We start from the raw sequence: 288,358 nt of genomic DNA, 5'->3' as shown, positions 1-288,358 counted from the left end.
CTCCTACATTCACATGAACAGCCATTGCACATTCTAAAGAACTACTGGCAGCTATGGGAGGTAAATGCTCTGATATAGCTCTGTAACACAGGCCTTTTAATACAATTAGCCTGAGGGGCAGGATTCTCTCTGGGGATCTGGCTTTGCTTTCTCTTTCTTTCTATCAGGGCAAAAACCCATCTTGCAACAAAAAAGATTATATGAAATGTGGGGTGCCAGGGAGATTATGGGGTTCAGTCCTATACCAAGTTGAACATGAGCAGAGCATGAGAGTGCTCAGTTTTTACTGAAAGCTGCAAGAATATTTGTGACTTGAGACGATGCCAGATTGGAACTTCATCCCTGCTACAATGAAACTGCACTTTGGAGGGCTTGGGACTCCACTGGCCTGGGCAAGGGCCCTAGTCCCTGGTTGATACACATTCTGGCTACTTTCAGGTGCATGAAGAGAAGCCAAACTGGGTAGCATAACTGTGGGAGGCCATCCTTGCACATAATTTGAGTTACCTCCCTGGCTGTGTGAGAGACACTTAGACACAGCTGTGTTAGAGCCTTCCCCACCCTTTTCCAGGTCCGAGGGCTTGTCCATGCAAAGGTGTGCCTGGCCCACTGCCCTGAAGACCCAATCTTCACCCCTGACCTTGGGATGCTGTCCCCCTTAACCTTTATTGAATGGGATTTTCCCCGAAAATTTTTCTTCCCCAATAAAAGCCCACTCCCTGGCATGTTCTCTCTCTCTCTCACTAGTCTCTTCTGTAAACCTCACCACTGCATTTGGTGGCTGGAGGTGGGAGCTAGGAGAAGCAGTCTCAGAGCTGGTATTAAAGGTAATGAGAGTCTTGTCTCTTTAATTTAAAACTCCCTAGCAATTACTTATGAATGGAACCTTCTTTTCTGAAGCCAGTGCTGGTCTCCTGGCAGAAGTGGCACCCAGGAGTGGGGCATAAGTAAATTGACTAGGTTGAGATAGGGAGCCCGCTATAGAAATATGGAATTTGTGACATTTCTAGGGTCACAGAAGTACCAGGCAGTTTTTGGAGTGAAGGGACGTTAAAAATTCTAATAATGGGGAATTCAATTTGTACTGATAGTATTTCACGTTTAAGAGACAATAAATTAATAACAAGTGAAAGCAAGTTAGAAAGACTCAGTTGCTACAATTCTTAAAGGTTGTAGGTGAATTTTGCCCTTGGTTTTGTGACCAAGGTTTACCAAATTTACATACATAGGACAAATTAGGAAGGAAATTACATAAAATTTGCCTTTCTAATGAATTTCCTGGAATCTTTAAAAATATACAAAAGGTTTGGACTGCATTAGACATCTGTATTTTTGATTACTTGGGCCATAGTCCCTGGCCCCCCAAAGAACTATTGAAAGGTATTCAGAGAGCCATTAAGTCTATTCAAATGGAAAAATTTCCTGAGGCTAAGGAAATCTCCTTTCCACTAAGCCAGCTAAAAATAAAAATTAAGACAAATTATATTCAAACAAAAACCTGGGGGCAAAACTGAAAGTAAGAAAAGTTGCCCTGCCTGAGCCAAACCAGAGTAGTCTAAAGGAAGACCATAGAGAGGGGAAACCATAGAGAGGAAACCTCCAGAGGGGATCGAAGGCCCTTCTCCTGGAGAGGAAAATCAGGAAGAGATTTATAGAGTGGTAGAAAGTCCTCCTCCATGTGGCTTACAAGCCCAGATTCAATTTGGTGACAGGGGAGAATCTACAGAGGAATTCCACGATTTACCAGGAAATTTCAAGAGAATGTGCTTAACAGCACCTGCCCTGGCCATTCGAATTCGGCCATTGTCTGTTAAAAGGACAAATTTTAACAGATACTCTGAGATAGCACTGACTTTTCTTATTCTGTTCCAGTGGGGAATTAGGAAGGTGCAAGAAGCTATGGAAATACTAGCAAATTTCAGCTTTTCCCAGTTTTTCAGCAAGTTAATGATCAAGACCAGCATGTTCGCATCCATGTGGTAATTTTTTAAAAACTATTAAAGAGTTAAAAAATGCTTTCGAGGTATATGGTCCAAATTCACCATTGGTGCAGAGTTTGCTTGAGACTATATGTTCTCAACTGCTCCAGCTGAGTGACTGGATTTCCCTCACCAGGGCTTGTTTGAGTGTGGGGGGATTTTCTACTTTGGAGGTCATAGGGATAGATTTCTGTTCTGAGCAAGTAGAGAGGAATCGAAGGCAAGATCTCCAAATACCCTTGGGGATGTTTTTAGGAACCGGTGAATTTATTGATTTGAAAAGGCAGCTAAATTATGAATTTGCAGTGTATGATCAGATTACAGCCTGTGCAAAGCATGCCTGGAGACAGATTGCCTCGAGGGACCAATCTAGCTTAATTCTAACTAAAGTTAAACAAGGTGCCAATGGGTTTTATTCTGATTTTGTAGTTCAGATTTACAAAACTGCAAACCCTTCCATTGTCGATCCGGGTGCTTATGAGTTTATTGTTAAGCAATTGGCATTTGAAAATGCAAATAAATATTTCAGGATATTCTCAGACCCCATAGAAAAAAGGGCATAGTTTCAGAGTTTATTCGCTTGGGTTCTGATATCGATCCAGACACGGCTTTAAAACAAACTCTGCAGCCCCAAGAATTGGCATGCAGACCCTGCAGGAGATGTTTTCATTGAGGGAGGAGCAGCCATTTCTTGCGAATTGCTTGTAATTTTAAGCCCAGGTGTCCCTCTGTTGTTGGTAGTAGATATTACAGGTTTGAAAACCAGGTGGTGGACCAAGATGGCGCTGATCAGCCCTCCTTCTTGCCATCACTTCTGCCTGGTAGAAAGACAAAAAACTTCTGGTTGGCCTCTCCCCGGCCAAAAAAAACAGGGGAACCAGAAGGAAGGTCACATAATTTAACTTCATCACCACCAACCATGGGTAGCTGTCATTATTACCAGATCGAAAAATCACAGTTTCTTTATGACCCTCAATGACAATTGAATTAAATCCTGAATTAGGGTCATAACAAATCCCTACTGGGATTTTTGGGCCACTCCCTAGAGAAAGTATAGGGTTAATTTTGGGACATAACAATTTAAAAGGGGCCATGGAGGTAATACCTGGAGTAATAGATTCTTATTTTGAAGGAGAATTAAATGTTACTGTAAAATCAAATTATGCCCTTAGGCTTACTCCAAAAAATACATTTGCTCAATTAATTTTGTTACCCTGTAATTCAGATGGACACTCACAAGTAAATTCAGTTTCCAAAATACCAGGCAGAGTGCACTGGCCTCAATTAGTGCAGCAGGAGCTCCCCTACTGAAAACTAAAATTAATTATTAAAAAATTAAAGGTGTTGTGGACACAGGGGCCTACATATCCCTTCTGTCCAGTCATTTCTGGCCTAAGAATTGGCCCTTACATATAGCCCCAGTGAACCTAGAGGGAATTGGACAAATCTCACAGCCTTCTCAAAGTGCAAATTATCTCTATTGGGAGGATCCTGATGGGAACACTGGAGTTTTTAAACCTTAAGTGTTACAGTCCTTACCAGTAAACCTATGGGGAAGAAATATATTAAGCAAAATAGGATTGTTATTATTAACTCCAAATTCTATGAGATCATTTGAGGAAATTAATCAAGGGCTTCTTCCTGAAGATAATGAGGGAACATATCAAGGAGAATATCTACTTACAAACCTGTCTCCTCAACACAGATTAGTAAATACTCAAAACCAAAATTTTTTACTAGGGTCCCTGAGTGTCTCCCCAGTCCGAAAGACAGCAGAAAAGATCACCTGGCTCACAGAAGAGCCTATATGGATTCTCAGTGACCCATGTCAGGGAAAAAATTTAAGATAATTCATATGTTAGTTGAGGAACAACTTCAGGCTGGTCATATAGAATCAACACTTAGACCTTCGGAACACCACCATTGTTGTTATTAAGAAAAAGTCAGATAATTGGAGATTACTACAGGATTTCATGCAATTCAGCCTATGGGATCATTGCAGCCCAGACTTCCTTCCCCGACAGCAACTCCTTTAAAATATAGCTTAAAGGTAATAGATCTAAAAGGTTGTTTTTTCTCAATAAGGTTGCATCCTGAGGATTGTGAAAAATTTGCTTTCAGTGTCCCAGCAAATAATTTTAAAGAACCTGTTAAAAGATATTGTTGGAAGGCATTGCCTCAAGGGATGCATAATAGTCCAACATTATGTCAAAAGTTTATGGGCCAAGCAATAGCTCCTATAAGAGATAACTTTCCTGATGCATATATTATTCATTTAATGGATCATATATTATTGGATCATGGTAATCTAAAAGTATTTTCAGAAATTTTTACTCAGAGGCTTCACTTACAGCAATGGGTTTGTGCATTGCTCCTCAAAAGATACAAAAGATACCTCCCCTTCAATATTTAGGTCATATAATTCAAGGATGTACAATCTGTCCTCAAAATCTTCAGATAAAAGTTAAGAAATAACATACCCTTAATGATTTTCAAAAATTATTAGGAGATATTAATTGGCTGAGGCCATCCTTAAAACTAACTACTTCTGATTTAAGTCCTTTATTTCAGATATTGCAAGGAGATCCTTTTCCAACCTCTCCACATCAGCTGACAATAGAGGCTAGAACAGCTTTAAAAAAGGTTGAAAGTGCAATTAAAAACACACAGCTTACTAGATTTAATCCTAAAGAACTAGCATATTTATTAATATTTATTAATATTTCCAACTGTGAATACCCCAACGGGAGCCATATGGCAAAGTTTTTGAGTGGATTCATTTAGCCCACTCTCCCCAAAAGATATTAATTCTTTTTCATGCCTCTATTGTTCAATTAGTAATTAAAGGTAGAATGAGAGTTTTACAATTAATTGTATCTGAACCTGATAATTTAATTATTCCATTTCCTGTTCATCAAAATAACTGGCTTTTTCAAGCTTCTAGTTTATGGCAAATAGCTTTTGCTGATTTTTGTGGTCAGATAGTCATTACCCTCGTGATAAAATTATTCAGTTTGTATTAATAACACTGCATATTTTTCCAAAGATTGTACGTGCCCAGCCCATAGATGGAGCCCTATTTGTGTTCACTGATGGTTCAAGCTCAGGTAAAGCAGGTTTTTATAGCCATGTTCACACAGAGGTAATATAAATCTCATATACTTCTGCCCAAAGAGCAGAGCTACAAGCTCTCATTTGTGCCTTAAATTGCTTTATAAATGAGCCTATTAATATTTATTCTGACAGCTTATATGCAGTCGGAGTTAACAAAAATATTGAAACTTCAATTATTGGATATACCTCATCACAAGAGCTATTTAAATTATTTCATAACCTAAAAAAGGCAGTGCAGATGAGAAAATACCCATGTTTCATAGGACACATATGAGCTCACACTAATCTTCCAGGACCATTAACTTCAGGTAATGACAAGATTGATAAATTAGTAGCTGTTTGTGAACAGATGTATATGTGATAGTTGGTACACATTCCAGATTTATTTTTGCCACAATACGTAAAAAGAAAATACTCAACATGTAATTTCTCATTGCCTAGAAGCCTTTGCTGTGTTAGGATGCCCTTTACAGATTAAAACAGATAATGCACCAGCTTATTAAGCTCTTCTTTCCAACAATTTTGCCAAGAGTTTCAAATTGAACATAAAACAGGAATTCCTTATAACCCCCAAAGTCAATCCATTGTGGAATGAGCTCATTTATCTATTAAGCTGCAATTACAAAAATTAAAAGGGGGGAATAGGTTTATGATTCCCCAAAATAGCCTCAACCATACCTTGTTTGTTTTATTTTTTTTAAATTGTGACCCAGAAGGTCACTGTAGCTGAGAGTCATATGACTTCGAAAACAACAGGCCCTTTAGGCAGAGTTTTGTGGAAAGACTTACAGACTGGTCAATGGAAAGGTCCAGATCCAGTGATTATGTGGGGTAGAGGACATGCTTGTATTTTTCTATAAGGTGTTTTCCATCCTATCTGGGTGCCTGAATGCCCAATCAGACATGGAAGAGATAAAACCAAGATTCAAGCTACTGAAAATCAACCCGGAGAAGCCTCCATTCAAAAGGAAGAGATAGCAAAGAAAAATGAAGAGAAACCAACATGACCCAGCTTAATAGCTGATCTCATGGGAAGATCTGAAGAAGCTGACAACACAAGCTTCGTGAATAATTCAACTCCCAGGAAGGAATAAGACTCCATTGATGATGGTAGCTACAGTGATTGCCTGTCGGACTGCCCTCTGACAGAGGTTGAGGAGAATCACTAGACCAGCTAGTGAGTGTCTCCGGGCTGAGAAAGAGGGTGAGTGTCGAGACCCAGCCCGCCACCCTGCCTGGCAAAATCACACCGAGTCGGGAGTTGAGTCAGCAGAGATGACGCAGCAACTCAGTTTATTGTGGAGGGAGAGGACTTATATAGAGACAGGAGAAGGGAGGTGGGGGCAAAGGCAGGGGCCAATCAGAGATCGGAGAGTCCCCCAGATTGGGGAAGCCTAGGCACCCCAGTTATAGAAACAGAGCCCCGTTACCCTAGTTACAGAAACAACACCCCATTAGATATGTGTGCCCCGTTGCTGGGGAGTTATTCTTTGTGTTTGCGGAAGCCATATCTTGGGGCCATTCAGGCACGTATATGGAAGCCATTTCTCAAGCTCTAACTGTCATGTACATGGAGAATCACAAAACCAGAATCACAAGACTGGGGATTTCTTTTTCCCCATCGATTGCACTTCCATGGTCAGGAGAGATCCCAAAAATTCCCCCTTTTTTATTTGTTTTAAAGTGCCAGTGGGTAAGGCCCGTGTCTTAGGTTGTCCGATACTGCACATGGTCCTTACCTGTCATCGGATAAGCTGCCCTTCAGGCGGCAACCTCCTGTCTTAGGTTGGTACCACTGCAATCAGATCTTACCCGTTACTGAGTACCTTACAGCTCACCTGGCAACTAGAAAACTTCCTTTGGCCTGTTAGGTTGTCCAATACCACATATGGTCCTTACCCGTCCTTGGCCTCAGGAGATAATTGAGGGGAGGGACTTGCTGGACCCCTAGAAGGCTATGGGTGTTCTTTTTGTGTGAGTCTCTGGTATTGTACCTGAACAGTCATGAGTTGAATTGATTCTGTCCTACTTTGAATAAATTGAATGGCCTTATTAGCAATGCAGGGTCCAAAGGTAAAAAGTAGTAACAGCAAGAGAATGGGCCCAAGGAAAGGTAAGAGGTAGGGCAACCACCCATGTAGCCCCGTCCAGAGGAAGTTGGCTAATAATTCTTTTCTCGAGGTCTTCTTGTAGCCGTTTTACTTTATCTGGGACTATTCCCGATTGGTTGGCATAAAAGCAGCATTCTTCCTGTAAGGAAAGACATAATCCTCCCTTCTCGGCTGTTAAGAGGTCAAGTCCCCTGTGATTTTGTAAAACCACTGCGGCTAGGGAGTCTAATTGTGCTTGGAGGTCCAAGATAGTACTTGCTACAGCTTGTAAGTCATCAATCAGTTGTTGGGATAAAATCTTATAAAAGTGGAAAGAGGTCCCTAGCCCTTTTATGCCAGTTCCAGCCCCAGTGATTACTCTGAGGCTCAAGATCAGCAGAAAAGCTTGGATAGCTCTCTTAGTTTTCCCCCCCAATGTGTTCTAATGTAGGGACAGGAAGGCTCTGATTATTAGGAACAATTGTAATGTCAGGCAACACGATGGCAAGAGCGCAGAGTCCAGTCCAACTTTGTGGGAGAAAGCTTAGAGCTTCTCCACCACACATGAAAATGGTACCATTAGGAGGGCATAGTTGGGTACCATTGATGGTATTATTGTGTTGGCAGAAGGAGTAATGTATCTGGCCAACATCTATGTTACTGGAATTATCAGGAAAAGGATCAGATCTAAAACATGTGACCGGAGGAGGAAAAGGAGACAAATAGACTCCAGACCTCGGGGGCAGGAATAGGCAATAGGTCTCAGTTTGTGAGGAGTTAATAAGAATAGCACTGGCCTGTAATGGACCTGGTTTTAAACAAAGCCAGCAATCCTCTGCTAAATTGGGATTTTTTGCGTTAAGCAGTGAGAGGATGGCTTGTAAGATAGATTGTGTTTCAGGGTCAAGAAGTAACTCTCCCTGAATTGCTGGGAGAACTAGAGGATGGTAAACGGGGGGACCCTGGAGTTCAATTATTTTTTTCCATAGTTTTCTTTACCATGTAATCTCGGGCTAGGTCTTGTACCCCACTGCCATCTGACATTCCTATGTGCGTTTGGAAAGTCCAGCAATAGGTCTTGGAAGGGGAGTCTGTAGCCAGGGACATGGAATGTTTCTTGTGTTGGAGTTTGGTCAGCCTGACCAGGATCTGGTTGAGTTTTGTTGGCATAAGCTTGCCTGATCATAGCAAGAGGCAGAGACATAGGTATAGGCCTTGAAGACCCCTGAGGGTGAGCAATCCTGTGGGCAATTTGTGGGATCCTTTGTAGCTGGAGTAACAGAGGTAACCTTTGGGGCCTGACAGCAAACATTGGATAAGGCCTCTAGGGGACATCCTGCCTGTTTTTCCTGTATGAGGGTAACTGCTATTCTTCCATTTGAAAATGTCTTAAGAGTAGCGTAGCAATTAGAGGAAGGAACAGATGGTAGGATACCACAAGCTGTACAGGGGTTGCCCTGGATGCTTTGTAAAAGGGCTTTAGCTTGATGTGGATCACCAAATCCAGCGTTGATCATCAGAGCACTTCTCAGGAGCAGCAAAATTAATATTAATTCATCTTGGGTCCTGAAAAATTAAAAATTAAAATTAATTCATCTTGGGTCCTGAAAAAGAGAAGAGAGAAGAATATCCTCAGAAAGCAAAGGGCCTTCTGGGTTTTCATTAGTCTCATTGGGGTCCCCTGTTACAGGGGGACAATATTTGAGGTCCCTTGCAGGGACCCAAATAGGCTTTTGTTCAGTAGTGGGAAAAACACAGCCATCCTCATCCAGCTGTAATAAGGGGATCTGGGCCCCTCCATTCCCCTGTAAGGGGATCCCTCCATCGGACTTGGATCATTCAATATGGGACAGTTGTTGTCCAATGTTTTTGGAAAGGTGAGAAATGTTCACCTTTGGCCAAATTTAAAATATTGAGAGTAAACAGGGCCATCTTCAGCTGATCATGGGGGGGGGGAGTGTTTCCCCTTTTTGTTTTATTAGTTGAGACTTTAGAAGATGATTATGTCTTTCCACGATTGCTTGTCCCTGAGGATTATGAGGGATTCCAGTGATGTGGGCAATGTGTCATTGTTGAAGGAACTCCTTGAAGGTTTTTCTAAGGAAGCATGGACCATTATCAGTTTTTACTTGATCAGGAAGGCCAAGAGTTGTAAAACATTGTAAGAAATAACTTATGGCATGTTTAACTTTTTTCCTGCATGGGCAGTAGCCCAACATGCATGAGAGAAAGTGTCCACTGTTAGGAAGATATACTTTAGTTTTCCAAAGGAGGGAAAATGTGTGACATCAGTTTGTCAGAGATTATTGGGTCTTAGACTCCAGGGATTTACCCAGTTGGTTTGGAGTGGGGAAACCTGCAAGAAGGGGCATGATGACTGGTTTAAATTTTTTTTTGATAATTCATTAAGTTATGTTTAGTTTACAATTTAAGAAAAAATTTTAAAATATTTGTCTAGTGTATCTAAACTTACATTTTAATAGGTGTTTATGTCAATAGGGACAAAATCTTAGCTCACATCAGTATAGTTAAATTAGGAAAATAGCTTGAAATATCTTTGAATTAATCAGTTAAAATTTTTAGTCAGTCTAGTATATATAAATTTTTATTGTTCTAACTTTTTATATCATCTGTTTAGATAATAATATAAAAATCTTTTTATTTAGGAAAATATTTTTATCATTAAAATTTAGAATATAAAGACCTTGTTTTACCCAAAGATGATTTCTTTCTTCTTTTTTTTGGATCCAAAGTGTGTTTTTTCTTTGTTGAAGCATCTTTTTCTTTTAGGATTTTTTTCTAGTTATAGTTTGGAACAGTTTTTGAAAACCTTAGAATCTATAAACAAATTATTGTACTTTGATATATTTGTTTATCATCTTATGAGTTTGAACAATAATTTTGAGAATTAGAAACTACTTGAAGATTGTATTTTTACTTAAAAGCAAATTTGTAGTAAATATATTTATCTCAAATATCTGTAACTGAAAAGGCAGAGTATCTGATAAATGTACATATAAAACATATAAATTATGAGTTTCCTGTTGAAGAAAAACAATTAGGCAAATATATATATTAACTAAACAAACATGTGTCAATTATTTTATAGATTAACAAATATAGGTTATCTGAATACCTAGAAAAATATATATTAATAATAAGGACATAACTTATAATTGTATTAACTTTATGTAACCACGTGGTTTTTAAAAAAAAATGTTTTGATCCATTTTAACTTATTTTTTACCTAGGAGTGCACTCTTTTATGTGACGTCACTTGATGTAACTGAAATAAAATCCTTGTGTATACATATTTATTTTTTATAGTCAGGAAACTAGAATAAGAATATTTTTGGTCATCACAGGAACATTGCTGACTTTGTTCCTGTGGCGAGCAAATACAAACAAGCATGTTAGATATCTCTTATTAATAGATTATTTAGTAACACAACTATAAGAAAAGTTAGGTTATTTAACTTAGAACTAACTTAAATTTAGCACTGTAACATAGAAACCTGTGGAATTAAATTTTGTTTGAAAAAGGTCTTTTCGTTAGCATTTACAGGTAGGCATTTTTTAAAAATTCAGGCTCTGGGTAGCTCTAGTAGCAATCTGAAAGAGGAAGCCAAAAGAGGTTAGTGGCTGGAAGGCGGGACTGGAAGTCCTGTCTGAGTGACCGTGGAAGAATCAATTGGAAACACGCAAAAGTGTGGGAAGTGGGACCAGGAAGCCTGCTCTTCAGGCCAGGCACTGCATGGTTACCATGGTGACGCAAACAACATGGAGTTGGCTATTGTCGGGGCAGAAAGAACCACTTGGGCCAAAGCTCTCCAATACCCATTTTTTAGTTCCTTAAGATCCCCTGGGTCCCAGGGATACCAGGCTGCAGGGTGATTACCACCTGGATTAATATTAATAGGAAATAATTGATATGGCTCTAGGCCAGGTGGTGCATTAGGTTCTGCCCTCCCCAAGTCAGGGTACAGTAGAGGAAGAGTGGAATGCAAATCACCAGGGGTACGGGTGGATGACTTGAAGGGATTGTGAGAAAACTCAGAACTAGGCAATGGAGGATAAAGAGGATTTTTTTTTCATTTTTTTATTATTTTTTTATTGTTGGTTGTTCAAAACATTACATAGTTCTTGATATATCATATTTCACATTTTGATTCAAGTGGGTTATGAACTCCCATTTTACCCCGTATACAGCTTGCAGAATCACATCAGTTACACTTCCATTGATTTACATGTTGATATACTCATGTCTGTTGTATTCTGCTGCCTTTCCTATCCTCTACTATCCCCCCTCCCCTCCCCTCCCCTCTTCTCTCTCTCCCCCCACTACTGTAATTCATTCCTCCCCCTTGTATTATTTTTCCCTTTCCCCTCACTTCCTCTTGTATGTAATTTTGTATAACCCTGAGGGTCTCCTTCCATTTCCATGCAATTTCCCTTCTCTCTCCCTTTCCCTCCCACCTCTCCTCCTTGTTTAATGATGGTCTTCTTCTCATGCTCTTCTTCCCTAGTCTGTTCTTAGTTACTCTCCTTATATCAAAGAAGACATTTGGCATTTGTTTTTTAGGGCTTGGCTAGCTTCGCTTAGCATAATCTGCTCTAATGCCATCCATTTCCCTCCAAATTCTATGATTTTGTCATTTCTTAATGCAGAGTAATACTCCATTGTGTATAAATGCCACATTTTTTTATTCATTCGTCTATTGAAGGGCATCTAGGTTGGTTCCACAGTCTTGCTATTGTGAATTGTGCTGCTATGAACATCGATGTAGCAGTGTCCCTGTAGCATGCTCTTTTTAGGTCTTTAGAGAATAGACTGAGAAGGGGGATAGCTGGGTCAAATGGTGGTTCCATTCCCAGCTTTCCCAGGAATCTCCAAACTGCTTTCCAAATTGGCTGCACCAATTTGCAGTCCCACCAACAATGTACAAGTGTACCCTTTTCCCCACATCCTCGCCAGCACTTATTGTTGTTTGACTTTGTAATGGCTGCCAATCTTACTGGAGTGAGATGGTATCTTAGGGTGGTTTTGATTTGCATTTCTCTGACTGCTAGAGATGGTGAACATTTTTTCATGTACTTGTTGATTGATTGTATGTCCTCCTCTGAGAAGTGTCTGTTCAAGTCCTTGACCCATTTGTTGATGGGGTTATTTGTTATCTATTGTCTAATTTTCTGAGTTCTTTATATATTCTGGATATTAGGGCTCTATCTGAAGTGTGAGGAGTAAAGATTTGTTCCCATGATGTAGGCTCCCTATTTACCTCTCTTATTGTTTCCTTAAAGAGGATTTTTCTGTCTAGGGGGCCATGGAGCAGCATCAAGGGGGTTTAGGGGGCCTGTGTTTTGGCTCCCTTTGTGCTCTTTATTTTCCTGTTTCCTTTCTGGACTGGCTCCAGCTAAAAGTGTACAGTTAGGTCCCTCAAGGGGAGGAGATGTTGTTCCGGGTGCCTCCCCTAGTTTTGGGCTCTTTGCCTCTGGTTCAGGACGTGGCCTAATGGGCCGTGGGGGGAAACAACCCTTGAGAGCAGACAGGATTGGATAAACTCCAAGAGGAGGAATTTTACCCTGATTAACCTGGGCTTTTTGGATCAGTTGTTCAACTCTGTCCCAGGTATCCCAGACAAATAAATTATTCTCTGGTAACCAGGGAGTGGCTTTAATTAGAGTCTCCCAGGTCTTGCATGCCTGAGTGTCAGAAATTATGAGACCTCTACTCTTAAGGAGGACTCTTGAGGGAATGAAGGGAGGGATCGGATCGTTTTTTGAAGAAGCCTGCCCCATTTTTGGTGGGGGTACACTCACCCGTTGCCCGATTGCAAAGTTGCTCCATTGCGAAGTTCCCTTCCTCACACAGGGCACCAGCTGTCGGACCTCCCTCCGACAGAGGTTGAGAATCACTAGACCAGCTAGTGAGTGTCTCCAGGCTGAGTGAGAGGGTGAGTGTGTGGCCGGGCCTGCCACCCTGCCTGGCAGTTTATTGTGGAGGGAGAGGACTTATATAGAGACAGGAGAAGGGAGGTGGGGGCAAAGGCAGGGGCCAATCAGAGATCGGAGAGTCCCCCAGATTGGGGAAGCCTAGGCACCCCAGTTATAGAAACAGAGCCCCGTTACCCTAGTTACAGAAACAATACCCCATTAGATATGTGTGCCCCGTTGCTGGGGAGTTATTTTTTGTGTTTGCGGAAACCATATCTTGGGGCCGTTCAGGCACGTATATGGAAGCCATTTCCCAAGCTCTAACTGTCAGGTACATGGAGAATCACAAAACCAGAATCACAAGACTGGGGATTTCTTTTTCCCCAGCGATTGCACATCCATGGTCAGCAGAGGTCCCAACAATTGCCCTGCTTGGCTTTCAGGTAAAAAGGAGTCAAGCAGACACTTACTGGATGTATTTCCCAGATCCACACCTGGTACATACAGCTGTGTGGACTGGAGAATCTATTCCAGTGTTTACTAATAACTCATTCATGATGGGAGGATTTACAGATACTCATATTACTCCCAATCATGTGACTAGATTTAATTATTCTGGCTACAGTGCCCAATTACCTTTGTGTTGGTCCCTCGATAAACATGCTGGCTATCTGAGAGTATCTTGAGGAAAAGACAGTGATTGGGAGACCTAGACTGACTAATCATACTATTTATGGAGACTTAAAACCTTATACTAGATGAGTGATTAAAATGGGACTTTCCCATAACAAACCAGTCATTTCTGCAAAATTTTCATGAATACCTCAATGTCCAAAGAGTTCTATAATTGAGATTGGCACCTTTCCTAGATGGATAGATTGTATAAATTCTTTTCCAGTACAACATAAGGTGTCTCAAGATAGTGGGTATATTTTAGATTGGTCTCCAAAAATTGTTAAGAGACAATTATGAAAAAATTCTGCTATGATATCTTCAGAATGTGTAGTAATATTTTGACTTACAGTGAGGGTGGTATTCAAAAAGATATTTGGCACTTAATTGCTGCCTCAGAATTCTTACATTTTACAGATAAGCCTTTAGCAAAATTTGTTGGCAAGAGCTGTAAGGAGAGATTTTGTTATGGTTTATGAGCCTGTCTTCAATCTCCTTCCATTTTAATCAATGGAAATGTAAAAGTTAAATGGGTAGATGACAGATATGTTGTAACATGTAACAAATGTAACCTAACCATTTGTGTTACTAGATATAATAGAGGAAAAGGAGTGCTAGTACTTCATCAGCCTTCTTTTGTTTTATTGCCTGATAATATTTCAGAGCCACAGTATGCTGATGCTTGTTTCTAAGTCATACAGCAAATTCATACCCAACTAGTGAGACCTAGGTGCGCCATTGGAATTATAATTGTGGGAGTTTTGGCCTTGGTTTCTTTCATTGCATCCACTGTAACAGCCTCAATAACTTTATCTCAAAATATTCAACATGTAAAATTTCTTAATAATTTAGCCCGAAATTCTTCCAAGGCTCTGCGCAATCAAGTAAGTATTGATGAAAGAATTGAGACCAAGTTAAATGCCTTAGAGGTGACTGTTATAAATATAACAGTAATTATAATTTTGGCTTTAAACTTTAAGGAAAGACTTAAATGGCACACAAGTTATAAATATGTGTGTGTTACAGCTGCCAAGTACAATGCTTCTCTCTGGGATTGGGAGAAGATTAAGAACCATTTGTTGGGTATTGGCAAAATAATAATAATAGCTTGGATCTTTTAGAACTCCATCACTATAACCAAGATATTCAAAAAAATAGAGCTGATTTTTTGGATCCTTCTTCTTTGGCTAACCAAATATTGAAGGAATTAAATGAATTTAACCCTGAAATATTCTTAAACACTCAGCCTGGTACATTATTGGATTGATCTCTTTGCTGTTAATTCTTTTTTGTGTTGTAATTATAGGATGGTGAGACTTCAGAGCGACAGTGCAGAGACTCAAGAGAGTAAATCATCGCCTGCTTTTTAAAAGAAAAAAGGGGGCATATGTGGGAGGCCATCCTCACACATGATTTGAGTTACCTCCCTGGCTGGATGAGAGACACTTAGACACAGCTTTGTTAGAGCCTTCCTCACCCTTTTCCAGGTTTTAGGGTGTATCCGTGCAGAGGCATGCCTGGCCACTTGCCCCTGACCTTGGGATGCTACCCCACTTAACCTTCATTGGATGGGATTTTCCCCAGAAGTTTTTGTTCCCCAATAAAAGCCCATTCCCTGGCATCTCTCTCTCTCTCTCTCTCTCTCTCTCTCTCTCTCTCTCTCTCTCTCTCTCTCTCTCTCTCTCTCTGTCTCTCTCTAAACCTGGCCATCTCGTTAGGGGCTGCAGACGGGAGCTAGGAGAAGCCGTCTTGGAGCTGGTACTAAAGGTAATGAGAGTCTTGTTTCTTTAATTTAAAACTCCCTAGTAGTTGCTTATGAACCAAACCTTTCATGAAGCCAGACATAAGGGAAGATTACATCAATGCAAGGCATCAGTATAGTCAGGCACCTTTGGACTCACCCAAATTTTTAAGAAACCTAAGAGCTGCTTCAATAAACTCTCTCATTATCCAACAATATGATTGAACAATTTCATCAACTCAGAGAAAATCTGGTTGCCTAGCCTATTTCAGTAGATGTGATACAGTGAGAAACCACCAGAAGAACAAAGGCTAAGCCTTAATGTGCAGTGCTTATTCACTCACTCTTGTCTTATTGACCTCAACAATGTTATTCTTTGTTTACTCTTCAAAAGTCATGATGAGGATAAAACAATTGAGGAATCACAGAAACAGCAAATTCCTAGAGACCTTAACTTGCTAATTGGTATGATTTGTTTTCTTTCTCTTCCCACCTGTCTCTTAACAGCTATAACAACTCAGCCTTACCACAAGACAGATGTTTATATTAGGATGAGGCATTGACATGAGATGTAATATTCAGTCCAGGGTGACCAGCTAAGTAGTCCTTTCACAAAGTCAAAGTCCTCATCCAGGAAAAGAAAAATACATCTTTGAATTACTGTAAAACCAATTAACATTCTTAAACCTTGTCCCCACCCCCTTGCAAACACTCCTTTCACAGGAATAAAATTTTCTTCCTTTGTTCAAAAAACCAGTTTGATACTTCCTCGGTCAATGCTGTGTCTTTCTTCTGCTCAAACAAGAGTACCCAATGAGGCTTGTTGCTGTTGCAGTTGTGCCTGTTTCTGATTTTTCTGATAAAAAATCCACAGAGCCAGATAAAAATAAACAAACTTTGTACCCACTTCAGAATCTCAGTTTGTTGGCTGAGGATGTAGCTGCAGACTTAGTGTGGTTTGGGTGCAGATCTGCTCATGCACAGGCAAACGTCAGCATAGTCCATGCCTCAGGCCAGTCATGGGCTTCGGAATAGAAATCCTGGGGAATCTGGACATTTGTCAAGCAAATATGTCAAATATGTTTGCTTATTAATATAGGTTTATTGATCAGAGGTGAATGAGGCCATAAATGGCAAAAATGCTCAGGCTGAAATACAAAGATGTCTTTTATATAAAAATGGAGTCTTTGTCCATTTAGGAAACAAATGTTCATAATATTATATACATAAACAGAAGCAGTCTGATCTTTATAACAAATTTATTTATATAAAAATCCATTGATATATTAGTGAATATAACAATATATTATTATATACCCATATAAACCCTAAAATACAATTTTAGGGGTTTATCACAAAATTAATTTGAAGAAATACACATACATTCTGATTTATATACACACTATGCCATAACAGGGCTAACCTTCCAGTCTGGTGGACTGCTGGCAACCATACTTGAATATGCCATGAGAAGCCCTTCACTAAGTGCTGGATGCCTGTGCCTAATGGCAAGCCCAAACACAGAACTTTTTGGCAGAAAGAGTCTAAAAAAGATCAAATGACCTGGGCAGTCAGCTTAGGTTTACATATCTTTCCATCAGGGTAATAACCCAACTTGTGACCACAAAAGGTGGCCTGGTATTTGTTTGTTCATTAATTAATTGCACAGTTCCTGTCCCACACCTTGAGTCCATCATCAGCTGATTCTGAGGTCTCACATTGCACAGAAGTCAGTGTGAAAATTCTGAGTTCAGAAAACACTATCCTGAAGGGTCAGCCCAGCTAGGATCAAACTTTACTGTGGAGCACTGGGGGTATCCTGGCCTAGGCAAGGTCCCTAGACCTTGCTCAAGACCTTGCTACATGCTCAAGAACAAACCTCATGTGGCCATTTCCAGGTAGGAGTAGAGAAGCCTCAGTAGCTGGCCAGCCTGAGGATTAACTTGATGCAAGGCACCTGTGCACTCTCCCACATGTTTAAGAAGCCTAAAAGCAAAAGCCTGCTCTAACAATACCTCAGGTCAACAAAACCCAGGCCAGACAAGTTCCATCAGACCCAAGGTGTGTTGGTAGGCCTGGAAATGCCAGCGTGTATACTGACATCTAATTTGGATCTCCAGCATGTTGAGTGAAGGGGATGAAATACGTGATATGGTTTCACAGGTGTGACCTGCAAGATTAAGAATCCCCCAGGATGTCCTGTACTTGTTGACTATTTGTGCATCTTTTCTTGGAAACATGTATATGCTAGGTTGTTCCTCATTTTTGAACTGGACTTGATCATAGTTGAGCTATAGAGGCCTTTTACATGTTCTGAGTGTTAGCTCTTAAAAGCTATATGATTTGCAAATACTGTTTTTGAAAATCTGCCAAAAAGGACAGGTAAATATCTGGGCATTCGGTGTTCTGCTGGGATTCCCACCTTGTCTGCTGGTAACTCACAAGACCATGGTAGTCCTGGAGCCCATCCTTTTCTGTGACTCCTCTTCATATAGGTCACGGTCACAACCTAGGAGCCCCATAGGCAAGCACTAGACCCTCTACTCAGCATCTAGCTCGGCTTCCCCAAACCCCTAGTGTCTTCTCTGCATCCATGCAGGCATCCTTGATGGTCTTTGTGCTGCAGGTTCAACAGTATCAGAGCTTCAGCCCTGTTTGTGCAGCCCCCATCTATGCAGGGGCTCAGGGTTGCTCGGGGATGTCCCAGATGTATTTCCACATTTCCATGCAGTTTAAATCTATAGCATCAGTCATGGAAGGTGCTCTGCCCAGCTTTGCTCAGGGATTAGAGTGAGGTAGATAAATTAGGCAGACATAGTTAGGAGAATGGTGAGGGTGGGTGAGGAGGATGATGTTAGGTTCACTCTTAGAGTTATGCTCCATTATTTGGTGTGCTCTAGTCAATCAAAAAAACATTTTTTTCCTAAATGGACAGTCTATTTTTATATAAAAGACATCTTTTTATTTCAGCCTGAACATGCACATGCAATTAAAACCTCTAGGACAGGACCAGGTGTGGTGGCCTATGCCTGTGATTGCCAGTGTCTTGAGAGGCTGAGGCAGGAGGACCACAAGTTCAAAGCCAGCCTCAGAAGCTTAGTAAGATGCTAAGCAACTTATGATGACTCTGTCTCTAAAATAAAATATAAAAAGGCTGGAGATGTGTCTCAATGATTAAGTTCCTCTGGGTTCAATTTCCAGTACCAGAAGAACAATAGTACCAACAAAATCTCAAGGACAGGTTGCATGGGGGTCAATCAATTTCCCCTCATGTGCCTTTAAAAGAAGGAATGTCAAGAAACCCTGGTGGCACTTATACTCCTTCCATATTCTCCACTGGGAGCTTTTTATACTTCGAATCCTTAAACTCCTCTTTAATAATTTTTTGCTTGATTGCGTATCTCAGTGTTTTTGGTGTTTATTCTTCAACTCCTTAGAACATGGACCAGATTCCAATTTCTACCAGTAACATTAGGTGCCCAGTCTCCTTGTCCTCTTTACCTGCACAAAGCCTTCCCTGCTTTCTATCCCAGGAAAGCCTCTGCCCCAGTACTACCCTTTGTCCCCTTGGCTATCAAGGCATTTGTCTGATGACAACACAGTCCCTATACACGCAACACTGTTCACACTGTGGTTCTGTTCATTCTCCTTGACTATCCGAATCCTCTGAAGCTACTCTCACTAATCCAAATTCAATGGTGAGGGAGCCTAGGCTAGATAGCTCAAGGAGCTGCTCTGGCCTCACCAGTGGTGTCCTCTCTGGTGCAAGGTGAGAATGGTGGGGAATGCTTCCCCCTTATACTCTGGCCCTGAGTCAAAAGAAATCTCAGTTTGGCTGGCCAAATGCTGATGTGTGAGCCTGTGGGACTGAGGTATTCAGGGCCTCTCTGTATTTGTAGAATATTCATGATGCTGAGGTGGGACAACATGTAGTGCTCTTGGCCCTAGTACACACTCAAGCATCTCAAAAGTATCCCAAGTCTCTTTCCCTCTCTTAACAATCCTCCCATGCTCCCAATGTATGCCCTACAGAAAGAAACAACAAAGAGTAAAATGATATAAAATGGATCTTGATTACAAAAGGAGAGGCTGTTCTGGCAGCGTCCAGGCCAGAAAGGCAAAAAAGACACACATATCCATGGTTACTGACCTCTTACCATCCCCGCTCATACACAGGCCAGTTGCCCTCCAAGAACCAGTGCGTAGATAGCTATATTCCTGGATTGACCATGTTAGGTCTAGAGGCTAGTGACTCTGTGATGTCCTCAGACCCTGGTAGAATTATCAGGAGTCAACTATGGAAATGATTTTTGCCTTCCCTTCTGTTTTCCTGGTGATGATATGCAGGCAGTCTGGGTAAGCCTGTTCAGTAGGGCCTGCATTGTTAAGTATCGTCCTGCAGAGCCAACATGGCTGTCCTATCTGAGAAAGACCCAGGGCAGCTGAAGATAGTGGAAGTGATCATGCTGAGTATCAACACAAACCCTAAGGAGAGTGACACAAGGCTTCCTGAGGGCCTCTCACAATATAGATGCAGACCTGGTCTCAGACTTGAATTCCTTCTTCCCAAAATGCTGCAGTCCTCAGTGAGAAGTCCAAGACACTGTAGACACCAGTGTCTTGGACAGAACGGGACACATAGGACCAGAAAACAGGAAGGAGAAAGTGGCTATTCTAGCACATAGTCAGTGCCATAGGTTCCCATAATGAACTATAAGGCTTTTGACACACCTAGGGCTTCTCACACAGAGAACTATGGCCCATCTGATTGGGCTTCACATACGGCACAGTTCTCAATGCTCTGCCACATCATCCTTCCAGACTGGAAACCTCCATGAATGAGCGCAGGTGACCTGGTATGGAGTACAGTTTCTCCCCAGATGCCTGTTTTACTGGACCCTCAGAGAGAAGGATGGAAATTAGTGAGAAAAGCAGCTAGATAGAAGAGAGATTGGGGGTAATTCCTGGCCTGGAGTCACCTCTTACCCAAGTTAAGCATCCACCACCCCCAGTATGAAAACTCCTCTGTATTAAACTCACTGTACTAAGAAAGGGACATTTGGGGCCATGGTGTCACATTCTTGGTAGAATATGCCCACTGAATATGTCAACACACACCTGCACACCTACCTCTAGGCCTGAGTTCCCCCATATGCAGAATGAGATGATTGCATTGATGGCACAGCCTCTTCTTCTCAAATTCTGATTCTACTCTGTCTGAGTCAGGTGAGGCCTGTGTGGAACTATTCATGTAATGAACCAAGTGCCCAGAGACCAAGAGGAATGCGGGTGGGCAGGGTAGAAACCAGGGTGGGCTTTGTGATAGGTGTTCCCAAGTGATTGACAAGAGAATTAAGACTGAAAGTATATCCTCCTTGGACCATGAAAATAGGACCAGACATGAACTCAGATCCCAAACTTTGAGTATGACATGAAAAATAGAGATGCAGGGAAGAATATGTCCAAGCCTAGATGTTCATTGTAGTGTTGTGACTGGTGTGAGCTCTTGGCTTTTCTAGTTGTGTCTACCAAAATGAATGTGGATGAGATCTTTTTCCTGAGAGTCCCAGTCCAGACATGTACCTCCTATCAATGGAGGCCATTACTCCCACCCATCCCCCCCATGAAATCATAATTGTCTGGACCCACAAAGGCTTCCTACCCCATGCTGGCCTCCAGAGCCAGGATACAAAAAAAGAAGCTACTACCTGTGAGCACTGCCATCCCATGAATATACCTCTGGGGACATCAGACAGCTGTTATTACAATACTTAACTTACACTGGTCTACATAGTCACAGTTAGGGTCTGGACAGAGGTTGAGGGAGAGAGAGCAGCCCATGATGACAAGTTCATGCTGCTGGGTGGAATCAGGTCCCTGGCCCCTGATCCATTCCTCCTTCTCTGTGCTTCACGGGAAGATGCCCAGCCATCAGCCTTTCCTGCAATTGGTCTGATACCCTTTTTTCTGGGACATTTATACTCCTATGGCCTGAGAATTTATGTATCCCAAGAATGTCCACAGACTCTCAGCAGTCACAATGGTCTGATACCCACTGAGGACATAAGATGAACCCTCCTCCTCCACATCAGAAGCCAGGGCCAAGACACTGACAGAGACATCACTGGATGAAGGTGTTTTTCAGATACTTGGATACAAAACAGAGCCAAGTAAACTATGCAAAAAAATAAAGCTACCAAATCAGACACAGGCAGAGGACTTGAAGAGACTTCTCCAAAGAAGGTGCACAAGTGGCCAGGAAACATAGGGAAAAGTGCTCAAATCCCTCATCCCTGTGAAAAGGCAAACAAAAATTGCCATGAGGTTTCACTTTGTACCCACCAACATGGCCAGAATTTTAAAAATTAATAAGGATTTGTAAGGATGTGGAGATACTATAACCCATGTACACTGTTTCTGGAAATGTAAAAGGGTACAGCCAATGTGGAAAACAGTATAGTAGTTCTTCATCAAATGAAGAATTTTACCTAGCAATGTCATTACTGACAAGAGGAAACAAAGTATTTTCACAGGAATGTTCATATCAATACTGTTCATAAAAACTAAAAGTTGGAAAAAATGAAATTTCCATCAACAAATAAATGAATAAATGCACACTCAGTATCCAAAGGAATACCATTGACACTTAAAGTGGAATGACATGCTGGAACATACAACACAAATGAACCTTAAAAATGGCATTGAGTGAAAGCAGCCAGGCAAAAAGACCCATTTGTTTGAAATATACAGAACAGGCAAATCCAGAGCAAATTATTGTATATCAAGGCCTCAGGAAGGTAGATTAATGGTCATCAGCCATATTATGGGTAGAATGTCTTTTTGAGGTGCTGCAAATAGAATCCCTTGGAGCAACATAGATGTGTTGTCTATGAACAACTGTGTGTGCATGAAAATCAACATCACTGCATTTATTCATTATAGAATGGTTAATTTATGTTACATCAATCTCACCTCCATAACAAAGAAATTAACTCTAAAAATTTGCCATCTTACAAGCCCAACAATCCAGTGGAGGCCAATTTGGAGGAACAGGAACAGGTGAGCATGTCTGTAAATTTGGAGTCCCCTGAAGTATGAAGGGCCCCATGAGGAGATTTCAATCCATATTAGACAAAGGGGCACAGTTCCGCAGCTTCCTCCAGGCAGACAGGCTTGGAGGTGGAGTGGTTTAAAGGAAGCAACCACTCCTAGGGCCTGAGGGACACAAGTGAACAGTACTCAGCCACTGAAGTAGGATGGTGCTGCCCATCACCATATGTACTCTACCTCCCCTATAGATACAGGTAAGGCTGGGGAAGCAAAAAAGATTGAAGAGTTCCTTGGTCAAGACTTGAGGACACTGCTGGATGAGTGTCCTGCAAAGGTGACCTGTAGCTGCCCACTTGTGCTGGGCCAAAAGCCAGACTGAAACTGTCATAGCAGCAGTGAATCCTCCAATTTCCCTATCAAATTGTTGGTATGTTTTCCCAACTGAGGAAGTGACTGGAATGAAGTCTCCTTCTCAAAAAGTAAGAAGAAAGGACAGGGTGGTGACCAGGACTAGGAGAAACCCCACACCTTTCTAAAACCAACACCTAACTGGGGTCTTTTATCTGCTGCACTGAGAAAAAAATGTTTGAGAAAGAAATACAAGCTGGCGAGGAGCCATGGAATAATAGCGCCTCTCTGCCTCCTGACTTTACTCTCACTTATATTGCCCAGTGCCTCACGATGGACATCTCAGGGATCCACTCACTTCATAGCCTCCAGCCTTGAAGGAAAGAGAGGAGGAATACCTGAGTGTCCCCAGGTCATGCTACCTGCCTGGCTGCCCAATGTCCCTTCCTACCCTGATCTCAAATGACTTGTATGAAATGAGTTCCTTGCTTAGTGTTTCCTTTACTTCTCACCTTCCTCTGCAAAATAACTATGTGAAACCAAAGAGGCCCTTCTTCCATCTCCCCAATAGCATCCTCAGCAATAGAAAATCCCTAGGTCTCACCAGCCCTCCCATATTCCCACTGAGCTGATTGTTCCTATTATTGTTACATGAAGTCACTCACCCAGAAAACACAATGAAGAAATCAGAAAGAATGGGGGTGGGGGAAATGAGGAGAAAGCAATAGATGACAATGACACAGACAGCTCATGGGCCTGGAATGGAACTGGGGAGAGCCAGGGCTAAGCCAAATGCTTTCCCAGAACAGAAGCCCTTGCAGGAAGTATCTTTCCCTACAGTTACTCATAGAAAGAATACAAAGCCAGTGGAATTTGTCCACTTTTCAGAAGGGAAGAAAGTGGGGAACTCAGCTGCTTCTTCAACTTTATGCCCTTGTATTCTGAGCACTCAATGAATGCCCTCTGTTCCTAGTCTTCTGGGGAGGAGGGCTGTGCCTGGACATGGAGAGTTATATACAACACCACTGAATCCCAGCCTCCTCATCCCTTATCAATAGCATAGCATTTCTGTCCAGTGTTCAGGCAAATACTGGGTGCAGGGCCACATCCTAGGTGTCCTGGCCACATGACTGCTCCAATAGCAGCACAGAGACACCTTTCTGCCACATATGCCTGTTCCTTCCTCAGTATGACTCTGTGGGTTTCCATCCCATGGGACACCCAAACATCAGATAAGCCATCAGTCTGAATCAAGAACTCCACTGAGACTCAGAAGGGTACTGGCCTCAGGTGTTTGAGGACAATATCACAAACAAACTCCCAGATCTGTTTCCTAATGTTGCTTAGTGCCCACCAATACTGAGTGGTCAGGCTTAGGGTCACTTCCTCTCCTAGGAAACTTCCTCAGCTTCATCACTGGTACCCACCAGCAATGGCCTAGAGAAGGCACTTTCTGAAAGCCAGGGGACCAGGCTAGGGGTGTCCCTCAGTGATTTCCATGGATTCTAGAGTCCAGGGTCTATGAGACCATTATGGTTTTGATATAAGTTGTTTCCTAAAAATCTCATGTGTGAGAAAACACAAGAATGTTTTGAGGTGAATCCATTGGGTTATGAGACTTTTATCTAATCAGTGCATTAACCCACTGATAAGGATTAACTGTAGGGAAGGAGGACATGGCTAGAAGAAGTGGGTCATTAGGGTGCATCTTTGAGGTTTATTTTTTGTCTGAACTAAGGAGAACCCTCACTCTCTTTCACTCTCTGCTACCTGGTACATTGTTCCCATTTGTTTTCCTCAGCCACATTTTCCCACCAATATATTCTGCTGGACCTGCAGCCTTGAGCAAGGGACTCTGAAATTGTGAGCCCCCAGAAAACCTTTCCTCCTCTAAAATTGTTCTTGTCAGGTCTTTCATCAGAGCAGTGAAAAAGCTGACTGAAACAAGAGGCCTTGCCTTCCTCAAGTCTCAAAATGTAAAACGAGACTGGTTTTCACAGGGTTTTCAGGAGAATTAAAATGAATTAGCAAATAAAGTAGCATAAAGCATTAGACCAGCAAGCTGTGAGCTCTCCATGATATGGCTACAGATGGTATCTGCCTCCTCAGTGAAGACAAGACCTAGGGGATTCTCTGTCAGGCTGCAGAGCAAGCAAAGGCACTAGGGAAAGTTACAGCTACCAAGCATCCCTTTCTCTTGGCACCCCAGGGTCCATTTGAACACATACCACAATATTTAATTAGTCTTTTCCTCCCCACCTAAATGCCAAGAGCTCCCCATTAAGTGAATGAATCTGTTTTCTTCACACTGCTAAGGAAACAATCATTTACTTAGCTCATCCCTAAAGCAATTCTGCAAAAACAGAGGCAAGTTAGCTATTGTGTACAATAAATTTCCCCATGTGCCATCTCCCCACAAGATCCACCGTCAAGAGACCATGAGTTGGCCCAGCCGTGTGAGGGGTGCAGGCAGCTCCTGGAGACACAGAAGAGGGACACAGCAGCTGGGATTGGTAAGATAGGGTATGGCCTACATGAGGCACGCCAAGTTTTCCACTGGTCCCTGGTCATGGAGAAGGAAGGGGACCAGAGAGAAATAAAGTACATGTACCTCCCCGACCCCAGGTGCCCACCTGTGGTAAAGGCATAGGTCAATTTCCCAGGCCTCATGCAGAGTGGTGGCTTGGGTGCAAGGAGAGGAGCCTTGCTATGTTATTTATAGGTGGTTCGTCAATGCTGGGAGCAGAAGGTCCTGGGACCTGCCAACAGTGAGGACAGGTCCTTCCTTGCAGCTAGAGGTACTGAGCAAAACTGGACCAGGAAGAATGGGGGCAAGAGGTTGCTGAGGAGAAGTGAAAGTGCTTCAGTGCAATAAGCCTGGTACATGCATGGGGAACCCCCATTGCCAGGACTCAGTTCTTTCTCCATGTAATGGGAAGAACTATACCTGTGCTGAGCAATGAAAGGCCAGAAACTTCAAATCATTTTCAGAGGAAGGTTCCCTTGTCATGGTACCTGGGACAGATGGTCAGTGCCAAGTACGTGAGAGGTGAGTGGTATGTGTCTTTGTGTACATGTGAGTAAGCTGTGTGTGTGTGTGTGTGTGTGTGTGTGTGTGTGTGTGTGTGGTCCAAAGGGTCTGAGGTTCCTGGTTAAAGGAGGGGTGTCAGGGAACCAGTCCATACTGTGAGAGGACAGTTACATCAACAAGCCTTGTGAGCACATCTTTGTGAGTATACAGTGATTTGGTGTTGATGGAGCTTGAATGTGAGCCTGATCATGAACTGGAAAAGGATCCTCCTCTCTAAATATCCTACCTACCTGCTCTATAACAGGTCCTGCCACCTCATCAGCAAATGGGCATCCAAGATCTAGCTGCTCCCCAAGACAGCTGCTTAGAAAGCCACAACCAGCTGAGCCTACGCTGCTGAGTGAAAGTGAGGCTCTGCAGCCACATGGTTACTGATCATGGAAAAGAACTACCCAGCTGGCAATGAGATGAGTAGTTTTCTCAAGCACACCATTTCTTCATGATATTCTGCCTTGCCTCAGAACCAAAGCAATGGAGCTGGCTGACCACGAACTGACACCTCTGAAATTGTAAGGTAAAATAAACTTTTTCTTCTGTAACTTTTTTTTTGTTAGGAATTCTGGTCAGAAGGAGGAAAAACTAATACAAATGCCTATCCCTATCTTTCCCAATAGGAATGAAAGTGCATCCCCAAAACCTCCAAAGGATTGGAGACCATTTCTGGAAGAGTATCTAGTAAGCTGGAGAGCTGGTCACACTAAAGAATGCTTGGGCAACCTTGTGAACCCAAACTCTGCGCAGCACCCATGACTAGAGGCAGCACACAATGGCCTTTTCTGACTCTAAAGTCTACAAGTAGAGAAACCCCTTTGTAAGGAGGTGGAATGAGTGGCTGGGGCTCCTTCCCTCCTGGAGGGAGATTTGGTGCATACTTATGCACTCCAGAAGATCAAGTCCAGGCTGGTTTGAGGACCACTAAAATGTAAAGATGCATTAGGGCTCAAAGGAGATTAAAAATCCTACAGCCCTGGCATTCATTCTTGTGAGGAACTTAGGACCCACTTAATGCTGAGAATTTGCAGCACTCAAGTTTTCTTTTCTTTCTTTTTTTAAATTATTAGTTGCTCATGACAATACAATGATGTTAAAATATCATACATTTGATTCAAATGAGGTATGAATTCTCATTTTTCCATGTGTACAGTTTGCAGGATAACATTGGCTATATGACCACATATATACATACAGCAATACTAGTGTCTATTGTATTTTGCTGCCCTTCCTATCCCCACCAATGCTCCGCTCCCCTCCCATCACCTCTCTCTACCCAATCTACTGTTACACATTTCTCTCTCTTTTTTTTCTTCCCCCTCACATCATTATACATGTATTTTGTATAATGATAAGGGTCTCCTTCCATCTTCCATGCAATTCCTCTTCTCCCTCCAATTCCCTCCCACCTCTCTTCCCTATTTAGTGGTAATCTTCTTCTCATTCTCTTCCTCCCTACTGAATTTTGAGTTACACCCCCCCCCCTTATATCAGAGAAGACATTCAGCATTTTGTTTTTTAGGGATTGGCTAACTTCACTTAGCATAATATGCTCTAATGCCATCCATTTCCCTGCAAATGTCATGATTTTGTTAATTTTTAGTGCTGAGTAATATTCCATTGTGTATAAATGCCACATTTTTTATCCATTCATCTATTGAAGGGCATCTAGGTTGGTTCCACAGTGAATTGTGCTGCTATGAACATTGATGTGGCTGTGTCCCTGTAGTATGCTCTCTTTAGGTCTTTTGGGTATAGTCTGAAAAGAGGAATAGCTGGGTCAAATGATGGTTTCATTCCCAGCTTTCCAAGGAATCTCCATACTGCTTTCCAAATAGGCTGCACCAATTTACAGTCCCACCAGCAATGTACAAGTGTACCTTTTTCCCCACATCCTAGCCAGCACTTGTTATTGTTTGACTTCATAATGGCTGCCATTCTTACTGGACTGAGATTTTATCTTAGATTAGTTTTAATTTGCATTTCTCGGATTGCTAAAAATGGTGAGTATTTTTTCATGTACTTATTGATTGATTGTATATCCTCCTCTGAGAAGGGTCTGTTCGGTACTTGGCCCATTTGTTGACTGGGTTATCACCCTGCCCTACTCCATCTCAGGCTGCTCAAAAGCCTTAGGGAAACATTGGCCCTGAGCTGTTTTATGTTCCCAAAGTCACATCTGTAAGTGTTCTTGCCAAAAAAAAAACAAAAACCATGATAAAACCTTAGAGAAATCTCCCCAGAAAACACAGCCTTTTAGGTTTTTAAGAACACATCTGCAAAAACTCACAAGAGAGGGGAACAAAACAAAACAAAAACAATAAAAAACACCATTTAGGATACAGGTTCATACCGCCTGGCAGACTAGGGAAGCAGGCTGCAAGAGAATGCACAGATGTGGAAAGCAAAAGACAACTAGAACCAGCAGTTTTCTGCAGAGGCCTAGGCACAGGTCACAGGTTTTCTAGGACTCCAGGACACTTCCACCTGTGTGGAGCCAAAATGAAGACAGGATCTTTTGGCTGGCTCCAAGACTGGAGATACTGCATGCCTATAACAAGCTTGGTTGAGTTTGGGCTCTGGACACCCACTGGGCTTGCTACTTCTTCCACCCCAAAAACAAGCCCACCAGCAGCTAGCACCTCACCTTAAGCCACAAACAAAAATGCATCACTGAAATCATCCCCTGCCCCCAGCCCATTCTGTGCAGAGCACCAACCTTCTGCCCAGCTCCTGTGTGCCTGGGCACCCAAACTCACCTTGGAACCAGTGGGTTTTTCTGTGGCAGTCACAGCTACACCATGCCCAGAACAGTTCAGCAATAAGCCAGGTAGTCTGATGCACAGGAGACAGGGAAGAACTCGCATGCTTGGCACACCGAATTCAAACTCACATGCTCTCTTTGCATTAGCACCTCTTCAGTAGCTTGACTGAGGCAAAGTGGTGCAGCTGCGCAAATAGAGTGGACAGGGTTCCAGGTGCTTTTAGATTCAGCATCCCACTGGCAGGTGTTAAAGGGTGCCAGGCATGTTGTATGGCACCCACAATGAAATTGTTTGCAGCTACCCTTGGCCAGCCAGTCTTTCTCACTTGAGAGGTTACCAGTGTCAATCTGTTCCTTATATTTTTGCTACCCATTGAAATCAAGGTAGCCAAAGAAGGGATGAAGGGCTCACTGAAGGTCTGTGGGTGCATCTCAGTGGAAATAGAGAAGGGTATGCTCCCTCTAGGATGGGGCAGAGAGCAGACCTCTTCCTCCACCTTTTCCCACATTGCTTACTGAGAGAGAGCAGTGGGAGCACCGCCCCATCTGGGGCCCCAGGCAGGATTTGGGGAAAACCTGGAGGACATGTTGGGAGGCTAGGCTTCAGTGACAAGGCCATGTAGCACTGGCAGAAAAGATGACAGTCTTGTAGAGCTAGTCTGTCATTCCCTCTATAAGACTGGTCTAGCCAGTGGGAGCAGGTAATGTTGTGTACACCTTTCCAAGAGGCCTGGTCCTGGTGGCTTAATGTGGTGCTTGGAGGGTTTGTTAGGATGTGGGACTGACAAAGTACGTGAAAGGATACCAGGGAGGAACAAGACACAAAAACAAATGTAATTTTTCCCAAGGAAAAACACTAAAAATGGAAGCCTCTGTACCTGTAATGATGTCTGGCGTCACCCAGAGATCTGAGACTCTGGGGAAAATCTACGGTTCTCTGTTCACCCTCAGCTGCCTTTTGTGGTCTGGCCAACACCTAGGTGCAGGAGAGTGGAATGAAAACTCATGAAACCAGAGTGCCCAGGACTTGTTCGTCCTCTCCTGCTGAGTACTGTGGTACTCCTGCCTCGCTGAACTCAGGATTGATTGAGCAATCTGCACATCACTCTGCACATAGTGATGAAGTTACTCTCAAAGGCAGGAGGACAGTGGTTTAAAAAGAGCTTCTGAGGGGAAGGTTGCCACGTGTTCTGTGCATGATGTCCTTCATGGAGGTTGGTTCGGTGATTGCAGGAGTAGAAGTATGGGGTCTGTTGGAGGCAGGATCCCTTGCCTCCCCAATATGGACCACAGTATGGTGGGAATTGCATTACTTCCCTCAAACTTTCACCACCTTGGTGATATTTTTTGGAGACTATGCTGAGCAGGAAGCCCCAAGGAGGCACAACTGGGCCTTCATCACCCACTAGAGATATGGAGAGAGTGGGCTGTGAATGCTTTCCTGTCCTGTTACACAATAACAAGCAAGCATTACTTTAATAAAATGGACTATGTGAGCTTTGTTTATTTATATGTCTTTATATCCTATGTATTATGAATAAAATAAAAGACCAATCACACCATGAAATTTATCCTAGAGAGTTTCCATGTGTTGTGTAATGTCCTACGGACCTCCCTGTTGGATATCTGATTTTGGTCTCACAGCATCACTGTTACTACTGCTTCTGCTAAGACTGTTAAAAATGAAGTTTCTCTACAGGTCAGAACACAGCTTATTTCAGATTGGTAAGCAGGATGCAGATACCTCACAACTTTTTTGTACTTCATGAGGTACAAAATGCCAGTCAGTAGTACTTCCCCTCACTGTTGCTTTGTACACCTGCAAAGAATAATGCTCCTGCTGCCATAAATGATGCTCTCATAGTATTGTCCTTCAATCTAGAGAAGCTGCTCTCAATCAATCAGAGAGATCTCAATTCATGCAAGAGCCAAACCATCACTGTAGTCAAGCAATTATTCACAGAGAGAAGTCCCAGAGAAGGCTGTCTCAGGAATGCCATATTCCCCTAAGCACTCAATAAGAGTAGTTGTCTCTGTCCAGTTCTGCCTTGCTGATTGCTAGCAGCATGATGGCTGAGGCTGAGGTTGAAATCTTCTGAAACTCCCTCATGTGGCTGTCAATGGAGACCTTTGTTGAAGCTGTTGGCTGGAATTTTAGAATATGGCTGTTCATCTTACTAAAAGACAAGGGTGACTGCTCATGCTCATAGATCCAGGGCTCCATCCAACAAGGGTCTCCTTTTCTCTCCTGAGAATAGAAAACAACTTGTTTTAAAACAACCCATTGAATGAGAAGATTTTTCATGGCTAGGTCATTTCATAAATCTTATCACACTGTGCTGCAAGCAGTAGTTGTGTACAGTCTGGTTGGCATAGGTGGTGTCATTCTGATAAAAGATATGTGGATAGAGAGCTGTACAATCTGCCTGCCTCAGGAGGACCTGGGTGAACAGCCTGTACGAGCCAAAACATTTGTTGAGAGAGTTGAGACATGTCTTGAGTGGCTTATCAAGCCTGGGCTTCTATAACTGTGTCACCTTGTGCAAGTGAAAGACCTCCATGAACTGGGGTCCTCTGGGCCCCCATAAGGGAGGAGCCAGTGGGGGGCAAGGTCAAATATTCAGCACACAATGTGTAATGGAGTATGCTATACCTGGAATGAAGGGCTCTCCACCTTCCTCCTGCTGTCTAGGTTGTGATGGGCCATTTGAGGACTGTGCCTTTCCTGTCACATGGGCAGTTCCTACTTTGTAACCATGTCCATTCAGAATGTAGGACCTGCCTCTGCTCCCATGAGCCAAGCACAGTGCTAGGTACACATGTGGTACTCTGTTGATACCTCAGAGTCACAGGCCTGAGGCCTTTCTCTGTCTCCTAATGCCTCCAAACAGGCATTGATCAGTGGCCATCAGATGTCAGGAGGACTTGGCACCTCAGTGCAGAGCACGTCATGGCTGAGTGCTCAACAGGGCTGCTGTAAGGACCCAAGCTAAGGCAGAGACTGGATCACTTTCTACATCTAAGTGGAGTTCACTTTGAATATCCATATTTGGAATCAGAACCACTGGACATGAGCATTAGAAAGGACTTCAGCCATCTTGATTCAGTTGATGGCCTGAAGACTGGCTGTGTTGACCTTCTCAAACTTAGTGGGTCCCAGACTCCCTAGAGAATTTCCCATACAGATTCAGCTCCTATATTTTCCTCCCAGTCAGGCTTTTTTTTTGCATAAAATTTGTATTTACAACATCAAATTTCATGAACATATGCAGAGAATCAGATGTGACTGCGAGCTTGAAAACGTAATGCTTACTGTCCTTGATGGAGCCTGCCTGCAAACAGGATGTCCTGTCAAGGTCTGGATAAGGTGACAGCAAGCATACTTGCACATGAGATGTTTGTTGTCTTTGATGGGGCCTGCCTGCAAATGGGATAGATAAGTAACAGCAGACATGCTTGAAAACAAGGTATTTGCTGTCATTGGTAGGACAGCAAACCAAGTTCTGCCAAGTGGGCTAGGAAGGCGCTGAGAAAATTTTTGTCTGTTCTTAACAAAGAACAGAGCTCAGTATGCTCCAGGCCAAGAGCAGATTAAGCCATGAGAAGCGGGTAACCTCTGATTAGGAAGTAAGACTTCTGTATACTATGTTTAACTAGCCTAAAGACCTGATTTATTGCTGTTGGAAGGCTGCCTTCTTTGTTTACAATACTATAAAAAGACTGCTGTATACAGTAAAGGGCTTTTTTTCTTCTGCTGCTTTGGCTTCTTCTGCTTCTTCTTTCTTGCTCATGCTGACCTGCGTGTGAGTTATTTGCGGCAAACATAAATTTGATAAAGCATTTATAAAAAGGGACTTTACACAAAAAAGAGGATTAGCTATTTGATACACATATATATACCTTTAATATATACATGCATGTTAAAATATATCTTGGTGAACTTTTTCATGTATTTAAAGATAGCAAGAAGGCTCTGAGAATAGCTTGAAGACCTTGTTTGTAAGAAGTGACTTTACAATTTGATCCTGGTTTCTCAGTAATCTTATTCAGGGTTTTATCCACAGCATTTAACATCAACAGATTGTCAGTTCCTGGATGTGGATAACTCAATCGACCCTTAAGGGGATCATGCTCTGCTCTCATAATATCAATGAGGGAATTTTCCAATAAACTGTCATATATTCTGCTTCGATCCTGGTCTCTTCTGGATGTTCTGGCTGCAGTGCACCAACTCTCTTGGAGTGAATCTGAGCCCCAAGCTGGCAACTGCAAACTAGATCTCACCTGTAAGGATAAGAGTGTTTACTATTGTTGTCTATTCTGAACACATTATCTTCAATCCAAGATTTTGGAGTCAGTGATGGAGTAGAGTGAGTAAATTTCGGTAGTGCTATGACATGACCAGAGAATGGTTTCTTCAATTGAGATATCTGATTCATGGTTCCTGGAATTCCCATGTTTCCAGTTCTAGGATGATCTCTGCCAGCACTGCTCCCCAGGACATGCTTCCAGTGTTCCAGCCACTGCTCTGGTGGTTGCTCCAAGGCCATTGTTTCAGAAGAGGCTGGTGGTGGTTGTATGAGTTCCTCTGCTGCAGACAGGTGGCGGCCGCTGCTGCTGGAGCTGCGGGCTGAAAGGCGACCTCTGGGTCAGCGGCTGTTGCGGCGCCGCTTGCAGCTGAGGTAAACTCGTGGCGGGCGGCGGCGGGGACATGGGGGTCGCGAGAAGGGGCCGCTGAAACCCCCGCCGCCACCGCTCGCCGGCACGCTGAGCTCCGAGCAGCCATGCGGCGACACGGGCGAGAAGCTTGGGAAGAAGGCCGGGTTCATAGACGATGGGAGCCCGGAGTAGAAGCCGGTCTCCGAGTCGGGGCTGGGCGGCGGCATGGCGCTGAGCTAGCCGCTGCCGTCGCCGCCGCCGCCGCCCGGGGTAGTGGCCAAGGAGCCGGGTGCCTGCGGCTGCTGGGGGGCGGCTTCTGCAGCTGTGACCAGGCTGCTTCGGCGGCGGCGGCGGCGGCGGCGGCTGGGGCACTGGAGGCTGCTGGGACCGCGGCGGCGGTGATGCGGTCTTCACCAACCAGGGGGTGTCAAAGCCAGGCAGCGCAGGCGGCGATGCGGAGTCACCTCCCCCTTTGTCTCTAGGGGGCCACCCCGCCCCCGTCCAAGTGCAGAAGGACCGGGCTCTGCAGGCTGCTGAAGGCGCCCGGGCCCAGCGCCCCGCTGGCGGGAGGTTACTAGGACTGTTGAGCAGAGGGTGGTTTGGAGGACTCCAAGGGGCCTGGCGCGGGGTTCACCAGCGGCATCGAGGAGGCCAAGACCACACTGGGGGGCTCGGCGGCGCTGCCTTCGTCCGCTGCCTGGGTCTTGCGAGGGCTGCCCGTACCTCCATGGCGGTGCCGCTGGGTTGCAGGCGGCCACGGCTGGAGCTGCAGGAGCAGGGACAGGTCGGCTGGGCGCTGCCATGGAGTGAAGTCCTGTGGCAGTATCCCCGCCGCCAAACGGGGACCCTGGGCTGCTGCTGCGGAGCAGGTCTGCAACACCCCAAACCCAAGTCCCTCATCTATCAGGCAGGCAACAGACCAGTCAGGCTTTTTCATGAATCCCAATCTCATCAAGCAGAAATCTGGCCATAGTCTGAGGCACTAGAGCCCAGAGTCTCAGAGCACACTGCAGGAAGGCATCATTACAGAATGGGTTCAACTTGGTGCCAGACTCAGGCTGGTCAAGTAATGGAATGCTGCAGGGCTTTGTGCAGTGAAACACCAGGGTGGGCATCAGGGTTGGGAGAGAAACGTGACCTGGACACTCAGCTTGTAACTATCCCTTTCTCTACACTCCCCTGGGGTCCTTGTTCTTTCCTTGTTCTTTCTCCAGGCATGTCCATTAAATGTATGTTTTTGTTTCCCCCATCCTTTTGTCTTGCTTACCCTGGCGAAACCCATACCTAGTAGGCTCTTCTGTACTTCACCAAGCTGGGAGAGAAACAGAGACATGGTCTACATTCAGGGCAGCCCCAGCTCAGTCCACAAGACTCCATCACCCCATGACTATACCATCCCAGAAATGGAGCCCCAGGCACTCCCTGTCTGATTTGCACTGACAGAGATTCTTGGCTGGGCCGAGCAGTAGTCAGGTCCTTGGACTCTGCTCTATGCTCCTCTGTGCACTTCAATGTCAAATTCAGATTGTGCAGTTCTCCAAATCTGATCAGGTTCCTCAGACTGCCATGCCTTGGCAACATCTCTGATCACCTAAGCCTATCTTCAGTAGAATCTTCTTTGATTGGTTGAACCATAATCTGCTCATGTCTCTCTTAACTCATATTCTATTCACTGTTCCCCACCCTGCTTTTTGTCTCTCTATCCATTTGTCCTTGCCTTTACCCCATGTGTAGTGGGATTTCATTGCAGTGCTCCCCATACCTGGTGCATCAATTGATCAGAAATAAAAATCTTTTGTGCCATGTCTTAAGATGTACTGTGGAATTGTTTCTCTACTTAACATCACTGCTTTCCCCCACACCCTGTAATTTGAACAGCCTCCTCAGCACAACCTCTTCATTGATGGTGTCCTCTCACTCTATCCTGAGCTACCCTGGTACTTGTAGCTTTTCCTTCAGAATACCAACATACTGTGAAACTTCTCATCTAAAAGCCCATAGTCCTGGCACCCCACCTGCACCTTATTCCTGTACATTCCTATGAGAAGATTGTCTGGACATTGATATCTACATGAGCTTTTCCTCTCATAGTCCTCCCTTGACATTGGCCTTGTTCAAGCTGCAGTCTCTGCGCTTGTTCCTAGGACAATGGTCCCCCTCTGCCATCTGTACCTGCTTAGCTGATGGTCACTTTGGGCTAACTTTTCTTCTCTCAAATCCATGTACCTTTCTGGTCTCCAAGTCTAAGCATGGATGAACAAAGGCTTTCACCCATGGCCATCAGCTCATTCTGCAGAGATTCCTTAGATCCCTGCTTCACATCACCATTCAGGTTCTTTCCAGGGAAGTTTCCTCTAAGCTCTTGAATTGATACCAGCAGGACTCTTCAGATTAATGTATGTCAAACAAAACTCTTTTTTCTCTTCTCCCTACCTCCGCCTCTTCTTTCACAATCAGTCCACTACAAGTTTAGGGTAGTTTGTGAAGGGCTGACTAAACTTTGAAGCCCTGTATGGGTGCCTGTGCTATAAATTCAGACTGTCTCAGAGTAGGGGGTTGTGTGTGAGTATAGCCAATAATTAAATGTGCATCATTAACTTTTTTGTTGCTGTGACAAGACTGGTATAGTTTATTTTGGCTCCTGGTGTCAGATATGACAGTGCATGGACAACTAACACCATAGCTCTGGCCTGAGCTGAGGTACAATGTCATGGAGGAAGAGTGTGGTGGAGAAAAGTAGCTCAGGACATGGTAACCAGAAGTAGTGGGGGGGGGGAGGGAGGAAGAGAAAGACAGAGATATCATTTCATTAGGGACACAATACAAACCCCAAAGGCATGCTCCCAGGGTCATACTTTTTCCAACCACACTCTACTTGCCTACAGTTACCACACAGTTAACTCATGTAGTGTATTAATTCAATGGTTAAATCTCTCATTATCTAGTCATTTCACTGCTGAGCATTCTTGCATGATCTCACACATGAGCTTTTGGGGGTATCTAAACCACAACAATAATAATAAGATAGAAAAATCATAAAGTAACTGTAATAAATTTTAGGTTGTTGTTCTCTCTCTTGCGCTCTCGCGCTCTCTCTCTCTCTCTCTCTCTCTCTCTCTCTCTCTCTCAAATTATCATATTTTACTCATGATTCTCATGATTAAGTAACTTTGGTTACTTAATCCTTGGAAATTGATACCATGAATGGGGAGAGGGGTGTGGATCCTACTGTATCAAGAGAGACAGAGACATGGAGAGAAAGAGAGAATGCAGCAAGGGACAAATGACAATTATAAAGGAAGCAAATTCAAAGTGTTCAAAAGCCTGGTGACAACTGTAGTTAAATGACCTTAAAACAGTGGACAGCCTCTCAGGGGGAAAATGAACATCAGTTCTTTGTATTATTTATATGATGTCTCACAAGCAGTAGAATATAAAGAGAATCAAAAGGAGAGAGAAGCAAGGTGCAGAGGCAAAGTGGCAGAATAGCAGGGTGGCAGAATGGTAGAAAGGCAGAAAGCCCTTGCCAGGCTGTCAACCTTATTCATATCAATAGGTTATACTAGGTCACTGGCATTAGTAGTACATTATTGTGCATTGTGTTATTAGGCAGGTTACAGAGTTAGCAACATCATGAAGCTTATTCCTCAGTTACATCCTATACTTGCAATCTGCAATGTTAGGAGCTTTGTGTAGTTCTCAAGAAAGTCCATTGTTTAAAGTTACTGTTATGTGGACAAGTTCAGGCACAGCAACGGGTGGTGAAACATTGTGGTTGTCTAACCAGAGAGTTTCTTTATTTCCAGGAGCTCAGTGCCTGAGATCAAGGTCAAAGCTGATAAGACTCTAGCACAGAGCTTCCTCATGCAGGTCATTGCCACAACAGCTAGGCATTGCACATGCATTTGTTATCTTACTAGTTCCTGGGAGAAACTACAAAACATTCCAAATGTGGAAATCAGGGTGCCCTTGGAAGTTTGCTTACCAGAGGAGCACTGTCCTGTACATTTCCACAGTCAGATCCTTACAGTCTAATTAGAGATGAGTTTTCATATGGGAAGTTCTATGTGAAGAGACCAAAATTCATGAAACATCTGTAATAGACTGAAACTGTATTTGGTTATGGCCTCTGTAAAATGGTTGAGAAATAAGGATGGATTTTCATCAGGGTTCTGGGTAATGTTCTTCAGTTTATCAAAGTTAACTACCTTATTAGAAACTGCTTGCATGCAGTCCAAGTTAGGTTCAGTTATGGGAAGTGCACTCAGACTATCCCTTCAGCACAGCTACTTCCCTGAGAGGACAAAAGAACTGTGAGTTATCTGATAAGAGGGATCAGTGGGACCGGGTGTGGGCACTGAGGAGAAGAGAGGCGTGAGCAGGGGGAGGGAAAGGACTTATCAGTAGAAGAGGTGAGCAGAGTCGGGGGGAGGCTCGGAGGGATCAGGAGATCCCACCCACTGCAGCCAGGTGGGACCCATCCTGCCTACTCATTGGAACTGGGCAGCAAAGGGAGGCGCACGCAAATCGGGGGCTTGCGTGAAAGCTGCTGTCGCGCACTGAAGGTGAAGGATGGTGGCTTGCCCGCCGGCTGAGGTGGGATCCCGAGGCCTCTCCAGGTTGCCAAGGGCACACTACCGGCCCATTTTGCCCACCGCACCAGGAAGGTGGAGCACCAGCGCACGTGTCTGGTGGCCAGGCAGACTGGAAGCATACAGACAGGCCCAAGGGAGGCAGCGGCAGCAGACAGGAAGAAGAGGGAGGGGAGGGGGATGTCTCTGCGGAGGAAGAGGAGGGGAAGTGGGCCGGCAGGGCTGTGGGCAGCAGCTGCAGCAGGGAGAGAGAGGGGACCGTGGACACGGTACCGCTGGGAGGGAGAGCAGACATGAAGAGGGGAGGGAAGGGCACAGAAGGAAGATCAGAAGCAGAGAGCAGAAGGCAGGACGAGAAGACCTGGGAACCTCTTTCTACCCATTTAGGCGCTGGTAATAGTTAAAAGGTCCCAGAGGAAATTTGGATCTAATGAGCCTTCTGGAGGCCAATGATTGTCATTATCTAACGGATATGTGGGCCAATCTTGGGTACAGAATCTGATAAGAATTTTGGGCTTGAAATCCGGGGAAAGAGACAGTAGCCAAATTCTTAAGGAGACACTTGAGTGGTGAGGTTTCCGGTATAGACGAGGAGGGCCCCATGGTTAAAGAGTGGAGGAAGGAGCAGCAAAGGGAGAAAAAGAATTAACCCGGGCCATAGGGGCTTCCTGGAAGCATAGAGCAGATGGAGGGTCACATGGGCATCCCCGAAGTGACCAGTCCACTGTGAGTATGCACAGAGGGCACAGCTCGGTTGTGACTGATGAAGTGAAGTCTGTGTGACCCTATAAGATCGAGGCCACAGGTAACCTAACGTCAGGAAAATTTTTCCTCCGGAATGAGAGAAAGTCAAGGAATAAAGGAACAGAGCCCTAGCAGAATGCAGCTCCAGGTCGGAAGTTCACCTCTGGGCTGAACACAGATCTGGTGGGGAGCGGCTCCGGTGGCATGCAGCTCCAGAGGGACACAACTTCCACGGAGGAGGAAGAGACCAGGGAGCCTCTCTCATGTAAACCCAGAAGCCTCACGCCCCAAAGGGAAGCGGGTCGCCAGAGGGTCCACTGCGACCAGTGAAGGTGCATTCCCACCTCTCTACTGGGTGTCAGGAGCGTGCCGATGATCACGGTCATGTCCCCTGCTGGCAACCTGAAGGGAGGTGGTGAGCCGGGGAGGGGGAAATTACCTAAACCCGATCAGTGGTGAGTGCAGGGAGCCAGCGCCCAAAAAGACAGACAAGGGCGAAATGTGTCGTTGGTGATGGCGGTGGCGGAGACGGGGCTCAGTTTGTCGAGCACACCATCACCCGGTTTTTGGCACCACTGGAAGACTGGAAGACGCTGCACTGCACTATAAATGGGAGACACCGCACGACACAGATCACCAGAGAGGTTCCACTTTATTATAAAACACTGTGTGTTTATATAGAACTAAGGACAGGTAGCAGGGCTGAGGAAGATAACGGGTCACCCTTTTATTGGAAAGCTCTTCCATATGTCAGTTCTGGAGCCCAAGAAGTTAATTCTTCTTGGGGCTAAGGTTTCCCACCAGCAGGATTTGAACATTGGCACCGGCAGGAACGTTTCGCGCCAGTGAAAGAAAAAAAGAGGAGAAAGAGGGTCGTTAGGCACCATGTTGGGGTTTTTCTCTGGGGTGCTGCTGCCGTTATATGTTTTCCCAATAGTACTAAACACTGTGACCTTAGGCTGTGAAATGTTATACCATGATCAGTTCTAAAACATAGCAGAGGCTGGGCAACCCTAAGCTGTTCTCCTTGAGTCTTTTGTGGAAATTATGTGTACAGTCCAGAAGGGCCCCCAAGTGGGGCTTAGTGGTTTCACTTGTTTCTCATTCCCCAAGGCCAATAATGATGTAAAAATGTTAAATGAAAAATTTCAAAAATATGTTTTCAACAACTTTATTTTAGTATAGAGCTTCTATATAATTATTAGTTACTGTTGTTAATATCTTTTGCCTAATTTATGTCAACCTCTATCATAGATGTGTGTGTATATATATACATATATGTTAATATGCAAATATACATATGGAATATCACTGGCAGGTTTTACTTTAGAACATGTAAGCAATTCTAGGTAAAGAAAAGCCCACTCAAGTCAAATATAGTGGCTTGACTAGGAAGGCAGGAGTGTTAAAATATTGGACAAAATTAAACATCAGATCAGTACTGACTCCTAGCTACCATGGCATGCCAATTTAAGCCTGGTAATATAAGAAACAGTTTCTTCCACTGCATTACTTCAAAGGTTGTGAGACATTATTCAAGCAATATTGTAGTCTGACACAAGGCAGCATCTGAAGTTGTTAGTACTTGTCACTTAAGTATGACAAGTTGAGAAGCAGAAGTATTTCACTTTTGATTTCAAAAGCAATTTCTTGGACCCATCTCTAGGTGCAGACAATGTGGTGAAATAAAAGCCTATCCCAGTCAATCCACTGCACACTACCTTCCTTACCCTTATGCAATAGGGATGTTGTTGTTTCACATACTATTATTTCTAGTAGAACGTTGGTCAGATACATTTGTCAAGGTGAACCAGATGTCATTAAGATTTGATGAATGTTTGGAAATCTTGAAACTTTCTCTCAGACATGACCATCAAATTATATATTTCATGGGACTATGATACTGTCTTCATTGATGCCTCAATATAAAAAAGGGTGGTGGGAAAAACTGAAAATTTGTAAATTTTAGAAAATGACAATTGGTGCTCTCTGGAGCAGAAATCTATCATGTTTATTTTCATTTCATCAGGGTCACATTTTCTCTGTCAAACATCCTAAGGATATTTGCAGTGTTCACCTTCTTCCTCATTAAGAATTCTATGAAAATGATGAGTAATGTTTTTGGTCAGGTTTTTCAATGAGGCCCCATGACTTCAGAAGTCTTAGTCCATAGAAAGCTGGCTGCATTCTTCAGAGCTCTAGGAGAAGCAGAAAATCACGGCAGAAGAGTGTAACAAAGGGAAATGGCTCACAAAGTGATCAGGGTGCAAAGAGAGATATACTCCACTCTCCCTATTTTTAACTCTTCATTTTCCTTCCTGTTTATTCCATTTTTAGAAATTGTTTTAAAATTTTTTATTTAAGGAAGAATCCTAGAGAGAGTATATCCTTGGTATAATTCTAGTAACTAAACTATACAATTAACTTGGATTTTACTATTTTTACATTCCTGGTTTGTTTCAGTTTCATTATCCACAGAAGCAAAGGAGGGGCATTGTTTTGCAGTAGTCATTATGACACTTTCATGTCCAGTAATTTATGGCAGTCTTTCAGCTGCACCTTGTTTTTCATGACCTTGACATTTTGATGAGTACCCATCAGTTAATTGTACAGTGCTGTATGTAGTATTTGAGGGAAGAAGAGTATAGAGGTGAGGAGATGTTTTTAATCACAACATATGGGGAGGAGGAGGTATCACTGAAGAAATTATCCACATCTACTTGGACAAGTATCGAGTGATGGTCAGCATCTCACTGAGGGGTTCTTCTTCCAAGGAGAAACTTAAAGTCTAGAATAATTAGTGAAGAACAAGAGTCCAAGACCCAGAAATATATTTTTAAAAGTGAAGCCCCTGATAGATTTAGTCTACATGGGTGCTGGAGCTACACAAAAGAAGATGCTCCAGTGGTTTATTAAAGGGGTTACATCAAAGGCAGGGATAAGATTTAAAGGACATAGTTTTGCTTTATTAAATCTTATAGTCAGTAGGTTGATTAATATCTTGGCAGGTCTGCCCCCATTTCAGAGAAGCTATGTAGTTACAGTAACTCATGTCATCTCTAGTGCTGTGTGGGACCTTGGCAGAGCTTAAATACGGTCTACAATCAGTCAGGGTAGTCAACTAGAGGAAATATCTACTGGTCATTCCCAGACACCAGATTCTGCTATTCAGTAGTTTTTAATGTGTGGTGGCCCACATGCAGCCCATAGATGGCTAGCAACATTCAGGGGCATGGCTGCTAGGTTTAAATTCTACAAAGTATTACTTCTCTCCTTCCATGTTGTATAAATTGAGTTGTGAAGACATGCTGGCATTTTAGAGGAGGCCAATTAAACCCCACCTCCTGGAAGTAGAATGGCAGTGAATTTGTGGATATATATTTGTGGATAAATGGTTAACAATAATTTGAAACTTTTCAAATATTCATTAATAAAGATCCATCACTGGATTTCACCAGGAGCAACTATTACTATCATATTCTGAAGGTAATTTTTCTATTTACTTCACTTTTCCTATAAGTGATTTGAAATTCTTCCATGGGAACAATTTGCTTCTTCTTATTCAACAATATATTAAAAATATATTATATTTTTAATATTTTAATATATAAAAAATATATTAGTATGATCTCATATTTATATTTTATGTTAGTTTGTGTAGACTATCACATTATATATTTGGCCTCTTAGATTTTTTCAGCTTTGTAAATTGGTGCTTTTCAAGCCAGCTGAAGGAGAATCCTTGTTGATCTAAATTCTCAACAGCACTGGATAATTTTATGGTTTTTTTTTCCATTTTAATAAAGGTATCCTCATGTTCCGTTAAGATTCTTTTATTTTCTTAATAATAATTAAATTACCTACAATGTTTTTATGTTTACTTTATATTTGTATATCTTCTTTTGAGATATTCAGCATTAATCTCATAAATTGTTATACATTTTGAGTGTCTTTTGGATTTTCTACATATTCATTGTTCAGCAAATACAATTTTTTCATAATTTTAATATGTATAAATGCTTTCTATTTATTAGTCCTGTCTTATTACACTAGAAAATTTTCAGTATAATATTAGATGGGGTGTCATTTTTCCTGTCAGAAAAAAAATCATTCTATATATGGTAAGGTAAAACCGTCACAATTATGGATGAAGACATTATAAATATCTTAGGACTGGGAATGTAAATCAGTGGTAAATAACTTGCCTCACCTACATGAGGCCCTAGGCTTAATCCCCAATATTGCAAAAAAAACACACAAATGAAATATTAGGGAAAGGAAATTCTATTTTATTCCTGATTTGCAGAGACTATTTATCAAAAATGAATGTTAAAATTTCAGAAAACTTTTTCAGTTCAACAGTGGGAGACTTTGGATTCACAATTCCATTCTTTTCAATGTTTTTCTGTGTTGTCTGTACTGGTCTTGAACTCCTGAGCCTCCTGCCTCAGCCTCCTGCATAGCTGAAACAAGAGGCTTTTGCCAGTATGTCTGGCAAAAAATTCAATTTCTTAATAAAATATCTTTTTCAAATATATATATATATTTTTCAAGAATTCTATTAGTATGTCTGTCACAAGGAATTATTTTGCTCTTTTCTTCATATCATCTCTTCAATTTGTGTGTATGGGACTTTTAGTACTAGTTTATTATCCACTTAATAGTGATGAAATATTTATTGATAGTTCCTATTTTAATCCTGCTATTGATAATGTGTACTCTTTCTCTTATTGTTCAGTCTGGCTAAGATAAATCGATTTTATTGATTTTTTCCAAAATGTAATCTTCTAATTACATTGATTATTTCTATTTTTTTCAGGTTTCAATTTCATTCCTAATTATTATTTTTCTCTCTCTTCAGTTTGCTTTGTATTCAAATCCATCTTCTTTCTCTAGATTCTAAGGTGGAAACTTAACCTCCTGATGTGCCATCATTGTTTATTAACATCCAGCTTTAATGCTATGCTTTTCTCCTTAGGCACTTTCTTGCTGCATCCCACAAACTTTTATAAGAATTGTTTTGTTAATTTATCATTTTCAAAACAATAGTTTACTGTGACCTTTTAAAATCATGGTGACTCACCTTTCATAATAGTAAAGGAGTTAGTCCAACAAGAAGACATAAATGCATATGCACCCAACAAAATCTTTTAAAATGATTAGGTGCATTGGTACACACCTGAAATCCCAGTGGCTTGCAAGGTTGATATGGGAGTCTGGTGAGTTCAAAGCCAGCCTCTGAAACAATGAGATGCTAAGCAACAGAGTAAGTCTCTGTCTCTAAATAAAATACAAAATAAGACTGGGGAAGTGACTCAGTGGTTGAGTGCCCCTGAGTTTAATCCCCAATACCAAAAAAAATGTAGCAACTAAAAGCTGAAAATCTGAAAGGAAAAGAGCAAAAGGAGATGTAAATTTGCCTCATTAAAAATGATAAAGCAATTAAAAAGAAAACATCAATAATGATGTGAATTATTTAAATAACACCATAAAAATTTGATGATATATACTTTAGTAACTACACACAACAGGAGAACATATTATTTTCAAATAAACATCAAAAATTCATCAAGAAGGCACAATTATTCTGGGCAATTAAACAAACAATAACAGAATTTTAAGAATAGAAACCATGCAAAGTATATTCTTGAATCATAATGAAATCAACAAAAATTTGTCTGGACAATCTCAAAATTATAGAAATGCAGTTACATTTCTAAGTAACCAATGGAAGGAGATGTCTTAAGAGAAGTTAAAAATTATTTTGAATAAAGTCAAATAATATTGAAAATCAGAAAATACAAATCGAAGTGACCAATGGTCAAAGAATAAAACAGTAGATATTAGAAAACATTAATTGAAAGGCAATGAGGAAATGGACAGAATAGAGCAGAAATCATGAAGTAGAAAATAAAACCAATACTTCTTGAAGAAATATTATAAAATTAATTAACCAGTGGCATTTCAAAATTTTTTCTATAATCTGCCAAACTTCTACCAAGGGATGTAGTAAATGTGGGTCAGAAAAAAGAAAATCCTGCCTCTCATGCTTTCCATATATGGTGTTCACAAAATTCTGCATGTGCCGCTCATCTCAGTCTTCTTTCTAATTCAAAATATGCATTTGAGAAGGAAGTGATGAACAGAACACATGAAAATTATGCAATCAAATATTACCAGGCTTATAAACATGTGTTAGAATGTTTTATCCATTCAAAATAATTAGGCTTGTAGTTAGAAATCTAATTCTTTCCTTTTACACTAAAGGGAAGATATTACACACCTAAACACATTTTCTCAGCTCACCAGCCTATGCACAAATAATTTTTTCCTTAATTCTGTTTTTAGATAAGTAAAAAATTATCTCCATTCATTATGTCACTTAACATCATGAATACCACTACTACCACAAACAACAAAAGAAACCATGTCAGAATAGTAATGAAGCTTATATGTATTAAAAATCATATTTTCCAAACCTGATAACTAATGTTATTGAAAATAGTATAGTCTTTAGACTGAAAACACTTGAAGTCACTTGCCTAATGGAAAAATAAGAAAAAAAAAAGATGTCTATTTGTATCAACAAATAGAATATTGTTAATTAAATGAAAAAGCCAGATCATTTATTTTGCAATTTGATGCTCTATTTTATAATACTATAAGGAAAAATTGAGATTGTAATGGTCTAAAATGTAAGAAATAGGAACTCTTGGATCTTGTGATAGCTATAACCTTCCTCACATTAGAGAGTTTTGATTATACATGCTGCAGAACAAAAAGAATCACAACACACTATACTGTGCACATATAACACCTCACTTACAGACATACACACACATATATAAATATACATGTAAACATAAACCAAATATGACTATTCACCCACACATATAGACACAAGCAAACATATGTATCTAACTACACCCCTAAATAACAGTCATAACATTTATACACATTTGTACATAAACACCTGCTTGCACACATGTATGTGCAAGAATACAAACACACATCCACACACAAACATTCACATACTGGCAAGTAAACCATTGAACCCAAGGTGTCTCTACCGCGGAGCTACATCCTAGCCTTTTTTGTTTTGAGATGGGGTCTCAATAAGTTTCTGAAACATACCTGAGATATGCACTCCTCCTACCATAACTCCCAGGGTAGCTGGGATTACAGGCATGCACCACCCCACTCAGCCTGATATTTTTATAGTCTAAATTTTATTATCTCCAAGTCATAATGTTGATCACAAATGTGCACCCTTTAAAACAGCAACAACAACACATGGAAAAATCCTTGCAATTAAATACAGTGGACAGACAGACAACTGTCACAGTGTCCTAAGGTCTAGGAATCTGGGCATACTGCCCACAGGCTTGAGGAGACATCTTCAGGTTTAAGGCAAAGGGAAGCCTACAAAAGGCACAACCTCTAGCTACCCCTGGAAGAACCTCTTAGTTATTAGTTACAGCTTAATTGCCTCTCCTCCTTCCTAATCCCACACTGTGACTCAGTAGCTAGGCCAGCTGCTGGAGGGAAGGAGTAAGAACAGACAGTGGCATTACTAGGGGAAACTCCTCCCTCAGTTTCTGTAGAAGGACAATGATAGTGGCCAATTCCCTCCTGGCAGACACAGTGCTGCAATAATAGGAAGCTATCCTGCAGAGGCAGCAGGTTGGTGCCATGGACAGGGAGGACAGAAGGGAGAGCCCTTGCTGAGAAGGTGACTGACTTGCTTCCTTAGGCCTCAAGCCCAGGTGCCGTATCTTCTGTTTGCAAGAACAGGACAACAGGGGGAAGTAACACCTAAAACACTTGTAGCAGGAAAATTTTGGAGAAGAGCAACTGCAAAGGACGAGGTAGACTGCTTGCTATATTTGCCTCTAGAGAGATGCATTGGTCCATAGCAACTGAGAAGGGAGTCAGGTGGGGATGGAAAGAAGAGAAGCAGGGTCCTCTAATTCCACTAACCTCAAAGTCTGAGTCCTGAGGACTGTGTGAATACATTCCCCTAAGGTGCAAAGGCTCTCACTCAACCCTCTTTCCTCGAAAGAAAAAGTATCTGGTTTGCCATTTCTCCCCACAGTAGAGACTCTGCTCTCAGTAGAGGACTGAAGCCCACCAAAGCACAGGTACTGTGGGAAGCTCAGACTTGTAAAAACTAAATCAAAAAAGGGCTCCTACTCACCTATTCTGAGCTTTTCTCCACAAAGGGACACTGTGTGTAGACAGGTTTTTTTCCCCAGGGTTAGAGGAGTTAGAATTCAAGTATACAAGGGAATAACAAAGGCCCACCAAAAGCAAAAGGCCAGCTCTTTTTACATTTGGTTGATGCATTCTCAATTATCTGGGATGCAAGGGAGCGTCAAAAGGGAACCCAGAGGGGCTAGCAAACCAGAAGAATGAACTTGTTTCATTTAAAGGTAGAAAAATAGCAAGCTGGGCTTTAAAAACAAACATTTTAGGAAACAAAACAAACAAGCAGGAACTTCCCTGGGAGAAGACACTTAAATTTCCCAGGAGAAAATGAAGAAGAGCAAGAATGGGGCTTCTGAATCTATCCGCAGAAGCGTGGGCTATCTGGGTCTCTGCTCCCCTGAGCACAGACAGCTCAAGTGAAGAGTGGAGGTGTGAAGAGGTCACCTGTTTCTCCTCTCTCCAGCAGAGCCTGTCTTCAGAGGAAGAGGACTCCCCTCTCCTTCAGGTGCTTGCTGGTAGTGCCATCCTATACCTTTGAAGCTCTCAGGGTGGTAGACAGCCAGTTGAATTTCTCTTCCCTCCTGAGATCTCATCTCCCCTGTTTTCTCTATGATGTTAAAGTTCAAATATTCAGAAAGTCATGTTAACTGGAAACCCTGCTTACAACATCAGGTGGAGGGGGCTTGATGGTGACTGGCTGGGGAGTCCTCCTGGGTGGGGAGGTCTTTGGCAGCACCTGCTGCTGGGCAGGGTTATAGCAGTGATGGCTTATACCTGTGATGGAGCCTGTGTATTAGGATATAGATGAGGAGGTGGTGGGGGAGGCAGTGCTCCTGGAGCAAAAGGGTACCTGGGATTACCAAAGTTCTCCACAGCCTCTGTGCTCTCCTGTCCATCCCCACTTTGCCTCTCTCCAATCATGGTGCCTTTGGTGTCAGGCTCTTCTTCTCTCTTCTCTTCTTTTGCTGAAGAATTTGCAGCATCATTACCTTCTGCTTTCAATTCCACTTGGGGTTTTCTTCTTCGCTGTATTCCCCTTCTTCAGCTTCTGAGTCTTCTGCACTTTCACAGTCGGAGAGAACAGCATCACCTTCCATGCCATCTTCACTCTTACACTGGGACTCCTCAGCGCTCTTGGCACACCCGCTGTCCACCAGCTGCAGATGGAGGGCCTCGCCATGGCCATGGCGCTGGGAAGGCAGAGAGCCCGCTGCCGCAGCCTCCAGCGCTCCTGCTACAGCTCCCGCTGCCCCACACTAGGGAGCCCCCATTGTTGGAGCCCAAAGCACCAGATTCTTTGTCCTGCGAAGCGTGCTGCTGCTGCTGGTCCACCATCTTATGGAGAATGGCCAGCACCGGCCAGCTCCTTATGCACCACATCTGCCACAGAGGCAACTTGAATTTTTTTTTCATATTAGAGTGGCCTATATTTTAAATTATTATCTGAATTTGTTTGTTTAATTCATTTTCAAAATATACTTTTATTGCTTGGACTTGCTGTCTCATATCTTCTCTAATATTCCTTTCCATCTGAGTTAGGTGCCTTGAGTTCTTTCCCTATCCATGTTTCTGATGCTTCTAGATCCTCCTGTGTTAAGGTCTGTAAACAAGTCAAAATAACACCTGGTATTTTGCCAGAGAAATGTTAGAGTTCGTAAACAAGTTTGGATGGTGCCTGGCAAAATGCCAGAGGGAGTGGTTTGAGAAGTAACAAAAGTGAGCCATTAAGTGTGGAGATTCCTTATTGGTTGACTGATGTATCTAGTTTATGCTAATTAAGATAAGCTGTGAAAAATGTATAAATAGCTCTGTTGTCCTAATATAAACGGCTCCTATTCCTGCTGTATCAATCTACAAGTTATTCGGCACCCCCCCCCCCCCCCCGGCACTCCTGTAGATTTAAGTTGTCCTGCATTGTTTGTACTCCTTTTTTCCCTTGTTTTTTCATGATGTTCACGTTACTTTCCAGCTCTATTTGATTGCTGTGTTTCTGCTCTCTTCTATAGATTTGTTTTGGTTTTGTATATCTGTTGTCTCTCCTTTGTGTTGGTAGACTATGCCTGCTAAAGTGGATTCCGCTGGGAAGGAATTCCGATGGCCGAGATCGAATGATGTCACCTCTCTGCTATGGTGGGCCCCAGGCTCCTTGCCAGGGTTCCAAATGGGGGGGTGGGACTGGTCTGTCTCTGGTTTTTTTCAGCTCCTGGTCACCCGAAGGCGGGAGGTCTCCAGCCGCCCAGTCACAAGGGCAGCGGGTGGGCTGTCGCAGGCGGGCGTGCGCCTCCAGCTACCCAGTCTCGAGGGCCTGGCCTCTAGTCCCCTTGTTTCTCCTGCTAGTCCTGGTTTCTCCTGCTAGACCAGATTTCCCCTGAGTGATGCCTCTCAGCAGCTCAAACTGTACTCTGGGCCTGCCATTTGTTGTATGTGGAGGGTGGCTATTGGGAACCCCGGCTTGCTTGCCCAGCGCTGGCAAGACAGGTTTTGTTTTCGCTGCTGATGGGAGGGGGAGTTGAAGTTCAGGTGTCTCTAGTTTCCCCGTGTCTTTATGTAGGCTCGCTCTGATAATCCCTCCCCCGGAAAGCCTAGGAGAGATTTTATGCGAATTCCCCATGCTATGGGGGATGAGCTGAGTAACACACACCTGTTTTACTGTTGCAATCTGTCAGAGAGTGGCAGTGGTTACTTCAGCTCTCCAAGATGGTGGCTGCTGGTTTCCTTGGTGGAGTTTCCCTTTGTGGGGGATAGAACTGTACCACTTCCTTCCCCGTCTGAAATCCCGAACTCAGCCCCGGGCTCAGTGAGGGCTCAGCTGGCAGGATTCCACAGAATCCGCAGCAACGTTTCTCCCTGCTTGCTGTTCCCTTCTTGGCGGCGCCCCACTGTCTGTAGCCTGGGGGGGGGGGGGCACGCAGATCAGTCAGCCCGGATCTCCGGTCACACAGTTGGCTCGTGTTTGAGACTCAATTACCGGACCTCAGTGCTGGAAATCCTTCCTCTAGGTTTCGGTGCACCCACATTTTGCTGTAAGTACCTAACAAGATAGTTTTTTATCATTCTAACTTGTTATTCACCTGCGCAATGGCACGGTACACGGGGTGTGATGCACTCTATTCTCAGCCATCTTGGAGTCCCATCAAATTTGCGGAATTTTAATAAGTTTCCTGTGCAAGGAGGTGCAGGTTACTGCCAGGCACGTGGAGGGTTTGTGACCACTCAACCTAGATTCTTGTGGTGTGAGCATTTTAAGAACATTGGCTCTCAGCCTGTAGGGACTCTCACAAGTGTGGTCTTCATCTATTCCTATGCTGCAGATTTAAAGAGGATATGTTTATTCAAAATTCTGATTTGAAATCTATGTTTGTTGTAGTTGCTTTAATCACTCTGTTTTTCAGCTAGTTTTCATTTGTATCTCATATTTATTATGCTGATATTTCCATTAGCAATCATCTAGCCAAAGAGAGAGGTAAAGTTAACTAACCAGAACTATAGAAGTCATGACATAGTCCTTTGAAAACAAAGGAATATATTAGATTAAAGACGTTTGTATGCTAACAGAATAATGTTCTTAAGCGAAACCAACATGGTTTTCTACTAGATACAGGTTGGAGGGAGATAAATATTCACCAAATGGAAAAAGCATGCTAGTGAAGAAAGACAAACTGTTTTTCAGCTTTTCAAAAGCAATGCAAAGTAGAAACCAAAACCAACAGGGAAATTAAAAAAGTACCTTTGAAGTCTCACTTTTTGATAGTCCCACGGAGGGGATAAAATTTAACACAAAATATATCATTATTTTTTAAGCCTTCAATTTTAGAGATGTTTAACTCTTCCAGTTGCTTTTTCAGGTCATGGAAAAAGCTGGTAGTAATTTTAAGCCTGCCTAAAGAAAAAAGAACACTTCATTTGTGAACAAACACTCATTGACTTGGACAACAGCACTACAATAGCCTATTAGTCTTAGAATAATATGTATCCCTTACAAACTCTGCAAATATTCAAATAAGAGTGAGAATTCAGTTAAAGATTGTTGACTATATTGTAATCAGGTGGCATTCATGGACTTAACTGGAGCATATAAAAATAAACTTTGTTAAAGTTTAAAGACACCTTCCACTGGGTAGGCATAATACAACACACACACACACACACACACACACACACACACACACACACACGGCTCCTTAAACTCTCCAGTGTGGTCAGTGAAGAAGCCTAATGGCACTTGGAGAATGACTGGATTATCTAAAACTGAACAAAGTGGTGGATGCAGCAGTTCCCTCAGTGCATGATCTTATGAACCAACTGACCTTGCAGCTGGGCAGATATAATTACATGCTCGACCTGGCTAATGCTTTCTTTTCTATTACACTGGCCTCAGAGAGGCAGGAGCAGTTTTGTCTTCACATAGGAAGGCCAGTAATGGATATTTTAAGTGTTACCACAAGGCTATTTGCATAGCCCGACCATGTGCCACATGATTTTGGTGGCCCAGTGGACTCAGCCACCTACTGTACATGTTTCATTATATTTTTGTTGCCTTCTGACTCTTTCACAGATTTAAAGCTTACAGCCTCAACTTAGAGGCCCATTTGGACACATGTAGCTGGGTGGTAAACACCACCAAGGTGCAGGGACCTGGCTTGTCAGTCAGTTTTTGAATATTGTTTGTTTGGTTAAGACGAAAGTTGAGCTAGAATGTTATTGATACAATTCAGGCATGTCCATGACCAACAATGGTAGTGCAATTGCAGACCTATGTGGGCTTGTTGGGCTATTAGAAGGCTTTTATTCTCCCATTTGGCCTAATTGTATTGTCCCCTTTATGTCCTAGTGAAGAAAGAGGCACAGTTGAACTGGACCAAAACAGCTGAACAGGCCTTCCAGCCACTAGGAGAACTATTCAACAAGCTCAGGCCCTGCAGGTAGTAGACCTAGCTTGCCCCTTCAAGCTGGATATTCATGTCATCCAGGAGGGTTTGTGGTTGGGCCTATGGCAGCAGCATGAGAAGCTGCAGAGACAAATAGGCTTCTCATCATAGTTGGGAAAGGGTGCCAGGGCTTGCTATACCTTGACTGAGAAGCAGCTCACAGCTGTGTATGCAGCTCTAGAGGCCTCGGAGGTGATCACGGGTGCTGCTGAAGTTTTGATATACACCAGGTATCCAGTGGCAAGATGGGGGCAAAATTGGGAGAGCCTTAGAAAAGTGGGGGAGCATATTTGGAACAAACGAGTGCCTTGTCTACTAACCCCTTGTCCCATGAGCTCCACAGATTTTAGTTGAGGAATAAATATTCAGTTGAGGAAACACCAGACAGTGCTGATAAACATGAGTTAATAGAGCCATCACCCTTTAAGGAAGAAGCAGCCCCTGTGGGCAATAGTGCTTGGTACACTGGCCTATTGGACTGCTCTTGCTAAACAGCCCTCTACTGACACCCTGTGATATGTTGTGGGAATGGCACAGAGCAGTCAATGGGATGAGTTACATGTGCCATATGGACAGTGGCACTGCATGAACTGGGACTCCTGATTATCTATACAGATAGCTAGGCTGTTTTTTAAGGGGTCAACTTTGTGGATTATTATGTGAAAAGTTGGCGATTGGATGGTAGGGCATTAGCCTTTATGGGATCAAGCTATGTGACAGGTCCTTTGGACCATAGGCCATTAAAAGGAGATAACTGTTGTACATATTACTGGTCATGCTCCCCTGACTAGCCCAAGGAATGATGAAGAAGATGCTTTGGCTAGGGTAAGGGGCTTAGGGCAGGCACCTTCCATTGACTTTGTTGCACCATCACTTTCAGCAGATGTGAAAAGTATGTGGAATATAGTCAAACAATGGGGTCTGCCTCTAACATGGGCTGCCCTGGCATGTGTGTTTTGTGCTCAGGAACATCCACACCCTGATGCCTTGGAGCCACACATGGACAGGTGATGCATGGTTGTATCCCTTTAGCATGATGGTAGGTTGACTATATTGGCCCTTTCCTTAGGTGAAAAGAGGTCACATTTGCCTGGCTGGCAGTGGATACAGCTACAGGCTTGTTGTTTGCCAGCTCAGTGGCTGCAGGCATGATAGATAATTATAATGGCCTGTGTGAGCAAGGATATAGGACTGCAATCAACCTACCTTTTATGAAGGACTCAGCACAGCCTCCAGGAGAGAGCTCTTGGCCTTTTGGTCTGCTCTTGCTATACAGCCCTCTACTGACACCTTGTGATATGTTGTGGGAATGGCATGAGCAGCCATTGGGATGACTGGGCAATTGTGAGAGCTCTGAGTGAGCATCCCTGGTGAAGGGGACCAGCTCCTGTGGGGGTTTGCTGCATAGCATAGCAGGACCAATACAGGACCAGGTGACAACAAGGATGTTGTACTTAAGCTGGGGTTTGGGAAGCAAGGAAATGTTCCTTTGCCTGTTCCCACTGAATTGAACAGAGGGAAAACTGGATTGAACATAGCCCTGGACAATAAAGGCCCTCCACCTTCATTGAGTGTGTGATCACATTCCACTTTATTGGAGTGTGATCTCCTTGTGACACCATGGAAAACTAGTGAATATCTCCCCACCCCTAGCACCACCTTGGGTATGTGTGACTTGGCCAGGTCCCACAGATGGGACATGTTTGTTATTTCCTTTGGCCAACCATGTTCCCTAGTGTTGAAGAACACTAAGTCTGCCAAACTTCAGGACCAAGCTGTATGAGTGTGGTATCACTGTACTTTCCCCAGACTCAAAGCTGGCATGCATTTTCCTGGATGGATGTGATTAACCTATACTAGTGCCTGTGACTGCTTGTACTTTCATCTGTAGGTATGTCTTCTCCAATACCAATGTGAATTGAGCATATTCCTATGCCGAAGTACCAAACATCTCTGCCTGCTGGGTATGCATGGAAATTCCTGTGAGTTCTGCTACTAGACAACCCTGGTGAATCCAGTCTATGTCCCTGGAGAATTGGATGTGGCTTGACAGTCTTATTGGCACTTCAGTATGGGATGAGGCAGGCAGTGGTCTTTAGTAATCCTGGGTGATGGGATTTGTTTTCTGGTTGTATGTTGTTACATCTTATATTGTTGTTGTAGCCTATGAATGTAGGGCTCTGCCCATCTCACTAAGGGATTCTTGCAGTAGACTTCAGATGTGTAGATTGCATGGCAAGGAATCCTAAAGGGGTGGATTGTAAGGCAGGCCCAAAATGGATACAGTTAGGCTCCCTCACCAAGAGTTCCAGCAGGCTATGTTTTTATAGTGTGTAGTCAACGTCATGAACACTCTGACTCAACATATGTAGTCAAGGTCATAAACATTGGTTGTGGCCATGTGCCCATTGATGTAACCCGTTGGTAGTGTGCCTTCTTTGTCTGGTCTGCATATAAAAAAAAGGCCTATGCAAATGGCTTAGGGTACCTAAATAGAACTGGCTGGGGGATGAATCTAGAGCTGGGACATTGGCTAAAGGCTACTTCTGCCTCTGAATAAAACATGTCTATCATCTTGTGTCTTGCATCTTCTTCCACCTTCCAGGACACCCACACACTCATTCTCATCTCCTTTTTCTTTCTCACTCACAGCCAAGCACACAATCACTCACTCTCTCACTGAGTATATTCTTGGTATTTTTAACACCAAAATGGAAGCACATTACCCCCATAAAACTGGTTCAAGTAAAAGTAAAGCACTTGTGAAATCATCACGGTGTAGAAATTTACCATTCAATATAGAGAGGTAGTTTAATGTCTAAAAAAGAATGAACTATAGGAAATGTTCTTTATAGACAATATAGGATAATGTCATTGAATTGAAAAAATAAAAGCTTTCCTAATAAATTGGATATTTAGGAAGAGTTCAGTTATTTTCTTTAAAAAAAACAAGAAAAAGAAAGAAAATGACAAAATACTAATTATCTTACTTGATTTCTGTCCAACTTGTCAAACCTGCTCAGTTGCATGAGTAAGACTTAATACCAGTTCTAGGAAGAAAAGCAGGTGTTTTCTAGATTTCAAGTGTGGCTGAATTGGTTCCCTTTGCATTGCTCTGACCAAAATACCCAACAAAAGCAATTTATAGGATGGAAAGTTTATTTTTGCTCATAGTTACAGAGGTTTCAGTCCATGGTCAGCTGAGACCATCGCTCTGGGACCAAGGTGAAGTGGAATATTATGGAGGAAGGGCATGGTAGAGGAGTTCTGCTCCATTGATAGCAGCCAGGAGGCCAAGAGAGAGAGAAGGGAAACAGGGCCACAGTGAAAATGAATCCTTCCAGAGCATGCCCCCAGTGACCCACCTCCTCCAGCCATACCCCACCTGCCTATAGTTACTTCCCACTCAGTCCATTCATACTAGATGGACTGGTTACTTTAGCTCTCACAGTCCAATCATTTCACCTCTGAACATTACTTCCTGTATTAACACAAGAGCTCTGTAGGGGGACACATCATGTCCAATCAATAACACTGACATATGTATGAAGGTTGGGAAAATATGATTCAAAACACAGAGTTTATCAAGGCAATTAACAATATTTCCCTCATATGAGGATCATAGCAAGTTGATATTTCTGACAGATGATTTGCCTAAACAGAAACAAATGTGAGCTGCACAGAAACAAGTGTCTGGTTGTTATGTCATTGTGCGATCGTAATGACTGGGACATTTGTTGTGTAGTGAACAGAATACTTCTTTTTGCCAGCTATCAAGGAAAACATTATTGCATTTTTGCAGAACCTGCAGTAGTTACATTTCAGTTTTCTTGCATTCTTAGTCATCCGCTCATCGGGAGTATTTTCTGGAATTATTTCTTCTCGAAATTAAGCACTGTGGTAGTGTTCAATGTCCCAAATAAATTCCCTTCTAAAAGGAATTATTTTTTCCTAAAGCTTCCTCCAACATATTTATGTGTCACATATTGTAAACCCTAAGAAATAAATACACATGAAGAAAATTGAAGACACGTGTGGAGTCAGGGTGTTATAACTGAAATAACATTAAAGGAGGCTTTTCTTCAGTAACACTATAATTAATGGTTTCTGACTTCACAGGTTTTCTGATACTCTTTGGTTTTAGTCCTTCTAATTATAAAATGAAGAATTTGGATTCTTTGATTCCCAAAAAACTTCCATTTCTAAAAAAGAATTATTGCTTTATTCATATATTAATATTGATTAAATTCAGTGTGTGTGCAAGGCATTCTCCTAAGTAATTCCAACAGTGAACTTCTCTCCCATTTAAACTGCAGATAAATACTGGTATCATTGACACATTATGCATAGTAAGTCAATTTTAACAAACTTTAAAAATGTGTTTATCGACACACACATAAATAATAAAAAATATTTTCACGTCTGCATTTGTTTTCAGTTGTCAATTCTTCTCTATGCAAGAAGACTGAGAATCCAACGTTAATTTTTAAATCTAATTTTTACTGAGGAGTGTATTTAATGAATTTTCATTTTCTTTGCTTTAAAAATGACTAAATTTAGTCCACAGTCACATTAAAGCATTGTGTGAAGACAATTTATTCTTGCAGTTCTTGATAATGACTGGACCAGACAGCATGCCTCAAAAGTAAACAAGGGCTTTAACTGTGCCAATGTGGCCTCCAGTACTAGTCTGGCAAATTTCAGGGAAAACCAAGTGAGGAATTTTAAGGCTCCCAATACACACACACACACACACACACACACAGAGTAAGTATTTCAGGAGGTGGAAATGCTGATTACTCTTATTTGATTTTTATGCATTGTATAAGTACATCAAATTACCATACTGTACCATATAAATATGAACTATAATGTGTCAATTAAATTTTTAGAAATATTGAAATAAAGTGAACACTTCAAAGAAAATTTAGAATTTTACATAGATCAGCCCCTTGGTGGTAAATACATAAGTCTTTTACACATATGTTGTCATGTACAGCCCATGGAAACTCCCCCTACCACACTTTTTTTCCTACAATCTCATGAAGCCCCAGTATTCACACTCACTTGGTAGGATTCAAATGGTTATTGTTTCATTTTTCTTGAGAGTTCTACTATTCATGAGTATCAGAGGAAGTAAGTGAATTTCATCTTATCTGAACTCCTCCTCTTTTTAATGAAGTTATAGTAATTTTCTATTTGTTACACATCATCCTATGGGAATATAGTGGACTGAGGGACAAACCAATTCTCATGGGAACAGGATTGCAGTTCTTTGTGGAAAGTTATTAACCTGGAATAATCAGTAGTATGCACCCTACTAATCCCTCACATTCCACACACTTGCACCTGATGGATAAACTTATTTTATCTCTTAGAAAATAACTCAATGGAGAAAGAGCAAGACTCAAGTGGTGCTTGGGCACCCCTTCATTATTTCTCAATCCATATGTTTTTCAAAAGCATAATTCAGTAGAAATATATTTAAGTCTAAACCTGATATTTTTTTAAAAAAACTAATATGGCTGTAGCAGGATAAAATCTAGTGGAGATAATACAAAAATACAAAATATGAAAAAAATGTAAATGTATCAGAAACAGCATCCAATACACTAAGAAATGTTTCCTGCTCTTCCGGGATATATGCCGCCAAGTATCAGCCAATTCTGGTGGCTGGGCTTGAAGGACTGTTGAGGGACTATCAGTAGACCAGGATTCCTTCCCAGTAGAGTAAGTAGCTTCTGGCCCCTGGCCACAGGGGTTCTGGTCAATCCAGTGCCACCACCTGGAATAAGGAATGGCACTGGTGACTGGATCCCTACTCCACAGAAGTGTCCCAGTCCATGATCAGGAGAGGACTGCTGATGGACTCCCAACCACGCCACGCGGAGAGGAGGAAGGGCACAAAGGGGCGACCAGCACCACCGCAGGGTGAAGCCTTGAGCCCACACCCAGCCCCAGTCTTTGGCATTTCTGGGCTGAAGGGTCGCTGAACCGCCCTGCAGGTGTAACTTCTCTGTTTTGCCAGCGCTACACCCCAACGCGATCCTAGCCTGTAGGCAAGAACCCTAAATGGGAGGAGGTGGCAGGGGTGGAGAAGCAGCACGTCTCCAGAGCCCAGATGCCCACCTCTGACAACTGCTCTACCCTTTAGTTGCTCGCTGGGTGAGCTAGCTCTGCGGTCTGCAGAGGTGAAGCTGGAAGTGTGTGCCAGAGACCAGGCTGCTGCTCCTACAGTAAGGATAACAGAGGCCCCGCTCTGGGGACAGGGATGACTAGCTGGGGCGAGGGCGGGCACTGAGCCTGTTGCTGTGGACCTCCAATCCGCAGGACAGTGCGATGACCTGACCCAAAGCCCTCCAGGAGGCACACTCTGCTGTGCTACCTCGCGGACATGCAGCAGAACAGCAGAGGGAGCTCACAAGCCCGCTGCCCAACAGCAGGTGCGCGAGAGGCAGTGAGACTGTGTACTAGGGAGTGGAATCCAGGCCCCACACCTCCCTTGCCTGTAGATAGGAGGATCAAGTCATGATGGAGGATCAAATCATGACTGTCAGAGGCCCTCTCAGGCCCTCCCCTGGGGCTGTGGAGGCAGAAATAACCACTGGGGAGAGGTGGGAAGCAGCCCAAGGCGCCAGGCAGAGCGGGGACTCTGCAAAAAGACCATCCCTCGCAGACAAACAGTGCAGCCGCCAATGAAGCGAGACACAGGAAGTTAGCCCCCCACCCCACCCCCACTCCAGATCCCAAGGTGCAATGCACACTGAAGCTGCAACCCCAGTCCGAAGCCGGAGGTATTAGGCAGCAAACTAGGAGGTGGAAGGCAGCGGAAAGGAAGCAGGGAGGGAACAGTGGTCACAGGTGAGGATCTAGGCAGAAGCCTCAGACACAGTGGGCTGTCACGCTGGTCACCCTGTCTGATGATTGCGCCCTTCAGGCTCAAGGCTTGTCTTGGAAGTCTACTGGGTACCAGTAGGGACTCCGCGATGAGGAAGGGTTTCAGGAAAGCGGCCCCGCCCTCTTGAACTTTCTGCACACCTTGCAAGCCAACCCTACCCCCACCCCGTGGCAGGGCAGTACACACACACCTGGTTCAGCCTCTGCAGCAAGAGGCCGCTGCTCAGCAGGAATCTGGACTGGGCAGTGCAGACAGCAGCGAGGGGACCACATGAGTGTAAGTGCAGGAGGGCCACTGAAAAGGTAGGGCGGAGACACGGTGAGACCTTGGACAGAGCCATGAAAAGGTCCATGAAAACAGTCAAGGTTCCCATCATCACACATGAGTGCGATCCCTGAACGCCTCAAACCCCATCTTCCAGCAATCCCACCTGCCCCAATCGACCCACTAGACCACTCCAACACCCAACACCTCAAGTGCCTCTGCTACCAGCCCAGTCCACACAGACCCCATACCAGTGCGCAAGACTGCCTAGTCCTTGACTGCAAAAGCCTGGCCTGCCATCTGCTCCGCAGGAGAGTCCTGCCTCAGGGTGTGCTGTCTGACTCTTCCAGGCGCCCCCTAATATGCCAGGGCCTTGTTGCACCATGAAAGACACCACACACACACACACACACACACACACACACACACACACACACAGAGAGAGAGAGAGAGAGAGAGAGAGAGAGAGAGATTCAATGTCCCACCAAAGATGCCACACGTGCTCCGCAGCTACCTGCAAGGTCCTATTTATCCCCAAGCACTTTCTAGGACTCTGGCCACTCCCACATCTCATCCCTTCCATCTCCCAGACAATAAGACTAATACCTCAAAGTGGCCTGCAGGTGCCGTCCTGAAACCATTCCTGAACTCAGTAGGATGGACACAAATCACCAACTCCCAGGTCTGGAGGAGATTTGGAGAACATCCCGAGATGCCCAAATGCCTATAGCAGACTGCACACACCTTCCACACCAGCACGAGTGATTCTCCGTCTTTGAGAACCACCTAGAAAATTCGGTGTGTCGGGCCCGTAAGCAGACTTGGCCTACAAAATAGAAACCGAATAGAAAATGTGCAGGAATCACCTGATTCTTCCCTATTCAGTGGAAAAGTGGAGACACAGGAAGAAAATGCTGTTTCAGTGTCCTATGTGAACAGTGAAACCATTGATTTCCTAGGGAAACCTGAATCACAAAAAAGTGCAGGGACACGGAGACTAAGATTTGAATGGGGTTTAACATGGCATTATCAACCAGGTGTTCAAGTTATAAAAACCACTAGGTGCTTATCTCCATCAGCATAGCTCACTTATGCTTACTATAAAAGTTTCTCTAATCTCTTTGGTAACTATATCCTTATATAGGATGAATAGTCATTAAATATCCAGGCCATTTCTCCATAGGATAATATATTAATATGTCACTAACAAAGTCAAGTGTATTTATATTGGCTTCTAAAATTTGATAAAAAGAAAATATAATTGGAATTGTTCATAAATATGTCCTTTTACTCAATGAGAAAACACATATTTCTTAAAAATTATTAAATTGTGTTAATTTTCAGAATGCTGACTTACAATTGTTAAAGTATTAAAACTACTGATTATTCCAGCTACTCAGGAGTGAGAGGTAGGAGGATCACAAGTTTAAGACCAGACTGGGAAACTTAGTGAGACCTTGTCTTAAAATAAAAGAAAAAGGACTGGGAATGTAGTTCTGTGGCAGACCACTTGCTTAGCATGTGCAAGGCTATGGGTTCAATAAAGAGTACTGCAAAATACATGTACCTCTCACCAAACCTGATCCCTACCAGATCTGAAGTTATTTATGCATTTTCTTAATTTTATAGTAATAAAGTTGTTTACATAAGTTCAACAAGAACTGTTCTCTTTGCAATGGTGGTATTGTGACCAGGGTTTTGTATGGAATGGTAACACTTCAGATATGACCAACTGAGTTAAAGAACAGAGGACTGGCTTTGTGAAGCCAGTGATAGCTCATGGAGAAACTGGTTTTGGGTGGTATTGATTATTCAGAGCAAAAGCCACTGTCCAGAAAACCAGGGATGAGAAATTTCCCTCACCTGGAAGGTGAATTCAAGCACAGCACAAGGCAGAGCCAGAGTTAACATTTCTGAAGGCCAATGACCAAGAACCCCCATCCCCATCCGGAAGTCTCCAACTGGCTGCATCCAGAGATTGGAGGATGAATCTGAAGGAAGAACTATAGATAAGAAGAGAGAGTGAGTAAGAAGGGACAGCCCTGGGCCACCTGTACCTGTTTGCACACTCACCTGTCCTCTTCTCTTCCAAGAAGCATTCCCAGAATTGCTCCCCAAAATAGGGGTAATCTATTGTGCTCCCTCTAGTCTGTCTTCCCTTCTCCTGTGAAGTTCAGAGGAGGTGCTGGTTGACCCTGAGTCTCTGCCTGCAAGGTCAAGCCTCCACATACCTAGACACACTGGAACATCCTTGTTCTCACCCTGACTTCACCCAGGACTCATCTTCACTTGTGAGAACCCAAGACCTGGGCTGGAAACTCTAGGTAGGCATAATCTAGTTAGTAAGTCCTATGGAGCTGGAAGAGACCAGCACCTCTTATTTGCAGAACACTGCAGCTGCCTGTCTCTCAGCTGCTAGTGACCACTTCCCTGGGTAGTTGGGGTAAACTACAGAAAGGGTCCCCAAAGGGCCGTGAGGAAGAGAGTGAACTGCCAGGCTCCCACAACAGAAGGCAAGAAGGCACAAGGCAGGGAATAAAACCATTTGCCTACCTTTATTTTTTGGAAACTGCCTACTGGAATAAGAATCTCATGAATCCCTGGTGCAATGGTGCATGGCTGTGATCTCAGCTACTCAGGAGACTGAGGCAGGAGGATCACAAGTTTAAAACAAGCCTGAGTAACATAGAGAAACACTGCCTCAAAGTGAAACATTTTAAAAGGGTTTAGGGACATAGTGCGATGTACAGCATCTGTGGGTTCAATCCCCATTATAAAAAAATAAAATAAAATAATGACCACCAACTTGAGTTTTTGGCCCCCATGTGGCTGGACCCTGAGGAAAAGGAGTTAAGAGTAGGCATTAGACAAATTTGCAGAAGAAACTATTTGCCTAGCATGGGGGGGGGGTGTCTGGATTTAATCTGCAGTACTATAAAAAAAACAAATAAATAAAACAGAGCACACATGCACACACTTGAGTGTGCCCTCCCCCCATACACACACATGCACACTATCATAGAAGTTGATTGGATCACCCAGAGGTTAAAAGAGAACATTGGATCAGCAGGCAGGTATCCCCCTCCAGGCCTCTAGGAATACTAGACATGCAGAGGCTCAAGCAGGATGATGAGTCCTTGAAGAGGGAGGGAGGGAGAAATGGAGAAAGTGATGTGATGCTCTGACTAAACAAACTCTGAGGCTTTCCTTATCATGCACTGGCTAGTGCCTCCCACCCCCACCCCCACATATATCTCCTAGTAACATCCCTAAGATTTAAAACCTCCCCTAACATGGGTATCCATCAATTCTTTCATTCCTTCACAAATGTATTTTTCTTTGTCTAAAACATAAAAGCAGGGGCAGCTGGTATAGTTCAGTGGTAGTGTTGTAGGAACAGATGAGATCAGACCCCAAAGGAGTACCAGGAAGCAGATGTATTTGGCTGCAACCAGGTTCAGAGGGGAAAGCTTTCACTATAATCAATCAATCTCCCTGAACCCTGAGTTCCTGAAGTTTTAGAGCTTCATACCCAGTGTGTAGGGCAAGGGGCTCAGAAGTTCACAATCTGCAGAAGTTCACACAAAGGCAGCTTTTTCTTTCACTGTTCTGGACAAGTTGCTTGAGAAGAGGAGAGCTTCTTTTCCCCCCTGCCAGCTGTTTCCATGGAATCCAATTAGTAACATCTTCTTTTTATCTTTGAAATGTAAATATCCCTATGAAGCTCCCCCAAGGCCAGAGATCTTGTTAAAGAATCCAACTCCCTAATCACACTCTGCATTTGTAAACATACTTCCCACTTGGAAACCTTTACAAACTACTAGATATCATTTCAAACTAGTCCATAAATGTTGTGAAAAGCTAGTAAAGGGGCTTTCTGCATCCGGAGTGCTGATCTCTTTCAGGCCCATGGCCAAATTTCATTATTATAAGGTAGAGCAACAGGAAATAGGAAGTTTAACTACATTGAACTCTTTTGTAGAGATCCTTTCTGCTGATAGTCCTAAGATCAATTATGGTGAAAATTTCTGGAGAAGCTTAACTAAGATTTTCTGTGGAGGTGGGTGTGCCACTACAGTAGAGTTCTTGTATCACATGCTCTGGGTCCTGGGTTCCATCTTCAATACAAAAATCATCATCAGCAGCATCATCAAAATACAACTGAATGTGCAAGTTAGACCACAGATATCATCCAGGACTAAAATGTAGGTATTTTTGTTTTGTTTGTTATTGGCATGTTATAATTTTACATAATTGCAGAATTCAAATGGTGATTCCATTCCTAGTCTTTTGAGGAATCTCCATAGTCCTTCCTTTATTATTAGAGTGGGTTGAACTACAAGACCCAAGTATGTGCTGTTTGCAAGAAACTCATATTATAGGTGAAGAAATCCACAGGCTGAAAGTAAAAGGGTGGGAAAAAATCCATACAAATGGAGTTCAAAAAATAAGGAGGAGTAGCAATACTCCTATCCACCAAAACATATTTCAGGCAAAAATTCATCAGAAGATATGTTGAAGGTCACTACATACTGGTGAAGGAATGATCTAATAAGAAGACATGGCAATGGTAAATACTTATGCCCTAAACATTAGTGACCTAATTGAATAAAATAAGTGCCCTTCAACATTAAGTCCCAGAAAGAACTCAATATAACCATACTGAATTATTTCACCATATTTTTCTCACAATAGACGGGTCATCTAGACATACAATCAGAAAAGATTCCTCTGACCTAAATACTATAGTAAATCAAATGGACCTAACAGACTTTCACTGAATATTTCAGCTACTAATAATTGAATCATCTTCTTCTCAGAAGCTCATGGAACCTTCTCCAAGATAGATCATATTTAGGTCACAAAGCCAGTCTTAGCAAATACCAAAAAAAAAAAAAAAATCCCAATATCCTGCCTTACATCTAATGAGATCATAATGGAATGCCACTAGAAATCAATAGCAAAAAATATGTTTAATGTATTTATTAATGCATTATAGTTTACATAATAGATTTATTTGACATAATTATGCATGCATGAAATGTAATTTGCTCCATTTCTCCACACTACTTTTTCTATTCCTCTCATCCTGCCTCCCCTTGCCCCCCATCTACTGCTCTACTGGTCTTGCTTCTACTTATTTGTTGCTTAATTGGTACTTTATAGATAAATATAAAGGTGAAATTCACTTGGAATATTCAAATATCTACAGAGCATAATTTGGTCGATTTCATTCCAGAGTTCCTCCCTTTTCCCATCCCTGCTTCCTCTTCCTTTATTTCCTGATTCTAATTCATTGATCTCCCTTCTGTTTTAATGGATTTCTGCTTTTTCCCCCTTACTTTGCTATAGCTTCTACACATGAAAGAAAACATTCTACCCTTGACTTCCTGAGTCTGGCTTATTTCACTTAGCATGATGTTCTCCAGTTCCATCCATTTACCAGCAAATGACATAATTTCATTTTTCTTTATGGTTGAGTAAAACTTCATTGTGCATATATGCCATATTTTCTTTATCCATCCATTCATCTGTTGGTGGGCACCTAGGCTGATTCTATTAATTGGCTATTGGGCATTGTGCTGCTATAAACATTGATGTGATTGTATCACTATAGTATGCTGATTTTAGTTCTTTTGGATAAATACCAGAGGACAAGATACCAGGATCATATGGTGGTTCCATTCCTAGTCTTTTGAGGAATCTCCATACTTTTTTCAAAAGTTGTTGTATCTATTTGCAGTTCTACCAACAATGTATGAGTGTACCCTTCCCCACCCCACATCCTCACCAGAATTTATTACTGTATTCTAGATGATTGCCATTCTAACTGGATTGAGATAAAATTTCAATGTAGTTTTGATTTATATTTCCTTATGTAAAGTGCATTGAATTTTTTATATATATTTGTTGGCCAGTTGTATTTCTTCTTTTGAAAAATGTCTTAACTAAAGTTCTTTTGTTCATTTATTGGTCGGGATATTTTTTTTTGGTTTTGAGGGGTTACAGTTTTTGGAGTAATTTATATATTCTGAATATTAATTCCCTGTCATAGAGTGTCTGACAAAGATATTTTCCCATTCCATAAACTCTCTGTCTAATTGCTTTTTTTGCTATTTGGAACTTTTATAATTTGAAGCCATCCCATTTATTGATTCTTTGTTTTATTTCTTAAATCAAATAAGAACAGTGAAACAACATATAACAATCTGTGGGGCATTAAGAAGGTACTTGAATGCCAGAAAGAAAGAAAAGAAAGAAAAAAGAAAAGTTCACAAAAACAAATTAAAATAAGAAAGAAAGATGAAAGAGTCCTCTATTTTCTCCATTCTTTCAAGTCATTCAAGAACATTCTTTGGTTTGCATAAAAACATTTTGTGAGAAAATAAAAGATTTTGTTCTCCTATAGAATTTAAATTCAACTTACCTAACTGGAATTAAATACCTAGATATCACACCCTTCAATTCTCAAGTGATAATTTTTCACTTATATATGATATTACACATTATATATCATATATATTCTGTTATATATATGCACATATATATTATACATATTTTGTATAATTACTAAAAATAGCCTGAAAACCACTCTAGTTCTTTCCTACCAAGGTAGGATAGAAGAAATAAAAGAAACAGATGGAAAAGAGATAAAAAGGAAGGACAAGGGAATATTATTTTAATTTTACTTCCATATGTCTTCCAAGCCTATCACTCTCCAAGCCAGTCTCTCTTCCCGTCCTGCCACTCCCAAATTTCTGGTAAATCTGTTTTAAAAAAAAGTTAACTATGCATTCACTCACTCATGATAACTGTATTGTGTACTGTTTATTAGCATAACAATAAATGTACTAAGCAAAGAGAGATGATTTTTAATATTTTGAGTTGTAGATGGACACTATAACTTTATTTTAATTTTATGTGGTGCCAAGGATAGAAATGCAGTGCCTTCCACATGTGAGGTGAGCACCATACCACTGAACTACAACCCCATATCCAAGAGAATAATATTTTAAGAAATTTATAATTTAGGGGATTTTCCAGCATTGTCTTCTGATTGGAAAATGGAGACCATGTCAGCCTAAGGAGCCTGAGAATGATCAGGCCACCATAAACCATCTTGTGATCACCAGATTGATGAACCTAGGTTTAGTCCCCAGCATCACACACACAAAAAAAGTTTAATGACATAGAAAAATGCCTCACATATATTATGTGAAATAATCAAGACGACTAAAGTAAATAACACACATTCTGATTTTTCAGAAATGAGAGAAGTGTATCCAGTTTATTAAAGAGTCAAATCATTGTGGTGGAAACATGAAAATTTTGTTTTTGCTAGGACCTGCACTCCAGCTATACTATACTAATCTATTTTTCTGTCCTGGAAATATAATTTGACCATTTGAGGGGAGTGTACAGAGACATGAATTTTTGTTTCTCTTTCAGAAATTGATAATTGATAATTGAGATCTTAATTGGGACACACTCAACCACCAAATAGAAAGCTTTGAACCACAGAGAATAGGCTGTCCTGAAATCTTCTAAAACCAATGCTATTTCTTAGCTGTACAAAAATGGTTGGCTGGGACTGGAACCAGAGACACTTGGACACCCCCTCTCCCCAACCACACAGACATACAGTTGAAGGTATCCCCCAACACTAGTTTCCCTCATTCTACTCCTTAGTCATAACTCTAGTTCCTAGACAAAGACATGTCAATCACAGCAACAGATAAAAATAATTGAGCTAGAATATAAATAAGACCACTGGGGCTATACCTCAGGCCAGTTTCCTCATCTCTACACTGGAAATAACCCCACTCATTACCTCCTAGAATTGTTGGGAGAATTAAGTGAAACAGTTATGTATCAGGCTTTACACAATGAACAATAGAATTACCCATTATTATTATTATCAAGATATGAAATGTTGTAAATGTGATAAATAAAAATTTGGTTCAATTTAAAGGGAAGAAATCATAAATTGGTTCTAAAAGCTTTTGAAAAGTATGCAAGCAAGCATAGATGAAACTATCTTCACCCACCAAGTGTTTGCTTTTATTATTTTTACAATTAGTAGACTTTTAACAAAATGAAAATTTTTAAAACCTCCTTGCAATATAACTCATACAAAGAAATAAAGTTCTGATATATATATATATATAAATGAACACTGCAAGCATGCTGAGTGAAAGAAGTCAGACACATCAAGTCACGTGTTATATGGTTCTACTTAAACTCTCCAGAATGGGCAAATCCATAGAGAGACAGTTGATTAGTGGCTTCCATTGGACAGGAGGAGGGGGACCAGTTAGGGAGATGGTGACTGTTTAAAGGTTTGTTTGTTTGTTTGTTTGTTTGTTTGTTTTTAAATGATGAAAGTGTTCTAAAATTGATGATAGTGAGAATACCAGAATTCTTTGAACATGTTAAAAACCATTGAATTTTGCATTCTAAAGAAATCTATTATATGGTATAGGACTTATATTTCAATAAAGCTGTTAAAAAAGAAGAAATAAAATAAAGTCTTCACTACAATTCCTAAGTTTGGCATTAGAAATAGTTTTCATTACTTGATTTACTATGTTATTAAATTTATGTTAAAATAATATTCATTAGATAACAGGAGATTTATTAAACATTTTTATTTTCCAATCACTTCTGTAGTAAAATCCTCTCCCTCTTTCCACATATACTTCCACATAATAGTTAATGAAAAGTAAAACATACAGAATCAGCTTTCAAATTGAACAGCTCCAAATACTCCTCTTACCTATATAAAATTACTGAAAAGAAAGATGATGAGATATCACAGGCAGATACTTGCTAACCTGCCCTAACAGGTATGTGACTATTAACAGATCAAAAATTAAGCATCAAAAAAATATATATTAAGTATCAAGGTGGAGCCTGATGACGTTGATCAGATATCATCTGTAGGCATGTTGGAGCCTGTGGCAAATATGTAGCGGTGGCATTCCTTTTGGTTTGGTCAAGTAGTTAAAGTAAAAAGTTCTCATCTCTGTTCCTCGAGTTGAGGACAAAGAATCACCACACACCCACATCCTCAGCCTTGCACTGGGTGTACCTGAAGGTAACACCTCACCAGGAGAAAAGGCATCATGTCTTCTTGTTTTTGATCACCCTCTTGCTGTCCTACTCTCTCTCTCTTTTCCACCTGCTCTCTGACCTCCAGGTGTGTGACCTCTGGACATGTATATAATCCTCTCCTCTTTCCAGGATATAAGTAATTACATCTGGGGCTGGGGATGTGGCTCAAGCGGTAGCGCGCTCGCCTGGGATGCATGCGGCCCAGGTTCGATCCTCAGCACCACATACCAACAAAGATGTTGTGTCCGCCGAGAACTAAAATATAAATATTAAAGATACTCTCTCTTTAAAAAAAAAGTAATTACATCTTTATTTCACTCTCACTTTTCTCCTCGTCATTGAGGGGGGCTCTCCAACTAACCAATCTTAAATTAAACAGTATGAGAACGGAACCCAGAGGAACCTAGCTAGTGAATAATCACCAAGAAAAATGAAAAGGGAAGCTTTGTTTGGTAAACAAAGGCACTGTTCACCTGAGAATAACTCCCATTTCTTCTTCTTCATCTTTGAATTTAGAATTCAGAAAAAAACATTGTCTAGAACCATGTAGAATAGAATATTCTACATTCTAGAATAAGAATAAAACCTGGTTTTATTCTTCCTTTCTTTTTAACTACAGAAAATAATTTGGTCACCAATAAGTGACCATAATCCATGACCTCTCTTTACTAACAGTGACTATAGAATTTGAGGCCATTGGATGTGAATACAAGCATCCCTGGGATTTGGGGAGTGTGTTTAGATGGACTTGACATAGCTGTGAGAGACCCCTTGATGTTTCTTTTCTCCTTCCTGTCTTTGAAGTGCACATCATAGCTAGACAAGGCTGGAACTCCTATATCATCTTGAGCCACAAGACAGCATAGAGAATCGAAACCACTTACTCAGATGAAATTTAAGACAAATGATCATGATTGACATGGATAGTCCGGAGTCAGCATAGACTGCCCACCTATAATTCTTCTATATGAGAAAGAAAGAAATCTCTCCCTAGTGTGCAGTACAATTATTTGGGGTTTTTTGCTATATGCAGGCAAATATAAACCTAACTGAAGCACTAGATTTACCATGGAATCATTGTTGGATGTCGGATGAACACATCACTTCTCTGGGACATGTCTCCAATCTGCAAGGTGGGAGATGAGGCAGGAGTGGAATTGACGTATATGATTCTGAAGTCTGATTCTTTTTCTAAGCCCACATCTAGGTCTTCCACTTCTAACAGCATCTCAGGTTTTCTTTGGGAAACTACCACTTCCCTACCATCAGTACAAGTGTTGAGTGAGCTAGCACAACCTCCTGCTCCAGAGGACAGGGACAATGCTGAGTATTCCCTGTGCATAGGTAGTGGGACAGGGGAAGGCTGGACTCACATGCTTGCATTGTCTGGGAACACTCAAAGGGTCCCGTGTACAAGGCTGACCATAAAATCAAGATCTGACTGTGCCGTGTGGGATATGTCTGTTTGTTCCCAAGCGAGGGAGGCCCAGAAATACCCTGACCATGCCCCTGCTACAAACAACCCAGAGGTAGAGAATTGTGGCCAAGCCCATGCTGATCTGTGGCTGAAACAATTCAGCATTCAACTTCTCATGGAAAAACTGGGAAACTGAGGCCCATTGGAGAGGCAAGTACTGCTTCAGGGTATCAGAAGTAGGTAGAGTTTGAGGGAGAAGGGAGACTTTGTATCTTCTAGTCAGGGTTCAACAGGCTTATGTACTTTTCTTTGGAAATGAGAACTTCTAGAATCCTGGGGTACCCCACCTATACCCACTTATGTGGAACTTTTTCTTTTTGCATACCCACAAGTACACATTAACACAGATAAGTCCTACCAAGGCCAGAGGAGAAGCATATACTGGGGAAAATAACAATGGAAAAAGAAAAAGGAGTTAGACATAATTCTGCCATGGAACAGGGATATCCAGTCTCTTTGCAACACATTTGGGCCTCATAGTATGGAGAGTGGAAGAGATGAGAGAATAATGGGCAGGAGATCCTCAGGGTTCCTACCCGGATTGAAGCTGTCCTCAAGGAAGCTTCTAGATGACACAGTAAAGTAAGATTTCTCCACCACTTGCCCTGGGAACCTGGAAATAGGATGAATAACCTTCTCCAGTGTGTAGGGAGCTGCAAAAGAGAAAAACTCAGCTTCTTCTTATATAATTTGGAGTGCTTAGCCTAGGTGACACCAAAAAATCCAAAGGTTTGGGGAAATATCTATTTATTGTCTTTGTTTATCCACCCATGGTTTACTGTACCCTGAGGGCCTTGGGAAATGCTTTCTTCACCTTTTGAACAGAAAATGACCTGGAGACTTGGGAGAGTGAGTACTTGATACAGTACAAAATTGGCAGAGCATGGGTCACTCATCTCCAGTGTCCAGGGACAAAAATCATTCTTGTTGGAGCCTCAGGGTCCTCAGTTGAAAGTGAGCTTGGGGTCATTATTCTGGCTGTGATGAGACCTCATGAGTGAATTGGACACCAAAGGGAAGAGGTAGTAGGGAAGTGATACAGCCTTTTAAAGCCATCTTTTATTGCTTCTGGAGCTAGCAGATATGGCATCTTTGCCCCTCTGTAGCCTGGCAAGCCACTGCCTTGAGTATACCCTAATAAATGTGTTTATTAGGGAGGACTAGGACTGCAGTGACTGGCAGTTTTGGGAGGACTGGGACTGCAGTGACTGGTAGGACTATTCTTCTGGAACTACGGGAGCCAAGGAAGATCCGCCCACTTGGCAATCTTGGCATCACCCTTGCCTGGCACCCAATATGCACTGGTTAGATTAACATGTGTGTCTGCAATGTGAGCTGCTCACAGGTGGGAAAAGAGGTCCAAGACCCTCTAATTTCTTCATGTGAACTGTGCCCTGAGCACTCACCCTGTGCAAATGTTGTGTTCCTCCTGAGTGCAGTGCTAAAAATAACTGACAAGGTCCCTGTACTCTCAGAGCTCAAAATCTAGAAGGATGAGGACAAGCCAAAAACTTAAATGCATGTAAAGAGAAGAACAAGTGCTAGAGTGAAACAAAACAGAGTTGCTCTCAGAGAGAGCTGGGAGCCACTAGGTATGTAGCTCTGAAAGGTCTCAATGAGCTGGCATGTAGGCTGTGACCAGAAATCAAAGGGGATTCATCTCTGCACAGTCTTGGAGCAGCGTGTCTGAGGAAAGATTCAACAGTGAAAAGACTCAAAGGAAGAATAAAATTTGCTCAGAGAGGAGGTTAGAAAGTAGCAGTCGTGGCTGAAGAGACTGTAGAAGGAGACAATGAGAAGGAAGGAGAAGGATAGGGCCAGATACCAGAGCCTGAAAGAACGTGATAATCATCAATTGAGGTGTGATAGCATCACTCAACTCTTAGCAGTTGACAACAGCACTCATCTCAAGAATGTTACAACACTCCCACTTCTGGTCTGCCCATTGTCTCAGCCAATCCACCCCAGAGGAGAAGGAGCAAGAGGGCAAGCAAAGGAAGTTTTTCTGTGCCCTTAATTGGTCTGGACTCTCTACTTCTGAGCACCACATTGCTGATTCTATAAAAGGGGGACAGGACAGAGCCCCAGTCCTAGCCTGTAGGAGGGTTCCACAAGGGCAGCTGTCCTTCCTATGGCCCTACAGCCCAGTGAAATTGGAAACTATTCTGTCATCTGACTATGGGTGGGCCGGAATTGTGGTATGAAGTCCATAGTTCCAGTCTCTTCTCTTTTTTACTTGAGTGAATAAATTCAATCATCTGATTTGAGTTGGGAGTGGTGGTGGCACACACCCATGATCCCAGCTATGATGAGGCTGAAGCAGGAGAATAGCAAGTTCAAAGACAACCTGAGCAACTTAACAAGACCTTATATCAAAAGAAGGTCTTTTAAAAACTCTTTAAAAAGCAATTTTTAAAGAGCTTTTAAAGGTGTACTTGTAAAGCACCCCTATGTTCAATCTCCAATACCTGGACGAAGGGGAAAAAAAATTAGCTGATTTGTTTCACAAATTCGGAATCAAATGAGTTAGTTTCTCAGCGTCTCGGCAGTTCTTATGCCAGGTAAGAGCTGTTACAGATGGAAGGTTGTGTGAGGAGAAACTTCCTTTCTCTTGCTTTTATTCTCTCCTTCCTCTGTTAAGTGAATTGCTGAGAAGGTATCAGAAGAATAAGGAAAGAAAAAGAACTACTTTCAAAGGCCTATCACATTTTCCTGTTTTAAACCAAAAGAAAATAGAAATTCTTTAGGATGTTTTGCCTTCTTTGTGTTGAATTCCTAAGTCCTTGTACTTTTCTCTGCAATGAACTTGAGTTGTTATCCCACCAGGCAAGAGCAGGACTTAGTGACTGGCAGCTGCTGAATTGCTAACTAACTCATAGCCCTCCAACTGAAAGAAAACGCTCTTTCAGCAAAAAAAGTATTTGCAAAGGGTTATCTTTGCCATTGGAATATCTACAAATGTTCTTAGAAGCTTCAAAGGCTTCACAAAATAAAAAGATTTAACATGTGGCTGAGTGTTGTCTACCAATGTAGACAAGCTTATTTATTTACTTAAAATATTTATTAATTTACTTTTACTTTTGCTTCCACCTACCCAAATTCAGCAGTAATACATCTTGACTGGGGAAAATCTAAAAATAATGGAATGTAATACTTTTATTCCCTAGCAAAAATTTTATGTATATTCCTACTATATTCCTGTGACTTTTTATGGTCATCTATAGATATCTTTGCAAAAAAGAAAAAGGAGAGAGAGAGAGAGAGAGATACCCTCAACACCCACAGTGTTTATATAAAAAAGAAATTAGAAATATTACTTTTTCTAATAGGATGTTTAAAAGAAATTTCTCCCATGTGGATTCCATGAAATGGATAATTCAACAAAAATATATACTTGACAAATAGTGGCAGGATCTGTTACATGCCAATCTCTGCATTAGGCATTAGCTAAAGTTAGCTCTATAATTCCGGATAAATAACTCAATATCTCTATGCCTCAGTGTCCTCACTTGCAAAATGAGATAATAACATTGTCAACTCAGTAGGATTGTTTTGAAAGTTAAATGAGATAATGTCAAGTGCCTGGCACACAGTAGGCTCTCAAGAAGCACCGGTTATTGCCACAATAATGATGATGATGAAGAAAATTCTACCTGACCTTTGGAGTTACAGTTAAGTGTGTGTTGGGGAAGGAGGGAAACTGACAATAAATGGATCAACAACTAAGTCTATAATTACAAAATAGGGTCGGATGTGGTGGCACATGCCTGTAATTCCAGGGACTCAGGAGGCTGAGGCAGGAGGATGGCAAGTTTGAAGTCAGCCTCAGCAACTTAGTGAGGCCCTAAGCAACTTAGCAAGACTATCTCTCAAAATAAAAAAAATTAAAAAGGACTGGGGATGTGACTCAGTGGTTAAGCATGCCTAGGTTCAAATCCTTGACACACATACACCCTGCAAAAATAGGATAGGTTCTCTGAAGGAAATAAGAAGCATGCCAGGAGGACAAATAATAGGGAGAGCATCACTTAGATATAATGATAGGGAAGGTGTCCTTGTGGAAGTGACATGGAAGCCAGACTTAGAGAATGCATTCTAGGCAGAGGGAATAGCATACAGCAAGTCTCTAAGAGAAGAAAGGGCTGGGGGCGGGCAGGCAGGAGGGCTAGAGGTGTAGCTCAGTGGTAGAGCATCTCCCTAGCATGCATGAGTGCCTGGGTTTGATTACCAGCTCTGCAAAAAAACAAACATGAACTAAAAACAAGTAGGAGAGCTGGGCACGGTGGTATATACCCATAATCCCAGTGGCTCAGGAGTCTGAGGCAGGAGGATCACAAGTTCAAAGCCAGCCTCAGCAACTTAGCGAGGCCCTAAGCAACTCAATGAGACCCCGTCTCTAAATTAAAAAATAACAAGTGGCTGGGGATGTGGTTCAGTGGTTAGGTGCCTCTAGGTTCAATCCCTGGTACAAAAAAAAAAAACAAAAACAGGCAGAAGGCACCAGATCATGCCTGGTTTGGACTCTAAGTTCAACAGGACATGGCATCTATAGAATGACTCTGGCTACTGTATGGAAACTAGATTTGAAGTAGGTATAACTGGAGCAGGAAACCAGTTAGGCTGTTGAGATGAGGCTGGTGGGGCTGGCATAGTGGCAGTGGGGAAGGATGGATATGATTGTATATGATTGTATTTTTTAATAGGAACAAGAAACCTGGTGACAGATCCAAAGTGGAAAGGTGTCAGGGATAGATTGGGAATGACGTCTAGTCTTCTGGCTTGAGTTACTGGTTGTGTCATTTAGTGGACTGCAGATGAAAGGAAGCACATTAAGGAAAGGAAATCAAGAGTGTGGGTCAAGTTGGACATGTTTATTAGGCATCCAAATGGACATGTTAGTGAGGTTGACGGATATAGAGTTTGATAATCAGAGGAGAGGTTTGGATTGGTGATTTAAATTTAGGTGTAACTTGCATGATAGTGATGCTGAAAGCCACAGAACTGAGTGAATTTACCCAAGGGAGAGAGCACAGAGACACTGAGCCTTGGGAAAGTCTCCAAAGTAAGGCTGGCAGGAGCAGCCCAGAAAAGCAGGAAGAAAACCAAGAGTCTCACTCGTCATCCCTTACCTGGTATAGGTGATGCTGTCTTGAGCACCCCACCTAAAACATAAAATCACACCCAGGGGGAATCACATAAAACTCTTTGTCTTTTCTGTGAGGGGCCAAAATAATGTGTTTCAAGTTGTGCAATTCTCTACACATATCCAATTTCTAACAGCCAGTTCCTTAGGTCATTGCAAGTTAGTTATTTTTTTTAAAGGCCAGGTCTTCATGGGGGAGAGGGGTGGGGAATGAGAGAGACACAATAGACTGAATTCAGCTAGAGGCAAAGTGATAGGATAGCTGCAGGTACTCGCCTTCTCTCACCTTCACCACAGGTGTTAGGATGTGGTCCTAACCATCCACGTGAAGGTCAGGTTCTGGGGTTCTGTAATTTCATTGTGATGAGCCCTTCTGAATATTTTCCTCTGGAACTGCACATGTGTAGTTAGGCTGTTGATTGCCACAATATGATATTTGACATTTTAGTACCAGGAAAAGGGGGCACACTTCTCTGCTCCAATACAGATGCTGCTGTACACCAGCTAACAGTGGTTCCAACTGAAAGTGAACCGGAAAGAATAGGCTTTGATGAGATTCCACAGACAGTAAAATAGCAATTGGTCTGCAGGGCAGGCAAGGCAGGGTCAGAAGGCATGTACACATGTGAGGGAGCATCCCAGACCTTTCACGATTATACACGCAACAGCATAACTTCCACAGAGACTCTCCACACCTGGGAGAATTGCAAGAAACATTATGGCCAGGAAAGGCAGGAGGATTGCAAATTTGAGGTCAGACTAAGCACTTTAAAAAGACCCTGTCCCCAAAAAATTGGAGGAGAGCTTGGGATGTGGTACAGGGTCTCTGGGTTCAATTCCCAGTACCACATCCACAACAAAAAAGAGAACTTAGGGGCCTCAAGGGGCAGCTGAGGATGGGGAAGCAGGAGAGCCAGGGGTTTTCCCAGGGATGTGTGGTGATAATAATCAAAACATAGGGGATTTTTTGGTCAACACAGTAGCAGCAGTCAGGACCCCGTGTTAATGTACTCATTCAACACACATTCACTGCGCACCAGCTGTCTGTCTTGCATAAGGTTCAGCACTAAAGATACAAGAAGGAGCAAGACCAAGAAGAGAGAGTTGTGACAATGTTGTGCTATGCAAACTAAGAGACTGGCTGACTTTAACTCCATTTTAAAATCTAAATCAGCATCAGTCTGGTACTTGAACTTTTGGGTTTTTTTTCTCTATGCATTGAAGATATCACATTGCAATCAGTGCTTTGGACTGAGCTGGATAATAGTTAATATGATGAATTCTTTCCACCAATGACCAGATTTAGGAGCTGCTGACTGCTCCTCCAAGCTCTCCCACAATGTCAACAGGCAGCAATTTTCTGGAACTTGACCACATATGACCTTCCTGTGGTGGCAGTAGTGAGCACCTCCACCATCTCTACAAGTTACACAGATGAATCCAGTGTGCATAAACAGAGCACCCTGTAAAGTGGAAACCTGGGTGCAAAATAAAGAACTGACAAGGCGTATACAGAAATTCTGAAATCTGTGCAACAGTCAACTGCACCTACACAATCTCCCTTTTTGTCCAAGTAAGTCCTCCAATGAACACTTAGGTAACCCTTCCCTTGTGCACTGTTTCCCTTGTACTCAAGCACAAGCCCCAGTAAGGCTTCCTAGGGACTATATTGTTTGCCTTTTCCTGATTTCTATTTTAAATTGAGCACAAGAGTCCTTGGGTAGCTGATAGCACTAAGAGCTGGGAGTTGGTGACACTAAGAATTAGTAACATCAAAAGGTGCTATATTTTGCCTTTTCATAATTTCTACCCTGAATTGAGCAAAAGGATCCCATATCAGTTGATAACAATTTCTCATACAGAAATCTGACCATTCGTGGATAACACAGCCCTGTGCCTGGCACAAAACAGGTGCTCAGGTCTTTTAGTAAACTAATGTCTCTTAAAGGAAACACATGAATCTTGTCCAAGTTTGGAAAGTAATTTAAGCCCATAAAAAACAAACAAACAAACAAACAAACAACAAAAAAAAAAAACCTTGGTGATAGAGCTGATATAAAGAAAATTATAGCATTTTAATTTGAGTTAGATATAAGTAAATCTCTGCTCAAGTAGCTTCTAGCCCTATCTTTCCACAGAAATTTTTTACTAGTATGTTCCATCTCTTAGTTATTATTGCTACATAACAAATCACCCCCAAATTCAGTGGTCCATAACTGTAATAATCATTTCATTCTCTCATGTTTTTTATGGGTCTGGAATTCAGGAAGGGTGAGGATAGGTGGTTTTCATCTTAGGGTCTCTCATTGCAGTTCTAGTAGTCAGTCTTCAGCTGGAAGGGAGAAATTGGGGGTCATTTACAACATCTGGGGTAAGCTGGGCCTTACTCTCCCTTCATCTAGTCTCAGACAGATCTTCTCAGGTGGTGGTTTGAGGGAGAGCTCACTCGGGCTTCCTCTCAATATGGTGGCCTTCTGTGGTTGGACTGCTGATACAGTAGCTGAGGACTCCTGGGTATTCTGGAAGAATACCTTTAATGACCTAATTTTGGAAGTCACATTGTGTCACTTTTGCTATAATCCCAAGCCCATCCAGATAAAAGGAGTATCATTATTACAGCATGTGGAATGGGAGATATCATTGTGGCCAACTTTGGAAAATATAATACACTAAATACAAAACTCAAAAGATTGGATCTTGTTGTTGTTGTTGTTTAACTCTGCTAAGAAATGACTTAAAATTCACCATTGGTGTCCCTTGATCTGGATTTGCCAGATAGGGTGACAAAAATAAATCAGTGTGTCCCTAAAACTGATGTGATTGGCTATTGCCTGAAAAAGGTTAGGCAAAAGAGAGATTTACCAGGCATCTTTATTATCCTTCCTTTGTGGTTTTAATTTTACTTCCGTGTGATTAGTAATGGTGAGCATCCTTTTATGTGCATATTTGTTATGTACATAGCCTCTTTAGTCAAGTATATGTTTAAATTTTGGCCTAGTTATAAGTTGTGCTTTTATTTTATTGAGTTGTAAGAATTTATGTATTATGAAATCAAGTATTTTATCAGAAATATACTTTGCCAATATTTTCTTTAAGTGGATGCCTTACATTTTCATTTTCTTAACTGTTGTCTTTGAAAAACAAAAGTTTAAATCCTAGTAAGCCTTAATTTATCAAATGTTTTCTAATGTCTCATGCTTTTTCTCTCTTAATTAAGGAACTTTGGCTAATTTAATGTCACTAAGATTTTCTCTTGTTTTCTTCTAGCGGTTTAATACATTCAACCCTACATTTATGTCTTCACTTTTTTTTTTAGTTGAAAATAGACATTTATTTTATTTATTTATATATGGTGCTGAGAATCAAATCCAGTGCCTCACACGTGCTTGGCAAGTGCTCTACCACTCAGTCACAACTGCAACCCCCTGTCTTCACTTATTTTAAAATATTTTATATATCATACAAAATAAAGGTTCATATTTTTGCTAACTTGTTCTAGCATCATTCATTGAGAAAACTATCCTTATCTAGAATTGAACTTCTTAGACACTTTTGTCAAAAAGCAATTGACTGTGGGTCTATTTCTGCAACATCTATTTAGTTCTACTAATATATGTCTGTATTTATTTCTCTACCATACTCTCTTGATTACAATAGCTTTATAGTCAAATCTTGAAATTAATGTAAATGATCTACCTTTATTCTCTTTTTTTTTAATTTTAGACTATTTTGATTGTTTGGAATTGGAAAAATTTTCGAATTACTTTATCCATTTCTGCAAAAATGCCTATTTGGGTAGCAACAGGAATTGGGTATAGATGACTTTCAATATTGATTGAGAAAAATTGATACCTTAACAATGTTGAGTCTTTCCTTTCATAAGTACATTTGAATATTTTAATTTTCATTTTTATTTCAATAGCTCATTACTATTATATAGAAATACAATTATTTTTTGTACATTAACCTTGTTTTCTGTAGGATTCTGCTAAACTTAAGTTATTAGTTCTGGTACATTTTGTGTGGAAGAGAGGGTAGATTTCTTAGGATTTTCTATATAGAGCTCATGCCATTTTTGAATAGAGATTTTTTTTTCTTCTTTTCCTCTTATATACCTTGTTTGCCTATATTGCCTTGAAAAACTGATCTGGACTTTTTTTTCTAGGACTTCTTGTCTAATGTTTAATTGAACTTGTGAGAGAAGACTTTCTTGTCTTGCTTCTAATCTTAGGGAGAACGCACTCAGTGTTACAGTACAATATTATCTGTAGTTTATTTATTGATACCTTTATCAATTGAGGAAATTCTTTGGTATTTCTCTTTTGCTACATGATTTCTATGTTAATTAATACTTGAATTCTTCCAAATGCCTCCCTGCACCTAGTGAGATGTTCTTGTTTTGCTTTTTTAGATTCTTAATATAGTGAGTTGTACTGATTTTCAGTTGTTAAACCAATCTTTCATTCCTGGGATAAAACTCATTTTGTTATAATATATTATCATTCTGATACATTGCTGGATTTGGTTTGGGTTTGCTAATTACTACTACTACTACTACTACTACTACTACTACTACTATTAATAATGGGGATTGAACAAGGAGTGGATTTCCACTGAGCTACTGAGCTCTATCCCCTGCCCTTTTTATTTATTTTGAGACAGGGTCTCACTGAGTTGATAAGGCTGGCCTTGAACTTAGATCCTTCTGCCATAGTCTTCTGAGTCACTGGCATACAGGTGTGTGTCTTGGAAGTTTTGCTTAGTTTTGGTTAAGGACTTTTGTGACTATAATCATGAGAAATGTTAGTGCAGACTTTTTTGTAATTTGTTTTTCTTTTAGGTATAGGGTTATTCATAACACAAGCTAGAAAGCATTCTATTTTCTTTTCTGAAATTTTTCTTCTGCTTCCTGCTTTGTGCAGAATTAGTTTATTTCCTCATTAAATATTTGACAGAATTAACCAGTGAAGCTATCTTGACTTAGAGGTTTCCTTTTGGGAAAGATTTTAAATGTAATTTGAATTTCTTCAATAGTTTATAGGACTGTTCGAGCTATTTATTTTTTCTTGATATTTGCTTGGCTATGTCTTTCAAATAATTTCTCCATTTTATTTGGAACCATAAGATTTTTTTTTCATAAAATAGTTATAGTATTTCCTCATTAGGCTTTCATTGTAGGATCTGAAATGATATTCACTTTCATTTATAATATTGATAATTTCTTATCGTCTATTTTTTTATTCCACACAACTGGCTAGAGGCTTTTTAATTTTTTATATCTTATTAAGAGAAACAGGTTCTGATTTCATTAATTTTTCTTTATTGTTCTTCAATTTTAATTCATTGATTTCATATCTTTCCTTCCTTCTGCTTTCTTTTTGTTTAATTTTTCTTATTTTTCTAAGTTTCCTAATATAAAAACTTACTTAACTGGTTTGAGTACTTACTTTTGTAACCTAAGTACTTTTAATAAGTTCTTTTAAAAATATATATATATATTTTTTTTAGTTGTAGCTGGACACAATACCTTTATTTATTTTTATGTGGTGCTGAGGATCGAACTCAGGGCCTTGCATAGGCTAGGTGAGTGCTCTACCATTGAGCCACAACTCTAGCCCTATAAGTTCTTCTTGAAGAAGTATCTGAAGTCTTTTATACATTTCAGTCTATGGTCATTAGACCCCATTATTTTAGGTTTATGATAAGGCAGAAAACCATAGTTGGGAGCGTGTGGTTGTTATAGTTTAGATGCGAGGCATCCCCCAAAAGCTCCTGTGTGAAACAATGAAAGAAGGTTTAGAGGTGAAATGTTTGAATTATGAGAGCATTAACCTGATCAGTGCTTAATCCCCTGCTGGGGATTAACTAAATGGAGACTGTAGGCAGATAGGGTGTGGCTGAAGGAGGTGGGTCATTGAGGGTACACCTTGGGGGTGTATATTTTGTTGTAGTACAGAGGGCTCTACCCACTTCCCCGTATGATGTCTTGAGTCAATTTCCTCTGCCACATTCTTCTGCTATGATATTCTGCCTTACTATGGACTCAAAGCAACTGAGACAGCCATCTATCGACTAAGACCTCTGAACCATGAGCCCCCAAAAAAACTTTTCCTCCTCTGATTGTTCTTTTCAGGTCTTTTGGTCCAGCAGTAAAATAGCTGACTAAAACAGTGGTAGAAGTGAGCTGCTTGCCTCATAACAATCAAGAAGCAGAGAGAGAAGGAATGGTCTGGGTCCCAATATCCTTTTCAAGTGCACATCCACAATCATCTAACTTCTTTCCAATGGATCCCACCACTCAAAAGTTCCACCACCTCCTAATAGTCCCCCAGCCTAGTGACCAAGTCCTTAAAACATGGGACTTTGGGGACATTTCAGATTTAAACTGCAGAAGATCTTCTTCCTTCCTTCCTTCCTTCCTTCCTTCCTTCCTTCCTTCCTTCCTTCCTTCCTTCCTTCCTCCCTCCCTCCCTCCCTCCCTCCCTCCCTCCCTCCCTCCCTTCCTTCCTTCCTTCCTTCCTTCCTTCCTTTCTTTCTTTCTTTTTTTTTTGAGACAGGGTTTTACCCTATTGCTTAGGCTGGACTCAAACTCTTTACCAGCCTCACAAGAAGCTGGAACTACAAGCTTACAATACCATACCTGGCTAGATTCTGTCAATTTTTACTTTATATGTTTTGGTTTATATGCTTTATATGTTTGCTTTATTACTAGATGCATAAGTGTTTAGTATTTTGATATTGATATTAATAAAGGCTCCATTTTTCATTTGATCAATATTAGGATATCTTTTTCCATTCTTTTACTTTCAAAAATATAGAATTTAAAAATAATAGCAGTTTTAGGCTTATGGCAAAATCAAGTGAAAAGTACACAAAGTTCCTATATATGCCCCTACAGACACCCACAGCCTTCTACAGCATCAACATCCCTCTTTAGAGTAGTACATTTGTTGCAATAAATGAGCCAATATGTGGGCACATCATTATCACCCAAAGTCCATAGTTTATATTAAGGTTCGTTCTTTTCCATGATGTTATACAGTAAGAATTATACAAAATGGAGCCTTTCATATTGGCTTCTTTCACTTGGTAAGATGCATGTAAGTTTCCTCCATGTTTTTCATGACTTGATTGCTTATTTTTTTTTTTTAGTGGCAAATAGTATTTCACCATCTGGATATATAGCAGAGTTTATTTTTCCATTCATCTACCAAGTGACATTCTGATTGCTTTCCAGTTTTGGCAATCATAAATAAAGCTGCACCTGTGAGTAGGTTGTTTGGACATAAGTTTCAACTCATTTGGGTAAACACAAGGAGTACAGGTGCCGAGTCATATGCAAAGAGTATGCTTAGTTGTGTAAAAAAGCTGCTAAACTCTTTTCCAAAGTGATGATATGACTTCACACGTCATATCATGAATGAGTTTCCATTACTTCACATATTTGCCAGCACTTGATGTCAGTGGTTTGGTCACTCTAACAGGTATGTAGTGGGATCTCATTGTTTTTATCTTTTTGACTTGTCTTTGCCTTTATAATTAAATTGCATTTCTATAGAAGGAAGATCAGTAGAAGAAGGGGATCAAGAGGTAGAAAGGAGGGGATGGCCTAGGGAAGTACTGGGGAATAAAATCTACCAAATTATGCTACGTTTGTGAGCAAATACAACACATGTGCATGTATATAATTATAATGCACTAATAAAATAACAACATTGATAGATGGGAGATCAGTAGAATAGAGCAAGCAAATCAGGGGAGGGATGAAGGGAGGGAAAGAAAAGGTATTAGGGAATGAAATTGATCAAATTACCTTATGTGGATGTATGACTATAGCATAATGAATCCATTAGGTAAAATTTTAAAGCACTAATAAAAATATTTTTTCTTTTAAGCATCAGACAAGTCTTGCTTTTTTTTTAATTCACTCTAACAACCTTTGAATTTAAATATACATTAACATTTAATGGGGTCATTTAGAGGGCTGATCTTAAATTGTTAATATTGCTATCTCTTCTCATTTTTAATTTTTTGATGCCTATATGTGTGTGTGTATTTATTGATGCATTACAGTTATACAAAATATTGGAGTTCATTTTGACATAATCATACATGAAGCATGGGAATATAATTTGTTCCAATTTAGTCCCCAATACTTCCTCTCACCCTCTTCTCCTCCCAGCCCTGTTACCTTTCTTTTACTCTGTCTTCCTTCAATTTATTTATAGTTTTTAAGTTAATTATTTGTAGATATGTGTAAAAGTAAATTCACTGTGGTATAATCATACATGTACATAGGATAGTTTGGTCAATTTCATTCAACAGTTCCTTCTCATTTCCTGTTTCTCCTCCTTTCCCCTCAATCCCCTTCCTCTACCAAATATCTTTTCTATTTTCATGGGATGTCCCCTATTTTTTCCCCTTATTTTGCTCTAGCTTCCACATATGAGAAAAAAAATTCAATCCTCGATCTTCTGACTTATTTCTTTTAGTACAATATTCTCCAGTTCCACCCATTTACCAGCAAATGACGTAATTTCATTCTTATTAATGGCTGAGCAAAAACTCCACTGTGTAGTATGTATACCACATTTTTTTAAAATCCATTTATCTGTTGATGTGCACCTTCCCTGGTTTCACAACTTGGTTGTTGTGAATCGCACTGCTATAAACATTGATTTGGCTGTATAGTATGCTGATTTTCTATTCTTTGTTTTTTGAGGAATCTCTTACTGCTTTCCAGAATAGTTGTATTGTATATCAACATGTAGGAAGAATGAAACTAGATCTCTATCTCTCTGGCAACTTAAAATAGGACACTAAAATTGCAACTGCTAGAAGAGAATGTAGTCTCAACACTCCAACGTGTTGGCATAGGCACCGAATGCTTTAACATGACTCTTTAGCTCAAGAAATAAAACCAAGTATCAATGAGTTGAACTGCACCAATTAAAAAGCTTCTGCTCAGCAAAGAAAATAAAAAAAAGTGTGAAGAGAGAGCCTACAGAATGGGAGAAAAAAAATTGCCATCTGCTTCTCTAACATGGAATTAATATCTAGACTATATAAACAACTAAAAAATCTTAACATATAAAATCTCAACTAAATAAACAGACAAAAGAGCTAAGAAGACACTTCTCAAAAGAAAAAATACAAATGGCCAACAATTATATGCAAAAAAAGTTCAACATGTCTAGCAACCAGGGAAGTGCAAATCAAAACTACATTGAGATTTCATCTCACTCTAGTCAGTCTGGTAACTATCAAGAATACAAACAATAATAAATGCTGGCCAGGATGTGGAGGAAAAGGAACACATTGTTGGTGGAAATGCAAACTAGTACAATGCTTTGGAAAGCAGAAAAAAGATTATTTTTAATGAAGTGTGTGTGTGTGAGTATGTGTTTGTTGCTGATTCTGGGGATTGAAATTAGGGGTACTCTATCACTGAGCTATACCCCCGCCCCTTTTTATTTTAAGACAGGATCTCACTATGTTGCCCAATCTAGCCTCAAAATTGTGATCCTCCTGCTTCATCCTGCTGAGTAGCTGGGATTACAGGATGTACTACCACATTCAGCTTGATAACATATTTTTATGACTTTATTAATATTCACTATTGGTTTATTAGCTATCTCTTTTTCTTTAGTGACTGCTTTAGCATTAACAGCGTACACATTATAACTTATCACAATCCACCTCAACTAATATCATATCACTTCCTGCACTTCATATTGACTTACAACTACGCTTTCTTTCCCCTCTTCTAGATATTGTACCACATTTATCATACGTTTTACTTACACATTATAATATCTGCAAGATCTTTTCAATAATTTTGAAAGTTTCTTGTTCCTTTATGTAGTTCCAATTTTCTGTCTTTCAGCTTTTGGAAAATATATTTACTTTGCTTTCATTTCTGAAAGATATTCTGGGTTCGTAGGTTTTTCTCATTTCGCCATTTTTTCATCAAATGCTTCTTCTGTTGTTCTCCCCCTTACTCTTCTTCTGGGACTCTAATTGTATTTATGAGGCTAGCTGGTATTACTTATAGTTATTGTAGCAGTTCCAAGAGGTAACAGCAGCATTGGCCAGGAAGTGCTCCACTTCCTCACTTCCTTCCCTGAATAGCTGCACTGCTTTTTTTTTTTTTTAAAGAGAGAGTGAGAGAGGAGAGAGAGAGAGGGAGAGAATTTTTAATATTTATTTTTTAGTTCTTGGCGGACACAACATCTTTGTTGGTATGTGGTGCTGAGGATTGAACCCGAGCCGCACGCATGCCAGGCGAGCGCGCTACCACTTGAGCCACATCCCCAGCCCTAGTTAATACATTTTTTAAGTAATTTTTTCCCTTCTTTGTTTCATTTTGAATATTTTTTTTCTTTTCTTTCCCCCCCACCCTCCTTTTTTCCCCTCTATGCACCCAATTGATCCCAGAGTCTTGTGCTAAAGCATTTACTCTTTCACTGAACTATAACTCTGACCCTCAATAATTTCTTATTGCTTTCTTTAAAATTCACTGATTTTTCCTTCTGCAAATGTCTACTTTGTTCATCTCATCCATTGTATTTTCAATTTCAGGTATTATATTTTTCATTTTTTTCTCCAGAATTTTAATTTGGAATTTCAAAAACTTATTTCCCATTCTTCCCTTATGCCCCCCCTATTTTATGTACTTACACAAAATATTTATAACTCTATTAAAAAAACTTGTTCACTAGTTTATCACATTTTTATTTCTAGTTCTAATTTTGTTAATTAATTTTCTTCTGGTCATGGGTCATTTGGATGCCTATGTGAGGAATCAAACCCAGGGCCTCACATATGAGGGAAATGCTCTATCACTGCATTCCAGTTCCCTGTAAATTTTTGGCTGAATACTGACATTGTGCATTTTCCATGTTTGGTTGTTGGATTTTGTTATTTAAGAGCTGTGGATTTGCTTATGTCATATAATTAAATTAGTTGGAATGAGTTTGATCTTTTTGAAGTTACTTTTTGAGATTCTTAGAGTAGATTCAGAGTTTATTTAGCTCTGCCATTGAAACAGCATTCTTCTAAGTACTCTATTTGGTACCCTGTGTATGAGGAATCCTTGGTTCTTGATTGATGATAACACAAACTAGATTGTTGTTTCTTCTTTTCATGAATGACAGTGGAGGTTTGTGAGCACTACATGTAGCATGTAAAAAGAAAGACTGTCCTAAATCAAAAGTAGCTCTCTTGCAAAGGAATTGTGGTATAAAGTGATGGCTCTTGTACAGAGCTAATAAGAAAAGAGCTGTGGGATACAATATTGAGACTACATTTTCTTCTAGTTGCAATCTCTCAAAGTAAGAGCATTAACCAGCTTCCACTAAAAGCTGCTGTCTGTTTTCAAAAAAAATTGTTAATTAAGGGAAAATACTGGTTTCATTATGTAATTTTTTAAAAAATTGATGCCAAGAGTTGGCAGTTTGGTTCAATAATTATTTTTACTTACAATTAAGAACCTCAAGATTAGGAGAGTTGTGTTTACCACAGCGTACTGGAAATATACTTTATAGCAAAAGATTGCATAGTGTAAAAAACACCCCATGCAACAATACTAAAATGATGCCAAGAATTAGAAGAAGCACATTTTTAGGATCATATATTTTCTAACATTAGGGCATTGAATTGATTCCTAGTCAATAATTTTTCACCAAAGTTCATACTTTAGTATATAACCTCTGACTGATCTTTACCATGTGGGAAATTTTCCATAGCAGAGTTTGGGGAAATCTCCTAATTCTTGTTGGCTAGACCAGTTCTGTAAATAATCCTATGTATCATATTTCCTGAGCAGAAAATCTTATGGCTATGAGATTTTGAAAAATAATTAGGCTCCTGAGCCTATTCTAAAGTCAACAGTTTAGTTATGGTTCTACACACTAATTTTTGTCACCACTCTCAGTGGTATAGCACTTACCTGGCATGTGTGAGGAATTGGGTTTGATCATCAGCACCACAGCAAAAATAAATAAAAGGTATTGTGTCCATCTCCAACCAAAAAAAAATTGTTTTAAAGTAACTATTACCAGAAGTTCATTTCCCCTTAGTGAAAGAAGGGGGAAAATGACTGCTGAGATTGAGGATATAGCTTTTTTAAAAAAATTTATTTGTTCTTTTTAGGTATACATGACAGCAGAGTATATTTTAACATATAATACATACATGGAGAATAATCTTATTCTAATTTGAATCCTACTGTCATGTAGGGTTTTTTTTCTTGTTGTTTAGTTCTAATCAGTTATACATGACAGTAGAAAGCTCTTCAATTCATTGTACACAAATGGAGCAGAATTTTTCAATTCTCTGATTGTACATGAAGTAGAGTCACACTATTGTGCAATCATACATATACTTAGGATAATATTGTCTTATTCTACCATCTTTCCTACCCTCTTGGCCCCTCTCCCCTCCCCTTTGCCCCATCCAGATTTCCTCCCCTTACCCCATGCCCTCTTCCATTATAGATTAGAATCCACTTATCAGAGAAAATATTTGGCCCCTGGTTTGGGGGATTGGCTTATTTCACTTGGCATTATATTCTCCAACAAAGATATAGTTTTAACATCAAGGAATTTATGTCAGTGCCAAGATGTTCACTGGACACATTTTCACTAGTAATAAAGATTACTTAAATGTCTAAGAAAGACCGGGATAAATAAATTATGGCATGTCTATAGGATGAAGGATAAAATTATTTTGCCATTAAGCTAAGTGAAAAAAATATATAACATTAAACTTAACATACTGCCTTTTCATTAAAAAAAAGTATGCCTACGTGAGTGGTGGTGGGGGTGAAGTACGTGCACATCAGGTACTCTAACTGAACACCCAAGATACATTTCATACTCCTCTCTAACAGAGCCTGATTTTCTGCTGTGTCTAAAAGCAGTCACTTTTCCAGACTCTCCTGCAGCTAAGATGCCAAATAAACCAATTGTGACCAATGAAACAAAAGAAATAGTTGCTGCATTGGCTTCTGGGAAAGTTTAAAGAAAGAAGATGGATGTAGTGTATGGGAGCACAGCAATTATTTTGTCTCCATGAATATAAAACTACTTACCAATAAAGATGAACAGAAAGAAACAGCCCATTGTTTAAAGAGCACTGTCTACAGGAGAGTATAAAATATAAAATAAAGTAGTACCTGATGTGCACATACCCCACCCCCACCCCTACTCACATAGGCACACTTTTTTTAATGAAAAGGCAGTATGTTTAATGTTATATTTTTTCACTTAGCTCAATGGCAAAGTAATTTTACCCTTCATCCTATAGACATGCCATCTTTATGTGTACCTTCATAAATATCTGCTCTTTTTTTTTTCCTGTACTAGGGATCAAAACCATGTTCTCATGCATGTTAGGCAAGTCAATACCAATGAGTTATACACCCAGCCCTCTGATCACTTTTTAAAAAACCGTATTTAACTTTTTTTATATATATACCAGGGATTGAACCCAGGAGTGCTTAACCACTGAGCCACATCCCCAGCCCATTTTTATATTTTATTAAAGACATGGTCTGGCTGAGTTGCTTAGGTCCTCCCTAAGTTATTGAAGCTGAGTTTGAACGCACAATCCTCCTGTCCCAGCCTCCTAAGCCCTGGGATTACAGGTGTGTGCCACTGCTAATAGAAGAAAAAAAATAATGTTAGGCTAAAGGAACTGCCAAAATTTAAAAATAACAGATGTTTATTTCTAAAAGTTTATTCTAAATTTAAAATAGAAATAAGAAAATCATTAGAGGATGAACTTACATATTTTAAAGTGAAAGTTTTCTTAATGTGCATAGACACAGTTTTCCAATTGGTAAAGATTACTCAACTGTCTACGAGTCAGAAAATACCAATAATATGGCAATAACCTGCTTTTGTAAACTGAAACAGGGCTATGGGCATAGTTCAGTGGCAAAGTGTGTGCTTAGCATGCTCAAGGCCCTGGCTTCTAGCCCCAGCACCCAAGGGGCAAGGGTGTAGGAGAGAGGAATAGGGAGGTGGGATATGAAGAAAGGAAGAGAGGGAGAGAGGGAAGGAGGAAGGAGGGGTCGAAAGAAAGGAAGAAAATAATACTAGCCTAATTTTACAATGCTTCTTAAGAGAAAGGAAAATTGTCTTTAGGCAAAATATTTCTTAGAAATGTCAACTCTCTTAGGGCAAAATAAAGCAAAGAAGCACATAAGAGAAAATGATTATAAGCAGTCGTATTAGAACATAGAATATAAAAAAGTATGCATGAATTCAAAATTTCATGTTTATCTTCCCACCTAAAATACTTACTTGACCAATAGAGGTTAGACTTTGTTTCCGAAACCATTGCTCTTTATATTCCGACAACTGCTTGAAATTGCACCAGCTTTCCCCTGTTTACAACACAATCTTTTTTGCAGAACTTTTAATTTTATCAACTTTGTTCAATTCATGTTGAGCAGAAAAGCTGTATCTCTATTCCACCACTGTCTTTCCAAGTTCCTTACAGTACAGTGTGTTTTAATTAGCTTTTTATCTCTATTACAAAATTCCTGGGAAAATCAACTTTAAAGAGAAGTTTATTTTGGCTCACCATTTCAGAGGTAGTCACTTGGCCTGGGCCTTTGGGCTTGTGGTGGTGCAGAATATTAGGCCAGGAGTGTGTGGTGGAAGAAGGCTTTTCTAGTCCTGGAAGCCAGGAAGCAAAGAGAGCCAAGAAGGTACTAGGGTCCTCCTATTATCCCATTCAACAGCACATTGGGATCAATGACTTAATATCCTTGCTCTATGCCCTATTTACCAAAGGTTCTACTCCTAATACTTCTAGCAAGCCTTCAATACATGGGCCTTCAAGGGATTCAAGATTCAGACCATAATATTCAGTGTATATGAAGTATATTTGAAAGAATTGTATTTTCCTTTGGAAGATTCTATTCATAGAATCCTCCCCTTTCCCCTCTCCTTCCTCTTCCTTCTTCTTCTTCTTCTGTCCTGGGGATCAAATCCAGGGCCTTGAGAATGACAGGCAATGCTCTACCACTGAATCTGATCCTCAGCCTTTTTTATTTGATCCAGGATCTAAGTTGCCAAGGCTGGTCTCAAACTTCATGTCCTTCTGCCTCAGCTCCTTGAGTAGTTGGGATTACAGGCATGTGCCACAGTGCCCAAAGACCAACCCCACCAAACTTATTTTTCCCCAGGAAGAGTACATGAGTTTGCATGTTAACCAAAAGCGGGAAAAAAAAAAACTTAATTCTTCTGGGAAAAGAATTTCAGTTTGAATTTGTGATAAGCAGAATCTGAAGTTGAACCCAATGACCCTCACCGTTGTGTGATCTCATTCTCTGTAGGATGTCAGGACTTGTCATTATGGCAAAGTGGTTTTGTGATGTAATAAGGTCCCAATCAGTTGACATTAATATAGTAAGATCATCCTGTGGGCCTGACCTAATTACAAGAGTTCCTCAAATCTGGGTCTGGAGGTTAGTAATGGAAGAAGCTCCAGTATAAGAGGAATGTGTGACTGAGGAAAACTGTTCCACTATTCCTGTCAATGCATAAGAAAGATTTGAGCATCAGGAGCCTGGACAAGAATATGAGCAACCCTTAGGAGCTAGAGTATCCCCTAGATGACAATCAGGTGACCTCAGTCCTATACCTGCAGGGGACTGGATTCTGCTACAAAATTTAAAAAAGAAAAAATAAGGCTGGAAGTGGAGTTTTCCCATTCTTTCAGATGAACCTCAGCCCTTGATTTAAGCCTTATGACTCCTAAGAGATCCTAGAATACAGCCAGAGTGTGCCAGACTGAGTGTTGTTTTAAGCTGTTGAATTTATAGCAATTTGATGCCTCAGGAGCAAAAAAAAAAAAAAAAACTAACGCAAAAAGGCCTTCTCTCAGAGTCTGAAGACCCTATACTAAAGGCAGTACAGTCTAGTGATTATAATCACACACTATGGACCCAGACTGCCTGGCTTTCAATTCAGCTCTGCCACTTAATTGTGTGATGTCAACTCTTCAGCAAGTAATTTAACCCTCCGAGCTTCAGTTTCCTCAACTGTGAAATGAGGGTGAAAATAACAGTATTTAAGAAAGGGGATAAGAAGACGCACATGGACTCAGCATGTCCCCTTGCCCTAGCCAATACCCATCCTGTGAAGACCTTGGAAGCATAAGGTGTAGGGCAGGGACCCTTCCTGGTTGGGGCTAAGTTCAGGCTGCTCCAAACATACCTGGGTTACACTTCTCACAAAGTGATTAAGAGAATCGGAAGTGTTGGTCCAGAGGCAACAGTATCATCAGTGAGTGGACTAGGCTTTTGGTAGGAGTTTTCTAACAAAGGCATCCAGAAATAACTTCAAAAAGTGTCCTCAGGCTGGGCTTGTGGCTCAATGGTAAAGCGCTTGCCTTGCACGCATGAGGCCCTGGGTTCGATCCTCAGCACCACATAAAAACAAATAAATAAAAAAATACTTGTGTCCATCTGCAACTAAAAAAAAAATTTTTTTTTTAAAAAGTGTGTCCTCAATTTACAGTCCTAAAGCAAAGACGGTCAGATCTACACCTCAGGAGGCAGTGTGTACCTGATTTTTATAAGAAAAGAACCAGCAGCCATCAAGACATTAGTGTGGGGTAAATTTAGGTTTGTTTTCATTTAACCCAAGATACTTTCCCTTCTATTTATGAAGTAATTCTTTGTGCAAGTTTGTAAATTATTTTTAGCTCATCTTTATTTTATAGACAGTGCTAATCTAGGCCGGTGGTTCTCAAAAGTCTGACTCACAGAACTTCTCAGGCCTACCCTGAGGTGGTTTCTGAGGTCAGAACTACTTTCAGAACAATATTTGCCTTTGTGGCTGTGTTGTCATTTACATTATGAAAAACTGCTACTGCCTTAGCACAAATTAAACAGCTGCACCAACTATGGCATCGAATTCTCCTTTGACAAACTGTTAAAAAAAAAAGCAGTGAAAACCACTGATTTTATTAAATATCAATCCTTGAGTCCCTTTTATTTTGTATAATATTATATGTAATATTATATATAATCTTGTAGCACTTAAGATTGAGCCCAGGGCTTTGCATGAGCTAATATTCTACGATATGCCCAGCCCTTTTTATTTTTGAGATAGGGTCTCACTAAGTTGCATAAACTGGCCTCAAAACTTGTGATCAGCCGGACCACCCCAGCCCATGGGAATATATGAAATGGGTTTATTGATATTTTTAAACTTTAAAAAAAAAGTTTTAATTTTTGGTAACAATAAATGTCTCACATCAATTTTTAAGAGTTTGGTGGAAAGGGGTGTCCTACAACCAGAGTTTGAAAACTGATGACCTTAGGTAAAATTTGGGTAAATCCTCAAGTGACACAGCCCCTGGCATACTATATGCACTAGGTGGTGCTGACCAAATTCATGAATGGATATGTATGAATCAGCAGGAGGAACTGGAAACTATGCCATGGCATAGTTCAATTTGTCTTCTAAAAAATCCACCTATGACACTGAGCTTTTTTATGACCATCCTCACTCAACTGCTAAACAAACAGTAATAAGAATTAATAAATAAAAGTTCTACAGCCTAGTGTCAAGAAATAATAGGTTAATTCATGCATTTTTAAAAAATTTCTCACAGACAAATACTAACAGCTTTAAAATAAATGGAGATGGACTTTAAGAGACTAAAGGTATGATTATGTGGCTTCATGGTTGTAGTAATTAAAGAGAAAACATTGTTTAGGGGTGTGGTTAAGTAAGTCACTAAACATTCCAATAAAATCTTATCAGTGTGTTATTAAAAAAGTGAGGAAACCATTCAATGGAAAGGCAAACCACACACTGGATAAATACATCCATGATGTACTTGACAAAAACTTTTAACAGAATATAGAAAGGATTCCTACAAATCAATAAAAGGACAACCCAATACAAAATGAGCAAATAAGAACCTGACAAAATTAAGATGTATAAAAAGTTTTGATAAACTTATGAAAAGATCATTAGCAGAGGGATGAAAATTAAAATAATCAGGTACCACTACACAGCCATGATAATGGCTAAGTTGATAACTGATATATTTTTTCAGTGCTGATCTAATTCAGGATCTTGCCTCATCCTAGGCAAGCGATTTACAACTGAGCTACATCCCCAGATCAACAATACCAAATATTGATGAGGATTAAGAACAAGTGGACCTCTCATAGGTTGTTGTTAGGGGCAAAAGTGATAAAATATGACATTTCTCAAAAGTATTGTAAGAACAAATCGAAAGAGATACTACATATACAAGGGAAATTTTTTAAAAATGTCCATAACAAAGGTTTGCAGTGCTCATGTTTATTCATAATAGTCCCAAACTGTAAACAACCTGTTTTTTAGATGAAAAAAAAAAAAAAACTGAGAATAAAACATACTGCTTTCTGGAAAAGAAAAATACTAAGTTGCTTTGCATTCAATTTCTAGAATAACTATATAATCCTAAGTCTCATTAAAGTAAGCTTCCTTGGGTCTTTGCTTCAGATTTCTGCAGTTAGGAGATTTGTACCATGTCTACTACTAAAAATTCATTTGTGAGACTTCTGACTATTGAATTCATTTGAACTTGAAAGGCTAGTTCTTCAGAGGTTGTTTTCCCAAGATAACATTTTCTCCCCTCAGTGCTGGGGATTGAACCCAGGGCCCTGTGCATGCATCGTAATCACTGCCCTCCATCCCCTCCCAGGTTGAATACTTAGGCAATCTTGCCAGCTGCCCAAGTAAATATTGTTATTTGGCTTATAGTTAAATGGGAGTAAAATTTTATGTAAAAACATTTAGCACACATTCCACTTTTTTCTATAAAAATATAACTCTTTATTAAATAACATGCACAAATATCAACTAGTCATTTATTAAACAGATATGATTTAGAACAAGATTTAAAGAAATACAAATCCTTAGGTACAATTTAGTATCTTGTTCATGATATCTGAATAGTTTAAAAAGAATCACTGATTAATCTAACCATCATTTATTTTTCTTTCAGAATCCAGAACCTTTTTAGGTATATACCCCATTCCAAGTTTTTTTTTTTCCTGGTACTTCAGAGCTTCAGAATATCTTTAATATCAAGAGCCCTTAACTATTTACTTGATTATAAATTTCCAATAAGAAGGCAGCAATGTTTCTTTTATGCTATCCTGATGAGCTTTTAGTCACCTTACAGAGAAAATCTGTAGAAGTAGAATCATGGCAGAGGCTCCAGCTTTTTGAGGTACCATTGAAAGGGGGAGTACTGTGGTTAAGACTAAAAAGCTGGGATGACTGACATTTGCCAGATTCCTGCTTATTTGCTTTTTTTCTTCTACAGCTTGTTCTGTTTGGCCAGTGATATTTCCCCCTACCTTTTCTCTAGCTGGACCATCAGAACAAAATGCTCTATACATTTATCTGTTTTATTTTTCATCACTTCAATGCTTAATAATCTGAGTTTATATTTTATGACTTTCCACATGATCCCATCAAATTTTCTTTTGAGGTGAAAGTATAAATAAAGGTTGCAGTAAGTTTTTCCTATTAAAAAGTATTGCTTTTATAAATTAGCTTTTAATGTTCCCAGCCTTAATAAACTTAACTTCAACAAAACCAGTGCTTCAAAATCTACCCTGCCTTTCTGGCCTGATTTATCCAATAAAAAAGGCCAACATCTCTCACCTAAATTTCTAAACAAAACAAACTATATCCAACTTTTATAATAAAGTCCTTGCACTGTGTATTTTTTTTTACACGTGCTGCTTTATTGCGCATGCTAAGTACAGTAAGAATGAAAATAGAAACTGATGTAAAAATTCAAAAATCCCTAAGCTTAATATGTACCTTTGCACTCAAAAACATTTTGACATTCTCTCCCAATAGCTGGCATTTTCAACTTGAAAGTTGAATTTAAACCACCTTCATTCCTCATATTTTCTTTTTAGTTTTTAAAAACATCCAGTGTTATTTTATAAATCAAGAAAGTACTGTGGAAAGTTTCATAAACTCCATCTCATATACTTATGATGAATTTTACACTAAACTAATTTTCCTTTCAAAAATGTTCTCCAAGTTCAGCAGCAGGTTTTAGATCTGAAATAGTCCTGAATATTTTATCTATGTTATATGAGAAACTGGATTTTTCTAAGCATATTGCTAATTATTATAAAACAGCATACCAAATCTTAATTATAAAATTTTGCAAACTATGTCTTGCATCTTGATACACAAGGAAAAATACTTAACATATTAATCTTTCATAAACATTCCAGAGATCAATTGGAATATTTCTAAGAAGCTTTTGCTTATTTTGACTAGCAATATCTTTTTAAGTACTCAGTTTTTATTTTAAAAGTGCAAAGGTTATTAAGCTTAAAACATTAAATTTAAGCAATGTAAAAAAGTTTTACAATGATTTAACATGACCAATAAAATTTATTAAACATATTTACATATATTCACAGATTCTTTCATAGTTGAGTATTAAAATAGACATTTACAATTTTCATTCAAAGGCATTTTTGTTGTTGTTCCAGCAGGAAATAGGCTCTACTGTGAGATGAAAAAAGAGCTGAGCTTCTTCATTTGACTAATTCTAAATAATGTGTCCAACACAGTAAGTCACAGGTTCTATCACAAGAGACGAGTATGAAACGCCTCACACTGTTCCAGGCATCAATATGGACAGAATTAAATTATAGGAAGCATGCAATACAATTAACTCACAATCTTTACAGTTATGATGATGAAAACAAGCTAACTCAAACACATGCATGCCTTATTTAAAGGTTTGCTACCTGAACACACTGCTAGTACACTCCTTACAAACTACAACTTTGGTCCAATAAAGCATTAGACAAAACAGTTTTACAGTTATTTCTTTGTACATGTTTTGACTACCAATCCCTTTGTATACACATTTTGACCATTAATTACAAGATGTACATCTGCACAATATGTATAAAATAAGTTATTAAAAAGGAAGACAATATTAAAACTTTCAAAAAGAAAAACTATACAATTAATTTACAGATATAATAAACTGAAGAAATTTTGTGCCAAGTTTTTCTTCCACATTAGAAACTATTTGGTAGTAATGGAACTTTTTAGTTTACTGATAAATTTTTAATAAAACCTGAAAGAGATCTGAATACTAGTGGTTATCTTGTGACGAAAGAGTGCTAACAACTTCCAGCGCTGTTAGCAGATTCTCAACTTTTTAAATATCTACTACAGTCTGCCAACGTGCTTTAACCAATAGTAACCTTTCATCAATATAAATAATAGTTTTCTGTTAGAAACTGTGTTTGGACCTAGGATCCAAAATATTTCTCATTTTTATAAAATGACAGTGTTTACTACATAACCAACTTTAATCCAATTTTACGAACAACTGTAAAGGCATAATATCAGTATTTTTGTCAAAAGGCAGTATTCCACAGTATAATGCTTGAGCATCATCAGTTTAGAACAACACCACCAAGATGTTATAACTGCTATATAGGAGTCAATTCAAAGTCATCATTAACATCAACAAGGGGAACATAGAACTCCTGAATTTCGTAAATGCTGATAGATTTATAGGTGGCAGGATCAAGTTCCTGGAGTTTGAGCTGCCATTCTAATCTCTGGACAGCATTTAAAGCTGCAGCTTCATGTTGTTGCCTCATTAAAAGACAGGTCTATTTAAAAGAGAAGAGTTAATCAATTATCATGTTAAATGTGCCCCGTTCAAAAGCTAATTTCCCCCATGGTTTCTTTTTTTTTTTTTAATTTTTTTTTTTTTAGGTGTAGTTGGACATAATACCTTCATTTTATTTATTTTATGTGGCGCCAAGGATTGAACCCAGTGCATCGCTGATGCTAGGTGACTGCTTACTGCACTCCACAACCCCAGCCCCACCCAGTTTCTTTAGGGACTTAGATATTTACACACATTAGGAATCCTAAAAAAAATAAATAAATAAAACACTGAAATTAAAAGTCTACTTTTGTTTCACTCTATTGCTATCAACACACCAACTATCTCTGGGTCTGCACCTTCATATTCATGAATTTTGATTGAAAAACATTGTTTCAAATTATGAGATTTCAAATTACCAATGGAATCATTGAACCTACAGAGAACTGCCTGAAAATCTTAAATAATTTCCTTTACAGATCTACAAAATATATTCCATCTTTTAATGTTTTCCTTTTCTTCATATATTGGGACTATAACCAGACTGGTCTACTGGGGAAGCATGAAAATTCACATCAGAAGCTGCTTGTTCGATGGTAGTTTGGTCTTTTATACATTAGTCCTTAAAATGGACCTGCGGCCTTCATTTCCCTTTAGCTTTCCAATTGTGGTCCACCAGGAAACTCATTAACCATTATTTCTGTTCCGAATTACCTCTCCCCAATAGAGAGGCAGTTTCCAACTCAGAAGGAAGAAACATTTATTTAAATTACTTTGAAACATACTTACCTTTAATTTGTCAAATTTATCATCCACATCTTGTAACCAAGACATGAACTGTCTTGCATTAAAGCGATCTCTCACAGAAGTTTTACTGTCATCAGACTGAAAACAAATGTTCAACATAAAAGAATACTGTAATAAGCCACTTTAAAAATCTGTATGTCATTAATATACCTTTTTAATGGAATACCTTCATTTTCCAGTAATGATGAAAATATATTTTGAAAATATAAATTGAATATTGTTAATTTTTTTTATTTTTCTATAAAGTACAAACTAGTTATCAGAAGTCTCAGGATGTTGTTTTTAGTTTTTAACTAAAGAAAATCCTCCTGCTCTATGAGTCTCAGATGTTTCTTAAAAGACGTCATATATTGTACACCTGTGACATTGTTACTGAAATACAATTAATTTCAGATTTAATTTTAATGTTAGAAGTTTACCATACATAGGGAGAAAAATGTATTCAGGTGTGATAGTTGCCACTGAGACTGGCACTTCTTCCAAGACTATCTATATTTATACTTTTAAATTGTAATCATTATGTTTTTTTCCTCTTCTAACAAATGAATTTCTTTCAGCTTTATGAGACATAAAAAGTCTGACCACTGATATGGCTGATCCTGAATTCATATAATTTATATGTGGCAGTAAAACTTATTGAAAATACAGCTCCAGTTTTTCACAATTAACTTATTCCACCAAAACCCAAGATCAAAATAGCCTACCCTTGGTCCATAGCTCTGTCACACCTAGAGGTTCTGCCTGCCTATACTGTGTTTCATGTTCAACAACTTCCTAGCTACATGAGGTCAGAACTAAATGTATAAACGTCCACTTTAATGACTGTTTAATTCAACTTTCTTCTACAGAAATAATAGATTTTAAAAGTAACAAACTTGTAATTTTTGAGAGCACACTAAATTTATCAAGAGTACTTTACCTGAGAGTCCAATGGTACATTATACACTTCTGCATCCAGTAAGACAGTACAAGCACTAAATGGCAGTGTCTGATTTGCCAGTGTTCTTGCAGCTCTGTAATGAACACGGAGAACTTCCTGTTCATTGGATACAATAAGCTTTTCCTAGGTGAAAAAATTAAAAAAAAAAACAAAACCTTGAACAAAATTTTTTTGAAATAAGATAAAATCACTTAATATATGCTAAATAACTATAATCTCAGTTTCCTTCACAGTAGGCTTGAGAAATTAAAAAATTCCTAAAAGTATACAATTTAATTCCTGAACATTTTATCATTCCAGAAAGAAATCCCAATGCATTAGCAGGTACTCACTCTTTCCCCATCTTCTGACATCCAGCAATCTACCTGTTCTGAACATTTAATATAATTGAAGTCATTCAATATGTGGCCTTCTGTGACTGCCTTATTTCACTTAGCATAATTTTTTAGAGGTTCATTCACATTATAGTATGTAGCAACACTTCATTTCTTTCTATGAAAACAATATTGCACTCTATGGATATACCATTTTATTTCTCCATTTCACCAGTTTATCATTGTGGGTTGAGAGCGCAAAATATGCCACTCAAAGCATGCCATTTAAACGTGGGAATTATTCTGAGCTGAAGTCACTTGAAAAATAGCAGGTGCAGTAGCACTCTGACCTCCCCCTTTCTTCCTGAAAGGAGAACATAAAACTCCATGGGAAAGATGTCCTCTCTATACCAGAAAGAAAAAAAAAAAAAAGAGTTTTATTATCAGAGATGGAGAATCACTTACAATAACATTTTATTAAAATAATTTATATCTTCCTTTAGTTTTTTTCCACAATTGCCTTTGTCCAAGTTAATATAAAAGCATTTAAGTTTCATTATTTCAAGTCTTCATTTCCTTATGAGGGCTCTGATGTTATATAAAACTTACATGAAAGGTTTTCTCTTGTTAATCTGCCTTATGTCAATCTAATTCTCAGGCCCAGACAGAGGTCCTAAGAGGACAGAAGCAATGTTTTGCCTCCTCTACAGGCTGTTATCCTTTGGGGCTATCCTTAAAAAATGCTATTATGAATATTCAAGTTCAAAATTTTGTTTGGACAGGTTTTCTTTTCTCTGGGGCAAATAACTTGGTATGAAACTGCTGGGTCACAGGTTTGTTTAACTTCTTGAGCAGCTGCCAAACTCTTCTATAGCAGCCTGAATCAATCATTTTACACTCCTACTAGTAATGCAAGAAGGTTCCAATTTCTTTATATCCTTCTCAATGCTTGTGATCTTTCAAATTATTGTTCTTCGAACAGATGTGATGTGGTATCCCTTTGTGGTAACAGCTTCTCTTTTATAATAAATATTTTCATATAAAATACTGTTTGCTGATGCCAACTGATTGATTTAAACCTCTGACCATCACAGTAAAATCTTGCTTGAAGGAAATGAGGTCCAAAATGTAATAGAGTCCTAAAGCTAACAAAATGAAATAAGCAATCTTCTGCATATGGGAGACTAAGAATTCCAGGGGTCCAGCTAAAGATCTCACCCATCCTGTTACAGACTATAGACATGTGCCACCAGATGGTAACTATTTTGGTGCTTAAATATGAATGGGAAAAATTCTGGAATCTGTGGCTGGTAAGAACATCTAGGATAGAAGTAGTGACTCCAGCTACTATGCAAGTATGGTATTCTTTCATTTTGTTGGCCTTGTTTGGGAGGCTGGGCTGGAAGAATACAAAGGATATATCTTGTCTTCTCACTACATGTTTTCCACTCTGCCCTCAAATGACAAGGACTATAGTTTTTCTTCATTTGAGAATGCAGGTGACAAATGATATTGAAAAGGGGTTAAGTCTAACGTTTATGATTAAGTTTAAAGTGCAACTTGAAATGATAAACACCCCAAAATTTGATCTGATAGTAAAAGAAAACCAGCTTAAAGAACTTTCCTAAGAAATTGTTTAGAGTCCTATAGAAATAAGAACACTAGTTAAAATCTTTCAAAAGCAAATACTGTGTGAAAAACATATTTTTAAGTTTTTATTGTTTTTTTGGTGCTACGGTCAAAGCGCATTTTGTAAAGTTAAACCCTTCCTCTCTTGAAATAATTAAGAGATATATGCTGCTTAATTGCTAGTTCAAATATGCCATTTTAGATCAGTGTTTCTAATTTTGTGTCTCTGAGTCCCTAGAGCAGTGCTAAAGTACTGCTTCCTCTTATTTTCGGTGGTGCATGGGGCATTTCTGAACAAATGAGCCTGGGGCTAGCTGGGGTAGCAAGCCTTGTTCATTCACTTAGCATGGCATTCAAATGGTATCATTTTCTGCAGGGAAAATAACCCTATGATAAGAGTTCTTAACTTGGGGTCCTCACACTCAAGAAGCTTTTTTTAAATTAAAACAAAAAAATTTTAGTTGTCGATGGACCTTTATTTTTTTTATTTATATGCAGTGGTGAGAATTGAACCCAGTGCCTCACACATGCTAGGCTAGTCTCTACCAATGAGCTACAACCCCAGCTCCCAAAACCCTATTTTTAAGTGTGTGGAGTGGGGGAAATGATCTGTAAAACTGGATTGGACTGTGCCATTCTGAGAAGCATGATGAAACCTTGCACCATTATGTTCTGCCCCATCTAGGAGGTGAATCATTCCTTTGCCCAGAATATACACACTAAATGCTCCCCTCTTATTAGTAATTAATATCTCATACAGCTTAGTAGTTACCAGCGATTATCAGGTTGATTGGTACTAGTGTTTTGGTTCAAAAGTACCCTTATTTAACTTAGTAATGCCCCCAAGGTCCAAAGAGAAGTGATGCTGGCAATCTAGATATGCCAGAGATGCCAGAAAGTGTTTCCTTCAAGTGAAAAGTTAAGATTAGGACTTAATAAAGAAAACAACAACAACCTGCATAGTAAGATTGCTGAGATCTAAAGTAGTAACAAATTCTGCACAGTGTGTGTGTATAGTACAGGATTTTGAGACATTGTGAGACAACCACATAACTTTCATACAGTCCACTGTTATAATTAGTCAATCTCTACTAGACCTAATTTTTAAATTAAACTGTATCATGGATGACTGTATAGGAAAAAAAAACTGTATGTACGTATGTACATATGTGCATACACACACACACACATACACACATGCACATATATATATACATACACACATGATAGTTTGGTACTTTCTGCAGTCTCAGACCGAGGGTCTTGGAATATACCCTTCATGGATAAAGGGGGAACTACATCATGGATGTATTTGTCTGCTGCTGTAAGACATGACAGCAGTTCTTCTGGTAAAAACATTTCTACAACACAGTTAGCCCAGTATCAAGTTATTCTGTAGCTAGTAGTTATTCATCCACCAAATAATAAAGTTGATCTCATGGTGGTCAGATATTTAAGATACTTTCTAGTAAGCTGCGATTTAATTGTTTGTTGGTCAATATGTAGGAGATGACAATCCTGTTATTTGTTAAAATTCTGCAAAGCGCACAATTCAAATGAAAATCCTGAACTGTAACAAGGCATAGCTTTCTATAACCTGAAGAGGAGTATAGATAAATGCTATTGAGGCTTCAAATAGGCCTAATGGCTGAAATAGCTACTGACACACTGAATGACCTAATTGCTTACTGCTGTTAGGAAATTATGCCCAGTGCTTCTTTAGTTGTTGCTTCTCTCTGTGATTCTACTAATTCTACATTATTCACTTAAAAACATTGTTCTAATGGATTCCAGATTGTTTCAGAAGTCCATTGTACAAAACACATAAAAAATTTCTGTCATGGGGAACCAATTATGTATGAATCAAAGGAGACTGTATGTTTCTATGAAGGAGGAGAACAATTTACATATTCAGATTCACTTGACCCTTCCACAAAATTAAGGTGTTATATTTTTGTAAATCCAACTGAAATGACTTTCATGATTTTTACAAATCTGTTTTTTTTCCTATAATTTTATGCCAAGACTAACCACTGAAAACCAGATACTAAGGCAGAACTATAAGGCCAAATAAACATAGCCTCTATAGTTTAGCCCTAAAGTGAACAGTATCAAGCCAAGGATTCAAAAACTTGGAAATCTGAATATCATTCTAGGAATCTATTGCTATCATTCTACAAACTCAACAATGATAATAAGTGTTTACTAGAGACTTCTATGAATCAAAAATATACTTAACATGGAACAACTATACTAAAAGAGGTATAAAATTTTTCTCTTTAATTGGATTAGTACAAGCTAACAAAGTCAGTTTAACTATTTCCAAAAATGACTCTAAATAAGGAAAATCCACTAATGGAAAATAAATTATAGGCCATTTTGTCACTAAAATAAATTATTGCATAAATGTATTTAAATGTATCTTACCCTTTCAATACTGTGTTGCAAACGTAGTTTCATCCTTACAACTTCTTGTTGCCGAAAAAGCTCTTTAAGTGGATCTGACAGAGAAGGTGGTGGTGTGATCTAATTAAAAAATTGGAATCAGTTATTTACAACAATGGGCTCTTTTTTTCTTTTAAAATTAAACTTCTGGCATGTAACTTAAAATCCTGATGTTCTGTGAATTAAATAAAGGTACCAAGTATACAACTGGTTGTTACTTCTCAGTCAATTCAAACTGTTTGAAATATAGCAGAATGTGCAATTTGCATAGGTGTTTTGATTCTGAGGCCACAGAATATTCTAAAGAGTAAATCAGAGGGATTAAGGAAGTTATTTACTGTGGAGGACAGACATAAGCTTCTTTGTGGACATGATAAAAATCAAACACTAAAACATTTGAGCATTACATTTAGTGAACTATCTCATATAAAAGCAGATGAAATGGTCTAATAAATATGTAGTTTTCAAATTTCATTACTATGTGTGATATCATAAATTTGTCCATCTGTACTCTAAAATTAAAATTTACTGGTTACATTTCCATTTTGATATTAGAGTGTGCTTTTTCTGATAGATGTTGGTGGTTAAGGAAGTTGACTCAACATATGGATGCACTCTATTAATAATATAAAAAGATATCTAAATATGGATGTGATTCCTAAATTTTCTCCTCTAGCCCTTGGAGTATCTGTATTTTCCTTGCATATACTTGCTGTCAGTGTATTAGGGGAAAGTAAAATATCTCAGGATATTTGACAGCTTAACTGTCAATTCCATATGAAAGTAGAAGAATTCTCAATGTGGTACAAGAATCATAACAGTATACATCAAAGCTCTTAGTGAAGAATTGGACATGGATCCACTAAGGCTCTATAATTAACAGATAAGAATTATGGGAAACCAAAATGTATTAGATAAAATCACAATAATTGAATCATTCCAATCAGAATGGAAAATGCTATATGGCAAATAACTTACTGGGCTGATCATTTTTTAGATCTCTAATTGCAGTAATATATTCGATTTCTGTCATATGTACTGCTTTAAACAAGAGCTATGAGTCTGGTGCTCTTTACTTTTGGAAAATCTAGCTATCTCAATTATCAAAGAGGAAGACTATCCCGTCATCTAAGTTGGGGTACCAGAGACAGCTTCCTTGATTTAATAGAAGAAATGAGTTCCTATGGGGGTGGGGGGAGAAAGAAGGGAGGGACATAGTCACCAGAAAAGAGGGGAGCATGATCCAAGGTATGAAACAAAGAAACAGAACAGGATCTATAGGAAACTACCAGAAGTTTTAAATTTCTTTCAGATTATCTTTTTTCTTCCTATACAGGAAACTAAACCCATGAGCATTCTACCACTGAGCTACATTCCCACCCTTTTAAAAAATTTGAGACAGGGTCTAACTAAATTGCTGAGGTTGGACTCAAACTCGCCATCCTCCTGCCTCTGCCTTCTGAGCCACCTGCCTGCCTGGCTTGAAACATCAAATTTGAGGACAGGAATGGTGAGCTATGTGGGTGAAGAGATCAGCAAAGCAATGAAGTTTGTAAATCAGCCTTTCCACAGAACATATGTCCATACAGATAACGTCCAGGAAATGATCTCAGAACAAGTATGTTTGGGAAACACGTATACATGTATTTACGTAGGAGTTGCACAACTACACATTAAAGGTTCTAAGAAGTCCTGCAACAAAGCAATCTATTTATTTTTAGATAAATAGCATTTCCCAAAGTTCTGGACTATGAAAACTCCCACACAACACACATATAAAGTATTTAATTAACATGCTGGAGAAATATGCATAACACAATAAATTTGGATATAACACGGAATCACTGAAAGGTCTTATGGTTGACTGCTGTCTCTAAGGAATATAATACTAGGGGGACAAGATCAATGTTATATTGGTGTGAGATGCAAGATGGAGCTGTGAGGCAGGGTCCAAAAATATTAGTGATTAAGAGGGATAAAAGGAAGGAACTAGCTTAAGTCTCTAGTTCTCAAATTAAAACCTACACATTTTGAGAACAAGAGGGTGGTAATAGTGACAGAGACCAGTGGAGAGGAGAAAGAGGTTTTTTATTGTAAATTCAGTTCAGTGCTGATGTGTTGAGTTTGTGAAGTTTAAGGGACATATGCAGAAGTCAAGGAGTGAGAAGTCTGGGCAGAATACATAAATTTGGCAAACAACATATATCACATGCAGAAAGAGATAAAAATCAAAGAAATATATGACTTTCTGAGGAAACTTTTCCTGTGCAATTTTCCTCAACTTCGGTAAATTATGCTTGGAGATTTCTTTGTTTGGCAGAGTGGGGAATGAGCTCTTAACTTAGGAATGCTTTACTACTGAGCTACATTCCCAGCCTTTTATATTTTTTGAGATAGGAAGGGCCTCACTAAGTTGCTAAGTCTGTCTCAAACTGGAGATTCTCTTGCCTCAGTCACACTGCAATTACAGGTAAATACCACCACAGCAGGCTCTTGGCATTTTTTTTTTAATATTTCAGTCCCAGAAGCCCTGAAAATACTCTCTTGACAGATTCTAAGGGAACATACTTTCCTCTTATCACTCAATCTTGTAAAGCCTCTGAAGGGTTTCTGTAAAGTGTGTTTTTACTAGAAACCCCAGTAGATACCAAATTGGATATTTTTTCCTCCCTGCTCATTTGATTTGGGAAACTTGTCGTGCAGTTTTATTTTTTGTCCCTTGATTTCTTCTGGAAAAATGGCAACATTCTGGTTAAAACGTGAGGGTAAGAATTTAATGGAAGAATAAATATACAAACTGACTTTGGGATGTTTATAAAATGTGATGACTTTGGGATAAATGTGAGTCAATTATTTTGTTAAGACAAAAAGTCATTTGCTGGGAGAAAACTAATGAATAATACCATATTGGAAAGTACAAAAAACAATGTAGTATCAAAGTAATTGTTATTATTTCTGGTGTTCATTAGTTTTCAAATTAAACTACAAACAAGTTTCAGTTCATAAATTCAAAAGCACAACTTTCTATAAGCAAAATATTGGATTCCATACATCATCTCTAGTAAATATTAGCATAAATTCATTTGGTGTGGGATACAGTAATGGGAGCTTCTTAAATCAGTATTATTTTATAAAGGTTTTAACAGGTTTCAGGATCACAGTATTTCAAAACCTGCTTCAGGGTGGGGCAGACATTTTTCTTGTTTTACAGATGTGGCTGCTAAAGATCAGAAAAGTAAAAGGAATCATTCAAGAATGCTGGTGTGTAGCAAAAGCTATATTTTAACTCATGTATGCTAAATGGAAATCTGCTCTTTCTACTATATTGTGCTATGTTTCTCTACATAAGTAATTCTTGCTATAGAAAAAAAATCCACTACAATCACAGATATTTCTCAGCTCTGCTTATAGACTCTTTTGAAACAATATTTGATACAACAGATTCTTACATAAGCAAAGACATTCCTTAGAACTGCTTCATAGGAATCAAATTTTTATTATGTCACCTTTGCAGGAGTAAGATGATGGTACACACAATAACTTCTCTCTCTGGCAGAGACTGTGCAAAGAAGGCAACCTAACATGGTTTGTTTGAAACTTTTTTTTTAACTAAGGTGTTAAAAAATGTAATTTAAATATGCCTATGACATTTAATATTATAGCCTATTATATAAATAATATATAGCCTATGATACTATATATAAATTTCAGTTAAAATTTCTTATCCTTTAAGGGGAAATCAAATTTAGAAATAAATAAAAAGTTACTAGCTTAACATGCTTTGAATTATTAACAAATGGTTTTGCTGCAAGTCTATGAATGACAAATTTACCTTACCATTCATTACTATTCGGCCACTACTGCTAATCTAATTTTCTTTTAAGGTTTAAAAGGCACTGGCATTGGGTATATTCTGCAGCTGTGAGGCTATAAAACCAACTTCTAATTTTCTGATCTTTTCTGAACTGAGCTTGAAAGACAAAACAACATCTGTAAAGCATGATGCAAAATAGCACACGATAGTCAGCAGACTTCAAGTATAGCCAGTATACAGCACAGGTAGTAACTAGTGTCAAGTCTAGAAAGTAAAGGAAGAACACTGTGTGCAAAAATATGAAACTGTGACTTTAGCCTATAGAAAACTGGTAGTCCCTCAAGTCTGGTAGTCACATAATCAGGTGTGTTTTATAATGAACCCAGACCATAACAAGGCTAGACTGAGAAATTATTAGATGAGAACTATGGAAATAAGGCAGCAATGCTTTGTTCTGATATCTATTCACTAGCACAGTGAGCATACAGTAACTGGCATATAGTTATGAATTATTTGTGAATGCAACATGGATATGTGAATATGCAATATTTGGTGAATAGTTCAAGGAGTAAATGAAATCCCTGAATGGCAGTGGTAATAAAGAAAGAAGGAAGCTGGATGCAGTGACACACACCTGTAATCTCAGCTACTGGGGTGGCTGAGACAGGACGAGTCCAAATTCAAGGCCAGTCTGGGCAACTTAGTCTCAAAAAAGGCTATATCTAGAGAGGAAGCTCTGGGGATATAGCATTCTTGGATTCAATTCCCCTGTACTATGCCCCCCAACACACACACCAAAAAAAAAAAAAAAAAGAAAGTTGAAGAGGTGACTTAACAACATGATTTAGTGACAGATTTGATGGGAAAGCAAAGAGGAAGAAATCAAACCTTCAAGGAGTTTCCTGTATGGAACTGCAGAATAGGTGACAATAACTAATACTTTAGTTTACTATCAAATAAGAATGTTATATATTCAAATATTTATCATATTGTACATGCAAATAATTTTGAGGTAAGATAAATGGGTTTGATATTAGGCCTATGATTCTAAGAATCTTGAGGAACATTTATATATTCAGGATATTCAGGGCTAAAATTGGGAGTTATTCTATAAAGGATGAATAGTATCCTATCCCTTAATTAGATTATAATACAGAGGCAGAGATCAATTAGGATATCATGGGGAAGAGATAAGGAAAACACAAGCAATTCTGCTTTGACAGAAGCAGAAGTGACATCATTGCTAGAACCAACGCATGGAAAAGTATCAAGGGGGTCTAGTGAGAAGAACATCTTAGGAAGAGGGATATATAGCAGTTCTATCACTAGGGTATCAAAAGTACTGAACCAGAGATTCCTGTGGAATAATGAGTTCATTTAAGGTACTAGGTGAATCTGGAAATAGTATTGAGAAAATGAAGCTAAATAGGTAGACTGGGGTCAGATTGGTAGAGCGCTTGCCTTGCACACGTGAGGCACTGGGTTCGAGCCTCTGCACCACATAAAAATAAATAAAATATTGTGTCCATGTACAACTGAAAAGATATTTTTTTTAAAAAACTGGATTTTAAGCTACAGCCCATGCAAAGCCAATAAACAAGAAAAATGGCTTTTTAATTTTTATTGATGAATTAAGTAATTTTTTTTTTTTTGGTACACGTTAGAGCTTGAGGACTTAATGCAAGAATGAGGTACTCACTACCTAGATCCTGGGAGGGCTGGTAGATGAGAGCTCATGCTGGAGTCCCTCTCAAACAATTACCTTTCAGGAAAGAGTGCTGGCTGCCCAAGGGTATGCTCCCTCCCTGAGGGCAGGACAACCTGTAAGATGGGCCATTCCACTCCCAAGGATTCCACTCAGATCACTGATTTGCATTTCAGTTCAACTTCTCATTCTGTTCAGTTCTGCTTCCTCACACTTATTTCTGATTACACACAACTAATAAACCTCTAGCAAAATATTTCAGAGTCTGCTTCCTAAGGAACTCAACCTAAGACACTGTTTGAAGGATAGTTAGGTGATGATGCTCAGAAGGCACCTGTTTGATTCTGGAAGTCAAATGATATGGCTAAGTACAAAATCTCTGAGAACTATCACCTGAAGAGTCCTGAAAGCAGAGAAATAGGTAATTTCCATATCTGAAGAGCTCATAGAGCAAAAAGTTGACTAAAGAATGGATAGTCAGAGAACTCATGTCTAAAGGGTGGGTATAAAAATGAAGTCATAAAGAAAGAGAAGATGATTAGTCAGGCAGAGAAACTACAAGAGAGCATCATCATGACTAAGAAGGGGAAAATTTTATGAAGAACTAGATGGTACCAATGTCAAATTTGACAAAAAAAAAAGAAAAATGAAAAGAGGCCAATAAATCTGACTCAACACATGAGCTCACTGTTTTTCTCTGCCGGTAGATAATGGCTAAGGAATTAATAGGAGACAACACAGGAAAAAGATCATACACAGTCTATTCTTTAAGAGTATGGCAGGGAAGGAAGGAGCCAAGGGCAAGTCCCATGAGCTATAATAGGCAAGGGAGAACTTTTTTCTCCTCCATTCTGGGGAGACCCAAATATATTCTGTATGGGTAAATAAAGAACAACAGAAAGGCCTAATTTTATATACAAGGACAGTGTTTTAATAGAGGAAGGTTCCACGTAGAATTGGAAAGAATAAAATCAAAAGAATATGGAGAGGCATTAGACTTCAACAAACAAAACATACCTCCTCCAAAACAAAAGCAAAGCAAGGAAGAAAAAGAAAATATGGTAGACTTGAGCTATCCAGTAAGGAAGCTACTAGTTGTAAATGGCTATTGGGCACTTTCTGAAATGTGGTTAGTCTGAGTTGAAATATATTGTAAACAAACCAGATTTCAAAGATTCAGTTAAAAACAAGTAAAATGTCTCAATAGTTTGTCTACATTGATTAGGTGTTGAAATGACTCTTTGCAAGTTCAAAATTACATAAAATATTACAATTAATTTTAACTGTTTCTTTCTACTTTTAAAATGTTGACTAGAAAATCAAAAATTACGTGGCCTGCATTACAATTTACATTGAACATTGTTGTATATGTATATCAAGTGACACTTATACTTACTGTGGGAATACAAATCTTGCTTAAAGGGTTTCCATCCAGGAGGTATGATCCATTAAATGTTACATATTCATCATAATACTGAGGTGCTTGAGGAATAACACTACACAATAATTTGCGCTTTTCTTCAATTTTTTTCCTTATGTGCAAGTATTCAAAATATGGATTTGCTCTCTCGGAACTATATGGCTGAATCTCATCTAGTTTCAGAGAATCTACAATGGCTGCCAGAGATTGCTGTGTTTTCTCTTTTGCTTGTAGTAAAGAAGGACTCACTTGCACAGGCTGAGGTACACGGGACACTTTCCTTTTTCGAGGATGGTGAATCTGAGGATCATCATCTTCAGTTAATCTTATTCTTCCCCTAGGAGATGAAGATTCACTGTCTTTTTCTGGCAACAGTGCACAACTAGAAAGAAGTTGTTTGCTTTGATTTGCCACCATATTTGCTTTGTTTCTAGTCATTCTTTGAGGGATCTGGTTTTCAGTTTTATCATCTTCAGCATTTTCTTCTAATTCTACTTTGACTAACTGACCATATTTATGCATTTCTGGCTGAGCTGACTGCTGCGAGTGGTTCTCCAGACTTGATAAAGTGCTTTGTTGAGATTCTTCATCTTCAATGGAAAGCAAACACTTTTCACTTTCAGGACAATGTTTTGGATTATCTTGTTCATTTAGGTTTCCTTTTGGCATCCCTACATTCATTTCACATAAATCAGAATCGCACTTATTCAAATGAGATAAAACCAAACTCTCCAATTTGTTCTCTTTTTCATGTGAAATAACCTGAATGTCAGGTGAGCTGTTTTCAACTTCATGGCCACTGGAAGATTTATAAGCTAGTTTACTAAATGCATAATGTGTATTTAGCTGAGAGGAGGTATCACTTATGTTAAAATCTTTTTCTGATGGTAATATAGACAAAGTGTTAGCTTTATCAAAATTTGGTGATGCTTCTTGACTAGTGCTTTCAGAGTACACTGAGACATCTGCTAGAATGAAACTATTTTCCATATCTTTTGCAGATTCGTTATCAGTATCCAGAACAGAAGTGATCATTTGTACAGTATTTTTCTGTTGTAAAATACTGGGCTCTTGATTGGCAACATATGACAAAGACACATGTTTGGAGATAGATTCAGCACCTGAAAGTGACTGACTGGAGAAAGAGCAAGGTTGCTGTGAAGGAAGAAAGGATGCTGCATCCTGAGCACAAGAGTTTCCTGGCAGTTCAGTCTGGTGAAGAGATAAAAAATCAGTATGATGTTCTTTCAATACTTTGTTTTCTGAATTACAAAAACCCGGAACAGAGGAATCTTGATCAGGTATACTAGTATTTGTGCAGATAAAGTCACCAGTACTTAGTGACTCTAGTCTATCCACAGGTATCTCCCATGATTTATTCTGGATCACACCAACCTGATTAGATGGTTCCACATGCACAGGACTGTCCATGGCACCGACTGGAGCAGTATTCTTGATTACATTTATATCAGTTGAAATATATCTGCTGTTTACAGATCTAGTTGGAGAGGTTACAAAACTGGAATGTATGTTAGATACATTTGAAAGGTCTTTTTCAGGCACATTTGATGATAACTCAGGTTTGGGAGAAGGGCAAATATCTCTTGGCACAGCTGATAAGCTACCTTGATTGCTTTCTTCTGATACTGTTTGGAATTGTTTCGTGTGTTCACAAATGACAGATGGCATGCTACATCTTCGAACTTCTACAATAGGTCTCCCCTCATTTATAACTAGTTTAACATCTTCTACAGAAGATGACCTGAGATGGGATGCTGGAAGTCTATTAGCATATGATGGTTTAATCCGATCTGGCAGTTCAGCAAGGCTGTCCAACTCCCTATCGTGAAGGGCAGGAGATTTGGCAATTGGCAAAAATGGTGACTGGGAAAATGACATTTGGGACTCGGAACCCTCTAACATAAAGTCAGAGTCATATTCAACCAGAGGCCTTGGAGTTGTCACGGTAGTATGGCAGGAATCTTCTGAACTAGCAACAGAAATCATGGATACAGATCTGGAGCTGAGACCGGGCTTTTCACTTTCTGATCTAGGAGACCTGTTTAAACTACTGTCTGAAACAAAAGATGACTTCCCTAAAGTGATTACATTTTTGGTGTCAACAGATTGTGATCTATTACTAACTGCATCTTTAGACTGTTTCTCCTTGGTATAAGCATCAACCAGTTCTGAACTCTTTGACCTACTAAGCTCCTTGTTTTTGGATTCAACTAGGGCATGTTTTGCTTTTTCTTTATCTTTCACTTTAACTTCTAAACAATTTCGATTTCTTAATCGTTCCTTTTCTTTTTGCTTAATTTTTTCCTTATGTTTTTTATGCCACTGTTCTATTTCTAGGTCTTTAAGGCTAAGCATTCGTTCAAAACTTGTCTGCATTAAATCATCATTCACTAACCTCTTTTCTTTGGGTCGAATATCTTTTGATGCTGGTGAAGATTTAGATTTAGACTTATCTGTTTCAGATTTTAATTTGAGTAAACTATTTAGATGGATTTTATCTTTATGTTTGTCTCGTTCTTTGTATCTATCTATATCTCTATCTTTTTTATCTTTTTCTTTTCCATCTGGTGTTTTCAAAGGTTCATCTTTTGTTTTTTCTTTAAGGGATAAAGTTTTCTCATGTTGTGCTTTACTACTACTGTCTAATGTACTTGACTTTTTCTCTTCCATTAAGTGTTTGGAGTTAGCTATATTTATACTCTCTTTGTCTCTGGACTTTTCCTTTTTATCTACTTCCCTGTCTTTGTCTTTACTTCTGCCTTTTTCTGATTTAGCATACTCACTGTTATCTGATTGTTTATTTCTTTTCTCTAAGTGTTTTTCTTTGCTTTCTGCTAAATGCCTCTCTTTTTCAGTTTTTTCTTTGTCATGTTTTCTATCCATCTTTTCTCTATTTTTCTCTCTGTCATCAGTTTTTTTAGTAGTACTATTTTTAATCTTCTCACTTTCTTTATAGCATTTTTCTGTGTGATGTGAATATAGCTTGTCCTTTTCTTTTATTCTCTCAACACAGTCACTAAAATCTAATTTGTCTCTTTCTGACTTATGCTCATGTTTTATCTTCTTCTCTTTTTCAGAATTTTTTCTTTCAGTCTTTTCAACATCTTTCTCTTTAGTTGGAAATCGTTTCTCAGATTTTTCCTTACTTTCTTTTGTATGCTTTTCTTGTTTTTCAATGTCCATTTCCTTTTCTATTGAATGTAGCCCTACAGATTCCTCATTTAAAATTAAACATGAAGAACTGAATTCTGTTTCTTTATCTGTAGGTACATTTTCTCTTTCTTCCTTTAGATCTTTTATCTTGTCTTCCCTGAAAGTTTTCTCACTTTCCTTCTTAATCTTTTCCCGTTCTTCTTTAAAGTTCCTCTCTTTTGAGGTATACTTTTCCTTAGTTGGTTTATCATCTTTTATGTTTTTGTCCAATTTTGATTTTTTTTCTAATGTTAAGGACTCATGCTCCATATTTAAAAACAGATCTTCAGTTTCATCACTTTTAAAAAAATTCTCTTTCCAAAATTCTCTATCAAATTCTACGCTCCTCTGCAGTTCCTTAGTGCCATCCTTATTTTTATATTTTTCCTTTTCACCTTCAATTTCTTTTTTGTGCTTTTCTTTTTCCCTATCTTTATGTTTCAATTTATGTTTTTTCAGTGTTTTGCCCTCTTTATCCATTTTTTTCAGTGTACAATCAGAATTTTCAAATGTTGGACTATGATCTTCATCCTTCAATTTGGTATTTGATTTTTCACCAAATTCTAAGTGAAAATCTTTCTGATGTTTGTTTTTTTCCTTATGCTTATAAGATTTTACACAGGAACTTTCAGGCAAGAATTCAGATTCTGTATTTTCATACCGAACAAGATCAGGCTGTAATGACATTTCAGAGCTTCCTGGAGATAAACATGTTTTAGTATGTTCTTGTTTCAGGGGAGTTGACTGTTTTTCACTCAATCCACAAGAATGTTTGGGAGATTTACCAGTAGAAATATGAAATAAATGTAATGAAGTATCATCTTTTGGACTAAAAGATTTCCTGAAATTCCCCTCCTCTCTGGTCTTTTCTGGACAATCTAGTGCAGTAGTAACTGTCAAGTTTGTTACTCTGGTATTTTCTTTTCCCTCTTTTTCTTGCTTTAACTCTTGGTTTTCTTTATTTTTGTTCTGGTTTTTTAATTTTCTTTTAACTTTGCCTTTCTGCTTATACTCATATTCCTTTTTTGTTTGTATATCAGAATTTGATGTTTCAGGGATAGAACATGCAGTAGAAACCTTTTTGTTCTGAAGAACTTCTTCATCAGAACTTTCAGTACTTGAATACAGAACCCTAGACGATTTTTGTTTTTTACTTTTAAATGATTTAGAATAGAAGGATTTCTCTTGTTTTGCAAATAAACTACTCTTTTCTGCTTCAGATTCATTCTCTTTTCGTTGTTCTTTCCTAAGAATATGCCTGTCATCAATCATTTTATTTATTTCTTCATCATCATCGTCTTTGAACTCATATTCATCTAGGGCAGATGGAAGAGGTGCTTTACTGGGAAGAATCTGTTTACTTTCACAGAGGAGAGAGTCCTTTTCTGTTTCAGAATCAATATTTTCATCAACACTAGATGGATTGACAGACTGAGCCTCTTCAGAATCTAGAATAAGAAAAGTAAAGTCTTGTTGGTCAAAATACAATTATGAGAAAAATAAGACAGAAGGAGAAACATAGCTTATATAGAAAATATTTTAAATAATTCAGACAAAATCATTTCAGATTTACATGTACATCATGCAATAAAAATATGCAAGAGAGCTGGGGATACAGCTCATTTGGTAGAGTGCTTGCTTTGCATGCACAAGGCTCTGGGGTCAATCCCCAGCAGCACTAAAATATATGTGTGTGTGTGTGTGTGTGTGTGTGTGTGTGTGTGTATGTATACATATATATAATGCAAGAGCTCTGGTACAGTACTGTAGAACAAGTTTATAGAGAATTACCATTATGATGATTTCCTTTTGGCTATTCTACAATTATATGTTAAATTCAAAAAAATATAAAAATACATAAAGAGCAAAGGACACTGTACTCAGCGCAATCATTAACTATCAAATGATAAACATAAAATTCTATATATATCTTTTCTGGAGAGAGAACAGTTAAGATCTTTAGACTATGGAAATATTAAGAACTATTAAAGGGTTTAAGTAAGTAAACATGATAAATTGTTTTGTTGTATCAAAAAATTTATCAGTAAAACTGGAAATGATCACATGATTCCCATGAAGGGCAATGCTTTGTAAACAAAGGTTAAGTTTCCCCCCAATGCTGATAATTGAAACCAGGGCATTGCGCATACAAAGTAAGCTATACCACTGAGCTACACATGCAGCCATAGGAAAATGGATTTAACCATACCACAAACATGATTCTTGGGGAAAACAAGTTGTGAAAAACTAAAAGAAATAACCCACAATTACATAATCAAGACTGTAATGGATAAATTGGAATAAATATATAATTTGAAAAGAGGTGCTCTGTTCCTTAATTTGTTATCTACAATTTCAACAGTTACTAAGATACATTTAGTTCAAAAGGGTGAATAAGCACATGAAAGCTTAATTTTATGAAATTACATCTAGCCTATTGTATAAATATAGCCAAAGCCTTGCTATTTTCTATTTTAGTAAGATTTGTTTAACAAAAAGAATGATTTTCTTCCCAGGTTAGCATCTTTTCTTAGCTGAAATGTATACATGGAGTTGTAACTGAAAGAACTTGGGACTCTTAAGGGAAAAGTAAACTGAGAACTCTGACCAGGAGGAACTTCACTAAACTAATCACAATAATAATTAAAACACTTAATTTACTAATTGTGTGTGTACGTGTTCTGGGAATGGAACTGAAGGCCTCACACATGCTGTATCTCTAGCTCCTGGCTTAATATTTAATAAAAGAAAAATGACACCTTATATATATTAAGCTTCCTCTAAAGTAATTTAGCTCCTAAATATTCTCTTCAAAGGAAAATTCAAATTCTAGAAAGATTTTTGAATGGCTATAAGGAACTGTCCTAGGATCTCTGAGAGATCACAATCTTCTTTTGAGGACAGTAATATTCCCACACATATCATTATAAAGTGCCATTCAATGATGTATTTACTCTCTATGTACTCATACTTGATGTACTGTCTATGTACTTACCTATATACTATAAAAAAATTTTAGAATTGAAACTCTACATACATTTAAAATGCTCTTTGCATTCATTATTTAGTGCAACCACTCTGCAAAGCAGTTTGGCAATTCCTCAGAAAACTTGGAATAAAACCACCATTTGACCAAGTTATCCTACTCCTCTCAGTATAAACCTAAAGGGCTTTAAATGAATGCAACTGGAGACTATAATGTTAAGTGAAATAAGCCAATCCCCCAAAAACAAAGGCTGAATTTTCTGATATGCAGATGCTAATACACAACAAGGGGGGAGGTTTAGAGAATAGATGAAGTACTTTGGATTAGACAAAGGGGAACAAAAGGAAGGGAGGGAGAATAGGAATAGGACAGAGAGAAGAATGAATTGGACATTACTTTCCTATGTTCATATATGCATACATAACCAGTGTAACTCTACATTATGTACAAGCACAAGAATGGAAAGATACACTTCAAGTATGTATAATATGTCAAAATAGATTTTACTGTCATGTATAACTAACAAGAACTTAACAATCCTATTTGTAGTCATTAAAATTGTATTATGCAATATCAAGTCATAGAACTTTATCCAACAAATCTGAACATCTATTTTGGGGCTGTATTTATATTGGTCCTTGAAAACATGAATCAAAGAATACATATGTGAACATCTTATTTATACTTTTGGTCTGGAGGACATTTCTCTCCTTGCAATTTTCAATATTTCGTTTTTCATGGCTTCTATTCACCTTATTTCTCAATAGATTATTAGTTTTCCTGGAAATTAGGTTCCCTTTTATTGTCCCATAAAAGACAATAAAAAGTACAGTGCTCTACATTTAGACTCAGTATTGGGTAAATATTTATCTAGCTCCACTAGGCAGAGTGCTAGGTGCTAAGGGAATATAAAATGAAAAGATCACAGTCCTTGCCTAAAGAAGCAACTGTACTTTTAAGTTAAATGGCACAATAACTGGTAAAATGGCAGTAGATACCATGCCCACAGGGTGTACTCAAGAATGAGCTGCTCAGAAGGAATGGAGAATTAAAGAAGGTTTCTCAGTAGTAGTACTGAAATGATGCATGAAATATGCACAGGAATTTCAGGTAAGATTTAAAGGCATGAAAATAATTATCATATAAACAAGCAGCTGAAATCACAGTAGGTAATATTCCCACCCCCATTCAATAGATTGTAGACACTTTGACACTATATTTTCATTGCTGTTTTTAATAGCTGCATATTAGACTATTAAACTAATTCCTCTATTGAGGCAACATTTAGGTTGTTTGATATTACAGATATTCAACAATGAAAAAGAATTTTAGAGTGTACTGTTACTTGGAAATAGCAGAATATAGTATTTGCATGTGTGTAAGAAAAAGGGAACAAGAGAAACATATTGAAATAGTATCTGCAGGAAACTAGTTGGAAGAATTATGATTTTTATTTTCTTATTTAGAGTTTTCTACATTTTCCAAATTCCTAGCACAATAGATCAATTTCTTTTATTGTTAGGATTTTTTTTTTAAGTTCACTGCTATAAAATGGTCCCACTAACTTTTGTGATTATTGGTATGGATTATTGTTCCATGCATGTGTTCTTCTTTTTTGTGTAATGTCACTTTGTAATTTCCTCAGCTATTTTCTTCTAACCTTTTTATGCCTATGAAAAGATCACAGTCCTTGCCTAAAGAAGCAAGTACACTTTTAAGTTAAATGGCAATAACAGCTCAATTATACTATACATATGTTACAATATTTCATTTAACAAATCATAGTGTTTAAATTTTTGAATATATGTATTAAAGGTTGAACACAAATTCTCTTAAGGGAGTTACACATACATGTATACACTGAGAGATACATATTTTGTCTTTTACGTTCGTTTTATCAATTGAATGTATGTTCTTCAGTGTGTAAATGTCCTGACTTCCTCCTCCTAATGGTTCTTGTAAAAAGATGTTTAAAAGGCAAAACTACAAATTCTAAAATTAACAAGTTAGCTGGACAGGAGCTAATGTCCACAATGACAGTCTTCAGAAATTTCCCTGGGTGAATGAACTCAATCTGACCTGGAGTACCAAGTCACATGCTTACCGGGCACACTCTGACAGTTTTTCTGCGCCATCTGTGATGATCTTATACTGCTTGCAGAGGCAGAAGCTGATCACCAGCCACTAAACCTCAGCAAAGACCATCACCTCCCTGATGCCATTTCATTTGCAGAATAGGCTGAAATCCTTTTCCTTCCTTAATTACTCCTCAATTTTTAAAATCTACTTTAGCCACTAAGAAAGATCAACCTAGAATCTGGATTCTAGTGGGGCAGTAATTTTTCAAAAAAATATTTGTCCTGCCCTTCTTAGTAGATGCTTAAGTGAGAAAATCATCTGTGTCCAAATTCTCAAATTCCTATAGTAAAAAATGGCCATGGTTATTGTTATACTAAGCTATCATTTTGTCACACTTTTTAAAGTCTCTAATGTTTATCTAATTACTATATTTGAACTTTTACTTAAAGTAGCTTATACAGTTACTTTTAAAAAGAGGGTGGAGATATAGGTGGGTGGTAGAATGCTTCCCTAGTAGGGGTGAGGCCCTAATTTAGATTCTCAGCAATGCAAAAGTAAATAAACTGTAAACAAAATGGAAAATGGACTTTTAAAATTTTTTAATGTTTATCATGTATCAATTTATTCCCAACAATCTTATAATCATATTTGGGAAACTAGGAAAGATAATGAGAAATAATCAACTGTTGTAATGTCTTATTGGAAATTTTTAAAATAATTTCTTTCCCATAAAAACTAATAATTAAGCTTCACTTTAATACTTAGCAAATATACTTAAATACATTTGAAAATTGCTCTTTTACAACTCAAGAAAATTTTAGATGTCTGTTAACTAAGACTAGTGTCATTTAAACAATGGCTAAATGTTATAAGAGTTCTCTAGTATTCTAAGCTTAACTGAATCTACCATAAATGTTTATAATTTCTTATAGATCAAAATCCAGATGTGATCCATTTGGGGAGATCACAGTATACACAGTAAATCTCTCCCCTTGAAATCTCTCCAAAATAACAAGTAGAGAGATTTTGAAGGACTTCTGAAACCATCTGCATTATACATTACACACTTTTAGGAAAATAATTATTCTATTAATATTTATAGACATTTCAGGAGGGTGTGATGTTGACACAAAACTAAATATACCATCACTCTAAAAGCACAGTCAAGTCCAAGTCTCTACCTCCCATCTTTCCTCTGATATTCAGCCAACCAACTGTCTGGACTCCTGTAAACCACCCCAAAAATCAAGACTAAAAACATTAACTCATTATTTCCCTTCCATAAGTACTTCCTCTTGCTGCTTAAGCCAGTCTTCCCTACCTGAGCAATAACAAACAAGAAAGTTACTCAAATTAAAAAATCCCAGAGGCATTTTCTTTTTTTATTTATTAAAATATTATTTTATTTTTCCAGAGCAATTTTCAACTATCTCAATTCCTCAACTTCCAAAAGCAACCATTCAGTTTCAATCTCTGGAATATCTCTGAAATCCATGTTTTCTCTATTCTCACTGCTTCTGTTGAGCTCAGGTTTTCACCAGTTCTTGCCTAGGTAAGTAATTATCTTAAAACACAATGTGGTCAACACTACAGACCACATTACATCTTGCCTTATTCGAGGGCTCTGCACGTTAGTATGAATCTTCCCAAGAAAGATCTAGACTGCCATCTTTACTACTACTAAGTAGTATCTAAGAGCCCTAAGATGAAAGAAGAAATCAGCAACGCATCAGCCAGACAGCAAAAGCTAGCTGAAAATTATATAAAATTACATAATGAATAAATTTATACTTGAAGTTTTTATGTTGTTCTAAAGTCTAAACAAATAATATCTAATCTTTACAGTAACTATTATTATTCCCTTTTAAGAGAAAAGCAATAGAACCATTAAGGAGCTATTCAAGGTCACCTATTATAGGATGTAACTCAGGGTATCTGACTTCATAGTATGTTCTACATTGCTCCCTATGTTTCACTCCTTCTTCCCATACTAGGATAGTATTTAATCTTCCTCAAATTTCAATGCATATCTATATAAATTCTCAATCAGTTGCTTCTCATTATTTTCCATCTGCTTAATTATGAACAGGGAGAGAACCAATTTGAAAATTTTATTCAAGGGCTGAGGTTGTGGCTCAGTGGTAGAGCACTTGACTAGCATATGTGAGGCAGAGTTCGATTCACAGTACCACAAAAAATGAATAAAGTCCACTGGCAAATTTTTTAAAAAAGAGAATCAAGAAATCAAGTGTGATGGTGGGATTAAAAAATATAGGATGAGATAAAAATATCAAATAAAAATTTATTCACTATGTAATTCTGTGTTGTTTTCAGGTCACAACTACAACATTCATTCTAAACTCAATAATTAGAAGAGATGGCTAACATTTCATATGTGTCATTACGTCCTGTGGAAGTACAAATATATTTGATTAGCTTTACAAGCTACCTTCAGCTGCCACAAAGCCTGTCCTTTCATAAATTACACACTGATATGCCTAATTTCCTTTTTTGAGCTTTTGCTTTTATATATAAATTGCTGAAGCTTTGTGGTCAGCCAAAAGTTTATTTTATACAATAGCACCATTTTTATATAGCAGTGTTTATAGTTATTTGGAGATATGTATATTTTATGAAAATGAAAAAAACTACTGATTCTAGTAGCAATTAAGATAAAGATGAAAACTGATAAAAGTGTTTAAAGAACCTACATAAAATACATATATATATCTATGCATCTGTGTATGTAGACACACAAACATATAAGTGTAAGAATGCATGAGCAAGCACACTGTACAGAAAACATCAACATTTAGAGAAGTGATGAAAAATGGGGTTTGAAAAGTATGGGCAAAATTAACATGTAAGTGATTTTAATAATTCATGTAAGATATTTCAACATTATGAGCTGAAAATCCATGCAAAAGAAATCCAATGTCTACCTCAGTTCTTGACAAAAATTACAATTGATCAGAACTAAGGAAATTAACATTATGATATTCTATTCAATTGCCATTGCAATTCTGCAAAATCACCACATCAAGCTTTTTCTTCTCAACACTAAAGCCACCACAAGCAAACAGAAAATTTGAATTTGAAAAAAGAAAATACTTTAAAACACATAACTCTTTAAATCACACTATGAAGATGCTATGAATAAAATCTAGACACTGGCAAAATTTGAAGATATGATCAAGTTATTTCAACTCAAAATTGCATGAACATAAGAGTAAGGATACTCAATTATGTGAATGTCTAAATACATCACAGTGAACTTCACCTTTATGTACATATACAAAACACCAATTAAAAATAAGTAAGTGATTGGAAGGAACAGGAGTACAAAAGAAAGATTAGGAGAGGGAAGAAAAGGTGGGGTGTAAGGAACTGAAAAGAATTAAATCTATGCATGTATAATAATATAAAAATAAACCCAATTGTTATGTATAAATACAACAAACTAATTAAAGCATAATTGCTTCTCTGTCTTTTGGCTAAGATCAGGTATAAAAGCATTAAAAAGAGATACTTGAGACACATTAATTTTAATGTAAAGACTTCATTTGGATTCTGATTTTAAAAAAAATTTAAATATGTAATTGCCTTTATTAACTTGCCAAGTAGTGGTATAAAAAGATTTTTATAATTAAATAGATAATTAGGAAAATTTTTAACATAAAGATTGTCCTGGATTCAGTAAGTTCAGTCAACCTTGGGTCATTCAACTTAACTTTTACTTTTAGCAACCATTGCCACTAATTTCCATTAATAGTGTTCTGTAAACTTTGGTTCAAACTAGAATTAGGCTTTTCCATCTTGAGACTAAAATTCTGTGATGATGTGATTAGTGAGGGTTTTTATTTGTCCATTCCTATATCATCTTCCTTTTACCATGACATTCACATGATCAAATAAATGACTACCCAGAAAGAAAATTGTCCAGATTATTCAGATATAACCATGTAGCAGATTGTATGAATAGATAAATAAAATGTAACATAAAAATTCCAAAAACATTCAACCAGAAATGACTTGACACATAGGCTTTCAAGAGCTGGCATTTGTTAGCTGTTATTTGCAAACATGGTGGGACTTAAGCAAGGGAAAAAACAGCAAAGTTTATCCAAATTCTCTTTCTTTTCTTCACAAGATAATTTTGGGATTGATGTGGTGATATTTGTTTTTTCTGTATTTTTTAATGAAATATATTTTTGGGATTTCTAAACATAAAATATACTTGGTTTGAAATCAAGTGGTTGGAACACTGTTTGACTTTTATCTCAAGCATGCTGTAGATTGAATACTGAGGAAGGTTTTGATTAACTTAACTTTGTCATTCTGTAAATGGGAACAGCACTTAATGTTTTACCTGCTTTATTTTCTGGACCTATGTTCCTGGTGGATTTATTTTTTAAAGGGTTTAATTAATTTACTTTGGTATTGGGGATTTAACCCAGAGGCTGATTATGTATGAAAATATATTCTTTCATCAGGGATTTTAAATTAATTGATAGTAGATCTATGGTGAAAAAAAAAAAACAAGTATCACCACTAATTTATTTCATTTTTGAGTACCCTTGGGTACAGAAAGTGTTACATTTGTGTACACAATGAAGAGATTAGTCATGCACATTTCATACTGTGTGATTAAATCAAGTAAATGCACAACTACTAAATCCATACTTCAGTTACATGCTGGCATCAAAATCATCTAATTCTGAACTTCCCATACAGAGTAACAAACAGCCTGGAACAGTGGAAAAACACCCAGGTTCTGGCATTAGCCTTAGGTTCAAATGTTTTCTCTGCTACTTAACAGATCAGTAATCTCTTATTAGGGATTAATGCTTGCAGGGATGTTATGAGGATTAAATGAACTAATTTATGTGAAGTGCTTGGAATATACCTGGCACATACCATGTGTGTGATCTTAATTCCCTGCCTAGAAAAAAAAAGAATGTATCACATGTCTATTAAAAAATTTAAGTAACATGCCCTTCTGCCAAATCCAATGAAGTATATGACTATTTAAAAAAACTCAAATGCAATCCCATAACTTTTCATATTTGTTTAACTTTGAACTCTGAGACTGAAGACAAAGATTCAAGCTGACTTATTTCATTTATCACAGGGATACAATGAGGACAGCAGAAACCACCAGACATAATGAACGTAAGTAGAGTTTCCCCCATGGCATGAAGCAGTGAAGAGAAAGAAGAAATAGAGTGAACCAAAAACATTATATTGATATCCAATATTCTATGTATTAGTGCTTGGTGGAATAAACACATACACACAGATATTTCCTCCCAGTGGTAAGTGATCTACCACTTAGCTACATTTCTAGCTCCAATTTATATTTAAAAAAGTATTAGTCACACAACTACTTGTGTAAAATACATTTTAGTACTCCTTGAAGAGGAGGGAGAAAAAATGGTAATAGAGAAAAATAAAATGGTAGGAGAGAGTAAAAATGTAAACTTTCATTTGCCAACTAAAATTTAATGATAGTATGTAATGATTTTATTAGGTGTTTTTTGTAACTAAATGGAAAGGTTTTATTGAAAATTAGCCTTGGTAAAATGAACACTGTATTTATACAAGTTCTATTAATCATCTCACTTATCTGTTGAGAATGCTCCTATTTAACAATGTTAATACTACTAATAAATTTGTCCAAGACCGTAAAGCTACTAAGTAGCAAAGCGAGGTCTCCAAAGTTAAGTTCCTCTGATATTGGTACTCACAAGCATTATGTTGCATGATTAACTATACAAATGCCCACTAAAATGAGCTTTCCATAAGCATTCAAATGTCTTCTATCTTTATTTCACAATATAGCATACTTACTAAAATCAATTTACATGTAAAGTGCTTTGGGGAAAAGACCCACAAATTAAACATATCCTTCTGAGTTTGAATTTCCAATGTGAACTTAGTATTTGTTTGTAATTCTCTTGATTTTGAAATATTCACATCTTAGATACAAATGTGTTGATTTATTTCTTAGCTTAAAATTCGGCATATTAGATTATGCTAAGTGAAGTTAGCTAATCCCTAAAAAAAAAAATGCCAAATGTCTTCTCTGATATAAGGGGGGTGACTCAAAAACGGGATAGGGAGAAAGAGCATGAGAAGAAGACTACCACTAAATAGGGAAGACAGGTGGGAGGGAAAAAGAGGGAGAAGGGGAGTTGCATGGAAGAAGGAAGAAGAACCTCATGGTTATACAGAACACATATATGATGTTGTGATGAGAAAAAGAAAAAAAAGTGTGTCCCATTAGATTGGATAGAGAGAAATGATGGGAGGGGAGGAGAGGAGTAGGGGGGATAGGAAGGGCAACAGAATAGAATAGACATTATGATTACTGCATGTATATAGGTGACTCTAAAAAAAAAAAAAGAGGAGGAAAAGAAAGTCTTAGAGCAGAAGAGGTCTATATTTAAAAGGTGAAGTGAACCACTGTTACAGAATTGGTTGCAGGACCCCAGACAGATAACAAAATTTGCACATGCTCAAGTCCCTTATATAAAATGGTTCAGTATCTGCATATAACATACACATATTCTCATGTATACTTTAAATCATTTGTATTTATTTATATTCTTTTTTGCTTGATATGATGTAAATGCTAGGTAAGTAGTGGTTATACTGTATTATTTAGGGAATGACAAATAAAAGTCTGTATATATTCAATAAAGTTGCATTTTTTCCAAAAAAAAATTCTGCAGATTAAAGATTTGGGCACTGTATTACTGGGTAATTGGCTTACCCAAAAGGTGGTGATTAGGTTAAATTCCTGTCTAGGAGGAGCTCAGGAAAAATTTCCAATTCTAAGCTCATTCTTGTTATAGGCAGAACTATCTCCTTATGCTTCTAGGACTGAGCTTCCCATTAACTTACTGGTTGTCAAACAGGGGATGCCTACATTACTTGCTATGTTTCCATCATTCTTCAAGCCAGTTATCAACTTGCCAAATCCTTCTCATGCTTTAGATCTCTACCTTTCTTTCCTGAGTCAGAAAAATGATTTCATCAGGCCCATCTAGATAACCTTCCTTTTTTATGACATGATCTGTTCATATACTCCTATGATCTGAACATAGGAGTAAAATCTACCTTATCCATAGTATCAGGGCTTACATGGGATGTGTACACCAGTGGGTAGGAAATCTCAAGAGTCAGCTTAGCTTTTTGTCTATCACAGTAATGAAAGGGGATTATCAGACCTACAGGCTTTTCAAGGTTTCTAAATTGTGTAGTCTATTTTTTTTCCAAAATAGGCTAGGCCTAATTCATGTTTCATAAATCTTTTCATGAAATGATTATTAAATGTCAAATTTTAACACCACGGAAAAATGAAATCTTATGAAAGATAATATAGGAAATGTCAAACTTTATAGTATACAAATTGAAGGGAAATATTTTGTCTCCTTGGTAAGATAAAAATGAAATATCAAATATGCATCAAAGTTGTAGGGGGAAAGGGCATTTTCATCAGTTTGTCAATTTAAGATTTTTTTATAAACATAATACTTTTTTATTTTTACATGGTGCTAAAGATTAAACCTAGTGCCTTAAGCTTGTGAAGCAAGTACTCAACCACAGAGCCACAATCCAAGCCCCTTTTATCAATTTGAAAAAAAAATCTGAGCATAATTTGGGTGATGGGAACTTGTTGAACAAGAAGCGTGAGAGATACATATACAGCAAAATTCTATGAACAGCAGCGATTTGGCAAATTTATATCAAGAACATAAAATATTCTTATTCTTGATTCAGTAATTATAATTTTAGCAATTTGTGTCATAATTTTCATTGTAATAGAAGCTTCAAATATGGGAAACAACTATCAAATCTAAAAAGTGAGTAGTTACATTATTTCCTCAAATGTATATATAAATATGTATATCCATTAAAGTACATATTTGAAGAATTAAAAAACAAATGTGTTGGTTTACATATATGAATTTTTACATAAAGATAAAAATAATTCATTCATCACTATTAATAATTTTTAAAGAAAAAAAAGTCATGCCTTGAATACTTTAAGTGACTTAATCTAGTGAATCTGGATGAAAATATCCAGCTCAGTAATGGTAAACACAAATGATATTTTAAGTTTGAGAATATTTAAGCTGAAAATACTGTGTATAGTTACAAATATTTTATTTAAAATAAATATCTAATGTGATGAGTTATCACTATTTTCAAAGCTAATATGTATTAGCTGCTAATGCTCAGTGAAGTTTTTATGCATTCATGTATTAACCCATTGAATTTTTATCACACCTCCACAAGGTAACACTGTGATTCCTATTTTATAGATGTGGAACCTGTGCACACACAGGTTAACTACTCTGCTCAAGATCAAAGAATCAGGGGGGAGAGAAAGAGAGAGAGAAGGGAAATTGCATGGTAAAGGAAGGAGACCCTCACTGTTATACAAAAGTACATATAAGAGGAAGTGAGGGGAAAGGGGAAAAAAACAAGAGAGAGAAATGAATTACAGTAGATGGGGTAGAGAGAGAGATGATGGGAGGGGAAGGGAGGGGGAATAGTAGAGGATAGGAAAGGCAGCAGAATACAACATACACTAGTATGGCAGTATGTAAAAAAGTGGATGTGTAACCGATGTGAATCTGCAATATGTATACGGGGTAAAAATGGGAGTTCATAATCCTCTTGAATCAAATGTATGAAATATGATATGTCAAGAGCTTTGTAATGTTTTGAACAACTAATAATAAAAAAAAATTTTTTAAAAATCAAAGAATCAGGGATCAAAAATAGGGATCCAGGAGTGCTAAAATATAAGCTCCTACAATTAACATAGCTATTTTTAAAAAGCAGAGTGGGAAAAGATTATTGCCTGAATTATCTCAAAATCCCTACAACAAAAAGTTTGTGCATGTGTTTAAGGCACTCAATCAAGATTTACATATTTTTTTCAATACTAGGAATACTAAGAATTATTTTTACAATGGAAACAGTGTTTGTTTATAAGAATGGGTTAGTGCTTAAAAAAAAAGTCCCAATCTATACTTCAAGTGCTCTTACTGCTTTATTTATTTAAAAACAGTATTTATGAATTTTTTTTGTTAAAAAATAAGACAGTTCTTGTTAGAAAACCATAAAAATAGAGAGAGGAAGCTCTGTGCTAGAGTCTTACCAGCCTTGAACTTAATTTCAAACACTTAGCTTCTGGGAATAAATGTCTTATACAACACCAAAGTGTCATTGGGCCTAAACCTGCTCATGTAACAGTAACTTACACAATGAGCAATATGTACTAATGATGTCAATGACTTAATGTAACTATGGATATAAATAAAGCTGGCATCTCAGATGAGCAGCCCCTTTTACTCTGCCTATGCACCTTGCTTGTCTCCATCTCTTTTTGTTTTTCATTACAATTGTGTGTTAAGAATCTAGTCTTTCCTTGAAAATATTTTCCACAAAATTCTGATCCTCTGTATTAAGGTAAACCAAGTGCTTATTGCTGTCATTCTAGAATTTTTCATCAAAAACCTGAATTTGTCGACAATTTTTTTTTGCTTTTGTTTCTATCATGTTTCTCTGTTTCTGTTTCAACAAATTTAAAATAAATCCTTATCCTTAAACTTATGATATGTGTTGTGCATTTTTTTTCTTTTGGTCCCCCTCTCCTCTTTCATTGGAGAGGGAAGGAAAGATAAAGGAAAAAAAAAACTTTTTGATCTGAAAACATATCTTTCTTCAGTTAAAAGGCACTTTTCAAAAATTAAATTTTTTTCATATCATTTGCTCTTTTTTGGAATGTGAATAAGATGTTCTGGGTGGGTTTTTTTTTTTAAATAATGTTTTTCTTGCATTTCCAATGTTTTTGTTTTCTGTATGTCTCACATACCCTTCTTCCACATCTCTAATTAGATCTTCAGCAATGTCTTAGTCTAATCCTCAGTACTGTATAGTATTTACTTTAGTTATATATACTTGAATTTCAAGGTCTCTTTGGCCTCTTGTTATTCTCTTTTACAGCAGTCTTCTCTTAATATGGTCGTGGATCCTCAAGAACACTGAGAACTTACCTTTCTTTTCCTGCAATATTTACCATCTACAGACTCAATTTTTGGCTTTAATTCAGTCATTTTCCTCAAACTTGGTATTTCTTTTCAAGTGGATAAAGAGAAAAATCCATTTGATTAAGCAGTTGGTTTATGGAAGAGTCTCCTGTGAGTTAGGAGGTTTGTGGTTAGTAGTCTCTAATCCTAGTCTTCCAGCTGAGAATGCTCTCTAAGTATAAGACTCTTCTACTAAGAAAACACAGAAATTAATAGAAAAAAACTGAGAATCTCAGTTTAAGAGAATATCTAGGGCCTCACTGGGAAGAAAGTTTTACAACTGCAGCAGGATCCTTTTAGTTGATATTTCCTTTGTTCTGCAATAGTTCACTAACCAAAACTACTATATTTATAATTAAAAATTATATAAACATAATTGTTACGTTACCCAGGCAAAGAAAGTAACATTTACAAAATGCATCTGTATTTAAGAAACAAACCTTAATAGCTTTCACATCCCCAAACTAAGTCATGTAGCTTAAAAAAGAGGAAATTAGATAATTTCAAACTGTCTCTTCTAAATTTACATATGTAAACTTCAATTCTAAATTCTCCAGAATGTTAAGTGTTTTATTGGCAAAAAGTAATTATACTTCTATTTGAAAATAAGTTCACCATGTGAGCATTTATTTTCATTTTAGTTTTATAGTAATAGATATTGGTAAAAGAATTATAGCTGAGAGTGTAGTTGTGAGATGGAGAGGGAAGAGAATATCATCAATAGCTGAAAATACTAAGTCTGAAAGTAAAATCTACAAATGAAATAAAAATCAAGTATCATTGCACTCTATTTACACTCCCACTAGTTATCACACAACACTCTTCTACTAAAATTGTTGCTAACACAGAAATTGATTTTACAAACAATACAGTTTTCCTCCTTTGAAAATAGGACAGGTACCACAACAGAAATTTTGATGTCACTAAAGGAAACTGACAAAATCACCCAGTCTCAGATATTCCATCATGAATATATAACATTACATGAAGGTCCTTTAAATCATGACGAGATAAAAACATTTTTCTGTAGACAGGATGATGTAGCTCAAGATGAACTCATTTAAATGTACACACATTTAATCAATGTTTTAAAGAAAAAGGATTTTTAGGGTTCTGCCCAAAAATATCCCTTGAATAGAGTTTTTGTCTTAAATATTCAGCAATATCACACTATAATTATTATGTGACAGACTCACTTTAAGTTACTGACAGAAATTCAGCTCTTTAAAGAAAACCATAAAGAACACTAAAAAAATTAATCTTGATATTTGTGATAAATAACTACATTTGGGGGGCAAATATACTTGGAATTTCTACTGTATTACATTTAATAATTTACTATATTACATTTCAAAATTTAGACACAACGTGTTAATGTGCAAACCATCCAGAGCACACGGCAGTTGCAACTATAATTTTCCATTTTTCTGATATATATGTGCATGCTATGCAAGTCAAAGATGCAGAATATAATTTTTATAGACACTGCTAAAGAGTGAGTTTTTACAATGTATATTAATTTAGGTATTCATAATTTCTACTCTTACCTCTACTTAAAAACTGATATTTTTCTGTAATAAATCATGCCACCTGAAATTAAAAATTCTTAGATTTTGGGACTAGTTTAATATAATTAATTCACATAAAACACATGATAAAATCTGTATTGATTTAAAACTACCAACTTAATTTAAAAAAACTATAGATTTTAAAATACTGGTAGAAGGAAACTGATGGTAATTACATAGAAAACATTTTAAAAATTAAAATTTAGAACTCTGTGTGTAAAGCATACATGCTACAAAAAAGAGGAGAAAACAGGGCATGCAAAAACACTATAACAAAACTTCTTTTAATTAGTAATTAAAGAATACCTGATTGCCTATTATGGTGTATGCTCAGTCTTCTGAACATAAGATTCCTAAATAGCTATTTTGAAGTATTGATAATAAAGGGATATATATATATATATATATATATATATATATATATATATAAAGATAAGCACCAAATATGGTGTTTGGTATTATTCAACAATTTCAGAAATAGGCTTTATCAAGAAGATCATTAACAATCTTGGTAAAATAGATTCTTGAGTTATAAATGGACACTGATTTTCCATAAAAGTTCAAACCTATATTACAATCTAACAAATACACTGAAAGTTATTAAAATATGCCATTTGGAAAGAAACAAAAAAAATGCTATTTACATTTTAACTTTCATATAAAGTAGTGAAATCTTTAGTATACCAATATACAAACTACTCTATAAAATGCTCTATTGAGTCTAGAGTCTAACGATCAAACATGCTGACATACGTAACACTTTAAGTGACCTCTTCCTAGAATATCTATAATTCTAATTACAGGTTTGCTTGAAGCTGGGTACAGTGAAGCACACCTGTAATCCCAGTGGCTTGAGAGGCTGAGGCAGGAGGATCACGAGTTCAAAGCCAGCCTGAGCAAAATCGAGGTGCTGAGCAACTCAATAATACCCTGTCTCTAAATAAAATACAAAATAGGGCTCGAGATATATGGCTCAATAGCTGAGTGCCGTGTGTTCAATCCTTGGTACCGCTTGCTTGTCCAATCCTTGCTCTACTGCTCAAAAAAGGTTTGCTTTAAAACTTCCTAAGATGGTGATCTTCCTACTCATAAGACAGTTAATATCACAAAAGACTTTCAGTTAAAAATTCTGGTATAATGTAACTTAAATATTTGGATTGTTTCTGGACTTCTTAATATATTAAATGTTACAATTTCCATAAGCATGTACTGATATTTGTATTTTCACAGTTCCTGAAATATGAAACTGAGGAAGTAAGTTTCAAAAATTATGACAATGTATTTGTGGTGTAATAATACGATTTACTATTTTAACATGGACAAAATGAAGATTCAAAAATACTGCTTGTTTTATATATTTTATGACACACAAATGCACTTAGTAAACACCATATGGTAATTATATATCACTGTTTTTTACAAGTCTCCTGTCTCAAAAAACAGCTTGGTTATTTATTATGATGAAACATTTTCTTCCATATAATGTGAGGAAAGTTTATAGCAGCTGCTTAAGAAACAAGGCCAGACTGTTGACAAAGATCAGAAAAAGATGAATAGCTCTTATGACAATGATTGGCATTTAAAGTTTGTACAGTGGGCACTGTTTTAAAGTACTAAAACCAGTATCTGGCAAAGTTGCTAACAAAACCTCTACATTGGCAATTAGTAAGTATCAGAAATTATAGGGGACATTATATAATAGAGAGTTACCCACTTTTCCATTATCATAATTATGGTTTATGAGTAAGATCTGGCTCTCTAACTATGAATTCTCAGTATGATAGCAAGAAGCAATCATTGTTATTAGATAGAATTTGCTATAAGAAGGTAATGTGAAATAAGCCTACAGGAAAAGACTAAAGGGAAAAAGATTACAAAAGTATGCAAATTTAAAAGAACCACACATTTATACACAAATAGGCTATATTAATCAGAGCATGTATTCCTGTAACATTTTCATGTCTGATACGCATGACACAAAACTGGTGCTCCAAGTGTGGTTCATGAAGTGAGGCCATCTGTAATTTATTTACTACAGATCTCTTACAAAAAGAAGGCTTGTGCCAGAAGTGGAAATTAAGTATGTCATTAAGCACACTGTTAATTTTAGTTGACTATTAATTTTAGCTGATATTTTTCCACAGCACTTTTTTCCTTTTTGATGAAGAAAGTACTATGTTGATTTACATTTTGACATGAGCTCCTCATCTTGAAGACTAGTAACAGATTATAGAATGTCTACTCTGAACAGAACTGACTAAAATAAAGCACAATGCCTAATGGAACAAAACATATGTGGAGTGCTACTTAGATAACACTCTTCCATTTACTCCAAAATTTTTAAGTTCTAAAATTCAGTCTTGATTATTCTCTAACTTTGCAGCACTTAAAGTGTATCTGTCACATGAATGACATGACATACAATGCTTTAAATCTTTCCACATATAAACATCTATGGGCAGTTAAAGTAATTTTTTTCCTTTTTCTTTTTAGTTGTGTGTCTATGTGGTGCTGAGAATTGAATCCAGTGCCTCATACAGGCAAGGCAAGTGCTCTACCAATGAGCTACAACTCCAGGCCTTAAAGTAATTCTTGATTAAATACTAGTAATTCTGAATTTAGAGTGAATGAAGTTTGATAATAGTTAAGTCTAATAAGGACCTCATGTAAATTAAACTTTGGGTATTTTCATCAGTTTTTTTTTTAGCAACTCCAAAATCTTTGTATGATACTTACTGATAATTTTTGCATCATTTCTTGAGGGACTTTGATTAAGCAATAATTCAGGCACATTCACCAGGTGGAAAGTAAATATTCTGAAAGATCAATACATAGCTGATGAACACAGGTAATCATTAAGATCAGTGAAAATTAAAAAGGTTCTAAAATATGTGTTCTGCTCTAATTAAACACATACGTTCCAATAAAATACCTTTCTGTGGGAAAATTTTGTTGCAGCACATCCTTCTATGGAAATGTTTTTTAACAAAAGCTGTTTTTCACAATGCCACTTTTCAGAAGAGACCAATTAAGAGTTTATAGCTATAATAAGCAGAATATGCCGCATAAAAAAACGTTCTACATTTCAATCTTATTTTCTTACTTTCTAATGGAATAAAATGCAATTTCAGATAATATAATCCTGATTCCACATAGCACTAAAAATGTTTAGAGAATTTTCATCTTATGGCTAGCAGATGAAATTAGAAAATACAGGAAGCAAATGAAAATGAGATTCTACAAAGGTAGTCTGGGAAGCTGGGTGAAAGTCAAAAAGAATTATGTCCTAGAAACCAAGGTAAAAGAATTTTAGTAAGAATATGATCAACATTAAATTCTACATAGTCTGAAAGACAAGGACTAAAATACAGCTAACAACCTGTGTGCTCTCAGTAAAAATAGACTCCATGGAAAGTAGTCTATTACTTTAAGAAACTTAGTTATGAATGGAAGAAGTTAGAAAAGTAAACAGAGATGCAAACCAAGAGCAGATCATACTGGCAAAGTTTGTATATTAATATCCACACAAATATTGTCACAATTGTGGCAAGCTTAACATCTACCTTTTCCCCTCCACCAAAATCATCACTTCCTCTGCAAGTAGTCCCCAACAATGCCTCATCAGCAGTATGCTTACAAATTTTTATGCAAAAATATTATACGTACATATATAAATACATGTAGGTTTTCAAAATATTCTTCAGGGCCATTGGTATTGGTCAGCAGTAAAGCATCTGCCTACTAAATGTGAGGCTCTGGTTCCATTCCTAGCACCACAAAAATAAAACCAAACAAAAAACCCTAAAATTAAGGAATATGCTCACTTAATAAAAATGACCTCTGACTATTCATACTGATCTTTCTCACTCAATATCTTATGATAATCTCTCCAAGAAAACTGTAACATAAAGTATATTACTGACATTCTTTTTTATGATTGAGGGTAATCCATGTTGTGGCTGTATCTTGATTTAATAAAACAATCCCCTAGTGATCACTGTACACTTACTTTTACACCAACAACATCACCACAATAACCACAAGGTATTCCCAGAAGTATGCTGCTATATCAAAAAATATAGGTATTTTTTAAAATGCTTTTTTAATTAAAGTTTGAGCTTTCAAAAATATAGGCAAAATATTATTGCCTTAGCTCCAATAATCATTAATCTTTGGACAATTCACATCTTCATTCACCCCATTCTTATATCATTTTGAAGTAGAACTCATTCATCCTACCATTTCATCATGAATGCTATATATATATCTCTAAAATGATAAAAGCTCTTGTACTTTTGTTTGCAGTTGCCAGACTTGACACTACGAATTCATATATCCTTTTAATCTCCTTCAATTAGATACTACATTTATAAGTTGATTTATTCTTCTGTTATTTCTCTCTAAAAAAGTATCTATATATTTATATGCTATTTAAGTCTTTATCTGCAACTTTTAAAAATCTGACAAGTAAATGGTCAGGTACAGAATTCTTAAGTCATATTTATTTTCTCTCAGTAGCTTTTCTTCCACTTTTGCAAATTAGAAGTCAAACACTGATCTGACTTTTTCTTTGTAGGTAAGAGCTACATTCAGAGCTAAGGAATTTGACTAATACATAATCTAGAGATTTTTCACTAATTCACTTGGGGAATGCAATGAGTTTCACAATCAAGAGACTAAGGCATTTTCAGCTCAGAAAAAAATTTATTTTGTGGATTATATTATCGTTGCCTAGGTTCCTTGTTTATTTTTCTTATACATTCCTATAAATTTTGTTAGGTCTATTAAAATGTGTTAATTTATTTTTTTAGTTGTAGATGGACATGATGCATTTATTTTTATGTGATGCTGAAAAATCAAACCCAGTACCCCACATGCTAGGCAAGTAGTGCTCTACCACTGAGCCACAACCCCAGCCCTTTTTTACTTTGATGATTCTTTCTCTTAGTATATCTTTGATGTATTATGCAAAACAAGTTTAATTTTTTTAATTTGATAATTTAAGTCTCAACAGTGAACATTCCAATCTTCCTCTACTAAGCTATTTATAAAATTGTTTTGTTCAAGTCTTTTTGTGCTGTATCTGAATTTTTTAAATATTTTTTTCGTTGTTGATAGACCTTTATTTTATTTATTTACATGCAGTGCTGAGAATCAATCCCAGTGCCTCACATATGCAAGGCAAGTGCAGTATCACTGAAATCACACAGCCTCAGCCCCTGAATTTTCTTAATGTCTATTTCTGTTGCTGAAGTTATTTCCTCTAGTTGTTTTATTTAGCTTGGTTAACACTGTTTGCTTATTCACATTGATTAGTATCTTTTATTTCTTCGAGGGTTGTTATTTTCTGTTGTTGGTTATCTGCAACTTAATGTTGAAGTAGTTTAAGTGGAAAGTATCTGGCAAGTGGTGAAAGACAAAGTGACCTCTACCTATCCCTTTGGTTCCCAGCCAGCAGCTGAAGCACCAGGAAGTCTCTCTGTTCTCTAATTCCAGGTCCTCTCCCAATCCTAATGATAGACTCAGCCTCCAAACAGGTTCAGGTGTTCCTTAGATTTGTAGGGGATGAGAGCCCCGGCATAATCTCCAAGAGCCAGTGTCTTATCCCAATATTTACTGAGAAATATTTATGTACCCTACACTTAATAGAGTCCAAGTTTTTTTACTAAAGGGTAATGAGGTAAAAAATAGAGACCAAGAGCAAAGTGGCAACCTTCATAATTTTGCCTAGTTTTAGCTCTATTCATTAACATTACTTTCAAGTAATGATTGATATCAACTCTTTACCAAGATTATACTTTTCCCTTTATTCATCCCACATCCCAACTCCTTTCAACAATTTGTCTCACTTTTGGATAGACAATACCTTTGTGGATCATTTCCTAAGTGAAACCAAATAATTATCACTATTGCTGGTCCTTTCTCAAATGACTTTCTCTTTTTTTGATACCAAGGATTCAACACAGGTGTGCTTAACCACTGAACCACATTCCCAACCCTTTTTAAATGCATTATGAGGTTTTTCCTTTAACATATCACCTCAAGAATTTCTCAGTATTAAAAAAAAATGAGTTTATCAATACCGCAAAACATATATGTGCCATTTAATGACTTTTTTTGTAAAATGTTTTGTAGCTGTAGATGGACAGCATGCCTTTATTTTATTTGTATATTTTTATGTGGCGCTAAGGATTGAACCCAGTGCCTCCCATGTGCAAGGGAAGCACTCTGACACTGAGCTACAGCCCCAGCCCTAACGACTTTCTCTTTTTTTGATACCAGAGATTCAACACAGGTGTGCTTAACCACTGAACCACATTCCCAAACCTTTTTTATATTTTATTAGAGACAGGGTCTCACTGAGTTGCTTAAGGCCTTGCTAAATTGCTGAGGTTATGTTTGAACTCCTGATCCTCCTGCCTCAGCCTCCTGAGTCAATGGGATTACAGGCAAGTGCCACTATGCCTGGTCATCTAATGGTTTTAGAAAAATCTTCTACAGAAGAATAAATAATCTATTAATTTTTTAGTTGTACTCATTATTGGATAAGTATAAAGTGCCTTTCAAGTCATTTTTATTCCTACATGTTCTTTTTTGTTTTTGTTTTAAATACAATTTATCTGTTGATTGAACCGCACATTTGGGTTTCCTACAATCTAAATTTTGCTGATTTGCAATTCAATATGCTCTCTCACCTTCACATTCCCTATAAACTGGCAATTGGATTCTGAGAGCTGAAAACACTGAGGATTGCATCCTTTGACAAGGCCACAGAGGGAGTTTAACATGTTCTTTCATCCATGGCACATGTTTTCTTATTTGCTTTCTCACTTTTTATTTAATGTTAGCAACTGCTGATAATTAAAGCTTAGATATATTAAACTGGGGGTTGTAAGATGTTCATATTTTAATTTTATTCCACTTATTTTAACTGAATTAATTTTATAAAAATACTTTTCCTTACCCTCAATGAAGTTATCCAGTGACAGAAGTTCACAGAGGAAAGAAAAATTATTTTTCTCTTTATTTCTTCATTTTAGAGTTTAAATAAATACTTTATTGTCTTCTGATGACAGATTGTTTTTAAGTTATCATAATAAGCTCATGGACTTAACCATATTTGATGGGTTCCAAACCTTTGTAATTAATACCCTTTTCAGAGCTTAAATTCCATCTTTGACCAGTGGGAAAGTACTCGGAGTTGTCTCCTATTTTTGTTTTGTATTGTTGGGAATCAAACCCAGGACCTCATGCATGCCAGGCAAACATTTTACCACTCAGCTACAACCAGAGGGCCCCAAGTTATCTCTTAAGGCCTTCTGACAAGACTTCATATTAATCTTTGATTCCTTCCTTGAAATCTGGAATGAAAAGATGCTTTACTCTCACCTTACATATTTCCTACTCTTGGTTTGGAATCATCCTTTTCTAAATAAGTCTTCATTTTCTTTTAGTAGAAAATGTTTTTAAAATCATAATCTGAGAATTAAAAATGATTATTGCTACTGTCTTAATGTTCTTAAGTCTTTATAATTGACAGAGCAAGGAAACTGTTGTGTATGTATATATTTTAAATTTTATTTGGAAACAATTACAAACTTACAAAAAGAAAAATTAAAAATATTAAACATAATATATCCATTATCTATCTGGACTTCTATATTATTAAGCTTTTACTCTCTTGCTTTATGATTTATTTCTTTTGTTATCTACACATGCACATGTAAATATATTTTTCTGAAGCTTATGATAGTAATTGCATGCATCACAGCACTATACTCATGTGTACTAAAGAAATAAGTATTTGCTAAGACATAAAAATGTCCTTGTATGTCACCACAATACAACTGTCCATCTTATAAGACTAATCTCCTGTCCATATTCCTTGTTAAACTATCTGATAATATTCTTCATAATCATTTTCCCCATCTAGTATAGGATCTAGTTTATAGCAAGTATTGCCCTTTATTATCACCTCATAGTATGAAACATTTTATTGTCTTTACTGAATAATGAGAATAATCTTTCTCATTATCACTGTCATTTCTAATCTTTCTCATTATCACTGCCTGTCTCTGTTTTAAAAAAACAAGCATTCATCATGATTATATATAAGCAGCTGTGAACTAAAAAGTGGTATTATATACCCTCTCAGGATATTATATCTGGAAGTACATTATGAACATCTTTCCCTTCTGGGATGATGTTAATTTTGATCACACAATCTAGGTGCTGCTATATTTCTCTACTACACCCTGATTGGTTTGTTTTCTTCTTCCCTCTCTTTTGTTGAGAAAAGGCTAATATGCTCACAATTCCTCCTATATTTTTCAAGTCATGAGTGATTCTTTGCTAACCATTTTTATCATGATGGGTATAAAATGATCAACTGTAGGAGAGGGAACTGACTCGGAAAGGAGGATGAGGGAATTTTCTGGAGTGTGAAGGCATCTTGTTACCTTGAAGGGGTTAGACTGCAATTCAATGCATTTCTGAAAATCCACAGAATATTACAGTCAAGAGTTGCAAATTTCACAATGCAAATATTACTAAAAATTATAAATCAAACATTGAACTCAAATGAAATGTATGCTAAAGTACTTAGGGATGTATGCAACTTATAATGAAATGCATAAAAAATGAGATGAATTGGTGATTATATAACAATGTAATAAAGGAAGCAGCAAAAGTTAACAATTATAAAATTAGTTGATGGATGTAAGTATTTACTGTACCATTATTAGAATTTTGCTATGTGTTTAAATATTTTCATGATACTGAGTTTTTAAAAAAATGGTTTATAAAGACTAAAGAGTGTTTGCTAAATGAGTAATTATAACTTGAGATAATTTTCTCATGTTAGCATAATATCTAGATTTTGAAAGTGCAACATATATAAGATTCTGGATGTGAATAAAGTTATTGTGTTCATCTACGACTAAAAAATTTTTTTAAAGGTCACTTCATAAGACAGTAGAGCAGTAACAAAAACAGTACTTCCAAATAATATATGTATGCGATTTCAAATGAGTACATTTAAATTAATAAATATTTTAATTAGAGGTCCATTTTCTCCATATCACTAAGCAGTTTACTTATTTAAGAAGGCCATAGCACTTTCTTTTAATTAAATGTAGTTTACCTTTTATTTTGAAATATACACAATAAAGAAGCCAGTTTATAATGTTATTAAAATAATTAAAAACTATTTTAAACAGCTATACAAGTAACATATGCTTTAAAATTATTTCTCTGCTCATTTTGGGGCACTTAGTTCATTTAAAATTTTTAGTATAAGAACTACTATAATAATGGCTTTATACACATACTGCCAGCATTTCCAGCTACATCTTTCTGAATTTTTCATACATTTAAAAAATGATTTTCTAGAAAGTCAATAAGAATGTATGAGTCCTCTCAATAAGAGTCACCGCAAGTTCACCAATGGCAGAAAACTATCTTTTAAAAGCCTTTAGCAATTTTATATGACAGTTTTTATTAAGTACTTCTGTATGCTAGGTACTATGTTATAGTGGAGCCTGTTTTGAATATTTCTATTGGTAGGCTTCCTGTCTTATAGTTAAGGATTAGCATTTCACTGGCTTAGAAAAAGCAAAAAGCAGTTCTTTATAATTTTATATGTTAAAATGAGTTAAGAGTTGCAAGACAACTTGACTTTTTCTGTACCTGCCTAATCTTTCTCCTGTCCCCTCTCTCTCCTTTTGTCTGTCTCCCCCTGTAGCTGCTTCTCTTGGTATACCTGTTCTCTGAATTTGTGTGTATATGTCCTTTTAATTGTTTTGGTAAGATCTACATATATTATTGTGCTAAAGTCTAAAAGCATCTTTCACACTTTGGGGTCTCTATCCATCATTCTTCAGTTATGTTTATAAATTTTCACTCATTTTCCAATGATTAGATCTACTGTTTATTGATTTAGTTGATCTTGTCAGATAAGCTACTATTTAATAAACTTCATTCCACTATTCTACTTAGAAACATTAGAAAATAAGTTTTTTTAAGAAAGAAATTATACTTAGAAACAATACCTAGAAAATTTATTTTTCACCATTGGACTCTGCTCATTATTAATATTTTGCCTTTCTTTCTTCTCTCTGATTTCCTAAAGTTATTTATTTTCTTAAAAAGTTTAATGATAGCTACGAACTTTTACCAAATATAGCACTATTTTGGCTCATCCTGTACGTATTAATAGTTATGTACACATTGTCTACAATTTTGAGATATTCATAATATGCTGGAAACAATGCTGCAAATTCGAAGTACGACTACATTTCTGTCAATTTTACCATAGATTTCTAAGTTTACGTTTTACATATTTACATAATTCTCAGCTTTGAATGATATGTCCTTTATTACCACAAAATTATCATCTTGCTACCATGGACTAGTTTCTGACTTATCCAATTCTTATCCAATGTTAATACGATAATTCTTGCATTTTCAAAAGCATTTGTAACATATTTAATCAACTACCATAGAATAAGTCATAATACAACCTTTCATATTTGAAATACAATTTTACTAAACCTTTAGTGTTGTCTCTTCCCAAAGGTTTTAACTTGATACTTAAACTCAATTGTTTTTATTTTTCTTATGTGATCTCACATTTATAGTGAATTTGATATCTATAGCTATTATTTAAATATCTCTTTTGTGGTAAGTGCTCACTGCTGAATCTTTTATTTCTGAAATTCCTTATTCTATTTATCATAATTTGGCACCATCTCCTAATCAGTTGGAGTATATTTGCAACTAAGTTATGTTCAGCAAGGCAGTAAAGACATATTATTGAGAAGGTGGGTTCTTTTAGTTGTCCTATCAGGTGAAAAATAAAGTTGTATCATGTAAAATAAAAACTAGAACTTCTCTGCTTCCAACTATAGATGCCTGTCTATTGCTCTCTCAAAATTTCTGAGATGCAATTAGGTAACATCTAATTGCTTACAGGAATTCTTTAAGCTCTTGAGGATATGGCCATAGATTGAAAAAACTATTTTTTTCCTTTTTTGGAACTGAGGATTGAACTCAGGGATATTAGACCACTGAACCACATTCCTATTTTGTATTTTATTCAGAGACAGGATCTCACTGAGTTGCTTAGTACCTTGCTTTTGCTGACGCTGGCTTTGAACTCTCCATTCTCCTGTCTCAGCCTCCTGAGCTGCTAGGATTACCAGTGTGCACCTCAGTGTCCAGCTTAGAATTCTTTTTCATTGATTTTTGTCTGAAATATGATTGAACCTTTTCCATCTATATACACAGACTTTTTCAACATAACCAAAAAAATTGTTATATTCTTTTGGCTCTTTCTTTTTAAAAACCATTTATAAGGAAATTGCCCCTACCCTACAACAATGTCCAGAGTGAAGATGACTCATTAATGCCAGAAAAAGACAGGATTTGCTTTTTAGGGGCATAATACAGAATAGACTGAAAAGAAGTCATGGGAGCAGCTATGCATGGGGAGAGGATCTACAGTATACTTGAATATAATAAAGGAATAGCTCAGCAATTTTGTAAAGAAAATACAGAAAAAGGGTAGAAAGCACTATGACGCCATTCATAAAAGGTATGTGTAGCAAAAACCTAGATTACTGACTACATCATTTTTAGGTAGCTAAGATTCTAATAAGAGCTAGCAAGCATCATTCTACAGTATTTAAATTTTATGTATTAAAAAATCAATCCAGTATGAGCTACTAAAAGATAAACAGTTGAATATAAATTATCTAAAACCAACCTGTATAACTTTCATCATCATCAGACAAAGGCACCTCTCTTTTTAGCAATAACTCCAATTCCTCTGTTTCTGCTACATCCACTGGGCGCTCCCCATGTTTATTAGCTTGAAATGGGTTTCCACCATGACGAAGCAACAGTTTCACTATCTGCAACATTAAGTGGTAGGAAGATTTAGTCTCTTTATAGATGATATCGTTTTGATCATTCTCTTGATAACACAATGTTCTTCCCAGTGTTAATTCTACTCTCCATCCAATACTTGCATCCTATTCTAAATCATTATTCTCTTCCAGTTCCATTTTCACTGACACCTGCTTCCATGTGAAGACTGGCATCTACTAAAAAAACGTCTGCCTTGAAGTTTAAACAGGGGCCTTTTAATGCTTAATTTCATTGTTTTTCTTCCTGTTTTATCATAAAACTCAATAAGAATTTGAATATCTATTAATAAGTACTATTTCAGGTTCAGAAAAATCAATGAGTAATAACATAGCCACTTGAATTGTGGAAATTCAAGTAGAAATCACAAAGGATCTAGTTCCCTTCTTTTTAAAGCTAATACTATTATAAGTGTATTAATGCCCTAATGGTCCTTTCTTCCTCATCTCCCAGGAATTTCATCTGTCATATGCCCACACAATTTACTTAGATCTAATGAAGCTTAGACTTTAAGGCCTTTCATTTTCATGGGAACCTTACAATTCCTTAATCTGACTTTGTATTCATTCTTTAAATTTTTTTCAAAAAGGACCCCTTCTTCCCATCAAAGTATATAAACTACAGGAATCATAAAACCAGGATCTGTCTAGTTAGTCATCATTTCTTTTCTTTTCTCTTTGTATATTCTTCCTTTCATTATTTTTGAAACCCTTTTAGTTTGGCTTCTATCTAGAAGACAATCTTTTCAGTTCATGTCTCTTCTACCTTAAAAAAAAATGTCAATGAAGAAATGAAACAAAGACAAAAAACTGTGTTCAAAACTATATTCCTAATCCTAGATGCTTGGGAGTCTGAGGCAACAGAAATGCAAGTTTGAGGTCAGCCTGGGAAACTTAGGAAATTCTGTCTCAAAATCAAATAAAAAATAATTGGGCATGTAGCTGAGTGGTAAAGAGTCTGCCTGCCATGCAAAAGGCCTGGATTAGATACTCAGTACTACCAAAAAAAAAAAAAGAAAGAAAGAAAGAAAGAAAACAACAACAAAAAAATCAAGTTCCTGAAAAAAATGTTTATCTTTGCAGCCTTCTCTTTTTAAAATAGCTCTTCACTCTTCTACTTGCCTGCATCAGTCCTATGAAGTACCTATCCCTGATCTACTTTTTCAAACTTTAATATATATCATCTCTTTAGTGTTCTCACCTACTCTGACAGAATGTGATCAATATACAATTCACTCATTTTCATTCTCTTAATGCTAAACCCAAATATTCAAATATTCATTGGATATATCCAATTGAGTATATGTGTATTTCAATACAAAAGCCCCACATCAACGAGTTTCAAATTAAGTTTATTAAAACTTGTACCTTTAACCTTGCCATTCTTAGTGAAATCTACTCATTTACCAGAGTTAGCCCACTATTATCAATTGTGACTCCTTCCCATCTCTTCTTATTTTGATCTTTTACTTCCACTGACATTGATGTGTTCTATGTGACACAAACCCACATTAAAATTTATTAATATATATTTCCCCCTTATTATAGACTATAAGCTTCACTTGGGATCAATTCTTAAATATATTACTCTCTGTATTCCCAACAATTAACAATGGTGTTTTTGTATACTTAGAAAATATATAATTTAAAAGACTGTTTAAACAAATAACATGAACAGATGAGTATTAACTACATTGACCACTAAAATAATAATTTTAAAAGATACTGTAAATCTAGAGTTTCAAACAAATTATTTAAGAATGAAGATTCACAATGAATTAAATGAAAAAATATTCTTGACTATTTTTGCAGAAAATTTGAAATGTTAGAATGTATAGAGATAACAATTTACTTTTGACTCCAAATGCTAATATTTTATTCATGTTTATGATTATTAAATTACAAGTATTTATCATTTTAAAACATCAACTAGCTTTCCAAAGCTGCTGCTACTGAAGAACAATTATTCCTGATCCTTAGCTCCATATTGGAAACATCTACACCAAGTTACAAGAGGTGAAATCACCTGGCTATGTAGGATTGGGGAGGGGCTATAAAAGAAAAAACAAACAAAACTTTGATTCAATTATATTATTTGCAGTCCAAACAAAGAATTCCAGAGGCAAATGATGCCATCAATTCCCGAGCTTCAGTTTCTCTACAATTCTGTGCCACAATGGCTTTGGTTTCAATGTTCTTATCTCTCCTATATCAGAGGTAGACAAAATATGGCCTTTATATTTTTAAAGTTTTGTTAAAAGAGAAAAGAGGAAAGAGTAAAAAGGAAGAGTAAAAAAAAGGTGCAAAGTTTAAAATATTTATGATTTAACCTTTATAGAAAAAGTCTGTCAAACCCTGTACTGCAACTATATATATATTTAATTTCCACCTTTTAAAATCTTGCTTTTCCATCTCTTCTGCTCTTTGTCATTGTGGGTCCATGTCTTTTAAAATTTCACTTAGGAAAGACATTTGAGAAGATTAAATAAAGTATTAAAAAACCTCTAATCATTATAAATAACACTGTAGTGAACATTTTAATGAGCTGAAATGTTTTCCATTTTAAGGTTTATTTTCTTAGAAAAAAGCCCTAGGATGGGAAACCAGAAAAAAGGATCCTGACATTGTGTCCTATGCACCAGGAAACGATCAATAAATATAGAGCACATGTCTAAGATGATAAGTCAAGTACAGATTCAAGCATGATGCAAAAATTTTAATAGCCAATATTTTACAGACATCATTCTCATAGACAGATATTTATTCTAAAAAGGACTTAAGGCAAATTAAAGTTACTTCTAACAGGCAACAAACTAGAAGAATGTAAAAATGATAAGACAAAAAAATGATAGATACCAAACAACCAGAACTAAGACTAGTATAAAATTATGTATTGTGAGGTATAATACACTTATACAGCAGGTCGAGGAATACATTAATCGGAAGCAAGGTTAATCTTTTCTTATTCTAAATAATTTAGACCTCGCTGTAAAGAAGCTATGTTTCTGCTTCTTCCACATTAGGAATTTTTAATGTATAGTTGAAGTTGTCATGGCTATCTCTGAATAAAAGAAATCCAATTCCTTAGGGAGAGGCTCGTAAGACCTAATATATCTGTATGCAGAATTGAGAGTTGTTGGTAGATCTCAATTCTCTTTTCCTTAGGCTCAAGTAAAAACAACAAGAGAAAATAGCTCTCAAATTGGGACTCCTACTATCCTAGGCTTGTTGGTAGGAGGAAAAGCAAAGGTCTTTTGAAAATAGCATGCCAATCTTGCTCAGAAAGAGACTGTAAACAGTGTTTGAATCCATTTTAGTACATGAGCCAAAAGGTCAGCTTCTAGAAATATTTTGCAGCTATGTACATATTTAGAAACTGTACTCATGTAAACAAACATGTCTTAGTCACAAGGCATAATTCTTTTAAATTACACTTGGAAATCAATAAACCTTTATATACCACATTTAAAGGAAAGTTATTAATTTTTTGAAACTATTAATAATGCATTTTTTAAAAAATGGTAAAGTATGGTATTAGCTAGAAAACACATCTCTTCTGATAAAGTCAGAGGAAAGGGCAATGCCTCCTATATTTTGTCCGGCCTTATGGACTAATAAGCCTTTGCCCTTCTGCCTGTCCTCAGTTATCTATCCACCTATCTATCCATGCACCCATGCCAAATTTATTATTTCTTTGCAACAAACATTTCCAGGATCAGTAACAGAAAACACAAAATGCCTGTATGTATGATATTCACAGACTAGCACAGGAAACATGACAATAGGTAAGTAAAGAGGAAGAAAAAAGTGGTATCACATAGATATGTACCAATTGTTGATGCAGCAGAAAGAATGGTCAAATATTAAACAAGTCCAGTTTAGAGAAAATAATAAAGGTTACATTTTCCTTTTAATAGAACTTAATGAGTAACATGGAAAAGTATATTATAAAATTATAAATAAGGAAAATAGCATTTTAAATCTAAATTTTAGTTTCTAAAATATTTGAGTATATTTGAAGTAACAATTCAGGTATAGTTTTAATTTTCCCCCTGATATTTCTACAATATTTTAAGAGTTTAAGATGTGCTTACATGCAGTGTCTTCTTTTCCTTAGATAGGTATTATTTATTATATAATTTTAAGATGAAATGGAAGAATAGAGGAGAGACATAACTTGTTCAAGATCATAAGCTTGTAAACTAGTAAGGTCGGAATTCAATTCATACTTCTCTTCACTCTGAATTCCATTTGTCTAAGATAAAAATGCTTTCCAAAAGATACATAGTCCAATTTTGTAAAAGTATTATTATAAGTAAAATGTGCTTTAACCACATTTGGTTATCTGACACTACAATGTCTTAAAATAAAATTTCTTCCAAACTGTTTTAACAATCAATTATCAAATCAAAGATTAAAAGATAATGCTATATATGACTGCATGACCAATGTGATTGGGCAACCTGTATACTCAGAAAAATGAGAAAGAAATTATATCCCATCTGATTTAAATGTATGATATGTCAAGATCACTGTACTTTCATGTATTACTAAGTAAAACAAATAAAAAAAAAGATAATGCTACATCTGACTATAAAGTAGCAGTTAGGAAAAAAAGGGACACAAGATCGTACAACTAAGAAGTAAGCTAAATTATCCTGGGTTGAAATCTATGATGGAAATGTACATTATTAATTTCTTCTAGCATACTTACATCTCTGTGCCCACTACTAGCAGAATCATGGAGTGGAGTGTCATCATCTAATCCTTGTGTGTTAACATCTGCTCCAGCTGCTATAAGTATCTTAGCAACATCGTAATATCCAACATTGCAAGCTTCATGCAGTGGTGTCCAACCTAAAGTTAGAATATTAATTTAACATACAATTTTAAGATAAATGCAAGATATATGCAAATTTATAAGAAACATTTATTACCATTATTGATTAGGGTTATCAAAATTAAATTTTTAAATTATTAGATCATAAGTAATTAAGTTAAAGAATAGAGGACACAGTAACCAATCCACAAAACTACAACTATCTTATATTTGATAAAGGGGCTAAAAGCATGCAATGGAGGAAGGATAGCATCTTCAACAAATGGTGCTGGAAAAACTGGAAATCCATTTGCATCAAAATGAGACTGAATCCCTTTCTCTCGCCATGCACAAAAGTTAACTCAAAATGGATCAAGGAGCTTGATATTAAATCAGAGACTCTGCGTCTGATAGAAGAAAACGTTGGCTATGATCTACATACTGTGGGGTCAGGCTCCAAATTCCTCAATAGGACACCCATAGCGCAAGAGTTAACAACTAGAATCAACAAATGGGACTTACTCAAACTAAAAAGTTTTTTCTCAGCAAAAGAAACAATAAGAGAGATAAACAGGGAGCCTACATCCTGGGAACAAATCTTTACTCCACACACTTCAGATAGAGCCTTAATATCCAGAGTATATAAAGAACTCAGAAAATTAGACAATAAGATAACAAATAACCCAATCAACAAATGGGCCAAGGACCTGAACAGACACTTCTCAGAGGAGGACATACAATCAATCAATAAGTACATGAAAAAATGCTCACCATCTCTAGCAGTCAGAGAAATGCAAATCAAAACTACCCTAAGATACCATCTCACTCCAGTAAGATTGGCAGCCATCATGAAGTCCAACAACAACAAGTGCTGGAGAGGATGCGGGGAAAAGGGTACACTTGTTCATTGTTGGTGGGACTGCAAATTGGTGCAGCCAATTTGGAAAGCAGTATGGAGATTTCTTGGAAAGCTGGGAATGGAACCACCATTTGACCCAGCTATCCCCCTTCTCGGTCTATTCCCTAAAGACCTAATAAGAGCATACTACAGGGACACTGCTACATCGATGTTCATAGCAGCACAATTCACCATAGCAAGATTGTGGAACCAACCTAGATGCCCTTCAATAGATGAATGGATTAAAAAAATGTGGCATTTATACACAATGGAGTATTACTCTGCATTAAGAAACGACAAAATCATAGAATTTGGAGGGAAATGGATGGCATTAGAGCAGATTATGCAAAGTGAAGTTAGCCAATCCTTAAAAAACAAATGCCAAATGACTTCTTTGATATAAGGGGAGTAACTAAGGACAGAGTAGGGACAAAGAGCAGGAGAAGAAGATTAACATTAAATAGGGATGAGAGGTGGGAGGGAAAGGGAGAGAGAAGGGAAATATCAGGGTAAGGGAAGGTGATCCTCAGGGTTATACAAAATTACATACAAGAGGAAGTGAGGGGTAAGGGAAGAATAATACAAGTGGAATAAATGTTTTACAGTAGAGGTGGTCGAGAGAGACGAGGGGAGGGGAGGGGAGGGGAGGGGGGATAGTAGAGGATAGGATAGAGAGCAGAATTCATCAGTCACTAGAATGGCAATGTGTAAATCAATGGAAATGTAACTGATGTAACTGATGTGATTCAGCAATCTGTATACGGGGTAAAAATGGAAGTTCATAACCCTTTTGAATCAAATTGTGAAATATGATATATCAAGAAAGATGTAATGTTTTGAACGACCAACAATAAAAAAAATAATAATAATAATAATTAAGTTAGTATCTTCAAGTTGAGTGACAGACTCTTGATGGTAGTATAAACTGACATAGGATCATTATTTTGGTGGGCAGTCTGCCATTATTTCAAACATTTTAATGTGCATTTGCTTTGTTGTAACAACAGTTTCAATTCTACTAAAACAGTTCCAAGCTACACACAAAGTTGTTTTTTTGTTTTGTTTTGGTTTTTAGTTACAGGTGGACACAATGTAGTGCTGAGGCGAACCCAGAGCCTCACGCATGCTAGGCAGCACTGTATATCTGAGTCACAATCCCAGCCCACAAAGTTGGTTTTACGACAGTGTTCACGAATGATAATATTATGAAGCTGTTAAAAATGAAGTAAATTTACCTATTTGTACTGAAAGAAATACCTGCAATTACAGACAGGCTGCAGAACCACAGGTGGTTTAAAAAAAAAAAAAGCTTGTAAGTAAATGTTCATATTTACATATGATCATGAAAATAATGAAAGAATAACCTACAAATTATTAATACCATTTCTGTGGAAGAAAAAAAAAGCAGAAGGGAAACAGAGTAGTATAAGATGGGAAATTAACAAGAATTTCTATATTATTCTCTGTCAACATTTATTATTTGAATTCTTCATAGTAAAAATACATTGGCATATTATTTGAATAATTAAAGTTAAAATAATGCCACTCTTTTACAATCTTCATGTTCAAGTTAAAGTTTCTCAAGAATTATTAATGAATTAACTGCTTTGAAAACATCATGTACTCAAATTTACTTTGGATAGAACCAAAATTTAAAAACAATTATATAGTAATGTCAACTAAAATTTAAGTTCAATATGCAAAAATGTAATTATTGACAAAAAAATACAGCAGAGAAGGTTTTATGCACATTAAGCAAAAGTATTGTAATAAAATATATATTTTCAGAATTTTTTTGCAAAATAAATACAAATAAAACTGCAACAAGAATCTGTTTCAATATTAGATCCTGAATATCATTCTTGAATTTAATCTTACCTGCAAAATCTTTCACATTCACATTTGCTCCTAAACTTATTAATTCTTTGACTTGTTTCACATCTCCTCGAATAGCTGCCATGTGTAAAGGAGTTTCACCACGCTCATTTCTTTTATTAACTTTATCTTTTTGTCGAGATGAAGAACTGGGAGTTTTCTTTTGGGCTGCTGTTGTTTGTGATGGATGGTTTGGTGTGGAGTCTGTAAGAAAAAAGTTCACAAAGGTTCTAGGCTAAATATTGTATATATTTACTAAATGATTCTTAGTGATAATGTGTCTATTGCTAGAACTTTCTAACACCACAAAACTTGACGTGGATGATACATTAATAAATTTACACAAATACATAGAGTAAAAAGACTACCAAAGACAACAAGTTGATGAGAAACATTTTATTCTGTCAACTTATAAAACTGGTTTAAAATGATAATAATAAGTATCAAGTATATACCTTAAATGTATCTGTTTAATGAATAATCAATGAACTGCAAACAACTGTATTTTTCCTGAGCACTTTATACTATTAGTTTAACACCTAGATAAAATTAAATTGTAGGCCAAAGTTCATATCTCTAACTCAAACAAGCAATGCAGTTTTGTTCTAATGTTGAGTGAAAATTAAGTTAGATATGATCTTAGTATGAAAATAAAGCTAAAGATCTGAAATAAGGGCAAATGGAAAAAATCCCATAGATGTTATTCTTTGCTTTGATCCCCAACTTTTGATTTCTATTCTAGTTTTTATGTCAAAATCAGGAAAGTTTAACTAGATGATGGCCAAGGCACCCCACTCTCTCTTTTTTAGAACCACAGGGCAGGGAGAATGGGATGATGTTTTCTTAATTAAAGGTATGACAATATTAATTAATTCTGAAATTTTATAGCTACTTAAAAGAGTTAATACACTAAGAAAAAACAATCTCGGAAAATAATTTTCCATCATCAATCTTGCAAACTGACATAATTATGGAGTTCTAAAGCAATATCTATAAAAAAGTAAAGTTTTACAGTTTGGATTTTGAAGTATGTTGTCTCAGTAACAGTTTTCTACTTATTTCTAGAATGTATAGTCCCATAAGAGTAAGAATTTCATCTCTCTTATTCATCAACTATCTTTTTCAACTGTTTCGAAGACTTCTTGCTACATAGTGTAACTCAAGAAAACTTTGCTAAATGAATAAATTTTATTATTCACTTTATAGTAAAATTTTTAAGACAGTTATCTTGTTGATTTTCTTAAAAACTAAAGGACCAAATTAATGGATAATCAATCCTAACCTCCAAGTACATCTGTTTGGTAACACAGCTTGATATCAAGCTTTCTACTCCAGTTATATATATATATATTAATAATAAAAAATGACAAGGAATTATCCTTAAATGAAAAGAGCCAATAGAACAACAATGTTATTGTGTAATTGTATTTACCCTAGGAAAAAATAAAACAACCAAAAAATGTATATTTATGCCTAAAAATTCCCTGGAAATATAGATACGAGACTCTGAAGAGTAGTGCCTCTCAAAGGGAGTCACTGGAGACAAAGATGACTTCTACTCTTTGTCTTAATGTATTAATTCTTTAATATTCTGAAGACAAAAGTTCATGTTGTAAAAAGCCATTTTTACAAAATAAGTCTATATAATTTAACATTTTACAGAAACATTTAAAGTCGTAACAGTGTCAAATAATTTGACCACTCTTCTACCCAAGTTACTGGCAGAAAAGGTGACAAAAATCCAAAAATACACTATTTTAAAAAGCACAAGGATCTACGAAATTTGTAGGAGTGAAAGATATTAGATAGGCTCATACTTTGATTGAAATCAGGATACTTAGAAACACTAAGAATTTAACCATCATGTCCCCAGGTGCTTACCCTCAATCCCTACTCCCACTAAGAGTCAGTATAAGAAAAGTTCACTGGAAAAATTTTCTTTTTCAATACATTTCATCATCAATATATTCTTACGTAAAGATGCCTTAAATTCAGAGCCAATTTTTTTTTCTCCAGATACTTTTCCGTATCAGTCAGGGAGAAGCAATGTATAATAAAACTGCCAATTTAAACAGCAGGGGAGCAGTGAACTGGAAGCATAGAAAACATTTTTACCGAAATTGGGATAAATCATTAGTAAGGTAAAAAGCACAGTTTTGCCATGAACTTCTCATGTTGTTAACCTATTTCTAAATGACTCATTTTATTTAACGATTATCTACTTATAAAAAGTGAGGAAAAGAATCCCTGCTCTTATACACTTTCTATTCTAGGGGAGGATTCAGATCATGAACTTTCACACAGATAAATTATAACATTACAAACTGATGTTACAAGTAATTCTGATTAAATTCAAGAAAGAATAAAAATTAAAAATAGTTAAAAGTAACTGTCAACACAATGCAACCAGCATTCTCCCTAAGTGCCAGGGAATTCAGACTGAACTAGATTCCATAGGTACAAACATACATATACTAGATTATACTACAAATTAACTTAATGATGTTAGGTATCACCTGGACTGTTGTCTCTTGCTGTCATCTGCATAAGAAGTGCCATCTGCTTTCGTTCAGAGAGTGGATAACCAAAAAGAATGCTAACTGGTGTGGATTTCTTATTTCCAGCTTCCTTTTTTGTTTTCTTCTTTTCTGGACCTTCTTTCTCTGAAATTTTTAAATATGTAAGAATTTGAAAAAAAAAGTATTCCAAAGCAAAACATAAGACAACTTTTTTGACTGCTGCTATAAATATATATGAGAATCATTTATAATATATAAACTGGTAGTAGCCAGAGAAAAGAGCACTGGCCTTTAATTATATGAGAAAATTCTTGCTAAATGCTTTGGAAAAATTATATTCTTGTTTTATTGCTTCTAGGCACTTGAAATTTTATTATTTTTAAGATTTGTATTTTAGTGATTAGTTCTGCTAAAATTTAATAACTTCAAAAACACTTCAAACATTCCTTACTATAGTCATCCCTTATTATCTGCAAAGGTATGGTTCCAGGAACTCCTGCAGATACTAAAATCTAGTGCTCAGGTCCTTGACATGAATGGTGTAGTATTTATATACAATCTGTGCTAATCCTCCCATGTTCTTTAAATTAGCTCCAGATAACTTATAATACCTAAAGTAATGTAAGTACTATGAAGTTATACTGTATTGTTTATAGAGAATAATGGGGGGAAAGTCTGTACATGCTTTTGTATAGAGCAATTTTTAAAAAATATTTTCAATCTATGATAAGTTGACTCTGCAGATAGAGTGCTAACTTGTATATGATATCTTTGAAATTTTTCTTAACTATCATTTTATTCTTATTACTGCTAAACCTACATACCAATGCTTCTTCAAATTACTTTCCTAATTCCAGTAATGATTTGTACAACCTGCCAAGAAACTAAGTAAGACAATTCTAATCACTCAGCAGTTAATGGAATAAAAGCACCAAATCAATTCCTTTGAGTACAGGACAGTGGAACATGGGATGATATTAATCAAAGTTAAAAAGGTACAAATTAAGGACTCTGTGTGCCTGTGCGTTAATGAAAAAAAAAATCCTACAAAGATTCAAAAATTTCTGAGGCCATTTTCAAAGAGACTCCATCTATCACAAGGTCTGATATCAGATTTCGTTTTTGGAAATCCTTTGGCAATGCAGCCAGCATTCTCCCTAAGTGCCAGGGAATTCAGACTGAACTAGATTCCATAGGTACAAACATACAAATGTCTTTTCTTTAGAAATCCTCTGGAAGTGAATGCAGTTGCTTTGTGCAAGTGAATATTGAGTTCTGACTACTGTCAAGGCATCTATTTCCTGGAAAGTCATATATAAATATTTGATATTGCGGTGGTTTAGGAGTACATGTAAAGTGCAGCTAGAAGTAAATAAATTCAAAAATGAGTGGAAGAAGTGAAGGCTTAGAAGTCAGTACAGTGTTTTGTTTTTTTCCCACTTCCCCTCCCCAGCAGGAAGATGCAGCAAGCAGGTAGGATACTTTGAGAGAAGCATTTATTACTCTAGTAAGTCCAAGAAACTAAAATCTGGCATTAGTAATCATGAGAAATTAAAGTAATGATGATTCAAGCATGCCACTTTGGATTATTAGGATAACTGGCATCCTAATCGCCTAGAAAAATTAGGCTATAATATTTAAACTCTGATGGCCAAAAGTCACCCAAAATTCAGTAATTCCTAATATAACCAACCACTGTATTAAATTTTTGTTTTACATAAAACCAAACATTTCAAGACTTAGTAAAATCAACTTTTAAAAATATTTCTAATATAATCTTTAATTTTCATATTTCTCATTATCAATAATGATCCAATTTAGTATAAATCCAATCTAAGCACAATTTTTAACCTATTACTACAATTATTATAAAGTCCTAAACAGGTCTTTGAAACAGGCTATTGTTTTACCTGCAATGTATATTCTTTCTCATAAGTTTCTGTACATTTTGGTTTTCTAGTATTTAGGAAACACTACAATTATTGTTATTTTAATGATTTTTCAGCTAAAGAAACATTTTAAATATAATAAACATTTCTCTACTATAATTAAATAATTTAAATATTGTAAAAATTTTACAAAAAGCAGACGAGATGTTTCAAGGAAAAGAAGTAAATCTAATCATAGGCAGAAACAAAAAATTCTTAGTATCTATCCTTTAAATGATTTCTAAAATTTGGGAGAGGGAGTAATTTGTCTTTTTTTTTTTTAACTGACAATACAGCTAACTTTTTTTTAATACTTTCTGCATTTTACTGCAGTTTTTTTATAAAAGACACTAAAGTAATATATACCTGGGGTACAGAAAACATAAGTTCATTAATAGAACTCCATTCTGCCAAATAATCAAACATAAACTCATTATACCCTGGAAAAGAATTAACAAGTTGGAATACTCCAAACATTTAAGCAAAAATTCAAATTAGATGAATTAACTTTAAAGGACAGGTATGGTCTGAATTCATGTTTTCCATAAATTGGAAAAAGGTGGTTAAGTGATCAGGAGCTGGTATAAGTTAGATGGGTGTGAGATCAGTATACTATTCAAAAATTTTAAGTGCTACAACTATTATGTACCAAAATATGGTGCTTTTGTTTTTCAAATTTAATGCAGTCAATAAGACTTTGACTCTTCAGTATCTTGTATGAATAATTAATTTCCTCTAACGTGTCATAAGTAAAAAAAAATGATACAACAGTTCTCCAGTTTTCAGTTATTCTGAAAAAATTTTTTCTTCATAACAGAGTAGAACTTCAAAATTTAAATCCAGGTATAATTATAAATATTCTCATTTAGCATAGTCTACAGAGCCCTGAAATTCTATTCAGTTAGCCTAGAGATTTGAAGGAAAAACCTGACAAGATTTATTTAGACTACCCAAGACAAAAAAAAAAAAAAAAGAACTCCACATCAGCACAACTTCTTTCTTTCAACATCGGAGGTGCTCCAGAAAAAGAGAGATGTCCCAGTTTTATAATTTGTAAAATGTATGCTTTCTTTTCAGGTCTTGCCAAAATAAGCAGAAGTAATATTGTTACTTCCCAATTAAGTGTAAAGTACATTATGAAAAGATAAAACAATTCTATTTTTCTTGGGGAACTAGGTTCAAAACTAAATGAATATGATATTTCCCTACAAAGCAGTCACTGTAAAAAAAATAATAATGAAGCTACAATTTAAAAACAGATAAAACATACTTCTATCAATCATGTTTGTAGTGTGCATACTGCAATTCTGATAAACAAAATTTGCCATTCTGGTCTGATTCTAAGATACTGTGAATTTGTAACCTCTGAATGTCAATACTATAACTTATTTTCAGCAATTACAACTCAGATCATGAATGGCTTCATCACATTTAGCTCTTTTAAGTATACTTTTTAGTACCTTTCTTAAAGGCAGCCCTGATTCCATAGTAACTAGATTGTAAATATAACCCCCACCCAATTTTTGTAATAAAAAATGACTGACTTAATACCACATTTCAATTAATAACTATCAGTATAATTTTAAGGATAATTGTTTAGTTCTGCTATTATCTCCATCCAAGCCCCCACAAATTCATAAAATAAATAAAAAGCACATCATAAAAGTTTTATCTCAGTTTCATACCCAGGGACTTAACAATATTTACATTTTAAAAAGTTCAGAAATAAGTACTTGAGCCCATTTAAAAACAAAAATACTATAATCAAAACACTTAAGTAGCTTTAGGGGTAGTATTTATATATTCTTTGGCCTTCTTTTATATGGAGTAATTATAAATCAGTAACATATAATGACTGGTGCCACAGTCAAATAGAGAGGTTCTAACAATTGATGGTAATAGCATTTCTCCAAGCAACCTGCTATTTTAATGTACTTAATTCAACCTGGGCAGCAAAGTCAATAATGAGTTAAGAGTACAATGGAAAAAATTTTAAATGTGCTTTTAAATGAACATTATTTGACTAAAGGGTAAGAGGAACTGTGTATTGAACTCAGTGTACTTGGTGTACCTAGTGATGGAAATACAACAAACACATTAAAGCCCTTGGCTATCTTCACACAGAGGTCCTACACCAGGGAAGGGGATTGACTTTCATACTGTCTTCCAAATAAATGGTACCTTCATATTGTGTTATACAAAACTTAAGTGGAGGTATTTTTAAAATGTTCTTACACATGTGTTAAGATAAAATATACTAGATTTCTCAGAAAAATTAGATAACTACTAGTTTGAAAATAAGTTATTTATAGTACAATGCTTAACTGTAAATGTGACAGAAACCACTCGCTGAACACGAGCACCTGATAATCTAATTACCTGAATATGTCCTGTAAGAAGATATAAGTCTCTCCCCCCAATTTTCACTTGTATGTCCTGGGTCTGAATCTACAGAATGAGAAGAGACAGGAGAAAAGAAAAAGGCACACGAAGGGAAATACAGAATTCAACAAACCAACATTATTTAAAAGACCACCAGTTAGTTAGGCAATGATCTATTATTGTTTTTCCAAAAATTATTTTTAAGATAAAGCCAAAAGTACATTCAAAACACAGGTTTGGCCACCACCTAAGATTTCAGTTTCTTTAAATGGAATTCTTAAAATTAAGAAATTCAAACATGTAGTTTTAATAACAGACATTGCTTAAGTTGTTTATTAAAACATAAATCTTTTATGCTGTATCTTTTTTTGCAATCTCTGAATAACAGTAACAGGCAGCACCCTATATCACTGATTTTTCTCTTCAGAATTTGTCTTTGATAAACTTGAATCATACTTTTTGTTCTGAGTGCCAAAACTACTCTGAAGACATAAAAACACTTTGGACTGCAGTATCATGTAAGATGGAAGACCTTCTATCCATAACAAATATTTCAATAGACTGAAGTACTAGAGATACTATTGAAGAATCTTAGGGAAAAAGCAATCGAAATCAAAACAAAGTTTATTAGTTAAGAATATGGAATTCTCCTTAACAATTCATGACAGAGAAACAAGAATATGAAGAACTGATTTTGTTGATTTGGACACAGCATGTACTTTAACTTTTAAATAATGCGGCATCTCAACTCACAATATTATTATTCTGAGCAATCATATCATCAATTTATGGACATACATTTTTCTTTCCAGGGTCATTCTGATAGACAGGATTAATGATTTCATTTAAGGTATAAGTAACCAAGTGTTGAAAAACACAAACTTAGCAAAAAAGTAACCCCTAAACAGAGTATTTGGAATTTTTAAAGATAATCCTAAAAGTTTAGTGATGAGAAGGTTCACTCATTCAAAAGTGTAATCATTAATAATATTTAGACCAATTCTAAAGTAAGTAGATGGACTGTATTATAATAATTTTAAAGAAACTTGCATTTCAAAATCGAAGGCATTAATTTGGCAAGCACAAGAATTCCATGAGATCAGTATTTTACATTACATATGAAGACAAGCAAGAAACTGAAAATTGCTTCCATACATTCAAAGCAAAAAAAAGGGTGGCAACCAATTAAGTTATATCAACTAGATTAAATGGTTATTGAAAGCAGATTATGTTATTTAAACATATTAAAGCACAGTGGATAAAATGAACTTTCAATTATATTCATTAATGCAAGGAAGCAGTTTAACAGTTCAACCAACTCTTCCTTTAGAAGTAAGCAACTCACTCTGACCCAATACCCCCTCCTTTAGTTTTCATTTGAATAAGTATGTTTATATTTATAGCATTCAAACATGTATTCTGTAAAGATTTACTTCAGGAGCTGAAAAATAACTATTATTTTGGTCCATGCTCTACTGAGATGAGGTTGTATGAGACTACTGCTATTTGTCTTTGAGGCTGATGTAAAGCACTGTTAGGCAGAGCAATTCTCTCACCCTAATGAGTTCTTTATAGAAGGCAAGAGAAGCCAAAGATTGAAAAACAATCTTTTTTAAAGTGAATATACTCTGCTTTATGAGCATAGTAGCATAGGAGAAAAATACCAAGAATGATTTTGAAAGTCTGTATTACAGGTTGAAACTTTTTATAATAAAACATTAGGAAGGGGGCAGGAGTAGAACATTTGACTTTACCTACTACCTTAACACAGTTCTCTATTTAAAAGTGTTAACCTCTGCCAATTTGTTTAAATCCCATTAAGTAAGGTAAATCCTTTAATGGCATCTAAGGCCTCAGGAGAATAGAACGTCTAAAACTGGATATCTGGCAGAGAAAGTTAAAAGCTTATGAAATCTCAACATGCTCTACAATTGCTCTCAGAGACTTTGGGAAAAGATCATACTGAGTCTCTGAATTTTCTCCTATCACATTATCTAAACATGCCAAAAGAAAAAACTATAGTAAACAAATAATACTTAGTAAGAGGAGACAATTATTAAATTTTAAACAGTGAAGCATATTATCTTTCTAGTTACTCAAATATGCTAATTAAACTTATGAAATACTGCTTGTTTACTTTATTAGGATATAAAATCTATCAAACCTAAAGAAAAACATATGTCCCAATACTTAAAGAACACTGAGTCTAACAACATTCATATACTGATGGAAGCTTTTAAAACTAGGTAAGATTATTTTGGAGAAACATGAAGAATCACAGAATTGTTCCCATTTTTGATAAGGAAATAGTTCAGAATAGGACAAAAACACAGTCTATAAAGATGATCTTCATGGCATCATTCATAATGAAATAATTGTGAATTTAGTTTGGAGCCCAAAAGGAGATTTTTATGAAGCCCCCAGAAAGCAGCTTAATACTTTCACATGAGGGGTTATGACATTATGTTAAGGGATTACGGTTTTCCCTGGATGTAGGAGATAGGGAAAGTAGTATGATTTTATGACTTGACAGTACAAGAATAAAGTTAAAAACCTTAATTGCTAAAGTTAGTAGTTATTGATTAGATTTTATATACAATACAGTGGCAGATATTATAATCTGCCTACTCAACATTCATTCTCCTCCTCTTCCCAGAATACCCCAATTAATATCAGGGTGTTAATATGCCTAGTTAAAAGTACTTGACTTTTCAGATTCCCTTGTAACTATAGTGGCCTAACCAATGAAATGGACAGATGTTTTTAGAGATATTGTTTTATCAATAAAAAGGACAAGTCTCACTTGGAAAAAGACACCTTTTGGGGGTTATTTCACCTTCTACTTTCTCCTAGGAAAAAGCAGCAATCCTGTCACTTCAAGTCTCCTGCTCAAGAAAAGGAGAGCAGAGAGATGAATCAGTTGGTGTTACTGAGCTTCTATACTGACTCTGGACTGCCTAAGTCTAGTGCTCTCACTGCATTAAATTTAAAAATCCCCATCTGTTTAAGATGGTATTCATCTGTTTTGTTGTGTTTAATTAACATATCACAAAGTGAATTCATGCATTATGTCACCTAAAGATCACAATTTTCTCAGGCTGGTATTACAAGCAGGTGAGAAAACTGGGGCTTATTAAGAAGTAAAATTAACTGGCCAGTGTTGATACTGGTCAGATTCCAAAATCTTCAAAATTAAACACTATTATCATTTATCTCCATTACAGCTATAAAAATTTATCTTATGTCAAGAGTTTGGAAGAAGACAGTTTGAAAATAAATTTCAAAAGCTAAAAATAAGCAATGAAGCAAGTTGATATGGGAAGCATAATATCCTCTACATCAGTAGTAGTTGCTTTTAGGCTTCCATATGTTCAATGGGTCTTCACTCTATCTATTGGCTTCTTAGTATTCCATACAACAAAAATTGTAGGAATTTTCTCACAGGATAAGAAAACATGGATAGATACTGGAACAATATAAACAGATATGTTGGTGATTTTTTGAAAGAAAGTAATTCAGAATAAATAGTACTATCATGTAGCTAGCTACAAGGACCCACTGGAAAGACTTCAAATTATGCTATAATTCTTTCCAACATTTTATCTGTCTAGCCAACCACCTACTTTTCTAGAAAGACTTATCTTTTCAAAAAGTTATTATTAAATAATTAAAAATTTACAAAGTTTTAAACACACTAGGTTATCATAAGACCAAAAATTCCTCATTCAGTTGATGGTATTATTGCTGATTTACGGACCCCAGGGCCTTCCATGCAAACATCTTTACAAAAGATAACTTAAATATATGCTTATTTTTTAAATATCCAACCTATAAAAAAAAGAGTAGAAACAAGCAATTAACAAACATCCTAACCCTTGAGAATAAAGTATAAACATATGGTGAACATCATTCCAAGCATACCTCTAAATATATACAAAGACACAGGGACTAATGGAGAAGACACAGGAAGAAATAAAATTTATGTAAGAAAAAGCATATAACATACATACATAAACACACACACACACATGCACATCTTAAAGATTAATTTTATTAATTTTATATTACTCCAACATAAAAGAAACTGCTTTTATTCTGTTAGAGACAGTGTATACTAAGATACAGACAAATATACACATAACCTTGCTATAAGAGAATATGAGCCAAGTACTAGTATTAATTCTTGCCATTATTCCCATTTTCCTGTTCTTTCATTCTTTCAAATCAGGGTTTAAAACCTTTATATTTTGATCTGGACCCAAAATACACCCACCAACATTAGGCTTGGTTCCTACAGTGAAAATGACTTATATATTCAAGTCTTTATTTTATCTTTTCATATGTGTGTTCATATGTTGTACACATATGTATATGCATATAAACACACCAATGATTTTAATGCAATGAAACACTATATATTATTTCCTGACCTGGGTTTTCATTTCTATTAACATAAATGTCTTCCCTATCATGCATTCTCCGATGTTATTTTTCAGTGCAAAAAACTATTTGCTCACTGGATTTACCATAATTTAACTAATCCTTTATTTATGACACTATTTTCCTAGTTTGGAGGGAGGATTTTCTTTTATTATATAAGATATATTCTTAAAAATAAAAATTTGCTTCCATCAATAATTGCTTAAAAAATCATTGGGTAGTAATTTTATCAATTATTATGAATCATTTCTCTGATTACCATTGATAAATTAATCAAGCTGAGTGGGGTGGTACATGCCTATAATTACAGCTATCCTGGGAGTTATGGAAGGAGGACTGCCATGTCTGAGGTAAGTCTCAGCAACTTAAAAAAAGGCTGGGGATGTAGCTCAGTGGTAGAGACACCCTGGGTTCAATAGTTTAATTGCCAGTACCATCAAATAAATAAATAAAAATCAATGTTAAACAAGTTTGATGTTATATTACTTTTCATATGTAAGATATTGCTTAATAGTATTTGAGATTTCTTTCTCCTTTTTCAAAACAAAAAATAAAAGAGGCTGGGGCTCAGTGGTAGAGTGCTCACCAGCATGTGTGAGGCCCTGGGTTCGATCCTCAGCACCACATATACATAAAGTTATTATGTGCAACTACAACTAAAAAAAAACATCTTTTTAAAAAATTAAAAAATAAATAATAAATAAATAAAAGACAGTTACACTGTTTTGGGCCTACAAAAATTCTTAATGTCTTAGTTGTGTGTGGCTTATAAAAAGCAAGATTTATAAATTCAGCCTAATCAATACATATTTTAAGTCCATCAAAACTTTAGAGAGGAGAACTTCTAGAGCTAATAAATGAATTCAGTAAAGTAACAGGATATAAAATCAACACACATAAATCAAATGTACATATACATCAGTGATGAATCCTCTGAAAAATAAATTAGGAAAACTACCCCATTTGCAATAACCTAAAAAAAAAACAAACCAAAAAAAAAACAACTTGGGATCAATCTAACAAAAGAAGTGAAAGACCTCTACAGAACATTAAAAAAAGAAATTAAAGAAGACCTTAGAAGATGGAAAGATCTTCCATGTTCTTGACTCAGCAGAATTAATATTGCCAAAATGGCTATATTACCAAAAGCAATATATACATTTTATGCAATTTCAATTAAAATCCCAATGTCATTCTTCATAGAAATAGAAAAAACAATCATGGAATTCATTTGGGGGAAAAAAAAAAAGACCCAGAATAGCCAACACAAACCTTAGCCTGAAGAGCAAAGCAGGAAGCATCACAATACCAGACCTTAAACTATACTACAGAGATACAGTAATAAAAACAACATGATACTGACACCAAAACAGACATATAGACCAATGGTACAGAATAGAAGACACAGAAACAAACCAAAATAAATACAATTATCTCATACTAGACAAAGGCACCAAAAACATAAACTGGAGTAAAGATAGTCTCTTCAACAAATGATGCTGGGAAAACTGGAAATCAATGTGACAAAATAAAATTAAACCCCTATCTCTCAGCCTGCACAAACTCAACTCAAAGTGGATCAAGGACCTAGGAATTAGACCAGAGATTCTGTGTCTAATAGAAGAAAAATCTTCACAAGGTCGGCTTAGGACCTGGCTACCTTAATGATACTCCTAAGCACAAGAAATAAAATCAACAATAATAAATGGGAGGGATTCAAACTAAAAAGCTTCTTCTCAGCAAACAATCAGTAATGTGAAGAAATTGCCTACAGAATGGGAAAAAATCTTTACCATACACACATCAGATAGAACCCTAATCACCAGGATATATAAAGAACACAAAAATCTTAAGACCAAAAGAACAAATAACCCAATCAATAAATGGGCTAAGAAACTACACAGACACTTCACAGAAATTATACAATTAATCAACAAATATATGAAAAAATGTTCAACATTTCTAGCAATTTGAAAAATGCAAATCAAAACTATTCTAAGATTTCATCTCATTTCAGTTGAATGGCAATTATCAATTCAAGCAACAATAAGTGTTGGTAAGGATGTGGGGGAAAAGGTACACTTATACATTGCTGGTGGGACTGCAAATTGGTGCAATAACTATGGAAAGCAGTACTAAGATTCCTTAGAAAACCTGGAACGGAACCATCATTTGACTCAGCTACCCCACTACTCTGTTTACCCAAAGGACTTAAAATCAGCATACTACAGTGACGCAGCCATATCAATATTTATACCAGCTCAATCCACAACAGCTAAAGTATAGAACCAAGCTAGATGCCCTTCAACAGATGAATGAATAAAAAAAAAATGTGCTATACATACAAAACTGAATATTACTCAGCCTTAAAGAAAAATTAAATTATGGTATGTGCAGTTAAATGGATAGAGTAGGATAAATACCATGCTAAGTGAAATAGGCCAAATCCAAAAAAACAAAGGTAGAATGTTTTTTTCTAATAAGCAGATGTTGATCCATAATGCGGGGGGGGGGCGCTACAGAAGAATGGAGGAACTTTGGACTGGGAAGGGAGGAGTGAAGGGAGAGAGGGTGCGTGGTAATGGGAAAGATGGTAGAAAGAGATGGACATTATTACCTTATTTATATGTATGATTACCCTAGGTGTGACTCTGCACTATGTAAAGCCAGATGAATGAGAAGTTGTGCTCCATTTGTATACAATGTGTCAAAATGCATTCTACTGTCATTAAAACAAATTCAAAAAATTTTGGTGAGTTCATATAACTTTTCTAAAACAAAAATAGGAGTTATGAAATGTTGTTTGTTCCTCTTTTTTTTTTTTTTGGTACCAGGGATTAAACCCAGGAAATCTAAGCCAATGAGCCACATCCCCAGTCTCACTAAGTTGCTAAGGATGACTTTAAACTTGTGATCCTCCTGCCTCAGCCTTCCAAGCCACTGGGATAACAAATGTGTCTCACACAACCAGGTGTTATGAAATGTTCTTAAAGAGAGCTAAAATTTCATTCCACTAACTGGAAAAATTATCAGGAAAACAAGTATATAATTTGATTAAATTCTAATCAGATTATATTTATTCAGTGAAGTTAGCTTACTTCTATGTAACATTTTCTCATCTGTTCCTTAGTAATATTTTCTCCTTAAATGGTTAACTATATTTGATTTTAACAAACTCCCTTCTTCAAACTAATATCAGAAAATATCACTGTTCACCAAAGGGGCTTCCAAAAAGAAAATATGAGAAGGGTTAAATCCTTAATAGGTATCTGAAGACACATACAGTTACACAACAATTAAGGATGGGGAGATGCTCTGAGGAAATTAGCCATTAACAGAGTTCACTGTTATGCAAATTCATAGAGTGCCCATATACAAAGCAAAAAGGCTACATCATCATTAGGTGATATAATGTTGTAGGATCATCATTATACACGCAGCTTGACTAAAATATTATTATCATATTTCACTGCCTTGAGGTATATTCACAAGTATTCTAGGTATCCTATTCTTGGACAAAAGATAATTTAGTAATAACATGATTTGTAAGTAATACTGGCACAATTTTTCTCAAAAAAAAATCATAAAAATCCTAGGCTGGGCACGGTAGCGCATGCCTGTAATCTCAGCAGCTTGGGAGGCCAAGACAAGAAGATCATGAGTTCAAAGCCAGCCTCAGCAATGGCAAGGCGCTAGGAGCAACTCAGTGACACCCTGTCTCTAATAAAACACAAAAACTGGGCTGGTAATGTAGCTCAGTGGACAAGTGTCCTGAGTTGAATCCCCAGTACCCCCCCCAAAAAAAATTTAAAAAATAAACGTCTTCACACAATGTCATATTCCATTTCTTGACAAAAAGAAAAAAAGGCATAAAATCAGCTGTGAAAATTAATGCAGTGAAATACAGTATCTGGGACAAGACGACTTCTTGGCTACCTGACTAGTGGTAGTTTTAGAAGACCACTGAAGTAGAGTTGGGGTTCAAGAAAAAAGTTTCTGAATCTCTAGAAGAAACCAGTGCAACTTAAAATGAACAAAACACATCGTTTCTTAATTTCTGCAAGAAAGAATACACTTTGAGGTTTAAAAATGTCATGACTGAGAACAATTTCCAATTCAAACAGTGAAATACACAGAAGGAGATCTATTTACTAAAGGTGTACACTAAAAATTGAGTATTTACTAAAGCTATGGTAGCACAAGGTGTTTCGAAATCTTCAGAGTATTTTCAATAATTTCTAGAGTTAAGACCATTTTGGTATTAATGATTAAAGTTTTCTAAAAAGATATCAGTAGGATAAAATCTCTGCACAGAGCTCAAAGTGGTGGCATAAACCTGTAATGCCAGCGGCTCAGGAGACTAAGGCAAGAGGATCACGAGTTGAAAGCCAGCCTCAGTAAAAGAGAGGTGCTAAACAACTCAGTGAGACCCTGTCTCTAAATGAAATACAAAATTGGGCTGGGATGTGGCTCAGTACTCAGTGGTCGAGTGCCCCTGAGTTCAATTCCCAGTGCCCACCTCCCCCAAAAAGTCTCTGCACATAAGCTCAAAATGGAACACTAACATTCTAAAAGTAAAGCAAAAACATTTTTAAGAAAGTTTATTAATATTTCACACAAGGAACAGAACACCTGTGACAAATATATTGAAATTTACATTAATTTTAAAAAAATAATAGTTTTTTTAGTTCAGGGCTACAGTACAACCTGGTAACTTATTAGATAGTAGTAATATTAGATAGCGGTTCCACTTATTATGAATAATTTGGATTGACTGATTTCAAATTTTGAGAAATAAACGTCCTATGAATAGCAGTCAGTCTCTTTTTTGGTGTTCTTTGGTATGTTCCATCAGTCCACAAAACTTTTTTTCCAAATCTACTATATTCTAGTGAATACTTATTAACTGAGCAAAATTTCACCATTCTTAAGAGAGTAAAGAATAAATTTTTCTTCTCTCTGGTGAAAAATCACATTTGTGTGATGAATGAATTTATACCCTCGAAATAATAAATCATAAATAATTAATAAATAATAAATCATGCATAATAATACAAATATTTCTCTATAAATTGGGGTACCAAAAAGAGTGATACATATGAAAAGAAAAATCACAGTATGGAAATAAGTAAGATTTTACCAGAAAATAACAATTTATTTTACCTGTGTCTGAATCTCGTTCTTCATTTCGTGATGGGCTAATAGTAAAAGGAAGTTTACGTTTCATGGATGATTTCTCCTTCATCTCCTTGCCGACATCACTTCGGTCAATTTTTGTAGTTTTGCTGTAAGATGCAATCTTGTCTTTACTCTATTAAAAAGCCAATTATGAATAAAAGTATATCAACATTATATAAAGAAACACTGTATTTATTTAAAAACTACTATTGAAGGAAATTTTCAAACAGACAAAAATAGGTCTTACAAACCATCATTGTATTCAATATACTCATGACACAGATTTAACATTTTTTTTCTAACTTCTTTCATATCCCCCTGCTTTTTATTTAATAAGTTTTAAAATGACAATAAAATATCTTCAATATAACATAGTCATATATCAAATTGGAATCTCGATGTATCGAATGAATAAACATACAACTCTGAAAACACAATTCTGGACTGAATTAAATGGATATACATATAGATAGATTATAGATATAGATATAGACATAGATATAGATATTCTGGCCTATTATGTCCTTGAGTTCATCCTCTGTAGATTAAATCAACCACAGAATAAAAAACATTTGAAGAGAAAATTATATCTCTATTAAACCTGCAATTTTTTGTCATTACTGTCTAAACAAGAGTATAATAACTATTTATACATCATTTAATGTTGTATTAAGTAATCATCAGGCAATTTAAAGCTAATGAAAAGAATATGTATAGGGTATCTATGGGGTGTCTTGGGACAATCCCCCTACAAATCATCTATACCAATTCTTAGGGGATGCTAGACTAACAGTATCAACTTATTAGAAATGGAAATTCTCTGGCTATCCTAGACCTACTGAATTACAATGGCAGGGGGCCTAGTGATCTATTTTAATATTCCTCCCAGTTTAAGAATCACTGCTTTTAATCAATAAAAAAGTAAATATGGAGATCAAAGGACTAGAGAACACTTGCCAGCTGTCTCAGGGCTTGAGATTCAGCAATCTGTGTAATAGAATTCACTGAAATTCACAGAGGACAGTACAAGACTTAATAGAGATCCAGAAATTCAGGCGATTTGGACATAGGAAAAAAACGAGTACACTGGTGCCAAGCAGGCAGTAGCAGTGATGACATTTCACCACAGAGGAGAGGCGTAACCCAAAGTAGAGAAAAATATAGTGGAAAAAATTGGCATGGGACAAACTATAGAATAGTCCGAATTTGGATGAACCAGAGGATTAACACCAGATGGTGTTTGAAAAGTGCTCTGTTTCTTGACTGGCAAGTAAAGTGCTGCAGCAGGGGACCATCTTGAATAGGTCATGATGCAGCTTGTTGCTGTAGAAGCCCAGGAAATTATAAGAAATATTGTCATATCCTCAGCAAGCACCCACTTTGCTGCCTAGGGTGTACCTAGCAGAATGCAACTGAAATAAGCACAGAGAAGATTGTACCCAGGGTTATTCAGGTTAGAGATATAGAGGGGAATGCAACATGCTTCCCTTTGAGTCTTGCTGATCTAGAAACTTAACCAGCAAACACAAATACAGACCCTAAGCCTGGGAAGGCAGTGCATGTGTGGGCAGTGTAGTGATACCTGTGAGGGGTTGGTTACAAAGTAGAATTCTCAGGACACCCCTGAGATGGAGACAGCCAGAAGAGATGAGCATCCACCTGGTCCTAGAGATGTGCTGATTCACTCTCTCAGGAGCAGATACCATCCCAACAAAGTTCCCAAGGGTATGATCAGAGCTAAAACTTAGTTGATAGAACTTCCTATTTAGAATTCAGCATCAGCCCCAAAGAGGGAGTATATCAATCTAGTCTGTTCAGATGAAACTGCAATGGACAATACTTCCCATTCTATCCTACTGGTAATCAGGGAAGCTGAAGACTAATTCAACCAGGTTTGCCTTCCATGTAACTCCAGCTGGCAGCTTGATAAGTAGCAACAAAAAAAGAACAAAGGTTTAAATTCCTCAGCTCTTTTTCTAAAGGGTGCAAATCCAAAGAAGAAATGGAAAATAAGGCAGTTATGGCATAGGCAGTGAACATCCATCCCTTTGTTGATAGTTTTGACTTCGGTGGAGATAATTCTTTTTTTCCCCTCTTTGTATGGTTTTCTCGCTGTGCTGATTGACTAGTTTATGAATAAATACACATACATATTGGTTTTTTTTCATTTAATTTCGTTTTACTTTTTCTTTCTTCTCCCTCTAATACCCAAGTTCTCTTGTTCTCTATTAGCTGCTACTTCATTTCTCTTTCTATATTGAGTATTTCTTTTGCTCTACTACCCCATTTTCTTTTCTCCTAATGAATTATAATTTTACTGTATTTTAGACCTCTTTAGTTTATATAATTTCTGCCCCCACCATTCACACTGTCACAGTTATTAGTACTGTGGATGATGTAGCTAATGCCTGCTATTTATTTTAATGCTAGACCTAGTTCACTGTCGTCTACTACTATTGCTGTTAATTGTTGACCTGCTATTCTTGTTTTTGCAGTAGTGTTATACATGCCATTGCAGGCAACAGATATTTATTTTAATGTTGCATATTATTCATTTTTTTCACGTGTGTGTGTGTATTCCCCTTTTTATGAGTTGTTGGGAATCTACTAGGATCCTATGAGTTCACAAGGTAAAGTCTCTGTTGGTAAACTAAATCCAATCAAAAGACAGCACATCTTGCTCCACACATAAAATACCCCTGGCTCAAGCTTCAACAATCATTTAACACAAAGAATAGATAACAAAAGCCCCACACCAACAACCAGGCCATAAGTAAAAAAAGGCTATAGGAAGGTGAGTTCGGATCCCACTCGTGGACATCTATTCCTACAACAAAACAGGCAGAGGCTACAACACTGCATCTCATGGAACATACTGTTGCACAGCTGAGTTACACCAGCAGGTCTTCAGTAGTACACTGAGAGCCACTGGAGGTTGAAATTTACATCTTAAGCCTATGAGTCGAAGCTAAAATATACCAAAAGCACATAACTTATTACAACAGATACTCAACAAAGGACCTCTTTGTAATAGAGAAAGAGAACTTCGTTTCAACAGATGTACAAGTACACACACCAAATTTATAATTACCCAACTAAGAAGTACTAGGGATGACATTCCAGAGAACATCTATAAAAAATTGATTATTAAAATGATTAATGAGAGGCTTAGGTTGTGGCTCAGCGGAAGGGCATTCGCCTAGCATGTGTGAGGTCCTGAGTTCGATCCTCAATACCATATAAAAATAAATAAAGACATTGTGTCCAACTAAAAAATAAATATATGTAAAAAAAACCTTGCTTTCACAGAAAACAGAACTTCAGGCTTCAAAAAGACAGGTATAGGAACCTGAACACTCAGACACAGTAAATAAAAAAAAGGTAATGACAAGCATATACAGGAATGTTGAGACAACATGAAGAGATCAAACTTGTCACTGCAATTGAAAAAGGAATGAAGATATAGGCTCATGGTACAAGAACCTTTTTATCAAAAATAATAGAAAACTGTCCAAATCTTACAAATGACATTAACATTCATATATTAAAAACATATATTCCATGCATATAGAACCCCAAACAAAAAAGATCAAAAAAAGAACCTTTCGAAGAGAAATCATAATCAAAATGGAGAATAAAAATAGAATATTAAAAGCTGCAAGAGAAAAAACATAAAGTTACATTTGGATGTAAGTCAATAATGCTTACGTCTGACTTCTCAGCTAAGACTCTAAAATCCAAGAAGGCTCAAATGAGAGAAAAAAGCTTGGGGAAAAAAATGAAAAAAAAAACTGTCAAACTAGATTGCTATATTCAGCAAAGCTATTATTTAGAACTGAAGAGGATATAAAAACTATCCACTGTAAGGATAAACTAAAAGAATTCATGATTACTGAGCCAGCAATACACAAAATGTTTAAAGATATACTATACACAGAAGAACTCAAAAACAAACCTAAAGCTCCCGAATGGATGACACTCATAAAAAGAGAAATTAGGAAATGCAGATTAAGACTAAATTCAATATATGAAACAAAGCAAAATGTCAGGAAACAGTAATCACCTCTCTATAACAACTTCGGAAGTAAACAGCCTCAATTCTCCAATTAAAAGACACAGACTTGATAAAGTGGATTAAAAACTTGATCCAAATAAATGCTGTTTGCAAGAGACTCATGAAAGGCAAAAACATGGACAGGTCAAAATAAAATAATGATAAAAGATATTTTATGCAAACTGACTCTGAAAACAAGCAATAGTAGCTATTCTCACATTCAACAAAGCACACACACACTTCAAGCAGAATTAATCAAAAGAGACAAAGAAGGTCACAACATAAAGGTAAAGGGAAAATTCCCAACAAGAAGAATAGTAAATATTTATACCTCAACCTTGGCGTACCTAATTACATGAAAAAAGCAATTCCTGATGTTAACATTCAGATATCTCAACATGGTAATACTGGGCAATTTCAACACACCCTTGTCACCAATAAACAGGTCATCCAGACATTATATGAACAGATACTTATGACCAAAATAATAGTATAAGTGAAATGGACCTAACAGACATAACATTTTGTCCAACAGTACCTTCTCTGCAGCTCATGGAACCAATTCCAAAATGAACTTTAATTACAAAGTAAGTCTCAACAAATACAAAAAAAAAATTAAAAAGATAATCCTTTGTATATTACCACCAGATGAAAATGAAATCAAATTAGAAATCAACAGCAAGAAAAACTATAAAAACCACATACTCACTTGGAAATTGAACAGTAGTCTTTCTTTAATTTATTTTTTAGTTGAAGACAGACACAATATCTTTATTTATTTTTATGTGGTTCCATCCATGATGGAACCCAGTGCCTCGCATGTGTGAGACAAGCGCTCAACTGCTGAGCTACAGCCCCAGCCCCTGAACAGTAGTTTTCTGAACAAGGAATGGATCACTGTTAGAGGAGATATTTAAAAATTCTTAGAAGAAACAAAGAATTGTGAAACAATATACCAAATTTTCTGTAACACTATAAAAAATCTAAGGGCAAGGTTAAACTATTTAATGCCTACAATAAAAAGAACAAAGATCTCAAATGAGAGGCTGGGGATATAGCTCATTTTGTGGAGTGCTTACCTAGCATGTACAAAGCCCTGAGCACCCAGCACCACCAAAGAAAGAAAGGGGGAAAAAAACACAAAAAGAACAAATGAACTATCTAATGTTACATTTCAAGGTCCTAGAAAAGAAGGAACAAACTAATTCCAATACCAATAAAAGACAGGAAATAATTAAGATCAGAGGGAAGTAATACAATTTTAAAAATACAAATAAACAATGTAAGAAAGATAAATAAACTGTGAGCTAAACTACCCAAGAAAAAGAAGGCCTAAATCATGAAATGGACATGAAAAATGAGATATCACCACATATGTTCATGAAATTCAGAGTAACTACAGACTGCTTTGAAAACTTACATTCTAATAAATTAGAAAATCTAGAAGAAATTGACAAATTTATAGATGCATATGACCTACCCAAATTGAACCACGAGGATATACACACCTAAACAGAGGTATGGAAGAAGGCAGAAGTGAACTAGCCAGCTGATGGTGATCTACTCACAACACAGAAAGGAGGCAAAGGAAAAGCAGAATTGACAAATCACCCAAGGAAAATCCACAACCACAGTTCCTGTGCTCACAGACAGCCACCAAGATCTTCACTACCATAAAAAGAATCCAGTAGGGGGGTACGGGTATACTGTGACCCACAGCAAACACAGGGTCACTTCAGAGCCTGCATCCTGAACTTATTACACACAATAGAAAGAGCCAACTCACAACACTGCACCCTGTGAGAAGTAAGCTTTAAGGCCTCTGAGTTGACAAACCAGAGACTGCTATAGGTGGTTCTAATGGGAACTACCATTAGCATTTAGCTCATACATTAAAAGAACAGAAAGATACCAAATAATAATCTAATCTTATATCTCAATGTCTGAGCAAAAGAAGAACAAACTAACAGAAGACAGGAAATAATTAAACCCAGAGCGGAAATCAATGAAACTTAGATTTAAAAACAATACAAAAGATCAATGAAACAAAGAGTTGGGTTTTTTTGAAAGGATAAACAGTATTTATAAATCCTTATCCAAACTAACCAAAAGAAAGAGGGGAAAAAAAACTCAAATTATCTAAATCTGAGTTAAAGTGGTAGTTTGAAAAAGGAAATACCACCACAGACACAACTGAAATCCAAAAGATCATAAGAAACTATTTTGAAAATTTATATTCCAATAAGCTAGGGATACAAAAAACTCAAAAAACTTAACCGAGTCAATAAGTGGACAGAGGAACTAAACAGAAATTTCTGAAAAGAAGAAATACAAATAGTCAACAAATATATGTAAAAATGTTCAACATCTCTAGCAATTAGAGAAATACAAATTATAACTGCACTGAGATTTTACCTCACTCCAGTCAGAATGGCAATTATTAAGGATACAAGTAACAATAAATGTTGGTGAGGATGTGGGCGGGGTGGAACTGGGTATACTTACACATTGCTGGTGAGTCTACATACTAGTAAAATCACTCTGGAAAGCAGTATGCAAATTCTTGAAAAAACTAGAAATGAAATCACCATTTGACCCAGCTATCCCACTCCCTGGTATATATCCAAAGGATTTAAAATTAGCATGCTACAGCAACACAGCCACATCAATGTATATTACAGCAGCAAAATTCACAATTGCTAAACTATGGAGCCAACTTAAGTGCCTTTCAATAGATGAATGGATAAAAAAAATGTGCTATATAAACACAACAAAGAATTACTCAGCCATAAAAAAAGAATGACTTTTATGGCATTTGCCAGGAAATGCACAGAAGTGGGAGACTATTATTTTACTAAGTGAAATAAGCCAGTCCCAAAAAGCCAAAGGTTGAATGTTTTCTCTGATATGCAGAAGCTAATCCAAAATACAAGGGTGGGGGGGGTTGTAGAAGAAAGATGAGTGGAGTACACATAGGGGAATGAATGGAAGGGAGAAGAAATGGGATGAAGAAAGACAATGGAATGAATCTGACCTAATATTCCTATGTACATAAGTGAATATATCACAGTGAATGCACACACTATTAAAACACACTAATTAAAAAAAATATAATAGCAGAAAGATCAATGGAGTAGGAGGAAGGGAACAAGCATGGGAGGAAGAAAGAGGAAGGGGAAATACTAGGGACTGATTTAGAACGAACTGTATTTTTTGCTTTTAAAGTCAAAATAAATTCTATATCATTTATAACCAAAAAGAGCCAATAAAAACATGTTAAAAAAACTAAATACACCAATATCAAGTAATGATATTGAAACAGCAATTAAAAGCTTTCCAAAAAAACAAAAGATTAGTACCAGTTGAGTACTCAGATGAGATCTACCAGGCCTTTAATAAAGAAATAATATCAACTGTCAAACTATTCCATAAAATAGAAAATACTCACAAATTCATTCTATGAAGCCAGTGTCACCCTGATGCCAAAACCAAACAGAAACATGTCAAAGAAAGAAAACTACAGCCCAACATCCCTGATGAACATCAAAGCAAAAATTCTTAATATGAGAAATCTGCATTCAAAAGCACAATGAAGACTGTATGCAAGTGATTTCATCCCTGGGGTGCGAGATTGGCTTCACATATTCGAATCAATAATTGTAATTCAAAACATAAATAGAATTAAGGACAAGAATCACATGATACCTCAACAAATGCGGAAAAATCCTTCAACAAAATTCAGCACCCATTAAAACACTGAAGAAGCTAAGGAGATAAGGCACTTATCTCAACATAATAGGCTATTACAACACACTCACAGCCAACATCATACTAAATGAAGAAATAATAGAATATCTTCTCAAATCAAGAACACGATAGAATTTCCACGCTCAATGTTCCTAGTAGATGTAGTTAGTGAAATTCTAGTCAGAGCAATCAGGCAGAAGAAGATAATTAAAGGGATACAAAAAAGAAAAAGAGGGCTGGGATGTGGCTCAAGCAGTAGTGCGCTCGCCTGGCATGCATGTGGCCCGGGTTCGATCCTCAGCACCACATACAAACAAAGATGTTGTGTCCGCCGAGAACCAAAAAATAAATATTAAAATTCTCTCTCTCTCTCTCTCTCTCTCCCCCTCACTCTCTCTTTTAAAAAAAAAAAGAAAAAGAAAGTTAAAGTACTTTTACCTTAGAAGACATAAAACCTCCACCAGAGGGCATAGAGAGCTGATAAACTCAGCAAAGTAGCAGGATATAAGATCAATATACAACAATCAATAGCCTTCCTATAAACCAATAATCAATCTATTGAAGAAAAATTTAGACAAATAATTCTATTCACAATAGCCTAAAAATAAAACCAAATACTTAGGCATAAATCTCACTAAGGAAGTTAAAGACCTGTGAAAAGAAAAGTACAGAGCACTGATGAAGGAAACTGAAGAAGATCTTAGGAAATAAAAAGACCTCCCACGTTTTTGTTAGGCAGAATTAATATTGTCAAAATGCATGTATGACCAAAAGCAACTGTCAGATTCAATGTGATTCCCATTAAAATGCCAGTAACATTCTCCACAGAACCTAGGAAAAAAGAGACTCCTAAAATTCATATGAAAAAATATAAGACAGAGAACAGCCAAAGAAATACTAAGAAGAGTAATGATAGAGCCAGGCACATCACAAGTTGAAAGCCAGCCTACGCAAAATAGAGTGCTAACCAACTCAGACCCTATGTACCAGTAAAATTCAAAACAGGACTGGGGATGTAGCTTAGTGGTCAAGTGCTCCTTGGTTCAATCCCAGGGACCCTTCCTCCCCACAAAAAAAAAAAAAAAAAAAAAAAAAAAAAAAAAAAAAAAAGAGTGATGACAGAGGCATCATAATACCTGATCTCAAATGATAATACAAGTGAGAGTAACAAAACCTCAATCTTACTGGCATAAAAACAGACATGAAGACCAATGAAACAGAAGACACAGGAGATAAATCCACATAAATTCAGTCATCTGGTCCTTGAAAAAAGTGCTTAAAAAATTTGGAGAAAAGATAACATTTGTAACAAATGGTACCAGGAAAACTGGATATCCATTTGAAGAATGAAATGATGTACATCCCACTCATGCTGTACAAAGATCAACTCAGTGTTTCAAAAACCTAAGAATTAAACCAGAACATTGCAAGTGGTAGAAGAAAACACAGTGTCAACATTCCCAATATACAGGCACAGGAATCGTCTTAGTAAGACTCCTGACTCTCAAGAAATAAAACTGACATTCAATAAGTGGGATAACATCAAATTAAAAAACTTCTGCACAGCAAAAAAAAAAAAAGGCATAGAGAGAGAGCCTACAGAATGGGAGAAAATATTTCCTAGTCACTTTTGTTATAGAGGATTAATATCCATAACATAAGTCAATCAATAATATATGAGCAAACAAGCTAAATTGACATATCTCAAAGGAAATACAAATGGTCAACAAACGTATGAGGAAAAATGGTCAGCATCTTGCAAATAGGGAAATGCAAATCAAAACCATGAGATTTCACTTCACCCCAGTAAGAATGGCAATCAGCAGGAATACAAATTACAATTATTGTTAAGAAGGGGAAAAGGTATAGCCGTGCAGTGTTGGTACAACTGCAAATTGGTACAATCACTTTGGAAAGCAGTATGGAGAATCTTCAGAAGTCTAGGAATGGATCCACCCATAGGACCTAGCTATACCACTATCTGGTTCTGTATCCCAAAGAACTAAAATCAGCATTCTATAGTGATACACACATAGCAACATTATAGCAGCACAATTCACAATAGCCAAGTTTCAACCAGCCCACATGCCTATCAAGACATGAACAGATAAAGAAAATGTGGTATACATACACAATGGAGTTTTACTCAACCATAAAGAATGAAATTAAGTCATTTGCTGGGAAATGGATGGAACTGAAGAATATCATGCTAAGTGAAATAATCCACATTCAGAAAACCAAGGGTAGATTTTTTTCCTCTCATGGAGAAGCTAGAGAAAGAGAACCAATCTCACAAAAACAGAAGGGAATCCAACAGAGTAAGATAATCTTGAAGATGGGAGGAAAAAAGGAGGGAAGAAGGGTAGAAGGAAGATCTCTGCTTCCCATCACCTTGAGGTAAATTTTGTTACTAGATAACAAAATCTACCAAAGTATGCTATGTCCATGTGCCACTACAACACAGTGAATTCCACTTATGTATATAATTGTGAAGTGCTAATTAAAATAATAACAACAGTTAGAAGGATATCAGTAGAGCAAGCAGATGATGGGAGGAAGGAAGGAAAGAAGGGGGAGGAAGGAAACATACTAAAGAAAAAGGCTGATCAAATTATGTTACGTGCATGTACAAATATGGCATAATGAATTCCACTATTATAATTCACCATAAAAAGATTAAATATTAAAAAATAAATAAAAGTTCTCATTAACCTTAGAAGGAATATTTATGCTAAATGTTCAACTAAGTTTACAATCATGAGCAACACATGACATTTAAAAATATTCGAACAAAAGTTAAAGTAAATATATTTGGATGGAAGAAAGCAAAGGTTAATCTATCTAGTAAGAGACTACCACACTTCTTTCATCAGAGAAACAAAAGTAAATTTCTAATTCAATTTGGAAAAAGAAAATATATCAAATAAAAATTTCATGTACCCAACCACTCAGGTCAAGGTATCCTATTCTCCTGCTCTACAGCTAAAACCCACCATCCAATCAGTACAATACATCTAAACCAGGCTATGAAGCCTCTGTTGTGAAAAGTAAGCAAAAGACTATCAATAAAAGCAAAGGGTATTCTAAAAGAACAACAGAATAAACAAACCTGTGGGAAGTTTAATTGTGAAAATGAGAGAAAAGAGAAAAAAGTTACTTTACTTAAACACAACTTCAGGGTGGATATTAAAGTTACAAAACCATGTTGCTTCTTCTTTATACAACTTAAAAACTAAAGGCCTGGAAAAACTGATAATTTTCTTAGAAAACCTGAATCACTAAAAACTGGCTTATGAACAGAAGAGAAAACCTGTATCCCAAAGGTTCATGTGTTAAAGACTTGGGTCCCCAAAGCAGCAATGTTCAGAGGTGGGACTTTTGGGAATTGACTAGCTCTCATCAGTGCATTTGTCCACTGATGGATCAGGACAGAATGGACTATTGGAAGGTGATGAAATCTATAGTTGAAAGAAGAGCATGCCCTTGGGGACTATAACTTGTCCATGGCCCCTTCCTCTCTAGCTCTCTGCTTTCCAGTCACCATGAGGTAAGGGGTTTTGCTCCACCATGCTCTTCAGCCATCATAATACTACACCTCACAATGGGCACAGAAATAATGAAGCCAGCCAACCATGGACCAAAACATCTGAAAACAGGAGCCAACATAAATCTTTCCTTCTTTGTCTTCTCAGGTATTTTGTCACTGTAATGGAGAGCGGACTAACACAGAGGCTTAGGGAACAGGCATAAATGCTGAAGTTCTGGCTACTGTTATTTCTATTAGTAACAAACATTCCTCTGTCTCTCCCCAGGAATCCTGTGTCATCTGTGAGCATCCACAAAATTGATCAGCTTCCAAACAGGGTAAAATCTCAGGTCTCTCCTGGTTTTTGATAAGGTAAATTTAATTTTTTTTTTTAGAGAGAGTGAGAGAGGAGAGGAGAGGAGAGGAGAGAGAGAGAGAGAGAGAGAATTTTTTAATATTTATTTTTTTTAGTTCTCGGCAGACACAACATCTTTGTTGGTATGTGGTGCTGAGGATCAAACCCGAGCCGCACGCATGCCAGGCGAGCGCGCTACTGCTTGAGCCACGTCCCCAGCCCCCAGGTAAATTTAATTTTCATTATTTTTACATGTATTTTGAAACTCTTCCACAATAAACGTGTATTATGTTACCCAAATAATAAAATTTCTTTATAATAATTTGGATAGACAATCAAGGACTTAACTATACTAATGATGATGAAAGGATAGAATTATTTTATTCACAAGGTTAAAATTATTAATATGCTCTCGTATATTAGGAAAACTCAGGTTTTAGATTATCACATGAAGCTTTTTGTAAGATTCTATTTTATTAGTCATAAATATTGATTAAACTATGCCTAATTTAAATGCATTTAAGAAGTTAAAGTTTGGTTCCATTTTTTTATTAGGATTTCAAAACAATATTCTGTCATAGTTAACAGTAAAGGGGTCTCTACATATAATAGAACTGCATATTAATTTCTTAAAATTTTAAGGGGGTGGGGGGAGCAGAACCCACAAGATGGCTTCAAGGTTACTCACTAAGAAATGACAATCAAAAAATATGAATTGCAAAAATACACTGCTATGGTCATACTTTCTTTTTCTCCCCCCATCTTTCTGATTTCTTCATCCTGTCTTAAGGAACAGAAGCAACATGACCTCTCTTTATATGCAAATAAGCAGCATTTATTCATAAAATGTTGAGGGAAAAACATCAAACAGCAGCTTTGGATGTCATGTTGCTATGAAATCCCAAAGCATACTAATAAAGGCATATTGCTTTTTCATTTTTGATCTTCATCCACATCCACATGAATGTGGTAGGGAAAATACACAGTATCATTGATTAGAGATTGATTAGTTAACAATACTTTTATGAAGTTAAAAATTAATAAAGTTTAATATTCATTCTTCCCACTGAATTCATTCCTAATGACACAGTGAAGTCACTCCTATCTAATGTTAGAGACTCATCACCTATCCTGCATTCTTGATGAGCAAATCTCAACTTAGTACTTACTATTGCAACAGATTCATATCTGTTTCTTTTGGTTAGACTACCCTTTACTTCTGCTTTCATGGGAGTAAAATTCTTATCCTTGACAATACAGATTAAACATCTTTACTACTGTGAGACCACCCTTAAACTGATCAACCATCTCCTTTCTTCCCCCATCTATGTTCTTTTCAATACTTTAATTAGTCTGCTTATTACATTGGTACAGCAATTCTCAATTATGGTTCTGAGATCATTTCAAAGATGATCTATGTTTCTCATTCTCTCAAGAGGGTATGCTGGGGTAAAAATGTTCTAAAATCAAATATGATTATAATTACACAACTCTATAAATATACTAAAAATTACTTAGTTGTATACTTAAAATTATAGCAGGTGAATTACATCTCAATAAAACCAATAAGAAGTGACTTTAAATTTAAAAAATTCTATCAAGATCAAAGACAACTGAGAAAATTCATGGCTGAAGACCTACTTATGTATGGTAAATCTAAATAAAAATTCTTACAGGCTATAAGGAAATGACACCAGACAATAACTTGAATTCATAGAAAAAAAATTAAAAGTGCCAAAACTTATAAATATTATAACATTCTGTTACTGGATTAATAACATGAAGATATAATCTAAATTACAAAAATAACACAAAGAAAGGGAAAGTAATGAAGCTAAATTGGAGTGAAGTTGCTATTTTTTAATAAAATTATCAGTACTAACCCATAGTAAACTGAAAAATTGGGATGTATATTATAATCTCTAGGTCAATATCTAAGATAATTTGAATAATTTTAAAATCATAAGTATTAACAGGCATGGTGGAACATGCTATAATCTGTTACTTGGGAGGCTGAAGCAGGGATTACAAATTTGAGGCCGATATTACCAAAAGTGGTCTATAATTTCAAAGTAATTCCTATCAAATTACCAATAACATTCTTCACAGAACAAGGGGAAAAAGTCACAAAATTCATTTGAAAGAAATAATACCAAGAATAGATAGCAATTCTAAGCTAAAAAAGCAAGGCTTTGACGCATCACAACACCTGATTTCAAATTATACTGTAGAGCTAGAATAACAAAAGCAGAACAGTACTGGCATAAAAAGATATACAGACCAAGGGAGTGGAAGACACAGAGACAAAACATAGACACACTCAGGGCTGGGCTTGTGGCTCAGTGGTAGCAAGCTCACCTAGCATGCGTAAGGCACTGGGTTCAATCCTCAGCACCACACAAAAACAAAGACAATAAAGTCCATCAACAACTAAAAAAAATTAAAAAAAAAAACATACAGACACAGTCACCTAATCCTTTAAAAAGGTGCAAAAAGACACAATGAAGAAAAGATAGTCTTTAAAAAAATGGTGCAGGAAAACTGGATATTCATATGTAGAAGAATAAAACTATATACCCAGCTTATCTCTCATCCTGCAAAAAAAATCAACTCAAAATGAATCAAAGATATAGTAATAAGAGCATAAACTCTGCAACTGCTAGAAGAAAACATAATGTCAACACTCCAACACACAGGCACAGACAGCAACTTCCCCAATAGAATGCTTAAATGTCAGGAAATAATTCCAATAATTAATGGGATGGCATCAAATTAAAAACCTCTGTATAGAGGAGATTCAAGATGGCTGGTGAGAGGAAAACTGTATTTTCAGTTGCTCTATGACTCGAGTTTCAAGCAGCAGGAGTACTGCTTTTCAGTGAAGTAGGTCAAAGAAGGATTTCACTAAAATTCAATACTGGACAGAGTGCCTTAAAAACTCAGAAATTTGGGTGCCCTGAACCAAGAACAAGAACCAGTACATCCAAGTCAAGCCAGGTAAAGCAGCAGCATTGGTGCAACACAGAGGGGAGGGAAAACAGAGACAAACAACAGATTTGGCATGGAAAAACCTGTAGATCAGAAAAGTAGACTAATTTAGTTGACGCAGAGACTGCACAAAGAACTAGTATTTGAAAAGTGCTCTCTATTTCTCAACTGGCAGGTTGAAAGCTCACATAATAGCAACCTTAAGGAGTCCACACTGCAGCTTGCTGCTGGAACCCAGGAAATCATAGCAAACATTGCAACACTGCCCCATCAAGCGCGGGACGCACAGCCTAGGGTACAGACTAGGAACACGAGTGAAAAAAGGCAAAAGAAAATTGTACCCAGGGGGATTCAAGTCAGAAAAATGAAGAGAAGTCCAGCTCACTTTCTCTTTGAATCTGGAAGCTGTAGAGGGTAATGAATCTGAGTAGGTGTGTGTGAATACACTCAGGGACTAAACCTAGGAAGACTGTGTTCATGGGCAGCAGTGTGTGGGAAGAATTGACACCCCTGATCCATGAGCATAACTGTTAGGAGGCTCCTGAGACCCACACTGGCATCTGCTAGGGTCCCATGGTGTGCTATCTAATCTCACCAGAGCAGACACCACCCAACAAAGCCCCTAAAGGCCTGATTAGACCAAGTTTCCTTGATAACAACTCCCCTCATAGAACTCAGGAGCCTCTCCCTGAAAGTGCATGAATCTGGATGGTGCACAGAAGACTCCTATTCAAAGTACTACTGTCCTACTTTAAACTAGTGAGAAGGGAAGCTGAATGTTATTTCAAATACTATCAACTTTAGACCATTCCAATTGGCAGGCAGTGAGCAACATAAAAACAGGAAGGGTTAACTCTCAGCCCTTGCTCTTGCTCGCTATCAATACCAGTGCAAGAAGAAATGGAAAAAACAGTTGGGTATAAGGTGGTGACCAACCAGTCTTGAATACCTTGGTGGAGATGATTCTTTCATTGTTCATTTTAAATAGTCCTCCTTTGGTGTGTCTTTGTGTATGTGTGCTGTTGGTTCATGGACATATGTTTTATTTTTGTTTTTACCATTTTTAGCAGTCTTAATGTGGTTACTTTTCCTTGTTTTTTGAGGGTTAAATTTTTTGTTTTAGTTTGGTTTTATTTCTTTCTCTTTCTCCCTTTTCTTCTCTAACAGCCAAATTCTCTTATTCATTGTCCTATTTAATTTCCTACTTTTTTATAAACATCAGTAGTTGCATCTCTTCCGCATTCTGTGTTCACATTTTGAACACTATAGACTCTCTTCTACCTTCCTATTACATTTTCTTTTCTATTAATGATCTGCATTTTATAACTTCTTAGAACTATTTAGTTTATGTAACTCCCACCCCCACCAATTCTGACATCTTAATCATTACTGCTGTGGATTACATAGCTGGCACCTGCTGTCTAATGCCAAATCTATTTCACAGTTATTGTTTCTGCTGTTGGCAACAACTGCTGACCCACACCATTCCTGTTCTTATGGTAATTAGTGGTAACTGTGGTAATTTAGTGGTGTTATAGTTGCAGCAAGGTATTTACTTAAATGCTCTTATATTGTGTGCATCACTTGTTACTATTATTTCTTTCCCACTTTTCTGTAAGGTTCTGGGAATCTATTGGGAGACTACAAGTTCACAGGGTAGAGACTCTGCTACTAACAAACTAAATTCAGTCAAAAGACAGTACATCTTGCTTCACATGCAAATTAACAACAATCAAACTTTAGCTATACTTTAATATAAACAATAAAAACACAAAAAAATCAAAACAACAAGTATTCAAGTAAGAATGGCTAGGAGCGGCCCTCCGGTCCTACACATGGACCTGTACTCTGATAGCAAAAAAAGAATTAACACAAAGGCTGTGGATACACCTCTGAGGGAGATCATAATCTAGAGCACTCTAGGGCACTCTGGCAACAGAAAGCTGTGCTCCTAAAAAGCCACACATAGTGTGGAAGAGAAATCTGTCTCAAAAAATACATAAAATCCAATACAGGAATATAAGAAATATGAAATGGTAACACAACACCTCCTAGAGTTTATAATTCACTAATAACTGACTTCAAAGACATTAAAGTGGATGAAAGAATAAACAATGCCAAAGAATGATTATGAAAATAATCAAGTAATTCCAAAGAACATAGAAAAATAACAGTGAATTAAGGAAGTCAGTACAGAATATGACATTAAAAAACGAGATAGAGATATTGAAAAAGAACCAAACAAATTCTGGAAATGAAAGACACAATAAATTAATCAAAATAAAATATTCAGTTGAAAGTCTAATAATAGAGTAGACCATGCTGATGATAAAATTTCAGAACTAGAAGACAAAGTGGCTGGCCTTGAACATTTAGGCAGAATTAAAGAAAACAAGCACTCATGATCAGAGTATACAAGAACTCTGGGATATTATGACACCAAATTTAAAATCATTGGAATTGAAGAAGGTTTTGAGATATAGGCTAACAGAATGGATTTCTTCAGGGAAATAATAACAAAAAATTTTGCAAATCTTGAGAATGAGACGGACATCCAGATATTCAAATCCCCAAATAGACAAGATCAAAAAAGAACCTCTCCATGACACATTATAACAAAAATGCCTAAAATATAGAAACAAAATTTCAGAAGTCTCTAGATTAAAACATCAGGTCACATTTAGAGGCAAGTTACTTCTGATTTCCAAGATAAATAAAAACTAACAGGATTCATGACTACTAAGGCAGTACTACAGAATTTCCTTAAAGAAATACTCCACATAGAATAAAAACCAAATTCCAGAACCCAAAAATAAACAAATCTCATTTGAAGAACAGTACCAAATTAAATATCAGAAATTAATCAGAAGGAAAGAATTAATAAACATCTCTTTTTTAAATAAATACTGAATGTAAATAGACTCTCCAATTTAAAGGCATAGACTGGTAGAATGCTTTAAAAAAATAAGACTTTATGTTGTTGCAAGACACTTTACAGGAAAATATTGTCACAGGTTCAAAGTGAAAGGACCTGTCAAAATTGAATAAATTTTGATATACTAATATACTATACAAATGGAGCCCCCAAACAAGCAGAAGTAGCTCTCCTTGTATCAGACAAAGGCAAGTTCAAGCCAAAATTAATCAACAGAGACAAAGAAAGTCACTTCATACTGGTATACAGAACAATTTGACAAGAAAATATGATAGGAAATACTTCTGCCCCAAATATTCATGTACCTAATTACATAAAAGAGACACTACACAAATTAAAATCTCAGATGGAGCCCTATGCAATATTACTGGGTGATCTCAACACACCTCTCACCAATAGATAGGCATTCAGGTATGAACTCAAAAAGACTCTTTGGATCTGAAAAATATTATAAATCAAATGGATTTAACAGATACCTACAGATTATTTTATCCTAAAATACCTAAATACACCTTTCTTCTTAGGGTTAGGGTTAGGGTTAAGGCTCATGGAATCTTCTCCAAATGAAACATATTGTAGGTCACAAAGTAACCTTTAGCAAACACAAAAAAAATCTGATATAATTTCTTGCATCTTATCACATGATAATGGAATAAAATTAGAAATCAATAACAAAACACCCTACAGAAACTACAAAAACACATGAAGTTTGAATAGTACACTTTTGAATGATGAATGGATGATGAAAGAAATCAGGGAGAAATTTTTAAATTCTTAGAATCAAACAAGAATAGTAATAGAACATACCGGAAAAACTGGGACATTATGAAGGCAATATTAAAAGAAAGTGTATGAGTGCCTACATAAGAAAATCAGAAAAATCCCAAATAACTTACTGATGCATCTCAGGGATCTTGAAAACAGCAAACTAATACCAAAACCAGTAGAAGGGAAGAGGAAATAATTACGATTAGAGCTGAAATCAATACAATTGATAACTAAAAAAAGGACTCAAAGGACAAATGAAACAAACAGTTGGGTCTTTGAAATAATAAGACTGATGAGCCCATAGCTCAAACTATCCCAAAGAAGAGAAGACTCCAGCCAGGCACAGTGGTGCATGCCTATAATTCCAGCTGCTCAGGAGGCTAAGGAAGGAGGATATTGAGTTCAAAGCCAGCCTCAGCAAAATCAAGGCACTAAGCAACTCGCTGAGATCCTGTCTCTAAATAAACATACAAAACAGAGCTAGAGATGTGGTTCAGTGGTAGAGTGCCCCTGAGTTCAATTCCCAGAACAGAAAGAAAGAAAGAAAGAAAGAAAAAAAGAAAGAAAGAAAGAAAGAAAGAAAGAAAGAAAGAAAATAAGACCCAAACTGATGAAATTAAGAGATGCAAAAGGAGAAACATTACAGAGACATCATAGAAATCCAGAGGCTTACCAGGGACTATTCTGAACATACTCTCATAAATTGGAAAACCTAGAAGAAATGGATACATTTTTAGATACATGAGACCTGTCAAAATTGAATAAGGAGGACACATAAAACCTAAACACACGGAAAAAGCAATGAGATAGAAGCAGTAATAAAAATACTTTCAACACAGAAAATTCCAGGACAAGGCTGATTCTCAGTTCTTTAGAGGTCTGGTAGCATTCAGCTAACGCCAATGCTCTTTAAATCATTCCACGAAATAGAAAGAGACGGAATACTTCCAAATTCACTCTATGAAAACCAGTATCAGTCATACAAAAAAACAGATAAGGACACATCAAGGAAGAAAACTGCACACCAACGTCATTGATGAACTTAGATGTAAAAACCTTAATAAAATACTAGAAAAACATATTCGACAACGTATTAAGAACATTGTACTTCTTGACCAAGTTGGTTTTGTCCCAGAGATGCAAGGATGGCTTAACATACACAAACCAATAAATGTAATTCATCACATAAACAGATTAAGGACAAAAACCACTTAGACATGTCAATAGATACAGAGAAAGCCTTCAACAAAATTCAAAATTCAGCACCCATTCGTGAAAAAAAAAAAAACACTGAAGACACCAACCTCAGAAAGACAAGGAACCTATCTTAACATCATAGAGGCTTTATACAAAAAGCCCAAAGCCAACATTATAATGAATGGAGAAAAACTAAAAAGCATTTCCTTTGAAATCTGGAACAAAACAAGTATATCTGCTTACATCACTCCTATTTATTATAGTACTAAAAATTCTAGCCAGAGGAATCAGGCAAGAGAAGAAAACAAAAGGGATAAAAATAGGAGAAGAAGATGTCAAATTATTATCATTTGCAAATGACATGATCCTGTACTTAGAAGATCCAAAAACTCCACCAAAAGACTGCTACTGTTAAAAAGCAAATTCTGTGAGTAGCTAGTTACAAATTCAACAAATAAAAATCAAAAGCTTTTCTATGCACTAATAATGAATCTAAAAAAACACTTAGAAATAAATCTAATCAAAGAGGCGAAAACACTTAGAAATAAATCTAATCAAGGAGGTGAAGACAGAAATTGAAGACTTCAGGAGATGGAAAGATCTCACATGTTCATGGATAGGTAGAATTAATATTTATTAAAATGGCCACACTAGCAAAAGCAATATACAGATTCAATGCAATTTCCACCAGAATACCAATGACTTTGTTCACAGAACTAAAAAACACAGTCCTAAAATTCATTCGAAAGAATAAACACCCAAACAGCCAAAGTAATTCTAAGCCAAAAAAAGCAATGCTGGAGGTATCACAATACCTGATGACCTATGGTAAATAATAGAAGACACAAGTAAATACAGATTCAGTAATCTGATCCTCAATAAAGGTGCCGAAACATACACTAGAGAAAAGACAGCCTCTTTAACAAATGGTGCTGTTAAACTAGTTATCCATATGTATCAGAATGAGAATAGGTCTTTATCTCTCATCCTACACAAAAATCAACTAATAACAAATCAAAGATCTAAGAATTAGACCAGAAATTATACAACTCCTAGAAGAAAACACAGGGCCAATGAAACAGTCCCAAAGGGGGTGTGGGTCAGGGGAGGGAAGTAAGCTTCTGACAGCAAAAAATTAAAAGCATGAAGAAGAAAAACTAAAATACGGGAGGAAAACCTTTACTACTCTCTGACAGAGAATCAATATCCAGAATATATAAATAACTCCAAAAAAAAAAAACCCACCAAAGGAACAACCCAATCAATGAATAAGGAAATGAACTAAAGATATTTCTCAAAAGAAGAAATAGAATTGCCAACAAATGTATGAAAAAAATGTCCAATATCTTTAGCAATTAGGAAAATGCAAATCAAAACTACACTGAGATTTCAACTCACTCCAGTCAGAATGGCAGCCATCAAGAATACAAATAATAATAAACACTAGAGGGGATATGGGAAAAAAGAAACACTTTGGTGGGTGAAAAGCAGTATGGAGGTTCATCAAAAGACAAGGAATGAAATCCCCATGTGATCCAGCTATACCACTCCTTAGTATTTATCTTAAAGAATTAAAGTCAACATACTGTAGCAATAGATGCATGACGATGTTTACAGCAGCAAATTACAACAGCAAATTATGAAACCAGCCTAGGTATCTGTAAACAGTTTGATAAAGAAAAGTGTGGTTTATAAACACATTTCAGAGTGAAGTTATATCATTTGCAGGTTAACAGATAACAACTTGAGAAGAGCATATGTGAAGTGAACTAAGAAACACTAAAAATTGACTGGTTCATGTGTTTTCTCTCCCATGTGGAAGCTAGAGAGAAATAAAAGAGTAAAAGAAGATGAGGGGGTGAGAGAGAGAGAGAGAGAGAGTGTGAGAGTGAGTGTGTAGAGCAGGGGTCTCATGAAAATAGAAAGGAGACTAGCAGAGTAGAGGAAAGCAATCAGGGGGTGGAGAGAGGAAAAGTAATGGGGAACAAAACTGACCAAATTATAGTATGTACAAATATGTAACAACACATTCCTTTCTTGTGTGTAATTACAATGTATCCTAAAATAAATAAACAAACAAATAAAAAGTTTGAGGCCAACCTGGACAACTCAGCAAGAACCTATCTTAAAAAAGATTGGGGAAAAAAAAAAAAAGGTTGGTGATTGTACCTCAGTGATAGGGTAATCCTAGATTCAATCCCTAGTACTAAAAACCAAATAAATAAATAAAATAAAAATCAGAAAAATAAAAATACTGAAAAGTATTTAAAACCAAAAAAGGCAACATAGAAGAAGAAACATGTATGAACAAAAAGAAAAATAATAGATATAAACTCTTACTAGATAAAAACCACATCAATAATTATATTAAATGTCAGTGGACTAAATATGCAAATGCCAGGGACTGCCAGTACAATCAGGCAAGAAAACATAAAATCCAGACTGGCAAATAAGTAAAATTATCTTAAGTCACACATGATATGATCTTATATATAGAAAATCCTAAGCAATCATAAACTCTTAGAGCCAATAAACAAGTAAGGTCACAGGATACAAGACCATTATATAAAATTAAATTGTATTTCTATTTTATCAACAAAAAATCTAAAATGAAAGTATCTAAAATAGCACTGACATAAAAAATACTTGTAAATAATTTAACAATAAAAGTACTAAATTTGAACACTGAAAACTACCACAGTTCTAAGAAAAACTGAAAAGGTCCTAAATAAGTGGACCAAACAAGCTCGTATACTGGAAGACAATATTATTAAGAGATACTACCCAAAATGACCTAAAGATTCAATATACAGGGCTGGGGTTGTGGCTCAGTGGTAGAGTGCTCACCTAGCATGTGAGAGGCCCTAGGTTCAATCCTCAGCACCACATAAAAATTCTAAAAAAAAAAAAAAAAAAAAGGTATTGTGTCCAGCTACAACTAAAAAATAAAAGATTCAATATACAGCTTCAATAAAATTCCCATTAAAATCCTAATAGGCTATTCTTTTCCATGGACCCTGAATAGCCAAAACTATTTTGAAAAGAAGACAATATGAAAACAGATACTTCTTGAAGTTTGAAAGCAGATTTAAGATTTCCCGGGGATGGGATAAGAGTGGGGACCAATTGCAAAGAGGCAACAAGGATCTTTTCACAGTGATGGAAATAGTGTAAAACTAGATTGTGATGACAGCTGTATGGATCTGTTAGCAAAAACCTAGGGGAAACTTCAGATGTCCTTCAACAAGAATATGGCTTTAAAAGAAATAGACTCAAAACAAAAAAAGAAAACAAAGAAAAATTTGAAATAATGTATAAAACCAACTAGGAAAGGAAACTAGAGATAATGAGATAAGTTAGAAGACATTAGTTTATAGGTTCTGGGTATCTAAATAAAATAGGATGGAGAAGGACAGATGGAAAAAGAATCACCTGTCATCGACACTAATTACTAAGACAACTGTTAACATTTATTAAGCATTTACTTTGTGTCAACCCTTGTGTTAACTATAACATGCTATTTCTCCAACAAAACAACCATTTAAAGCATTATTTCCCTCTATTATACATAGAAATACTGAGGATGGAGAAGTTATATAAATTTACCCAAGTTACAGACCTGGAAAATGTGGTGGCTAGTGTGTATATGTGTTTTGTCAACAAAGATTAGAAGGTAGGGAAAGAAATGCCAAATAACTGTGAAGTCTTGGCACTTCCCCCTTTCTTGTGATTAATTATTTTTTAGTTGTAACCATGTTCATATCAGGGAACGAAATAACTGTAGCCTCAGGAATCCAACTGATTTCTGGTGCTTCTGGTGCTTAGATAAATAGTTTGGACTTACCTGGTATTATGGTTTAGATATAGAATGCTTCCCAGAGGCCCATGTGTTTAAGGGCTGTGTCCCCAGCATACACAGTAGAATTAAGAGGAAGTGGAACCTTTAAGAGGTGGTGCCTAGTACTAAATCTTAGGTCACTCAGTGCATGCCCTCAAAAAGATAATGGGAATCCAGCCCTATCTCTTCTCTTCTTTTACTGGCCATGAGGTAAATGTCTCAGCTCCTCCAAAAACCACTTATTGTCTCACCACAGAACTTAAAGCAGTGGGCTCAACTGCCCATGCACAGAAACCTGCAAAACTGTGAGCCAAAATAAACTTTTAAACCTTTCTTCAGTGCAAATCACTTCAGGTATTTGTGTTATAGTAATGGAAAGCTGACAAACACATCTGACATCAATGTGGCTTTTTATTTTATGAGTAATTATTAAAATTACCAAATTTGGTGTCATTTTCGCCAGTTCCAAAAGAATAAAAACAACTTAAGTTACAATCATGTACCTTTCTTCCATATGGCTTCTCTACCATATTGCTGTCACTGTCAGAATTTTCACTCTGAACTGGTTTTGCAAACCCAGATTTGGGCATTTTATAGCTGTTCAGCTAGCTTCTTCTTCTATCAGTCTTCTCATCCTGGATCTGTAAAGAATGGATATATTAGTTATTTGTGTGTGTGTGTGTGTGTGTGTGTGTGTGTGTATGTATGTATGTGTATACACACACACACACACACACACATAAATAGAACCTCTTAGAATTAGGCACCACAGTTAAATTAGGAACCACCACCACGATTAGTCCAATTTTTTGTTTTCTCAATGTCTCTATAAATCATTTATTTTCTCAAAGCTATTCCAACCTAAAATAAGTTCTTACTTAACAATTTGAGGTTCTAATTAAAGTTCTGTTGTTCAACTCCACTTAACTAGTCACTGACAAAAAAGAAAATCAGGTTATTTCCCATCTTCTCTACACTACGAATACCTTTTGCTTTCTGAATAACCACAAGCAGTGAAATCTCCAAATACATTCCCTACTAGTTCTGTGTTGGCTGGAATTCATTTCTGAAGATTCAACCAAGAACCTAATTAGTCTGACTGGTTATTTTACATCATGTAATTTCCTATATTAAGCCTTTTCCTACTTAAAATCCCTAGTATAATTTTTAATTCTTCATTGAATATCCCAAGACATTTAATAATTTTATTAACCTGTTCACCAATACAATATTTATGTTGTATTGTAATTATTACTATTTGCACCATTTGCTTTCCAATTAGTTCAGCCTATTCTCTCCTACTCTGTATCCTGCCAAAAGTTATACTTAAGACAGGGTTATGCTTGAGAAAGCTAGAAAAAGTTTTTGAGGTTTTATATGTAAAAGAGGAAGATGAAGCTAGACTTGTTTTGCTGTCTGATGAGCTATTAGCCATGCGTGGCAATTTAAAGCTTAATTAAAATTAGATGACATTAGAGTAGCTATTACAATTTACACTGCAGATATATAATTCTATCATCACAGAAAGCTTTAGTGCACTGTATTGGGTTAGACAGAGGCTAACCCAATAAGCAGAATGACTTATGAGTTTATTTTTAACTCTTCATGTTATAAATTTCTTATACATGAATATCATTGGTCCAAGAAAACTGTCATTCTAATACTTACGTGAATAATTAAAATCTAAACACTGTCAATCAAGTATTAATGAAATCTACTATGCTCTTGAAATTGTTCTACTGGTTAAAATTTTGGTTTTGATGTTTTCTTGACTTTACAGAGAAAAAATACAGCTTATACCTTAGGGCCACTCAACTGTTTCAACTATTACCAAATAAACAGAATCGTTTAAACAGCAGTGTCTTCAGAGCTGGCTATGTATAAATCTTAGGCAGAGACAGAATTATATAAGTCATGAAACACAAACTCAAAACTGAGCATTATAATAACACAAATCATCGGCTTAAGTGAAACTAAGAAAGTAATAGTAATCTCTCCTTTGTAGATGAAGCAAAGCAAGTTACTAGTGAACTAAAGGAGTGTGGTGAATATTAAAATACTATAGGCAATATAGTAAATAGATTATATTATGAAACTTTATTTTTTAAATCTCTACTTGGAAAAAAGTTATCACTTATGTGATAAAAATCACAATTATATTCCAAAAATATTGCTTTAAACAACAAATATTAATCATTTAATATATAATTAGGTTATTAGGTTCTGGTCCTGAGATATAAACTATAATCACTAGATCAACCACCATATAAACTATACAAAACCAAAATCGAAGTAGATAATTAAAATAGAATGTATAAAAATGTACAAATAACCCAACAGAAGGCAGGAAAAGGAAATTGAGAAATGAAGTACATTGGAAACTCAGCAAAAAATGACAGACCTAATTCAAAATACCAAAAATTATGAAATACTAATGTTTTAAATACATTAATCAAACAGAGGTTGTCAAAAGAGGGGAGAAGAATGGACATGAAGGAATTCACTTCAGATATATTAATACAGGTAAGTTAAAATAAATGCATAGAAAAACAGTATGCCATGTAAGTGTACTAATCAAAGGAAAGCTAAAGTGGCTATATTAATATTGGTATAGATCTCAAGAGCAGAAAAACATACATATTACTTGTTGATAAAAGGGTCAATTCACTAAGACATACAAATCCTAAATACATATACAACTAACAGAGAACTATAAAACACATGAAGCAAAACTTGATAGAACTGACTGAAGAAATTCTAACAAATTCAAGAAATAAATTCAAGTAGGCTTCAACTATTCTCTAAGAAAGAAAATTAGCAATAATGGATCCAATTGGCATTGACAAATAAGCTTTCCCATCTAGAGTAGAATACTCATTATTTTCAAAGGCACACAGAATATTTACCAAGATAGGCCATCTTTAAAATTTTTTTTTAATTTTAACAAATTTAAAACTTTAAACAAATTTAAAGAAAATTAAAATTATACACAATTTGTTATCAGAAAAAAAGAAATTACACCAGAATTATAGAAGATTAAAGGACTATCTCCAAACTAAAAAGTCAAGAAAAATTGAAACAGAAAACTTGTTATTTAAAAAGATCAATAAAATTGATAAATATCTAGACAGATCAATTAGAAATAAAACAAAACTATACCCACATGAACAATGAAAGAGGAACAACATGCAGATACTATAAATACATAAAAGATAAAGGGATATTACTAATACATGCAAATAAATTCAATAAATTATTATGAAATACACAAGTTCCATCAAAGACACAAACACCAAAGCTCACTCAGGAAAGATCACCTCAAAAGCTCTGTATTTATTAAAGAAATTAAATTCATAATTTAAAAAAAGAAACTCCAGGTAAAGATGGCTCCAACGGTGAGGCCCACAAAATATTTCAGGGAAGAAAAAATGCCATTTATACACAAACTCTCCTGAAGAAAAGAGGCAGGAACACTTTGATGAGGACACCATTGCCCAATACCAAAAGCAGACTATGCCTTCTACAACAAATATTCAGACCCATATACCTCATGCAAACTAAAAAACAAATCCCTCAAAAAAATCAGCAAATCAAACACAATTATATAAGGATATATACCATGAATGAGTAGGGCTTATCTTAGGAATTTAAGGTTAACTTATTCGATATAATTGCTTTATTAATTAAAGCAAATAAAAAAATCTCACATGACACAATGTTTGATAACATTCAATACTCGTTAATAATAAATCTGCAAAATAGAAATACAAAACGGAATTTGAATGCTTTCTATGATTAACAATGAGTCAAGGATGTCTCACCACTATTATTCAACACTGTACTTACTGGTGGTCCTTATCAATTCAATAAAGAAAAAAAAAGTAAAAGGTATATAACTTGGAAAGGAAGGCATAATAGCAGGCCTTATTTTCAGATGCCATGATCACCTATGAAGACAAAGCCATAGTATCTACTAAGAAGTTAACAGTACTAATAAGTAAGGGCCAGGTATCGTGATACACACCTCTAATGCCAGCAACTTGGGACAATCACAAATTTGAGGACAGTCTTAGAATTAAGCAAGACCTTGTCTGAAATTTAAAAAAAAAAAAACAAACTTTTTTTTTTTCTTTTAAGAAAAGGGCTAGGAATGTTGCTCAGTGAAAAAGTGCCCTGGCTGTGTGAATAACATTGCTATAATCTGTATTCTTAAGTAGAACAAAGGTCCATGTGATAAATACTTGATCTCCACAGTGGCATTATTAGTAAGCAGTAGAAAAAGACTTTAAGAGGTAGGGTCCACTGGGAGGTCTTCAGGTCATTAGGGGTGTGTCCTTAAAGGAACTATGGAACCCCAGTGTCTTCCTCTTCTTTTTCCCCCCCCTCTCTTTTACTGCCTGGCTATGAGGTGAGCCACTCTGTATAACTCTGAGGTTCCACTAAGGTATGTGGGCTTTGTCACAGCCCTACAACAGGGTGAATTGCTCACGTCTGAAACCTCTAATTAAAATTTGAGCAAGAATAAACCTTTTCTCTTTATAGGTTGATTACCTCAGGTATTTGTTATATAAAGGGGAAAAAATGACTATCACAAATATCAGAAACACTAAATCCTTAAGGATAAATATAACGAAATGTGTCTAAGACTGTACAGTGACAAACACAATACATTGATGAAGTTAAAGACCTAAATAAACCTATACCGTGTTCATGAATCAGAATGTTACCTGATTTCCTTCCATATTTACTATAAAGACAGTAAATATGGATATTTACTAACCCAATGTAGATATGACACATAGGAATATCCAGAAATGGATATACAGGTCCATATGGCCAACTGCTTTTCAAAGAGCTATCAATACAATTCACGGGGGTGGGAAAGGATGCATTCTTTTCAACACATGGTATTCTACAATTGCAAATCAATATGCCAGAAAAGCGATTTTTGACCCTTTCCTCATATCTCAAAACCCATCATACATCTAAATGTATGAGTATTACTAGCAGAAAATATGAGAATATTTCAGTGATCTTGGATTACACAAAATTTTCCTAAATGGATTATGAAAAACAAAAACTTTATAAAAGAAACAATAAATAAACTGGATTTCACAAATAAAATCTTTTGCTCTTTAAATGACCTTGTTAGAAAATGAAAAGTGCCAGGTGTGGTGGCATATACCTGTAATCCCAAAGATTTGGGAGGCTCAGACAGAAAAATCCCAAATTCAAGGCCACCTCAGCAACTTGGCAAGATACTGTATCAAAATAAAAAATAAAAAGGTAAAGCACTCCTGAGTTAAATTCCCAATAGCCACCCCCCCCCCCGCAAATGAAAAGCAATTCATATAAGGAAAAAATACCTACAAAAAAACGTCTCTGCAAATCATATCTTTATAGAAGATTCATGCCCAAGACATATAAATATAACTCCTGTGAATCAATAAGATAAAAAAAAACAAATTTAAAATGAATAAAAGATTTTAAAAGTTCATTAGAGAATATAGAATAAGCTAGGTGTAGTGATGCGTGCCTGTAATGCCGGCTGCTAGGGAGTATTGCATGTTCAAAGCCAGCCTCAGCAACTTAGCCAGACCCTGTATCAAAACAAAAAATAAAAAGGGCAGAAGATGTGGCTTAGTAGTTAAGTAACCCAGAGTTCAATCCCTAGTGGGAAATAAAAATTGTGTGCGCGCACACTGTACATAATGGCAAATAAGTACAGGAAATGATGTTCAATATCATGGCAAATAATTACAGGAAATGATGTTCAATATCATTAGTCATGAGGAAAGTTAGTAATGAACCACAATACACACTCAAAAAAATAAATTAAAGACTAGGATCAAGTGTTGGTGAGGACATAGTGAAACTGGAACTTTCTTTCACATAGCCCTGGGGGTTCAGGAGCAAAGTGGCATAGCCATGTAATAAATGTAAACATTTGGCAGTACTTCATGTGGCTAAGAAGAGTTTACACTGTTCCATTCTTTTATAACAGTCTTGGTATCTATTATACTACTTGTACTCTAACCTCTTTGCCCTAAGGACTGCAGAGAGACATTAATACTTGTTTAAGGGCCACTTTATTGTTTAAGCCAGACCAGGTACAAGATCTACTTTAGACTTGGTTATCCAACAGCTAAAGGATACAATATAAGTAGTTGATTTTACTTTTGGAAAAATGTTTCTTTCCTTAAAATTAACACATTGTTGCTCCTTACAGACCAAAGACATGACTGAAGGAAGGAGAATTAGGGAGAAACTCTTAGGTGAGGTAAAGAGTCCAATAAAAAAGAAGTCAAAACTCTTTGCAAGATAGGGCTGAGAGGGAGTGGGAAACAAACAACAACAACAAAAATAATCATCTCCAATTGATAGTGTGGTTAGAGAACTTTCAGGAACAGAAATAGAATTTGTGGGGGTTAGGTTGTGGCTTAGTAGTAATGCACTTGCCTCAAATGTGTTGAGGCACTGGGTTTGACTCTGAGCACCACATATAAATAAAAAGTAAAGGTCCATCAACAACTAAAATGAATAAATAAAACTTAAAAAAAGAAACAGAATTTGTGGATGGGTAGATTCTACATGTAAAAGTTTTTACAAAAGTATTCCTCTAGGAGTTACATAGAAAAAAAACTATTTGAAGATTGCTTTTATAGTCCTCTGCATTTACTGAGTGCGGGGCCCTCAAAGTCAATGCTTTAAACATTGTTATTTTGTTTGTTCTAATTACTCCATCTTATCGCTTTAGGTTCAACCTGAAGACTGTTCCTGGGAGTCTAACAAAGCACTACCATTATCCTTTAGCTTCTATTTTAAAGGAAAGAAGGGACCCAAATAAAAGTCTCTAAATCTTTCTTTTATTTGTTCTTGCTATAAACATGACAGTAAAGTGAATTTTGACATATTATTCATACATAGAATAATTTGTTCCAATTAGGATTCCACTATTGCATGCTACATGATGTGGAGTTACGTCAGTCATGTATTCATACATCAGAAAAGATATGTCTGATTCATTCTACTGTCTTTCCTATTTCCATGCTCCCTCCTTTGCATTAATTCCCCTTACCTAGTCCAATGAACTTCTAATCATTTCTACCCTTGATGTGGATTAGCATCTGCATACTACAGTGATGCAGCCACTTCAAGGTTTATGGCAGCTCAATTCACAATAGCCAAGCTAAGTGCCCTTCAACAGATGAACGAATAAAGAAACTGTGGTACAACAAGGAACTATTACTTGGCCATAAAGAATAAAATTATGGCATCTGCCAGTAAATGGATAGAACTGGAGAATATTACACTAAGTGAAATAAGCCAATCCCAAAAACCCAAAGGCAGAACGTTCTGTCAACAAAACTTTCCTAAAGTTACCAGGTACACTTAGCTTTACAACAAATCCATAGCTACCACTAGTCAATTAGCACTAATCCTGTAAGACTGCATTTTGACCAAAGCATTGGGGCCCGGAATATTGGGGCCTGACAGGGCTATACAATTTTTTTAAAAAAATTAAGCAGGTGGGAGAACAACAAGGAGAGCTAGGTGTGTGGTAGAACTCAGTGGCACAGTGCTACCTAGCATACACAAGGGCCTGGGTTCAATCTTGAAACCACAACACAAAAATAATTTTTAAAAGGACAAAAACAGAACAAAACACATCAAAACTGAAAAATACTACATATTAAAACTTACCCTGAAATCTAAGCACTGATGAAAAAAGCTGACAGTTTATAAATTGGTTTCTTTCCCTCATTTCATGCTATCTAAGCAAACTTTAAGGATCTTCAAACTTTGCTGGCATTGTTTTTAGTTTTGATGAGGTGATCCTTGAATTTTCATTACTGCTTCTAGAACATTTTAATTTTTTCTCAAATTTTAAAAAGCTCTGCTTTTAGGTTCCTGCTACTTGATAATTCTAGCCTGCCTGGTTACCAGAAGCAAGAACACTTTTTTAAAGATACAGATTCCTAGCTTCATTTCAGAATACTGAATCAAAATATCTGGAACTGGTGGTGGTGGTGTGTGTTGTGGGGGCGAGGGTGTGTGCAGGGGTAAGAAAATCACTTTCTAAAAAGCCAACCTAGTAGTTGCTGGTGAATATTGGAAAGGGGAACTGCTTGATACTTCTTGATGAGTACCAGAGGGGTTTTTTTTGGTTTTTATAAGGTGACAAAAATATTCTGGAATTAGTGGTGACATTTACACTTCATTGTAAATACACTAAAAACCACTGAAATGTACTTCAAAACACTGAATTATGTTATGTGAATTTTATTTAAATTTTTAAAAGTTTCTGGGAAGGTATGGGTTTAAATTCTGAAATCACTATACATGTATACACTGGAAATGAACAATTGAATAAATGGATGTTGAATGGTTGCGCCAGATTTATCACTGTGGAAGTGGGAAGTTAAAAGTAAGGAAGTCAGGAAAATACTAGAATGTAGTATCGGATTACAGCTGGAGATATCAATATGAACTCATGTTTGGTTTAATATATAGATGCAGATGGTTACATACAATATTTATGGATATGCATATATAATTAGTATATACACATATTTCTTTCCAATATCAGCTGAGAGCTACAAGCAGCAGTAACTCGGCAGCAAGATGCATATATTAGACACAGATCTTTGTTACTATATGTCCTTTTTTTTTTAACTACAATCAGATCTAAGGCTGGTACTCAAAGTATTGGGGCTGCAGGTTCAAAGGTACAGGCATCTGCTGATGCCTGCTAAAGGTGGATGGCATAAAAACAATGGGAGCACATGTGAAAGAGAAACAGAGAAATCACATTGTCAGGAAGATGAAGTTATTTCAAGGGCCAGCCTTGCTCTTGTAACAACTCACTTTCTTTAGAACTAACTTTGGTCCCATGAGAACCACTTTAGTCCCTTCCAAGGACACCACACACAGGCACCTAATTCCCATTAGGTTCTACCTAATATCAACACAATGCAGACCAATCTTTCACACATGAACCCTTGAAGGATAAGACACAGTCAAACCATAGCCATCATCAACACCTTTCTCTAATAAAAAGGTCCCTTGGAGAAACAGGACTAAAGCAGGATATGTACAAGATGAGACTAGAAAATCTTATACTGACAGAAAGTAAGAAATTGCTCAAAAAGTATGCATAAATATATAAAACACAACAATGGTGACATTATCAAAGGCACACAGGTATCAACTGAAAGAGACCCCACTGGGTAAAGAAAAAAATTTTGAGCAATAGAATGAGTAAAGTACAATTAGATTACAGACCAAGATGTTATCCACAGTGACATAATGATAGAATAAATAAATGGAGAGAACAGATAAATCTTTCATGAAGAAGTAAGTACAGCTAGTTTATGTAGATACTCTGCTCCTAAGGAGATGGAGCATATAAGTCCCCACTCTGTTAAGTGTGGGCTAGGCATAGTGACTTCCTTTCCAAGAATACAGTATGGAAAGGCAGGGGAGGAAGTTACAGTACTGTGGGGAGACCTAACAAATACATTGTCTCAGCCAGGTGATCAAAGTTAAAATCAATGGTGTAAGTCATATTTACTGTATATACTTCTGATTTGATGAAAATGACAATTTTACCCATATAATCCTCCTCCCCACAACCCCAGTCTAATCATGAAAACAAAAAACCTAAGACAAATTCCAGTAGTGTATCATCCTACAAATATCTAATCAATACTCCTTAAAACTTTCAAGGTTTTATTATAGCCAAGAGAAACCCAACACCACATGATTACTAAATGTAATGTTGCATCCTGGATAGGATGCTGGAACAGAAAAAGAAACTCAATAAATCTGAAGGATATTATAGACTTTGGCTAATAATAACATAAATATTGGTTTGTCATTTGTGACAAACTTACCCTATGAGCACAAGTTATTAAGAATAGAGAAGACTAGTATGATGTATAGAAAATGCTACAATTTTTCTGTAAATCTAAAATGATTCTGAAGTTAAAAGTTCACTTAAAAAACAAACAAACAAACTCCCTAGGTAACTTATTTTGATGGCTTGGCTTAGGAACCATTAAGCAACAACTCTCTGCACCCTTCTCAGAATATCTACACACCTTCCAGTCACTTTATGTTGACTTTTTGTCACAGTGGATATTTCTAACTACAGTCCTATCCCCCAATCTGATTAACTTCGAGACACATCTATATCCCATTGTACACTCTAGTGGTTGCTAAGTTAACATCTCACTATCAAACTTTTCCCACTCTATTTCATCCACTTATTCTGTTTTATCTCTTCAGAATTTCTTTAATACATTTTATAATTTGCCTACTGTGGTAATCATCATTTTCCTGTTTGTGAAAAGGAAAAAATCTATACTGATATTTTTGTTGCATAGTTTTACATTTGTGATTAAATATAGATAGCAAAATTTACCATTTTAAATATATTTTAAGTATTCTTAAGTATATTCTAAGTTAGTTTAAGTATATAGTTTTGTGGCATTAGGTATATCCACACTGTTCCACAACCATCACCACCATCTATCTCCAGACTTTTCATCCTCCTTCCTCCCAGCCCCTGGTAATCATCACTCAACTTTCCCTATGAATGGGACAATTCAGGTCCTTTTGTAACTGGCTTAATTCACCCAGCATAAGGACTTCGAAGTTCTGACACATGCTAAAACACTGAATTTCTGTGCTCTTTCCTTTTTTAAGGTTAGGTAATATTTCGTTGTATGTATATAACACATTTTACCAATCCATTCCATTGATCAAAGGGTATTTAGATTGTTTCCATTTATGGTTTGGATACAAAGTGTTTCCCAAAAGTTCCTGTGTAACTGTGTGAATGTTTGCAAATAAAAGATTGGATGACAAGAATTATAACCTAATCAGTCCATCCTAGTTTGAACAAACTAACAGGGTGGGTAACTGCTCTTCCTCTCTGCTTCCTGGCTGCCATGGAAGCTTCCTTCCACCATAACCTTCCACCTTGAATTACTGTTTCATCTTGGACCCAGAGCAATGGACTCAGCCAACCATTGCCTAAATATGAGTGAACAATGTAAATACATTTTTGATGTTTGTAATTTTCTTATGTCCTTTGCTTTTACATTTTAATCTTCTCTACCCCTAGATCAGAAGATACACTCTTAATTTTACTTTCTTTTAATGTTTAAGTCTTCCCATTATTTCTCTGTAATGACAACTTTGAAAATCGTAATCTTAATCCTTTATGTAACTGTTTTCTGGGCTTTCTAATCTGTTCTACTCCTCTCTCCATTTTGTGTCAATACTACACTATTGTTTTCTCATATTAGTCTCTCCTCCATTTATCTTTTTCAAAATTGTCTTGACAATTCTCACCAAATAAATATTAGAATCAATTTAACAAGTTAAAAAAGATTAGTACGTAAGTACAAGAAATAACCAGAAAAATTAAACCTCCTAAGTACTAGGGGGAAAAAAAAATCCTTTGGTGGGGAAACTTTTCCAAAATGCTAACCAAAAAAAAAAAAAAGCCCTAAATAAAAATTTAAAACTACAATGCAAATCTCATAAATGGAAGTCGGAAAACATGTGCAATACTTGTGAAGTGAATGATCAGAAAGTTACAGCAAATCAATAAAAAAACTATAAAACTCAGAAAACGCAATTCAAAGAATAAAAATGTTGAGTGAACACCCAGAATTCAAATTCATAATTTTAAAGCTATAAAATGACACAATTTCTCACTTAAAATTTTGACAAAGATTCAGGCTGCGTTGGCAAGCATTCAGGAAAACCAGCATTTTCATACATTAGTCACTAACAGGGGAAGAAATTTTGGATATCCTCTTTGGAGATAAATTTGACAGAAACTATCAAAATAAAAACACATGCCTTTTGTCCTAGTAATTCAACTACCATTGTTTAAAAGTCAAAGGCATTCAAGGAAGGGTTGTTATCATGCCTCAAATACTAGGGTCAGTGTGGGGAGGGGAACAACAGAGATTTAAATATCCATTTGAAAGAATATGGGTAAGCACATTATGGTACCCTTTTATACTGAAAATTATGCAGATGACATGAACCCTCAAAAAGAAGCTCTTTTTTTCTTCTTCTTCTTCTCCCCATTTCTCCTCTTTTAAAGAACTTCTAAATGTGAGGGATGCCTGAGCACCTGATTCTGGGCTCCTTTCTAAATATATGAGTTAGAAAACTCAGTCTTGTGACTTTACTGCTATATGCTACTGACATCCAAATCTGTATCTCTAGCTCAGGAACTTCTCTAAAATGCCACACTTGTACATCGGACTGCCTCCTTGACATTTTTACATGAATGTTTAATAGGTTTATCAAACCAAAGGAATGCACAATCTTTTCAATAAAATAATATCAGAAAATTTCCCAAAGCTAAAGAATGAAATGGAAAACCAAATACTAGAGGTTTACACGGCCTCAAATGTGCAATATTACAACAGACTAACATTAAGGCACATTATAATGAAACACCTAGCTTACAGAATAAAGATAAAATTTTAAAGACTGAAAGAGAAAAATATCAGATTACATATAAAAGGAAACCAATTCAGATCTCAGCTGATTTCTCAACCCAGACCATCAAAGCTAGGTGGTCCTAGAATAACATATACCAAGCTCTGAAAGAAAATGGATGCCAACCAAGAATCCTATATCCAGCAAAATTATGCTTCAGGTCTGAAGATGAAATAAAAACTCTCCAGATAAACAAAAATTGAAAGAATTCACAACCAGTCAGCCTGTACTTCAGAATATTCACAACAAAATATTCCATGATGATGAAATGGGGGAAAAAAAGTGAAAACCATCAAAGGGAGGATCTATACTGAAGGAATGGTGAGTCATAGGAAAAACTAATTCAAATTAAAAACTAAAAATAAACTAAAATAACCAGGAACACAAACAATACCTCAAGAATAACCTTGAACATTAGTGGACTAAACTCATCAATCAAAAAAACGCAGACTGGATTAAAAAACAAGACCCAACAATATGCTGTCCCCAAAAGACTCAACTCATAGGCAAAGATATCTACAGACTGAAGGTGAAAGGATGGGGGAAAAAACATCACTCACATGTATTGCATAAACAAGCAAGGTTTCCATCCTCTAAAATAAATCAAATTATGTAAGCTATATATTTGTAATTATTCAACTGTAATACTACTTTAATACAATTTTAGCATATGAGGGGTTGTTTTGATAGCTCTCTTCCTGTTGATATTCTTTCTTGCTCTTTTTTCTTGATTAGACTTGCTAGATTTTTATCAACTTTTAGATGTATTTCTTTTCTACTCACATATTTCTGCCCCTACTCTTATTTTTTCCTTCCTACTACCTAATTTGAAAATAATTTGATTGTTATTATTGTTGGGAAAAGTATAAACGGCAGCCGTACCCCAGAGAAAAAACCCCAACATGGCGCCTAAGGACTTCTTCCTACCTTCTTCTTTTCTGCAGTGGCACAAAAAGTTCCTGCCCATGTGAACTCTCCCGCCGGCGCCAATTTCAAATCTCGCTGGCGGGGAACCTTAGCCCCAGTGAGAACTAATATCAGCTCCGGAGCTGATATCTGGAAGAACTTGCCAATAAACAGGTGGCCTGCCATTTATCTAAGCCCTACCATCTCCCCTTTAGTTCTATATAAGCACACAGCTTTTTGCAATAAAATTGGAATTCTCCTGGCGAGGTGTCTTTGCGTGGGGAATTCTTTCAATTATAGGTTCTTTCTGATATAAATACTTTTAAGATATAAGTGTGCATCTGAGTACTATTTCATACCAGAGATTCTGATATTTTAAGCTGCTATTATCACTCAGTTCAAAGCACTTTTTATTTACTTTTCTTATGCTTTCTTCTTTTATCTGTAGAATATTTATAAGTGTGCCATTTAATTTTGAAGTAGTTGAGACCTGCAGGTAGAGTTCTGTATATCTTAAGGTGTCTGATTTCTAATGTAATAAATCATGCAGAAAACATAGTCTGCACAATTTCAAATTTTTAATCTTTCTCAAAGCTTATTTTATGACAGAATATAGTTTATTTGTCATTTTTTGTATAGTTCTCTATAAATAATAGATCAAAGTGTCTGATAATAGTAATAAGCCTTCTATATCATTACTCCTTCCAGCAAAGTGAGGGGGCTTAAAATCTCCAAATATTACGTGGATTTGTCTTTCTTGTTTTATTTTTATTTCATATATTTTGAAATTTTGTTGTTAGGTAGCTATACACTTATCATTATTATTCTTTCTTCAAGAAGTTACCCTATTATGGCTATGAAATGTTCCCCTTTATCTCTGAAAATACTTCTTTTTTTAGTTATAGGTGGACACAATATCTTTATTTATTTTTTTAATGTGGTGCTGAGGATCCAAACCCAGTGCCGCACTCATGGTAGGCTGGCACTCTACCTATGAACTGTAAAAGAAATTGAAGTTAAAGTGTAAAGGACCGGGCATTGTAAAGTTTCCAAGCTGCAAGGCCTGAGTTAAAGAGTGAAGGACCAGGTATTGTTAAATTCCTCTGTTAGGACAATACCCGAACTGCCCAGTAAATATTCCTCCGGATCCTCTGGCTGTTTAATAACTAAGGGCTCCCCAAAACCAATCAGTTTGAATGTGTACCCCGCTTATAAGTGACCAGTCACCCCTGCCCGGCCTGTTCCTGCCAATGAATGTACTAATCATGTCTAAGAGTTGTTTGATTTTCCCGCGCCGCAGGATGATTTGTCCTGATGTATGCAAAGCTTCCACCCTCCCCAAAAAAGTGTACTTAAGCATTGCTCAACCTCTGCTCTGGGCTCTGGGCTATTCTATCTTCCTGAGTGAGCCTAGAGCCTCAATGCGCTGAATTAGGACCCTCAATAAAAATCCCCTTATGCATATTGCATGAAGCTGGTCTCTTGTGGTCTCCTTCTCCGACCTTTCGACGGTCCCTTACAGAACCACAACCCCAACCCTGAAAATACTTTTTCTTGAGATTTATTTTACATTAATAGCTCTACTTCAGATTTCTCATGCTTATTTTCCTTCTTCTGCCTTTAACATACTAGTATGTTGATATTTAAAGTGTGACATATGTATAGAGCATATAGTTTACACATGTTGTAAATTACTATATAGATCATTTATATTTAAATTAATTACTGATACTGTTGGGGGGGGGGAAGAACACCTGACATGAAGATCAGTGGAAAATTGGGTAAAGGATATGTTTCATGATTAATATTTTGGAAAACAGTTGAACAGTCCTGCTGTCAGACTCAAAGAAAAGATTGTTGGAACGCTTTTGCTGCAATTGTTCATTCTATCTTTATCATATGGTACACAGAAATAGATTTATTTTATTATTTAACACTTTTATTTTAAAACAAAAATAATACATGCATTACACACACACACACACACACACACACACACACACACACACACACACACACCACTAGTACCAATGGCCATCCCTTAGGTATCCCATTATGGTTTTAATGTGAAATTCTCTACCAACACATAATGCTAGGTATTTTTTCATATATTCATTTGCCATCTGATTATCCTCTGCAATGAAATACCAGTGTATGTGTTTTGTTAATTTTTAATTGCATTATTTGCTGATGTTGACTTTTCCAGTCTTCATATATTTTGTAAACAAGGGTGTGCACTGCCAAAATAAAGAAAAAAGAAAAAAAGAAACTATGGAAAATCAGTATCAGAATTGATAAAATAAATCAAATTATGCTTCTGAAAACATAATACAATAAACTATGTGACAGAAGGCATAAAAATTGGTAAATACAAATATAAATAATTTCCAATATATGTGTGATAACAATAAATACAACTAATCAAAAGATTAAAAGTCTCTTGAGAGTGGACAAAGAGGATTTAGCCACATTTTTAAGATACAAAAGATACTACAAAAGGATTCTAAAAATGATTGAAAATAAAAGAACAGAAACAAGATATATCAAGAAATATAAACTCAGGCTGGTACATGGGCCTTTTTAAAAACCCCATTCATGAGTAATTCAGTCTTCCTGGTCTGGGATTTTACTCAAGGAACCTAGTTTCAACTCTCTGCTATTGCTAGGCCAGTGGATTCTACCACTAAATTAAAGTTTACACACTAAGGAGCATCTGTTTATTTTCCCTATGGGACCTGGCTTCAATTTTTATTTACTGCTATCACTTTGAGTTCCTTTTCATTTTAGGCACCAGAAGATTACTCTTTTTGCATTCAAGCTCAGCTGTGAATTCTTATGTTTTCTTTGTAGCATTTTTGTATATTTGAAAAGGGGGTTTTCCCCGGTTCAGCACATGCACTTTAAATGCAATTGAATGCAAAACCCAAATTAATTTCATCATTTGTATTATGAAGTGATAAAGTTCAACTCACAAGGCTATGAAAAGTAAATAAAATTATCTGAGTATAGTCATTGTTATATAATCCAAAATATTCAAATCTGCCTTCTAAATTACTACCAATTCCACACTCTACTTGAAGAAAGTAAAACAAAATTTTGAGCATGGAATGAGAGTTCCAGTTTCCGCTGAGCTGCAGCAGTTTGGAGATAAAAATTGCCTTCTCCAAAATTTATCTGGAAAAAAAAGAGGCAACTATAAAAATGGCCCTCAAAAAACATACACTTAGAAACGTGGTTATTACTTTCTCTGTGATTTGATCTGGGAGCTTGAAGTACAAAATTCTATTCTGAGATCTACCACTGACTTTTTGTTTGACCATCATTGAATTTTATATTCTACCTGAAGAAAGTAAAACAAAATTTTGAAGAAAGAATTAGCTACTAGTCATATACATTAGTATTTCCTTACTTAAAGACCAAACAACTTAACCTTAAATCTTAAAATGGGTTTTGAAAAAAATAATGCAAAGGGCCTTAAAATAAAGGGCCATGCTTCTGAGATATTAACAGGACTCCCTCTTCCCTTTAACCATTTAAGGCATTCAAACAAAAATTCAGTCTATCAAAGGGGAATGTCTTTCTCTCTAACAACTTAAAATAGGCTCATTTCTGCTTAGTTTATTCTGAAGAGCTACAGGGTTCTGGGTAAAATCCAAGAAAAAAAATATAAGATTGCAAGTATGAATTTGCTTCAGGCAGATATAGAGGGCAAAAGAAAGAAATAAAAGGTAATTACATGTTTTCTAAACCCATTACCAGAATAAGGAAGGAAGCAAGAGATTCAGGACAGAAGCTTAATCCAGTAAAACACAGGCTTTTGGTTGGTGTTACTAAATGTGATATGTGCCAGAAAATTGAGAACAGCAGATAATTCAGAAGACTATGAAAAACAAATTACCTAACAAATGGTTAATTTGGTTTAGCTCATGAGCACATTACCTTCAAATTTCCACAAAGGTAAGCCTAGAGTATAGAATTATATTTTGTCAGTCCAACTGCTTCAAATATAAACAACCAAAATCTACTAATCCTAGCCAAGTCTAAGGCAAACTATATTAGGAAAAATGAACAAAGCAGAAAAGAGCATTAGAGGACAGGTTCTAGTTTTAACATGAAATTTTGATAAACTGGGTTTTTAGTTTTCTCATCTTTAAATGAGGTTCATTCCAGCTCTACCATTCTTTATCTCCTCCTTTCCTTTCCTCAAATGCATCCTAATAAATAAATGTATTTTAATTCTTCTCAAAACGTCAATAAAAATAAACTGTGACATTATTTAACTACGGGAATTTCTTTTAGCTACTATTCATTCATGAGTTACTCTTTTATTTGACATTTACTAAGCATCTATATTCCATATAATAGAACTAGGATAAACAAGACATAATCCTAGCCTTAAGTTTTAAAGGGACAAAAAAACATATGAAATTCATTACCATATGAAAAAATAAGTGCTAGGGAAGTGTGATAAGGATACAAAGGAATGACCCAGTATTGAGTATAGAGGTAGGGGTGAGGAAAAGAAGACTATAGTAAAAGAGTCTTAAGGGTGACTGCAAGGCAGGTAGATATGAATGAGGCTAAGATAGGGAAAAATAAGCATGTGCACAGCTGTGAAGCATGCCCACAGAATAAAACAGGCCACACTGCAGGGAGATCAAAAAACAGAAGCACATTGACGTTAAAAAAAAAAAAATGAAGTTAAAGAAAGTAGGAAAAAAATCCTAATATTAACACTTTTTCACTCTGTAGTTTGACTAACAGTGACAAAAACTAATATAAGGCTTTAAAAAAAGACAGTAACATAATTCAGGCAGTGTTTAGAAAGGTGCCCTTATTGAAACTCTGGAAGCTGAATTTAAGAGGAACTAGATGACAAAGAGACAACTTAAAAGTATAACCAGAATGTGAGACAGGGTAGAAAAGCAAACAAGAAAAAAGAGGCTACAGTGACTTAAACTTCTAGCTCCAGCAAGAGGTAAAAATACTTTGGAAATAATTTAAAGAAACAATTAGTGTTTATCTGTTGCATTTTGTCTTCTAATAGTAACAAACAATACCTCAAATGTTTAAAACACAAATTCCCCAAAGATTTTTTTTTTAAATTTTTTTTAAAAAAAATTTTCACAGTATGAAACATCTGAATATAAGGGATCCCATTCTAACACCACATTTAGAATTTAGAAATAACATAAATAATTATATGTACAATCATCTTGTGTTTGTGTGTGAGTGACAGAGTGAGACAATATCCCTCCAGAAGTTAAGTGGGTGTATAAAATACTCATCTGAAGTCAAAGGGTTGGCACAGCCAACTTTTAAAGATCTAAGATTATGAAAGTGAATTGCTCAGTTTACTGACATTCTGGTCTGAATGGTTCTAAATTGTTGCAACCTCCATAAACCAGTAGAGGGCTGCAATAGCTCAGAGAAAATGGTTAGTCAGTTTTGCTTGTATTTCTACCAATGGGAATTAAAAAAAATTACCAATGCTGTAAGTAGAAATCTAACAGCCAGTACATTCACATCACTGTCAACAGTGGAAAACCCTTACAGATTCAATTCCTGAAAAGCAAAAACACCCATAATTACAGATTCTGCCACCAAATCCTTTCTCTTCTTGCAAACAGGTAAACTATTCAAAAGTCAAGTAAAATCTAACAGAATAACTAGCAGAAAAAATAAAATAAGTTAGCAATTCACAGCTCACTTGGAAACTCCTTGCTCCACAAGGCTGCTACTAATCTTCCTAAAACTCTTTTATTTTGTTAGGTTACTCTTGCATCTAGTTTATCAAATCAGTTTGACAGGTAGTATAATATAGAAGTCTTAATTTTCCTTTCAATAAATTTCAAGGTAGATTTCTATCTCATGGTACACAATCTTTTCAACTCCTACTTACATGCTCTTAACTGTTATACACAATGCATATCAGGGTTAACATGGAAAAGGTCAGATTTCATTGAATAAGTCACACTTGAGGTGAACTTTGAAGAAAGATCCACACAGGCCTAAAGGAAGGGAAAAGTCACTGTTGGGAAGGCTAGTGAAAAGAAAAACAGGACTTCACATGGGGGAATTCAGTATATGGGAGCTTCCTTTAAATTTGTAATGTTTAATTCTTAAATTCTTTATGCTATTTTTGTATCTTTAAATTACCAAAAATATTACAAAACTTTTAAAAATTTAAGTATTTTAATTTTACCTCCTTCCACCTCTCCCAAAAGTCAAGCTATTACAGCCAGTCTTCAACATTTCATAACAATTATGAATAAACCTAATAACATTCTAAGCACTATTTATAGCTTAATCCCAAACAGTACCCTATATCTCACTCTTACAGCTTTCTTTTAAAATCATAGACACATACTTTAGCCTTAAGTGAATGGAAATAACTCTTAATTGCAGGGATGACAAGTAGTTGCAATGGTAGCACATAAAGTAAAATAGATTAGTATCATTTTTTAAAAAAGAGTTTACAATAATCACTGCTTCTGCAATGTTAAGTCTGTGATCTACAAAACTTCTTTACTTCTGCTCAAACTCTTCATGCAATTATGGAGAACTGTAATTAATAACCTACAGGAAAGCAATTTCTAATTGACATATAATGCCACTTCTATCCTGACCCAACTATATTGTGGTTTTTAACACTACTTCAATTACAGTTTAAAATTGTCACTTCCAGGACCTCATACCAGGATTGAACTGTTTAGGTGTTACTTTAGTCCTGATCTACTACCTCACTTTTTCTCTTTCCTACACACTTTCCAACATAAACCTAGCTCCCTCCTATACTAAACGTAAGAATCTAGGACTACTGTATATTTCAGGGCATTAAAAGGAAAACACTCTACAGTGGTTTAAGATAGTTTTATGTGTCATGGTAGCTCTTCTAGCCAGAATAATTAAGAATGATAAGCTGTTTCCTGCCAAAGTATGCTGACAAGAGAAATAAGATAATGAGGGACTGGAACAGAGTAAGTTCACTACAACCTAATAACTGTAACAAAGTAATATGAAGGGCTGGGGCATTAGCTCAGTGGCAAAGCACCTGCCTCACATGCGTGAGGCACTGGGTTCCATCCTTAGCACCACATAAAAATGAAACAAAATAAAGGCATTCTGTCCATCTACAACTACAAAAAATTAACAAAAAAAGTACTATGAAAGGTTGGTTCTTTGATAACTCCAACTCCCAATGGGAAAAAATAAGTGCATATTTGGTTTCATTTTTTAAATAAAATATTTCCTGACATATAACCATATAAATGTTTTTGAAGGAATAAAAAAGAAAATCTCACTAGTGGTACAAATATTTAAAAGCTTTGTTTGTTAAAGGAAATATAGTATAAAAATGCCTTAAAAAGAAATTTAGAACTATTAAGAATATAAGAGTTATATAAATTTCCAAGTCAGTTATTCTTAGCCTTTTTTTGGCAACCTATTATGTTATTTGTTATTTTTAGATTATGCATGACAGTAGAATGTATTTTGATATATTATACATATTTGGAGTATAACTTATTCCAATTAGGATCCCATTCTTGTGGTTGTGCATGATATGGAATTTCACTGTGGTTACTTGGAGACCTGTTTTACAGCCTAAATTCCAAAGATTTTATCCTGTTCATTAAAAAACCTACAGCACTCACAGAAACTCTTCCTAATTACAGATCCTTGTTTTAAGTAATTTATGTCCTCCTGCTAGACTTAAAGCTTCCCATAAGAGGAGACTATCTTCTTTAGATACAAGCTTAGCATGAAGCCCAAAACCTTACAACTTAAGAACCTTGCCAATGATCTTCCTTCCATTTGAATGCCATGTAATTTCTAGATTATCAAATGTAGAGTATTTGTAATTATACCTCTATCAGTCAATTAGCACTTCATAATGAGTATGACTCAAGTGTGAGACTCCATGCTTTTCCAGTGCTCAAAGGACTCTCACTGTTTTTGGCTAACAGAAGTGCATACAAAAGCTATAGGCAACAGAAACTCTTGGACCAGGGATGTGAATGAAATAATAAAAGAGCTTAAAAAGGTATCACTCCAATTAGATAGGAGTCAGTAGAAACCCAGCTACTTCTGGGATTTGCAAAGGAGTAGTGCTGCTTTAAGAGTTATGATGCAACAGATAAATGGTAAATTAGGAAAAATATTTGTAAAATACAAGATACAGATGACACTCTCTAAAATACGAAGGTTGTACATTAAGAGGTTGAAAAATTCGGACTGGGGATGTGGCTCAAGTGGTAGCGCGCTTGCCTGGCATGCGTGCACCACATACAAAGATGTTGTGTCTGCCGAAAACTAAAAAAATAAATATTAAAAAAAAATTCTCTCTCTCTCTCTTTAAAAAAAGAAAAATTGTTGACCTTTTCATTAGAGTTTTATTATAACAAAAGGATATAGATTATTTCCCTACATACTAGCTAATGATTAAAATTCCTATAGCTAGAGTCAAATCTCTTTCACAACTAAAGATAAAAGCTTTCAAATACAACAGCAGTAATAGGATTTATATTTAATAATACAAATATAAGTATATATAAGTACAAATTTTTCACTGGGTGTTTGCAAAGCAAGAGAACACTAACACCTACCTGAAAGAGGAGGAGCCATGGGGGGGATGATGAGTAAGCCAATTTGCTGCCAATCATTCTTATTTACTTTCAATAAAAGGACAAAAAAAAATGGTAAAGAGGTATTTTTTCAACTGTAGCTCAAATAGAATACTCTTCTTCAGTCTAGCAACGTTTTTACAAATTCTGGAAGATAGGAATAATTTCTGAAGGCTGAGTGACAACCACCAGATAATCACCTCAACTGTAAATGTATGAATGAATTGAGCTGATCATAATCAAGAATCTCAAATAGATTGACATTTTTATAACACTCCTAAATTCCAAGTTAATTCTCAATAGTATCTAGAGTTGGAGATACTCCAATGACAACTAGTTCAAGTGTTTTCATAACCAGACACATAAAATACTTACTCTTGTCATAAATGAAAATAACAGTATCTACTATACAGCTCATAAAAGTTCTTCTCCTTAATCAAGAAATTTCTAAATAGAATTAAAATCTGCTCTGCTCATGCTTCTCGTACATGAGTGAATTTCAAAGAAGTTGATCACTCCAGATAATTTTAACCTAGATTCAATCCATAGCTTAATATCATCAGATTAGCTGACAAACTGTTTTGCCTATCCCAAGAGTATAAAATTCAAAAGATATCAGATATAAAAAGTACTCTGTAAAATACAAAGCACTATAATTTTTAAAGGGGGGAGAGAGGGAGAGAGAGAGAATGAATATGAATCTTTTTTGTACATGGACACAACACAATGCCTTTATTTTTAAGTGGTGCTGAGAATCAAACCCGCGTCCCACCCATGCTAAGCGAGAGCTCTACCGCTGAGCCACAATCCCAGCCCAAACACTATAATTTTTAAGGTACTCTTTTATTTTGAGTCAATACAGCTACTTCTAGGCAGAAGAATGCAATACATGGTTCTTGTTCTATTACAGAAATCAGAATGCTGACGATGTCCTACATAGGAGGAGAGATGATATAAAATCTGAGAAGTTATGTAGTATAGTATACTTGTAACTCTTTCACCAAGTAGGGTAGTTAGAAAAATGTATGTATACCTAATATTTGTGATACTTCCTCCATTATGGCCTAAATAAAAACTGATAATAAAAATATTATGTCCAATTACAACTGAAAAGAATAAATATTTTTTAAAAAACTGATAACCAGAAATGTAACTACTACATATTTTGAATAAATATTAGTGCAGTAAACAGATATTATGGAATTGGCCAAGAATGATTCCATTTTTAAATTTTTAAAAATTTTAAAAAACAAAGAAAGGGTAACTTCCATCCTACAATTTGCAGCTTCATAAATTATTTAATTTACTTATATAAATCTGGAAGCATATCTGCATTTAAACTATTTTTTAATGATATGAATTAAAATTTAAATTTGCTAGAATTTTTTTTTTGGAGGATCTTATTAATCAGAAATCCCAGTCTAAATATTATTTCTAACTTGGATAAGCTCAAATTTTCTATTGCTGGATCTATTCCTTTACAAAAGTGCTAAATTAATTTGGTTAGTTATCTTTTTTCCTTCTGTGATTATAATTAATGTCTCATTAGAATGACATCAATATTAAGGTGGATTTTGTTAGGCAACCTTCTTGTAACATTCACAACTGTAGCTTTTTTGTAGCAGAGAAGAATAGCGTGCTTCTTACAACATAAAAAACCATAACTACACAGCAACAACTACATGACCATCTCATAAAAAGACCTGTTGACCTATTTTCTATGATTTTTCCATTCTTTCTTGATCACGAGTAGAAGGCAGAATAGACAGCCTCCAAGCATTTTTCATGAAGACTTAAATTCAAGAAAGGGTGCTTTAAAAGTCTTCAAAACCAGTTAACTGCTCTTTATTAGCGGCAGAGCACCAAGAAATGGTTAAGAAAGGGGACAATGAACTCTGTTACTTAGTTGGTAAACATCTAACATCACCATAACTATTTACAGTTCAGTTTCCTCTACCATATGTTAAAATAATAACAGTATGTTTTATAAAGTTAAAAATCATATAAAACACTGCACTTAGAATACATTTCAAGTACTCATCAAATGTTATCTATGATTATCACTGTCTTTATTTTCAAGGTTACAAATACTTTGGTAATCTATGTAATACTATAATACTGATATGTTGACTTCCAGTATTTTATCAATTTAAACAGGAAGAGTTTAAATTTAACACAAAAGTCATGGGCTGTGGTTGTGGCGCAGTAGCAGAGCACTTGCCTACTAAGCATGTGTGAGGCACTGGGTTCAAGTCTCAGCACCACATATAAATAAGTAAAATAAAGATCCACTGACAACTATAAAAAAAAAAATTAACACCAAAGGCAAACACAACAAAAACTCATTAAGTATTTCTACATATATTTCAGCTTTACCATATGACCTTAATATGAACTATTTAAAATTGAGTTTATAAAGGAAATTATTTGCATCTCTGCCACATATGCGGACTAAGATACTTTCATTATTATTTTGAAAAAGATACTGTAAAAGAAACAGCTTATGTATGCATGAGAGTATACAGGAATGTTTTCAAATACTATGTGAAGAAATGTTATATTCTCTAGGGGAACACAGGTTTTAACAACTGCAATATTTAAAATGTTCATAAGCAGCTTTACTAAGATTAGAACTAAGCAGAGATCAGAAAAATGTTCCTACAGGGAATTACAATTTGAAACACAGCAAGTGCAGAAAACAACAGAGCTAAGACTAACCAAAAACTTAAGGATCTAAACACTTGTCACTTGTCACACTTTAAGAATTCCATTTTTCTTAAAAAAAAAAAAAAGTAGCATCCCCTTTTTATCTGTATCAAATTTAGAGCATAAAATGTGTTTTATATACACTACTCTCATTTATTCTGTCCAATACTGTTATAACTTAATATATTTTTATATATTAAGAAGGCAAGGCTCTGAAAGTTAATGTGATTTGTCAAAAACCCCTGTTAGAAAGTGACAAGTCACGAATTTAAACACAGGTCATCTTCTCACATTTCAATATTCTTTCCACAACTTCATAAAACTTTTTTTTTTAAGGTACCAGGAATTGAACCCAGGGGCATTTTACCACTGAGCCATGTCCCCAGACATTTTTATTTTTTGTTTTGAGACAGTCTTGTTAAATTGATGAGGCTGGCTTTGAATCTGGAATCCTCCTGCCTCAGCCTCCTAAGCATTACAGGCCTGTGCATAAAGTTACTTCTGAAAGAGAGAAATAAGCATCTCACAGGAAAACAAAAACAAAACAAAAAAAACCTCTAGGCAAAACCACACACTGTTTAAACTAGCTGCAGACAGTTTTACAGGGTTAAAAATTACCTGACTTTAGATTAGCTGTAAGTGATTATACCTTGCCAGCCTATATTTTCTCATCTGTAAAATGAGGGACATGTATTAGAAAATTTGAGATCTGTTCCAGATCCAAGGATAAATCTCCAGGACTCTACCATTACAAAGCAAAGGCATTTTACAAACACATGCTGTTAGCAACAAATTACAAGTCAAATAATAGTGTCAACAGTTTCTCAAGCAACCTATGGAGATATGTTCAAGGTTATGAGATAGATGTTTACTACCATATTCTTAAATGTATATGCACAAAGCAGTCTAACTTCTATTCTCCTTTTAAATAAAAGGACGGGGCTGGAGTTATTGCTCAGTGGTAGAGTGCTTGCCTAGCATGCAGGAGGCACTGGGTTCAATCCCGAGCACCATATAAACAAATTAAATAAATAAAAGTATTGTGTCCATCTACAATTTAAAAAAAATTAAAAAAACAAGACTGCAATGTTCTTAGAACATTAAAAAATGTTTTAAATTTTAACTACTGATCAGCTAATATCAAGAAACTGAAAAAAAAATACAATTATTCTTAATACTTTTGAGAATAAAAATCTCTTTCCCTAGGAAGTGTTTCCAAATATACCAACTGACTACCATTTCTCCACTCTACTTAAGAAGCGAATCAGTCACATTTTCCAAAAACTTCTAAAGGGAAAAAAGTTAATACTGGAATTTGGATAAACATCTTCCTTCTATATTCATACTGATTGGAGACTTGTCTCCAAATTATTTTCTCGGTTATTAAAGAAAGTAACACCAGACACAGCAAAACATATTTTCAGCTACTGAGTTCTTTCCTTGTCCGAATATTTGTTTTCTTTACTCTTCATGGAATAAACATCCAGAAATTTTCATTTGTCCAGCTCTGCTTAGTTCATAAAACTATTCTAACTACAAATTCGAAATGACTATAGAAACCATAAGCGATTAATACTAAATACAACCTATTTTCAGTGCAAATTTTCCTTCCACTTAACACAGTAGGTGTTCCTTCATTTTAACAACTTTCCTGTCTCTAAAATAGAACACATACCCTGAATAGTTAAGCTTAACCCGAGTCAAGCTATCTGAAGAGCTTTAGAAATTTAGTGCTTATATAAATTATAAAAGATTCTTAAATTGTAAAACCTTTCTTTCCATATCTATAATCACCAGGAGAAACATTTCAAATATTTATAGATTTTTGCTTTTAACCCCAATTAAGGACTATTCTCCACAAGATTAGTTAATATAACGTCTTCATCTTACATAGTCGACACTATCTCATTTTGCTTTTAAGCCACTTGGCACCAATAAAGCACATGTTCTGCCAATTCTGAGCTAATCTCCAGGAAAGCCTTTGTATAAGGATTGAAGAAATTGAAATAGATCAGTGCCCAAGATTTTTAACTACCTACCTGGGCATAAGAACAGTTACTTTAGTCAAAAATAGCCATTTTACTATGTCGCCTTCCTTTATTAATAAAATGGACTGTTAATTATAAAGAATTCATAACTGAGAACACGGGTTCACTTCAATTTCAGGATTAAAAATAATCTCAAAGCGTTACAGATCACTAGATCTGTACATTTCACCCAACTTCGAGGTTTACCCACGAGTGTCCAATGGAAATCACAATGCCGACAAATACACTGCTTGAAACGTTTCCTAGTTTCAACTAGTGCAATGTCGTTCATTTCCCATGCCGAACAGTTTCTTAACGTGATTATTAAAACAGCTGTCAGCTGAGCCTCAGTAACCTCTTTGTACAACCGTTTGTTCAGCGCTTTGGGATCGCGAGGATGCGTCATCCCACATTACTCTTCAAAATGAGATCCAAGAATCCGACGTGCTCCAAGGATCTTTGAACATTATTCCAACCGGCGCTTGAACAACGATGAAGAGACCTGAATGCCCAATGCGGCAAGGGCAGATTATGCCCAGGCAGAACTGCAGTGTGGTTCCTCTCCTTTCTCTTGAACTACTAGAGTACAATTTCCCTTCTCGATTCCACCCACCCATCGCCCGGTCCGCTGTACCTCCGACGGTCCTTGCCAAAGGGTCTGTGGCCACTCTTCGGCACCCGCGCACACCCCGCGGGTGGCAGCGAGAGCGCGCGGCAGCCGGCGCGCCTCCGTCCCGCCCCACCCCGCCAGTCCGGCCGCGGCACTCCGGCAGCGCCCTCTCGGGCCGCGCACACTCGCACGCACAAGCTCCGCCGGCCCCGCCATGTTCCGGGAGCGGCGGCTAGGGACGCCAGCGCCAAGCCCCACACCCCGCCCGCCGCCCCCCGCCCGCCGCCCCCCGCCCGCCGCCCCCCGCCCGCCGCCCCCCGCCCGCCGCCCCCCGCCCTCCACCCGGCTCCGCCCCGCCCCAGGCGGCGCCCCCGCCCAGCTGGCAGCTCCCACCTGAACCGCGGATCCTCAGGAGGCCGGGAGGGGCCACAGGCGGGCCCGGCGAACCCGCGCCCGGCCACTAACGGCCTGTCACTGTCAGGCCGCGTCGCCTCGGGCCAGGCCCGGAGGCGCGCAGCAGACTCTGTGGTGTGGGCAGGGCAAGGCGGAATCCTACCTTGCTCTGGGGAGGGGAGACGGGAGCAGCGCGGAACCGAAGGGTCTCCTCCCAGGCGCCGGGGACAGGCTCGAAACCGCGCCCCTCCTTCCTCTTCTCCTGTCGCCACGCCCCCCTCGCCCGCACGGACCCGAGGCACGGCGGGCACAGGAGGGTTTACCCCCTGAACGAGTGACTCCGCGTGACCGTCGCTGTCGTTGTCTTCGTCGCCGCTGCAACCGCCACTGACGCCGTCGGGACTGGGCTTGAAAACATCTCCGGTCTCGGTCCGTCTCTCACCACAGCCTCCTCGCTCCCAGTACAGTGCCGACCAGCGATTGGCTGCGGCGCGAGCACGTGACTCCCGCTGACACGTGACTCTTGTGGGCACGGGACGGACGCCGTGATGGCCCCGCCCTCTGGCGCCCGCCCCTCTCCAAGCTCTTTTGAGAGGCTTCTCTAGCCGCAGGGCGGGGGAGGCGGATCGTACCAACTGGAGGCGGCGGGGAATGCGGGCCGGAACTCCTCCGTGCTGGTCGGCCTCCTCTCCGCTGTCAATGGCCCGGGAAGGGAGGAGGAACCAAAGGTTGGAACAGAAAGCAGCGCAAATTCCTTTGACACTGCGGGGAAAGCGGACTCAGTCGTCGCCTTTTGCGGCTACCATAGCAGTAGCTGGGACTGGAAACTTCTGGGAATGGTGGCGGCGATGAAGAGGCTTCATATAGGGTATTTATGTTATTTCTGCCGTGGGAGGATGGACGAGGTAGGAATTTGGACCTGAGCAAAACAACACTTCGATCACCAGGGCGGGAACTTAATGGCTTAAGGTCCTGGCTGCTGGGAGCTCACCTCGCAGTGCGGAAAGTGGGGCAGACGGGGGCGCGCTTGCCTGGGCCGCAGTGCACCTGCGCCTGGAACTCTCTGTACCCTGCGTTAGGTGGGCTTAAATACCGAAAAAGTCCAGTGGCATGTACCTGCCAGCGGGGTCCCGAGGCTTTAGAATATGCCTTCTCCCATCCATACCTTCCAATGATCTTTTTAACTAGGAATTTCAGTACATTTTCAATATGTGGTATTGAGGATTTCAAAGATACAGGAGAAGAGTGCCTGAGAATTTCAATGTCTCAGCACAGCAGTAGTGTGTTAGCACTTCTGGCTGCTTTTTACCCAAGTAGAGATTGATCTGCAAGTTTGTATATGCCTTAACTACCCAAGGAGTATACAGGCAACGAGAAAGGATCTTTTTTCCCAGTAACGTTAACTGTTGTCTCAAAACCTCAGCATCCTATTTGTTGCCTTAATGAGTGTAGTTACAGGGTTTTTAAGACTTCCTTTATGAGTTTCCTAGAGTTTAGGTGTGATATTCAAACTCGAGGGAAAGCTAAAAATACAAGCCCTCCTTTTCTACATTCATTTCTCCCATCTATAAAAACAGGTTCAATATGAAAAAAAAATGAAGCTAGGCGTGGTGGCACTTGCTTGTAATCCCAGCAAGCCGAGATGCTGTGCCAGGAGACTGGCAAATTCGAAACTAACCTTGTCCATTTGGCCAGACCTTATCTCAAAATTTAAAAATAAGAAAGGCAGAGGATGTAGTTAAGAGGGGAAGTGTTATTGGATGCCTCAAATAATAAATAATGAGTAGTCAGAGCACCTTATATCTAGAGATGGAATGGTGTTACATTTGAGTTATTTATGGTATGCAATACAAAGTTGCTCATAATACCATTAAGAGGATCCTCAGATGATAGGAAGATATTTTGTGTTGTGTCATGTGGTGCTTAGAAAATTACTGTTATTGATATATCCTCTCAATTAAAAAAAAAAAACGTCTGGAAGTGTAATTCAGTTGTACAGTGCTTACCTAGCATGTGGGAGTCCTTGGGGTTGTAAAAGAAATGAAATTTTAGGCATCATAATTACTAGTGAAAGTATATTCTGTTAAAAACAAGACCAAACAGTGACTCTGATAAATCCTGAAACAATCTGATTAAATTTGACCATGTAAAGTTGGCTCTTTTCTCAATTTGCAAAACAAATGTACTATATAGCTAACTTCTTGAATTGGTCATAATATACAACGGTTGTATTCTTACTTCTAAATTATAATATCCATAAACTAAGCAGTGAATTTTGAAGGTGCACCAATCTTTCAAACTCATGATTACACATCCAGTTTTCTCCTCAATTACTTTTTGGGTGAAGAACATTCTAATACTTGCAGTATCGATGTCAACGTGTTTTATTCCTTTCTTTTTAAAAGTGATAATGGTTGTAGACAAAACTACCTTATTCCTACACTGTGCTTGAAGTCTTAAGTACCAGTTGGAAAAAAATATATATTTGTGTGCTGTAAGTATTAAAATAATTGAAGTACTGACATAAATTTAAGTTTATAGAAAGATAACGTTAACTAAAACATAATTGTGGTCAAAGATGGGAAGGCAAAACATTTGAAATTTGATAAAATTTTTACTTCATAAAAACCTAATATTATTGATAAAATATGATCTGGCAGTTGAAAGTGGGTGACAATGCAGTACGTGTTAACTTGATTATATAGTTAGCCATTGGTAGCAAACAATTCTTAAAATGGTGTTGTATTTTGACATAATATTTACAGCAAGTTACTATGTTACTACAAAGATAATTCAGAGTAGAATAAGAAAATAGTTTATGTATATAATATTTTATTTTTGCAATAACATATTTACAGTTGATTATAAATTAAAGGCCTGCTTGCACACCAAAGCCAGGTCCTTTGGGTGGTTCAGTCAAAGAGGTAAGACCTCCAGCTGGCTCACAACAGAAACGTCCACTCCTGGAAAGACACAGTAACATTAAAGTAACTATAAATGACGAACATTTATAAATTTTTATAAGGTTATAAATTTACTATAACATTTTTTTCTTCCTAAAGATAAAGACCATATCAAAACTCATCACAAATATGAAAAATACATAAATAGCACTGAGTTTCCATCTAGTGAGCAGTGTGTATATATTAGCTTACCTAATCTTTACAATGAGATAAGTGATATTGGCTTTATTTTACAGATACAGAAAGCAAGGTTGGTAGTATTCATCATCTGTCCAAGGATCGGAGCTAAAAACTATGGCAAAAATAGCTCAACCCCAGAAGACATTTTTAAACTACACTTTAATAAACTAGGCTATTACATTTCTTCTTTAACACTTTCCAGATTAACATTCACTGTCACAGTGAATCGAAAGAAAGCACACACTTGTACACTGCATTTGGAAATAGAAACTGGATTCATGAAGAAATCTGCACAACTGGGAGGATGTCCCTTAGAAGCAGTGAATCTTAAATAATTTGTAATTGGTTTTTAAAGGGTATAATTAATAAGAGTTTTTAAGTTTCTAGACTAGGACGGCCACTAACTGCCACAAAAAGAAAACAAGAACAGGTCCTAATGCAGAGGTAGTGAAGTGAAGGGCTGGATATAGCTCAATGGTTGAGCACTTTTTTCTAGCAAGTACAAGTCCCTGGGTTTGATTCCCAGGGGGTACAGGGCAAGAGTAAAAAGGGCAGAAGAATTTGTCTTTTTCATCTCCACATTCACTTTTCCAAATAGTTGCTTACCTCTATCCTGTTACCTCTGTAGCTGGAGTCCATTGCAGTACCTACGTATCACCTCAATCACTACACAGTTTTCCCTTTCTCCATTCCCTGGCTTTGCTAATTTACATTGTTCCTGTCACAGATTTTAGTTGAAAACTTTACCTAATCTTTTTAATTCCTTCTGTCTTTGCCCCTCATATTCTTTCATCAATCCTATAAGTCTATTCTTTAGGGCCCTAGGATATCACTTTTTGTTGACAAGAGAAGAAAATGACATAATAAGCACATAATACAAGGAATTAAGTAACTTACACTAATGAACAATGCCTACAAAATCAGAAATCAGTATATATCTGCGTTATAAATTCTTTTTATTTACTATGAAAAATAAATCAAAAAGCAGTCACTGGTTTTTACTACCTGTCAGAACCTTATGTAGGTTAAGTAGCAAAATGATTTTAACTTAAAAAACAAAAAGCAATACAAGAATTATTTGGCTTTTTATTTTTCTGGTAATGGGGATTAAGTGCAGTAGGTGTTCTACCACTTAGCAAAACCCCAGCCCTTTTTTTGGGACTAGGTCTCCTGGATTGCCCCAGGCTGGCCTCACAATTGCAATCCTCCTGTTTCAACCTTCTGTGTAGCTAAGATTAAAACAGTTGGAGATTTCAGGCCCATACCACCTCTCATAGGTGGCTTTGTAATTTTTTTTTGGGGGGGGGGACTGGGGATTGAACTCAGGGCACTCAACCACTGAGTCACATCCCCAGCCCTATTTTGCATTTTATTTAGAGACAGGGTCTCATTGAGTTGCTTAGCAACTTGTTTTTGCTGAGGCTGTCTTTGAACCACAATCCTCCTGCTTCAGCCTCCCCAGCCGCTGGGATTACAGGCCTATGCCACTGCACCCAGCTTGGCTTTGTACTTTTTAAATGTTAATTACTAATAGGTAAAATAGGTACACATGCTGCTCCTTAACCGCCAATGAAATTTATTTTGAGGGACTTTGGTCTCCCCTGTCAGATTTCTTTCTCTACCTACAACATTTTTCTTGTTAAATGTCAGAATGGAATGTGATTTAAATGTTTCATTTTAGAAGTCTACTAATAACTGAGCATTTGGTATCTTAAAACCTCTTACCAGTTTGGATATGAATCTTTATACATTAATGAATTCCTTAATATTGATATATTCTTTATCAATACAAAGGATCAATTTAAGTAAAAAAACTGAAGTTTCTGGAACAATAAATGGGATAATTAATTATTTATACTTTCTAAGATCTTCACAGAATTATGGAATTTTACATGTGGAAGTAATTTTTAAAATAATCTAATCCAAAGTTTCCTAAAGTTTTTGCCATGAAATTACAATCCCACAACATATTTAGAGGGGGAAAAAGGGGGTCTTGTATGTCTGGCTGCAAATTTTTTCTTTTTCCCCACCATTCACACAATATATATTAAAGTATAAGGCTATAAAAACCACCAGAAAACCCTATAATTTTACTAATCATCTAATCAGTGAACAAAAAGCGATTTTTCTGATACCACATTCTTAAAATGTTACCTATTAATTACCCTATCTTCATTAAAATCTGAAAAATAAATGGTTTTTCAGCCATTCCAGTATTGTATGTATAAGCATCAGTCTAATTCATTTGCATTCTAGAATCTTAGCCTTTCTGTGAATCTTTATGGCTTAAAAAAGTGCTATATATTGAATAGAAAACTTACATTGATTTAGTGCTCATCATTTTACTACCACTGAGATACTTGCTTTTAATATTAAAAACCCAAAGTTATTTTATTGTTTAGAATTATCTCTTTAACAACTGCACGGAACTGTACCCTAGACATCCATTTCTTATATGATTTGGATAGTATCTGCATGCCAGAGAATTCTGCAGAATTTAAGATATCTTTATAAAACCAAATATGAAGAATGAAATTAGACTTTAAATTTATAAATGGATTATAAATTAATACACACCAAAAAAATCATGTATTAGTAAATTGAAAGCATAAGTTTTTCAATGCCTTAAATTGAAAATAAGAGCAATCTTGGCTCAAAAATATTAAATCAAGAGTATTATCTTACCATTGTTTAATATAACAGTCATTTATAAAAAATAATTTAAAAAGCAGTTTTCACCTACACAGACACATCAATCTTGAACCATTTTTGCAAGGGTAGACTTGGTGCTGATACTTCAATTACTAGTCAACCAATTTAATTTCTCTCAGTTCTTAATTGCTTTGAAATATGTGAGCAGAGAGCTTTATTATAAAAACACTAATGAAAAAGAATTAGCTATTTTGGCTAAAGAACAACTTCTAACACATTATTGTTATTGCTGTCCAAATGTATTTCATTATCCTACACATCTAAGACATTAACAAGGGGGAAGGAAAAGTGAAAAGTTCTCATTCTCATGGGCTGATAAGACCATATCCAAATACAGGCTTCAGACACTGAAAAATATTGAAAAATAAGCAAGCACATGTGCGCGCACACGTTTGCTTTTTTAAACAAGAGGTGATAAGGAGAAAATAAAAATAGGTTTAGACACCAGTAACTGTTATCAATAAAATCTCAAAACTGTTCAGATTTACTGATAAATGACATCCTTATTATTAGATGTTAACTGTGCTACTTGGTTCCTGCTTACTAAAAATAAAAAATATTACAGTATTTCCCCGAAACTACAAATTCTGTTTTACAATTAATCTTCTCTAGACCATGACTTTAAAAACTATAATAACTAATGAATCCTCAATTAATATATCTAGCTCTAATCTTAATTATCTAAATTCCACACACATATCTACCTGTCAGCATTCTACCATAATGTCAAATATGCATATTACACTTACCATGTCTAAAATTTCTGACTTTCCTTCCCGTAACTTAACTACCTGTTTTGGTTTAGATATTAGGTGGCCCCCAGAAGCTACTGTGAGAGACAATGCAAGAACATTCACAGGTGAAATGATTGGGTTTTAAAAGCCTTTACTCAATATCCCCTGGTGGGAATTAGTAACTGAGTGGCAACTGAAGATAGGTAGGATGTGACCGGAAAAGGTGGGCATTGGGTACATGCCTTGAGATATATGTATTTTGTAACTGGCTAGTGGAGTCTCTCTCCGCTTCCTGATGCGATGCTCTGACCCACTTTCCTCCACCAAACTCTTCTGCCATGGATTTCAGGCCTTGGGGAATAAGTCAGTCATCTATGGACTGAGACCTCTGAAACCATGAGCCCTAAAATAAATTTTTCCTCCTTACAATTGTTCTTGTCAGGTCTTTTAGTTGCAGCAGAAAAAAAGCTGACTAAAACAGAAACTGGTGGGGCTATTGCTGTGACTAATCAGACCATGTTCAGAAGCTTTTGGAGCTTTTTGGGATTTGGAGATGTTTAGCAATGTAAGCTAGAAAAGCTTTAGACTGTTACAAGCAGAACTTAATGGGTGTTCCTAGTGGAACTCAGACCAGAATGCCAATGGGACCATGGACAGTGAAGATGGCTCAAAAAAAATTTAGAGGAAAAGAAGGACACTACTGGACTAGAGGCCATTCTGGCTGAGAAGTGGTCTACATTTTGTCCATGTCCTGAGACTTTCTATAAGGCTAATTTTAAAAGTGACAGAATGCTTGACCTGGCAGAAGTTTCCAAGCAGCATAGAATTCAGGCAATGGCATAGGTATTAGCTTTTAATCAAGTTTATTGTGATATTCAGGAACAGAAAGCAGAGCAGAAAGATTTGAAAAACTTGACCTTGAAACATGGGAGTAAAACTGGGGGCTAAGGAAATTGGAGCTATAAAGACATTATCAGAATTAATGCTAAAGACCTTGCCCAGAAACAATAAAGATGGCTTGAGAACATCTCAGGAGTTGGCAAGACCATACCCATCTCAGGCTCAAGGGTGTTAAAAGTAAAAATTCTTTTTGAGACCTATGGGGCATTCTGCTTGCACAGAGAGGCCTAGGAAATTGTTTCACCATGCTCAGCCACCCAGGCACTCAAAGAGACTTCTGTAGCCTTGTCCCTAGAGACTTGGCTACTGCTTGAGATGGCAGCAGACCTTGGTGGTGCTCATTCTGTAAGATTACAGGATGCTGGAGTTAGAGGATCATAGAGGTTTCCACCAAGGAAAGCCTGGGAGGCCAAGGAAGGTGCAACAGGGTCAGAGTCCCTGTGGGCAGCCCCTGAGAAGGCAATGCATGGAGATGTGAGGAGGAAGACAAAGCTGCAGGGAAACCCCCAACATTAAGAAATATCAGTTACGTGGGACATCTGCCAAGGAAGGCTGTGGGAATTAAACAGACAAGCCAACAGAGACACTGTGGGCTACAACCAACAAAGCCACTGAGGCGGAGCTTTACAGCCCTTTGGAGAGAACATCAAGATACCATGTACTTCAGATGTCAGACACAAAACAGGACTTATTTGTCCAGCTGAATTTCCATCTTGCTTTGGTCCCACCCTTTCTTTTTATGCCCCTATTTTTGCAAATGGAAATGTTTACTCTATACCTTTATATATTGGGTAGTTGTAAATTGCTTTTGATTTTTACAGGAGCTCACAATGCAAGTTTGTCTTGAGTCTTAGTGGAGATTTGGACAATCCTGGAACTGTTGAGACCATGGGGACTCTTAGAAGTGAACAAAGTGTATTTTGCATTGTAAGATGAGCAAGAGCTTTTGGAGCCAGGGGCAGAATATTATGGTTTGGATATTAAGATGTTTCCGCAAAACTCATGCATGAGACAAATCAAGAAGGTTTAAAGGTGAAATCAATGGGTTATGAGAGCCTTAGCCCAAACAATGAATTAGTCTCCTGACAGGAATCAACTGAATGGTAACTGTAGGCAGGCAGTATATGGCTGGAGAACATGGGTCTCTGGAGGCATGTCTTTGGGATATATATATATGTTGTATCTGGGGAGTGGAGTCTCTCTCTACTTCCTGATCAACATGTCAGCTGCTTCTCTCTGCCACACTCTTCCACCATTATGTTCAGCCTCACATTGAGCCCTGAGGAACAGTCTAAGGACTGAGTGTGAAATCATGAGCCCCCAAATAAACTTTTCCTCCTCTAATTATTCTGGTCAGGTCTTTTGATCACAGCAATGAAAAAGCTGATTAAAACACTACCCTAAATCATCTCCATATTAAAGGAACTAGGGAGAGGCTCAAACCAAAATGTTAGATTTTCCATAATTCCTTAGCTCTATAACACCCATTAAATTCTAAAACTATTCCCTACTTAGCAACTAAGACAATATTTTCAGCAAAATCACGTATCATTCCCTATTGGATATATTCCAACAGTAACTTGTTATTATATATCTCACTCATCCCACTGCACCATAGTGATGTCTTATTTTACCTTCAGAACTTTATTATAACTTTTTTATCCTTCATGGAACATTGCTCATCATTCAGGTCACAGCTCAAACATTATTATCTCAGAGAGGCATCTCTTGGATAAATTTACTTCCATTCTCTTTACCCTAAATCTACTTCATTTTTCTTCACAGTATTTTTCACTCAGATATTACATTAGTTTTCTGTCTCCATCAATAGAACATAAGACATATAAGAACTTTATCTTGTTTATAACTGTGTGCACAACCTAAAATAGTGCCTAGAACGCAGCAGGCACTCAAAAAATGTTTGTAAAATACATGAATGTTGAGTATTTAATGAAGTTTATCAAGATGAAGTAAACAAAGTAACTTCTGTGGCAGAAGAATAATAATATTGAATTAACGCTATAAACCACTGATCCCAGTTCACAAGAAGAGATGTAGGAGGTTCTAAACAAAAATTTTGATCATAAAATTGTAAGCATTCAATCAAAACAAAGGGGGCCACCTAAAGAACCTAAGTGGATTTCACAAGGAAATCTGTCCTTAGGTTTTTGAGGGGGTTGTTCTGTTTGCAATACAGGGAAGGGAAACCAGGGTGACTCCACTAAGCTACATTATCAGCCCATTTTATTTTTGAGACAGGGTCTCATTAAGTTGCCAAGGCTTGCCTCAAACTTGAGATCCTCCTGCTTCAGTCTCCTAAGGAGTTGGGATTACAAACATATGACATTGCAGGCAACTCTTGGATTTACATCATTTTTAAAAACATCCAAAAACTGAAAAGTTATAGGTTAATTACAAAAATAGCATAAACTCATTTAAAGACTTCTAAATACTAAAGGATCTGAGGCTTGTGGAAAATACTATGAAATACAGATGTTTTAGGGGATTGAGGGAGAAATCAACATTTGAAGCAAGAATAAGTTTAGACAGGAGCACTGGTTCAGTAAGATCCTAATGTTAAATGACAAGAAGTTTCACTTAATATTCATCCAGGAATGATTTTTCACAATGGAACTATTTTATCTCCTGAAAAAGCAAGTATAATCCAATAAAGAGAGGAACCAAGAAGAAATGCCAAATCTCTTTAAGCAAATTCAAGTATATATGCACAGTGTGGTGAAAATAGTACATGTTAGTTAGAATAGTCAATAGGGTCAATTATTATTCACTAACCCTCAAGTTACCTTGTACTGACCTTATTTTTTCATTAAGTCGAATCATTAGTCTGCTAGAATAATAGATGCATTCTTCTAAAATGCAAATTACAAACCACTCTATCCTCTTTACTTTATAAGTCAACTTCAAAGAATTGTTATTTATAATAAAAACTAGGATCAGGGAAATAAAGAGCACATCATTGCTATTTTAAAACATCAGTTACTATATGAATATTAAAATCTATAAATGTGTTAAAGAGAAGAAAACATTTATGTGATACAAAAAAAAAACAGGGATTACAACTATATGAAACCATCAGTGTTGCTAGTATTAATAAAGAATTTTATTCTTTATTAAATAACTGAACACTTAGATGTGGAATAGGGGTTTATTTAGCGATAGAAGTTTGAAATTTCAAAGAAATTTTAAAGTTGAATTGAAAGAAAACTAATATAATACAACTATAGGATAAGAACAACTTGGATAAACAGTTGAAAAAGATCTGAGCTTTCTATCTGACTATGTGAGTAATTGTGTAATTAAACTGAAATAAGAGTTGATGCAATTAGGTTACATTATTCTAAGTATATCTGGAACAAAAGGAGGTAGTTCCACAGTGCTCTCTGTATTAATCAGTACATAACTCAAATGTGTTGCTTAATTATAAGAACAGTTTCTGAGAAATGCATCATTACCCAATTTTGTCACTCAAGGTACATCACAGGACTGTACTTACAGAAATCTACATAGCCTCATATATACCTACTACATACCCAACTGCTCTTCATTGCTGTAGTGAATACTACAGGAAACTATAAACATATTTTTATGTCTAACCATATATAAGCATAGAAAAAAAATAGTAAAAATACTAGGTAATAGAATTTTTCAGCATCATTTTAATCTTATAGAGCCTCACCATTGCATATGTAGTTTCTTGCTGACCAAAATGTCATTGAGGTATGTGACCACTGTGATCAGTTTAAATATCACTTTGAAGTCACAACCACAGAAATCCCACAAAAATGGGAAACCAAAACTGTGTCATAGGAGGAACAATCGAAGAAATGCAGATATTCATCTGAAAAAAAGATATGGGGAAGACAAAATAGCTATTTCTAGTACCTGAAGAGCTATCATTTGGAATAAGTATTAAAATTATCTTGTGATTTAAAGAAGAGAATTGGTTCTTTAAGTGAAAATTACAGGGAGCCAGACATCGGGTCAATCTCATTTCAACATAATGTCTATTTGTAGTAAATTTTTCTTTTCTATAAATATTCAGATATCAAATGATTATCTGATAGGATTTTAGAAAATCAAAATTCTTGCTCCACATGACAGATTGGTTTAGATATCCCAAATCCCTGCCAATTCCTATGAACATAGATATAAAATTTTTTAAATTGTTTATGTGAAATATTAATTTATGTAAAGACATTAAAACTTATTATATATAAATAAAAGCATACCTTGGCCCAGGTTTTGGAATTTTGCCTGCTTTGAGCTCATCAATAATTTCCTCAATATCCTTTGGTGTCAGATCCTCCTAGAAAAAAAATTTCACTTGAAATAATTTCTACTGCTGCAACTGGTGTAAATCTCCAGCACTGGTTAGTTTATTGATTGTCTTTTTCAGATCAGATATACCAAGATAGCAATAATTGAATACCTCCAATATAGAGTACATGCCCCCAAATGTAACATGCAGCAAGAGCTATAGCTGAAGAGGCAAAAGAGAGTATGCTTGAAGTAAAACATATGCATTGGAAACTTGGCTCCACCATTTACGACTAGTCATCTTTGACAAGTTACTCAGCTTTGTCAAGCCTGGTTCTTTAATTGTAAACCAACCTGAACCTGTTTTTGAGGATTAAATGAGAAAATATACAAGAGAAACAGTGCACCAAGGCACAAAACCAATAAATGCTATATTCTTGAAAAAGCAGTGAGATACAAATAGTAATTAGTTGTAACTTACAAGTAGGTGTCTAATATCTATCACTAGTCTAAAGATCTAACTACTTATTAACTGAAAGAATCTCTTGTCTCTTACACAAAGCTTCTGTAATCTACTGTGTTTGGGCTTATACTCCTTCATACAAAGCCTTGACTGTCTAGCTCCTATTTAAATTGAGAAATAAATACCCAGAAGCCAAAGCCTCAATGAAAATCCAAGAAGACAATTAGAGCACCAAGCAAACTTGGCTTCAAATCCTACAGAAGCCCAAAAGAATCTAAGAGACCACACAAACCACACATTTAAGATCCCAACAGCTATACCTTCAACATAAGAATAAACTAGAAATTAAACTCTTCCACAAAAACTGAGTCTAGAATCTTTTATGCTGGTGGATGGGAAAGACTTAGGGTGTAAGGATATGGGGGTGGGGGGATGATCTTTCAGTAGTAAGAGAGAAGCAAAGTAAAGTCTCTTCTTTGAAGACCTGTTTTCAAAATACAGACCTAAAAGAATTTCCATAACAGATTTCTAAGAAATAGAAGCTAAGAAGACATCACAAATGAAAACCAAAATGATTAAGAATGCAAGTAACTTAAAAATGGTAAAAAATAGAAAACTTTATACATTTGAATATTAAAAACCCTTCTAAAAAACTTTTAGCTCAAAGACAAATTAAAATAAAAAAACATCAAACTTTGTAAGATCCAGCTAAAGCAGGACATATTAAGGTATGCTACCATCTCTATAATTATTTTTTAAAACAACATAACATTATATATTAGTATGGATGCATACATATACAGAAAAAGAGAATACTGGAAAATAATGGAAACCTCTGCAGATGAAGAGAATAGGATTTGGAGTAAGAGTTTTTCACCTGTATTTGTAACTCATTTTCATGACAAATAAAAATGACAGTGATGATTAATAGCAATAGTACCTGAAGTAAATGTAACAAAATCTTACCGTGAAGTCTCCGTTGCTACACCAAGGTTATTATCTGCATTTGTATGTCAAAGAAGATTAAATTTTTCATAATTGAAATTCATTAAAATTTGTCATTATCTTCTGGAGAAAATGCAAAAATGTTTTAAGGTAATTTTTAAAGCCTTCTAGATATTAATACCATTTCTTTTAAATGAATAATTCAGAACCCAACATCTGAAGAACATGGAACAAAATATTTTAAATATGACATCACAGAACTTTAGCTTATATTAAGTGGAATACTTACATAGTAATTATCATTTATTTGAACCATCGGTGCATTTACACAGGCTCCTAAACATTCCACCTCTATAAGGGTGAAAAGTTTGTCAGGTGTAGTTTCCCCAACCTTTATTCCTAAAAAAATACAAATGATCACTGAGAAGTTATACCATAATATAGGTTATACTCTTGGATCTGTGAGGCTATAGCACAAAAGCAATTTGGTTTAAGCAGGGTAGGAGGGAGGATAAAGAAACCCCACAATATATTGCAGAGGTATACAAAAAGTATTTAAGAGCATTAAATTTCTTTAAGGAAAAACTTCTAATCATAACATTCTAAGATTTCTTAAGTTGACTTGTTTCTTTAAAACAATCAAATTTAGGGACCCTTTTCCAGTATTTATTGTTTCGCAGCAGTATATAAGACTATTATTTTCATTCTGATTGTGATAACTACTAATATCACAGTCTGTGATAAGATCAGAATAATTCCCAATGTCAAAGACTATTACGGAGGTGAGGAAAAAATAGTCTTATACATTTAGGAGAAAGCAATTTAGCAAAATATGGTAAAATCTGTCCTAGCAATTCTACTATAAACAACCTCAGGGAACAACAGGACAAATACGCAAACAGTTTATATACATTTAGGTACTGAAAATAAAAAGTTATAAAATCTGCAACTAACATACCAAATAGTAATCAGAATATATGCCTGGGACTTGGGGCCAACTTAAGTTTTTCTGCTTTGTATACTTCAATACTGCCCATCTATTTTTACAACATACAAGTACTTATATTCAAAAACAAAATTAAAAGATACTTTCTTTTAGCTTCATTTAACAAATATAAAAGCAGCAATGGCAATTTTGTGTGGAAAAATTCCCATTTATTTTTTAAATGTTGCTGTAATAACATCTGTTTTAAATTTCCCATCCCGTGAAGCATTATTACTGTTTATGTCTTATTTATTCCATGGCTTCTTTAGTAGAATACGCAAACAATACAGTCACTTTTTCATGTACCATCTTCTATCATGAAATAAATCATTTTCTAAGCAATGAAAAACAAATAGTTGATGAGGGGCTGGAGAGAGAGATCAGTGCCTAGCATGCATGAGACTCTGACTTCAATCCCCATCACCACATAAAAAATAATCAACAACAATGAAAAGAAACATAAAAAAAAAGAGAGAGAAAGCCATTAAAAAAAAAAATACTTGATGACTAAAATAGAACAGGTAAAAACTCCCAGAAATAATGGCACATGCCTATAATACCAACAACTCTGGAAGCTGAGGCAGGAGGATCTCAAGTTCAAGACCAGTCTCAGGAACCTAGCAAGGCCTTAAGTAATTTAGTTAGACACTGTCCTTTGAAGCTGAGAATTAAGGACAAACACAAAAGGAATGAAAGTATGCAGAAAGTATGCAAACAATAGACACAAATTTATTAGGGATATACAAGCCTACTAAGATGGAAGAAGTTGGAAAATTTAGGTAGAAATACATCATTCTAGAAAGACAATTGTTTTCTAAAATAAAAGTTACAGATAAGCATTCCATACCAAGCTTCTTCTGAATGGCCTCCAGTATGCTGTCAGAGTTTCGAAGCATGCAAGGTGTTGTAGTGCAGACCTGAATGTGATACTTTCCAACTGGTTTTCGATTATACATGGTATAAAAAGTTGCTACTTCATATACTCTCATTGGAGGTACTTGTAAAATTTCTGCAACCTGAAACATTAGGAAAATTTTAAGAAGGTAATTACCATATTTATATATTTATTTATTTTTAGTTGGAGTTGGACACAATACCTTTATTTTATTTATTTATTTTTATGTGGTGCTGAGGATCGAACCCAGCACCTCACACATGCTAAGAAAGCACTCTAGCGCTGAGCCACAATCCCAGCCCACCATATTTATTAATTGAGCTTCTGGTATGTTGTAAAACACGTAATTTCAATATAGCCTCCATTTGGTTAAAACAAAAATTCTTCAAGAGCAGACTTTGTATTTGTATCTGATAACTGTGATATAAGCCCTGGAATTCTTAGAAACAACTTAAACCACAAAGAGTCCACAGAACCTAATAGAGTTGTTATAGTTGTCTATATATACTGAGTAGTAAGGATAGTACTTAATTAAACTAGCTTTATAACCACTTTCATAGAGGAAAAAATACTAAAGGTCTATACAGTATTATAGACCTGGTCCTCAAAATGATATTGTATTATTAGAATTTCTATTTTGATCATTTCAAACTCTTAGATGTAATTCAAGCTTTTCATTAATTTTTCAAAGAAGCTTGATGTCACTTGGTGATATGTACGTATGCAAAAGATAGGGCAAAAGAAAAAAGGTCACTATTGGCCCATATATTTGTATGTATGTTTACATTTAGATATGAAAACATAAAATTTTATATTTCTACAATTTTATATGTGTATATACCGCCTATTTTCAGAACAATACAAAAAAAAAACTACTTTTATTTCATATCAATACTTTTTTACAGAAGCCACATCTTACAGACTAGTACTTCCCAACCCTCACATCAAGGAATTGCCGGAAAATATCTGATTTTAGGTTTTAGGACTAAGGGGATCACTTTCTCAGCAGGGCATACCTTTTAGGGCAAGTCTGTATGGAAAAACAAGGCTTTGTAGTTGTTAGTTAGGGCTGGTCTATCATTATTATAATCCTGGCTTTAATTTTCTAGATGACATAACATCATTAGTCTATTGAGTTTTCGAAGGCTTGCTATCTGGCATTCTTAAAAATTATGCATATATCTATATCGATATGAAAGAGGTCATTAAATAGTATTTCAGATAATAAATATGTTGAACTTTTTTATATCAGGAATTCTAAAGGGAAAGATATTTTCAAAAATATCTAATTCAGCTCACCTATGAAAGACATAGTTGTGATATGAAATACACTAGTTCTAAACCAGGACAAACTGCTAAGTCTGGGACACTCTCATCAAAATACTCATGTCACAGCCCTACCACTATAAATAATTTAATAAATCTGGAGGAAGACCCTGATTATTTAATTTGAAAAGCTACCCCTGGAATTTTGCTCACTTCCTTACACTTTAGTCACTATAAAGAAACTAATGAGTGAGCTTCTGGATTCTTTTGTTTTGTAGGTTGAATGTTTCTTGGGTTGGAGGCAGGTAGGACAGTACCATGAAGTCTTAAATGTAAAGTAGAAAGAACCTTAGTTTTATTCTCTGTATTTCTTATCTTTCCCTCACTTGTATTTAACTCTAAATAGAACAGGACAATATGTTTTAAATGTTCTCACATTAGTTTCTTACATATTTTATATTGCTCTGCTAAGCTTGCCATTCAGCAAACTTCTAATAAGCTTGCCATTATTGACTACAGAAATTTCTGCAAATAAATAAAAACTGTGATTAGAAACATACACTAATTTTAAAAACAATAGCTCCCAAAAAAACATGATTAAGAAAAAAAAAACTGTTTAGTAAGGATAGTACTTAATTAAACTAGCTTTATAACCGCTTTCATAGAGGAAAAAATACTAAAGGTCTATACAGTATTAGTAAGAGATCAGTCAACCAAAACTAAAATTTTTATTTTTAATTTTATTAGATAAATGGAGGACGTTTCTATTCTCCCCAAAACGGTGACAGTCTAGCCTAACAGTTATGATCAAATAAAGTTCAGAAAGTGATAAAAAGAATGAAGTACAGCAGAATCTCTATGATAGCTGATCAAGTAGAAAATAAACTGAATTGGGAATGAATTCAGTCCCAGCTGTCATTTAGAAATCATAACTTAATGACTTTAAAAGCTTTATTGCTAGTGAGACAGTAAGCCCAAATAAAAAGATCTCTTAGTTCTAAGTCAAATATATTTTCCATTATATAACATAGCTTAATAGTTGTGTGACTCTCATAATAATCAAATTATATGTAGTTTTTATATGGAGCTTTGCAAATGATATACTACATTACCACACAAATATAGTTATTTTATAAACAGGATATGAATAAACTTGAAATTTGGATTATTGCTAAAAACTGTTAGGAAAAAAATGAGTCTTAAAATATGTATGAGCAGACCAACTTCATATTAAGTAGGTCACCCATGGCATTTCTGGAGGTTGATTCTAACATGGTATAATCAGATGACATAAATACCACATATTATATAGATTCTTGTTATAGCCTGTAACCAAAGTTGCAAAATACTAAGGGTCACACTGTGAGTTTTTTTTTCCTAAATTCTAGTCTTAAAATACATTAATTTTCAAAATATCTTGACACCAAAGTATATACACTTGAGATCTTTTACCTTTATTATGACCCTCAAACTGGAAAATGTCAAAAAGACTCTTTCACCATGATGCCTTCACTAATTCCTGCAAGAATAGAAGGCTATACTTTAGTTCTCTGTATTAAGAGAACCAATAAATGTATTCAAGGAAACATATAAATAACTAAAGAGCTCCAAACAGCTAGATTCCAACACTAATGATTATCAGTGGTTTCTATATAAGGAAGTTACCACACACACAATCCTCCCCGCTTTTCTAACTAGAGCAAAAATGAATTCAGTACCTTGTTCATAGCAGAGATGGGCAACCACCCATTCTGCCTTTGGGCCAAATCCAGGACTGGGAGCACAGCTGCTGCTTTATGCCCTGCTGGATAGTTCTTTACAATTGCCTCTATCCTCTGTATTAAAAAAAAAAAAAAAAAAAAGGCACCCATTTTACACTCTGGAAGATAATATTTTATAAATGAATTATAATATTAATTTAGTCATACCTTATAGTTTTCTGGTGTGAAATCAAATGGGATATCTGGGTTATTCTCAGGAGTATCCCTGTGCTACACAAAGAAGAAGAAAAGATTTCCCAAAATTATCAAAATTCTCTCTAAAGTGTGAATAGCACTGTACATTACTATTCTATTACTGATCATTTAATCTCTTCGCTTTAGTTAGAACCTATGTCAAACTATCAAAAAGAATGACTAAAATACATTTGATACTATGATTACCAAAGTTAGCAGAGTTCAAATTTTTCAAAGTTTCAGAAAGCACACATTAAAGGTTAAAAGTAGTAGTTTTCCTTTAAAAAAAAAGAAAAACAAAAAATTTTATCCAACTTCATCAGGAATCAGATCTTCTAAATTAGGTTACCAAAATATTACCAATCATTGCAATCCTTATAAAATTAAGACAAAATTTTGAGTTTTAACATATATGTGTTTTTCCTAAAGAGGGGGTATCAATCAGTATCAAAGGGATCTGGGGTCAAAAAAGTTAAGAACCACTGCTTTAGGTTTTCCATAACAGAAACTAGCAATATCAAAAAGATTTCTTTCTTTTCCTTAAAAGAGCAGAGCAGGCTCTACTGAAAAACTGACAAGAAATGGCATGTCAACAGGAAATTAAGTGAATCACACTGAAATTAACACATCAATTAATGCTTTGTATGTGTGCTGAATACAAAACTGAATCTCTTGAACATTAACTCTAAGAGTTCTGCTTTTTAAAAGGACATAAAGAGGAAAGAAAACAATCTCTGATAATAATTTTAAGTATCTTTCCTATATGGTATGTTTTTAGACAAAGGTGACAAAACAGGAAGCTACTTATTATACCACTAACATTAAATAATCATACAAATCTACTACATGGCCTTTAAACACTAATCCCTGAAAACTGCATCATGTCAGAAAAAGCAGACACATAATACTTTCTGAACTGTCCAACTAAGTTGGGGAGTTCATACATTTCTACCTGTACTTAAACCCTGGAAACAGAAATATAAAGACCAAATGCTAATGTATTCACTACATTAGTGAAATCCATGAGCTTCAAATTTGGGCCATTTGGGGATGCCCAAATTATAGCCTCAGAATCTTCGGTTAGCCAACATAACTCACTTTTAAGAATCTAAAATGTGATGAGAATCAAATGAGGTTTCATAGTAATTTCATCAAAGAACAATCAAAATTCCTATTTCAAGTTTTTCTAGTGCCAATTTACATTTCTATTTGAGAGGCTGAGTTAGAACGATAATTTCTTGAAATGTAGTGGAATCAGTTATATTTAAATTCCAACAATGGCCAACATACACCAAATACACTAGTGTTTCTGGTTTGAGTTTTTTTTTTTTTTTGGGGGGGGGGTGATGCTGTGAATTGAACCTAGAGTCTTGCACATGCTAAGCAAGCACTCTACTAGTGAGCTACATGCCAAATTTAGATATTACAATGAATTCAAATTTTCAAGTCTTGCCACTATAAAGAAATCTAAGTACTTACCACAAACAAGGCTCCTCCAGCACCATTCTGTATAGCTGTGTTATGCAAATTCTTTATATGTCTTCCCTGAAATTTAAAATGTTAAGAAAATGTAGTAAAAATCATAAACCTTAAGAAAATTTTCAAAAGAAAATACTTTCAAATTACAAAGTAAAAGATCTTAAGAGATATGGCCTTCTACCCTACTCTTGCTGATCTCTTATTTCAGGAGAGGCAGAAGGAAATGGGAACTCTAAAGGCAAGGTTATTAACTTGCCTGACCACACCCATGTCCACTGATTTATATACCCTTTCTACTAAGCTCTGCTAGCATGCACGTGGAGAATTAATGTACCATTTAACTTACTAGCTTTCACTTTTGTCTGAATCAAATTGGATGCCAGCTTTCATTTATGTGGATCTTCATAAACATGTTTTCATACTGTATTGTATGAGTCATATACTCTGTACAAATGAGTCAACATTATCTTCCTTTTTAAATTTGACTATATTAGTTCAGAAACTCCAGCCATATGAGTAGTTTCTGAAAGTTATTTATGATGCCAAGCAGATAAACAAGGTATGACTGCTTTGGAAGGTACATGATTATTCTGTTACATTTCATTTCTCTCTGCTTTCTGCTCCCCTCCTCAAGTAATTCAACTATTCTAAAATCCTACAAATTCAGAGTTCTATATACCACACATGGCAAAAGATTGGATTAAAATCAAACATGGAATTCATGAAGAATTGGTCAATTCAAAGAAAGTTAACAGAAAAGTAAAAGGAGTAAAGTAACATAATAATATATTTAACTTTTCTCTAGGTCTAAGTATTATCTCAACTGAAGAAATAAGTTTCCATGGAACATCTGCTTTAATTAACAAGGGAAAAAAACTAAATACAGAATATAAGACATAGGTATAAAACGTGGGAATGATAAATATCAGTTCCAGGATAACTGAAAGGGTAATCAGAGAGAAATACAAAAATCTCTCTCTGGCATTAAACACAAGCTGACATCCAAGGGGATTTCAACTCTGTTGGTTTCTCCTAGACCTTAGGTAGCTGGTAGATATACAACTGTTACCATTCTTAATGTTTTCTGATTGATATATATATTTTTTAAAAAAGAGAAAGAGAGAGAAATTGTGATACTTATATTCAAGGAAACATTGTATGTTCTTAAACTTTCATTCAGTTTCCCCAAAATTGCTTCTAGGATCAATCTATGAATTAAACAAAAGGTTATTCCTATATCCCTAATCTGCCTGTCTAGATCCTGAATAGTAAAGATAAAACTAAGGCTGTGATTCCCAAATAATACCAAAACAATGATATCTGTATAAAACTTTAAAAATTAACCAAAACACTGCTATCACTTCAACTGAGAATGTGTTTTAAAACTCAAAAAACAATTTTTGAGTAACATAAGTGAGTTATTTAACTAAATTCTTAGAGAAAGGACCTCATAAGGATTGATGCAAGAGTAATATTAAGGAAAATATTCAATCCTCTCCTTTCTGAATCCTAACATATTCTGTTTATTTGCTTTTTTACCCACTCCTTATAAGGTTTTCCTCTGGTTCAGTCATCACTCCTACTTCTCTATAAATCCTTTGCATCTGAGAGTTTACCCATTATCATCTATTAACTATGGTGATGACTCTTAAATCTTATACACATTTGGTGACAGAGGTTAATAGCCTGCCGAGATCATACATACATTTTAAAAAATCAGAAATAAAGAATAAAGATCATGAACAAAATTTGACAGAAGTCAATGTTTTAAAAACTTAACAGTACTTAAAAACATTTAAACATTTTTGGCTATCAAGCTAGCAAATTTGTTTTAAAGATAACATTTCATTTTGTTAAACACATGGGGATATGAGCATACTGATATATTAGGGAAAATCTGCTACAGTCTTTTAAACAAACAAAATTAGCATAAAATTTATGGAGAGCCTAAAAAAGTTTCCTTCTTTTAACTTAATAATTCTACTTTTAGAAATTTATCCTAAAGAATATTTAAAATGAGGACAAGATTTACATAAAAATGTTGCTTCTATCATGTTCATTGTAAATATAAATTTTTACTAAACATAAAAAAGGCCAACTTTGGAATATTATGTAGCTGACAAAAAAATTCTAAAACATGAAAACAGATATGAGGACCAATGGAATAGAAGATATAGAGCCAAATCTATAATGGTGCAGTCAATCTGATCCTTGATAAAGGTGCCAAAAGCAACATTTTTAACAAAGGGTGCTAAGAAAACTGAATATCCAAAGAGTGAAACTACATTCAAATCTCTCACCATGCATAAAATTCAGCTCATAATGGAACAAAGACCTAGGAATTAGACCAGAAACTCTGTAAATACTAGAAGAAAACAAAGGGTCAATACTCCAACGTATTGGCACAAACATCAACTTCCTTACTAAGACTACTAAAGCTCAAGAAATAAAACTAAAAATCAAAAAAAAAATAAGTGGGATGGCATCAAATCAAAAAGCTTCTGCACAATAAAGGAAATAAGAGCACAAAGAAAGAGCCTGTGGAATGGACGAAAATCTCCTATTCCAACAGGGCATCAATATCCAGAATATATAAAGAAATCAAAAACGTACCACCAAACAAATACAAACACAATAACCCAATCAATAAGAAGTCAAATGAACTACAAATACTTCTCAAAAGAAGAAATGCTAATGGCCAACAAATATCTGAAAACAGCTTCAGTAATTAGGCAAATGCAAATTAATCTTACATACTCTATTCCCGAAGGCAGCTGAGGTGAAAGAGGACCAACACCAACATGTTCTAGTGTAGGAAATGTCAATTTCATTGTTTCTAAACAAACATAATTCATTATTGTCTACATCATATCTGTAACTGGGACAATCCACTGGAAACTAATATTCCATAAATACCCTATCTAGAGAGAGACAACTTACCAAAGTGGTTAAAAACTCAACTCCAGAGCAAGTTTCTTCATCTGGAAAATCAGTTACTACGTATTACACAGGATTGTTAAAAAAAGATATTTCATGTAAATTACTTAATATATTGCCTGGCACATCTTAAGTATGTTTTCATTGTTACCTATCATTAAGTATCAGGAACTAAGCTTTTAATGTATTATTTAATTCTCAAATTTCCTGCAAGGTATTAGAAAATAGAGATTTTAACAAGTTATAAAAACTTCTCTAGGTTTCATCATTAATTAGTGGCAGAATTCACAGTAAGTCCCAAGATCTTATGGCTATAAAAGTTATGACATTATTACTTGCCATTTAAAGGAATTATGTGATGATATTAGAGCTCTGAAAGAACCAAGATCTAAGAAACTAAGGAGATTAAAGAAGAAAGCTGGGCATTCACATACAGGAAGACAGATTAGAAAAAGACTACCCTACCTCCTTGGCTTATAATGCTCTAATTTAGAAAGAAAGATGTATGTTAATGTTTTTTACAATTAGGTTTTTTACATAATTGCCAATCTTCTCCTAGTCCTGTAGAAAACCTGAAAAAAATACACACACACACACACACACACACACACACACACACACACTGTATATAAATATATATACATACACATACCCCACATATACACACACACACACACACACACACGTACGTTTGTATAAGGAGAGTATTTGAGCAAATTAACTTCAATTTCAATACCTGAAACTGACCTCTTCAAAAACTATAGAAAAATGGTTCAGATAATATATTTAAAATGAAAGAAGTAAGCAAAATAGTGAGGATAAATTGGTAAACATTAAGCCCTCAATTTTTTTCAACTGGCACAAACTTGCTCATCCGTGCAGGTTTTATATACATCTTTTTAAAGCTGCCCTGTTTTTTTCTACATTTAGGAATGTCACCTATTTTATATTCACTATAATATTCCTGTCAGACCACTTTTAAATAAAGAAATAAGGAAAATATTTTAAAAGTTTGAATTAACATACATACACTACCTTAACTGGCTATTTAAACTCAGTTTTACTCAGTAATAAAGAGGCACATAAGAACCAACCAGCCTTAGAATTGGCAGGGGGTAGAGGAACTTAACCTAGACTAGACTGATTTGGAGAATAAGCAGAGTTCTATTCCAGGACTCCCTTGAACTAGAGTATAATTTTTTCTCTGTAGTTTCTCACTGGGTTTGGAAATAGCTATACCTCAACAAAATTCCAATTAATTAATGAACTCCAATTGAAAGTCCAAATAACTTTTTTTTAACTAAACAAGTAAATAACCTGATATATGGCACAGAATATTGCACCTTATTCTTTTCCTAAACTGGCTCAGCATCAAGCCCTTCTATATATTTTGTTCAATGACTCCTCAAAAACCTATGGTTAGTTATTATTTCCATTTTACATTTAAAGAAACTCAGGCTCAGGGCTGGGGTTGCAGCTCAGTGGTAGAGCACTTGCCTAGCATGTGTGAGGTACTGGGTTCAAACCCCAGCACCACATAAAACAAATAAAGGTATTTTGTCCATCTACATCTAAAAAGAAAAAGGAACTCAGGCTCAGTGACAATAATTTTGTCTCATACCACAGTGACTGACCGAGAAGGATTTTGAGCTCAGGCTTAAGTCCTATGCTCTTTCTTCTAGCCTTTCCCTCTTACTGTTATGTACATCAACACCAAAGCTCAAAATGACAAAAAATAAGTAATATTTTATATTCTCCCTGAATATAGATCGCTTAATGATGTTTTGATGGGTCCTCTTCTTCTTCTGAGTTTCCTGTGTTGCTCAAGCAGTAGTATTGTTGCTCAACTCACATTTGAGGTCTATCATATATTTGAATTATAAAAGAACATTTAGCCAGGAGAACTTAATAAGGGACAAGAAAGCTGAAAGAAAAAACTGAAAGACTCATTAACTTCATTAGGTAAGACTAACAAGTAAATGAAAAACAATCTTTTCCTTTATTGTCAGCCAACTCAGGCAAGGACTATATACCATATTTCAAACAATCCCTCACATTTACAGATTAAACTCACAAAGATATGTTCACTTGAGCAGGGTCAAAGTACACATGTGAAAAATCTCCCAGTTGTTTCAAAGTGCTGTGGGATCCTTCCATACTCTCTTCACACTGTTTACAACTTTGCTAACTTATTACCCTAAGCTACCCTATAGTAATAGGGTAGCTTAGGGTAATAATAGCTCAAGCAACAGAATAAAAAGCTCCCCAAAAAGTTAATGTCCATGATACATTCACAGTAGATATTTTCACAATTAAAAAAAAAAGTTTTTTCAACAAAGTCACTGCTGAGTTTATTAATAATTGTGATATCTATTTCAAGGACAATCATAATACAAATGCTTACCCTGCATCAAATACTCTGCTATAAATTTTATAAATACTATATATAACTTATTTACTCCTCACAGCACATTTACCAGATAGGAACTATTACTATACCATTTTAACAGAAAAGAAAAATTATAGTTTTAAGTTATGCTATACTTTCAAATATATATAAGAACAGTTTTACAAATACCCTTCAGACAAAGTGCCATTGAGAATTTAACTAAGAAATTAAATGTAATAAATGTAATAAATAAATATAAGTGAACTTCCCCACACTATGAAAATCATCAAATAAAATCTGGCTAATTTTGTAATACAGAAAAGCTATATGAAAAGCCCAGACGTACAAGTATGGTGCAGTACAAATTAAGATAACCATATTAAACATTATTTCCAGACATCTTGACCATAAATTAAAGAAAGTATTTTTTACATATGTAAAGCACAGCATGTAAACAAGTAACACCAATTGTTCTAAGGACAAGAATAATTTATAGAAATAAAATGTTAAGACATCATTTTAGTCAGTGGACCTGGACTCTGTCTCATCTATACCAACAACTATTAACCTAAGGCAAGTTGCTCACTATGCACCTAGATTTTGGTACCTAGAGAAAATATTCATTTTAAAAATTTTGGGCTGGGGATGTGGCTCAAGGGATAGCACACTCGCCTGCATGCGCCGGGCGCTGGGTTCGATCCTCAGCACCACATAAACATAAAGATGTTGTGTCCACAGAAAACTAAAAAATAAATATTAAAAAAATTCTCTCTCTCTTTAAAAAAAAATTCAAATGATCTCAGATTTGGGGCCTCAGGAATTACATGGTAAAACCTAAAACACAAATAAATGTTGTATACATTCAAATTGCTTTATTTTCTAGTACTTAAGGGTTAATACTCAAAGACCATGTTCATGCTGAATTTCCTATATTAGAAATCCTTGGGATCAGAAGTATTTCAGATTTTGGAGTTTTACAGATTTTGAAATTCTTGTATAGATCTTTCAGCTAAGCATCTCTAATCTGAAAAACTAAAACTTTACAAGTATCAAAAAGTTTTGGGATTTTAGAGCATTTCAAATTTCAGATTTTCAGAAAATGATACTTAACCTGTATTTGTTTAAATTAAGAAAACTGTAACCCAGGAGGAGTTTGAGCATTCTTAAAACATCTAACTCAATCTTTTCATCAGGTTTGGAACTCACTACTTTAAGGTACACTGTATTTAATATATATTCTAGCTCACAGTTCATGGATTTTACTAATAATCTTCAAAGTGATAATGAATCCAAGAACAAGAATGAGATAATCTTTTCCAACCTGGAATCTTTGGAATAAGGTATAGTCAGTGATTTTAAGAAATTTCCCTCTTCACACCACAAAAGACTAAAGATACATTCTATCACTATCAAATCTGAAAGACAGTATGACATATCTGTACTTTCCAAACTAATTTTCTCATGGTGCAAACATGAGATCCCCTAGACACAACTGCATTCTTTTATTAGAATCAAAAATATTTTCTTTTGGGGGATGGAGATATAACTCAATATCAGAGTACCTGTCTAGCATGCAAAGACCCTTGATTCGATCCCAGAACCACCCAAAACATAAATAAATAAACACTTTAATCATCAACTACTACTAAAATACAGAACCCCTTTAAAATTAAAAGCAATTACTTTTCTACATCCCAAACTTTCTTATGCTAAGAATAAAACCTTAGAACTGGCCCCTTGACATAGAAGGATTCCAGGGAAACTGAGACTGTGACATGTTTCTTATTAACATAGTCTAGCTAAATCTATGTATATTCCCTGCCTTTGTCCCATTATGTCTCCCTCTCATAAAAGCTTCCAATGGTGCACACCTGTAATCCCAGCAGTTTAGGAGGCTGAGGCAGGATAGTAATTCAGCAATTTATCAAGGCCCTAAATTACTTAGCAAGACCCTATCTTAAACTAGAAAAAGGACTGGGGATGTGGCTCGGTGGTTAAGTGACCCTGGGTTCAACTGCCAGTACAAAAAAACAAAAACAAAACTCTCAACTGGAGATTTGAGACAGAAAAAGATCTTTTTCCCCTCATCAAAATGTCTCCTGAGCTTGAGTAGGACAAGTGCTAAAATCTTTCTTCCCAGTAACCTACTGTTGTTTTGTAATTGAGTTAACAAGTCTGCACATTCTCATCTTTAAGATTTTGTCTTTGCTTTCCCTTCAGGTAGTCAAAGATTCTATCCTCATACAGGAGCTAACAAGCTGGATTTTGGTTACCCTCTTCTAGACATTTTGTACCTTCATTATGCTATCCTTGAGCTAAAGAAGGACTAAAACCTGTGCAATAGTCTTGTGTATTATATTAATATTAGTGTATTGTATTATACATTAAAAATTATAATGTTTTTATATTTCCTACAGTCTATCAATCATCTATATTTTACCATTACAGTACATTAAACCGATAATAACAAGATCATCTTTCTGAGTCATAAATCATGGCTTATAAGTAGCATTTCCCAATTCACACCCCTGCCATAATGTATACTTTTACTGTGCTGGTAAAATTAAACTTTTGTCACTCACCATGATAGTTACATAATTCTGCAACTTAATCCCAAACAGCTGCTTCGCTACCAGAAATAATATGTAGATGGGTCAAGTACTTTTACAAATAAGTGACTTAAGTACCCTCTTACCTGTGAGATTATCAAGAGGGTGGCCTTTATACTGAACCCCAAGATAACTGATTAACACTTCTTTATTTAGAGAAATGTAATTTTATGTCTACATTTTCCTACCTTTATGTCAATTTCTACTAACTTTTAAAAATGATTCCTCATCTCAATCAGAAAAGGATGTAACAAAGTATTTTTCAGGCCCATGGTATTTCAACATTAGATAGGCATTAGAGATAATATCCTACACTGTCACCACGAAAAACACTTCAGAATCCTCTTTTCTTTCTCACTGATCAATCATCAAATTCTATCCATTTTACCTGTACAAATTTTTAAATTGGTATTCCTACCCCTCCATTTTCCATGCTTATATCCCCATTCAAATTTTTCTTATTTCTCTCCTAGATTACTACAGTAACCTTCTAACTGGTCCCCTACCTTCCAGTCTCATCTGTCTCTACATCTCTAGAGGTTGTTACCAAAATTACAATGGAGAAGGGATTTGGGGGTCCTAGTGGTGGAATCAATCTGATTATGCTACTGATCTACTTAAAAATGTCCACTGCATACAGAATAAAATTTAAACCTTGTGGTATGATATATACCAAGCCCTTTATGATCCTTTCCTATCTCAACTTCTAAGGTGATTTTTCTTTCTCCATTCTACTTCACTGTCCTTCACCTAGACCTAATACTCTCATTTTATATTTCCATCATGACATCCATCATGACAACCATCATGACAAAGTTAACCTCTTCTTAATCTCTACAGCTCCTAACTCCATCTCTTTTCCCTAAGTATAATGAAATCATTTCCATAGCCTCTGAGCACACTGGCACAGCCTTCTATTATTACAGCACCTATTAAACTTAGATCTTCACCGTATATAACAATGTCCCTTGGTACACCTGAGCAATTTCAGAAAGAAAGATAAAAAATAAAAAATAAAATAAAAACACTATGTAAAAATCTCAAACTCTAACTAAATAAATAAGTCATTAAAAAATAAAATAAAATAAAAACAGACATGCAAACATGAAGGTGAACTGGACAGTGAACTATGTTGCTAAGCTACAATATTCCACAGGTTAGGTTTTCTGAATGCATTTTAACAATGGGTATATCTGGACTTGACACCATCAAATCTATATATTGCATAGAATATTGTATATTCTATACAATATATAGAATGGTATTCTATACATTCTATACAATATATAGAATGGTATTCTATACATTCTATACAATATATAGAATGGTTTTCTATACATTCTATATATTGTATAGAATGCTCTTTATACAATCTTCCTAAATATTATATAAAGAGCATTCTATATAATATTTGGGAAGATTTGCTCATATTAAAAAGAGAACTCTAGAATCCTTAAGCCAAAATGGAAATCCCTTGGTATAATACAAAATTAGGGTTAAGAATCTCTAATGCAATTGGGAAAACATTTCATTCCACACAACTTAAAAATTAAAAAAGAAAGAGGCTGCGGTTGTGGCTCAGTGGTGGAGCACTTGCCTAGCATGTGTAAGGCACTGGGTTCAATCCTCAGCACCACATAAAAAATAAATAAATAAAATTATTGTGTCCAACTAAAAAAACTTTTTAAAAAAAATTTGAATGAAAACATTGTCATGGAAGGTGGCATACTTCTAGCATAACCAAGTAGATATATTAAGCCAAACCACTGGTAACAACTATAGACTTACAAACACTGAGCAAAATGTTTAAAAAAAAAAAACAACTTCTGAAGGTATTGGAGAACAACCAAAGATAGACACACACACACACACACACACACACACACACACACACACACACACACACACACAGAGCAGAGAGTCTATATTCAGAAGAAACAAAAGCCAGTAAGATTTGTTTTTTTTTTTTCTTTACATCTTTTAGCCTGAAGACAAAGCCCCTAGTTTGCCACTACTGCTGGACAGCTCAAACCAAGAGAAAACATTCAGTTTAACTGGTTTGAAGGACCAAAGGAGAGTCTGAGCAAGTGGGAAACTTCAGAAAATGAAGTACCAAAATAGGGAAGCACCACATATAACTGTACTTATCTCTGACTGAGCCCTGTGCATGCAGCAAACTTCAAGCAGCCCAACTAAGAGAACTGAGTCAATATTTCATCTACTGCTCACCACAAGCAACAACAAAAGACAGTCTTTGGAGGAAAAAAACAGCACCTAGAGCCTCTACATTTTTCACAATGTTCAAGATTATTCAATATGATTGGGGAAGGGGAACACAACCTATTTTCAAAGGAAAAAGAACAATTATCAGACAACAATTTCAAAAGTAGCAATAACCATCATTACAGACATAAAGAAAAATATCCTCAATGAATGAAAAAGCACAATATTTGAAAATGCCACCATAACTCTCACTACCAAACCAAAAGTAGTAGTTCCAGAATGAAATAGTTCCGAGTTTGAAGTGGTGTCAACATTACAAAAACTGACATGTAATTATTAAAGGAAAGAGAGGAATAAGTCTGTGTCATGTCTATTGCTATAAAATATCACACTATAATTTTTAGTCAATTCTTACAATCTTCCATTGTGGTGTTAATCCACCTTAACAGAGAAAAAAAAATGAAGCTCAAACAGATTGGTATTAAATTCTGGGTTTGAGTGGGTAGGGGTATGTGTGCCAGTGTGCAGTGATGGGACGCTGGCTTGTAGGCAAGAGCTCCAATACTAAACTACACCCCCTAGCCATAGGCATTTTTTTAGGCAACTATTAGCTGAGAAACTTTTAGCTGAACAGATTAGTGGCTGGCTAACATGGCAGAAATAATGATAGTAAATTTTTTTGAAAATGTAAATGGTCAAGATTTCTCTTAAGAAGCTAAGTTCATTCTTTACTATCTGTAAAAAGTTTAAATAGCCTGGCTATGTAAAGTTATAGAATCTCCTCATGATAAAATAATATACAGCATTAAAATGACAGTAATGTCAACTGATAAGTTGATCAAAATTATGAGGAAAAACCACATGACTAGTACCTTTTGATTTTGTATATAAAAAAATTATAAAGTCTGAAATTGCAGACATCAAAATGTTAACAGTGGTAATTTTCAGGTTGATGAGACTATAGGGTGGTTTATATTTTTTTAGCTTATTCTATTTGCTACTCCCAATACTGTTTTTCCAGCAATATATTACTTGCATAATAAAAAATTAAACTTGTCAAAAAATATTTATTGAACACAAACTAATTGAGGTATTACTTGTAAAAATTAAAAAGTTGCAAATACTAACATAAAACATGAAAAAATATCCAAAGTCCCTTTTTTTCAGTGTTAAAAATCTCTAACCCTTTTTACACCTCTAATCCCAGTTGCCTCAAAATAAAAGAAATCAATGGGTATTCTTATTTCTGTTTTCCTAATGGCAGACAAGGTCTGATCCTCATCTTTCATCTAGGGTTCTGCAAGCCTCTTATGGATGTAGCCTCCCTGTTTCTATCTCCAGTCAAACCCATTCCACCCTCAGTCCCATTCAGTGACCTATACAAAACCGAAACCTGACTATATCCCTTTATTCTAAAACCTTTCACTGACTCCTCCCTACCTCCAACATAAAATCGGATTTAGAATAGCAGAATGCAAGGAGCTTCAAGGTCTGGCCAATGCCCCTCTCTCATTTTATTAGAAAACTAGCCTTAACAGCAACAGTAGAGTTGGCTGCTCATACATACCAATCTTTCTCTTGCCAACATCAATAAGTCTTTTTTCATGCTGCCCTGTCCACCTAGATTACCTCCTCCTGACTTTTCCCCACTCTGTTAATATTACCTCCAGGAAAAATCTTATCCCACCTTCAAACTAAATTGGATGGCCCCATTCAGATTTCTAACATTGTTGTTTTTGTTTTTTTTTTTTAACTGTATCATATTTACATTATCAATTCCACAATAACAGAGATTAAGTCCGTTTATAATCTGTAATAAGGGAAAAAAAACAGTAGGATCCCAAAAATGAGATGTAAAATGTAGATGCTTATTAATACTGCATTTGGCAAACACATAAAATAGTAACCAAATGTATCAATACTATTATACACAGTAACCTGCACCCAGCAGAACATGACCTACTCAAATATTAACTGAAAGATATAAATGGAAATATTCCCATTTTACCTCTAAGGAAACATTAACAGCCCAAGGCCATATAGCTACAAAAGGCAGTGAAGATACCATCCAAATTCTTATCTAACTCTACGGTCGTGAATTAATATGTTATCTGCCTCTCTTTTGCTGAAAACTGGCTCAATCTTTCTTCTTCATTTCTAGAAAAAAAAAAAACTGACCAAAGGCAAATTAGGCTTCCCCCCCCCCCCAGTAAATGACCTGCTATTACAATCATCATTTCTGGAATCTGCATTAACTAACTTGAGTGCTTCTTTGCAATTCAACTTATATGTACTTGAACCTCAAAGACCACCGAAATTCTACATTTTTTAATTGGGTGCAGTTGAGTTTTTTTTTCGCACTTAGATTGATAACGATTATTTACTGAGCATTTCCAATATCGAAGCACAACTGCAGTCACCCTTATCTAGACCTAAAGAAACTCAACCTTCAGCAAAGGAGCCAGAGTTTTCTCCGGTATGCTGTAACCCCACAGTAACGCCATCGATAGACTTTATGTGTAACGTGCCTCTTTCCTGAGATCCGGAGGTCTTGGATACGGCCCGACCAGCCGAGGGCAGGCCTAGGTTCCGCACTAAAGCAAACCAACAAAATCCATCGGTAGCCCTGCCCTCCTGTACTCTGACCAAATTAGGCGTACACTTCCCAGTTTGGAGGGGGAAGCCACGCACCCGCGGCAGCTACTGTTGCCGACCCTCCCTCGGGCTTCTTCACTCTGTGTGAAGCTGCAAACGCTTTGGACAGGGCCAAGGCCGCAGTGTCCTTGCCGCCGCCTGCTGATCGGTCCAGAGCCCAAGGTCCTCCTGTGCCCCAAACTAGGGGAGGCACAATAAGTGGGAGAAGGGTGGCGGCAGTGCCCAGGCTTATCCCGAGCCTCCTTACCCACGGGGCGGTGAGGCCTGCCGCCCGGGCCCGGAACACCAAGGAGAAGAACATGGCTGACTAAACTATTCGCCTTTCCCCGGCCGCGCCAAGCGATACTCCGAGCGAGCCCGAGACGCACAGCGTGCGCGCGCCCGAGCTCAGGCCTGGCGTCCCGGGCGGCGCGCCGCTCTCTACGCCGAGGGGCGGTGGCCTACAGAGGCGCGCGGAGACTGCTGGGCCCACTGGGCGGGGCGGGGAAGGGAACCAGCCAAGGCCCTAAATGGCTGGGTCCTTCGGGTCAGGCTGGGGTCCTGCCTTGAAAGGAAGCGTCTCTGAGCTGCTCCCTGGGCTCCTGGGGGAATAAAACGCCGCCAAGCGGGATTTATGGGGTGAGCTTCCCCCCACACCCGGGAAATTCTTGTGAGGATTAACTGCCTCCTCTTGTCTTGGAATTACTTTAAAAAGAAAAAGTTAAGTTTTATTTTTACAAATTATGACATTTCATACACAGAAGTAAGTTAGATAGAAATGTTTTGGTTTCCATTTCGTTGCTTCAGAGATGTGTAACGAAGTATTTGGGGGTGAAATGATGTGCTGTCTGTAATTTGCTTCCTGGTAATGGGGAGTGGGAGGTAAAAATTAAGATTGGTCGTTAGGGATGGCCTTTAGAGCCTCACACTACATCTCATTACTGTTCCCCGAAGTTTTCTGTATCAGAAATGTTCCATAATACTGCTTTTAAAAAGCCATTTCCTTCTTAATGTTTGTTAGGTCATCTCTGGAAATTCCAACAAGTATTTATTCAGTGACAGCTAGTATACTCACAGCACTGTTTCCTACTGTGGAGAGTTTACCAAGCACTTACTGCCTCCTGATTTTTCCCTTCACTGCCTTCTTTTCTTCTGTGTCACATCCTGTACCTGCCCCCTTCCTTTTGTCCATTTTTTTTCCTATAATAAATTTGTAAATAGTATCTGGAACTTTAACAGCAGCACAGGAATTTTAAAAGTTTAACCTTCCTGAGTTTAAAAACTCAGTTTAAGATATTCCACTGCATCCTCTATGAATTATAGAATTCAAGACACAGAGGGCTGCCAGCCAGTGATACTGAATGCCTTGGTTCCCATTTCTTTGTACTCTTTTATATTAGTCCTTTATATTAGTTTGCCTTTTCTAAATCAGCAGCAATATTCTTTCTTTCTTCCTTTTCTTCTTTTTTTTTTTTTTTTTTTTTTTAAGTCCTGGGGATCAAGATCAAATCCAGGGCCTCAAAGCTTGTCCTGGATGACTTTGACCTATCCTTAGTCCAAATAATTCTCAAGTTAAAGTGTCAGGATTAATGTCTCTCACACCCAGAAATGTAAGTTGGTTTCCAGAGCCATTCCACTTATAAAGTAACCCAATGTGCAATCAGCTATTCTTTCTGGAGTCCTTAGGTTAAAATTGTGAGGGCTGTTTGAAAACTCTCTATTCTTCCTCCCACTTTCTAAGTCATTGTCTCTGGGCACAGACCAACATAGATGGCAATGATTTCAAATGAAAATAGCCTAGGCTGGGGATGCAGCTCTGTGGTAGGATGTGTGCCTAGCATGCTTGAAGCTCTGGATTCAATACCCAGCCCTAAAGGAAAAAAAAAAAAATAGTAACCTAATTCTAATAGATTAGAATTGATAGATTATATACACATAATGAACAGTATGTCTGGCAAGTTAGATATATTCTACTATTCTAAGTGCTACTACTATCAGCTTAGGAAAATTGGCCATAACTAGAGTGATCAACCCTTTAAGTAAAGAATGTGTTCCCAGATGCAGTGGCACACACCTGTAATCCCAGTGACTCTGGAGGCTGTGGCAGGAGGATCACAAGTTCAAATCCAGCCTCAGCAAGGCACTAAGCAACCGAGTGAGAGACCCTGTCTCTAAATAAAATACAAAATGGGGCTGGAGATGTGGCTCAGTGGTCAGGTGCCCCCAAGTTCAATCCCTGGTACCAAAAAAAAAAAAAGAATGTGTGAGCCAGAAGAATGTCTATGGGATAATCAAACGTGGGCATCATCTCCTTCCCATGATTTCTTCTCCAGTTAAACCATCACACACACACAGGCCCTATTGAGGACATGGTATAATGAAAACGATGAGCTTTGTTATAAGATAGACTTAGATTTGAATTCTGACCTCATCATTTACTGGATTCTGTGAAGCTTTGGTTCTCATTTTCTGAAAATATAATCAGAGCATTAAATCATTCAGTTTATAGAAAATGGTTAACATGTAGCCTGTCACACAGTAATGGTTCAAAAATGCTTCATTTCTTTCCGATGTGAGCTGCTCCATCTATGGAACATTTGAGTCAAGTATCTTAAATTATAATCCTCTCCTAAGTCACATCCTACTTATTAAAGCAGCCACAGGCAGATCATGCATTCTGCCTCTCAGCATGCCTGCACATAACAATACTGGCCTGTGTACCTCACTGGACTTTCCATGAATAAGAGACAGGTCCAGTCCTGCTTTTCAGAAAGAAGTACCAAGAGCTGATAGTTAGAAAGTCAAAACTCCATAGAAAGGGGAAAAGGGATAAGATTACTGTTTGATGAGTAAGAGAGAGCTTTAGAGAAATTAAAAAAAAAAAAAAGTATTTCCAACAGGAAATTTGAATTGCAAAATAGATCGATCTGGTCACAATGGTAAACTAAATTGTTGTTTCATGACCTTTCCAAATTCTTGTCAAGTGAATCATCGATATGTGGGACCAAAAAGGAAGTAAAAATTCATAATAGCCATAACATAACTATATAGACTTCAAGAACCGACTGTTTAAAAAAAATAAGCAGAATATCATTGAAGCCATTATTAGTTTCATGTCACTTATTATTCCCCCAACATAGCACTGAATCTTATTGGCTTCCATGGGTAATGTGAGATTTTTCTGTCATAATTTGATCAATCCTTCCCTACCTAAGTAATTGTTAGTCAGCTTCCTGTTACTGTAACAAAAAACCTGAAATAATCAGCTTATAGAGAGAAAAGTTTTATTTTTGGCTTACAGTTCCAATGTGGTTCATTGGCCCCATTGTTTTTATTTTTTTAGGTTCACTCTTTTTGGAGGTGGGTACCAGGAATTGAATCCAGGGACACTCAGCCACTGAGCCACATCCCCAGCCCTATTTTTGTATCTGTTTGGAGACAGAGTCTCACCGAGTTGCTTAGTGCCTCACTTTTGCTGAGGCTGGCTTTGAACTCCATCCTCCTGTCTCAGCCTCCTGAGTCTCTGGGATTACAAGCATGCACCACCTCACTCGGCTGGCCCCATTGTTTTTGGATGAGGTAGTACATCATGGCAGGGAGCACATGGTGAGCAAAGCTGCACACCTGATGGTGGCCAAGGAACAGAGACAGGGAGAATAGGGACTGGAGCCCTATTACTCCCTTCAAGAACATGCTCCCAGTGACCTGGAAACCTCCCACTAGGCTCCATCTCTTAATGTCCACCACCTCTCAATGTCCATCACCTCTCAATGTATACCACCTCTCAATAGCCCCAAGCTGGGGACTAAGCCTTTAACACATGAGCCTTTGAGGAACATTCAAGATCCAAACTATTGCCGTAAGTAAATAACAGGGAACACTGTTTATGCCTAATAGCTTGGAAAAATTTGAGTTTGCTAATAACTGGTATTATTAATGTGTGGGTAACATACTCTCACCCAGCAATGGGAGTAGATCAGCCTCTGAAGATCGTAATTTCGCAATGTACATTCAATTTCTTAACAAGAATTTATGCTAGGGAAATAACTGGAAAAGTGAATAAAAATGTTTATTACAATGTTATTCAAAATCTCAGAAGCCTGGGTCCATTGGCCCCACTTTTTTTATTTTTGGAAACTACTACCATGGAAACTACTATCAATAGAGAATCCATTAAATAAATTTACAGTACATCTCTACAAGGAAATATATTTACCTGCATATTTTAGAATAACAATGAAGATCAATATTTAATGTGTGTTGTCTTATAATCAGTGTTTGTGTTGCTAGAGAAAATAAAGGTGTGTTCACTTTGAGAAATAATCTAACAAAGGAAAAGGAAAAAATTAATCTTTTATACCCATTTCTTTTTAATAAATGAGAACTTTTTTCTTTTTTTTTCTTTTTTTTTTTTTTACTGCTATTAACTTTCTTTCAGGTTTTAGTTTAGAGTATCCATGAGTGTGGTGAGCATACGAGAAATGGGCCAGTTCTTAGGCTCTTTGGGAAGCTTTTAGTCTATGCAGAAGAAACAGCTTTGGATTCCCCCTTCCCCTCCCAATCCTGCATATTAAAATCCCTGTATTTGAATTCATGTCTTCCTTGCCCTGTTACAAAAAGGTTCATATAAAATTTCTTTAAGTAGACAATTTTCCTTGCATGTATAAAATTTTTTTACTAGAAAAATTATATTGAATCACAGTAGTTCATTTGCTGCATATACTTGTGAGGTGTAATATAAACAGTATAAGTGATATAATAAAAGAGTGATCAAAACAAAGTGAAATTTGCCAGGGAAAAAAACTTATTCATTTAGTACACAAATATATTTTTAGCCCCTTTTGTGTTCTGGGCACTAGAACACTGGTGATACAAAGGCAGAAAACCATAGCCCTTCTTAGGAAAACCTTACAGGAAAATAATACAGAGTTATATGCAAAGTGAATTGAAAACTTACAGAAAGTAATGCCAAAGTCTTACTGAGAGACTAGCTTTCACAGAGTGTGATTGGGCATAAATAGGTCAAGGGGACAAAAGCAACCTTCATCATCCTTAATAAAAGCAAAATGCTTTTGGCAAAGAACTAGCACACTACTGTGTATTGGTGTCAAGATAATATGGGATAGGATCTCTAAGCCAGATAAGAAGAGGCTGTGGTATCAGGGAAGTGGAAGGACAGGCATAGTTGTATGGATTATGACATGGCCTGTTGGATGGGTACAGGTACAGGTATCAGCCTTGTATCAGAATAGAATAGAACCCATCTGGTCCAATCTCCTTAATCTACAAGTAGAAGAAGAAAGGAAAGAAGGGGAGTGAAGGAATTTGGGAGGACTAAAGAGAAAAGAAAAAAAAATGTCTGAGATTGCCAGGAACTTAACAACTTCCTTCTTCATAAATGATTGAATGTAATGTTCTATGTAATGGCATTTGTATATCTCTGTAAAACCAATGGGAAGGTTTCTTTTGTTAATCTGGATAGCAGAAATTTTAGGCTATGTTCCCTAGCTCTAGCTTGTATGGTTCTTGTATTTATATAGTCAAAGGTCAAAAGCTGACTAAGAACAGATGAGCTCTTTCCTTTTGCATCATTTTTCAACCTTTAAAAGGGCTTAAAATAAACTATCATTTTCCATTATTTACTTAAGGGATTTGTTTTTCAGAATTCATAGTTCTTGGAACCCCCTCCCCCCCCCCCCCGCATCATACTTATGAAGTATACAATCTGACTCCTACTCATCTATCAATACCGAAGGGATGCTAGCATTAAGATGCATGCTTTAAATCACCCAAAACAGTAAGAAGGCCAAATTGACCAGTAATGTTTGTGATTTTCCTTAAATATCTCTCATGTGTAGAATCAGGAAATCTCCTTGAGACAGAGGACGATAGAGAAATTCATCAAAGAAAAGAAAGTCGGCCCTTATCGGGGACCATGCTTGCAGAAGGATGCAAACAGCAGGCCAGTTTCACTTTTTGCAACCATGTAAGAATATACCATGAGACGCAAGGAATGAAAGGGGTAAAGTTTAGCATTGCTTGATAAATATGTTTATGGAAGTTAAACTAAAGGTCTTAATCTTTAGCTACAAATGTCATTATATATCTAAGTAAGAAGAACCATGAAAAAATGTGAAAATATCTATTAAAAATATCTACTCCAATTGAAGTTCAATCTGATTTTATAAGTAGGATACATTTTTAAATGTTGATTTGGCCTAAAAATAAGAAAACAGCTCAAAAAAGCTTTGACATTTTTATGGCATTTCCCAGTGAATCAGACATATGTGTATTGAAAGAAAGATGAAAAGGGAGCTAGAGATATAGCTCAGTGGTAGAATGCTTGCCTATCATGTACAAGGCCCTAGGTTTAATCCCATTACTGCCAAAAAGAGGGAGAAGGGGAAGGAGGGGGGCTGGGAGGGAAAGAAGAAAAAAGAAGAAAGGAAGAGGAAGGAAACAACAGATGAATGAATTTACTTTTCTAATCAGCATTTCTTCTTAGGTAAATAATAAAACAATTAACACAGTTGTTTTTGTTGTTGTTGTTTTTCTGCTGGTGTTCCAACCCAGGGCCTTGTGCTCGACTACTTAACACATTCTTAAAACCCACTGCAGTTCCAGACATCTAAGGGCTTTCAAAAATTTGTAGTTTTCCTTATGTAGAGAAGGATTTGCACAGATTTTCCTATAGATTCACTCTTCTACTGAACTGCAACTCCAAATCTTTTTGGGGTACAATTACCCAGAGTACATCTAGTACCTAAATCCTTTCTAAAAACCTCTAGATAAATCTAGATTCTGAATCCTATTTGCCTGAAGCCTCAGTTGTGAAGACTCCTTTTGACTGTCATGGCAAGTGCAGTTTTGACTGATACAGCTTCTATTTTCTCACAAAACAGATTTTCTCTGTTTAGCATTTTGAAAAGCATTATTGAAAAATGAATATATCCAGAGCCATCATGGGGAAAGCCTTGTTGACATTCATTTCATACTCATTTGGTATTCCTGCAATAGTGAATTTTCCCTTTCCATGACTGCATTCTAAATTCCACATTTTATTAAATGTGTATCCTGAGAGGTTATCCTAAAAGGAACAGATTTTATCATCCTCTTCAATTTCTCAACCCATTTAATATTTTCCAAATTCCTTTCATATTTCAGGGACGGACACACTTAAGTTTTAAAGATGTCATGATAAAGTCTTGCCTTCAAGGAACTGGCAGTCTAGCTATTAGTATATGTCAGAGTTCTTAAGTGGATCTGTTCACTAGAAAGAATGGAATTTGCAACTCCAAATTCTCCTACTATATTGCTTTGCCCACTCTGAAATCTGATGTTCATCTTGCTATAGTGCAGTTTTCAACTCTTCCTGTTGTTGTAGGAAGACAAAAATTTAAACTAACAAACACCATTAAGAATCTGCTATAACCAGGTGTTAGAGTGGGCAGACTTCTAATATGGCTTCCAATTATCCCACTTCCTTGTGTTCATGAAAGTAAACTTATATAAGTAACCTCCTCATCTAGTGTGTAGACTGGACCTGGGACTTGCTCCTAAACAATGAAATATGGCAAAGGGGTTGGAATGTCATGGCCATGATTAGGTTTGAAAACAGTCCCTATTGCCCTTCTGGCTTACATACTTTGGTAAACCAAACTGCTGTGATAGAGAAGCAGGAAATTGAGGGTGACTGCTATCCAACCACAATCCAGTAACTGATATCCTCAGCTCACCAGTCTGGGAGGAACTGAATCCTGTTAACACCCATGTGAGTTTTGAAGAAGATTCTTCCCCAGCTGGGCTTTCCAGTAAGACAGAGCGTTAAGCTGAGATTAGATCCCTTACACACAGAAACTAAGGTAACACATGTATCTTGTTTTAAGATGGTATGTTTTGAGTAATTCGTTATGCAACAATAGATAACTCATGCAGAAATCACCCCTGTTTTTAAGGAATTGATAGTAAAGCTGGAGTCAGATATATCACTATAGAACAATGTTAAAAGTAGTGCCATCTGTTGTAGCTCTGCAGAGGTAGCTAATTCTATGATTCTAGCATTTTAATCTAGTCTCAAACCATCTTAATTTTTGTTATTACAAGTTTTCTAGCTGGAAAGTCTCTTGAGAAGCTTTAGTTCTTATATTCTGCATGAAAAGAATAATGATACATAATGCAAATGCCCAACTAGACTACATATTTCTCAAGCTCAAAGAGAGTATCTTATACTTAATGTTCTTTCATAGCATGTAGTTCAGGCCCTTTCAGATGGGAAAAAGGCTGACTAAATAGTGTATGATAAACTGTATTTTCAGAGTTGGTAAAAGCAAAAAAATACAGGAAAGATCTCTGAGAATTCTGAATGTAACTGGAGATAGGATGGGAGGGCTGCCAAAGCAGTCTTGTATAAGCCTCTGATAATGCAATTTTTAAGTCAAATGTGAGAAACCTAATAGGAGTCCGTTGCTGATACTAAGTACTTCCTCCTGAAACTTTCCAATCACTAAGAAAACAGCTTTGATGCATATCATAGCAGATGCTACCTGTGCTCTGCCTATAAGTAGTATATGTCAGGGCAACCTACCATAAGCACCCATGACTCTGCACTTTAGAATTTTAGCATAAAGTGCAGGTGCAGCCCTCAGTCAATGACCACAGGAAAGCCTCCAAGCTTTCTTGTCTTCCTTGCATGGAAAGACTAGGGTGTGTTTCATGTTGTCATTCAATGGCACTGAGCTCCATGTACACACAGGGGGAATCACTCAATAACACTTCACCTCCAAAATAAACTACTTGGACTCAAATTCTTGTCTCAAAGTTGACTTTTGGGAAAACCCAACTTAAGACACTAGTGAACAAAGAGAAGGCTTGAGTCATAGTCGTTGATTTAATCTGCTGAGGTTGTCTTGCTCAAGAGCCTCAAGAAGGAGCTAGACTTAAATGTGGTTAAATAGTATTCAGTGGAGAGGGGCAGGACTTGTAAACTGACTTACTCACTAGGCTGGAGTTACTACTGAGAGCTCAGACTTAGTTGCTGCTTCTGAAAGAAAATTGGGCTCCAAGGCAGTAGGTAGCAAAACTTGTAGTTTATATAAGCAGTTGGCTTCAGGAATCTGGTACTATATCAGGCAGAAGAGTACAGTGATGGTGAATTGCGGTTATATTTGGATAACCAGGCAGTGATGGAGCACATTGTCAGAAGGAAGCTGGACTCAGATATGCCATCAGGTCAGAAAAGCTGTTCATTCTTGGAGAATGAGCTGCTGGAACATGGCAGAGTCCCATTCTTAGGAAGACCTTGGTTCTAAACATAAAATAACATGTGGACTCAGACAAAACAAATAAGAGAAAGCCAAACTAAAAGACCAGGGTCATAAGACAATGATTAAGAGCATAGGCTTTTTAATCTGAGAATCTTTAGTTTGAATCTTAGTTTCCCAATTTCCTGACGGGTGACTTTGGGCATGCTGTTTTAGCCTTTCCTAATCCAGTTTCCTCACCTGTAGAATGAGGGATAACAGTTCCTCTCAGAAGGTTGTAGTAGAATTTCAATTATGTAAATATAAAGTGGGAGGAAGAGGTTGGTATCTCACTTCTACAACTGAGTAAGCAGGAACAGCCCAAACAGGTCACACTTTCCACTGGAATCACAACTTGCATAGAATACAGAAAGAGGTAATGATGTTCTAAGAAACATGAGTGATCAAAAACCCTATCACATCCTTTCTTACTAATGTCATTTCCTTGTACCATCGAACCATTTTTACTGAAAATGATGCATTCCAGGCAGAGAGCAGAAGAAACAATATGGCTTAAAAGTACATGACTAGCTATAATAAGCAGGGTAGCATGACCCAAGAGCATGGAGTACATGTAAGCGTGTGTGTGTGTGTGTGTGTGTGTGTGTGTGTGTGTGTGTGTGTGTGTATACTGGAGAGTTAGGGGCACAGGTTTTAAGGGATTGGGTAACAAGTAAAGCTGGAGAGGTCTTAGGGTGTCAGGCCATGTTCCCTACTATGGACACAGCACCAAGTCCAGGGTAAGGAATAGCAAGGTTCAACTATTTCCTGCCTAACATTTGATGGGCCTTGGAGATTGCATAAGGTGAAAATGAGGATCAGATGCCTGTCAATGGGAAGAGGACGGCTGGAGTAATCGATGCGGATTTTACTGCCCAGGCACTAAGTCTGCCAAGACTCATATATCTCAGGCAATAATGAGTTCCTGGGCCATGACCATATCCACATGTTGAACTCCTGGTAAGTCTCAAGTACTTTTCCTAATTGGATGTTGGCCACTATACTGATACATAACAGTGTGTGTTGAATGTAAATCTTGTCTCCAGTGGTCTACCAAATACTACTCAGAGGGCATTTGAATGGTGTTGCAGGTAGTAATTAATACATAAAACTTGCTGAATGTTTTATTTCCAAGACTCACACTTACCAGACTAAATTTGTCTTAGGCCTGTTAGAAAGGAGAAGAGATTACAAAAAAAAAAAAAAAAAATACGAGCTTTTCAGGGGAATATAACTAATCACAATATTTACAATGCTTGCATCAAACAGGGAATCCTTAAACTGATCTAGAAATTTAAAAAAGAAAAAAAAATCAAGTTGTACTTTTCTTTCTTCTTTTTTCCCCCCTTGGTGGTTCTTGAGGACAGAAACCAGGGCCTCACACAAGCTAGGCAAGTACTCAACCACTGAGCTGTATCTGTATCCCCAGCCCTCAAGCCATACTTTTCTCAAAACAAAATTGTTTGCCTTATCTTTGGGTTGATAAGATAGTTTTATTAAATGATATAGACTCCCCAATGATTTTTAGAATATTGACAAATAGTGGATAACTGCTATAAATCAACATAGAGTTTATTTTCCTTTAGTAAAGCTGGAGGAATATTTGTTGCCCCACAGGTCCATCTCTGCCCAGGCAAGTTCCAGTAAATTCCCAATGGAGTGGCTGCACCCTCACTTTGGACTCTTGTCCTCCTAAGCCATCCCAGTTCTTTTTTTTTTCTTTCTATTTAATCGTAGCTGGACACAATACCTTTATTTTATTTTTTTGTATGTGGTGCTGAGAATAGATCCCAGAACCCTGCATGTGCTAGGTGAGCGCTCTACCACTAAGTCACATCCCCAGCCCACCATCCCAGTTCTTAAATAATAAAAACCAACAGCATGGCAACTTCTATGGCAACTAGCTCCAAGTATAACTATGCGAACCAAGCCCACAAGAGTCCAGGTAACACTGGAAAAGTACAAGTGCTTATTTTTAAGTATGTTACTTTTTTTCAGATTTAATCAAAAAGCTTTTGATAAAGTTTGGGTTTAAACCATTTGTAATTCATCTCTGATGGATTTGGCAAAGTTTCTTCCCCCTATCTCTAGTCTTTTCACGTGGACATGACACTATTTAAAGTAAAGCTGTTTCTAAGCACACAAATCAACAAGTATAAGATTAACTATGACAACTTTGACTGATAAAGAGTTTAGAACGTACTGACAACGTGCCTTTGAAGGAAGCTAGATGTTGAAGTCATCACACTATAAAAGCAAACACATTTTAGTGTATAAATTTGCAGATTTTGTTTGTACCTTGGTTTTCTATCTTAGGCTTAACAAAGAGTTAAGTACAGACTTTAGTAGACAGATGGATGTGCTGTAGTATCTTGTTTTAATTAGTATTCTCTAATTATAGTGAGACTGAGCATATTTTGTGATTTTTCTTGGTAATTTTGTCTTCCTTTTCTGCTTATATTTTTGCCCATTAAATTTGTTTTTGCTTATTAATTTTCCACCTCATTTATCTTGAATGCTAATACTTTCTTATAGATGTTAAATACACTTTCTAATTTGCAGTCTATTATTTAACCTCATTTTAGTTAGGTTTTTAATTTAATATTGTTTATAATTTATGACTCATGTTCTTTCTGTTTTAAATTCTTCTTAACTCAAGGTCATGAAAATAACCTATATATTTTCTTCTAATAGTTTGAAATTTTTTTTTAATTTTTTAATATTTATTTTTTAGTTTTCAGCGGACACAACATCTTTGTTTGTATGTGGTGCTGAGGATCGAACCTGGGCCGCACGCATGCCAGGTGAGCGCGCTACCACTTGAGCCACATCCCCAGCCCATAGTTTGAAATTTTTACTTTATATTTTTTCTTTTGTTCTATGTTACTTGCCTGCAAATAGAGTATTAGGTAAGGATCTAATTTTATTTATTTACATAGAAAAAAACAATTTCTCCAATAGTGTTAATTTTACAATGGAAACAGCTTTGTTGTATCTTTCTAATTTATAAAGAATTCATGATCATTGTTAAAATTAAAATAATCATAATAACAATCATTATTTTTAATAGTGCTAGGGAATCAAACCCCTTATACATACTAGGCAAGCGCTCTACCACTGAGCTATAACCCCTGCCCCAAATATTTTTTTAAATATGAAGAAATATGTTTGAATTTATCTAATTCTACCTTTGGCTTAACAAAGAGTTAAGTGCAGACATTCTGAAATCCTTCTTCCCTATCATGGTCACCATTGATATTTCCAGCACCATTTGTCAAATAATCCATCCTGTCCCCACTTGTTTATAATACTAACTCTATAATACAAAAGAGCATACTTTTCTAGCATTTGGGAAAACTTAAAGAATTGATACTAGATTTGGATATAATTTACAGAATTTTAACTATTGCCTTAAAAGGATTTTCATATGGTAACCTGATTTCCTTAAGCAGGGTAAATAAATAAAAAGAATACAAAGTACTATCATGTAAGAAATAAAGATTTCCTAAGAATGGCCAGTTCTTTCATGGTTTGAGGAAGTATGAAAACTAAGAACTGCAAATTTATGAAACAGAGGCACAGATTGTCTTAGTTTCACATCCAGCATGCCATATGCATCTTGCTAAATGTTCTTAAATTAAGACCACTAGCATTTCCTCTCACAAATAATTTATCTGTAATGTGTCATGGAAGTATCCAAGGGAAAACAGCCAATTTCTAGAAAAGCACTGCATAAACAGTCTTGCTAGAATGTGAAGCCAGGAATACCTGCATTATTCTCTTTGGGAGGCTTTATGGAAAGAAGTCATTTGTTATATTTCACTACCACCATGAAACAGATGACCATAACTTTGCCCTACCCATGAATATCTTTCAAGAAAATTAATGACTTGCCATTTTTTGTGAACTTCATTGTTATATTCCTCATGAGTATATTAAAATATATTTGATTTATAAATTTAAAAAATTATTAGTACCAGTTACAGACCATATTGATCAGCATTTAGGATGAGAGTCCTTTTGTTTTTCTACCCTTGGGCCCAATTTTCTTGCCAAAAATACCGATGAGGTTAACTCAGCTTTTAGGAAGACATCCTATGATATATATGACATGAAGTTTTGAAAATATAGTCAGTTATTATTCATCTCTTTTCCAAAGTGGTTTAAAATATTTTAAATGATTAAAATACAAACCGTCTTCAACCTAAAATGGTTTGACTTACAATTTTTTCTACCTTACGATGGTATAAAAGTGAGATGCATGAAAAGTGAGATGCATGCAGTTAAAAAACTACACTTTGAATTTTGTGATATACTTGTGATTTGCAGTACCATCCTTTCTTGTGATGCTGGGTGGCAGCAACAGCTCCCAGTCAGCAAGCCATTGAAAGGGGAAATAACCAGTACTCTGTATTAAAACACCAGTTTTTGAATACAGTTATTCAGTGACATTAGATGATTTTTCCTAACCATAGGCTAATTTTGATATTCTACACATGTTTAAGGTAGAGTAGGCTAACTTACAATGTTCAGTACATTTGGTGTATTAAATGCAATTTCAACTTATGATATTTTCACCTTATAATTAGTTAACTGGAAGACAACCCCATTGTAAGTCATGGAGCATCTGTATTCAGTGTAGTGTTCAGTTATATATTGGAAAACTATTCAAGAATTAAGTTACTCACTCCAAATACAGCAAAGCAGAACTTAAAAAAAAAAAAAAACCTGAGGTCCATCTCTTCTTATTTTGACTTGTCTCAGTTCTGCATGTTTCACGTTTGACACAATCCAAAACCAAATTAGCAGAAAAGAAAAGCACAAAAAGTATAGCCAGTATGTTACTGAGACTGAATTTACAGCATCTGTGACTTGTAAGTTTGTATAACCCCAGGTGAATCTGAATGAACCAGCAAATTAGCCAGACATCAGTGAGCTCCAAATCATCCTTGATACTCAAAGCCCACTTGCTTCTCAACCCCACATTAATTCAGGCTTCTAAACTATTCTACTGCTCTCAAAGGTTAGATTTGAAACACTGTTTTTCTTGAAAACACTCCAAAGTATAAAAAGGATATTGCTCACATGTATGTTTCTGAAACAACTTTAAGGGGATTTCAGTGGACAGAAATTTTCCATTGTATGGTTTTTTTTTTTTTTCTCTCTCTCATTTGAAAGACACTGTGGTTTTCAACTAGCTTGGTGCTACTACTATAGTCATTGTACCTGACCTCTTTCTTTAAACAGGCATAAGACAAGGCTGAGCTCATGCTTTCATGAAAGCCACTCTGCCACCTAAGCAAAACTAGCACTGTCAGAAGAGCAGGCAAATTGTAATTTTAAAAAAATCCATAAGCCAGCAGTTTCTTTTAACCACAGTGATTTTTCTCCCTCCTTCTCATTCTGCTGATACAGCAGCATTGTTGTGCACAGCAAAGCTAAAGCTTTCTGCTCTAATTTGCTGTGCTTCTGATGAGAATTGTGCATTTGAGGATATTGTTTCATGTGTAAGTGTCACACATGCAGCTGGATTTTGTTTCTAAAGACTCGGACTCCACTCCCTTTACCTTTCTCTTCTATGGGATCCACTATGGTGTTCCATTGTAGGTGCTTGATTATTCTGTTGAAAGAATGCAACTATTGACTAAATAAGTGACTTTACAAATATTTCCATTCTCTCATTTTTAAAATGAAACAGTGCAAACTGGATGGGATTCACTTCAGTGATACAGGAGAATCTGTAGTAATGCAGAAATGAAAATATGAGAATAAAAAATAAAGATGAGATAAATATAAAAAATGTATTTATATATTATTACAATATAATAAAGACAGGGTGTGGTTTAGTGGTAGATCACTTGACTAGCATGCACAAGGCCCTGGATTTAATTCTCAGCACTGCAAATATTAATAAATAAATCAATACAATAAGAATAAAGATATGGTTCTGGGGTTGCAGTTCAGTGGTAGAGAGCTTTGCCTCACACAGGTGAGACACTGGATTCAATCCTCAGCACCACATAAAAATAAATAAATATATTGTATCTATTTATAACTTAAAAAATATTTTTTTTAAAAAAAAGAAAGATGAGAAAAAGAACCAACAGATTGAATCAGGAGATTAATTCTATAGTGAAGGTGGTTTAGCTATAAGTAGATGAATATATGTGTACATACATATATACATATATACATGTATTCCTCTACATATATTCTACATACATATATACATATACATACATTTATATGCACACACACGCATAGAGTATACACACTTGGGAAGAGGCTCAAGAAATTTTATTTATATCTTAAAAAGTGCTCTTCCCTTTTGTCTCTGAGTTCCTTAAAGCCAGGTTTAAGGTAAGAGATTCAGAAACCCTTTCTATATTTCAACCCACCAGTCTCTTGTATAATCTAATTAAAGCACAGATTTATAAAACAAAATCAAGAAAATAAACTCACCCCATCACCTCTTTGAGGGGTTGTTAGTGATAGATATACCACCAGGGAAATCTGGTTAGCAACTACAATCCTGATTCTAGTGCCAAATCTGAGCAGGTGAAATACTCCACACAGATAGCTGGTGACCACATGCTTCACCTTAGTGATGTGCCCAGATGAAGGCACTAAAGAAGCATTCTATGAAAACATGGCAGATTGCTGAAAATATTTGTAACCTAGTACTGAAATCTTTTCACATTTTCCTCGGGATTTGTTTAATGAATACATTAAAAATATAAGGGTAATTTTTACATCCCTATTATATGGATAGTTATTGTTCCTGTTTTACAAGTCAGAGGACTGTGCCATAAGCTTGCTCAGCACTAGCAGAGCAGGATTCTGAGTGAGGAATGATGATTTCCCAGGCTGGGCTTGGTTCACTGAACACCATTGTCCTCTACAAAGCATTTATTGTGAAATGTTTACAAAAGCACTTTTAAGAAGAGATCAATGTCTTTTTCTATGTTGGTTAAAATGTGGGTGAATCTGTATGAGTCCCCTGGCAGAAGGCAGAAGGAATTAACACTTGCTGTGTTCTTACCATGAGCTCTGCATCAGTGCCAAATTTGGAAATAGTATGAATGTTCATGTGTTGGAAGCTGGGTCCTTAGTGTAGTTAATAGGGGAAATGGTTTAAACTGGTGGGAAGATCATTAGGGGCACTGCTCTCAGAGTAAATTAAGGTAGTTTTCACGGTACCCCAGTTGTTCTTGTACAGGAGAGTTGTTTTAAAAGAGCAAGTCTGACTCCTCCCCTCTTATTTTCTGTCTCACCATGAAATTTCTTCCTCTTGCATGCATTCCACTATTATGATCTCACATTCTGTAAGATCTTTGTCAGAACCAAGCAAATACTTGGCTAAAAGCATTAGAATGCTCTTAGAATTCCAGAACTGTGTGCTAAGTAAACATCTTTTTAAAAATATTTATTTTTTAGTTTTTAGGTGGACACAATATCTTTATTTTTATGTGATGCTGAGGATCAAACCCAGTGCTTCACACATGCCAGGCAAGCACACTACCACTTGAGCCACATTCCCAGCCCCAACATCTTTTCTTTTATACATTACACAGCCTCAGGTATTTTGTGGTAACAACAGAAATTAGATTGATACAACCAGGGTTCTTTACAAACATTCTCTGCCCTTTATGAAAGATAAAGTGGTGGAGACAAACTTTCTGGAAAGATGTTATATTCTATCACCTAGTAAAATTCGCATAAGATATACATTTGTCAATACATATCAAATAGTACACTTAAGTTGATGAGGATGTGGGGGGAAAGGTACACTCAAACATTGCTGGTGGGACTACAAATTGGTGCAACCACTATGGAAAGCAGTATGGAGATTCTTTAGAAAACTTGAAATGGAACCACCATTAGACCCAGCTATCTCACTCCTCAGTTTATAACCAAAGGACTTAAAATCAGCATACTACAGTTACACAGCCACATTAGTGTTTAGAGCAGCTCAATTCACAATAGCTAAACTATGGAACCAACCTAGATGCCCTTCAACAGATGAATGGATAAAGAAAATATGGTACATACACACAATTGTGTATACTTGTGATCTTCCTACCTCAACTTTCCAGGTTACTAGAATTACAGGTTGTGCCACTGTGTGACATTTCAATAGATGTTCAATGATCAGATCAAAACAATTAGTATGTTCATTAACTCAAATGTTTATGATTTCTTTGTTTTGGAAACATATGAAATTCTATTAACTGTTTTGAAATGTACACTTAGTTGTTGTCAAGAATAGTTGCCTTACTGTGCTATAGACCATTAGAAGTTATACTTCCTATTCAATTGTACCCAATAACCATCCTTTGTCCGCCTCACTTTACAGGTTTGCAATGTCATCTTTTAAAAACACAAATCTAATTATAGCTTTTTTTCTATTTACAACTCATCAATGGCTTATTACTAATCTTAAGATGAAATACAAGATAGTTATTGTGGACAGCAAGGTCGGCAGTGCTGGGGCCATTGCCTGCCCTATCCTTGTCTTCAGTCTTTTTCCCCTTTGCTCACAAGATTCTCCAACAAATTAAACATTCCTACCTCAGGCCATTTCATAGAGCAGTCCCTCTTGGAACTTTTCTTATAATTTTTCCTGATAAAAACTTACTTGTTGTTTAGATTTCAGCCTAATTAACACTTCTCAAGACGAACTTCCTGACACACATTTCCTCCATGGCCAACTGCTGTTCAAAAAAATGTTAAATGGAAAATTTCAGAAATAAACACTTCTTAAGTTTTAAATTGCATGCCATTCTGAGTAACATGTAATCTCATGCTGTCCCACTCTGTCCTGCTCAGGACATGAATAATTCCTCTGTACAGGGTATCTATACTATATATACTATCCACAATTTAGTTTCTTAGCAGCTATCTTAGCTCAGATCCACTGCCATGGTATTGCTGTGCTTGTGTTCAAGTAACCCTTATACAGAGACCTAATTCTATGTCTGTCACAATGCCTACATCATTCATTCTTTAGGCCTTTTACCATGTAGGCATTTTATCATCTCAAAGCATCATAAAAAGGGTAAGTACAATATAGAACGATATCTTGAGAGAGAGAGAGAGAGAGAGAGAGAGAGAGAGAGAGAGAGAGAGAGAGAGAGAGACAGAAGGAAGAAGAAGAAGAAGAAGAAGAAGAAGAAGAAGAAGAAGAAGAAGAAGAAAACATTCATTTAACTTTTATTACAGTACATTGTTATAATTGGCCTATTTTATTATTGTTCTATTATTTTTAATCTCTTTCTGTTCTTAATATATAATTTAAACTTTTAATAGATATCTATGGATAGGGGAAAACATGATATAGAGAGAATTTTGTACTATCTGTGACTTCAAGCATTCACTGGGCATCTTGTGATGTATTTCTTGAAAAACAAATGGGGACTTCTGTTTTCATCAGTTGAATGAACACATGGACATGCTGCAGGAAGATGTAACTTGAAAGGCAATGACCAATATCACAAATTAATATGATTTTAAGATTTGGCATTAATAAGGTCTGTATTGTGTACCTAAGAGAGCTGCCATAAAGAACTCGTTCAACATTGGGAATGAGAACACAATGGGCACAGCCTGTTCTGTATGATTCCTGTCCTTCTATGTTCCTCTTCCCTCCCCCAGCCAACTCCCTGCCTGAAGAGGAAGAAAAAGCAATGCAGAGCATCCAGAACTTTAAATGACTGGTAAGAAGTCTTCCTCTTCCTCGTCTATACCTATGAAACATTTGGAGGTCCAGTCTCTAGGACCACAAAATGCAAGACACATGATCTGAACTCAGAAATCAAATGGTTGGTCCTTCCACATGTAGAGAACCCCACCTTTTACAGATATTCTGAATGTCTTAGAATTTTTTATCTATGTGTCCCATCTGTCTTGTATAATCATAAGGAGTACTGAGTGAACGGATGTATGCCAAAGTGCTTCTTAGACTATAAAACTATAAACCATCAGTTGGGTAGCTTCAAGAATAGTAAAATGTTAAATATACTGGTTTTGCTGTTTTTTAGAACTATAAGTACTACTACTGGTTATCTGTTTTCACAATAAGAATAATGAACAACTTCTTTCTACTTTAAGAAGTATATTAAATTATACATAAGAATATGGTAAAAATGACCCAGGTCCAGAAATTATTTCCAAAATCAGCAAGTCATATTAAAGATCAAACTATACAGCACCTAAGTGGTGTGAGGATTCAATGACCTACTAATAATAACTTACTAGATTTCATCATAATAAAATTAATGTTTTCACTCACAGTTATGTATTCTATAATAAAAAATGTCTTTATTATTCTATTGGTAAAATAATACATAGTTGCAAAGCTCAAATGATATGCAAATTTTAATAGCAAAAGAATGATTCATAAATATATTCTCTTTTATATATTTTTAAAATATTCTAGAATAAGCAAATATAGGGGCTCAGTTGTGGCTCAGAGGCAGAGCGCTTGCCTAGCATGTGTGAGGCACTGGGTTCAATCCTCAGCACCACATAAATATAAATAAAAAAAGGTATTGTGTCCATCTACAACTAAAAAATATTTTTTTAAAATATTATCAATTATGCAAATCAAAAATATGCAAACCTTCATCACCCATGAGGATTTTTAAATATTTTAAAATCTCAAACATATATTTATTTCAAAAGACTATTACCATTACAAAAAAGTATACATTTTTTCTTTATGATACATTTTCATCTATCATTTATTAGCTCTTTCAGGAAAAATGGATTGCCAGTGTGTATCCAAGAAGATCAATCTTTCTAGTTGAGCAATAACAACCAAAATGTCCATCAAGTATTTCCAGTGGCTTTATAGAGCAAGGAAGAAATATAGCAATGGGAAATGACATCAGGACCCATAGTGTTTTTTAAATGTTAGATGAAAGGAGCTAAAATAAAAGCTTAGTGCATATTGTTACCTTTTAAATTATTAACAGATGCAGACAGTATACTGATTTTCACATTACACAGCAGCAACTCATCTGCATTGCCATAAGGAAATAGTCAATGAAGTTACTAATTTTAGATGCCAGCCTGTCAGCAAGAATGAAGTGGAAATCCAGGAATGTTCCAAGAAAAGGTAGAAAGACGTTAGGAGCAGTGAGCAAACTTGGAGGCAGAATTTATGTGAATTATCGGTAACCCTAGATTTCCAAATTCCTTTGCGGCACACACCATGCTAGCCTCAGGAACTAGGCTCAGGCAAAGGCTATTTCTGTTCGATATTGCCATCTAGTGGACAGTGATCCACCTATTCCTTGGTGCATTTGCTTCAAAGAGAGATGTGCCCTAGTTAACAAATGAGCAGATGAATATTACTGAAGACACCAAAGCTGACCTAACCTTTGAATTTTAGTTTCCTTTGGACATTGAAATGTCTGTTTAGTGAAGTAAATGTGTATCTCATCATCTTTGATCAGTCTTTAGGGAAAAAAGCAGCATATAAGCAGCACTTCTTTTCTTTTCAAGAATTAAAAATACATAAGGGTGTCTCAAGATTTCCACTGAGTTGCCATTGATAGTTACTTTTAAAAATTTATTTTCTTTCCTCCCTTTCCATCTGTCTTTGCTACCCCCCCCACAAGTCTTTACCTGTTTTTTTGTGTAACCTAAGGCAAAAGAGAGTAGTATTAGAACTTGGCTTCAGGATTCTTAGCTGCAAAAGCAGTATAGTAGATCCTGACATTAGTAAAGTGGTCTAAGACCAGCAATAAAAAAGACAAAAAATGAAAATATCTATTTTAATTGTTTTGAGGGACTTCTGTTTTCTACTGCATGATTCCACTTATATATGATAACTGAAATAGTCAAACTCATAGAAGCAGAGAGAGGATGGTTGTTAGAGCCTGCAGGGAGGAGAAAATGGGGGAGATGTTCAATGAATATAAAGTTTCAGTTATGCAAAACAGGTATATTCTAGAGATCTGCTACATGACATCATGCCTGTAGTTACCAACACTGTGTACACCAAAAGTTCTAAGAGAGCAGATCTCCTATTGTGGTCTTACCACGATTTAAAAAAAAAAAGATAAAGAAGATTATGAAACAGAAAAAAATAAAAAGGAAAGAAAGAAGAAGACTAGACAGAATCAAAAATGTCCCAGTACTTCTCATGAGTAAATATTGTTCTGTAAAACTTCTGTAACATAGATGTATATTTGTGGGTATTAGGGTGTAATATAAAGGGATTTTCATTCTGTTGGTCAAGGTCAAAAAAGTTCAAAAGCCATGTTCTATTTTTCTAAAAAAAATCAAACTAAAGCAAACTAAATACAATTTATTGTATTTCTAGTCAATTATTTATAACATGTTTTTATACTCTTTCTAAAAACTTGTTTAAGATAGAACAAGGTAGTAAACAGGATAGAGTTAAAGGTACATAAATGATTAATTATATACTTGCTTGCCCAATCTATTCTTTCTATTTGATTTAAAGATATTGTATGAATGATGTGGAATCATCAGAATCATCATAATGATGAGGCATAGCCTTTGGAGCAGGAAAAATTTAGTTTTTAATTTTGATCCAGAAACTTGCTAGCTGATCCTTGGTGTTTGCTATGGTTTAAATGTTCCTCCACAATTCATGTCAAAATTAATTACCATTGTAGCCATATTGAGAGATGGGACTTTTAAGAGATGATTAGGTTATGAGAGCTCCCCTCCCAAATGGACTAGGACTGTCATCATAGGAATGGGTTAGTGATGGTGATAGTGGATTGTTCTAGGCTCAGCTCCCGCTTGCATCCCGCTCCAAATTTCATGTGCTCCCTTATCCTTCTGCTTTATTTTGACATAGCATGAAGGCCCTCACCAACAGGTAGCCCTTTTATCTTGGATTTCCAGCTTCCAGAACTATGAGCCAAAAGATTTTTTTTCTTTAATTTTTAAAATTTGTTTACAGCTTGGCTGTGACTCAGAGGTAAAGTGCTTGCCCATCATGTGTGAGGCACTGGGTTCAATCCTCAACACCACATAAAAATAAAGATACTGTGTCCACCTATAACTAAAAAATAAATATTAAAAAATTTTGTTTTAATTGGTTACATATGACAGTAGAATGCCCTGTAGATTTATTTTCTTTATAATTTACATATTCTTTGATATCCTGCTGTAGCAGCAGTGAATGGACTAAGACAACATCCTAATCTCAAACTGAAGCTAACAATTCTTTTGCATGAAGTTGTTGTAAATGTGCCCATCACATGGTAGGTGCCCAGTTTAAGTAGCTATTGGAAACAGCTAGAGTCACCAATTTGCTGACCCTTTTAAAAATAGTTCTTGTCTTCCTTTATTGCCCTAGATGTCTATGTCTTGGAATTGTAAATGTCCTTCAACAATTAAAGCCTAGAAGTGAGCCTGGCCCCCAGTAAGTCCCAGTTTCTTCTTCTTCAGGGCAATCTGGCAAAAGCCTTAACTCTCCTCTCAATCTATTTACAACTATGTTTAATTTATCATAAATCTCATGGGAATTGTTTTCCTTATTTTTGTGCTGCATTATATATTTTACAGAGCACCTAGATTTCTGATGGGTTTCCTTCTCAAAGTGGGGCACCAACCTGTGTGATTGATATCCAAACATGATGACAGTGTTTTGTGTGAACAAAGCAGCGCTTGGGGGAGAGGTGAGAGCCCTGTCTCCCTAGTGTTCCCTTCAGCCTGATCTCTCTTCTCTCTCTCTTTCTTCTTCTTCTTCCTTCCATCCTGGTTGATCAATGCCTTTCCCCTTAGTTTGTGTCTTGTTTTCAGAGTCACAGAAGATGGGAACCTATTAGATGCAAAATGGAATTGTTGGTGAGAACATGAGGAGGAGAAGAGAAATAAAGGAGGGAAAGGAAATTTTTTTGTACCATTCATAGTATATGAGGTGATTTTAGTTGGCAAACGGTTTAGGTGGCAAGAATTTACTAGAATAAATTGTTGAATTACATCGACACAGATAGACTCAATTCTCATAAGTATTTTTTTAGCTAAAATATATAAGCAGTGGACTCAAGCACTGATTTTAAAGATATATTATTTAGAGCAACATGAAAGTAAATTCAGTTTAAAGTTAAAAACTGATTTGATGTAAAGAAGAAATCCATAGTACAGATGGTACTCACCCATGACAAAAATTTTAACTACTGTGTATGAAATACTGATATATGAAAAGTACTGTTAAGTACTGTAAAAATGTCCCACATCCTAGGCTAAAGGATGGTTCTCTTATGTGGAAGACTGTGAGCTCACAGATGACTCTTGAGAGAGAATGGGGAAAAGAGAATAAGGCTGGCCCAGCTGGCTACTGGGCAGACATGGATATCCCTGGATTTAGTGCTATTTCTTTTGTGCAAATAAGCTGAGAATTAGAAAATTACCCTCAGCTAGAAACTGACTTACTGGTGGGTCTACTTTTGGCTCAAGCTTTCAAACAGGAAGTATCAGCTGGTGTTGGAAGACTCTATGCAAGGTAGATGCATTCCCCAAGAGTGGCACCTGCTATTGTGGTCACCAGGCCCCACTATGAATGGGCCAGCTGAATAGTGTAAGTGTACTAAAAAGGAGATGAGATTTATTTGAGGAAATAAACCAACCTGAATGTGTTGGTGGTGAATATTTTGAGCAAACTGAAAAGTAAAAGAGACAAAAGAAAGGGCAGCTTCTTTTTTTCCAGGAGCCTGGGCCATAGAAACTTCTGGATTAGAGTCAATGTACAGGGGAAGGAAAAAAATATCCAGGTCAATTCAAGGCAAGGTTAATTTGAATCCAAGGATAGGAATCAAGGCCCAGCAACAAGGACAGAATCTTTCAGGATTTGCTGTCCTCAAGTGGCTGCTGAGAAACAAATGAAACTTGGTCTTGAGTCAGAGGTCTGATGGGGTAGAAAGGAAGTATGCACAGGAAGGCAGCTTCTGAAAGTTGTTGGGACTCTGAGAACTGTGCTCATCAATAATGTCAACTTCAATCATCCTGTGGCCTAATCTAGCTTTACCAGTGTTCTAGTCAAATAAAATTGGGTAGGGGTCACCCTAGAATAAAACCTAGAGAACTAGAAAAGAAGAATCTAAAATCATGATTCTACTACTGCTATGGTTTGACTGCAGTTGTCCCCATGAAAACTCAAGGGCAGGCCTGGTCTCCAATTAACAGTATGGAGAAGTCAAGGATCCTCAAGAGGGATTGTTCACCCCCCTGCCCTTGGGAGTGAATTCTCACTGACAGGACCGGATTTGTTATCATGAAAGTAGGTTGTTATAAAGCAAGTCTGTTAGCTAGTCTGTTACCTCATCTTGGACTCTTTTGTACATGTGTTCTTCTGCATGCTCTGCTTTCCATTTTTCTTCATGAATTGAATCTTTGTAAGGCCCACACTAGAAGCTGAGCAAGTGCTGGTACATGCTCTTAGAGCTCCAGAACTGTGAGTTAAATAAAACTCTTTTCTTTGTAAGGCATCTAGCCTCATGCACTTTGTTACAGCAACGCAAAATGGACTAAGAAAATTACCTTTCCTCATAGACAAGGATCAAATATTGCTTATGTTCTACATCTCAACAATTTATATTATTTCTTAAAACAGCTGCAGTTTTTCTCAAGGAACAACAACTGCTTTGTTACTCCTTGTCAACTTCCCTGACCAGTGTCTCAGTGGCTAGAGCTTGGCACTAAAAGTAAGACTGTTTAAGAACAAATAATTATTCCATCATTTAACATTCAGGTCATTTCAGATGAGTCATCTACCCTCTCTGAGCCTGAAGATTTTGCATTTGTACCTACCTCATGGCAATGTTATGAAGTTCAAGTGACAGAGTATGTAGAACCATGGGTCAGTTGTTAATTTATAAGCCCTAAGGGGATTTTTGTTTATAAGTTTTACTTTCCATGGGCTTGGGGGTAAACGAAAGGTAGGCAAAAGACTGAGAGGTAGCAATGAAGAGGAACATAGACAAAGCTTCCATGGTCTTTAGAAAAAGAAACTCATGTGGTTATCTCTTGGTACCTATGGAGGACTAATTCCAGGACCTTTGCAGATACCAAGATTTGAGGATGCTCAAGTCCTTTATATAAAATGGCAGAGCATTTGCATAAAACCTATATATTTATCCTTCCATATACTTTAAATCATTTCTAGATTACTTACAATGCTTAAGGCAATGTAAATGCTCTATAAATGATTGTCATATTTTTTAGGGAACAGTGACCAGGAAAATGTCTGTGCATGTTCAAGATAGATGCAATTTTTTTCCCAGGTATTTTCTATTCCTGCTTGGTTGGATCCTGGATGTGGAACTCCCTGATATAGAAGGACAATTGTATTTGGCACCAAGGATTAAGTTACCTATGTGACATAAATTCCACTCTCTAAACACCACCACCACCTTCCAAAACCAACCAACCAACCGCCAACTAAACAAACCCATAGCTTCTAGGAGTGGAAGAAGAAAATGAAGAGCGAGGAGGAAGATACTGAGGAGAAAACTGCAGGAACAAACTGATTTTGTAGCCTTGGTATACAGGAAAAGACTCTATTTTGATGACTTACTTGCATATATGTTGTCCCAGAAGGGAAAAAAATAGAGAGAGTAAATGAAGAAATAAGAAATAGCTATGCAGATCATGCCAAGGAGAAATATGTGCAAATGGAATGATATTCTAATAAAAAAATATAGACTTGAAAGAGGTATGTGGCCTGTGCCTTTGAAAACATCAGGGAAAAAATGTATACATGTTCATAAAATTTTAATTGTAGTGACACATGCTTCTACATTAAGAATAATTATAAGAAATTTGGCATAATTAAAATAAAAAATTCTGTAACTTTTAAAACTTAAATTCATATAAAAAGTAAAAAAGAACAGTATGAAATAATTTTAAATTATTTTTTAAAAACTACATGGGAGAATTTTTTTTATTGATTCCCATGCAATTACTATGTGTGTGTATTTTACTGGGGATGGAACCCAAGGCCTTTTCTTTGTAAAAAAAAGTACTTGATCACTGATCTCCCACTCTTTTTATTTTATTTCAAGGTGGGGTCTTGCTCAGTTGCACCCTAACTTGCAATTCTCCTTCTGCATCCTCCTGAGTAGCTAAGATTATAGGCATGTGCCAACAGCCCTGGAAATACTATTAAGAAAATTTTCCTTCATTTACTATTAACTATAAAGGATATATATATATCCTTTATAGTTTAAAAGTATATATATATATATATATATCCTTTATAGTTTAAAAGTATATATATACACACACACACATACACACACACACACACACACACACACACACACACACATACACACACACAATAACAATTAAAAGAAAATTACCAGAACTCCTTAGGTGGGATAAGATACTGGGTTCAGCAAATTGAAGTATGCAGGATGTCAGAAGGTATTGTAGTTTGGATCTGGAATGTCTCCCACAATCCTGTCTCAAAGCTTTGGTACACAGTCCATGGCACTATTCGGGAGGTAGGGCCTAGTGGAAGGAAGTGAGGTCACTGGGAGCATGCCTCTGAAGTGAATAGTGTGGCTCTGGCCCCTTCCTGTCCCTCTCTCCATTCTTCCTGGCTGCCATGAAGTGAAGGGGTTTCCTCCACAGTGTACTTCTATCATGATGTTCTGCCTCATCTGTGATGCATTCAAAAGCAACAGGATCAAACAACCATGAACTGAAACATTTTTTTTCCTTGGGGCTGGGGATGTGGCTCAAGCAGTAGCGCGCTCGCCTGGCATGTGTGCGGCCTGGGTTCGATCCTCAGCACCACATACCAACAAAGATGTTGTGTCCGCCGAGAACCAAAAAATAAATATTAAAAAAAAAAAACATTTTTTTTCCTTTGGTACCAGTGGTGCTTAACCACTAGGCCACATCCCCAGTCCTTATTATTTTTTGTTTTGAGAGAAGGTCTTTCTACGTTGCATAGGTCTTCTGTAAGTAGCTGAGACTCGTCTTGAACTTGATCCTCCTGCCTTAGCCTCTTGAGTTGCTGGGATTATAGGCATGTACCATCATGCTCAGCTGACTGATACATTTGAAACTGAGCCAAAATAAATGTTTTTTTCTTTTACATTGCTTTTCAAAGGTATTTTGTCAAAGTGATGGAAAGTTGACTTACACAAAAGAACTTCCTTGAAAGTCCTTATTTTTAAAAGAATTCTTATCTGGCTCTCCCTAATGTAGCCCTCCTTTATAATCCTGTAATACCTTATACTTCTCCAAATGCACCACTTACAAACTGTGTTATAAGAACCTATTGACTTGTCTTTATGTCTTAGACTGTAAACAGGAAAGGTAATAGATAAATATTTGTTGAATTAATTAATTCAGCAATAATTTATTGGATACTATGTTAGTCTGTTTTCAAATTGCTATAAAAATACCTGAATGTAGATAAATAAATTTATTTAGCTCACAGTTTTAGAGAATTAAGAGCATGGTACTAATATTTGATCAGTTGTAGTGAAGGCCCTGTTGGCTGTGTCAAGTGGCAGATGGCCTCATGGTATGAGGATTTGTGAGAGGGAGAAGTCACATGGTGAGAAAGGAAGTCAGAAAGTATGGAGGAACCAATATTTTTCTTAATAACAACCTACTCTGGCAGGAACATACTTTATGCAAAAGACAAGCACTAATCTCTTAAGGGCAGTGTCCTCAGGGACCTAATTACCTTGCACTAAACTCCACCTCTTAAAGGTTCCATTACCTCTTAAAATGCAAATGTTAGTAGATCCTAGTGTATGGCAGCCACTTTCTAGGCATTGGGAATATAGTAATGCACATAGTCACAAAAAGAATCCCTCACATCATGAAGTGTTCATTCTAGTCAGAGGATAATAACAAAGAAGTGAACATTTGTAGTAGGTCAAATAGAGGTAAATGTAGGGATAAAAGTAATGCGGAAAAGGGGTGGAGAGTGCTGGGGCAGGAAACGTGAAGGAGAAGCAGAAGTTGGTCCTGTGAACATCCAGAAGAGGAGCACCCAGCAGAAGTAATCACAGTGCAAATGCCTTGGGCGGGGTGTACATAGAACTAGAGAGGGGAGGTAGTTGAGAAGAGATCAGAGATGGAAGTAGGCTTGCAGATGTAAAGGAGGTTGCAGCTCACTGTGAGAATTTGGTCTTTTATACTGAATGAGTTAAAAGGCAATGGGAGGTTTTGAGCAGAGAAGTGATATTATCTGGCTTTCTATTTAAAATGATCTTGTTGGTTGCTGAATTGAGAATGGGCATGAGAAGGTAAAGATGGGCAGCAAAACAGTTCCACACTCTTGTAATAATCCAGGCAAGAAATGATAGTGTCTTCTGAATTCACTTGGAGGATTGAGGGGGCTGTGAACTTGAAGAGAAAAAGAGGAGTCAAGAGTGATTCCAAGACAGTTGTTCTGAACAGCTGGAAAGATGGCACTGTCTTCTCTGTGATAGAGGAACTGTAGGAGGAGAAGCTGGTAAAGAAGACTAGAAGTTTCACTTTGGACTTAATAAGTTTGTTGCTTATTAGACATATTTTTCTTCTTTGTGTAGAGTTCCCTATCCAATTTGGAGAAAAAGTATTGTTTCTTTTTTCAATATTACAATCTAACAGGAACTGAGCACTTACATAACAGATCAGTAGGAACTGAAATAGTGGAAGGGCTGGGGAAGAGGATTTTGAGTGGTTTTGTTTAAACATAGGATACCACATTTATCCCATTGTCTATTTTGCTTCATCAGCTAATGGTGTATTTTAAGCAGTCTTCAACAGCCAGTACTGGTTGTTAGTAATCAGTGTTTTAGACCCTTGGTTTCAGGTAATTTCTGAAAGGAAAAGTTTGGGATTATAAAAAGTTCATGGGCCCTGTTGGAAGATATAGTCTGCCATTGACCCTGAACATCTCTGTATATTCTTGCAGAGTGTGCAGATTATAAAACTAATCTGTCTCCTAAACCTGGACAGTTTCTCTAGTTAGCCACTTAGTCAATTAAACAGATCACAGTTGAGAGAGATTAACTTATTTGTTGTTTGCTTTTGTGCTTGCCTCTGAGCCTTGGGTTCCTCTTTTGTAATGTGACCCATTGTGTACACTAGTGTTTCCTAGGATCATCACTCCATCTGTGTGTTATATAGAGGCAAGGAAACTCTTTCAAATATGTTGATGTTATTTGTTGTGCCAATAGTAACAAAGTCCTTTGTCTCTAACCCAAGAGACTTGTGTCTTCTGTCAGCATCAGTGAAACAGTAACAGTATAAATTGGATAAAGTTTCAGATCATTGACAGGCCTGTGTTCTCTCAATGGAGTTGTCTAAAGCCACATTCTGGGACTGAGAAGTAGCTTGTAGCAAAACATAAAGGGATCAGGCAGATGCTCCAGGGTTCAGCTAGAAAGGACCCCACTTCCACTTGGGGACTTTGCCTCTGAATGAAGTTCTTGATGGGACAAGAGAGGAAAAGATCAGATGGAGTTGTACGGATTAGGCTAATTTCTAATTCATGGAAATTCCTTTACTCAACATACATGGTAAAAGTGAGTCCTTCTTACATGTTGCTTCTCACATGTTCTGTGAGGGAGTGAACTAAAGAGTTAAGGAAGCATTTGCACTGTAGAGTTTTGAGTATTTCCTAGAGGTAGTACTTTTAGAGTAAAGGTAAAGATGATGGCAACTAAAACAAAATCCTAGACCACTTTTGCCTGTGGATGGACAGATAGTGATCCCACAAAAAAAAAAAAGCAAGGACTTTTATCTTAACAAAGAGAATCCATTTGCCATTTACTTTTACAAATTTTTGATTAACTAGGACTGGATTGATGAACACTCCTTATTTACACTCATCACTACTGAGTCCACTTCCCTTGGCTGTGGAGCTGAGGGAACCAGCCACCAACACCCTGAAGGTGTTGAGGGGATGTATGGAGACACAGAGGTTGTTTATTATCTAAGGGAACACCAAAAGGGAACATCACTTCAGTAAGCATTAACCTTTTAAAAATGTATGTTACTATTATGGTTTGGATATAAAGTATCCCCCAAATGTTGCTGTGTTAATGCAGGAATGTTCAGGGGTGAAATACTTAGGTTACAAGAGCCATAAACTAATCAATAGATTCATCCACGTTAGGGATTAATAATATGAAAGGACTACTGTATTGGATGGTAATTGTAGGCAGGTGGGATATGGGTGGAGAAGATAGGAGTGTACCCTTAGGGATTGCATCTTCTCCCCCAAATCTTCCTTCTGTCTCTTTGCTTCTAGATGCCATGAGTTGAGCAGTTTTTCTCTGCCATGATCTTCCACCATGATGTTCTTCCTCACGTTGAGCCCAGAGCAACAAAATCAGTCAATCAGGGAACCCATGAGCCAAAATGAGCCCATGAGAACCCCATGGCTCTGAACCCATGAGCCAAAATGAACATTTCCTCTTCTAAATTGTTCTTGTCAGATATTTTGGTCAGTGGCAAAAAATCCAACTGATATAATTACTAATTTAGTAAGACACTAAATTCATAAACTATTACAAATCTGTTACTTACACTATGTAAGTAATCTTCTTTCTATTGGAATTCATATTTCTGAGGGGATATTAATGACCAAAAAGGAAGGAATTGTGTAATGGTGACTGTCTGGAACCATCAATACAAAAAGCACAGATTAATCAATATTGCAGAAGTAGGATCAAATGATATTTGGTGAAATCTCATTTACCCTCTAGTGAGAGTTCCTTGGTAGTTTACCCAATGTCCCCTTTGGTTTCTCCAGTCAAAATCTATTCTTAGATGATGGAGGAAAGAGTTTGAATGGCACAATATGACAAATCATACTTAAATAAACGAATATTGATATATTCTTTGCTCACTTTTTTTTCCCTCTAAAAACAGAAAATTGCTAAGAGCCACAGCCAAGTAATATGATGCATGGCACTTTTGGTTGTAAGGTGACGCCAGCTAGCCATTGAGATGATATGATTATGTTAAGATTTACATTCATATGGATATTGGACTCCTGCTGTTCACCTTGGCCTGCTATGGGACTCCTGGAGAGTTCCCATTGGTTGGGGAAGTACAGTAGGAGGGATTTGGGGGGTGGGGAGGTCCTTGTCCCCGGTTCCGGTAGAACGGACCGCGTGTGTGGACCGGCATGCTTCCCGGATGCATACGGGGTATTGGTGGCATTTTCAAAAATAAAGCTCTGTTCCTGCTTGAGTGGCTCGTGATTCTGTGCCCAGCCAGACTGCGACAAGTCTAATACTTCTTTAATCTGTCTGAACTGTGTTGCCATCTCAAGTAGGAAAAGATATAAAAGCAGAAATATGGTGAAATTCAAAGATGCCTCAGAAGCCACTTTGGAAATTCTGTACTCCTATACACATGTGGCACTTTTATTTTACAGAATGGGTTGGCTGAATAAAATGAATCTTATCTTTCCCCCTATATGAAATAGTCTGCTTCATCTTAATTTGCAAAATTTCTCATTACTCCTTTTACTCATTGTTCTGTGTTTCCTTAAAAGCACAAGCATGATATCTCTAACTGAAATCTATATCATTCTCTTCCAAATTAGATGCTAATTATTTCCATCCTCTTGCTCTCATGTCATACAAGAAATACACTCAATTCAAACAGTCTGAATCAGGGCTCCAGCAGAAGGGTTGGTAACTTAATGAAAGTTTCCACTTCATTTAAAAACTGAAAATCACTAGTACAAATGTGTATTATTTCTACAGCAGTGATTTTGTGGATAATCACTATTTGCTTGAATCTAAAGATGGAGATAATTACATTCTTCTCTGGGGAATGGTCTGTTGAGAAAAAAACACTTTTTGGTTTTGTTGCTGAGAAGCTGCATTAGGCTTAGAAAGGAAAGAAATGATGCTTCTCACATGTTCTGTGAGGGAGTGAACTAATGAGTTAAGGAAGCATTTGCACTGTAGAGTTTTGAGTATTTCCTGTAGGTTCTGAGTCTTGTCTGTGGGTTTTAGACTTTCCCAGGTTCCAATTGGGGGTAACCCAGCAGGCCTATTTTTCAGAGTATCCAAATCCCAGAGCATCAGTCATCCATCAGTAGGGCCCTCTTAGTACTGTGTCTACCACTAGACATAGAATCTTCCAAATCCAGTCACATGTGGCTATTGAGCTCTCACAAGATGACTAGTTTGAACTGAGATGTGTTGTAAATGTAAAATACAGTAGTACTCCCTTCCTCATGGTTTCACTTTTGCTGTTTTAGTTACCCATGGCCAATTGCTATCTGAAAATATTCATAAGTTTATTATGACTAAGTTTATACATATTGTGTGCTGTTCCATGTGATGAAATCTCATGCCATCAGCCCCCTTGGCCAAGACTAGAATCATATTTTTGTCCCGGATATTCATGCTGTATATGTTACTTATCCATTAACCATTCAGTAGACATCTCATTATATAAATCAACTGCTGTGATATCCCAATGTTTTGTTCAAATTGCTTTTTAAAGTTGTTTTTTTTTCTTTTTTTGGTAGTGGGGATTAAAGCCAGGGGTACTTAACCACTGAGCCACATCCCCAACCCTTTTAAAAAATAATTTATTTAGAGAGAGTTATTTAGGGCCTCGCTAAATTGCTGAGGCTGGGTTTAAACTCACAATCCTCCTGCCTGGGATTACAGGCATGCACCACCATGCCCTTCTGTAATAGCTTATTATTATATAACAATGCCTACATCGTTGACCTCACTTTATTCCTTATGTAGACAGCATATCATCTTATATCACCACAAGAAGTAGAAAGGATAAAATAGTGCAATATAATATTGATGAAGGGAGGGAGAGAAAGAGATGGAGCAAGAGTGATTATATTCATTCAGCTTTTATTATAGCATATTATTATAATTATTCTATCTTGTTATTATTGTTAATCTCCATGCCTAATTTATAAATGAAATTTTATCATAGTTATATAGGTATAGGAAAAAACATAGTAAATGCAGGGTTTGCTACTATCTCAGGTTTCAGGTAACCAGTGAGGGATATATATATATATATTCAGATGTCCAATAAGGATCTTGATATATATATACCATGGATAAGGGGGACTACTGTACCCATTGGATTTTGAAGTCTTAGTTGTATATATATATATATATATATATATATATATATATATATATATATACACACACACACACACACACACACACACACATACACACAATTTTTATATCAAGTATAGATTGAAAGGGTAATATTTTTAATATATTGTGTTAAATAAATTACTATTATTAAAGTGAACTTCACCTGTTTCGATTTATTTTTAACATGTGACTAAATAAAATACATTTAAATTAAATGTATTACTATTTGAAAACACTGCTTTAAATATGCAGAACAATAGAATAATCACATGTCCAGGAGAAGAGTAACAGAGGAAAAAAATAAGGGTGTTGAATTTTCTTTCTCCTCTAGATCCTGAGGGTTGGGGAAAGAGAAATATACCTTGGAATTTTAGAGCTGGCAAGGTCATTATAAGTTTGAGAATTACCAAATAAGAATTATTTGGTAATTCTCAAACTAGTGAACCTATGAGCCTCTGAAAACAATTTATAGATGAGGAGGAGTCCTCAGGTCCCAAGCTAAGAAGTAATGATAATTTCCAACAATTAATTTTGTAGATTAGGAAACCAAGACTCAGGTGTACTAGTTTATGTGATTCATGGACCCCAGCTAGTAGTTAGTTTATCTACTGTTTTTCAAATTGATGTTCCCTCTTTTAAAACACACCCTCTGCTTACCAGAAGTCTTTTCTTAGCCACAGAGTCTATAGCCTCCATGTAGTTGAATCAGCTAACTGGGAAATCATTCCAAACAGTACATTATGGTAAACTTCTTTAGAGTTTCATTCTATAGCAACACTGTGTTTCCTTAAAAAGATGGAATGTTCTAGAATGTACCTATTACCTGCCCAGACTTCCTGAAGGTCTTTTCTTTCACTCTACTTTTTCTCTTGCTTGGCATAGATAAAACCCATTAATAGATATCTGGCAGCCTCAGTCATGGTGTTTCTTAAGCCTAAGAAAATCCAATCTTGTCCTCAAGTTCCTGGACTTTGGAGCAACTGGGAAATTAACTTCAATAGTTAAATATACAGATTCTCCACTTTTCCTCTATCTTTGTCTATTCTGAATGCATTAGGATCATGGAATACAAATATTAGAACTCATTAATCTTTCAAGTGACCTATATGACTCACCAGCACATTCTCCATGTGCTATTGAATGAAAAATGAGATTTCAGACTCTTTGAGATTACTTTACAAAAGAAAGATGTTATGAGGAAGCAGTCTAAAGAATTGACTCATGCTAGTAAGTCAGTGTTTATATTCATTTGGTGATGTTTATCAGCTATTAAGTCTTCTGGCTATTAAGTCTAACAATTTTAAATTATTTTATTGTGTAACCAAAGAACGCAGTATTTCCTCTACCTATTTCCTGTTTTATGACAAAATGGAAACGTCATCTTGTTCTTATTGCATTTCTCCTTTACTCACTACCAAAAAAAAAATAGTGAGTACAGGTTATATATGCAGATAAATAAAATATATCCAGAACCTCTTTAGTACAACACTAATAATTCCGTAGACACATCTGTGGCAAAAGTATACAAGACATTTTCTTTTCTTACCTGAGTTACTCTTCTAACACACTAGATAATTGCTTCTCCTTCTGAATATTTAAAAGACTGATACCAAAAACTGCTTGATGTTTCCCAAATAAGGAAGAAAGGTAGGTTTCACTGAGTGGTAGTTCATGTCTATTCATGCCAAAATAATATTGCACAAAAATAAGATTCAGTAATTATTACAATTCATTTCTTGGTTATTACATTTTTCAAAATTATTACTCCAGTCATCTCATCTCATTTTTTTTGAGATAGCTATATAAGCTTGTCTTTTAATTTCCAGTTTTTTTCCCCATTATATCTTTACTTTCTCTTAAAATAGGTTACTGACTGATTATAGATTCAGTTACTAGACTATTAAACCTGGACCAGTGCCATGTTTAAATAGAAAACCATAATTAATTATTTCTACTCATTATTTTTCTATTAACTATTTATGGAATATCCAGTAATAATCTGACTCCTACTAGCCCTGAACTCCTTCAAAAATAATGATTTTAATTTACCTCTTTCAGGTAGCTGTCTGAAATCAGTGATTGTATGCACAGAAAACTTGGAAAATGTCTATTTTGATACATTGTATGTTGTAATCAGATGGGTCTGAATTTACATCCAGACTTTTTGTTAGGCATTGTGATTTGGAGTAAGATGCTCACTTTTAGCCTAGTTTTATCCTAATGTATAATGGAGATAAAACACCCAATTTGCAGTCTGTGAAAATAAGGTGAAACAATAGTTACCCAGCCTGCAGATGATTCATTAAGCTAAACCCTTTGCTTCCTTTTCAGAAGGTATACCTGTAGGGATCAGAAGATAGTGAAATAGAGGAAAGCTGCATTCCAAGTCATCTCAGGGGTTCAAAGTATGTGAAAGAGGGATTTCACTAAAATTCTATATTATACATTGAGAGTGGCTTAGGGACTCCGAAATTTAGGAACAATAAACAAAGAAGAAATAATACATTAGAACTGACCTGGCTGCTATACTGGTGCCTAAATCAGTGGTGATTGTGGTGCCTATTCACAATAGAGGGAGGCAGAACACAGAGAAACAGATTTGGTATGGAAAAACCTGAGTTCAAAAAGCTGCCTGAACTTGGCAGATTCAGAAGCTGCACTGTGTACTGGTGTTTGAAAAGTGCACTCTGTATCCCAACTGGCTGTGGAGCACTGAGGCAGGAACCATCTTGGGGTGGTCTTACTGCAGTGGGGGCTATGGGAAATGGGAGATCAGAGCAAACACTGCCACAATATGCTGACAGGTGTCTACTGGGTGGCCTCGGGTGTATCTGATGGAATGTGAGTGAAACAGGAGCAGAAAGGACTGTACCCAGGAGGATTTGAGTTGAAAGGATGAAGGGAGGCCAACTTGCTTTTCCTTTGAGTCTGGTGGCTCACCAGCTGAAGCAGGCTGGGAGCCTGAGCAAATAGGGATGAATATGCTTTGCTCGGAAAGGCTGTGCTCATGGACAGCAAAGAATAGAAGATTGGCACCTCTGCCCCAGGAATGGAATTCTTAGGAGGCTTCTGAGATCCAGACCCACATCAGAGATCATATAGTCAAGCTGTAGGTCGATCTACTCTCTTTAAAAACAGACACTACCCAACAAAGTTCCTGAGGCCTGATTTGATTAGACCTAAGCCCCACCTACTTGAACTCTCTCACAGAATCATAAGCTTTACCATGGAAGTGCCCTGTACCTGTCTGAATGGACAAAATTCCAGCTAACAGTACTCCCTAACCCGTCCCACCTCATAGTGGTGACAAGGGAGGCTGAGTCTTATATCAAACAGCATCAATCTTAGGCTGCTCCAATTGGCAGCTCAGAGAGCAACATATAAGCAGGGAGGAATTAATGACCTCCCCCCCCACCCCCTTGTTCTATTTCAAGAAGAAATGGAAAGAAAGACTGTTGAGCATAGATAGTGACCACATTCTGGTCAGTTATTTTGACCACCTTAGTGAAAACGTTTCCTTCATTCTTCATTAAACATCTTCATTCTTTTCTTTTTCTTTGTTATGTGTCTGTAAATTCTTGCTGTGTTGATTGGTTCAGGGACATATATGCCTATACTTATTTGTTTTTCTCTCATTTAAAAAAAATGTAGTTATTTTTTCCTTGATTTTTTTTTTCTTTTAGGGTTTGAGTTTGAGTTTGGGGTTTTTTGGTTTTTGTTTTTTAAATGTATATTTTGGTTTCGTTTTGCATTTTTTTCTCTTTTTTTAGAGAGAGAGAGAGAGAGAGAGAGAGAATTTTTTTAATATTTATTTTTTAGTTTTCGGCGGACACAACATCTTGGGAATTAATCTAACCAAGGAGGTAAAAGAGCTCCACAGTGAAAATTATAGAACATTGAAGAAATAAATCAAAGAACACCTTGGAAGATGGAAAAACATCCCATGTTCTTCAATAGGCAGAATTAATATTGTCAAAATGGCCATGCTACCAAAAGCAACATACAAGATTCAATGCAATTCCCATCAAAATACCAATGACATTTTTCATAGAATTAAAAAAAATTTCTTGGGGCTGTAGCTGTAGCTCAGTGGCAAAGCACTTGCCTAGCATGCATGAGGCACTGGGTTTGATCCTCAGCACCACATAAAAATAAACAAATAAAATAAAGGCATTCTGTCCATCTACAAACACAAATTTTTTTTTTAAATTTTAAATTCATTTGTAAGAGTAACAGATTCAAAATAGCTAATACTAATACTAATAGCTAATAGCTAATACAATTCAATACTAAGCAAGGAAAGTGAAGCAGGAGGCATGACAATACCTGACCTAAAATTATACTACAGAGTTATAGTAACAAAACAGTATGGTATTGACATCGAAATAGATATGAAAACCAATTCAACAGGATTGATTTGCAGAAAAAATACAGACAAATCCATATGCCAACAGCCATCTGTTATTTGACAAAGGTGCCAAAAATATATTTTGGAGAAAAGATAGTGTTTTCAACAAATGGTGCTGGGAAAACTGAATAGCTACATGTATAGAAATGAAACTAGACCCCTATCTCTTACTGCCCAAAACTCACATAAAAATACATCAAAGACTTAGGAATTAGATCAGAAATCTTACAACAGCTAGAAAAAACACAGGGTCCACATTTCATCATAGAAGTCCTGGCACAAACTTCCTTAACAAGACCCCCAAAGGGCAAGAAATAAAACCAAGAATCAATAAGAGGGATGCCATCAAACTAAAAAGTTTTTTTCATAGCAAAGGAAAAATCAAGAACATGAAGAGAGAGCCTAAGAATGGTAGAAAATCTTTGCCACCTGCCCTTTAGATGGAGCAATCTTTATATCTCCAAGATATATAAAGAACTCAAAAAAACTTAATGCCAAAACAAAACAAAATGAAAAACAACCCAAATAGGCACTTCACAGAAGAAGAAATACAAATAGTCAAAAAATATTTGAAAAAAAATTGTAGTTGTACATGGAAAAAGGAATGTCTCTATTTTTTTTGTTTTTGAGGTTATTGTGAATGGGTGGTTTTCCTGATTTCTTCCTCAACTGAATCACTGTTGGAGTACAGGAAAGCTATTGATCTATGGATGTTGCTATTCTATCCTGATAATTTGCTTATCTCAATTATAAGCTCTAGAAATCTTCTGGTGGAGTTTTTTGGAGGGTCTTCTAGATACACAATCATATCATCAGCAAACAGACACAGCTGGGGGATGGAGCCACCAGTTGTCCAAAGTCACAAAGTTAACAAGATGGGAAATCTAGGATTCAAAACTAAGTAGTTGGACTCTGGAGTCTGGGTTCATAAACATTATGCTATTCCACATGTCTATTTTCTCTGATAAAAAAAGAAAAAGAAAAGTGCCTTAGAAGGGAGTTTACCCTGCTGTTTTTTAGAGAATATGAGAGAGTGGGTCAGGGCTTAAAAAGAAGACAGCCACAGCTTTCTTTGGTTCCTGGTGCCATGTTCCCAGCTGTTTTCCTCTGCAACATACTTCTATCAAGATGTTCTGTCTCACCTTGGGCCCTGAGGAATGGAGTGAGACTGTGGACTGGGACCTCTGAAACGAATCGCACTGTGGCCAATTTAGAGATGCACCACTTGATTCTTCCTCAAGAAAGGAGTTGCTGCTGCCAGCTGTGTTACCAAAACCTTGGTCCTAGTCCCTGATGCCAATCCAATAAC

At 36.5% G+C, this 288,358-nt stretch overlaps 2 protein-coding genes, 1 long non-coding RNA gene and 1 pseudogene across 8 annotated transcripts; 1 reads left to right on the top strand and 3 right to left on the bottom strand.

Moving 5' to 3' along the window:
- Nucleotides 1-32,654: 32,654 nt before the first annotated feature.
- On the bottom strand, nt 32,655-34,841 carry LOC144369875 (uncharacterized; annotated as a pseudogene).
- Nucleotides 34,842-95,228: 60,387 nt separating this feature from the next.
- On the bottom strand, nt 95,229-217,184 carry Ankrd12 (ankyrin repeat domain 12). Of its 6 annotated transcripts, none has more exons than XM_013363631.4 (13): nt 216,852-217,184; nt 189,395-189,532; nt 165,469-165,616; nt 155,863-155,931; nt 151,553-151,699; nt 149,040-149,240; nt 146,159-146,301; nt 141,285-141,432; nt 109,545-114,229; nt 102,612-102,710; nt 98,221-98,364; nt 97,284-97,379; nt 95,229-96,495 (listed from the first exon to the last, which is right to left on the bottom strand). In XM_013363631.4, the coding sequence occupies exons 2-13, from the start codon at nt 189,479-189,481 to the stop codon at nt 96,310-96,312; spliced, it is 6,153 nt and encodes a 2,050-aa protein (XP_013219085.2). In that variant the 5' UTR covers nt 189,482-189,532; nt 216,852-217,184; the 3' UTR covers nt 95,229-96,309. The 6 variants fall into 6 exon arrangements, with proteins under 6 accessions (XP_013219085.2, XP_021590067.2, XP_021590066.2 ...); XM_021734392.3 differs by lacking the exon at nt 216,852-217,184 and adding an exon at nt 216,689-216,831; XM_021734391.3 differs by lacking the exon at nt 216,852-217,184 and adding an exon at nt 216,320-216,408.
- Nucleotides 217,185-219,500: 2,316 nt separating this feature from the next.
- Ndufv2 (NADH:ubiquinone oxidoreductase core subunit V2) lies at nt 219,501-249,665 on the bottom strand. The gene is made up of 8 exons (XM_005337012.4): nt 249,504-249,665; nt 236,444-236,509; nt 234,938-235,000; nt 234,728-234,844; nt 231,696-231,864; nt 230,153-230,262; nt 228,428-228,504; nt 219,501-219,651 (listed from the first exon to the last, which is right to left on the bottom strand). Exons 1-8 carry the CDS (start codon nt 249,555-249,557, stop codon nt 219,558-219,560), a joined length of 750 nt encoding a protein of 249 aa, XP_005337069.1. The 5' UTR covers nt 249,558-249,665; the 3' UTR covers nt 219,501-219,557.
- Nucleotides 249,666-249,676: 11 nt separating this feature from the next.
- LOC120886375 (uncharacterized) lies at nt 249,677-275,230 on the top strand. The gene is made up of 5 exons (XR_013429711.1): nt 249,677-249,874; nt 261,269-261,338; nt 268,189-268,250; nt 272,086-272,198; nt 274,803-275,230. It is a non-coding gene; the product is annotated as an uncharacterized LOC120886375 (long non-coding RNA).
- Nucleotides 275,231-288,358: the final 13,128 nt, after the last annotated feature.

The sequence above is a fragment of the Ictidomys tridecemlineatus genome, chromosome 13, assembly GCF_052094955.1.
Source record: "Ictidomys tridecemlineatus isolate mIctTri1 chromosome 13, mIctTri1.hap1, whole genome shotgun sequence".
Lineage (NCBI taxonomy): Eukaryota > Metazoa > Chordata > Mammalia > Rodentia > Sciuridae > Ictidomys > Ictidomys tridecemlineatus.
Note: the sequence above shows the minus strand (reverse complement) of the source record. Positions and strands in the feature narration are given on the sequence as shown.

Bases quoted from the DNA above. Each gene is read 5' to 3' on its own strand.
- Ankrd12 (XM_013363631.4), bottom strand. From the start codon at position 189,481: ATGCCCAAATCTGGGTTTGCAAAACCAGTTCAGAGTGAAAATTCTGAC. The intron at 146,302-149,039 runs GTAAGATTAAAT...TTCTAACTTTAG, and splicing joins GAATGTGAAAGATTTTGCAG to GTTGGACACCACTGCATGAA. The intron at 114,230-141,284 runs GTTGGTTTTAGA...TTCTTATTCTAG, and splicing joins TGATGATGAAAGTTATACAG to ATTCTGAAGAGGCTCAGTCT.
- Ndufv2 (XM_005337012.4), bottom strand. From the start codon at position 249,557: ATGTTCTTCTCCTTGGTGTTCCGGGCCCGGGCGGCAGGCCTCACCGCC. The intron at 235,001-236,443 runs GTAAGTACTTAG...TTCTTTGTGTAG, and splicing joins CTGGAGGAGCCTTGTTTGTG to CACAGGGATACTCCTGAGAA. The intron at 219,652-228,427 runs GTATGCTTTTAT...GTGTCTTTCCAG, and splicing joins ATTCCAAAACCTGGGCCAAG to GAGTGGACGTTTCTGTTGTG.